Source organism: Trachypithecus francoisi, unplaced genomic scaffold (genome assembly GCF_009764315.1).
Source record: "Trachypithecus francoisi isolate TF-2019V2 unplaced genomic scaffold, Tfra_2.0 Lachesis_group3, whole genome shotgun sequence".
NCBI lineage: Eukaryota > Metazoa > Chordata > Mammalia > Primates > Cercopithecidae > Trachypithecus > Trachypithecus francoisi.
Window position 1 is genome coordinate 105,202,677 of NW_022681468.1, and position 288,358 is coordinate 105,491,034.

General features: G+C 43.5%; 6 protein-coding genes and 2 long non-coding RNA genes across 14 annotated transcripts; 5 read left to right on the plus strand and 3 right to left on the minus strand.

The window, feature by feature from the left end:
- Positions 1-4,351: 4,351 nt before the first annotated feature.
- Positions 4,352-29,609, plus strand: WHAMM (WASP homolog associated with actin, golgi membranes and microtubules). Its single transcript, XM_033189143.1, has 10 exons — positions 4,352-5,097; positions 7,996-8,169; positions 11,238-11,388; positions 12,442-12,611; positions 13,851-14,016; positions 18,190-18,377; positions 21,550-21,636; positions 21,870-21,965; positions 25,669-26,131; positions 28,277-29,609. Exons 1-10 carry the CDS (start codon positions 4,486-4,488, stop codon positions 28,582-28,584), a joined length of 2,415 nt encoding a protein of 804 aa, XP_033045034.1. The 5' UTR covers positions 4,352-4,485; the 3' UTR covers positions 28,585-29,609.
- Positions 29,610-44,615: 15,006 nt separating this feature from the next.
- HOMER2 (homer scaffold protein 2) lies at positions 44,616-146,232 on the minus strand. 3 transcript variants are annotated; one of them, XM_033189144.1, is made up of 9 exons: positions 146,009-146,232; positions 83,841-83,997; positions 70,963-71,094; positions 59,759-59,851; positions 53,851-53,957; positions 50,205-50,361; positions 47,703-47,813; positions 46,786-46,866; positions 44,616-45,536 (listed from the first exon to the last, which is right to left on the minus strand). In XM_033189144.1, the coding sequence occupies exons 1-9, from the start codon at positions 146,215-146,217 to the stop codon at positions 45,348-45,350; spliced, it is 1,236 nt and encodes a 411-aa protein (XP_033045035.1). In that variant the 5' UTR covers positions 146,218-146,232; the 3' UTR covers positions 44,616-45,347. The 3 variants fall into 3 exon arrangements, with proteins under 3 accessions (XP_033045035.1, XP_033045037.1, XP_033045036.1); XM_033189146.1 differs by lacking the exon at positions 146,009-146,232 and adding an exon at positions 145,717-145,944; XM_033189145.1 differs by lacking the exon at positions 146,009-146,232 and adding an exon at positions 145,361-145,709.
- On the plus strand, positions 146,196-157,651 carry LOC117070271. The gene is made up of 6 exons (XR_004431851.1): positions 146,196-146,283; positions 148,172-148,272; positions 148,395-148,490; positions 154,029-154,169; positions 155,429-155,510; positions 157,571-157,651. It is a non-coding gene; the product is annotated as an uncharacterized LOC117070271 (long non-coding RNA).
- Positions 157,652-183,048: 25,397 nt separating this feature from the next.
- On the plus strand, positions 183,049-188,660 carry RAMAC (RNA guanine-7 methyltransferase activating subunit). Its single transcript, XM_033189152.1, has 4 exons — positions 183,049-183,230; positions 184,197-184,241; positions 186,376-186,554; positions 187,469-188,660. The coding sequence occupies exons 3-4, from the start codon at positions 186,385-186,387 to the stop codon at positions 187,653-187,655; spliced, it is 357 nt and encodes a 118-aa protein (XP_033045043.1). The 5' UTR covers positions 183,049-183,230; positions 184,197-184,241; positions 186,376-186,384; the 3' UTR covers positions 187,656-188,660.
- A 423-nt stretch (positions 188,661-189,083) lies between these two features.
- On the minus strand, positions 189,084-207,247 carry CUNH15orf40 (chromosome unknown C15orf40 homolog). 4 transcript variants are annotated; one of them, XM_033189148.1, is made up of 4 exons: positions 207,105-207,247; positions 205,843-205,969; positions 204,158-204,285; positions 189,084-189,971 (listed from the first exon to the last, which is right to left on the minus strand). In XM_033189148.1, exons 1-4 carry the CDS (start codon positions 207,216-207,218, stop codon positions 189,882-189,884), a joined length of 459 nt encoding a protein of 152 aa, XP_033045039.1. In that variant the 5' UTR covers positions 207,219-207,247; the 3' UTR covers positions 189,084-189,881. The 4 variants fall into 4 exon arrangements, with proteins under 4 accessions (XP_033045039.1, XP_033045041.1, XP_033045040.1 ...); XM_033189150.1 differs by lacking the exon at positions 189,084-189,971 and adding an exon at positions 191,671-193,308; XM_033189149.1 differs by lacking the exon at positions 189,084-189,971 and adding an exon at positions 195,065-195,643.
- Positions 207,248-212,192: 4,945 nt separating this feature from the next.
- On the minus strand, positions 212,193-267,972 carry BTBD1 (BTB domain containing 1). 2 transcript variants are annotated; one of them, XM_033189153.1, is made up of 8 exons: positions 267,294-267,972; positions 253,782-253,938; positions 247,281-247,386; positions 238,559-238,756; positions 227,116-227,308; positions 217,920-218,007; positions 214,444-214,590; positions 212,193-213,964 (listed from the first exon to the last, which is right to left on the minus strand). In XM_033189153.1, exons 1-8 carry the CDS (start codon positions 267,692-267,694, stop codon positions 213,806-213,808), a joined length of 1,449 nt encoding a protein of 482 aa, XP_033045044.1. In that variant the 5' UTR covers positions 267,695-267,972; the 3' UTR covers positions 212,193-213,805. The 2 variants fall into 2 exon arrangements, with proteins under 2 accessions (XP_033045044.1, XP_033045045.1); XM_033189154.1 differs by lacking the exons at positions 212,193-213,964; positions 217,920-218,007 and having other exon boundaries at positions 214,488-214,590.
- LOC117070274 lies at positions 232,012-254,591 on the plus strand. Its single transcript, XR_004431852.1, has 3 exons — positions 232,012-232,023; positions 233,958-233,965; positions 254,476-254,591. It is a non-coding gene; the product is annotated as an uncharacterized LOC117070274 (long non-coding RNA).
- Positions 241,496-242,110, plus strand: LOC117070273 (fatty acid-binding protein 5-like). The gene has a single exon (XM_033189155.1). It carries the CDS (start codon positions 241,496-241,498, stop codon positions 241,901-241,903), a length of 408 nt encoding a protein of 135 aa, XP_033045046.1. The 3' UTR covers positions 241,904-242,110.
- Positions 267,973-288,358: the final 20,386 nt, after the last annotated feature.

The window sequence follows — 288,358 nt, forward strand, 5'->3', positions numbered from 1 at the left end:
TGCCCTGGAAAAGGAAGCATGGAGTTGGCCTCTCCTCCCCACATTTCTCCCAGAGATGCTGGTTTAGAAGCCAGGGCAGGAGGGCTGAAGCCATAAGATGGTTTCTATTTGAGTAGACATCAGAGTGGGTACCAGCCTCAGGCTCTCTGGGCCTGGAGTATGCTTAGCTCTGACTCTCTCATGGGGAATCTCTGGGGATTCCCACTGTGGGGCCAGGATTCCCATCACTTGATTCCCCTCCCTTGACTGAAGCTATTCCCATTATTGGAGTGCAGCAGTTTGAGACCAGCCTTGGCAACATGGGGAGACCCCCATGTCCACAAATAAAAAAATTAGCTGTAAGTGTTGGGGCATACCTGTAGTCCCAGCTGCTTGGGAGGCTGAGGAGGGAGGATTGCTTGAACCTGAGAGGTCAAGGCTACAGCAAGCCCTGATGACACCGCTGGACTTCAGTCTGGTGACAGAGAAAGACCTGTCTCAAAAATTAAAAACAATCATGTGGAGCTAGGTATGGCAGTTCATGCCTATAGTCCCAGCTACTTGAGAGGCTAAGGAAGGAGGATCTCTTGAGCCTAGTAGTTTGAGGCTGCAGTGAGCTGTGACTGCATCACTGTACTCCAGTCTGGTGACAGAGACCCTGCCTCTTAAAAAACATAATAATACTAATGATAATGTGGATGCCTGTTTTTTAAATGTAGGAAATGCCATAAGATATTTTTAAGTGGGCTGTGCCTGTAAGGCTGATTTGAACCCTTTCACATCACTGTACAGCTAACACTTTAAAGCAAGTTTTCTTTATCTATGGCTCAGGAATTGCCAGGGGCTACATAAATGAGTTTCTAAAATTATATGCAAAATTATGTTTGTGTCCTTATGGAATCACTTCTGGGAAGAGAACTCATAGGTTTCAATAGATTCTCAGAGGTGCTCATGAACCATAAAAGGTTAAAAAACATTTTGGGGGCACTTTTCTAATTAAATCACAGGACACACTTCCCATATATGCCTTAAGCAAACTTTCTTTTTTTTTTACTTGCCACGGTATGGCATAGAGATGGGACTATCCAGCCAGTACATTCATTATGGACTGTGATTGATTATTTCTCTAAGCTTTAGTTTCATAATTTATAAAATTACAATTTATTGTTAATGTTCTTTTCTTCCGAAATTCTGATTCTGTTAAGAAATTGAAAGAGTCTAGGTGTTGAGGGAAAAAGAAAGTGTTAACTGTGGGGTGTGTTGCAAAACTCCTACTTTGATGCTGAGCTCACAGACCAGTGTAACAGTATAATCTCTCTCTCTCTTCTCTTTCTCTCTCTCTCTCTCACACACACACAAACACACACACACACACAGTGTAATAGTCAGAGTTGTCCAGAGAAACAGAACCAATAGAATGTATACATATATGGAAACAGATTTATCATAAGGAATTGACTCATGTAATTATGAAGACCAAAAAGTCCCAAGATCTACAGTTAGCAAGCGGAAGATCCAGGAGAGCCAATGGTGTGGTTCTAGTCCAAAGGCCAGCAGGCTCAAGACTCTGGAGAGCCAATGTTTCCATTTGAGTTGGAAGGCGGGAAAAAAACCCATATCCCCACTTGAAGGCAGTTAAGCAGGAAGAATTCTCTCTTATTCAAGCTTTTTGTTCTATTCAGACCTTCAATTGTTTGGATGAGGCCCACTCACACGAGGGAGGGCAACCGGTTTTACTCAGCCTACTGACTCAAAGGTTAACCTCATCCAGAAACACTATCATGCACACACCCAGAATAATGTTTGACTAAACACCTGGTGGCCCAATCAAGTTGACACATTAAAATTAACCAGCCAGGTGCGGTGGCTCACGCCTGTAATCCCAGCACTTTGGGAGGCCGAGGCCAGTGGATCACTAGGTCAGGAGATCGAGACCATCCTGGCTAACACTGTGAAACCCTGTCTCTACTAAAAATACAAAAAATCAGCCGGGTGTGGTGGCAGGCGCCTGTAGTCCCAGCTACTTGGGAGGCTGAGCCAGGAGAATGACGTGAACCTGGGAGGCGGAGCTTGCAGTGAGCCGAGATCGTGCCACTATACTCCAGCCTGGGTGACACAGCGAGACTCTGTCTCAAAAAAAAAAAAAAAAAAAAATTAACCATCATACATATATATACATATGCTATAGACAGTTTATATTCCCCTAAAATTCCCATGTTGAACCTAAATCTCCAATGTGATGATATTTGGAAATGCAGCCTTTGGGAGGTGACTAGGTCATGAAGGCAAGCCCTCATGAATAAAATTAGTGCCGTTACACTGGGGGTCCCAGAGAGCTCTGCCATGTGAAGACGCAGTAAGAATACAGGTATCTATGAACCAAGAAGCAGGTCCTTCCTTACCAGACACTGTATCTGCTAGTACTTTAATCTTGGACTTTCCAGCCTCCAGAACTATGAGAAATAAATGTTTGTTGTTTATAAGCCACCCACTCAATGGTATTCTGTTATAGCAGCCTGAATGGATTAAGACATATATTAATATACATAGAGAGGATAATTTTCTTTTTTCTTTTCTTTCTTTCTTTCTTTCTTTTTTTTTTTTTTTTTTTTTTTTTTTTTTTTGAGACAGAGTCTCACTGTTTCACCCAGGCTGGAATGCTGTGGTGTAGTCTCGGCTCACTGTAACCTCTGCCTCCTGGATTCAAGCAATTCTCATGCCTCAGCCTCCTGAGTAGTTGGGATTATAGTGCATGCACCACCATGCCTGGCTAACATTTTTTTTTTTTTTTTGTATTTTAAGTAGAGACAGGGTTTGGCCATGTTGGCCAGGCTGGTCTCGAACTCCTGACTTCAAGTGATCTGCCCACCTCGGCCTCTAAATGTGCTGGGATTACAGGTGTGAGCCACTGCACCCAGCCACCCACGACACTTTATAATGAGAAAGATTGACAATTTCCTCTTGAAAAACCAAATAGATTAGAAAACTAATAGAAATGACAACACAGTATAAAACAGACAGTAAAAAGATATAATGTGAGGAATATACAAGAAAGCTATTTAAAACAGACTGTTAAAAATCATAAGTAAATCATATTAGTTAAAATAGTATATTAAAAGTAGGGGAAAATCAATCACTTCAGCTAAAAGGTTATCTCTCCAAGAAGACTGAGTGACTGAGTCCCAGGGCCCAATCCCCAACCCTCACACTTGCAGCAGGCATAAAAGGGGAGGGACCTTCAGACAAAGGCATCTTTCCACCTTCAAGTTGCATTCCACAGAGGTTCCTAGATTTCTTGAGGTCATTTTCAAGGCAGAGCGATGCCCTAACTAGAGCTTTAGCTTGGCCCTGATTTTTTTGTTTGCTTATTGTTTACCCTTGGGGATAACAGCAAGTACAAAATCTGATTCCAGTTTTTCCCAGCTCAAAACCTTCACACACGCTTTCACGTGTTCCCGAATCAACACCCCACAGGCCTTGCTTCGGCAAAGGCTTCCTGATCCCAGTTTCCTGGCATCTGCCTCCTTTCCTCCCCCCATTACCACCACCTGTCTCAGTGCACTCCCAGGATGGGAGCGGACATGGACTGTATTTCTCAGTCTACACTGCACATTTCCTAGGCAGAGAGTAGGGCCGTCTTGGTCCTTGGTGCAAGAACAGATCTAGCTCCACCCTGACATGTAAACTGGATTTCCTGATATCTCCTTAAAGAGGCCTTCAGTAGCCAAGTGGTCAGGTCGAGCCCGAGTGTCGGTGTATCTTAAGTTTGTCTGGGCCTCCATTTCCTTAATTCTAAAGTGAAGAGTTAGAACACAGATTGTATTTAAACACCCTGGTTGGGAGCTGCAGTGCCCTGAATTCCTCCTCTTACTCCACCCCCTCAATACTGACACACAGCCGACACTCAATAAAAGTTTGTTGAATTGACAAAAATAAATTTGTGGCTTCTTGCCCAGTACTTGGCACTTAGAGGCCCTCAATAAATGACTATCGAGTTTATGTTTCATCTCCCCAGCACATTTGTGACATTCTTAAGGGCGGGAACCATGTACTCAACAGGGCCCTGATGATAGAAAAGGAAATCAGCTTGGTCCTTGTTCTCAAGAAGTTCACAGTTTAGTGTAGGAGACTAAGACAACAACTCGCCGATTCAACAGATATTTTTCCAACGTCCTTATGTATTGGGTGGAAAAGGTGAGGCAAGAGCTGTATTTCCTAGACTCCTGAACGGATTGCGAGATGATTGACTCCTGAGGGAGACCTTCTCACCTTTTCATTGGTTGTCGCTGGCCCTGTCGTCTATCACCCAACCAACCCCGAACACCTCTTGTAAGCCCCACCTCCGGGTCAGCCAATTAGAAGTGCCGGGGGCCAGGGCGCTGCTGGGTCACTGACGCGGTTTCGATTCCAGTGAAAAATGCTCTGGTTCGGACTGTCCAGTGACAGGCGGTGCGAGGAGGCCAGGCCCTCGCCTGCCGAGCCCTAGGGCCGCTGCCGCCGACGGCCATGGAAGACGAGCAGCCCGACAGCTTAGAGGGCTGGGTGCCTGTCCGGGAGGGCCTCTTCGCCGAGCCCGAGAGGCACCGGCTGCGCTTCCTGGTGGCTTGGAACGGCGCGGAGGGCAAGTTCGCTGTGACTTGTCACGACCGCACCGCGCAGCAGCGACGGCGGCGCGAGGGGGCCCGGCTGGGGCCCGAGCCCGAGCCCAAGCCCGAGGCAGCCGCGTCCCCGCCCAGCTGGGCCGGCCTGCTCTCGGCCGCTGGGCTCCGCGGCGCGCACCGGCAGCTGGCGGCGCTGTGGCCGCCTCTGGAGCGCTGCTTCCCGCGGCTGCCGCCGGAGCTGGATGTGGGCGGCGGCGGCGGGGCCTGGGGTCTGGGGCTCGGGCTGTGGGCTCTGCTGTGGCCGGTGCGCGTGGACCCCGGCGAGGCGGCGCTGCAGGAGTTGTGCGGGCAGCTGGAGCGCTACCTGGGCGCGGCAGCCGACGGCTGTGGCGGCGCCACAGTGCGCGACGCGCTCTTCCCGGCTGAGGGCTGTGCGGCCGACTGCGAGAGCCCGTGCGAGTTCCGGGAGCGGGCCTTGCGGGCGCGGTGGGTCGAGGCAGACGCGCGGCTGCGCCAGGTAAGAGAGGCCGGGCCGCCGGCGTTCGTCCGCGCTTCCGTGGCCTGGGAACCTGTGGGAGGCTCCCCCGGCGCCGAGAGCCCTGGCTGACGGCTGACGGGGAGGAGCCGGCGGGCGGAAAAGGCCGCGGGCTTCCCGGTGCCCTCACCTGCGCTGGACCGCTGCGGGAAACCGGCGGTAGCTCCGGGAGGGCCTGCAGAGAGGACAAGCGAAGTTAGAGCCTAGTGTACTTGCAGCTCGGAGCTGGACTAGGCCCCCAACCTTTGCCCTGAAGATGCTGGCAGAGCAGGATGTTGCAACGGGAAATGCCAGAAATATTGCAAGCAAAACTGAAAACAACCCATCCATATAGGAAAGAATAACACGGACTAAATGTAAGCAATTCCAAGTCTGTGTATGAGGGAACGTCGCGAATGGGATAGAAGAAATGGCTTTTAGGAGATAGGGTGTTTTAAGTAATATATACTTAGTCAAATGGAAAGCCGGCAGAAAATGAACTTTATTCATCAGTTTGAAATAACCGCATTAGTGCCCTTTTAAGCTTGAAAGAGGTAGTTTGAGAGAGAGTAATTATTTGAGTGGTAAAGCTACTGAACCTAAGGGGATGGGGAAGTACAAGTTCATAGAAGGGGTTAGGAGAAAATATGCCTTCTAAATCCACACCCACAGTTTATTAAGGAGAGTCAGGCTGGAGTTTCGGCTTACTGCTGTTATTAACCTGAGTGGTTTTTTTCTGTGCATTCTTTTGAGGAAGGGGAGGTGAAGAGAAGAATTCAGCCTAAGCTAAATATAGAATAAGCTTTCTAAATTAAAATGATTTTATAAAAGGAGCTCATTAGTGGGGCCATTTTTGTGCTGTGGGTTTTATGTGTAAATATCTACACACCCACTTCTCATGTGTTGATTTCACTTTATGAGGAAGCCACAGGGGAGTTTCAGGCCAGTCAGCGTTTGATCTTCAACTTTATCATTTTCACCTTAGGATATGAGGTGAAACCCACAAGGGAGTTTCAAAAATGGTATCATTTTGAATCAGATTTGTTTTTTACACACTCGATTTCCCATAGAGATAGATGGTTTCTCCTTAAAATCAAACATTTATATGATGTATTTTACTGTAGTTACTATCAGAAAAGTTATAGTTTTCCCAAATTTAAGTTTCACTCTGGGGTACTATAGCATGAATGTAGTTCATACTGTTGAGCTAGCTGTTCACATTAGTGTAGTTCACATATTTATTTGGAACTTAAAAATGAGGGGTTGGGAGGGGAAGCTTCAATTCAAAACATGTCCAAATATATAATTTTAATATTTACTTTATATTTAGAGTAGAAAAGCAATTGATTCTAGAATTAGATCAGTTGCTAGTATTGCTAGGATATATAAAATGAAGCTGAATGTTTTAACTCTGGAATTTTTCTGAGTAGTCTAAGAAATAAGGCTGAAGTGCATCACTTGCCTTAAGTTTACTTTTGCGTGTGTGTTTTAATTTTGTGCAGCGAGGCTTTCACTTAAAAAAAAAATATTACCTGGATAAAAAACTACAGCTGAAAGTAGATCATTTTATCCTTAAGCAGAAGGATGGAAATAGAAGAATTTAAGAATGTATTAGTTGAAAAAAATCTACATTATTTGATTTTATTTCTCTTGTGGGAGTAAAATAATTTCCTACCAAGTGAGTCCACCTAGATTATACACTGTTCAGTTTCTTTTCTGCCTTGCCCCAGAAGCTGTAACCAGCAGATACTGGAACCACAGTTGAGGCTCTGTAAATGAGTTCACTGCTAAGGGCTTAATGGGACTATTAACCTGGGACATGAAGAGAAACAACATGCTGAAGTACTTGGAGACAGCTCTGTAATATTTTATGAGTTCTTTTTTTTTTTGAGACGGAGTCTTGCACTGTCACCCAGGTTGGAGTGCAGTGACGCCATCTCGGCTCACTGCAAGCTCCACCTCCTGGGTTCATGCTGTTCTCCTGCCTCAGCCTCCCGAGTAGCTGGGACTACAGGTGCCCGCCACCATGTCCGGCTAATTTTTTGTATTTTTAGTATAGACAGGGTTTCGCTGTGTTAGCCAGGATGGTCTCGACCTCCTGACCTTGTGATCTGCCCGCCTTGGCCTCCCAAAGTGCTGGTATTACAGGCGTGAGCCACCAGGCGTGGCCCTTAATGAGCTTTTAAAAAGGAATACAGCCTCACAAAACCTTTACAGTCAGAAAAATCAAATGAAAAAATATCCACAACCTCAAACCTTCTTTTGGGTCCTTTCCACTGCATACTTCGTGCGTAGTTGAGATTAAGTTTTGCACTCTGCCTCTCCATTTAATATTATAAAAGTCTCCTTTTTTTTTTGAAATGGAGTTTTGTTCTTGTTGCCCAAGCTGGAGTGTAATGGCGCTATCTCTGCTCACCTCAACCTCCGCCTCCCAGGTTCAAGCGCTTCTCCTGCCTCAGCCTCCTCAGTAGCTCGGATTACAGGCATGCGCCACCACGCCCAGCTAATTCTGTATTTTTAGTACAGACGGGGTTTCGAAACCATGTTAGTCAGTCTGGTCTTGACCTCAAGTGATCCACCCGCCTCAGCTTTCCAAAGTGCTGGGATTACAGGCGTGAGCCACTGCCTGGCCAAAAGTCTCCATATTATTAAACAGTCTTCAGAAGCACAGTGCTGAATGACTACAGTAATAATATTCTGCCATGGATATATCATACTTTACTTAACCATTCTTGTTTTATTGGGCATTTTTGATGGAGGATGATAACATTTTCCTATTTAATCAATATTTAAAAGTGATATATTAAAAGTTGAGAACATGAAGGTTTCTTTAGTTTAGTTTGTTGGGTATGTATTAAATATACTGTCCTGATTCGAGCTTTATTCACATTTGCTTTCTAGGTTATTCAAGGACATGGAAAAGCCAACACCATGGTAGCATTAATGAAACTGTACCAAGAGGAAGATGAAGCGTACCAGGAATTAGTTACTGTGGCAACCATGTTCTTCCAGTACTTATTGCAGCCATTTAGGGCTATGCGAGAAGTTGCAACTTTATGTAAGCTTGATATTTTGGTATGTTTTTTTTTAAAATTTTTATTTTATCAGATTCACATTTGTCATATATTATTTCTTTATTTATACTTAATGTTCAGTCACTTTTTGTTTGGGTTTGCCCTTATATTTATTTATTTACTTATTTATTGATAGAGATGAGGTTTTGCCATGTTTCTCAGGTTGGTTTCGAACTCCTGAGCTCAAGCAATCTGCCCACCTCGGCCTCCCAAAGCATAGCATTACAGGTGTAAGCCACTATGCCTAGTTCACCCTTATGTTTAAATATTGAATTTATATTTAACATTGATAGAAAATGAAGACATTTACGTTGGTCATCTTAATAGCTTAAGATTCCTACAGATTTGAAAGAGTTAAATGTTTTTTCTGGCAATGAATTTTTTTTTTTTTTTTGAGACAGGGTCTCCCTTTGTCAGCCAGGCTAGAGTGCAGTGGCATGATCTTGGCTCACTGCAGCCTCCTCTAGGTTCAAGCAGCTCTTCTGCCTCAGCATCCTGAGTAGTTGGGATTACAGATATGCACCACCATGCCCAGCTAATTTCTTTTGTATTTTTAGTAGAGATGGGGTTTCACCCTGTTGGCCAGGCTGGTCTTGAACTCCTGATCTCAAGCGAGCCACCCGTCTCAGCCTCCCAAAGTGCTGGGATTACAAGCATGAGGCCGGCGTGATGAATTGTTTTTGATGTGATGTTTATTTGCTTCAGCTTGTTTTCCTCTAAGGACTCATGCAGATTTCTTAAAATAGGATGAAAATTTAAATAGCAGGACCCTAGATTGTAATTCAGTAACTTAAATTTTAGTAAATGCTGTTATTGCTCTTGCTTCATTGAGCCATCAGACAACCTTGTGACACCATTCAGAAAAGGCATTCTTATTCCATTGTTACAAACGAATCTAGAGTCCAGAGGAGTTAAATAGCTTGCCTTGGGTCTCAACAATGGGAATCAGAAGACACCTAAGAGGTCTCTTGATTTCTGCCCCCTGCACTGGGCCATCTTTCCACATATACTCTCATGACCCCTGCCAGATGATTGTACTATAAAAGTAGTATCACATTTAGATGAAACTCATGCCACTCTAACCTGTGGATAAAGTTGTTCTGTTCATTATTTTGAAAGTCTATTATTTGGAGAGTCTACTTCTTGCATATATTTTTCCTTTTTTCTTTTTTGAGATAGAGTTTCGCTCTTGTTGCCCAGGCTGGAGTGCAATGGTGCCATATTGGCTTACCTCAACCTCTGCCTCCTGGATTCAAGTGATTCTCTGGCCTCAGCCTCCCGAGTAGCTGGGATTACAGGCGTGTGCCACCATGCCCAGCTAATTTTATGTTTTTTTAGTAGAGATGGGGTTTCTTCACGTTGATCAGGCTGGTTTCGAACTCCCGACCTCAGGTGATCTGCCTACCTCGGGCTCCCAAAGTGCCGGGATTACAGGCGTGAGCCACCGTACCCTGCCTATATTTTTGCTTTCTTTAAGTACAGCTGTTTTAAGATATCATTCACAGATTAAAGATGTATAATTCAGTGATTTTTAGTATATTCAAAGTTGTGCAATGATCATTACTATGTAATTTCAGGACATTTTCACCTCCAAAAGAAACCCTATACCCATTAGTCACTCCAAACCCTGGGCAACCACCAATCTACTTTCTGTCTCTGTGGATTTCCCTACTCTGGACATAGCAACAGCATTATTCAATATGTGGTCCTTTCACTCATCTCAATGTTTTCAAGACTAATCCATGTTGTAGCAAATATCAGGATTTCATTTCTTTTTATTGCTAATATTCATTGTGTGAATATATTGCATTTTATTCATCAGTTGATGGACATTTGGGTTGTTTCCACTTTTTGGCTACTATGAATAATTCTGCTGTGAATGTTTGTGTGTAAGTTTCTGTGTAGACATATGTTTTCATTGCTCTTGTGTACATTCTGAGGAGTAAGATTGCTGGGTCCTATGATTACTCAATGTTTAACCTTTTGAAAGACTGCCAGATGGTTTTCCAAAGTGGTTGCATCATTTTGTATTCCCAAAAGCAGTAAATGAGGGTTCCAATTTGTCCACATTATCACCAACACTTGTTATTGTGTGTCTCTTTGGTTACAGCCATCCTAGTGGGTATGAAGTGGTATCTGGTTATGGCTTTGATTTGTAATTCCTTGTTGGCTAACTTGTACATATTTCTTATGCTTTGTAGAAGAGAAATTGCAAGTTGGATGACATAGCAGCACATGTCTTACTTCAGGCTGTTATAACAAAGTACCATAGATTAGTGGCTTATAAACAACAAAACTTTTTTTCTCACAGTTCTGGAGGCAGGGTAGTCTAAGATCAAGATGCTGGCAGATCCAATGTCTTGTGAAGGCCAGCTTCTTAATTTGTAGAGGACTGTCTTGCTGTGTCTTCATATGGTGAAGAGCAGAGAGAGAGAGACATCCTGTGTCTCCTCTTCTTTTTATAAGGGCATGAATCCCATTCTTGAGGGCTCCACCTCATGACCTAATTACCTCCCAAAGGCCCCATCTTCAAATACCATCACACTGGAGATTTAGGCTTCAACATATGCATTTTGGGGGGACCCAAACATTCAGTCCAATACCAGTACGTTATAAGCATGAATATACAGATATTTTCTTTTAGATGATTATATTACATATCCCTAAAGAAATGATACCAACAGCTAACACTTAAGTGCTGTGTTCCAGGCCCTACGCTGTGTGCTTGACAACACAGATCACGTATTTAAACAATTGTGTATTATTATTAATAGAGAGAAGCATAATTTGACAGCATTCCTCTCTAGAAAAAGTTATTCTAGGCATGTGAAGTGAAAGTAGGTTTTTTTTTTTCCCTTTATGCCCCAGAGTGTCCTTTTGTCTTCAGGTGGTGCTCAACTTAGAACCTTATTCATACGCAGTAAGGGACTGCTGAATTGCTGAATGAATGAAAATTTAATTGACTGAGTAGTAGTATAGTTAATCCATGTGACCAATTTCCTTTCAATTTCCTAATGGCTGTACATAACTATTAGCTGTTACTAAGATAGTTTTCCCTTCTGTCTGTAGAAGTCCTTGGATGAGGATGACCTAGGTCCTAGAAGGGTAGTTGCACTGGAGAAAGAAGCTGAAGAGTGGACCAGACGGGCTGAAGAAGCTGTTGTCTCTATTCAAGATATCACAGTGAATTATTTTAAGGAGACAGTAAAAGCATTAGCAGGTGATAATTTAAAAAATGCTATACAAGGATACATGTAATTGATTGTCATTTTATTCAAATACCATTTGAGTCCCTCTTACTCACTAGGCACTATGTTTTCTCGGTGCCGAGAATTCAGTGTCAAGCATTAAGAGACATTGTACAGTCTGGTGAAGGGAGAGAAATCTTAATTATTCATTGAAGCACATGGAAAATGGTAGTGACAATAAATGGCACAAAGAAGAGAGACATGGGGCTCTGAGGGTCTGTGCGAGAGAAATTGGGCTTGATCAGGGTGGTGGTCACTGAAGGCCTCTGAGTAGTGGTGCTTGTCCCAGTATCTGAAGGGTAAATGGAAGTTGAGAGAAAAGAAAAAGTGAGGAGTGTTCCAAGCAGAAGGAATAGCACTGGCAAATGTCCCCTGGCTTGAGGGAAGTTGGCAAGTAGGAGCTTAAAGAAAACCTGCGGGGCTGGATCACAGAGAGTGTAGGACAATGTGGTATGAGGGAAAATGCTGGCAAGACAGGCAGGGGTCAGACCATGCAGGGGCTTGTGGGCTGGGTGAAGGACTTTTTTTTAAGTCTTAAATAATTGTTGATAAAAACACCAAATAGGAAACAATGTCTATCAGTTTGTTAAGTTATGGTACATTCATAAAACAGAAAATTATGTAGCTGTTAAGCATGATTCTTGATTTTTTTTTACGAGTGGCAAGAGTTTCTGATATATTGTGCAGAATCAACAAGATAATAAAGCAGAATGATGATCCTGGTTTTTTGGTCAAACTATCCATATAAGCCTGTCTGTCTAGCTAGACATAGAAACAATATGGAAGCAAGTGTGCCAAAATATAAGAAGCAGTTGCCTCAACTAGGTGAGATCATGACTTATTATTGTCTTTTTAAAAATGGAATGCCTAAAATTTTATATCAATGGCCATGTATTATTTTTATAATAATAAAATTAATAAAACAATTTCTTTTAAAAAGGAGGTTCTGCTGGTAGAATGGAGGCATGATAAATGTTTCCCTTTTTAATGAGGTGTAATTATATTTTATTTTTATAATCCAACAGTAATGCGGAAAGAAATGGAACAGGATGCGAAGAGATTTGGCCAGGCTGCCTGGGCCACAGCAATTCCGAGGTTGGAAAAACTTAAGCTAATGCTAGCTCGAGAGACTCTGCAACTCATGAGAGCAAAAGAGTTGTGTTTAAATCACAAAAGAGCTGAAATTCAGGGGAAGGTAAGACAAAGATAAATGTAACTTTGTTTTAAAAATACACTTTTATTTTTTAAAAATTTTGTATAAATAAAGGATACAAGTGCAGTTTTGTTCCATGGATATATTGTGTGTGGTGAAGTTTGGGCTTTTAGTATAATCATCACCTGTATAATGTAATTGTACCCATTAAATATTTCTCATTCCCCTCCCACCCTCTTACTGTTCTGAGTCTCCAGTGTCTATTATTCCACACTGTCTGTGTATACACATTACTTAGCTCCCACTTATAAGTGAGACCATGTAGTAAAGCACACTTTTATTTTTAGATAGCACTTTTCTTTCCAGGCATCGTTAAAGAGCTTCTTTTCTTCACTTATTCCAACACCATCTTCTACAGAAGGTTAGACATAGTTTTCCTTTGGTTAAAATGTTTCAAAATACCATATTGTAGGATTCACTTTATAGTAACACCGAGCTCAGTATTGAAGTGGGTACTGTACTTGAAAATCAGTCCAGCAATATTTTCAGTAGAATTTTAAAATAATCAAAGAGATACTTCACTGAAGGATCATAGTCACTTAAATTTTTTCCTATGATCTTATGACTTTAAAGCAGAAAACACTGTAAACACCTGTCTTAGTTGGCTCAGACTGCTATAACAAGATTAAATATCACAGATTGGGTGGCTTAAACAATGGACATGTATTTCTCACAGTTCTGGAGGCTGGGAAGTCCAAGATCAAGGTGCCTGCAGATTCACTGTCCGGTGAAGATCTTCTTCCTGTCTGGTAGACAGCTGCCTTCTTAACTGAGTGCTCATATAGCCTTTCTTCTGTGTGTATGTTTAGAGAGAAAGAAAGTGATCCCTGTCTTTCTCTTCTAATAAGGGCACTAATCCCACGACGGAGGTGCTATCCTTTTGACATAATCTGAACTTAATTACTTCCAAAGGACCCACCTCCAGATAACATCACACTGGGAGTTAGAGTGTCAACATATGAAATTTGGGGGGACACCAATATGCAATACATAATAATACCTCATTGCCATTTATGTTTCTGAAAACCTAAATGTTTTCCTCTGTTTCAAGGGTGATATAAAGTATTTGCATCACTAGATGAAATGAAAGTATTTCTTTCCTATTTGCTTTTTTATATTTAGTGCTGAACAAGGAATAGAAAATAGCTATAATGCTTCTAAAGTTTGTTTTTAATATACTAATTTATTTTAACTTATTTTTCTTTTTTCTATGAAAATAAGATGGAAGATCTTCCAGAACAAGAAAAAAATATAAATGTTGTAGATGAATTAGAAATACAGTTTTATGAAATTCAGTTAGAATTATATGAAGTTAAATTTGAGATATTAAAAAATGAAGAAATACTGCTTACTACACAGTTGGACTCCCTTAAAAGACTTATAAAAGGTAAAATTTATATTTAAGTATATAGATTACAATGTTTAAATTATACATTTAAGGAAATACCATATTATCAATTACTTTTTGTAAATTATAACATCTGAAAATTTCCTAAAGTTTTCCTTTAGTGGTTTAATTCAAATAATATATTCATTGTTAACACATAGCAAAACAAAGAAAGAAAAATGATTATTACCCTAATCCCATCATCTAGACATGCATAGTGGTTGGCTGGGCACAGTGGCTCATGCCTATAATCCCAGCACTTTTGGAGGCTGAGGTGGGTGGATCGCTTGAGGTTAGGAGTTCAGACCAGTCTGGCCAACATGGTGAAACCCCGTCTCTACTAAAAATACAAAAATACTAAACCCTGTCTCCACTAAAAATACAAAGTCTGGTGTGGTGGCACGTGCCTGTAATCCCAGCTACTTGGGAGGCTGAGGCAGGAGAATGGCTTGAACCTGGGAGGCGGAAGTTTCAGTGAGCCAAGATTGTGCCATTCCACTCCAGCCTGGACGAGACAGCAAGACTCCGTCTCAAAAAGGAAAAAAAAAAAGAGAGACACTTAGTGGTAACAATTTGCTCTCTAACTTTGTAGATTTTAAAATATGCTGATATAGAAAAATATAAATTTTTAACCAAAATTAACCAAGTGCAGTAACATCTTTTTAAAAAATTTTTAATTTTTATGGGTGCATAGTAGATATATATATTTATGGGTTACATGAGATATTTTGACACAGGCATACAATGCATAATAGTCTTTTTCATTTAATACATAATAACTGTCTTTCTATTTCAGTGAATAATAAAAATCAACATTTTAATGGCTGCATCGTATTCCATTTTATGGATATACCATGATTTCCAAATTTCAGCTGTTTTGAACAGTAGTGTAGTGAACTTTCCTTTACCCATATCTTTTGAGTATAGGACAGATTATTTCCTTGGAATAAATTTCTAAGGATGGAATTATTGAGTCAAGGGCAATGTATATTTTACATTTTGATAGATAACAATACAGTAATCATCTGAGATACATTTTTTCTCAACTTCTGTATTATTTTCTGATTTCTAAATTTTATACTACATAATGGCCCTCTAGATAAGTTGTACATTTAAAATGATGCTCCCAGGCTGGGTGCGGTGGCTCACGCCTGTAATCTCAGCACTTTGGGAGGCTGAGGGGGCAGATCACTTGAGGTCAGGAGTTCAAGACCAGCTTGGCCAACGTGGTGAAACCCTGTCTCTACTAAAAATACAAAAATTAGCTGGGCGTGATGGTGGGCGCCTTTAATCCCAGCTACCTGGGAGGCTGAGATAGGAGAATCGCTTGAACCTGGGAGATGGAGATTGCAGTGAGCCGAGATGGCACCACTGCACTCTAGTCTGGGCGACAAAGTAAGACTCTGTCCCAAAAAAAAAAAAGAGAAAAAAGATGCTCCCATCAGCAGAATATGAGTATGTATGTTTCCCAGACTCATGCCATTCTTTTGCATTTTTGTTTACTTGACAGAGGAAATGACAGTCTTCCAATTTTCATTTATTCTGAGTGAATATTGAACAAAATTTTATATGTTTATGAGCCATTTGTACCTATTTTATGAAATGCCTATTCATAGTCTTTGTCCATTTTTCTTTGGAATATTTCCTTTCCACATTAAGAATAATATCCTCTATTTTCTGTCATATGTTACAAATAATCTCTCCTTGTCATTTGCATTTTCTTGCCTTTCAGAAATATTTAATTTTTATGAAGTCACATTTATCAATTTTTTTCCCCTATGGCTTCTGCTTTTAGTATTTTGTCTGGCAATATTCTCCTATCCCAAAATTATGTCAGTATATACTTATGTCTTCTTTTCGTATGTTTATGATGTTGCTTTTTAAAACAGTTAATTCTTTAGTCCAGGTGGAATTTATTTTGATTGTGGTAGGAACTGAACCTTTCCCTCAAATTGTTAAGCAGTCCCAATCACTGATTTTAAAAACATTTTCCCTAAATGTTTAACATTTCTCAAGCTAAACATTAGATTGACTTTGGTCTGTTTCTGAGTTGTTCTCCTCCATTGGTTTGTGAGTGGCTCTGCTGCTGGCTCCATAATGTTCCCATGACTGTACCTTGGAAGCACATTTTAGGGTCTGATAAGGCAAGTTAACCCCGCATTACTTCTCCACAAGTTTTCTGACTGTTTTCACTCCTTTATTCTTCCAGATGAAATTTAGAATCAAGTTCAAAACAAAAACTCGTTGGAATTTTGATTGTGATTTTGCTTAAAATTAGAGATTACTTTGGGGAGAATAGTGGTCTTTGCAATTTTGAATCTTCCTACCCAAGAACATGGTATGTCTCTCTCCATTTATTTAAATCTTTTTTCCTAAATTTCCTCCAAGTTTAATAAAGTTCTTCACATAGATTCTGAACTTTTAGTTTAATCCTGAGTATTCACAATTTTTTGCAGTAGTTTCAGGTTATAAGCATTTTACATATTTAGGGAAAAAATTACATTAAAAAAGAAGTTAAGGCCGGGCGCGGTGGCTCAAGCCTGTAATCTCAGCACTTTGGGAGGCCGAGACGGGTGGATCACGAGGTCAGGAGATTGAGACCATCCTGGCTAACACGGTGAAACCCCGTCTCTACTAAAAAATACAAAAAAATTAGCCGGGCAAGGTGGCGGACGCCTGTAGTCCCAGCTACTCGGGAGGCTGAGGCAGGAGAATGGCGTGAACCCGGGAGGCGGAGCTTGCAGTGAGCTGAGATCTGGCCACAGCACTCCAGCCTGGGCCGCAGAGCGAGACTCCGTCTCAAAAAAAAAAAAAAAAAAAAAAAAGAAGTTAATCTGGAAGGATGCATGCCAAATTGTTCATAATGTTTTTCCTCTGAGAATGACTCAGAAGGTTTGGGGAAGGAGCAAGAAAATTTCACTATTTATTTTATGTACTTCTGGAGGGTTTGAATTTGTTACAGTAAGCGTGACTTAAAAAAAATCAATATGTAATCAAGATTAAATATGACTAAGGCATCTTAATAATATATTGCTGGTAGAATATAAGTTGCCTTTCTGGAGTGCAGTTTGGCAATGGGTATCAAGATCCTTTTATCTGCTAAGGAAGTGATAAAAAGTGTACACAAAGATTTATACAGAGATGTTCATCGCAGTGAAATGAATAATAATGGAACATTGGAACAGCCTAACAACATGGATTGCTTAGAGAATACTATGCTGCCATTAAAATTTATCTTTAAAAAATTTTTTTTAATTTTTTTTTTTTTGAGACGGAGTCTTGCTCTGTCGTCCGGTCTGGAGTGCAGTGGCCAGATCTCAGCTCACTGCAAGCTCCGCCTCCCGGGTTCACACCATTCTCCTGCCTCAGCCTCCCGAGTAGCTGGGACTACAGGTACCCACTACCTCACCCGGCTAGTTTTTTGTATTTTAGTAGAGACGGGGTTTCACCGTGTTAGCCAGGATGGTCTCAATCTCCTGACCTCGTGATCTGCCCGTCTCGGCCTCCCAAAGTGCTGGGATTACAGGCTTGAGCCACTGCGCCCGGCCTTTTTTTAATTTTTGGAGATGGAGTCTTGCTCTGTTGCCCAGGCTAGAGTGCAGTGGCACGATCTCAGCTCGCTGCAACCTCTGCCTCCCAAGTTCATGCTGTTCCCCTGCCTCAGCCTCCCAGGTAGCTAGGATTATAGGCACACACCACTGTGCCCAACTAATTTTTGTATTTTTAGTAGAGACGGGGTTTTGCCATGTGGGTCAGGCTGGTCTTGAACTCCTGACCTCAGGTGTTCCGCCTGCCTTGGCCTCCCAAAGTGCTAGGATTACAGGCGTGAGCCACCGTACCTGGCCTAAAAATTTATTTCCATCCCATGGAAAATGTTCTTTTAGAACTCCATTGATATGTGTAGCTGTGTAAGTAGTATGTGTATGTATGTGTGCATGTGTATATATGTATATCTATACGTGTATATATACATGCATACACTACTTACATGTATATACACACATGCTACTTACGTATATAGTCATGTATATATACACGTATATTTTTTATATATGTTAATAGTTCTCAGTGGTGAGATTACAAGTGATCTTTATTTTCCTTACATTTAAAAAAATGCAGTGCATTTTTAAAAATAATAAAATGTGTTTTAAACAATCATTAATACATTTTTAGAGAAACAGAATGAAGTTGTCTATTACGATCCATGTGAAAGTCCAGAGGAACTTAAAGTCATTGACTGTGTGGTGGGGCTGCAGGATGATAAGAATTTGGAAGTGAAAGAACTCAGAAGGCAGTGCCAGCAGCTGGAGTCTAAACGGGGCAGGATCTGTGCCAAAAGAGCCTCTCTCCGGAGTAGAAAGGTAGATACGCTCAGAGCGGCTTTCTTTTATTTTCTCTTCCAGAAATTTATTCTTGTATGAAGGATAAAGAGGTACTGAAATAAGGTTTTTACCAACACAGTGATTACTTTTCTGTACTTATCCATGGCTTATGTACTTATGTACTTATCCATGGCTATAGTTAAAATGCTTTTAAATGTTTTTCTTAAAAATATTTTTTTTTCTTTTAGGATTTAAGCATTTAGCAAATCTCAAGGTTTTAATTTATTCATTCAACAACTATTTGTTGAACGCCCATTGCATACACAGACACTTTATTTTTATTTTTTTGAGACAGAGTCTTGCTCTGTCACCCAGGCTGGAGTGCAGAGGCATGATGTTGGCTCATTGCAACTTCTGCCTCCTAGGTTCAAGCAATTCTCGTGCCTTAGCCTGCCAGGTAGCTGGGTTTACAGGCATGTGCCACCACGCCCAGCTAATTTTTGTATATTTTGTAGAGACGGGGTTTTGCCATGTTGGCTAGGCTGGTCTTGAACTCCTGACCTCAAGTGATCCGCCCACCTTGGCCTCCCAAAGTGCTGGGATTACAGGTGTGAGCCACCGCCCCTGGACCCACAGATACTTTAAAAACCACAATAGGTTTTTAAAACCTATTTAGAAACTCAAACCTAATAGTTTGAAACTCTATTTCTAATAACCAACTATAACAATTCTAAATATATTTTACTGTAAATTATTGAGTACACAAAACAATTACAGATAATATTCAGCTCACCTCAGACCTTATATTTGGTGATTTTTTCTTAATTTTTAAAAATCCATGAATATATAAAAAGATAACACTAAGAAATTTAATTTTTTCCGGCAGAAAAGGAAGCTTCTATATATCATTTTTATACAGACTTTTGTATGTATTTACTCATATTTACTATACTTTTCTCCTTTTTTTTTTTTTTTTTTGAGACGGACAGAGTCTCGCTCTGTCTCCCAGTCTGAAGTGCAGTGGCGTGATCTCGGCTCGCTGCAACCTCCACCTCCCGGGTTCAAGTGAGTCTCCTGCCTCAGCCTCCCACGTAGCTGGGATTACAGGCGCCTGCCACCACATCCGGCTTTTTTTTTTTTTTTTTTTTTTTGAGATGGAGTCTCGCTCTGTCACCAGGCTGGAGTGCAGTGGCGTGATCTCGGCTCACTGCAACCTCCGTCTCCAGAGTTCAAGCGATTCTCCTGCCTCAGCCCTAGAGTAGCTAGGATTACAGGCGCACGTCACCACACCTGGCTAATTTTTGTATTTTTAATAGAGATGGGGTTTCACCATGTTGGCCAGGCTGGTCTTGAACTCCTGACTTCAGGTGATCCACCCGCCTCGGCCTCCCAAAGTGCTGGGATGACAGGCGTGAGCCACAGTGCCCGGCCACATTCGGCTAATTTTTTATTTTTAGTAGAGATGGGGTTTCACCATGTTGGTCAGACTGGTCTTGAATTCCTGACCTCAAGCAATCCACCTGCCTCAGCCTCCCAAAGTTCTGGGATTACAGGCGTGAGTCACTGTGCCCGGCCCACTATTCTTATTAGAATTAAGAAAACATGTAAATAGTGACTTTTGTAGCTTACAAAAATGTTAATTACTCTTCCATCTAAATACAAACACTTAAAAAAAACTTGGCTAGGTGCCGTGGTTCATGCCTGTAATCCCAGCACTTTGGGAGGCTGAGGTGGGAGAATCACTTAAGACCAGAAGTTTGAGACCAGGGACAATACAGTGAGACCTCATCTCTATGGTGCGCACCTGTAGTCCCAGCTACTCAAGAGGCTGAAGCAGGAAGATCGCTTGAGGCCAGGAGGTCGAGGCTTCAGTGAGCTATGATTGTACCACTGCACTTCAGCCGGGGTGACAGAACAAGACCCTGTCTCTAATAAAAAATAAAAATAAAAAACTTTGTTAGAAGAGTATATGCTTTGTATGTTGGTGTTTAAGAATTGTACTTCTGGATTTAGGAACTGTTATTCAGAGGATTTGAAGATATACAGGCATTTGTCCTTTGCTCCACATTTCAGAAAACCCATGAACCCAGGAGTCTCCTTGGGCACTTCCATGGTGCTGTGGATGAAGAGATGCCTCCACCTCCTTGGCAGTGTTATATGTATATATATATAAAATACTCCTGTGCCTTCTCTTATCCAGACTTGGAGCAGTAACCTTCACTCTAAAGATATAATCACTCCCCCACCCCATTTAGAGGAGCTCTTTCCACTGATTCTGGAAATGTTGGAATTTGGAAAGCACTCAGTTAATAGAATGGTATTTGAGGTGAGCTCTCAACTTGGGTTCAGATCACAGCTTGGCCACTTAGGTAGCCACGTGACCTTAGGCAAATTATTTAAATCTCTTTTGAGCTTACAGTTTTCTCATCTTTTAAAAGAGGATGATAGGCCAGCACAGCACCCATAATACCAGCTACTTGGGAGGCTGAGGCAGGAGAATTGCTTGAACCTGAGAGGCAGAGGTTGCAGTGAGCTCAGATCACGCCATTGCACTCCAGCCTGGGCAACAAGAGCGAAACTCAGTCTCAAAAAAAAAAAAAAAGACGATAATAATACAAATTTCATGCGAGGGTAAAGTATCATAAGGCATGAAAAGTACTTGGCATTGAGGCTAAAACCTACTCAATAAGTGTTAGTATTATCTGTGAGTATTACTGTATTATTTTTTACATAGATTTAGGATCTTATGTACATATAGCCTATTATATATTGGTATAGTGAGTGGTTAAGCACAAGTGAAACACAGTTATAATTTTTCAGGTATTTGTAGGTTGCCCTGCTTTTGTAGGTATGCTTGGAAATGTAATTAGTTTTTATAATGTTATGGGGAAATGTGTTTAAAACAATCACATTAAAACATTGTTGGGACACATCCCATTTAAGAGTGGGGGCTCCCTATATGTCCTCTCACGGGTTGGTGGATTATTTTTCATCTCTTAAAGCACTCTGCTGGGAACAAATCATTTACATAAGCAGCCAGGCAACCCTCATCATAGACTATGGAGGAGACAGTACCATTGGGCCGCACCAGAACTAATATTAATGAATGCCTTACACTACAGCCCAAAGGCAGTGCTTTTTTCTTTTAACCTTTTATGCTATACCAGGGTAATATTAAAAACCATGTAGGTGATTTGTATTATTCCACCAGGATCAGTGCAAAGAAAATCATCGGCTCAGATTGCAACTGGCTGAAGAAAGCATAAGATACTCTCGTCAGCATCACAGTATTCAGATGGTGAGTCTCCTTCGAAGGAAAATGTTCTGTGTTTGTGTAGCGTGACATGTAGGCCTAGACTTGTGGAAACTGGAATTGCGCTGCCCTGGACCTGCAGCTGTCAGCCATTTGCCTCCAGGCCTGCAGCCTGGGCACAGCTTTGGGGTGGTAATGTTGGGGTACAGCCTCTTTCTTTGTTGAGACATTTTTTGTAATGTTGAGCAATTTAGAAATATACATTTGTTTAAATATAGAAAAGAGACAAGATAAAAGAAGAGGAGCAAAAGAAAAAAGAATGGATCAACCAAGAACGTCAAAAAACACTCCAACGATTGAGAGCATTTAAAGATGTAAGTTCTATAAAAAGTCACCTTATCTACACTTCTGGGGAAATAAATGAAGACCACCCTAAAAAAGAGGAAAGTATAAAGTATTAAGAACAGGTCATGCAGAACGTGAACATTTAAAAAATACCATTATTTCTGGTATATCAATAAAAAACAACAAAAATAGAATATCAGTGATTCAAAACCCATGATATAAAATAATTACTGTTTTTGACATCACAACACGCTTGGGTTCCTGCTCTGCACTCCTGACTGAGTAGTCCTAACTGGCACTGGTGGTTTAGATTGGCAGGGAAAACTGAAAACTGTTCAACTCCCTTGACTTTAGCTGGCATTTCCCCTCATTTGTAATAAACAGTTCTTTAAAATGTTATCCAGGCAGCATTGTGATTTAAGTGTAGTGAAAGTGCCCTGTTAAAAGTAAAATGGGTTGTTTTTTTTTTTTTGATATCTACAACTTTCCTTTTTCTTTCTTTTTTTTTAAAGTATATACTTATGAGGATAATGTTATTTTTTATGCCCTCTGTTACAGGCCTACATGTGTATTTCCTCCACAAAATGATCCTGAGTCTGTAATTTTTTTCCTATTTCTTGACTTTATTATTAGAGATAAATTCCTTTAATTAAAAAAAGCTGCTATAAAGATTCAAAAAATAATTTTTTGCTTTTATTATTTTTAATTGACACATAATAACTGTACATATTTATGAGGTATAGTGTGATATTTTGATACAGGTATATAATGTGTAATGATCAAATCAGGGTAATTAGCATATCCATCACCTCAAACATTTATCTAACGGTAAATAGGTTTTTTAAAACCATGTAAGTAGGGAGTCAGGCACGGTGGCTCACGCCTGTAATCCTAGCACTTTGGGAGGCTGAGGCAGGCAGATTGCTTGAGGCCATGAGTTTGAGACCAGGCTGGGCAACGTGGTGAAACCCCATCTCTACTGAAAATACAAAAATTAGCAGGGCATGGTGGCACATACCTGTAGTCCCAGCTACTTGGGAGGCTGAGGCACAAGAATCACTTGAGCCTGGGAGGCAGAGGTTACAGTGAGCTGAACTTGCACCACTGCGCTCCAGCATGAACAACAGAGTGAGATTCTTCTGTCTCAAAAAAAAAAAAAAGTAATTAGGGGCTTAAGAATATCATTGAATTTACTGACTATAAAACATAGACCTGCCTTCATTCCCCAGCCCTATCACAAAGACCCAAGTTTGTTGTAGCCCCAGAAAAGGAAATAACCCACTTTGTCCCAGAAAAGATTCTGGAATAGGTATCTGATGCTTTTCATATACCCGGCACCATGCTAGGCACTTCACATTCACTCTCACTTAGTTCTTGAAACAGCCTTGTGAGATAGCTTCATCACCACTTTACAAATGAGTAACCAAGGTTCAGAATAGTTGGTTACACAACTTAGTTCAAGGTTAAACAGCAGCAATCGAAGCCAGGTCTTACTCCAGGGCCACATAGGGTTTCTCAGCTTGGGCAACACATCCAGATCCTCTGGAGAGCTGCTTCTACGTACTAAGGCCCAGCCCCACCCACAGAAATTCTGATGTGACTGCCCTGGATTGGGGCCTGGGTGTGAACTGCAGTGGAAAGCATGAATTGAAGGAGCTGCATGAATACTAGATAAATGCAGAGCCAGTGAGGTGGAGAGGAACTGGCTGGTCGCCATCACCAAGAGAGTTTCGATGAACAGAATGGAGTCAGTGTACAGGAAGGGATCCAAGGGCAGCCAGCCCGTCTCCTCAGCCCTCACTCAGATCAAGGAATTGTTTGGCAATACAGAAGATTACTTTTTCATGTGTGGGTGATATGAAAATGGGAGGGGTAGGCAGATTTAAAATGACAGAATCAGGCCTCCTAAGCTCCCAACGAAACTGGAACAATTAGTTAAATGCTAACATGTTCACCCAAAATTGCGATACATTACTGGTTTTCTAGTCCAAAAAAGCTCATACGGAGGTATGCGCTTGCATGGGGTGACAGGAAAGTTTGTGTGGCTTAAATTTTGGGTAAAAGAATTTGAGAATTCAGTTTCCTTCAGCTTAATGAGCCACCTGTGTGACAAAAGCTTGTGGGCTTTTGGGATGTATGGACAGCGGCATCCTGTGTAGAATAAGGGAGTTCTGTGTTTACCAAGAAGTGCCACCCTTAAAGGGGACATAGCCAATTTGAGCACATTTGGAAGGGAGGAAGCAGGAGAGGGAGAAAACTAGAAATAAAATCATGTGATACATGGTATCTGTTGAGATCAAGGAAGTTTTTTGAATATCTGAAGGGCTGTGTGAGGTAAAGGATTTAATTTATCGTGGGTGGACAGACTGCCTGTGCAATATAAGGCAGAACTCGGCCAGGCGCCATGGCTCAAGCCTGTAATCCTAGCACTTTGGGAAGCTGAGGCAGGCGGATTGCTTGAACCCAGGAGTTTGAGACCAGCCTGGGCAACAAAGTGAGACCCCGTCTCTACAAAAAAATAAAGGCAGAACTTAACAGTCCAGAGTCACAGTGACGTGCTGCAGCCGGGATGCCACAGAAAGCATCCTTGGGTGCTTCAGGGAACCCCATCGGGGATGACCTGATCAGTTGGATGGAGATCAGTTGGATGACCACTGGCGTTTAGCCCTCTGGCCCAGTTTCTGGGATTCTAATTCTGCTGGCATGCTCTCTGACAGAAGGCTGCAGGACGGCAGCTGCATGGCTGTGTCTGCATCAGGGAGGTTTGAGGGCTTGTTGCCATGTTGCTATTTGTCCTGAAAGGAGTAGAATGTAAGGGAAATGGAAATACTCCTTGAGTTTATCATGGATTGCATGGTGTGTGTGTGTTTGCATTAACAGGGTCATATTGAATGCATCCTTTGCCAGTTTCTTTAACTTAGGTTTTTGAGATATATTCATGTTAATATGTATAGAGCTAGTTCATTTTAATGAGTTCACAGTATTACATTTTGTTTTATTGGCTAATCAGTGCCTTCTTTAGGGACCTCCTCTCAAGATTAGCTCTTTGTGGGGCTAGGTTTTTCTTTATCAAATGAATACCTGAAAGACCAGAACTTTTTCAATTTACATTTTCTTAATTATGAAATTAACTCTAAGCCTAAAAGTAAGAGAAAAGAAATATCCACAGGCTCTGTTATAGCTGCCACTTGGATGTCCACTGTGCTGGCATTTTTCATAGAACTTTTTTCATTTTTAATCGTAATACATATTTTATATCTGGTTTTCAGTGAACACTGTATCATCTGATTTTTTCAGATGTTTCAGGCGTTGTACTATTTCACTTTTTATGGCTTTTTTTTTTTTGAGACAGAGTCTTGCTCTTTTGCCAGCTACTTAATATTTTGAATAGATTTGTCATACTTTTTTCAACTAATATCCTATTATTTGTATTTTAGCATTTCTAATTTTCCATACTAAAAATTGATGACTATTTTCCTCTATATGTATGCTTTCGTATCTTCATTTTACTACAGAGAAGGTAATACTTGATCAAAGGATGTAAATGCTTATCTTTTAATCCATGAAAAATGGCTTCGGTAGCAAGGATGGCTGTACAAACAAGAAGGAGCCACTTTGTGAATTAGACCATCCATGCATAGAAACGCATGTGTTTATAGATTTCTAGAAAGTTTCAGCATTTTGATGGTTTGCACTTGTGGCAGATTCCTCACCCTGGTTTTTCATTTTCAGAAACGCCTAGCTCAATCTGTCCAAAACACCTCTGGCTCAGAACCCGTGGCTCCAAACCTGCCAGGCGACCTTTCCCAGCAGACATGCTTGCCAGCTTCCCAGGCGGTGTCAGTAATTCACCCGTCCTCTAGGAAAACTAGAGGCGTTCCCCTATCGGAAGCTGGTAACGTGAAAAGCCCCAAGTGTCAAGACTGTCATGGAAATATGCCTGTCCAGGTTTTTGTTCCAGTTGGTGATCAAACACATTCCAAATCCAGTGAGGAATTGTCACTGCCACCACCTCCTCCTCCTCCACCACCACCCCCACCCCCTCCTCTCCCTGCTCTGTCCTCATCCTCTCAAGCTGCAACTCATCAGAACTTAGGCTTCCGGGCTCCAGTGAAAGATGACCAGCCACTTCCTCTAGTGTGTGAATCACCTGCAGAGAGACCACGTGACTCCTTGGAAAGTTTTCCATGTCCAGGTAATCCACTGGAATTCTGTCCCTGCTTCCCCAAGAGTTGTTAAGCTGTTGAAGCATTCTAGCTTCAGAAGCCATCATCTTCAAATGGAAATCATTTTTATAATTCTCTGTAGCCTTAAAATATTCCAGTATTCGCTGCCTTGAGTATCATTATTCTTTCATTGCAGTTAGTATAGTATAGCCTAAATCTGGTTTCATAAATGTTAATTCAGTTTGAAGAAACCATCTCTATACATTTAATGGTCACATGACTTGGGATTTCTGAGGTGGTTAAAGTATCAACCTATTTGAAGTTTCTTAACACTTCAGTATGTATTTGATTTCTGCCGTTGGAATACTTTTCAATACGGTTTTAAACTATGCTTACTGTTGCATCTCTGAGTCCTTTACAGAATCCAGTTTTTGTATTTTAAGCAGAATACTGGTTGGAAATTACTGTAGAAGCGTATTAGCCAGAATGTAGAAGGCTGTTCTTGCAGACTGACTAGCACACTGGGAACCCTTACTGTTGGAAGTCTTTCTAAAGTGTAATGGGTCAGAAAGAAAAAGTGGGCCACTTGTCTTGGCAAGTGCAGTACACCGAATGCTCTTGACAATTTCTTTAATAGGGCTATAGTTCTCAGAATTCGAATTATGGCTTTAGACATTAAGTTTTGAGGAGAATGGCCTAAATCTGCCTAGACTTGGAGCCTATTGCTTTGGGGTGTGTGTGTGTGCACTTTAGAATATCCTAACAAAATTTATGTAAATTTGTTTTTAAAAGTATGCTTAAGCACCTCCACCTAAACTGTGCAAGGTTACTGTATTAGGTGTTATCAATGATATAACAGTTCCAAACTGATTCTGGTTAATTGAGCAATCTGGCTATTCTGAGTTCAGAGCTTCACTGTACCTAGAACCAGGTACAAATGAAAATGTCCAAATACTAGGTGGAGACCCAATGGCCTGTTTCCATGGGGTTTGCAACAACTGTCCTGTGAATGAAAAGTAAAGAGTTTGCATGGCTGTGTCTAGATCGGACTTTGGAAGTGGGCAGATCTTTGTGGGGTGCCACATTCCCATCCCAGATTTAATGCACATGGTTTTGGGAAGTTCTGTTCAACTCACAAACACTGCTAAATCACAGGAAAGAAAAAGAAAGTGTGAATTTGCACCAGAGAATGCCCTTGATTGTGAAACCTGTCTCATTACCCCCAGAAGGAAACTGTAATAAGGAGGTATAGGTTTAAATCCAAAGCAAAATAGCCTTTTGTTAGCCACAGCATGGCCTTTCAATCCTGAACTAGAATTGATTATTAATCTTGAAGCCTTACCTGGAAGATCTCTAAATTAGTGGCCACAGTCAGGCCTGTCTCCAGCGGGCGATAAAAGATTTTACCCTCTAGGGGTCTCCAGGTGCCAGAGTGAAAAATAGCTTCTCCTCACCAACGCCTTGAAGCTCTGATCTAATTTGTGTTTTGACAGCATTTCACATACTCAAAAATAAAGTATGTAAGCCACCTCAGGGTAATGTAGGTGGAATTAAACACATTATATATAGAAAAATGTGCCAGTGCCACCCCTCCGGTGGTGGTTCATTGAGTTGCCGGTTAAAGTTTTATTTTAAGCCTTTTCATGTGTAGAAACCTACTCACTTCATTGTCATAGAATGAGTCATCACTGACTAATAGCCAAGACTGAAGTTAAATTGAGCAGGATAAAATTTTTTTAAAAAGATTTTTAGCTGGACAGGGTAATGAAGGAGATACAGCTTCAGAGGTATCCTTCAGAGGTCATGTACAGTGGGTGAGACTGTTCCACCCCAGGCTTCCGTAACTCTCTTCAGGATGGGAGGGACAGATCACATTTGTCTTGAAAAACAGTAATTCTAACAAAAGTTGTGCATGCCTCTTCCTGTCAGTGACTATGGATTTGAAGAAGTTAGCAGAAAGAAAGTGGTTAAGCTAAAACATGAGCTATTCAGCTATCCTGGATTCAACCAGGAGGCTTATCGTTAGCAGGTAATCAAGGCATTTGCTTAACAAAGTGATTGTTTGTTTAAATCATGGTGTTAACTGATGTGAGATTTAACAATTTCATAGCAATAATGTTCTGGGAAGGGAATGTGTTTTCTTGATGGTACTAGCTCTGCTTACTCAATTTCAGGATCTATGGATGAAGTGTTGGCCTCCTTAAGGCATGGCAGAGCTCCTCTCCGGAAGGTGGAAGTGCCGGCGGTGCGCCCTCCCCACGCCTCAATCAATGAGCACATTCTGGCTGCCATAAGGCAAGGGGTCAAACTGAAGAAAGTTCACCCTGATCTTGGCCAAAACCTCAGCAGCAAACCAACTAGCAGCAGACATACTAGTGACCTTGAGAGGAGCATCAAGGCTGCACTCCAGAGAATCAAGAGGGTGTCTGCTGGCTCTGAGGAGGACAGCGACGAGCAGGACCCTGGCCAGTGGGACGGTTAGGCTCAAGTTCAACAAAGGTACCTGCCACAGTAGGCTTGAATAAAGTGGGTGAGGCTAAGACCTATTGAAAAGCACACCAACAGGGTGCTGGTAGACGGGCCACATAACAGCCCAGAAGATCAGCAGGGTCTTGTGTGGGATGCTGCAGCTTTTTTTTTTTCTTTTTGTTTTTTTGAGATAGTCTCGCTCTGTTGCCCAGGCTGGGGTGCAGTGGCGCAATCTCGGCTCACTGCCAGCTCCGCCTCCCAGGCTGGGGTGCAGTGGTGCGATTTCGGCTCACTGCAAGCTCCACCTCCCGGGTTCAAGCAGTTCTCTGCCTCAGCCTCCCAAGTAGCTGGGATTACAGGCATGTGCCACCATGCCTGGCTAATTTTTGTATATTTAGTAGAGACAGGGTTTCATCATGTTGACCAGGCTGGTCTTGAACTCCTGACATCGTGATCCACCTGCCTTGGCCACCCAAAGTGTTGGGATTACAGACATGAGCCACCGTGCCTGGCCGATGCTGCAGCTTTTGTGTGACGCAGTGACTCTTAAAACTGGGGAGGGAAGTAGAAATGAGAGTTGCACACACCAGCCCGTAGGTGAGATGTCAAGACTCAATCGGAAGTGTCGCTGGCCTAAGAGAAGAGCACTTATTTCTCACCATGGTGATCTAGAATTGTTCCCTGATTCTGAAAGAAGTTTGTATTACTCTGGTAAGCAGCACTGTTAGACTACTGACTGTGGCCTCCTGTGTATATGGAATAGTGATTTCTGAGATTTATAGGTTTGAATGTGAATGTTATTTTATCAATAATCAGAATAAATTGCTTATATTCAGGAGTTATTTTAAATATTTAAATGAAATTTATTTTAGGCACCAAGCACTACATAAACTCATAATAAAGAACTATTTACAGTGCATTAGCATCACTCATGGGGTAATGAAAACATACCTTAGCTGCTGTAAAAGCAAAGCCTTCTGTGCCTGGGTGGGCTTAAAGTTTTTAATAAGGTTTTAGCTAAACATTTGTTTAAGTGAATACTAAGGATGGAGGAATAGTGTTATTTTCCTCAGGAACTGAGGTCTCATGCTGAAATATTTTCTCCCCCTTAAATTTTTAAAATCGGTAAAGGGGAAGGGACTGATGCAAAACAGTCCATTCATTTCTCAGACTGTGCGAACATCCCCACTAACCTTGTCACCCTCACTCTGGCGATACTAATCCTGGGTTTCCACAGAACAAAAGGAATCTACCTCATTTCCAAAGTCCTGATATAGAACAGAAATCTTCCTACTTCCAGTGTCTTTTTGTTTTTAAAAAATTTTTTTTGAGACAGTCTTGCTCTGTCACCAGGCTGTAGTACGGTGGCGTGATCTCAGCTCACTGTAACCTCTGCCTGGGTTCAAGTGATTCTCCTGCCTCAGCCTCCTGAGTAGCTGGGACTACAAGTGTGCACCACCATGCCCAGCTAATTTTTGTATTTTTAGTCGAGACAGGGTTTCACTATGTTGGCAGGATGGTCTTAATCTCTTGACCTCGTGATCCGTCCACCTTAGCCTCCCAAATGCTGGGATTACAGGGGTGAGCCACTGCACCCAGCCTTCCAGTGTCTTCTTAACTAACTCTGGCACACAGCAGTGTGAGGGGCCTCAGTTGGCACAGCTGGGAGGGGCATGAGTCCCTTTCAGCAGCTGCAGCCTGGGCCTCCCTCTGTGGCATGGCCACTGCCAGGTTTCCCGGCCACTGCCAGGTTGTCCACGGGTCTGTCATGTGTGCTACCTTTTCAGAATGCAAATCCAACTCCTGTGTATGAATGAATGTGCCTCACTGTGCTGGTCTAGGCCTGATGGTCCAAGCCCCGACTCTACACTGGCCCCTGTACCCGCTGCTCCCACCTGAGTTCCCAGGGGTGTTCCAGTGGGGGACGCAACCTGCGGGCTACTCACTGGGCATCAGGTCCAGATCCCAGAGGCGGGTCCAGTGGCTGTGCCCCAGGCCTCCTTCCCCACCACAGGCCAGGCTCAGCACCAAACTTCCTAGGGAAGAATTTGGAATTGAAAAAGTAGCATGGCCGGGCGCAGTGGCTCAATCCTCTAATCCCAGCACTTTGGGAGGCCGAGACGGGTGGATCACGAGGTCAGGAGATCGAGACCATCCTGGCTAACATGGTGAAACCCCGTCTCTACTAAAAAAATACAAAAAAAACTAGCCGGGCGAGGTGGTGGGCGTCTGTAGTCCCAGCTACTCGGGAGGCTGAGGCAGGAGAATGGTGTAAACCCGGGAGGCGGAGCTTGCAGTGAGCTGAGATCCGGCCACTGCACTCCAGCCCGGGTGACAGAGCGAGACTCCGTCTCAAAAAAAAAAAAAGAAAAAGTAGCAAAATCAGAACTTCGTGGGACTTTTCTTATGCTTATTTTGCAGTTTGGTATTGTTTGTAATTACATTTTTTTATTATTGTTTGTAGTTACAATATTTCACTATTTTGAGATACAGCAAGCTTAATCAGGCTGAAATAATTCTCAGAATTCGCTAAGGGCTGCAAACACAAGAGGCCTTTGAAAAAAGGATCCTTTTCAAAAGAACGTTCTCACAATAAAAGTTCCTGGCCCAGTTTTGTCTTCTGTGTATCAGCACTTCTCTTCTTCTTCTGGAACCTTCTCTCCTTCCTTTCTCCCTTTTCCAGCCTGGCCTTGAAGTCAATCCAGACTTTGGCTTCAGGGAATTCGGAGCCAAGGAAGTGGGGACAAGTGTCTCCTGTTGCCCAGCTTCAGATCTCTGCAATCAGCCTCCAAAGCACTGCCAGTCTTCACCTCTCTCTGGCTTTCCAGCCCACACAGTAAGGGCAGCCCCTCAGCCTGGCAGACAAAACCCTCAGAGACCTGGCCGCCTCCCCTGGGCAGCCGCTGCCCCTGCCACAGGTTTTAGTCCAGCAATACCATACTGCTTTCTGCCTGCCCCCAAAGGGCCTATTCTCTTAAGCGTAAGTGGCTGGAATCCTCCCTGCACCCTCCATGTCCTGGCAAACCCATGCCCATCCTTAGGTCTCAACCCCACAGCCTTTTCCACCAGGTCTTCTCTGACCTCTCTCTCCTATACGGCCATGTACCTTGTCTTGGGAGTCTGGCCCTCTGGCCAGAGGAAGACTGGCATCTGCTCCTAGCACAGCCAATCCTATGGATTGTCCTGGAGTGAAAAGCAATGAGTGGGGCTAATCAGACCTGCGTATTCATCTGTTCATCCACTCTCTCTTCAGAATTTGAACCAGGGAATCAAGCAGGTGGTAACAGCAGCCAGAACGAGGAGGTCATTGGTTAAAGGCCACATGGCATGTGAAACCCATGTAGTTGAGTGGATTTATGGGGCAGAGGCTCTCAGACCATAAGGTGTGTAAAAGCACGAGAGTGCATTGGTTTTCTATTGCTGCCATAACATCACCACAAAAGTAGCTGCTTAAAACACAAATTTCTTATCTTACAGTTCTGTAGGTCAGAAGTCCGACATGGGTCTCACTGGGCTAAAATCAAGGTGTTGACAGGGCTGTGTTCTCTTCTAAAGGCTCCAGGGAGAAGCCATTTCCTTGCCCTTTTTGGTTTCTCGAGGTTGCCCCTGTTCCTTGGCTTGTGGCCCCTTCCTCCACCTTCAGTGCCAGCAGCATCATATCTGACCCTTCTTCCATCATCACATCTCTTTCTGACCCAAAGAAAGGTTCTCTGCTGCTGAGAACTTGTGTGATTAGACTGGGCCCACCCAGATAATCCTGGATCATCTCTCCATCTGAAAGGCCCTTTTGCCAACTACAGTAACATAGCCACAAGGTTCCAGGGATTAGGATGTGGACATCTTTGGGGACCATTATTCTGTCTAGTAAAAGGAGCTTTCTAGAATGAAGACTTCCAGGCCCAGAATGCAAGGATCCTCATCTAGGAGGTTTTCCTGGGATGGGCCAGCAATACAAATAGCTCTGAAGCAGCTGCTGTGCAGATTGTCCTTAGAAAAATGCTTACACACAAGTCAGAGGACCTGAGTGGGCTGGTGACGCAGGAACAGTGAAGCAGGCACACTTAGCCACCGTAGGCTCCTCCTGGGGTCATTGATCCTGAAGCGTGGTGTTCATGAGGTCTTCAGAATGGCCCAGGTCATCCCAGGTCTGGAGAAGCGGGGTGCACATTGGCCCCTATCCTCGGCCGCCTTTGAGAGCTCTGCCTTGCGGGGGAGCCTCAAAAATCCCCCATCAGCTGAGTTCCATGAACGCCTGCAATGGAGCAGCTCACCCATCCACTGGAACAGAGCAGATCTGGGAAAGTAATAGTCTTCTCACCGTGGTGTTCCTAGGGCCTGGACATAAGGGTACACAATAAATATTTGCTAAATGAAAACACGAATGAATGATTTAACAGCTGTAAGTATGAAAAGGGTGATGGGCTGGGAGCGGTGGCTCAAGCCTGTAATCCCAGCACTTTGGGAGGCCGAGACGGGCGGATCACGAGGTCAGGAGATCGAGACCATCCTGGCTAACACGGTGAAACCCTGTCTCTACTAAAAATACAAAAACTAGCCGGGCGAGGTGGCGGGCGCCTATAGTCCCAGCTACTCGGGAGGCTGAGGCAGGAGAATGGCGTAAAACCCGGGAGGCGGGGCTTGCAGTGAGCTGAGATCTGGCCACTGCACTCCAGTCCGGGCGACAGAGCGAGACTCCACCTCAAAAAAAAAAAAAAAAGGTGATGGAAGAGGCACAAGTCCCCCTTCCTGGTAGTGGTTCAGTTTCATCCAGAGGGCTGGGGCCTTTGGGGCCTAAAAGAGGAATGGGGTTGGAGCAGGAAAGGGATTCCAGGGAGTGGGGCAGCATAAGCAAGAAGAACACAGAGAGAGTGCACAGCAAGGCCTGGGCAGGTAGGGAAAGAGCCTGTGGTGTCCTAGGACCTGATCTGCCCCATGCTTTAGGAAGAAGCCTCTGGCAGCTCTGCATTAGAGGAACACGAAAACAGAGGAGATCCTGGAGGGTACGGGGAACAGCGTAGGCATGGGCCGGTCAGAGCAGTGGTGGAGTGAAGAGATGACATGGCAAGAGGGAGAAGCACAAGACTGTGTAACCTACTGTGCAATAAGCAAGAGAAAGGGCACAGAGATGGTAACAACTCTAGCAGGTGCAGTGGGGCCACTGTTGGGAAGTAGTGGGTAGAAGAACTGTGGCTCTTGGCAATGCAGACAGCTTTGGTGGCAGCCACAGAATTATTTCCACTCAGTGGTCTTGACTCCTGTGCAAACACATGTCTGGCTTATCTAGCAGTCCCTTCAAGTTAAATGAAGTATTTGTGGCACCAGACAGGGCGTGGCTACAGGGAGGGTCCAGGCAGTCAGGGCCAAGTACAGCTTCATGGAGATTCCTACAGCACAGAACAGCTAATTCCTATGTCCCAAGCATGGGATGGAGGCATGAGGTATCCAGTGGGGTAGGAACCGGGAATATCTGAGCAGATGTAGATCCCCTCTCTCCTTAACATGTTGGAATATATAAGCTCCCCAGAACTGTAAAGGACTCTCCTCTGGAGAAAGGGGAGTCCTGGAGCTGACTGAGTCAAAATGCATGAGCCTGGTGGAACAGGGGCTCAAAAATCAACACTCACTTGAATGAAGGAAAATAGAGAAGGTCCTGTTTCTTCTACTCTTGAGCTGAGGGCTGGGATTCGCCACTCCCTACACATTTGGAAAAAGCCGGTTCTGTGTGTGATAGACTTTGCCACCTGAATAGCCTGTTCCAACAGCTCTGGGAAAACCTCTTCTGGTGGGGGCTGTGTGTGGTGGCTTGCACCTGCGATCCCGGCACTATGGGAGGCCAAGGCAGAAGGATCATTTGAGCCCAGGAGTCAGGACCAGCCTGGGCAACATGGCGGGACTCTGACTCTACAGAAAAAAAAACAATATCTTTTCTGGTGGAATGAGTCTCTGAGATTAGCTTTTACCCCAATAGCCAGGCACACAAAGCTACACTCTGCTGCCTTCTCAGAAGGCTAGTCCCCACAGAAGAAAAGTGCCTCACAGGTTACCTTTGTGTGGGCCCTACTGAGGCAGAATATGGCCAGATGAAGGGCAGGCATCCCCTAAACATCGGGCTGCCCCAAAGCAGGAACCAGAAACATTGGTACACTCAAAAAAACCCAAAGCCTAATACGCCTCAGTCCACACTACTACTCTTGCTTGCCTCAGTCCACACTACCACTCTTGCTTTGGCTCAGGAGTAGCCTGCAAGAACATTAGCCTACTTAGGGAGATCAAGAACTTCCAAAGTATCTTGTTAAGATACAAAGGACTTCTGAAAGATTTCTGTTGACTTAAAAACAGACATAAATATTTTACTGAACTATGTATTTCTACAGAAACAACTATTACAACAAAATCAGGTAAGATTCACAAAGGTGGCCGGGCGCGGTGGCTCAAGCCTGTAATCCCAGCACTTTGGGAGGCCGAGGCGGGTGGATCACGAGGTCAGGAGATCGAGACCCTCCTGGCTAACACGGTGAAACCCCATCTCTACTAAAAATACAAAAAAAAAAAAAAAAAAACTAGCCGGGCGCAGTGGCGGGCGCCTGTAGTCCCAGCTACTCGGAGGCTGAGGCGGGAGAATGGCGGAAACCGGGAGGCGGAGCTTGCAGTGAGCCGAGATCGCGCCACTGCACTCCAGCCTGGGCGACAGAGCGAGACTCCGTCTCAAAAAAAAAAAAAAAAAAAAAGATTCAGAAAGGTATACAAGTCTTTAAAGGAAAATATTTTTTCCCTTAAATATAAAAAGATTGTTTGCCAAATAACATCAAAAAGAAAGCAAAAACTGTTAGAAACAAAATAAATAGACAGAAATACAATAATAGGAGATTAACATGTCTTTCTTAGTCTTAATGAATCAAGTAAATTAAAATTAAAGGTTCATAATGTTGTATTTTATAAGGTCTAATGAATATATCTGATTGAATTTTGTTCCCTTCAGAGAATATACTTTCTTCTTCAGTTTCCTGAGGATATGTATTAAAACTAAAAACTTATTAGGTCTCAAGAAAACATCCATGATCTCCAAAATGCACAAATTGTACAGGCCTTTGACAAGGCAATAAAACTAGAAGTTTGTAAGAAAAGCTAAAAACAACCACAAAATAAACTACCTGGAAATTTAAAAGTATAACTTCAAAAAACTCCAGTAAAAAATAAAGTCAAATCTGAAATTACAAATCATTTATAACTTAGAACACTAAATACAAATTTAAGGGATAGGGATAAAGATGTATTCAGGGGAAAAGTCATACTGTATAATGTTAGTAACTGTGTCTTTTATTAAGGAAGAAAAAGTTAAAATGGCATGCAACTTAAGAAGGTGGGAAAATAATAAAGGAAAAAGTAGTAAGAACAAAACCAAAAGAATCATGAAATAGTAAAACAGTAAATTAAGATATAAATCTCAGAGTTGGTTATTTGAAAAGATCAATGAAACAGACTAATTCTGGAAAAACTAATGAGAACAAAAAGGGAAAGCACACACAACATGGGAATGAGGAAGCGAAATACTACAACTCCAGGCCAACAAGTCTGAAAATCAGAACAGAATCACTATTTAGGAAAATGTACTTAATTTTAAAAAAATTTTTTGAGAAAGGGTCTTGCTCTGTGTCCCAGGCATGCTCACGGCTCACAACAGCTTTGGCCTCCCGGGCTCAAGTGATCCTACTGCTTCAGCCTCCTGAGTAGCTGGGACTACAGGCACACACCACCATGCCTAGCTAATTTTTAGTAGAGACAGGGTCTCACTATGTTGCCCAGGCTGATTGTGAACTCCTGGGCTCAAGCGATCCTCCTGCCTCGGCCTCCCGAAGTACTGGGATTACAGGAATGAGCCACCACGCTTAGCCAGGAAAATTTAAATTGCCAAAAACTTACAGAATAGAAATAAAGTTTGAAGAAACCAATGAGCATGAAAAAAAATTGGGAAAAAAAAACATATTTCCCAAAAAGGCACTAGATTTGGACGGTTTTATACATGTTATAAAAACTTCAATAGAGCAAAAAATTCTAAATATTTAAATGTTTCTAAGGCATAGAAAAACAGAGCTTCCCAAGTTCTTTTTAATTTTAAGAAGTTAACAAACACCAATAACTGACAAAGCAGAAAAAAAAAAAATGACACAACTGTTCATCTTATTTAGGTATGAAAAATTCCATAATAAAATGAGAAAACCAAATCCAGAAGAATTTCGCAATTTAAAGCTCTTATTTTTTATTATACAAGTAATACACGATCTTTGTAGAAAAATCAGAAAGTACAGATAAGAAACACAAAATAAAAATCTATGGACCAACTAATCATAAATAACCACTGTTAACACTGAAAGGAGATGTATATTAAAAGAATAATATACTATGACTATATCAGGTTTTTATAGAAATGCAGAGAAGTCTTAACATTAGCTAATCTATTAATGATTCATCTAAAGTCATAATAGAGAAAAGCCAGTTGATCATCTTGACAGATGTGGAAAAAAGCCATTAAATAAAACCCCAACATCCATTATTAATAATATTTTCATCAAACTAGAAATAGAGGGCATAACCTTAATGTATAATTCAAATATTAAGATTATTTTACACTAAGAGTCAAATTTATAGTTCTGGAGAAACACTCTTCTAAGTAAAAAAATATATATAAAATAATGTACAATATCAGCACAATTATGTGTTATTTAACATTGTTCTAAAAGTACCAGTCAATGTGATGAGTTGAGAAAGTGAAATAAGATTACAAACAAAGGAATAAAATTATCAACCTACCCAGAATTATTACCCAACTGAAAAAGGCAAAAGGAATTAACAACAGCAAAACCTTTAGAATAGTTCAGTAACTGGTTAGTTATAAAATAACCAATCGCCAAGTTAAACTATTATACAACCACACACTACTCTGTTATGCAGAGGTAAGAATGAGGTAGATTGATGTGTACTGACATAGGAAGATCTATTGCAAAGAGAAAAATGCTAAGAGCAGAAGGGTTGTCTCATATGGTCAAAGTGCTAAAACATACTTTAGGAAAAAAATGATGAATATGCATCAACTGTTGACTGTTTTTCTTGGGGGAAAGGGATTTTAATTATGGGGGGCTTTAATTTTCTACATTATGTTTTAAAATAATGTTTACACTTACATAAGTTTTATTTAATGTTTTAAGTCATAAAAGCGATAGATTTAATTTTCATTTTTTAACGTAGTGGGAAAAGATCTCGTTTACAATAGTAACCACACTACAAAAATCACCTATACTAGAAAAGATAGGCTGAGAGACATAAAACATTATAAATGTACTGAAATGAAAAGTTAACTATTATAAAGATGTTAGTCCTCTTGTGTAAAATATGTAAATTTTACTCGATCCAATTTCTAATTTTTCTAAACATCACAAAATTATGTCAATGTCTTTTGGAAGCTTTTTTGTTTGTTTTTGAGACAGTCTCGCTCTGTCACCCAGGCTGGAGTGTAGTGGTGCTATCTCAGCTCACTGCAACCTCCACCTCCTGGGTTCACTGCCTCAGCCTCCCAAGTAGCTGAGATTGCAGGTACCCATCACCACATCCAGCTAATTTTCTTTTGTTATTGTATTTTTAGTAGAGATGGGGTTTTGCCATGTTGTCCAGGCTGGTCTTCAACTCCTGACCTCAGATGATCCATCCACCTTGACCTCCCAAAGTGCTGGGATTACAGGTGTGAGCCACCGGGCCCGGCATGCACAATATACCAGGCAAGTTTTGAAAAAGTTTAATGGGGACGTTTAGGCCAAATCTATGGCGATCCAAACAATGTGGTACCAGTGCTAGAATGTGCAGGGAGATAACAACCCATAATAGAGTTCACAGCACACTTGAGCCCAGGGTGCTTATCCTGGCACCCAACAGAAGGGCTAGGTGTATGGTAAAAATGGGATTTCATGTAGAGTACAGAAAGGATAGACTTCCCAATAAACAGTGTTGGGGTAATTTAGAAAATACATTCCAGATAGATCAGAGGTTTTAAAAATATTTTTGAGAGACAGGGTCTTGCTCTGCTCCCCAGGCTGGAGTGCACCGGCACCATCAAAGCTCACGGTAACCTCAAAAGCCTGGACTCAAGTGATCCTCCCACTTTGGCGACCCAAAGTGTTGGGATTACAGGCATGAGCCACCATGCCCAGCCAGATCAGAGATTTAACTGTTTAGAAAGAAATAATAAAAGTACAAGAATAAGATAGTGGTGGATATTTATACAACCTTGCAATCAGAATTGGAAAGACCTCGCTGGGCTTAGTGGCTCACACCTGTAATCCCAGCACTTTGGGAAGCCAAGGCGTGTGGATTGCCTGAGCTTAGGAGTTTGAGACCAGCCTGGGCAACATGGCGAAACCCATCTCTACTAAAAATACAAAAAGTTACCCGGGCATGGTGGCATGCACTTGTAGTCCCAGCTACTCGGGAGGTTGAGACACGAGAATTGCTTGAACCCGGGAGGCGCAGTGAGCCGAGATCACGCCACTGTACTCCAGCCTGGGGGACAGGGTGGACCATCTCAAAAAAAAAAAAAAAAAGAATTGGAAAGATCTGCATAAGCATGACAGCATAGGTAGCAACCATTAAAAAAGAAAAAAGTAACAGATAAACTTGACTAAAAGGTGTTTTTTTATGTCTAAACGTTTTAAAAAAGCCATACATGCAACTTAAAATCTTGTTTTACAATGTTTATGAAATAAACCTCTTAGAAATCAATGATACTGGTGAACATCTTAAAGGGTCACATTTTAACCAAAAAAAAATTTTTTTTTAGCTCTTTGTCCCCAGGGTAACTCCGGTGTTAAAGAGGAAGCAGTACACACTCACACACTGCGGGTGGGAGTATAATTTGGGACTGTCTTTCTGGAAGCAATTTGAGGCAACACATATTAAAAGTCCTAAAAATGTGCATACTTTTAATTGTTGGGACAGGATATGTTATGCTGCAGTTAACCAATTAACCCTGAAATCCCAGTGGTTAACACCTAAGGTTTATTTTTTTAATTCATGCTACACGTCCATGCAGGGTGGCAGGTGAGGGTAACATGAAGGGAGAAGGGGGCTGCTCCATGTAGTCACTCAGGGATCCAGGCTTGACAGAGGCTATGTCCCTGGGACATCAGGGAAGGGAAGACAGACACTGAGGAACTGCCCATGGGCATTTCAGTCTCTGTCTGGAGCTTCATATCTCACCTCTGCTCACATTTCATTGGCCAGAATTAGTCATAGGACCCTGAATGAGTACAAGGGGGTTGGAGGATGAAGTCCCATATGCCTCAGAAGGAAAGGAGCCACAGATAGGGAGGTGCGTACTTTTGAGCCAGTAATAACTTCAGAAAATTATCCTAAGTAAATATTCTGAAAAGTTCACAAGGATGTTAGAAGAACTTCATTATGTCCTTGACTACAACAGTAAAAAATTGAAACAACTTAAGTATCCAAGGTACAACCTACATAGAGGTTAAAAATAATGTAATTACATATTTACTGATACAGAAATCCATTCACAATATAGCATTAAAAGGGATAAAAGTTATAAAACAGTATGTATAATATGATTATATTCATGGAAAAAGTAATAAAACACACAGATGCATAGAAAAAAGTCTGAAAAGATAAAAATGGAAATGTTAACAGTGGTTATAATCAGATGGTATAATAACAGGTGATTTTTTTTTTTTTTTTACTCATCTGGAATTTCTTTAAAAAAAGTATTATGTTATTTATGTACCACAAAAGCATTTTAAAAGGGAAACAAAAAACAGTACTCTTGGGAGAATTCACTTATCCACTCCACTCTTATCATTAAACTAAACTCTTACATTTGATATGGGGAATGTCTTCTTGCCTGTCACATCGTAAGACAACTCTCACAACTGATGTAAAGTCGAGACTTTTATTAAAAGCAGTACAAGAGGGTAAAAACAATAACACAGCCCCACAGCTGTGAATCATCAGTCCTGCCCATCACTTGCCAAAACACACACCACTTGGGACTCTGCCGTGGTTTGTCAGCTCCTGCCAGGTGCCTGGGGGGTCTCTGGGGCCTGGGAGACCACTTTGCCGCAAGACTGTGCACCGTCAAAGAGAGTAGGGCACTGCACAATTCCACTTCAAACCAAAGACCTACAAACTCTTCTTCTGGGAAATGGATTGCAGAACATAGAACATCACCACCAGAAACAGAAAATAAAGTCTCCTCTTAGACATACATATTTTTAATTGAAAACCCTTCCTTACTGTTTCTCCCACTTCCCCTTTTGCTGTTTCTTCACACACACATACGCACACGCACATGCGCACACGCACATGCACACACGCACGCTGTCCTAAGTTCACTAGAACATTTCATCCAGTTCAAAATTCTTACCAAAGCCACCTTCCTGCCTGGGTACTGTTTAAAGCCAAACTAGAAAACCCATATTCTTGAGATAGGTACGTGGAAGAGGCATGTAAGTAACACACATTTCTAGACTAGACAGGAGTCCCTCTCCATGCCAAAACTCCCATCATCTCCAGAATATATACTGTTTCTTTGGGGAAGCCATGTACTCAGAAATTAGGGTCCTTTTAAACCATGCATATCATTTAAAAATATACATGGACATTGATCTTGCAAGCTTCTAGTTTGCAAGTGCTTCAAAATCTAGTGACGTCTCAAGGCAATGAAATAATTTAACTTCTAGAAGGATGAATGGAACAAACAATCCGCTTCTGGATATTAGCAAAGACCAGTGGCTGGCTCCCTCTTTCGAGTGCCTGTGCTAAGTCACATCACATCTGCCTTCTTCCCAAAGGTGCATCTGGCCACACGTGAGGTCCCACCATAAGGTCCCTAGCATGTCCTGTGGTTGGCTCTCATCCAAAATTGTCCCTGGTTTCTATAGAGAAGGAGACTTTTCTAAAGATAAAGAGCCCTGTTAAAATGGGCAGATGATGATGTTTCTGGGAGGCATATTCACTGTATTATGCTCCACCCTTTACTTGATGTTTTGCATCAAATGTAGTCTACAGCAGGCAGGCGCCTGCCCATCACCACCATGAAGGCTGGAGAACAACTGCCCTCTGTGCACAGTCTTCCTCGGTGTTGATTAGGTCCCATTCAAGCTGCTCCCACCACTGACCAGGGTTGCTCCCTCCCCAGAAAGCCAGAAAGGTGTGCATCTCCGGGAAGGGGCGGGCAGTGGAGAGGCCACCCCCAGCCAGAACTCTGCTTCCATTCCTGTGATCTCAGGGCCTCCCACTTGTTTTGAACATACTGCTCTGCCTCCACTAAAGCCATCAATAAAGAACTCGGGGTGTGTTTGTTTTCCATAGAACTGGCCTCACAGGCAGACACATCATTTTAACCAACTTTCTTGGAAAGATTCCTACAAAACCAGAATCATTCGAAAGTTGAACTTACTGTTTCTAATGAACATTCCTAGATGTCATTCAGATTCACACCTGAATCTGAATTCAGGTAAACTGTCCTTTGCTGTGGACACATATTAAAATAATATAATTGTAATATGCTCTTATCAAGATATGAGAATTATTTTCTCTTGGCACCCACGGGTCACCAAAGGGACTAGAGTGGCATGGCTCAAAAGATACTGCATCAAGGTCCGGGAGACCTGGATGCAGAGTCCATGCTGCTGGTCACCACTGGGTGACCCTGGGCGTGTCACTTTCTCTGTCTCTACTTCCCGTCTGCAAAATGCAGGTGACAGGCTCTGCCCTGTTCTCTCATCCAATTAAAGTCTAATGTGATGGCAGGCAGGAGAGATGAAACTGAGGGGTCACACAAGTTCGATGTCTTGTGTGGATACTGGTTCTCTTTCCCTCCAAGGCCTGACCACACTGTCCCAACCTGTCGCTCTGTTGGTTTTACATTCCCCGGGCGGCACTAGGAAGGCTTCCTCGCCACTCTCAACTTTAAAATGCATCCAGCTGGGTCTTGACTGGAATGAAAGGTTATTTTTAAATGTCCTCTTGGTTGAAGGGTTCCAAGTTTTAGTTGATCTCTTTTAGACACCAGGTTTCATGGAGGCAGAAGGAAAGTGTATCAAGGTATAGCAGCCAGTCTTGGGAACACCAAAATCAGGAGACCTCATTTGCAAACTAAAAGTGCAGTCCTGGCCCTACACCTTCCAGGCAGCACAAGTGGCTGCGATGCTCATGGAGTGAATGGCTTACGTTCTGCCTGCTTCTGGTGTAAGGTTACGACAACAGTACTGAGACTGAGCTGGATGTCCGAATAAACAAGGGCACATCACACCAGCTCAAGGGAGCACCGTCCAGGTTGCTCCAGGGCCATTATTATCTTCAGAGAAAAGCAGAAGGAATGTAAAAGTTCAGTGCTTTTGTAAAAGCTGTTGTGCTTTCACGGCCAAGCCCAACTTACCTTTCCCTTTAAGGGAGTGCGTACTACTCTTAGCTCCGGGGCTGCAACAGCTGTAGAGCTGGACACACAGCAGGAGAAATCCAAGTTCCTCACCTGCTGCCCACAGGATGCTCACCACACTCTTCAGTGGTTGGTGAGCTGGGATCATGGGTCTCGACTGCACAGCAGCGCACTGTGGAAATGGCTCTTCCAACATTTTCTACACCTCCACTTCCAGAGTTTTCTAAAGTCACTGCTATCAGAATGCACAAATGGCTTTGGTAACTACTCTATGGATGTGTTACCTGAGCATTCTCTTGTCAGTCAAGAGGGCTCTTTCTAGATTCATAAGTCACCTGATAGAGGCAGAGGTCATCTGAAGACCCAAGTGGAGGGTGTTTAGAACCCAGTGTCCACCGCTTCCACACAGCCACACACCCAGCCTGCTGCTGAGCGGACCAGGCTGGCTTGAGAATCCCCTCATCCTGCTGCTGGGCCACGGGGCTGACTCACAGCCAGCTCAGCTCTCTGGTCTCCGGGTGCAGCCAGTAGGGGGGTGCTACCAACTGTCCTGAGAGCCATCTGGAGCTCTGGAGAAAGGGCAGGGCCAGCAGCAGACTACCCCAAATCACAAACAGGGCTGGCCACGCTTTCCACTTCCTGTCTGCCAAGAGCCCTGTGTACTCAACCAAAGCCCCCACTTACCCTGCGGGGGCTCCTCTAAAAGTGCCTTGGTGCTCCAGATCCCCAGCCTTCCCTTCTATCCGCATCCCAAACAAGACTCCCTGGCTCAGAGAGGCGTCTCAGTGAGGGAAAGGGAAGGAAAGCAGGAGGACTCATGTGTTCACCTTGGGGCCCGGGGTACCTGTGTGCAGACCCCATCTCCCTCCCTCTTCGGGTTGTTTGTTCATTAATCCAAATTCAGCAGGGAGAAACTCTAACTGTGTCCGTGGGAGAAGGTTTTTAGAAGGAGTAGTCCGCTTAGGTGGTTCTCAAAGGGGTAAGGGGGCACCAAAGCCTCCCCCCTGCCTAAGGCATATAGAGATGTGTGGGGCCAGAGATTCAAAACATCTTGCCATACACCGGCAATCTCCCAGGGCAGGATGCCGACAGCACCCACAGGCCCGCTGGCCCCACTGAGCAGCTCTGTGAGAGAGGAGAGGTTTATGGCTGCAGTTCCTTCCCTAGGAGAAACTGAGAAAGGCAGGAGGCAGAGCTGGGTGGAACACCTCTGTCATGAGGGCCACGGCTTGTCGGCTGAGCTGCTCTCTCCCCCCGATTGCCTGCGATTTCTTCTCAATTGTCCAGACCCTTAAAAGAATCCCACCCTAGGTCCCAAGCCCTGGGCAGCCCCTATACCTGGAATCCCTGGGTCACCATTCCTAGGGGAGAAGGTGATTCGAGGGTTGGAGAGCCCCAGGGGCAGAGCATCATGGATGGGCTCCAGGGGCCTGAGACCAGTTCCTGCAGCTTCCCCTTCTCCCTCCCTGTCCCAGGGCCACCCAAGACGCAGCTTGGGTTTGACCGGACAGTCATGTCTGATAACTACCCAGCACAGCAAAGATGGTGCATCATTCAACAGGGTCCCAGCTCTGCTGTGGGGTTTGATTAAAACACTAAATTCTGTGTACACATTTAGTAGAACAAACATTTATTAAGCACCTACTTAGTGCCAGGCATTGTGCTAGGCACCCTCACTGTGTGCTGTTCCCACAGCACAATCATCTGCTCAGAAATTAAAACCAAGAAAAGGAACACTGTCGCAACCATACAAACTGGGGGGCAGGGGCAGTATCGTGGATGCAGGCGACTCCCGGGCCAGAAAACGCACCCACCAGAAGCTTGTTTTCCATCTCTCAATAAGTTTCCACTAAACAGTTGTTTTAAATAAAGCCTCTCGATGTTGATGGAGAAGAATGTTGTTCTCTCTGTGCCCCCCGGGGCTGGTGCCTGATGGACATTCAAATACTCTGAATGCTATTTGATAAAAGGAGCCTGATGGCCTGGTGTAAAGAATATCAATATTTGGATTAGAAAATGCATTTTTTCAGTTCATATGGTTGCAACAGCCCTTATGAAAGATATAAACATCCCTGCCCTGACTGCGAAAATGTTGAAGGTAGACCTAGTTCTGGGTTCCTGAGTCAGAATCTTCCAGTTGTCCACAACCTCACAAGGCCAGAGAAGCGAGAGGAGATTTCTATTCTGGAAAGGAGTGAGTGGACGGCACAGCTGGTTTGGAAACACGACAAACTGCACCTGCATTTACAGAAGCAATGCACACAGAAGAACGTCCTAGAGCTATCTGGTCTCGCACACACGCTTGGGACTCACGGGCGGGGCCCGGGCCTTGGCCAGCCCTAGTTATCGGTGCCCAGCTTGGAGAGGCCTCGGCGGAAGTCATGCAGGTCGTCAATCTTCCCATCCAGCACCTCCAGGAAGCTCTTCAACTCCACCTTCAGGTGGCGCTGTCGGTATTTGCTCTCCTCAATGTCTGTCTTTAAGGAACGCACTTTGTCTTCCAGGTTTTGATTGTCTCTCTCTGCCGCCTGGCAAAGCAAAAGGGAGAAGGGTCCTGGAAAATTGAGTGATGAGAGTCGTCCTTCAAAACCTGCTACAGCTGAACCAACCATTCTCCATCCACCCTGAGGGCCTGGGCAAGGGCCTAAGCTCCCTGGAGACATGCTACCCCAGCACAAAAGCCTGTGACCAAGATATCAGAAGGGAAGCAGCAGGCACTTCAGTGACCTCCTCCTTTCCTGCCTGCTCTCCCACTGAGGGACCGACACCCGGCCCGAAAACCCAAGACCCAACAAAGCAGGCAGAACGCAGAGTCCTGCCTGAGGGAGACCTCACACAGGGCCCAGCAGGGAAAGTCTGAAATCCCCGTCTGAGTGGCTAGCAGAGACCACATTTCAGTTCCATCCTGAGAGACAGAAGAGATGGGAAAGTGGCTCATTCCCCTGGTCCCACAGAGAGGCGTGGCCTCCTCAGTCCCAGGCCAGCCTCTGGCCCTCGGTGAGGAAGGACTGGCCATGCCATTGACTCAGGGACAGCCAGTCTGTGCACCCTCTGATGCTGTTACCATGGAGATGTTCTGTGGCGCTGGGCCCCACAAGCCTATAGAGACACATCTAGGTAAATTACATGCAGGTTCCCAAAGATAGGACAGCTGTGAGTCCTTAAATGAGCCATAAGCCTTGCATTCTTCATATCAGAGAAGAGCTTTATGTTGAGGGCATAAACAGAGACTTTTCTGAACATGTGCACAGGAACCAGTTACCAATTCCAGGGTCGTGTAACTACATGAAGCGCTGTGTGTATATCAGAGGGCCTGCAGGGAGGAGGCCCTCCGAGGTGGAGGAGGCCCTGAAAATCCTCATTTTAGTGATCAGGAATCTGAGCCTAGGGAGGAAGGCCTGCCCAAGGTCAGTGCCCAAGGTCACTGGCAGGGGAGTGGCTGAGGTGGCCCCACACCCTGACCCTGGGCTCTCAGGCCACCCCACCCTGCTCCTCACTCCCACCAGGGTTCTGCAAGGAAACAGTCGTCTACACTGTGGTGATGCACAGGAACCTTCACAGAACTGGAAAAACCAAAAGACAAACACTGCCGAGTCTGCCCCAAGGGCAGGGGTGGATGCAGTACCATCTGGCGTGCAGTTACCGCCAGCTTTTTGTGAACAGAAACTCTCTCCTTCAGCATCTCAGTGTGAAAGTGATGGGAAGCGGGAAAATGAGTACCACGACATTTGTGCCTTCTTGTCTGAGCCAGGATGGCTGTGCCCCCCACCCACGTACCTCTAGCTTCTCAGAGACATATTCGCACTCTGACATGAGCTGAGGTATGATTTCACTTTGTTTTCGGAGATCTTTCAGCTCCTACATGAAAAAAAATTTGAGATAGAACATGAAAGCAAGTCAGATAAAATATATTCTTGAAAATCACCAATGTGTGCACACTCGTGGAAGCAGCTTTGGGAACCTGTTCTGTTTGCATAGACAGTGACAGCGACCATGCGAATACTTCATCTCAGGGAATTTCATGGGTGAAGTGTCACATGCCTTGTCATGTGAAGTCTGTACACACCACAACAAGGCAGATGTTTTTCCAATTTCTGTTTTATAGGTGGAGAAAGTGAGGTCTACAGAGTTTGGTAACGTGTGCACAGCCTCCAACATGTGCGCACTTAACTGTCTGACCCCTAGAAAATAAATGACTGTAGGCCAGGCATGGTGGCGTGAGTCTATAGTCCCAGTTACACAGGAGGCTGAGGTGGGCAGATTGCTTGAGCCCAATTCAAGACCAGCCTGGGCAACATAATCAGACTCCATCTTAAATAAAATAAATAAATTTTGAATTTTTTTAAAAAAGAAAATAAGTGATTACATCATGGTTCTCTAGCGGCATTCATTTGGCAGCAAAACTCAACTTCTGAGGACAGATGACAAGAGTGTCTGAGTGTCTTGTGAAATATTCAATTCCCTTGTGGATCTGCATGACCGGCTATAGAATAGGGAGGACGGAGAGGCAGCAGAGGTCATGGGGAGGCCTTTGCTCCAGCCTGTCCACACCCTGGTGTGGCTCCCAGCTCTCTTTCCAGGCTGCTATCCAGGCAACTGCCTGGGCCAGTCATATGCCCCAGCACACCTGCTGTGTGCCACCCCGCAAGGCCAAGAGGACACCCAGGGGCCCTGCTCGGAGCATCATTACTCACTGTCTCCTTTTCTCGGAGCTCTGCCTCCAGCTCCTCGATCCTCCTCTTCAGTTGTGTGTTCTTCTCCTTCTCTCTGTTGATCTCACTGCATTGTTCTTCCAGCTCATCAATCTTCAATACACACCATACAGGAAAGCAGGGGTGCAGCTTACGTTAGTCATTAAGCAAGAGATCACCACAGCTACACTTTTGTTTTCTTTTAAAATAAACCCTAATCTAATCCACTTATGAGTTTTTCTTTGTGGCTATGAACAAACCCCATGCAGCTCCACATGGGGCTGCGGCAGCGCCTGCGTGGGGCCCGCTCTGCACATGCCTTACAGAGGCATCTTATCAGCAGAGCCAAGTAAGTAACAAAACCCGCCTTCAAGATGCTCTGGGCTTCTGGTTTCCTCTCATGGCTGTAAGGAAGTAGATTCAGATTTGCTTTAAGGATCCATCACAAGCAAGGGCCAGGTGTCCCTGGATTGATCTGCTTTTCCCCAGAATGACTGTTACACCACTGTAACCATGTCCTGCATTATTCTGTTTCATCTCAATGGTTTAAGCCAGCAGGGTAGAAAACCAAGCAACTCACGGTACAGTGGCTGCCAAAAAGGGAAGCAATGACATTTTGAACATTATAAATCAAGGTGACCTTCCCCTGGGGATGCACATGGAAGGGGCCTGGCCTGTGGGCCTCTTCCCTGAGGCTGAACGGCAAATCCCCAGATTGCATCTTTCCGTCCTTCCCAAGGCTGACCCCTCAAAACAGTTACCTATGTGGAACAGGGGTGCAAGGGCCTGGCACTCTCACACTGCCATTGGATGCTGGGGGCCAAAATGTGTGTGCAGAGTGGATAGCAGGCGTGGACCCCCCCATGCAACACAAAAGCACTGTAGTGATGAAGTCCCCCTGAACAGGCAGCAGTAGTCCTTGATATGAAGGGCACCCAGGACACTTCCCAGAGGCAGCCTGCACCAAGCCTTGGGGTCTGAACTCCCAGCCCCTGCTGCCGCTGGACACCACACCAACTTCCGCCTCCAACCCTGGGAGGCAAGCTTGTGACATGTCCCACCCAGGGAGGTCGACACTCCTCCAAGGGAGCGAGTTGTGTGTGATGATCTTCCTCCACTCCCCGGGCACTGCTGCTGGCTATCAGACTGAGACCAAAGTGAGAAACTCAGCTTTTCTTGAAAATGCAAGAAAGGGCAATCGATCCCTCTGGCAGGCAGATCTGCCAGGCCTGGGGTGGGAACGTGCAAAGTCAGCAATTGGCCTGGTGCCCAACCATCAGCACTTTCAGCACCAAGATGAAAAAATGACACGTGACACTTTTATGTGGCATTAGCATGAACGTAAGACAGTGTGACCACGGGCTGGGATGCAGGGGCCCTCCAGGTTGGGCAGGGCAGGGCATAAAAGGGGTCAAGGGGAAGTGAACACCAATCTAAATGGGTCCTGTCCCCCTAAAACCCTGCACTGATGGAGCATACTCCAAAGCCTATGTGTTTATAGCAGAAGGATTAATCACCATCAAAACGAGGTTAGCAGAGAAACCTCAAGACCTCAATGGGGAATCTCTGGCCACCCCAAAAGCACCTTATGAACTAGAGTTTGACTAATGACAGGGAATGTTACAGGTGCATTTTCAAACAAATAAAAATGCCAGGATTGGAGAGTAGAGGGCGTATGACAGGTCAGCACCTGTCCACCCTCCTCATGCCTCAAGCACCACAATCCTTTTCCCAACTCCAAATTTACATGTTTAGAAATAATAATGTGAATGGAAGCAGGACTTCCAAGCAGGCGCAGCTCACCATCTCCCAAGTCTGTTTCTCACCTACCCTCTGGGTCCCCTTCCTCCATGGAGGGTCAGTGAACCACAGAAATGCTGAGGGAGGGAACTCTGGGAGGGACAAGGCTGACACCTCCAGTTTATCTTCTCCTCAGTAAGGGGAATTATAAAACTTGGTTCAGAAAAGGTAACGAGTCTGGCCAGGCGCAGTGGTTCACGCCTGTAATCCTGGCACTTTGAGAGGCTGAGGCGGGTGGATCACCTGAGGCCAGGAGTTTGAGACCATCCTGGTCAACATGGTGAAACCCTGCCTCTACTAAAAATACAAAAATTAGCCAGGCGTGGTGGCAGGCGCCTGTAATCCCCACCTACTTGGGAGGCTGAAGCAGAAGAATTGCTTGAACCTGGGAGATAGGAGGCTGTAGTGAGCTGAGATCACGCTACTGCACTCCAGCCTGGGCGACAGAGCGAGACTCCATCTCAAAAAAAAAAAAAAAAAGAAAATAAAAACAGAAACGGTAACGAGTCAGTTATGTATGTGATTAAATTCCTACTAAGAAAGGCAGGGAAGGGGAGGGATGTTCCCGTGGAAGAGGCAGCAAGTCTTCCTCCAGCCATGGGGATAAGGGCAAAGTTGGGGGTGGAGAAAAAGGGTTGGGGGTGCCCTCATCTCCTGCTGCCCACGCCAGCTGGCCTCGGGGCTCACTGTGCCCACCACACCCACCTTGTTGCGGAGCCGGTCGTTCTCATCACGGCAGATGGAGAACTGCCTCTTCCATTGCTCCACACTGGCTGATGACTCCTGCAGTGCTGTGGTCAGCCGGGCATTGCTCTCCCGCAGGGTCTGCAGCTCGATCTCCCATTTCTTCACGTTGGCAGCGCTGCAGGATGGGGACGGGCAGTGACGACAGGGTGGATGCTGTCCCGTCTGGCTGTGCCTCCGCCCACCTGGGGAAGGTGACTCTGCCACCCCTCAGCACACCCTTGGGGGCCCACGCCATCTCCCCACAGTGAGCTGGCAGGTGGGTGTGGCTGCCCTGATCGAGCTCCAGGAGGGACTGGCTCCTCTCTCTGGTGTAGACATGTCATCCTGCGGTCTATACACAATTCTGGGGCCAGGCACAGTGGTTCACACCTGTAATCCCAGCACTTTGGGAGGCTGAGGCGGGTGGATTATGAAGTCAAGAGATCGAGACCATCCTGGTCAACATGGTGAAAACCCACTTCTACTAAAAATACAAAAAAATTAGCTGGGCATGGTGGCAGGCACCTGTAGTCCCAGCTACTTGGGAGGCTGAGGCAGGGGGATCACTCAAGCCCAGGAGTTCAAGGCTGCAGTAAGCTATGATCACACCACTGCACTACAGCTGGGGTGACAGAGACTCTGCCTCAAAAAAATAAAAACAAATAAATAAACAAACAAACAAACAAACAAATCTAGCTCTCACAATTGCCTGATGAGTAAGAAAAGAGACCAGTTGCAGTTCTGCCCTTTGAAGTACCTGACAAAGAGCCACAGTCCAAAGGCAGGTGGTTGGATCTAAGGGTCACATGTGCTTTCTGGAATTCCTAGGTCAGATCACAGCTGGGCGAGCTGAGTGGGAGAGGTGGGTGCCAACCCTGTGGCAGCTCTAGCTGGGGAAGGGGACAGGCTGCCTCTGGGAGACTCCTGAAGAGACTGTGAGTGCGGCCTTGAGTGGAACACGGGCCCTGTGAGGTGATGGAAAGTTTACTAGCCATGTGACCTTGGGCAAGGAGTCACTTTGTCACCTGGAATTCAGTTTCCTCAACTGTAAAATGGGGGGAATTTCAAAATGACAGCTTCTCTTATGGACTGAATGCTTGAGATCTCCCTAAATTCATGTTGAAACCCCACCCCTAATGTGATGGTCTTAGGAGATGGGGGTGGGGAGGTGGGGCAGCTGGGGGGCTGGTGGGGTGAAGTTGAGAGGTAATTAGGGTTAGGTGAGGGCATAAGGATGGAGTCCTTATGAATGGGATCCAGGTCTTTACAAGAGTCCTCAGAGAGCTCACCTCCTCTCCCCACCTGTGAAGACACAGGGAGAAGACTGTGGTCTATGAACCAGGAAGCAGGCCCTCACCAGACACCAGGTCTGCCAGTGCCTTGATCTTGGACTTTCTAGCCTCTAGAACTATGAGAAATAAAGATTTGTTGTTTAAGCCACCCAGTTCATGGTATTTTGTTATAGCAACCTGAGCAAAGACCGCTTCTAAGATGATACAGCATTTTTTTTTTTTTTTTGAGACAGAGTCTTGCTCTGTCAACCAGGCTGGAGTGCAGTGGCATGATCTTGGCTCACTGCAATCTCCGCCTCCCGGGTTCAAGTAATTCTCCTGCCTCAGCCTCCTGAGTAGCTGGGATTACAGGCATGCACCACCGTGCCCAGTTAATTTTTGTATTTTTAGTAGAGATGGGGTTTCACCATGTGGCCCAGGCTGGTCTCGAACTCCTGATCTCAAGTGATCCGCCCGCCTCAGCCTCCCAAAGCACTGGGATTACAGGCATGTCCCACCACGCTGGCCAGGTGAGCAGAAAGCCCTGGGTGTGCTCATGGGACAGCCCTACACCATGAAGTCCAGCCCAGCCTGTGTGCAATGCTCCACATTCTCAAGATACAAAATCATAAGCACCACTCATACAGTAAATTAAAATCTTACTGATATCATTATGGGGATTGTGTTACATTTATAGATCCATTTAGGAGAAACTGATACTTTGAAAATATCAAGGCTTTTTGCCACTTCCCAACAGAATGTCTATTTATTAAACAATTATTTTATAAACCTTGAAATCATTTTAAAGTTTGCTTCACATAGATCTTGTATATTTAAGTTTATTTCTATAGAGTTTATGGTTCTAGTTCATATTGTAAAGGATCTCTTCCTCAAATATATATTCCACATGATTTTTTTGTATATAGGTGACTGAGTTTTGTGTGATTTCATATTTTTAATAGTTTATGTTTTCACATGCATTTCTCAGATGTTCAAAATTCTTTTTTTTTTTTTTTTTTTTTTTTTTTGAGACAAGAGTCTCACTCTGTCACCCAGGCCGGAGTGCGGTGGTGCAATCTCAGCTCACTGCAACCTCTGCCACCTCCCAGGCTCAAGCAATCCTCCCAACTGAGCCTCCAGAGTAGCTGGGTCTACAGGTAAACACCACCATAGCTGGCTAGTTTTTAAAATATTTTTTCTAGAGACAGGGTTTCATCATGTTACCCAGGCTGGTCTCGAACTCTAGGCTCAAGTGATCTGCCTGCCTTGGCCTCCCAAACTGTTGGGATTATAGGCAGGAGCCACCATGCCTGACCAAGAGTCAATCTTATAGATACGTAAATGATAAATTTGGTTCCTCAAAAACAAAACAAAGCACAAGCACAGGGGTGCATCAACACACACACACACCCTGTCTCCACACATGTACACTCACACAATCACACACACTCTAACATACATACTCTGACACTACCAGAGTCACGCACACTCGCCCTCTCTCCACACATTTACATACACACAATCTCTCTCACACACTCTTTCCCACACACACACACACCCTCTCTCCACACATTTACATACACACAATCTCTCTCTCACACACTCTTTCCCACACACACACACACCCTCTCTCCACACATTTACATACACACAATCTCTCTCTCACACACTCTCTTTCCCACACACACACACACCCTCTCTCCACACATTTACATACACACAATCTCTCTCACACACTCTTTCCCACACACACACACACCCTCTCTCCACACATTTACATACACACAATCTCTCTCACACACTCTCTTTCCCACACACACACTCGCCCTCTCTCCACACATTTACATACACACAATCTCTCTCACACACTCTCTTTCCCACACACACACACACCCTCTCTCCACACATTTACATACACACAATCTCTCTCACACACTCTCCCACACACACACACACACCCTCTCTCCACACATTTACATACACACAATCTCTCTCACACACTCTCTTTCCCACACACACACACACCCTCTCTCCACACATTTACATACACACAATCTCTCTCTCACACTCTCTTTCCCACACACACACACACCCTCTCTCCACACATTTACATACACACAATCTCTCTCTCACACTCTCTCTTTCCAACACACACACAAATGGATGCTGATGTGGTTGGCCAGAGCAGGGCCATAAAGCCAGCTGGCCTTCCTTTCACCAGGAGACAAGAGTGGATGCTCCAAGCAGGTCCCAGTTTTCTCTCTCAATTTCCTGAAACCCTGTCCAGCAAGAAAGGCTTCCAGGGAAGTGTTGAAGGTGGTGAAAATAGGATCTGGACTTTAAAACAGCCTTACCTCTGCGTCAAGGCAATCTTCAGCTTATCATTCTCAGACTTCAGGTGCGTGTTGGCTGGACCGGTGTGAGAGGCCTTTTCATCATCCGTCCCATTGACACTGGATGCCTGAGTAGAAGATGGGGTTTCACACCCTGATTCCCAGCCACAGTGAATTACCTTCACGTTACTGCTTGCCCGCGTATCGGCAGCAAGTTAGGCATAATAAGAAACTGTTTATGAGTGTGGATGAACCAACTCATCCAACCAGAATGCGGCAAAGACTAACAAGTTTAAAAACAAAAGAAAACAAACAAACAAAAAAAGAAAACAAAACCTAACAAAGACTATCAAGACCAAAGAAAAAGGCACTGAACAGACCATATGGAGTTCACAAAGTCTGTGTGCTTTACTGACAAGGGAACACCTGGGCCAGTGCTCAGAGCCTTTTTACTTAAGCCTTATGGAGAAACCTACCAAACTTGGAGACCTGGTCTCCCGAAATACCACAGGGCAGAAGCCACAAGGGAGGAGGGACTGTTAGAAACATGGAATGAAAAAGCACATATTAGAAATGGAGACAACTTAAATATCTTGGGGCTATGGAGAGTTAGATCAACACATTTATTTTTATTTTTTTATTTTTTTTGAGACGGAGTCTCGCTCTGTCGCCCAGGCTGGAGTGCAGTGGCCGGATCTCAGCTCACTGCCAAGCTCCGCCTCCCGGGTTTACGCCATTCTCTCGCCTCAGCCTCCCGAGTAGCTGGGACTACAGGCGCCCGCCATCTCGCCCGGCTAATTTTTTGTATATTTTAGTAGATACGATCAACACATTTATTAAAGAAACAAGAACCAGGTCCTGAAGTTTTCCAGCTTCCTTACTACTTAGTGTTGTTATGAATATGCTCAAGTGTTTTCCGTAAGTCATACCACATAGAGGTGAAATATCATCTGGTGCTAGATAAGACCTTAGAAAGATGTTATTTAGCCTCAAATAAGCACATGGGCAAAGGAAGAAACTAGAAGAGAATGGTGTATAAATCCAAGTTTCAATTTCTGAATTTCAAAAAAAAAAATGCCATAAACAAAATGAGTATAAAACAAAAACCTTATATATGCAGCAGCACATATGAAAAACAACATGTTGGCTGCACACTGTGGCTCATGCCTGTAATCCCAGCACTTTGGGAGGCTGAGGTAGGCAGATCACCTGAGGCCAGGAGTTTGACACCAGCCTGGCCAACATAGTGAAACCCCATCTCTACTAAAAACATAAAAATTAGCCAGGCATGGTGATGTGTGCCTATAATCACACCTACTTGGGAGGCTGAGGCAGGACTCAGGAGGCAGAGGTTGCAGTGAGCCGACCGAGATTGTGCCACTGCACTCCAGCCTGGGCAACAAGAGGGAAACTCCATCTCAAAAAGAAGAAAAAAAAAGTTAATATCTTTCCTATATTGACAAGCTCTTAGAGTCCTCATCTTTTAGAGGTACATGCTGAAATATTTATGGATGAAATTAAACATCTGGGATTTGCTTTAAAATATGGGGGGGGGAACAAGTGGGTGCATAAACAATTGGTCATAATTTCCTAATTGTTAAAGCTGAACTATGGGTACAGGAAGGTCTATTATACAATTATGCCTAGCTTTACATATGTTCAAAATTTTTTTGTGTTTAAAAAATAAAGCTCTTGAAAATCAATACCACAAAAGATGAACACCTTAAAAAAAGGGGTAGGTGGCCGGGCGCGGTGGCTCAAGCCTGTAATCCCAGCACTTTGGGAAGCCAAGACGGGCGGATCACGAGGTCAGGAGATCGAGACCATCCTGGCTAACACTGTGAAACCCCATCTCTACTAAAAAATACAAAAAACTAGCGGGGCGAGGTGGCGGGCGCCTGTAGTCCCAGCTACTCAGAGGCTGAGGCAGGAGAATGGCGTGAATCCGGGAGGCGGAGCTTGCAGTGAGCTGAGATCCGGCCACTGCACTCCAGCCTGGGCGACAGAGCGAGACTCCGTCTCAAAAAAAAAAAAAAAAGGGGGGTAGGTAATTGATATTTACAAAAGAAGAAAAGCATACAATCGATAAACATAAAAAATATTTAATCTCACTAGTAAAGAAATACAAAATGAAGGCCAGGCATGGTGGCTCACACCTGTAATCTCAGCACTTTGGGAGGCCAAGGTAGGCAGATCACTTGAGGTCAATAGTTCAAGACTAAGCCTGGCCAATATGGTGAAACCGTGTCTCTACTAAAATTACAAAAATTAGCCAGGCGTGGTGGCAGGCACCTGTAATCCCAGCTATTGGGGAAGCTGAGGCGGGAGGATCCCTTGAACCTGGGTGGCGGCGGTTGCAGTGAGCCAAGATCATACCATTGCACTCCAGCCTAGGCGACACAGCAAGACTCTGTCTCAAAAAAGAAAGAAAGATAGAAAATAGGAGAGAGAGAGAGAGAGAGAAAGGGAGAAAGAGAGAGGAAGGGAGGAAGGAAGGAAGGGAGGAAGGAAGGACTTTTCATCTGTCAAATTAACAAAGCTTTACTAATGAGGGTGTGGGAAGAAAAAGCCTTATTCACTGCAGGTGGGAGTTAGAATGGTATATTTCTGCAGGCTAAGTTTGTGGTATGCATCAAAAGCTTTAAAAACATCCATACCTTTAACCCAATATCTCCATTTCAAGAAGCTATGCAGAAACCACCAAATCCACAAAGATATGTAAGAATGTTCATCACAGTGTTATTCATATTAGTGAAAAATTAGAAATGCAGATGTCCTGAATTATAGAAGGTTAACCGAATAAGCTGTGATACAAACACTAGAATGCTGTCCAGTCATTAAAACAGTTTTGAAAAGGAATAATCATGACATAAAGTTGAAAGGTATAATATAAAATATATGCTGGAAATCTATGTTAGAAAGATACACACCAAAACAGTAACAAAATATCTTCAAGTGGTGAGAAGGTAGACGATTTTTATTTCCTTCTTTTTTTTTTTTTTTTTTTTTGAGACGGAGTCTCGCTCTGTCGCCCAGGCTAGAGTGCAGTGGCCGGATCTCAGCTCACTGCAAGCTCCACCTCCTGGGTTCACGCCATTCTCCTGCCTCAGCCTCCCGAGTAGCTGGGACTACAGGCGCCCGCCACCTCGCCCGGCTAGTTTTTTGTATTTTTTAGTAGAGACGGGGTTTCACCGTGTTAGCCAGGATGGTCTCGATCTCCTGACCTTGTGATCCACCCGTCTCGGCCTCCCAAAGTGCTGGGATTACAGGCTTGAGCCACCGCGCCCGGCCTCCTTCTTTACAGTATGGTATATTTTTCCTTTATACAATAAACATGTATTACATTTATAGTCACAAAACAGTCCCACATTAAGTGTTTTTGTAATTAGGCTGTTTAAATATCCAACTATTCAGAAAACTTAGTGTTCATACTCTAAGAGATTCAGGAAACCAAGTAATTGTGTGATTACTAATTTTAAAAAGCATACAAGGGCCGGGTGCAGTGGCTCACGCCTGTAATCCTAGCACTATGGGAGGCCAAGGCAAGCAGATCACCTGAGGTCAGGAGTTTGAGATCAGCCTGGCCAACATGGTGAAACTCCGTCTCTATTAAATACAAAAAAATTAGCCAGGCATGGTGGCGCATGCCTGTAATCCAGCTACTCGAGAGGCTGAGGCAGGAGAAACCTGGGAGGCAGAGGTTGCAGTAAGCAGAGGTTGCAGCAAGCTGAGATCGTGCCACTGCACTCCAGCCTGGGCAACAGAGTGAGTCTCTGTCTTAAAAATAAACAAAAAAACAAAAAAATAGTCTTTCCTTTTTTTTTTTTTAAATAGAGATGGGGTTTCACCATGTTGCCCAGGCTGGTCTCATGAGCTCAGGTCCACTGGTCTCAGCTTCCCAAAGCGCTGAGATTACAGGTGTGAGCTACTGTACCCAGCCTTAAAAAAATACATACAATAACCTCTATACCCGGGGAAATATCAGGAAGGGTAAATAAAGCTAAAGCTTAGAAACAAAAAGTCATTCCTAAATAATGCATATACATTAAATAACATCTTATTAGGTATACATGTATTTTTAAGATTTAAAATACTTAGCTTATGCCTGTAGTCCCAGCTACCTAGGAGGTCCAGGCAGGAGGACTACTCGAGCCCAGGGGCTCGAGGCCAGACTGGGAAGCATAGCAAGACCCCGTCTCAAATAAATAAAACAAACTTTTGAGAGGGAGCAAATATTAAAACAAAATATAGAGAAATTCAGATATTAAACTCAAAGGTATCACTGTACTATGTGGTATTCTGAAAAAGATAGTATATTAGAAACTTTCTAGATCATGGACCATTTCAGATGCTGAATTTCACAGATCTTCAGAGATTAATCAAGTAATTAGCATACAAAATTAACGATATCACTTAGATCTTAGATTATTTAGAAAGATTCAGGAAATTTCCTGTCTACCTGCAATTGAATTCACATGCATTTCCATAGGTCCATGTGGGTATATTTTGTATGATGAGGCCAGAACAAGGTATTGGAAAGATAACTCAAGGTAGACATAGGTTCTGCCTTTGTGAAACATCCTGAGTCACCAAATCTCCTGTCCCAAGGGTCAGCCACAGCGCTAACAAACCCAGGGTCCCTCTCGGCATTCTCTTCCCTCCTCTGAGCACCGATATGTTGGGCGTACTCCCTCCTGGGGTTCAGCGATGCTGGAATTTCTCCCTTCCTGTCTTCTTTGCTGGCTCCCATTTCATAACTGGGCCTATTTCCTAGGGCTCCAGCATCTGCCCTCCTCTCTCCACTGCTTCTTTGTGCACCTGAGGCTGGAGCTACTGCCCCTGTGAGGCTGATGGTCAAGTCTAGAGCATCGATCTTGACTGCTCAAGATGCCCAGGCCTCCTGGTTCTCTTCCTGCACCCTGTCCTCATTTGCGACCCCCTCCCTGGGCTTTCCTGACCCAGCCATTCTCTCCTTCACAGTCCCCTCAACAATCTTTCTGCCCTCAGTCCCTCCGTGCCTGCCTTACCATCTGCAAGCAAGCTGACCCTCTCAGGTGATATTCAAATCAACAATCACAAAACACTTCCAGTGTCCACCAACTACCCAAGAATAATTAAACAAATAGCTAATAAATAATAAATTACCCACTAATGAAGAATTCTAGGTCTTCACAGTTTCTCCAAGCACATCCCCATGCCTCCCACGGCACGCCTCAGCTGCCACCCGGCAGACTCCCGGCTACCTTGCTAGTACATCACACTTACTCCTGCCCCTAAGTCTTCTCTCCCGACGTCTCCCTTTCCCTGGCTTTCTACATATAACCCTGTCACTAGGTCAAGACTTCCCCCACCACCACATATACTAATCTAGACATCAGGAAAGCGGGTCTGGAGAACCTGGTGTGTTCATTTCAGGTTAAAATAGGTCCTTTTCAGTCAATCATCACACTTTAGACAGACTATTCAATTCTTGGTCAAGCCAGATCTCCTCTGTTAAGACAGAACTGTTGGAATACCATCTTACACCTGACCTCTGTTAAAACCGGAGATGAACACAAGGGCTATCTGACATCAAGTCTTTCTCTTGTGGGCACAAGGTACCCTACATAGAAACTCACCTCCCAGCACAGCCAGGAGACATGCTGTCTGGCCACTGGCATTGAAACACAATGACCACAGAATGTCTCTCCGGGGCCAGGATATACATTAACTCGAATCTCATCAACCATTTTCTGTCAGAAATACAGTACCACATCCTAAAATATTCAAGAGTCTCATAAAAACATGTCACTGTGATCAGGCTAATGATTGAAAAAGCCTTCAAAATGACCTACTGTCAAAATTCCCTATTTCTGGCCAGAAGTGACAAGGAACAAAGAGTCCCCATCACCAACCCCACTGAGATCTACTTCATGGACAAATGTCTTACTTGGGAATGATCACTTGAGGTCTCGATTTTCTCCTGCGTCTTGTCTTTGGCTATCTTGGCAGCTTCTTTCACCTCCTGGAATTTCTCTGCAAACTGAACATGAAGAATAGTTATTAAGGCTTTTATTAACCTCATTCATGGCTGGTATTCAGAACCCACCTTTATTTATTTTGCATCAATTTTAGGCCCATACATTCTGTATAAATCCAGAAGAATTTTATTTGCTATTCAATGAATATAAGGATGTATATTCCAGTAAACAGCCCTGGGCAAGGTCAGATCTGAACCAATATCTAAGTTACTGAACCTAGTTTGATGACGATGTATTAAAAACAAACTAATACAAAAATGGCAAATGAAATTTGGCTATACCACAAAAGAAATCCATGGAAAACTTCACAATCCATACTGAAAAGATCCAAAACCTTTTAATGTCATTTTTCTCTAGACGAATACTAAGTATTTACATATGAAATGTCTTGATGCTTACAGTTTAAAGTACTTCAACAATAAAAGAGATGAAGATATGTGATAAAATGTTAACAACTGTTAAATCTAGGTCATGTGTATATGGGTGTTCATTATACTATGCCCTCTACTTTTCATTAATATCTTAATAGTTCCATAATAAAACAATTCTTCAAGTCCTGGGACAATCATATCACTCCCTAGCTTATTGTCACTGACAAGGTGGCCAATTTTAATTAGCAAATTCATTGTTTGAACAGAGAACAGCCTGTGATAGTGCTAGTATGTATTACAAAGTAAGAGCCAAATATGGTTGCAGACAAAACAAAACTAGCAAGTCGCAAGGCTACCAACAATTCTGCAGGTTTTATTGAGAACCCATTTATTTCTGAGCGCAGGCTATCCTCTGAGTATCTTCACAATGCCGACAACAGTGGTCTGCTTTAGGAAACCTTGCTAGATAACAGATGTAGGTGAACCCACACCCTATGGTAAGCAGAAAAAGTCAGTCTTTCTGTTCTGGCCTGTGTTGCAGGCCCTGTCAATAAAGCCACAGCTGGGGAGGCTTCCTATTTAACTATTGCATCGCTGGCAGAGGAAAATCACATTACCTGTTGCTTAAAATGTGAGGTCCAGCAGGGATGAACAAAGCCTCCCTCACCTTTTCTTTTTGGGGACCTCTTAAGGAAAAACATCATTATCATGAACTCCTTTGTGGCAGGGTCTACATCTTTCCTCTTTGCACCTTCCTCCCATACCTGGTAGAAAGCAGGGATGTACAAATAAGTTTGTTCAGTGAATGAACAAGTTCTAGGCTTGCACAGCCCTGCACACTTTAGGAAAAAAAAAAAAAATCATATAAAAGACTTGGTCCTGTCTTCAAAGGAGCTCCAAGTCTATCTAACAAAAAGATTTTGTTTACATTCAAACAGGTGAGAATTAAAGAGAAAATTTCAGACAATAAGCTTAAAATACAATGAGGTAGGATAAGCCCTATGATATGGTTTGGCTGTGTCCCCAAGCTTTGGCAGGATTCCCATGCTGTGTGCAGTTTACACACTTGATGACCTGCGTCCCAGCTGCTCCAGCTGTGACTAGGAGGGGTCAACGGACAGCTTGGGCCATGGCTTCAAAGGTGCAAGCCCAAAGCCTTGACAGCTTCCACGTGGTGTTGGGCCTGTAGGTGCACGGAAGTCAAGAATTGAGGTTTGCTAACCTCTGCCTATTTCACAGGATGTAAGGAAACGTCTGGATGTCCAGGCAGAAGTTTGCTGCAGGGGCGGGACTCTCATGGAGAACCTCTGCTAGGGCAGTGCAGAAGGGAAATGTGCGGTCAAAGCCACCCCCAGAGTCCCCACTGGGGCACTGCCTAGTGGGGCTGTGATAAGAGGGCCACTGTTCTCCAGACCCCAGAATGGTAGATCAACCAACAGTTTGCACCATGCGCCTGGATAAAGCCACAAACACTCAATGCCAGCCCATGAAAGCAGCCAGGAGAGAGGCTGTACCCTGCAAAGCCACAGGGGCAGAGCTGCCCAAGACTGTGGGAGCTCACCTCTTTCATCAGCATGACCTGGATGTGAGACACGGAGTCAAAGGAGACCATTTTGGAACTTTAAGATTTGACTGCCCTGATGGATTTTGGACTTGCATGGGGCCTGTAGCCCCTTTGTTTTGGTCAATTTCTCCCATTTGGAGCAGGTGTATTTACCCAATGCCTGTACCCCCATTGTACCTAGGAAGTAACTTGTTATTTATTTTACTGGCTCATAGGCAGAAGGGACTTGCCTTGTCTCAGATGAGACTGGACTGTGGACTTCTGAGTTAATGCTGAAATGAGTTAAGACCTTGGGGGACTGTTGGGAAGGCATGACTGGTTTTGCAATGTGATGACATGAGATTTGGGGGGGAATTGAAAGATATGGTTTGGCTCTGTGTCCCCGCCCAAATCTCATCTTGAATTGTAACTCCCACAATTCCCACATGTCATGGGAAGAACCTGGTGGGAGGTAATTGAATCATCGGGGCGGGTCTCTCCTGTGCTGTTCTTATGATAGTGAATAAGTCTCAGGAGATCTGATGGTTTTAAAAATGAGTTTCCCCACATAAGCTCTCTTCTCTCAACTCCTGCCATGTGAGATGTGCCTTTCACCTTCCGCCATGATGGTGAGGCCTTCCCAGCCACGTGGAACTGTAAATCCAGTAAGTCTCTTTCTTTTGTAAATTGCCCAGTCTTGAGTATATCTTTATCAGCAGTGTGAAAATGGACTAATATATCCTATCAGATACATTTTAAATAAATAATCATTTTCAAAGGTGTGGTATTAGTAGATGCATGATGGAACAGAACAAACGGGTGAGAAATGGGCCTCACCTTTTATATAAAAAATTAGCTTATGACTAAGGGGGAATCAGAGATTAATGAGGAAGATTATTCAACATATAATTGAGATAACTTTAGTAAACTGAGAGAAATGAATTTAAATCCCACAAACCTGTAGCATGATAAATTACTGATGAGTTAAAGGGGCAAGAAAAATAAAATAAAACTTCAAAAAATCAGGATGCTCTTGAAGAAAAAAAAAAATCTAGATGCAAACAGAACTGAGCATGTATCAAGCTTCTGCTTGAGAGGTGGGTGGATAATTTTCTAAACTTGGAAGAAATTTCTTAAAAACCCACAAAAGTGAGACTTCACTACATAACAATTTAAAGCTTTTGAATATAAAAGGAAAAAAAAAAAAAAAACTGAACCAGAAGGAAAACAACAGCCTTGGGAAAATATCTATAGCTAGGTTAGTACAACAGAAAAAGGGCTATTTTCTTTAGTATGGCAAGAGTTTGTACAAACTGAAAAGTATGAAAAGCCCAATAGATAAATGACAAAATTCAGGAATAAAAAATGCAATAACTACTTATAGAAAAGACTATTCAGCCTTGTTGGAAATGCAAATCAAAATAATGAGGTACCATTGTTTGCCTGTGAAATGAGCAAACCATGAAGACAATTAGACTCCCTGTGCTGGCAAGGTATTTCTGGTAGTGTTGTGTACTGGTGCAGCCCCACTGAGAAACTATTTGGAAATATGTCTCGTTAGTGAAAAAAAAATCTGGATGCAAACAGAACTGAGCACGTATCAAGCTTCTGCTTGAGAGGTGGGTGGATAATTTTCTAAACTTGGAAGAAATTTCTTAAAAACCCACAAAAGTGACAGACTTCACTACATAACAATTTAAAGCTTTTGAATATAAAAGGAAAAAAAAAAAAAAAAAACTAAACCAGAAGGGAAACAACAGCCTACTGACCCAGTGATACCGCTTCTGGGAAATGATTCTGCAAAAATAATCGGGAATATGGGGGAAAAATAGGCCCTCAGTACCAAGATGTTAGTTCCAGCATTGTCTACAAATATGAACACTGGAAACAACCCAGTGGGTCCTAGGAGAATTACAGAGAGAAACTTCCTTTCAAAGCCTCCAACTAGCAGAAGTGCCAGTCATGAGAGCCACCTAGTAACTGTCCTTTGGTGAAAAATCGCCTCCCTCTAAGTCTTGCATTTTCTAATATTTCCCCCTTATTCTTAAAAAAAAAAAGCTTGTAAATTTGGAAAATACAACTTAGAAAAAATTTTTTTTTCATATGATTGTTGGCTGCATGTATGTCTTCTTTTGAAAAGTGTCTGTTCATGTCCTTTGCCCACTTTTTAATGTGTTTTGTTTTGTTGTTGTTGTAAATTTAAGTTCCTTATAGATGCTGGATATTAGACCTCTGCCAGATGCATAGTTTGCAAAAATGTTCTCCCATTCTGTAGGTTGTCTGTTTATTCTGTTGATAGTCTCTTCTGCTGCACAGAATCTCTTTAGGTTAATTAGATCCCATGTGTCACTTGTAAGTAGGAGCTAAACGATGAGAACACATGGACATATAGAGAGGAACAACACACACAGAGGCCTATTGGAGGGTGGAGGGTGGAAGGAGGAAGATGATCTGGAAAAATACATATTTTTTAACTTTTAAGTTACATAAGTTACATATATAACTTATTTATTTTATATATATATATTTTTTTTTTTTTTTTTTTTCCTTTTGAGACTGAATCTTGCTCTATCGCCCAGGCTGGAGTGCAGTGGCGCAATCTCGGCTAACTGCAACCTCCACTTCCCGGGCTCAGGTGATTCTCCTGCCTCAGCCTCCTACTGAGTAGCTGAGATTACAGGCATGCCCCACCACGCCCGGCTGATTTTGTATTTTTAGTAGAGACAGGGCTTCGCCATGTTGGCCAGGCTAGTCTCAACTCCTGACCTCAGGTGATTCGCCTGTCTTGGCCTCCCAAAGTGCTGGGATTACAGGCATGAGCCACTGTGCCCAGCTATATATATATATATATTTAGACCTACGGTCCCATTGAGGTAGGAGGCAGGACTTAACTCTGGACCAGACTAAAGACTAGCTAATGTGCTCACCAGAGCCATGACAGTTTACCCATTCCCCGGCAATGACCTAGAAGTTACCACCCTTTTTTTGGAAATGTTTGAATAACCTGCCCCTTAATTTGCAAGTAATTAAAAGTAGGTAAAAATGTGACCACAGAACTGCCCCATAGCTGCTAGTCTCGACACACTGCCTACAGGGTAGCCCTGCTCTGCAGGAGCAGCCACAGAGCTGTAACACTACCACCTCAATAAAACTATTTTCTTCTACCACCAACTCACCCCTCAGTTCCCTCCTGGGCAAAGCCAAGAACCTTCCCAGGTGGAGCCCCAGTTTATGAGCTCCCCTGGCCTGTAACACCATCATCCAAGATAAGAACCACATAACCTTCTGGTATATTTCTGTCTGTATTTCTTTTAAAACAGATTATATATGTCATTTTATGGCCTCTTTTGAAATAAACAATACGATAATAATACTTCCATGAAATTATATGATCTTCTACTACACCTTTTTTTTTTTTGAGACAGAGTCTCACTCTGTCGCCCAGGCTGGAGTGCAGTGGCGTGATCTTGTTCACTGCAACTTCTGCCTCCCCGGTTCAAGTGATCCTGTTGCAGCCTCCTGAGTAACTGGGATTACAGGTGCCTGCCACCCACACCTGGCTAATTTTTGTATTTTTAGTGGAGACAGGGTTTCACAATGTTGGCCAGGCTGGTCTCGAACTATTGACCTCAGGTGATCCACCTGCCTCGGTCTCCCAAAGTGCTAGGATTACAGGCGTGAGCCACCACACCCAGCCTCTACTACACATCTTGATCGCTACATATTATCCTGAAGGATACACCGCAGTTTAACTAATTTCCTACTACTGGATGTTAGGGCTTTTTTTTCTGTTATAAATGAGGTTGCAATCTTTGTAGTGAAATCTTTATACCCAGTTACAATTGTTTCCTTAGAATAAATTCTTGTCAATGAAATCCATGGATCAAAGGATACTGAAACCACAAAGGTTTCCAAAATGTATTGCCAAATTCTCACATCTTCATTAAGGTCATTTTTTGGTACTTATTAAAATTGTGGTAATAATTTTAAACAAAATCATTATCATGATAGAAAATGAGACCATTACTGTTTGATTTCATTTGTGGCTTTTTTGGCCTTAGCCATTGAAGACCTGCGGCAAACACTACTGTTTGCTTATTTAAAATCTGTTTCTTTTCCCTTAGCTTAAAAGAATCTCAAGTTTTTCTGGAGCAGGAAATTTCCTAGGTGCTAGAGAATGAAAGCTAGTTTAAGCCAATCATGGAAACCCGTTTCCCTGGTTTTTGGTGGGGTAGGGGAATGGGCCAGGGATCCAGTATTGACAACTGGGCCCAAGAAATCTGCCAGGGGGGTTGCTGTGGTACCAGCCTCTTCCTCCTCCCTCTCGCCAAGAATGCAGGTGTGACGGGTAGAGCTTGAAACGTCATCTTATCACCATAAAGGAAAGGCCAATAAAAGAAAAAAGAAACAAATGAAATCCATGCAGATCCGTCAGACCCAACATCATGGAGCCACTGTACCAGCAACCACCTGCCTCAGGACTTCTCCTTCACATGAGAAGAAATTACCCCATGTATTTAAGCACTGTGATTAGGTTACCTGTTACTTGCAGCCAAAAGCATTCTACCTAAAACATGTCAAAATAATTATTAATATCCTCCTTTTTAAAAATTAGCTGTTAAATCAGGACCCAGAAAGGAAGGAGATAAAACAATGTTCTTACAATGACACTGAGTAAATAAAGTGACTATACGGGGACAAATTTGAATTACAGATGAAATCACTGAAATGGGTCAAAAGTAAATGCCATGCATGTATCAGGGTTTGGCCAGATCAACCACAGTGCACTGGCAACACCATCCTGGGTCGCTCCCCGTTAAGGGCAGAATGTGTTTCCTTCTGTCTGTAACGAATAAGATGGAACCAAATTTAGAACAGTGACAACTCGAGGTCAAATGTCACAAAGAATCTAAACTTTAACCTCTGGCTCATTCTTATATTTGTTCCTCCTTCTGTCTCCTTTCATAAGCTCTTCCTTTTATCAGAATATGCAAGTCCCTTTTCAATTTCCTTCAGTAGGCTGGGGTTTTATGTCCTCTCCAGTGGATGGACAGACGAGTCCCAGTTTACTTCTGAGAAAACACAGCTTCTACTATTTTTGGACAGCCTATCTAAAGAGCAGAAAATTGCCCTGTAATAATACTTTTTGGACTGTGGTTGGGAAATAGTCCTTATAATGGAGCAGTTAAGACCAAGGCATCTATTTTCTTTCTGGGGGGTAGAGAGGGAACTATATATAAAGTGTTCTTAGATGAAAATGTCCACACTGGTGTTCTTTTCTCTAGCCTAGTTATAGTGCTTGATTACCATTCCCCTACAGGGCTGTGGGTGGTTGCTCTGGGAAGTCAGGAATACTCAGCCTGGCTGTCCCCTCAGCACACACCTTGGGAGCCCTCAAGGCCAAGTTCCTCTGTGCTAGCTAACTGTCACTTGTTGAGATGGCCAGACTCACTTCATGATAATTTATCAGTGTGTGGTTAATCGTTTCTTTCAGAGAGCAGGGGAAGAAGTTGATTTGAAACGTTTGGACAAAGGGGTTATCTGAAGGCTTCCTTGACAAGTGTTTGTGATGATGGAGGTTGTGGGCACAGAGCAGAACTCTAGCACTGCACCAGAGGCTGAGTGGCTTGGGAGGACAGTGCACTCCGCCTTAATGATAGGACATTTTCTTCTGTCTGGGAAAAATTAGGGGTGGCCATCCTTGGAAGCCAGCACAGCTCAAGGTCTCTTCAGTTCGCAGAGGCACAGAGCATTTAACTTGGACAATGTGTTCTGGTTTTCGTTTGGAGTTCTCTCTGCTGTCGATTCTTTTCATAGAAACCTTCCCCCTTTCTACCTAGCTGCTTGGGTTCCTTTAAAGATTGAAGAAATTGTTTCAGGCAGCTGTAAGTGATTCTCTCAAACCATCCTTGGCTTCAGGGAAGAACTCCCAGCCCTGGGAGGGATCAGGAGCATATGACCAGGACGGGCCTCCCAGGGACCACGTCTCGGACAGAAGCTCCCAAGCCTAGTTGTCTGGATATGAGGCAGGTGTGGGAAGGGGCCACTTGGCTGAGGGGGAGGGGGTTCCCAACACACCCTTCCTCACCAAGCACCACTTCAGGAGGGAAAGCACACACCCTCACTCCCCGCTCAGACAAAGGTTCCAGCTAATTATTCTTTCAACAAGTCACCATCACATTTGCTTCTGCTTTAAACAAATTCTCTCTGCTCCTCACGGCACCTGTTCCTGTTCATCTTCCCCGTTTCAGAAAACAGCCTCACTACCCACCATCCCTCATCACCCCAGAATCTCTTCTTCCTCTTCCATTCACCCAGTTTTGGCAATATTTGTGCCTCGGTCTTTTTTAAATTTCTCCAACTCTTAACCCTTCATCAGCTCTACCCTGGACTAAAACAATCTAATCTGACTTGCTGCCAGAAAAAATTCTACCTAAAATGCAAATCTGATCATTTTCCTTCTTGACTTAAAATCCTTCTCAGGCCATAGGACAAAGTCCAGAAGCTCTGGCATCACCAATAAAGCCTTCCAAGACTGGACCTTAGCAGCCTTACCCACCCTGAAAATCCTGGACACTCCATCAACAGTAAACTCTCCACAGCTTCCCTCACACACCTCAGTGCCACGACTTCCCTCCAGTTGGCGGGCAGACGATGGAAAAGGGAAATCCTCCCTGTGGACAAACCCTGGAACATCTCATGGTGCCACACGCACAGCAGAGGTGGCCTGGATGTGACAGCTCGGCGGGAATGGTTAAGGCCTAGCTGCATGAGGAGGAATCGGGAAGAAACAAGGGGACAAAGAGGTTTGAGAAACAGCAATATCAATGGGTCCAAATGGAACCAGAGCCTGAAAATACTCATACTCCACATGCATGCTCTTCAGAGGCCTTTACAGCAAAAGAGAATATTTCAAACTAGGCGGCAGGAAGGGCTGTTCTATGGATACCCAGTCATTCACTTTCTCCAGGCAGCCTGGTACTTCCTCAAAAGACTTAAGGACACACTGGCCATGGTGCCAGGGGAAAGGGCACCAAATGGCCTTGAAAACACATACTCCTGCTCTCCATGGCCACCCTGACTCCTGGGCCTGCTGAGTATCCTACTGCCAACATAGTGACCCGTGCCAAGCATCACACCTCTAGGTACCACGCAGCTCCCTGCTGAAGGCTGATTCCACTGGGCCCCTTCTTCCAGGGGAAGAGTGATTTATCACCAGAATAGACACTGTGGACTGCCATGCCTCTGCCAGCCATACCAGCCAAAGATTTACCCAATACTTTCTATCCCACATGACACTGCTTCAAACCAAGTGAGGCTGCAGAGACCTCACTTCTCTGCACATGAAGGTAAGCAAGAGTCTAGTTGCCATAGGATTCTCAGCTCCTCCCAGGTACCTTATCAGCCAGAAGTGGCAGGCCTTGCAGAACTGTGCTGCACTCGTGCCTGCTGAACATCCTGGGCTTGTGTGCTGTAATCCTGGAACTGAGGGATTGTGGACGGAGAGGACGTCTCCCATAACTATCTGCAATGACCTGCCCTTGAGATTTTTGCCTTTTGCCCATGTTTCCAGGCCCTGGTGATCTGGAAGTTTTACCACCCAGGAAAGAATGCTTCTGTGAGAGGGTGGCACAAGGGTGGATGCTCAGAGTGCCACCAGGTCATTTTGGGCTTCTCAGGCTTCTAAGGAAACAGAGTCCTCATGGAAGTACCTTGGGATGCAGAGGAGGACAGTCTGTGGGGTATCCCCACTGGGGAGCTCATTTGTGACTGGGTATCTGATGGCTGGATCTGTGCGCTAGGGACCTCCTTGGAAGTGTGTGTGTGCGCACACATATGTGAGTATACACATACATGCACACACACTGGACAAAGGAAGGGGACAAGTTAGTAGGCTCCTGCTGTGGGGGGCTTCCTGACTCACCCTAATTTCCCACTCTTTGAAAACTGTCTTCAATACACACAAGTAACCCAAGCAGCCAAATGTGTTCTAGGCAACTCTGTCAATTCCCCAAGAATCTGGAAATTTGTGAAGCCCTGGAACAAGGGCCACATCTCTGTATCCTCAGTGCCGAGCATGGTGTCAGCAGAGCAGAGGCTGGGTCAGCACTTGTCCAGTCGGTTAGATGTTCACAGCAAGGGTCTAGAGAAAAACAACTCCTAGAGCCAAGCTGCCGGAAGCAAGTCTGGCTCTGGCCCTTTCCTGGATTTGCAACTCTCCTCTGCACTCCTTGAGAGACTCCAACATTCTTCCAATAAATTTCTTTGATTTGTAAACTAGTCAGTCTTACCTTAAACCAAAATATTCTCAATACTTACAAAGGACTCTTCTACCACCCTAAAAGGAAATGTAGTCTCTAAAACAGGCTCTCAGCCCCTTTAAACTGCTGAGTGAGGCCTCTCAGAGGCGATCAGTTTATTCCCTCAGTTCTTGGGGTTCTTCAAGGCTGTGGTCAGCCATGATCTGCTCCTCAACACCTTTCTAACCATCCAAGGAGTATGTCCCAGGCCCCTTGGAGAAGTGACTTGGAGCTATGAATCCTCTCCCTAGAAAAAAAGCAACATACACACACCACTGTGTAGCATTTTAAGGGACATGGGGAGTCCAGGCTAAGAGCTTCCATTATGCATCACCTTACTCCCCAAGGGCTCCAACCACAGAGTCACTGACATTGACAGCTGTCAGAGACAAAGTGTGCCTTACTTCAAAAGGGGTAACATGCTTATTTCATCAAGATGCATTCTTGGCAGCAGGAACACAGTCTCTTCCTTGGAAGTCCTATAGTAACAACCCTCCAATAACTGTGACCTCACACAGGAAGGTCACCTAATCCTCAGAGTCCTGAAAACCTAATGGATCTGGTTTTGGCACACAAGCCAGTGCTCAGTCTGTATGCTGATACCGCTGGGCACAGGGAGCAGTGGCTGACACCTGGAGGGGAGGATGGACTGGCCACACTGCAACTTCAGGCCCCAAAGCAGCATTTGTTAGATACGAATTTCCCTTCCCCAGATGACTTCAATGAACCTGGTATTTCAAAAGGGCCCCTGTTTTGGTAGCCCCGTGATGCCAGAAGGAGTGAAACCAAAGACCAGAAAGGAATCCTGCTCACCAAGGGCACATCCCTCGGTGGGCAATCACTGAATGAGAATGGCATCTGATGCGGGACTTACTGTACTGTGGATAGGACCGTGTTACCTTTGTCAGCTGCTGCTCAGAGGAAAACCCCAAACCAAACACCGTGTTGGCTCTGCTGTCGGCCCACTGCCCAAACTTCTGTGACGTTTTGGTGAAGGTCATATTCGGTGTGATTGTGCTGTTTATGATCACCTGAAGAAAAACAGCCCAAAGGGTGAAAATTTAAATGTTGAATGAGACAAAGTCATTCCTTAGAAAGTCTTCTGTTGGCAAAGCCAGTGCTTCAAGTCTGCATCCCCTGCCCTGTTAAATATGGTCCCAAGTTCTCCTGGCACAACCTATGCTGAGTCAGATACACAACCATGAAAAGGGGCAACTTCAGAGACTTAACAGTCAGTCTAAAATAAGATCCTACATGTTATCCGTGGGAGAAAGTCTCTCCTAAGCAAATAATAGTTTCCCAAACTGCTATTTATTTACCCAAAGCTGCCATGCATCAGAGTGCCCTTAATGGCTATGTTCCACATTCTCTGAAGAACTGCACTATGTCGCTTTATGAGTCACCTGGAGCCCCAGTGTCCAACTCAAACAATTGAAAATCTCTATAAGCAATTGAGGCCTGCTGCTTCCCAACAGGCAGGAGCAGGTACAGTCCAATTAGGATAATTTGTAGAGGGTTAATTGACAAAGAAACTAATTATACAGGTGTGAGTGGGATACAGGGAAACTGTAAGGATGGTGCAGCAGCCTGGTGCTAGCTGTCACCACTCCTTGGCCTAAAAGAATAAGGGGATGGAGTGGCTATAGACCCTGGAAGGGGGAGGGGTCACGTAGAGCAAGCTACCTTGAAAAGAGAGGTTACCTTCTGTTGGGGGACACAGTCAGCACATGGTGACCTCACAGGAGTGGGAAACTGGGGGAGCAAACACTCTCGCCTCTCCCTTTGATCTCCAGTTGCCATTGGACAAACCCAGCTAGAAGCTAGAGGGCGTGGGAGCCCACTGATGTCTGCAAGTTAGCCCCTCAGGGACCAGAGCAGTGTCAAGAAGGGTAGAGGATGAATCTGAGGTGGAAGGGTAAAAAAATAATATCTAGCACATGGTACATTTATTCATTCAAACATTTATTGAACATTTACTATACACCAGACACTCTGCCAATCAAAGATATAAAGATGAATGAGTCAAGGTTCCTGGTCTTTCAATGGCAAGTAGTCAGGAAGAGGGCAGAGACATCAAACAATTGATAAGGGTTATAAAGTATCAACAATGGCTTACTTAAGTAGAAATCACTGGAAGCCCTAAGACTCTAAGAAACACTCAGGAAAAATACTCTTGGAAATAAAGGATTACTAGGTGTCTACATAAGGGCAGGGTGGCAGTAACCACTGGCTGCTTCCTCATCAGATGATCTGAGCAGAGAATAAGAGGAATATAAGTAAATACTCTAAAGAGTGAACCTACCAGCAATTTTACTTACTAAGGTTGTTTATTCTCAATGGTCAACTCAGAACACTTTCCTTGTAACTGATAAAACAGAGAAGAGAAAAAAGTTTGAATGGCATAGCCCTTGCTTTCCATGGTAGGAACCTGAGTCTACTATTTTGCTAAAGGACAGACCTTCCAGATACAAACCCTTGCCTTAACTAAAGGGATCTAGACAGTAAGTGACAGCTGTCACTAGTAGTAGAAGTATCATTGCTATTGCTATATCTACGTTTATCTATCTATTAGACTATTGAGTTTGCTGATAAGCCACTGGCTCAAGAGAAAACCTTGGCTTAGGTGGTAAAATAATTTTTAGAATACTAACAACAGCAATTATTATTTGTTGAACACTTATTGAGTGCCTGATTTACATCAGTTCACTTAAACCTTACAACAAGCCTATGCATATGACTATTCCTTCATTTCACAGAACTAACTGAGATTTGGGAAAGTTTTTTGTTTGTTTGTTTGTTTGACTTTTTTGAGACGGTTTTGCTCTGTCGCCCAGGCTGGAGTGCAATGGCATGATCAAGGATCACTGCAACCTCTGCCTCCTAAATTCAAGCGATTCTCCTGCCTCAGCCTCCTGAGTAGCTGGTATTACAGGCGCCCGCCACCACGCCCAGCTAATTTTTGTATTTTTAGTAGAGGAGGGGCTTCATCATGTTGGCCAGGCTGTTCTCAAAACTCCTGACCTCAGCTGATCCGCCCACCTCGGCCTCCCAAAGTGCTGAGATTACAGGCATGAGCCACCGCACCCAGCCGAGATTTGGGAAAGGTTAAACTAACTTGCTTAAGGTAACACATTAAAGCTGGCCAGCAGGAGACTCTAGAGATAAAAACCCAGTTGTCTGACTCCAAAACTTGTCCAATAAACTTCTATATCATGTTGCTTCTCATTTTATACACAATGAAGGTAACAAACATTACTGCCTCTCTTCTTTTCCCCATCTATGAAGTACTGGTGTCCATGTGCTATGGTCCAGGTGACTTTCTCCTTTCCTTATAATAACCCTTCCATAATGCCAGTGGCCATGTGAGTTAGGATATTTTACCAAATGTTTTCCATTTGGAAAACTGAATGCAACATGAGAAGTCAAGAAATCTGCCTGCTGTCACTGGACACTATCAAGAGATGGGGGCAGGGGAGCAGGGTGTGGAAAATGCAGATCTAAACTACTGGCAAGTGTAGGGCAAAGTTATGGGACCTTGGAGGGTGGTGGGATTCTGGCTCAGCCCCAAGCAGGGCAGATATAGTGGAACCAAGGCAGACCTAAGGAAGGTGTGTGGTTGGGAGCTGGATCAGAATGGATCACATGACCCCCGAAAGCCAACTCTGGTCATCTCTCAATTACCAGAATCCTGGGAGGACAAAGCAATGACTACATCCATTCAGAAACTGGATTCATTTTAAATCTTGCTGCTACCTCACTGCAGGCCTATGCCCCTAGGTCAGTCACCACACCCCAAGTCCCCTTGAAAAGCAGTGGGAAGAGGCGGGCCAAAGTACAGGACATGGCTCTTAAGCTCACCCAAACAGGCTGTCCCAGAGGCAGTCAAGCTGGAATAACAATGGTGATATCCCCTGCTATTTCTTTAAAACTTAGTTTCTAGGGCACTTGTTCACAGTCTTTAATCCCCATTTTTTTTAGATGGCGAAACTGAGGCTGAACAAGGTCAAGTGATTTGTTCAAGGTTATAAAACAAATAAGTGGCTAAAAAGAATATAATGTATGTCTTACTTACAAAGCAACAATGGACTGATTTCAAGAGCTAAGTCTATTTATGATGGCTGGAGGTTCATTCAGCTTCTTAAATCTGTAGACTCGTCAGTTTTTAGAAAATTCTCATTCTCTCCATGAATATTGCTTCCGCTCTATTCTCTCTCCTTGCTTCTACTTTGGGACTCCAATTACAGACCTGCTAGGCTTTTTGAGTGTGTCCAACATTTCTCTTTGAGATAGGGTCTTGCTCTGTTGCCCAGGATAGAGTGAAGTGGCACAAAAATGGCTCACTGCAGCCTCAACCTCCTGGGCTAAAGTGATCCCCCCCGTCTCAACCTTCCAAGTAGCTGGGATTACAGGTGTGCAACACCATGCCCGGCTAATTTTTGTAATTTTTGTACAGATGGAGTTTTGCCATGTTGCCCTGGCTGTTCTCAAACTCCTGGGCTCGACCAATCCATCTGCCTCAGCCTTCCGAAATGCTGGGATTATAGACAGGAGCCACCATGCTGGCCATGCCCAATATTTTTTACACTCATCAATTATTTTTTCCCTGATTCTTGGTTCTCTCTGATTCTATTTGGGTATTTTCTATTAATCTGCTTTCCAGGTCACTAATCCTGGTCACTGATGTATCCAATCTGCTGTTAAGTCTATCCATTGTTATCTTAATTTCAGATATTGTTATTTTTTAGTTCTAGAATGTCCATTTGTTTCTTTCAAAAAAAAATTCTAAGTCTCTGGGAATATTCTCCTTCCTTTCATCTATTTTGTCCACATTCCCTCTGTTTCCTTGAATATATTAATCATAGTTTGCAGGCTCATGACTGTAATCCCAGCACTTTGGGAGGCAAAGGCAGGTGGATTGCTTGAGCCCATGAGTTTGACACCAGCCTGGACAACATAGCAAAACCCCATCTCAACTAAAAATACAAAAATTAGCAGGGCATGGTGGTGTGCACCTATAGTCCCAGTTACTCAGGGGGCTGAGGCAGGAGGATCACCTGGGGCTTGGGAGGTCAAGGCTGCAGTGAGCCATGATCACGTCACTGTACTCCAGCCTGGGTGACAAAAGTGAGACGCTACCTCAAAAAAGAAAGAAAAGAAAAGAAAGAGAAAGAAAGAAAATAAAAAATCATAGTTTGCAATAGCATTATGTCTTTAAAAACAAAACCATGTGCATACCTTAATTTTAAAATATTTTGTTGCTAAAAAATGCTAAGGATCATCTGAACCTTCAGCAAGTTATAATCTTTTTGCTGATGAAGGGACTTGTGTCGATCCTGATGGTTGCTGACTTATCAGAGTGGTGGTTGCTGAAGGGTGGAGTCATTGTGTCAATTTCTTAAAATAAGACAATAATATTGGCTGCATTGGTTGATTTTTCCTTTCACAAAAGATTTCTCTGTAGCATGCAATGCTGCTTGACAGCATTTTATCTACAGTAGAACTTGCAAAAACAATATCCACTACCAACAGAATGGATAAACACACTGTAGTATTTCCATATAAAGAAATACTAATCCAGCAGGAAAATTAACCAAGGCTAACCAATTGATCAGCATGGATGAATCACAACAATTTAACAGTAAGTAAAAAAAAAAAAAAAAAAAAAAAAAAAAAAAAAAAGAAGTTACAAAAGAACACACACATTATGAGTCTCTAGTATGATTCTATTCATATAAAGGTCAAAAACAGGTAAAACTGAGTAACAGATTATTTAGGACAGGGGTCAGCAAACTATAACCCTCAGGCCAAATCTAGCCTAGGGTCTATTTTTGTAATTAAAGTTTTATTGGAAGACAGCCATGCCCATTCATTTACATATTGGTCTATGGCTGTTTTCTGGCTACAAAAGAGTCAAATATCTGCAGCAGAGACTGTACAACCTGAATACAAAACTTTTTTAAAAAATTACTCTCTGGCCCTTAAAGAAAAAGTTTGCCAACTTCTGGTTTAGCAATATATACATAAGTGGCAAAACTATACAGAAAAGCAAGGGAATGCTTAATACACTCTTAATAGAGAGTAGTGATCTCTTGAGGAGTGGATGGGAGAGCATCTAATTAGGAAAGGCCCATTGAAGGACTTCTGAAGTATTAATGAAAGATGTACTTCCACTGGGTGGTGGGTACATATGGGTTTGCTTTATTATTAGACATTGAATGGTGCCTATTAATACAAACGGTTAAAAATAAAGTCTACAAACCCATAACAAAGTTGTCAGGGAGGCTAATCTTCAGAGTGGGCAGAGGCTTATGAAAACAGCAGGGAGTACCCTTCCCGCCCATGGAGACACTTGGAAAATTGTGTTAGGGACCGAGGAGGTGGCTGGACCTGTGGGTTCTGGCATCAGAGGAGATGGGAGACTTAAGTAAACTGAGGGATGAGAAGTGAAGGGGTCATCGGGTGGAGAGTCATCTGGTGGAAGAGAAGAAGAGGCCCAGGGCAGAAGGCTGACTTAAGGAACAGCAGGTGAAGGAGTTGGCAGTACACCTGCCACAGGTGGCCGGGAACCAAGGAAGAATGAAGCCCTGGGAGCTAAGGGTGAGTGTGTGAAGGATGAGGGCACAGTTGAGTGTACAATGTGGCAGAATGACTCAGCAGAATGAGAACTGTTCCCCCCTGGAGAGAGGGGAGAATGGATCTGGGGGAAGGAACCAAAGCCCAGAAGGGAGAAGGGGCTGCGCTAGAGCACCCCAGGCAGAAGCTTCATATGGGCTCCCATCTGTGTACACCTTCCTCTTGTGTGAGTCATCTCTGAAACTTTCACAGAAAAAGAAGCCACCCTAGTAAAAGACCCAGTCCTGCAGATCAGTGGGACCAAGTTGTCACAAAATGCACAAAACACACGTAGTCAAGAGCTACTTGGAAGTAGCAAAATGCTAAGCTCCTCCTGTCTCTAGTCTCACCTGCTCTAGATTTCAGAGGAAGTTGCTCATGAAACAGGCAGGGGGAGACAGGCCCATCGGATTCCCTTCATGAAAAGTCTTTCCCAAATCCAGGGAGATGAAGTTGGATGAACCTGGGAGTTTTCCACAAGAGGCTGGGGCTGAGACATGTCATCTGCTCCAAGAGTAGTTATTAACAGGTGCTTCCCTGTCTCTACTAAAGACACAAAAAAATTAGCCGGGCGTGGTGGCGGGCGCCTGTAGTTCCAGCTACTCGGGAGGCTGAGGCAGGAGAATGGCGTGAATCCAGGAGGCGGAGCTTGCAGTGAGCTGAGATCACGCCACTGCACTCCAGCCTGGGTGACAGAGCGAGACTCCGTCTCAAAAACAAACAAACAAACAAACAAAAAAACAAATCACAGACAGCGAAGAAAAGAAAAGCTGAAAACCTACTGTGTGCTTGGAACCTTCCTAATGCTTGCTCCCTTAACAGAAGATGCTCTATATTTATTCAAAGGAGTGAATTCTAATGATGGGTGGACGAGCAGAGCCTGAATGTGCTACTGAAAGTAATTTTACATTCCTAAAAGAAAACACCAAACAAGTCAGAGTTTTAGAAGCTGATATCCTCTGAACCATCACGATCAGGCAGCACTCACAACACAGCAGGTGCAGCTAAATATTTGTAGAAGGGATGACCTCTAAGGTCTCTTCCAATACAGGTTTCTGTGATCCTATAAATAACTGAGAACCAAGGGCAGCAGAGTCATCCAGAGCTCCCAGGAGAAGCACCTGCTTCAGGCAAGTCTTGTCCATAGGCAGGCAGTTTCTCATAAGGATGGCAGTGATTAACTCAGTCTGGAAAGAGTGCCAACAACGCAGTGAAATCAAGTGCTGTGATGGCTCAATTAACCAATGCTCTGAAAATGGAGTTTCTTTATAATGGAGCTGGCCGTTCTGCCTAAAAACTCACCATAAATCACATGCCTATTGGCATGTGCCACATGGTTCATAGCAGTGCTCTGAGAAGCCAGGAGTAGGGAGATGCCCTCATGCGGCTCCCATCTGTCCAGTATCTATAAACAGGGACAACCCAAGGTTTGGAATCTTGGGTCCCCCCTTGGCAGTGACCCTGCCCCTGTCTGCTGTCCTTCTGTGGACACAGTATACCTGCCACAGGCCTGGAGAGAAGGTGGCCAGACTTGACCTCATCATCCACTCATTCCCCCACCCACTTCCATGGCGTTGCCCACCCTGGCTTGGTGCTGGGACTCCAACAATGAGCCAGGCATGGTTGCCATCCTCAAAGAGCTCACAGTCTCCTGGCAGCCCCAACACTGACGTGGATCCACATCATCCCCTAGAGCTTGGGCAATGCTGAGGCAACACACTGAAGTTTTCCCACCCACTCACGTCTTTAGACAACAGCTGGAACTGACACATGAAATATTGTCCCAGGGAAGAAGGAAATGTCTTTCTGTTTTAAGAATTAAGAACAGATCTGAGTACAGATCTTCCTATGATGAGTAGCACCAGCTGCTTCCAGAGGGAGGAGAGGCTGTCCATACATCCCTCCCCAGGTAGAGCGTGACACATGCTTGGACAGGGCAGACGAGCTGGCTATGCCTGGCATGGAATGACAGCTGCTAAAGCTGCTGGCCACAGCTTTCCTTCTCAAGGAGCCTGTGCTCTCTGGCTGCCCACAGTTTACACAGAAGCTGAATCTAATGTGGCCTTTGCTCAGAATGACCTCTGAGTCCATTCTACACCAGCCACTTCTTACAGAAACACATCTACTCCTTCACTGGGGAGGAGTGGAGGAGGCTTCCCCTTCCAGCCCACAACAGCCTCCTGCTTTGAGAGGGACAGATGGCCCAGAAGTACCACTCAGAGGCTGAAAGTAATAAACTTGATGTGGCCTAGCCAACAGAGAGAGGCAGGACTCAGGCACTAGACCTGCCCAAGGTCACAGAGGTGCAGTGTGGGGAAAAGAAAGAAAGATCAGACTGTTACTGTGTCTATATAGAAAGAAGTAGACATAAGAGACTCCATTTTGTTCTGTATTTGAGATGCTGTTAATCTGTGACCCTACCCCCAACCTTGTCCTTGCAAGAGACATGTGCTGTGGTGACTCAAGGTTTAAATGATTTTGGGCTGTGCAGGGTGTGCTTTGTTAAACAAGTGCCTGAAGGCAGTATGCTTGTGAAAAGTCATCACCATTCTCTTAATCTCAAGTACCCAGGGACACGTACACTGCCAAAGGTCCACTGCCAAAGGTCGCAGGGACCACTGCCTAGGAAAGCTAGGTATTGTCCAAGGTTTCTCCCCATGTGATAGTCTGAAATATGGCCTTGTGGGAAGGGAAAGACCTAATCGTCCCCCAGTCTGATACCCGTGAAGGGTCTGTGCTGAGGAGGACTAGTATAAGAGGAAAGAAGGCCTCTTGAGATAGAGAAAAGCATCTGTCTCCTGCCCGTCCCTGGCCAACGGAACATCTCGTGTAAAACCTGATTGTATGTTCTGTTTACTGAGAAAGGAGAAAGCCGCCTTAGGGCAAAAGGTGGGACTTGCTAGCGCAATGTTGTTCTTTATGCACTAAAAAGGTTTATGGAGATGTTTGCATATGCATATCAAGGCACAGCACTTTTCCTTAAACTTATGTCACAGAGATCTTTATTCATATGTCTTACTGCTGACCTTCTCCCTACGATGATCCTATTATCCTGCTACTTCCCTTTTTCTAAGATGGTAAAGATAATTATCAATAAATACTAAGGGAACTCAGAGATCGGAGCCGGCGTGGGTCCTCTGTATGCTGAGCACTGGTCCCCTGGGCCCACTTTCTTTCTCTATACTTTGTCTCTGTGTCTCATTTCCTCAGGTCTCTCGTTCCACCTAACGAGAAATGCCCACAGGTGTGGAGGGGCAGGCCGCCCCTTCAGTGCAGCCCACGAGCTAAGACACAGCCCCAAAAGTTAAACGCATCTGACCACCTGTCATCACGGTTCAGACCAACATTTGGGATCAAAGGCCTAAAACCAAGTGGGCTGACCCAGTGTGGTAGAACACAATGAGGAGGACACCAGGGAGTGTCCAAACTCCCCCAGCCCAGGAGCATCCATGCCTATGTGGTCTGCCTGAGGCTCCACAGCATGCATGAGGCCTGCGGGACGTGCGGCTGGACAGGGAGCAGGGCTCCAGGCTTGGGTAGCCAGTGAACATGGAACCAGAATAGATGCTCAGGAATAAGAACAGAAGGGGAACCAAGCCGAGTGAACAGAGATGGGGGTAAGGGTGGGCAAGGGCAACAGACAACAGCCCATAAGAAGACACTGGCATCAGCACAGATGCCCAGCAGTCAGCTCGACACACTGCACCTGATTCCAATCTGCAGACAGCAGGCGATCCATCTGGAGTATTCGGGCAGGATCGAGACTGGGCTCAGGGAGATGAGGACCTTAGTAATGGGTGGGGAAGGGGCAAGCCGCAGGGGACCAGACAGTAGCAACAGTTGCTACCACTCTAGGGTTCTCTCTCCACCCGACTTGTGGAGCAGCTGAAGGCACAGGGTCTGATCTAGACCTGGGATGCTGGGTTTACAGGTTGCTGCCTGCCAGGTCAAGAGAGGGCTCAGCAGGGCTGAGTTTGCATTGGGACCACTTTCCAGTGCAGTGTGGTCAGGTTCTCCAGATGCGATATGTGCTCCCACCCCCAATCCCTGAGTGCCAAAGATAGTAATTAAACAGCTGAGGTCCATCCCTACTCCCCACTTCCTGGGGCCTTCTGTTCCCTCATGGGATGCTTCCTTTTGCAGGACGAGGCTCTGTCATGGATCTCTGGTGCCACCGCACTAAGGCAGGACCACCAGGTGGCGGCAGGACATGGTGGATCACACCTGTAATCCCAGCACTTTGGGAGGCCCAGGGATGGATCACTTGAGGCCAGGAGTTTCAGACCAGCCTGGCCAACACGGCAAAACCCGTCATACTAAAAATATGTAAATTATTCAGGCATGGTGGTGGGCACCTGTAATCTCACCTACTTGGGTGGCTGAGGTGGGACAATCGCTTGATCCCAGGAGGTGGAGGCTGCAGTGAGCTGAGATCGTGCCACTGCACTCCAGCCTAGGTGACAGAGTGAGACCCTGTCTCAAAAACAAACAAACAAAAACAAACAAACAAAACACAACACAAAAAACAAACAAACAAAAAAAACAGGTGGCTGGGCACCACAGAAAGGGTAGTCCAAGATCCTCCAACTAGCTCTGAGTTCCACTGGCATCCCATGGCCTAGGTTTTGGATTCCCAGCCTGTAAGTGAGTCTATAGCTTGATGGCTCTCCCACACTGAGCCTAGACTAGCGTTGTGCTGCAGCCAGGGGCTTAGCCCACCCTCCTACACCCATCTGATTTCTCATAACTGTCATATTTGGCTCGGACCCCACCACATTGTCACAGCCTTCCTTCAGGAACTGCAGAGCCATAACGACACAGTGGCCGACACTTTGACAAATTACTAAAAGCTCAGCTAATAGGACTAAAGCACTTGTTCTAAGAAAGTTGTTTTATCGGCCAGGCGCGGTGGCTCAAGCCTGTAATCCCAGCACTTTGGGAGGCCGAGACGGGCGGATCACGAGGTCAGGAGATCGAGACCATCCTGGCTAACATGGTGAAACCCCGTCTCTACTAAAAAATACAAAAAACTAGCCGGGCGAGGTGGCGGGCGCCTGTAGTCCCAGCTACTCGGGAGGCTGAGGCAGGAGAATGGCGTGAACCCAGGAGGCGGAGCTTGCAGTGAGCTGAGATCCGGCCACTGCACTCCAGCCTGGGCGACAGAGTGAGACTCCGTCTCAAAAAAAAAAAAAAAAAGAAAGTTGTTTTATCTATATTTAAGCCCAATATATCCTTGGATAACTCAATTGACAAAGGTACAAGCCCATCGAAGGATGGCAGATGAACTGACAGAATCTGTAGATAAAAGAAAGCAGGTCAGCTTGATTCACCACCGCTGCCAGAACACCCTGGAAAGAGTCCAGGCGATTGCAGCGCAGAAGCACAGAGAAGTGGTAATTACAACTGTGGCATCACTATGTCTCTCAGAAGGAAAAAAAATAAAGGCACCTTTCAGATGTTCCCCCATTAAACACAAGGTGCCTACCTACTGTGTGCCAGGCACTAGCATACTTCCTTACTGTTCACCAGATCCTGGGATGTGCTATCATCCTACTATCATTCTGCTTGCTTAGGCAGAAAGACCAGTGCATTCATCTCTGAAGTGGAGGGAGATAACACACTACTTGCCTGATATGTGTCAGGAAACTCTCTTCTACCAACCAGGAGAGGCCTGCTCCAACCCGACAAACCAGGAACTGGTGTGCAAATAACTGGGCACAGGCCCCAGTCTACCAAGCCTCCCCAGAGGCGTGAACCTGGGCCAGGCCAGGTCATTACCTCTCCTTAGACCTCAGCTGTAAAATGAGGACTTTCGGGGTCCATTCCTGAGGAGGAGGAAGGGCTGTGGCAACTGAAAGGGAGAGCAAGAGGATCCCAGGGTCAAGCCACCTTTATCTGCAGTTGCCAAGGTGCAGAGAAAGGAAACAAAGCAGTCACTTACAGAACATGGGCTGAAGTGCCCTGATCTCCTGAAGAGATCAGGAGGCACCAGCAGGCTCTCATGTCTTCCCTGGGGGAGTTTCCCCATGCCTTCTGCTTGTGGAGTGCACAGAAGAGCCTCCACCCAGGGCCCGTTCTATTGCCCAGCCCCCAACTCCCCTGCTTCCTGTTGCATAGGAAGGCTGATCTAGAGGCAGAAGTCAGACTAGACTGCAGGTGGGAGATGAGGCAGCTACTGCAAGGGTCCAGTTGAGACTGTGATAGGACAAGAGTTACGGTCTCTAAAACAGCAGGCACGAGTGGGTGACACTTCAAAGGCAGATTCACTTGACAAAGAGGAAGGACTCTGTGTTTCGCTTTATTAGCCCGAATGATTGGGGAATAAAAATGGAGAGGTGGTTTAGAGGACAAATAGGGGAATTCAGCTTTAGATACACTGAATTCCAGGTGGCAGCAGATAATCCATGTAAAAAATGTACAGCAGGATGAAGACAGAAAGACCATAAACCAGCAGGTCTATATTTTTTTAAAAAAGACTTGGTGATACTTCTGCTGGTATCCCTTCTTAATTCTGTTCCTATGATAACGTGGCAAAAATATCACAGGAGAGAGAATAACAAAAATATATATGTATTTCAAGAAATACTCCAAAACCACTTAATAAAGTTCGACTCCTATGCCTAATAACACCAAAACCTGACTAGATAGAATACCCAATGCTCGCAAGGGTGCAATAACAGACTCTCATACAGGCTGGAAGAACAAACCCTTATGGAAAACAACTTGACAATATGCATCAAGAGCCATAAAGTGTTAATATCTTGCCCTATAATATTACTTCTAGGAATCTATCCTAAGGACTATTCAAAAGAAAGCAATAGTATGTGATGAACAATTGAGGCTATCTGGTACATGAAGATGCTCATTATCCGTAATAGCAAAACATTGGAAGCCACTTAAATATCCAACCACAGGGGGAAAATTAAGAGCATTATAGGCCGCCGGTGGAATTATTATACAGGCATTAAAATGTTAGTTATGAAGACAGTGGTAACAGAAAAATCTTTTTCTTTCCCATTTACCGTAAGTTTAAATGAAAAAAGAACAGAGTGTGTTATACAGACATTATAACAATAACTTCTGTGTTAAGATGGCAGGATTTTGGGTGAATCTTGGATGAAAAATAAGGCACTGAGAGTGTTAAAATCAGTTGAGGGGGTGGTACCTTGGCTCCGTCCACACTGATGATCCGATAGCTGTTCCTTGTGACATCATAGAAGTAGGAAACGGTGACCGCCTGCTTGCTCGCCGGCATCCAGTTCTTCTTGGTGTTGGGGTCAATCTGGAAGACATGCGCTCGGGTGGTGAAGATGGGCTGTTCTCTGCAATAGGAGAGTGGGCGTGTGAGTTGAGAGAACATGACTTAATGTATAATTTATGATTTCTAGGCCACCTACTGCCCCAAAAGATTTTAAATAGCTTATAGGGAAACATACATATGCATGAAGACAATTAAAATAAAAGCAAAGAGAGAGGAAAAAGACACCAGTGAGTAGTTTTTGCAAACCACATTCCACTTAGCTGTTATCCCCTGAGACTGCAGGGCAACTGGTGTAATGAACAATTTGCTTAAAAGGCAACTCCTTGTTCAGTGTTTTTGAGTCCCTGTCAAGTGTCCTATACTTTTTCTGACATCCTGTTGTCATTTTTAGGATTTTGGAACCAATTCATTTTTTAGAATTTTGCAACAAATTTTAGGGGATTCTGCAACAACTTTAGGATTTTCCAATCCATTTGCAGCTTAATGTTATATTTCTATTAAGTACTTCTCAAATTTGCAGTAACTTATGAATAATTTTATCTTTTTTTTTTTTTTTGATATGGAGTCTCACTCTGTTGCCCAGGTTGGAGTGCAGTGGTGTGATCTCGACTCACTGCAATCTCTGCCTCCTGCGTTCAAGCAATTCTCCTGCTTCAGCCTCCTGAGCAGCTGGAATTACAGGCGTGCACCACTGTGCTCAGCTAATTTTTGTGTTTATAGTAGAGACAGGGTTTCACTATGTTGGCTGGGCTGGTCTTGAACTCCTGACCTCATGATCTGCCTGCCTCTGCCTCCCAAAGTACTGGGATTATAGGTGTGAGCCACTGTGCCTGGCTCTCTTTTTTTTTTTTTTTTTTTAAGTAGACAGTGTCTCACTGCTGCCCAGGCTGGAGCGTAGTGATGCAATCATAGCTCACTGCAGCCTGGATCTCCAAGGCTCAAGTGATTCTCCTGTCTCAGTCTCCCAAGTAGCTAGGACTACAGGCACGTGACACCACACTTGGCTAATTTTGCGGGGAGGTGGTGGGTAGAGACAGGGTCTCTCTGAGTTGCCCAGACTAGTCTTAAACTCCTGATCTCAAGTAATCCTCCCACCTTGGCCTCTCAAAGTGCTGCAGTTATAGGGCATGAGCTACTGCACCTGGTAATATGATAGAATTATTTTGTGTCTTTGTATCTGTTCAGTCTAATTCTGGAACCATTCACCAGCCTGACCAAACCTTCGAATTTTATGTTTCCAACTCATAAACCTTTTGAGTTTTGTGTAGAATTCATCAAATCCATCCCTTCTGCTATTCTTGCCTCTATATTGTTGCTTTTTCACTCCACATGCCTAAAGCACTTTATGTGATTCACCAAATTTGCATATTACCTATGTTTCTTTCTGTTGAGTGGGGAATTAGATTTTGACAATAAGTATTTAGAAATAAGGCAGATGAATAAAAATTGTAATGGATTTTACTGCATTTCGTATTTTAAGCTATCTACTTCACAAAGTAAGGCAAAATGACACAGACTTATCACAAAATATATTTAATTCTGAAGAAAGTACCTTTACACAAACTCTCAAAAATCCTTTAAGTGTTCAAAATAAGATATGAATAGAAAAAAAGCTATCAACATGTAAAAATAGTCCCATTGTTGCGGATCATGAGGTCAGGAAATCGAGACCATCCTGGCTAACACGGTGAAACCCCATCTCTACTAAAAATACAAAAAATTAGCCGTGCGTCGTGGTGGGCGCCTGTAGTCCCAGCTACTTGGGAGGCTGAGGCAGAAGAATGGCGTGAACCTGGGAGGCAGAGTTTGCAGTGAGCCGAGATTGCGCTACTGCACTCCAGCCTGGGCAACAGAGCGAGACTCTGTCTCAAAAAAAAAAAAAAAAAAACCCATTGTTTATAAAATGCTACAGATTTAATAAGTGCCGATTTAATAAGTACTTATTACAGACACAAAATTAAATCAAAAGGTAACATACAATTTTTTAAATCTTTACAATGTCAAAAGAGATAACATAAAAGAGACATAGACAAGAAGATAAAACAAAAAATAAAACAAAGGGAAAAGAGAATTTTAAGTGTTCTGGTCTCTAGATGGAATAATTTTAGGCGAAGCAGTCTTTGAATCCATTCTGACTGTAGAATACTCATTATTAAAATTTTAAGAATGCTCTTGAGAAACTTTTCCTAGAAAACCAATTTGCCACTTGAGCCTCATATAAGGGCTACTGAGTAACACCAGCAGCCTCAACCATCAACTGTGGTTTTGAAGAAAAGCAGCCATCTTCTTTACACCTGTTTCTCCACGGGCATGCTATTAATGCTGCTTCAGTGCAGCTGTTCACAGAGGCCAGCATTCCAGAACACAGGCTAGCAGCATTCCTTGCTTCCCAAAACTTCCCTTCTAGGTCCCCTGGAGCAGGACAAGTGCCTCTGGGGCTGTGGATTACTAGGGCATTTTTATTCCCTCAACAGAGACAAAGTTCACCCACACACTTAATGCTAAACCAACACCCTTCCAGCAGCTGGGTGACAGCTGTTAGAAACAAAAGGAAGATTCTCACTGTAATTTCCTGCATCTGCTGTCAAGAGAGGCCAGCCGATGGGGAGTGTGTGCATATCAATGCAAGCCCTCATATTCCGTCCACGTGATATGATCCAGTCTGCCATCTGGATCACCCAGCTGTGCCACTCTCAGCCCAGCACCATATTTTCCTAGTCATCTAAGTACAACACCATAAAGGAAAACACTTCCTCACACAGTATTCTCTTGCATATGTGAAAGGAAGGAGCGATTTAAAGGGCAGTAACTACAGAACATTTTTTGAAGAATCAAATTATGCTACAATATCTGCCTCATTGTCAGAGCACTAAATGGGCAGGGCTGGGGGCCCACGGGTTAGAGAAGAGCATTCCTGGGAAGGGACCCAGATTTTCAGATCTTCCCTCCTATTCCCTACACCAGAAAAGAGGGATTGGGTCTGGGTTTTGGCATGCTTAGACACGTGTTTCCTAAATCTCCACGACAGGAATTAGCTGGTACACTTACTGAAAATACTTGTTCCCAGGCCCCATCCTAGGCCCCTTGAACCTGGATCTCCAAGGAAGGGCCCAGGGGGCTCCATTTTTAAGAACTCCAGGTGATTTTTATTTTCAAGGAAGTTAGGGAGACATTCACATTAGATATATACAATCAGATGATCTAAAAAAGAAAAAATAAAGAAGTGGCCCCTAGAGCCAGCATCTCTACTCCAGAATGACACTGGTGACTGAATGACAGAGAAAGACTCCAGAAAGTTCTCCCACAGCTGTGGAGGGGGCTGGAGGTGGGGCAACAGGTGGACCAAGAACAGGGTCTCTGGATGCAAAGGATGGGGGCAAGGGAACAGGCAGAGCTGTTCTGGTCAGGAAGGAGGGTGGAGATGAGTGTGGCCTGTGGTGGCCCAGCAGTGGCCTTCCACAAGCACTCTGTGTCCCTGAGGCCTACACGAGGGAGGAAGTGAGGAAAGCAAAGTGGAAAGATGGAGGAGAAGGCACAGGGAGCCGAGAAGATGGCAGAGCTTCCTGACCAGGCACAGGCAAACCAGCCGGCTGTCTGCTAGGCATGATCCGGGTCAAAGTGAGCAGACAAGAGGGGCTCCATCTCCAAATCTGCCTGCTCAGCTCTGTGGATGGACTGAAGTCATGGTGGGCTGCCATCAGGACGCCCAAGTAGAAATGCAAGGATGCTGGCAGAACACAATGGATCACCTGGCTATACTCTTGGTCACCATGGTCAGGCCCTCTGCAGGGCAAGTGGCTGCTCCAGAGTGGGGGGAGGCACAGAGACCTGGGAGGGGTACTGCAGGGCATCCTGGCAGCTCCATTCTGAGGCAGTCACCATGGCAGGAAGCTATGGTCCTCCTGATGCCAAAGACCTGCATTCCTCATCCTTGAGCCCCTGGGCAAATAGGGGAGGATTGCACAGCCAGTCTGGCAGGAAACTACCTGCGGCTCTGGGATTTCACATGAATAACCAAGTCTTGGGGCACTGAGGAGTTCTATGCTATTCTTCTACAATCCAAAATGCCTGACGATATTTTAAGAAAAGGCAAAAAAGGAAGGCAAGGAGAAGAAAAGCTCGTAACTGACTTTACCAATGACTGCTTACTATTCTGCTAGGCTTGCTCTCCACTTTGAAACTGCAACAATCCTACAGGGAAGGGGCTGAACAGGTGGGGAAACAGGAACTCAGAGAGGCCAAGTAACCTGACTTGGGTAACGCAGTACATGACAGGTCTGAGATTTGATGGTTTTTTGTTGTTGTTGTTGTTGTTCGTTTTGGTTTTTTGTGTGTTTTTTTGTTGTTTTGTTTTTTTCAGATGGAGTCTTGCTCTGTCGCCCAGGCTGGAGTGCAGTGGCATGACCTTGGTTCACTGCAACCTCTACCTCCTGGGTTCAAGCAATTCTCTGCCTCAGCCTCCCGAGTAGCTGGGATTACAGGCACCCGCCACCACGCCCGGCTAATTTTTGTATTTTTAGTAGAGACGGGGTTTCACCATCTTGGCCCGGCTGGTCTTGAACTCCTGACTTCGTGATCCACCTGCCTCGGCCTCCCAAAGTGTTGGGATTACAGGCATGAGCCACTGCACCTGGCGATTTGATGTCATTTCTAAGTGACATGGAAACCCTCCCTCTTAACCATTATGTTACTCTTTCTTCCTACAATAATAGCTGTCTGTAGTAGGCAGCTTCGGATGTGGCTCCCGGTGACCTCCACTCCTAGTGTTCACGCCCTTATGGAATCCCTTCCTCTTGAGTGTGGGCGAGGCCTGCAACTTGCAAAGGTGATGGGACGTCATTTGTGTAATTAAGTCACATAGGATTATGACATCTGTCTCCTACCAGGCTTTCTCAATAAATTACCTTGTTGGTTTTGATGAAGCAAGCTGCCATATTAGGGAGATCCACCTTACAAGGAATTGAGGAAAGACACCAGCCAACTCCCAGACACGAACTGAGGCCCTTAGTCCAACTCCCTTGGAGGAATGGAAATTCAGCCAACAACTACATGAGCTTGGAAGCAGATCTTTCCACAAGTGAGCCTTCAGATGAGACTCTAGCCCTGGTCAACACCTTGACTACAGCCTTGCAAGAGCCCCTGAAGCAAAGGGCCCAACTAAGCTATACTGGACTCCAGACACACAGAAATGTGTTTTGTTTTAAGATGCTAAGTATGTGACAGTTTATTACGTAGCAATATAAGAGACATTGTCCTTCACAGAAAGTTTACTATACACCAAGCAAATCGTACATATTCTCATTTAATCCTCCCAACAAGGCAGTGAGCGGGCAATGCTATCCACAAGAAAATCAAGGGTCACAGGATCACTTCAGGCAAACTGAACAAATCTTAACACCTTTATGGGCAAAATCCAAATACAAACCTCACCACAAAATTCAGAAAAGCAGACCCTGACTTTGAAAGAGTATTCTGCTTCACCTGAGAAAGCAAAAGAGCTAGAAGTAGGACATAGAAGTCATTTCCTCCTGTGTGCAAATCAATATAAATAGAAAGATTTAAGAGAATCAGAACTTTCCAACCCACATTTCCTTCCCAGCAGGGAAAAGCTGAAGAGAATGTATCAGAGGACAGAAATTACCTTCATATCCAAATTTATTCTCCTTCCTTTGATGTTCAATGTTCAGAGAGTAAATTTCAAATATACTCCCATTCCTTCTTCAGTGCTTTAAATAGAAAGCAGATGTTTCCGGATGGCAAAACACTTTAGACATACAATATAACCTACCGTTCCTTGCATAGTTTCTTTAGAGCTGGATGAACACCAATTGCTGTTCATTGAACACATTCTGGAACCTGACAGTAATTGTTCCCAAGAATAATTAGACACTCTGTGCAACATATGTTTGGAATATGAAACCACTCGGCAAAGAGACCACTCCTGCTTTGAACAATTTCTGGCTCCGGGTGAAATAATTCTGCAAAGAATTGGCATAACTACTTTTTGCAAAGAAAAAGAGGGAGAGAGAAATGATGTTTTAACTTATCATAATTCTTCACTTGCAATGTTTAGCTCCACACTTTTTCTGACATAAATCTACAAAATCCAAAAATTCTTATTTTTCCTACTTCTATTTGATTTTAATTAAAACCAACCCTTAAGACATTTTTTTATATTATTACAAAGTCTCATAAGCTGCCCTAATTAGTTTATCTGTCTTGAGTCTTAAACCCCTTCAAACACCATCTACTACACCAACCGACAGGTTTTCCTCTAGTCCAGATGGGTCATGCTCTGCCTGCCCAGATGCAAAGGCTTCCCTGGCTCTGTTTCCAACAGGACCAGCTCCCAGTGCTTTGCACGAATTATAGGCTGGCCCCTGACAAACCTCGCCCTGCCCTCTCACCAGAAGGGCTTCTGCTGCTTTCCTTCTAGAACTTCTGACTCATCTGTACTTTCACACATCCCAGCCAATGCATATGCCCATCACTGGACCCAACACATCCTCCCTTGACTGTCCCTTCATGTATTGTCATAGTATCTTGTGAAGTCTGATTTGTGCTCTGAAGACACAGGCCATTGACTGCTCACCCATCACAAGGGATTGGAAGCATGGGCTCATCTGACCACTGACCCACATTCTACGTGGTCAACAGGCTACAACAGCCAGCAGGGCCAAATCCTCAGAACCCAGGACACAGAACTGAAGGAAAAAGGAGATGTGGACAGAAATTTTTTTCTTGCACATCTTCCCATGCAAAGAATCTAACTTATAAGCATATTGGAGTTCTACTTTTACATAAAATCTTACATAGCAACGTTATTGTTATTTGCAGATAATAGAATTGCACATAGAGAACACCCAAGAAAATCAACTGAAAGAGTATAGTAATTGAAATTCAGTAAAGTGGCTAGGTATAAAATTACTAATAAATAAAATCAGTAGCCTTCCTAAATACACAAACAACCAGATAAAAAATATAATAGATTGTCTGGCTGGGCAAGGTGTTTCATGCCTGTAATCCCAGCACTTTGAGAGGCCAAGGTGGGCGGATTACTTGGGGTCAGGAGTTCGAGACCAGCCTGGCCAACATGGCAAAACACGTCTCTACTAAAAATATAAAAATTAGCTCGGTGTGGTGGTGGGCACCTGTAATCCCAGCTACTTGGGAGGCTGAGGCAGAAGAATCGCTTGAACCAGGGAGGCGGCGGTTGCAGGGAGCCGAGATTATGCAACTGCACTTCAAGCCTGGATAACACAATAGGTGAGACTCTGTCACAAAATAAAAAATACATAATAATAGATTTCCTAAAATCCCATTTATAGTAGCAACCAAAAGGATACAACTTCTTGGAATCTATTTAGGAAGCATGCAAGATCTATGTTTAGAAAATAAAAGTAAGCCAGGTACAATGGTGTGCCCCTATAGTCCCAGCCACACAGGAGGCTGAGGCAGCAGTATGGCTTGAGACCAGGCTCTAGTACGCACTATGATTGGGCCTGTGAATTTCCAATGCATTCCAGCCTGGGCAACATAGCAAGACCAATATTTTTAAGAAGTCAAATAAATAAATACGATACGAACAAAAACTTCTGAGACACACAGAAGAAAACTTTAATAAGACATATTCTTAAATGGGAAAGCCAAAACAAAGCTGTCAATTATCCCTAAATATATAAATCTAACATAATAAAAACAGTAGTATTATTTTTAGAACTAGACAGGGTTATTCATATGGAAAACTATGTGAGGACAGTCAAAATATTCTGAAAATGAAAAGCAATGAAAGTTTTAGCCATCTCAGATACTGAAATATATTATTATAAAGTTATAGCAAACAAGGCAGAAGGTCTTAGTAAACAGATAAATAATGGAAGAGCATAGAGTCCAGAAATAGAAGACCAAAGAATTCAGTGCATGACACAGGCAGTATTGATTAGTGGAGACACAGAATCCTGTTACAACAATGCACAGCTACCTAGGAAGAGTCTGCATCTGCCGGACCTTAGCCAGATGTCTGTCTCCTTGCCTGGTCTGAGCCCCTTCAAGGAGGTCACAGCTGCCCCATTCTGTTAAAGTTATGTTCTTCCTGCCCCCAAACTGACCAATTAACAAACCTTACAAATTAGTGATCTGATAGAAGAAGTACTTGTCACAAATCCTCCTAGTCCTCTGACTAGGGATTCCCTTTTTGGGTCACATTTACACCAGGGAATGGATGAGGCAAGTGCCCCTGATGAATACCGACAGGCTTTATTAATGACACTACCTTATTTCCTAGAGTGTCTGACAGTTTTTAAGGAGTTTGAACACACATTCTCCTATTGGCCCTCCTGAGATATAGGTTTGACTAAGTTCTGGGGCTGGTTCACAGCTAAGGGCTGCCCCAGAGGAGCCATCAGATCCATTCCCATGTGCTTTGGAAAAGGGTCCCAATTCTCCAAAAGGGCTGGATGGGCCCAGGACAGTGGGTGAGGACCTGGACAGCCAGGAGGGAGACAGGCAGAGTTGTGGAGAAGCAAAGCTGAGATGGAAAGCAAATATGGGCATGGGGGTGCAGAGGGGGAGGTAAAGCTTCTCTGAGGATGCAGGATAGGTAAACATTATGGCGGTGGGGATGAATGAAGTGAAGGGGAAGTCTAGGACAGGGACAGAAGAGAAAATAAAACAAAACTCACTAGCAACATAGCAATGCCATCCTATATTCAAACAGCACCCCTGCACAGAAACCCCTCTCCCACCTCCATACATATACATCTCCCTCCACCTCAGTCCAGAGCCCAGCAAATCTGCTAGGTTTAGCAGATGAGGGAGGAAACAGCTATTCAGGCACCAGAAGTGCACTCAGAGATCAGCAAGGGCCACTGTGTGGCACAGGAAGCAGGTGGCAGGAGATGAGGTCTCAGGGAGGGCCAAAGCCAGATAACCATGGAGCCTGAGCCTCAGGCTAAGGAAGTAAGTTTTTATCTTGGGACCAGCATCTCCCTAATGTGCTCTGTGGAGCTATTTTCTCTTCCAAATACATTCCAAAAAACATATATGTAGGAAAAACATTAAAAGCATTTGGATAGTCATTCTCATAATTATGTGCTATCACCTTCAAGAAGTGTTCTCAAGCCAAGACTGCCAGGAAATAGCTTGGGGGCTGCACAATACACAGGTATCTTCCTGTGAGCCATAACACAGGTGTATTCTTGCACTGACAAACCGGTCACTGCATGGATGGTTACTTTCTATCCACAGTATGTTGTCTACAGAAGGAATCATCTCAGGATTTCAACATATATTTGTTTCTGTAGATGGTATGGTTAACATTTATACTATAAAAATTCATCCCACTTTAATCTATCATGAACAAAGGAAGTTTTAAACAAAAAGCAGAGTTTATGATTCACGTATGAACCCCACAAGCCAAGAACTGGAAAACTTCCAAGTGATTCCTTTTTTGTTTGTTTTTTTGAGACCGAGTCTCTCTCTGCCACCTAGGCTGGAGTGCAGTGGTGCAATCTCAGCTCACCGCAACCTCTGCCTCCCGGGTTCAAGGGATTCTCCTGCCTCAGCTTCCTGAATAGCTGTGACTACAGGCACCTGCCACTACACCTGGCTAATTTTTGTATTTTTAGTAGAGACACGGTTTCACCATATTGGCCAGGCTGATTTCGAACTCCTGACCTTGTGATCCGCCCGCCTTGGCCTCCCAAAGTGCTGGATTACAGACATGAGCCACTGTGCCCAGCCAATATCCTAGTGATTTCTAAAAAACCAGGTGGTGTGCTGCCCAAGTCACAAGGATTAATGATTTCTGAGACAGTTTTTAATTCAAGAGAGCACAAAATCTTGCCGAAGGAACAGTTTGTGTTCTTCCTTTTGCTATAACACATCTGTGTGCAAAGATTTTCATATTACACTGTAATGAAACAAATTATGGAAGCTGTCATGCCATACCTGATATGAGGGTATGACTTGGAAACATTATTCTTAATATTGATTAGTTTTTTTTAAAGGACTGGAAAAATAATGTTTTCAATTTTAAATACTGAGGCTTTTATATTCATCTACAATAAAAATGAAATTAGATGTCTACTTACATACTTTGTTCTTAAGCTGAAAATAATTTTGTTTTATTCTGTTACAAAGCAATCACCTACAAATGTGAATAATCTCACAGCAATTAATTCATCTGTGAGACCATATCTTGCTGTCTACTTCACCTAAGAGTCTGTTGTATTTTATGATCGGTTTATCTTCCACTAGTGTTTCAAAATGGGTACATTATTCCATAGTAAAATAAATTTAGAAAATGCTGAGCAAAGGAGTGGCACAATCAGCACTACAATTTAGAGGGATCACTGTGGCACTTCTATTGAAGACGGGCTGAAGGGGGAAGAGACCGGAAGCTATTCCTGAGGCACTTCGCAATCACCCCAGGCACCTGGAGATGGAGGCCTGGCCTAGAGTGGTAGGGACGAAAGGAAGGGAGTGGGTTCCTGAGATTTCAAAATGGCGTCGGGACAATTTCCAGTTTCCAGTCCCGCACGTGAAGAGCTTGGAAGTCGCCACTTCATTTTAACAAGTAAAAGGCCGGGCACCGTGGCTCACGCCTGTAATCCCAACACTTTGGGAGGCCAAGGCAGGCGGATCACCTGAGGTCGGAAGTTTGAGACCAGTCTGACAAACATGGAGAAACCCCATCTCTACTAAAAATACAAAAAAATTAGCCGGGCCTGGTGGTGCATACTTGTAATCCCAGCTACTCAGGAGGCTGAGGCAGGAGAATCGCTTGAACTTGGGAGGTAGAGAGGTTGCACTGAGCTGAGATTGTGCCCCGAGATTGCACCATTGCACTCCAGCCTGGGCAACAAGAGCAAAACTCCGTCTAAACACACACACACACACACCCCACCAGGTAAAAAGCTGAACAAGGCTGGGCGCAGTGGCTCACGCCTTGTAATCCCAGCACTTTGGGAGGCCAAGGCAGGCAGATGGCTTGAGGCCAGGAGTTTGAGACCAGCCTGCACAACATGGTGAAACCCTGTCTCTACTAGAAATAGAAAAATTAGCTGGGGGGCTGGGAATGGTGGCTCACACCTGTAATCCCAACACTTTGGGAGGCCAAGGCGGGCAGATCACTTGAGACCAGGAGTTCGAGATCAGGCTGACCAACACAGTGAAACCCCTTTTCTACTAAAAATACAAAAAGTAGCCAGGCGTGGTGGCCCGCACCTGTAATCTCAGCTACTTGGGAGGCTGAGGTGGGAGGATTGCTTGGGCCTGGGAGGTGGAGGCTGCAGTGAGCCGAGATCACACCACTGCACTCCAGCCTGGACAATAGAGTGAGACTGGCTCAAAACAAAAAACACACAGAAAAATCAACACCTCTTCTCCGCTCTGTCACAGAAGTGGGGTCACAGGGCAAACCACTGCCCCCAAAATTGGAGAGACAAGCAGGTACAGAGAATCACAACTTATCAGAGCAGAAAGCCATTAGCAGAGACCTCTGTGGAAACAAGTGCCAGGGCAGGAAAACCTGAACTATAATTGGGGAATTGCTGAAGGCTCCGTGTGGGTAGGTCTCAAGAGTTAAAAACTCCAGAGGGACCCAATCATAGGGGTGGGGGGAGGGGCCTGCCCACTGTCTTGAGTTTTACTTCCATGAGTTTTACCAGGTTTTCACACTGAGCATCAGAGAAAAATCCCCTCATGCTTCAGGCAGGGGGAGGGGAATGCAACCATTTTAAAATAGACCAGAGCACCTGTTCTTCCTAACAAGCCCTGCCCTCAGGAGAAACTAATTTACCAGGGCCCAATCAGCTGGGGTACTACCAGTGCCCAACTAGGCTGGAGGAAGGGAAATATCCAACTCCAGCCCGCTTCAACCATCCTGTCCTACCTAAGCAGAGAGAAAAAAATTGAGAGCATTGGTGAAGTTCACAGTCCGGGGGCACAGGCTCACTTAAAGACTCAGAATGCTTCCCCTCCCCCGGATCCTACCACCACATTACTAAAGGCCTATTTATGCAGTTCACTTCACCCAGGACAGCATGTCTACCTTTCACCAAAAAATTACAAAGCACACCAAAAGTTAAAAATAAATAGTTTGAAGAGACTGAACAAGTATGAGAACTGGAGTCGTAATATGGCAGGCATGTTGGAATTATTGGCCCAGGAATTTTTTAAATGATGATTCATATGCTAAGGGCTTTGATGGAAAAAGTAGACTGCATGCCAGAACAGATGAATAATGTAAGGAGATGGAAATTCTAAGAAAGAATCAAACAGAAATACTACAGATTAAAAACACTGTAACAGAATAAAGAGTGCCTTTGATGCATTCATTAGTAGACAGGACAGGGCTGAGGAAAGAATCTCAGTCTTCAAGGCAGCCCTTATTAAACTGCTTCTGGAGGGCTCAGGGATTAGAAGTTCTGAAACTTTCAAAACTGAAAAGCAAAGAGAAAAGACTGAAAACAAAACAAAACAAAAAACACCAAAAAACAGAATAGCCAAGAAATGTGGGAAAACTGGAAAAGGTATAACATAGGCATAATAAAAATACTAGAAGGAGAAGAGGGAAAGAAAAATCAGAAGCAACATTTGAAGCAGTAATGACTAAGAATTTCCCCCAAATTAATGTCAGACACCAAACCACAGACCCAGGAAACTCAGAGAACACCACGCAGGATAAATGCCAAAAACTATACCCTAGGTATATCACATTCAAACTTCAGGAAAATAAAAAATAAATTTAAAATCTTGAAAAAAGCCAGAGGAAAGAAACACCTTACCTAACAAAGGAACAAAGATAAGAATGATATCTAACTTCATAGAAACCATGCAAGTGAGAAGAATGGAGTAAAATACATAGTGTTAAGAGAAAAAAGCCTTCACCAACCTAGAATTTTGTACTCTGAGAAATTATTGTTTAAAAATGAAGGAGAAATAAGTACCCTCAGACATACAAAAATGGATGGAGTTTGTTGCCAATAGACCTACTTTACAAGAAATGTTAAGTGTTTCAGAAAGAAGGAAAATGAGATAGGACAGAAACTTCAATCTACATAAAGAAAGAACATCAGAGAATGAATAAGTGAAGGTAGCATAAAAACTTTTTTGTTATTCTTAATTGATCTAACAGATAACAGTATGATCAAAATAATAATATATGCTTATATGTAAATGAAGTGAATGACAGGATGACATAAGTGATGGGATGGAGGAGTTAGGATTATTTTGTTATTATAAATTACTTGTACTACCCATGAAGCAGTATAGTGTCATCTGAAAGTGAGCTTGGATTCATTGTAAATGTATATTGCAAACTCTATGGCAGACAGTAAAAAAGTGAAAAAAAAGAAGTATAATTGATATGCTAAGAAAGGAGAAAAAAACAGAATCATATGAAATGCTCAAAAAAAAGTGTAGAAGAAAAAAAGTGTAGAAGAAAAAATTGGAACAAAGAACATGGGCAACAAACAGAAAACTGTAACAAATAAGACATATTAATCCAATGATATCAAATCACCTTAAATGTCAATATACTAAACACACACAAGATAGAGATTGTTAGAGTGGGTTAAAAAATAAGGCCTGACTACAAGAAACTCACTTTTTGTTTTTCTTTTTGAGACGGGGTCTTGCTCTGTTGCCCAGGCTGGAGTGCAATGGTGCAATCTCGGCTCACCGCAACCTCCACCTCCGGGGTTCAAGTGATTCTCCTGCCTCGGCCTCCCGAGTAGCTGGGATTACAGGCGCAGGCCACCATGCCCAGCTAATTTTTGTATTTTTAGTAGAGATGGGGTTTCTCCATGTTGGTCAGGTTGGTCTCAAACTCCTGACCTCAAATGATCTGCCCACCTTGGCCTCCCAAAGTGCTGGGATTACAGGTGTGAGCCACTGTGCCCGGCCACAAGAAACCCACTTTAAATATAAAGACACATATAGATTAAAAGTAAAGGATAGAAAAACATACACCATATAACACTAGTCAAAAGACAGCAGGAGTAGCTCTATCGCTTTCAGACAGAGCAGACTTAAGAGCAAGGAAAGTTATAAGAGATAAAGAGAGTCATTACCTAATAATAAAGGGGCCAATACTAAAAGAAGACATAACCTTAATGTGTATGTGCCTAACAGCAAAGTGTCAAAATACATGCCAAAACTAACAGAACTACAAGAAAAAAAATTAGTGAATCCACTATTATAGTTGGAAATATCAACAGCCTTCAGTTAGAAATGGACAGATCCGAGGATGGGTGCGGTGGCTCATGCCTGTAATCCAGCACTTTGGGAGGCCAAGGTGGGTGTATAACTGAAGAGTCGGGCGTTTGAGACCAGGCTGGCCAACATGGTGAAACTCTGTCTCTACTAAAAATACAAAAAACTAGCTGGACATGGTGGCAGGTGCCTGCAGTCCCAACTACTCAGGAGGCTGAGGCATGAGAATCGCTTGAACCCAGGAGGCAGAGGTTGCAGTGAGCCAAGACTGCGCCACAGCACTCCAGCCTGGGTGACAGAGCAAGACCCTATCTCAAAAAGAAGGAAGGAAGGAAGGAAGGAAGGAAGGGAGGGAGGAGGGAGGGAGGGATTCCAAGGGGCAGAAAATCCTTCAGTACAGAGTTGAACTCAACATCACAACATCAACTAATGGGGTATAACTGGCACCTACAGACTATTCATCCAACAAGAGTAGACTGCATGTTCTTTTTCAAAGTGACATGAGGCCGGGCACGGTGGCTCACACCTGTAATCCCAGCACTTTGGGAGGCTGAGACGGGCGGATCATGAGGTCAGGAGATCGAGACCATCCTGGCTAACACAGTGAAACCCCATCTCTACTAAAAGTACAAAAAAAAATTAGCCAGGCATGATGGCAGGCTCCTGTAGTCCCAGCTACTCAGGAGGCTGAGGCAGAAGGACGGCGTGAACCCAGGAGGCGGAGCTTGCAGTGAGCTGAGATCGCACCACTGCACTCCAGCCTGGGCGACAGAGTGAGACTCTGTCTCAAAAACAAAACAAAACAAAAACAAAAAAAAACAAAGTGACATGAAACATTCAAGATAGACCATATTCTGGGCCATAAAACACACCTCAACAAATTTAGAAGAATAGAAATTATATAATGTCTGTTTTCATACCACAATGGAATTAAACTAGAATTCAATAATAGGAGTGGCCAAAAAGTAGAAACAACTCAAATGTTCAACAGATGAATGAATAACAAAATGTGGTATATTCATATAATAGAGTATTATTTGGCAATAAAAAAGAAATAAAGTAGCGATACAGGATATAGATATTATCTGATAATAAAAAAGAAATAAAGTACTGATACAGGCTATAACAGCGACGAAACTTGAAAACATTGTGCTCAGTGAAAGAAGGCAGTCACAAAAGGCCAGACTTTCTATGATTCTATTTATAGGAAATGTCTAGAATAGGCAAAAAACCTATGGAGAGAAAGTAGATGAGTGGCTGTCCAAGGATAGGAAGCCAAGGTAGAGGAAATTAGGAGTGACTGCTAATGGATTCTGACTTTCAGGGGGAATAAAAATGTTCTATAAAATTAGATTGTGGTGATGGTTCCAAAGTCTCTGATTATAGTAGAAAAATAAATCAATGAATGTATACTTACGTGAATTGTATATTATGTGAATTATATCACAATAAAGCTGTACTAAACTTCTAGGAGTCCACTGATTCAGACTGAGCTTCTGTACTCAGTCCCAACAGACCAAACCAAAATGGAGTCACTTATGCTAAAGTTCCAGGTGACCATGCCAAAACTAAGTGGTTTATCTGATCTTTCAAGAAATCAGGACAGAGAATAGCCAAATCCCCACACAGGCCAGTTTTATCAGACATGATAAGGAAGCTCCCTCCACTTTAACCTTAACAGGGACAGTAACTTTGAAACAACCATCTGCTTTTTGTTCTTTCTTGTTTCTGCTTTCTTCAGCTCTTTTCTGTCCATACATACTCAGTGTCCACATTGCAGGGTGGAATTCTCTGAATCTCTTCTGATTCTGAGGGCTGCCCAATTCAGTAATTGTTTTGTTAAATGTATTTTGTCTTAAGTTTTTCTTTTATCAGCTGTTTTGCTTTAAAAAAAAAATCAAACGTGGAGGATGAAGGAGAAAAAAGACTCAATGACTCTAAATTGCCTCGCTTGGGCAACTGAGAGGAGATTTTAGTGATGCTGGGTGTGCCTTGCCTGTGAACCAACTGGAAGAGATGTTGGAAAGTGAGTGGAATTTCTTTTTGGGGTGACTGCAGGGTTAGATGACAACACTGGGGAGCCCACAGCAGCAACCAAGAAGAAATCACAGTGGATGAAACCACTCAGGGAGGGTCTGCATAGAGAAAAGAGTAGAGGAACAACCAAACTAGGGAGGCGCCCAGGTCAGGGGCAAGAAAAGGAACCATCCTTGGATGAACACAGGGCCAAGAACACAGTAGGAAAGCCAGGAAAGAGTACTGGAACTCAAAGTTAAGTTCAGGATCATTCAGGTTGACTGATCATTCCAAAAAACCATTTGGCTATGTTGGAAGTAAATGCTCGGTGCTGCGAAGTGCAAACAGCACTCAGGCAAAAGTTTTCTCAGCAAGGCAATTTACTTCTATAGAAGGGTGCATCTCATAGATGGAACAGTGGTGAGAGCACACTGGACAAGGGAGGGGAAAGGGGTCTTCTTCCTAACACAGTTAGTTCCTACTGCTATGTATTTCCCCTATTGGCTAGGGTTGGACCGCACAGTCTAAGCTAATTCCTATTGGCTGTTTTAAAGAGGACAGGGGTATGAGTTGGAGTGGCGGAGTGAGTAGTTTTGGTGGGAGGGACGGTTACAGAACAGGTGACTAAGGATGACTAAGGACAGAGCAGGTGACCAAGGATGACTAAAGTCAGAGCAGGTGATAGAGGCTAGGAGGGGGTTGTTTACTGAAACTAAGGGCAAGGAGGCATAAAGAACAAGGAAGTTAAACTTTAAAATGGAGAACAAAGAACTGGGGAGCTGCACATACTGACATATTGGTTCTTTGAAGAGGAACTCAGAACTCATTGTACTTAATAACTTTTCCACTCTTGGATTTTAAAGGAAGTTAACAGGCTAAAACCTTTGAAGAGGAATTTTACTGTATCCTACAGTTACATATCATATTAAAAGCTAACTTGTTTCAGCTGAGCATGGTGGCTCATGCCTGTAATCCCAACACTCTGGGAGTTCGGGACGACAGATCACCCGAGGTCAGGAGTTTGAGACCAGTCTGGCCAACATGGTGAAACCCCATCTCTACTAAAAATACAAATTAGTTAGGTGTGGTGCGTGTGACTGTAATCCCAGTGACTCAGGAAGCTGAGGCAGGAGAATCGCTTGAACCCAGGAGGTAGAGGTTGCAGTGAGCTGAGATCATGCTACTGCACTCTAGCCTGGGCAACAGAGTAAGACTCTGCCTAAAAAAAAAAAAAGAAAAAAAAAAAACTAACTTGTTTCCCTACCTTTACTGAGAAAGGTAAAGAAAGTGACATATCTCAAATACACGTTAAAAAGATGATACTGCCAGGTGAGGTGTCAGAGCCCCCACATTGTAAAGTTGTGAAGTGGTTGACTTGTGGGTTGGTAAGAATTTACTGACAACCATATAGGCTTGAAGAAGTTTTATTAGAAGAAGGAACGCTGCAGAGGAGTCCAGTGGGGTGCCTCTGTGAGAGGACTGAGCGCCACACGGTGGATTTTTCCTTAGGAGTATTTATGGACCTTAAGGCGGGAGCTTGAGGGTAATTTGGACCATACTAGCCACATAGGTCATGATAAATGATTACGTCTGTAGTAATTCTGGTGCCTTCATGTCAGCAAGGGTTGCACAGTATGTTTTGATATGGCATTCTGGAGATGTATAGAAATCCTAGTGACTTATAAATTTGGGAGGAAAGAAATCTGGAACCAGATGCCTCATTTAGATAATAAGGGAAATACAATTACTTCTAATTTCCCAGATAAGGAGTTTGCCTCAGAAGGCCTGTTTGATGGTCTTTGCTCCCTTCTAAATTTCTCACATAGGAGTTTTTGTCTCTGGGGCCTGTTCAATGGTCACCAGGTGATTTTCGCTCTCCTCAGAAACATTCTTCTTTTTGTCTCAGCAACATAACAGCGCCTAGTTTCAAGTCTGGTTTCTGTCAGGACTCTTTCTGTCAGGGTCAAGGTTAAATAAGAGGAAGGCTGCTCCACAAAACTTTTCTGTTTCTCTTCTGAAGGAGTAAGGGAGGAAGTGGTTCAGGGTTAGGTCTCTTCACTCTGTGTGAGGTAGGGACATTAATATAACCTCACCTCAAGGTGAGGTTAAGATTAAATGTGATAATGTGTGCAAAGTGCCTTTTTGCTATTAATAGCAGCCTGTTAAAGGAATGTTATGTTGATTATAGGTGTAAGGTGGCCCCTGCGGGGAAGAGAATCCCTTTGGCACTTCAGACAGCTCAACCCGCCGAAAGAGAATCTAGTTCTCCCTATTACCATCAGCAAATTAAACAAAGAAATCTTCAAAAAGAATAACTGTGCTTTTATAACTTAAGAAAATTGTTCAAAGTTTAAAAACTTAGAAGTCTAGGGTTTGTTTTTTTCCTTTACTTGCAAATTAGTTCTAGTTTTGGCAAACTGGTTTTATGGTTCCCGGGTACCTACCCTTTCAGGGTTTCCAGGGAGCAGCAAGAAGTACCCTAGTACCACTTCTAGAAGCCAGTCGTTGTAAATGTATGGCTACCACTCTGAATTTAGGTTTAGGGGAAAAAAAAGCTGTTTTTATTTTCCTAGGAATCACTTTAGTTTAAAATTAGAATTGCATGGTGTAAAGAGCTGGTAACTTGCCAAGTCAATTACAAAAAGTGTAAAACATAAAACCAAAGGTGCAGACATACCTCAAAAGAGTGTTTATGTTTTCATTTACACTATCAGTTGGTCTCTCAGGCTAATGGCTATGTGTGTGTGTTCCAATAAAACTTTATTTACAAAAACAGGTGGCAAGTATAGAGTTGCCAGATTTGGCAGATAAAAAGACAGGACTTTCAGCTAAATTTAAATTTCACGGCCGGGTGCGGTGGTTCATGCCTGTAATCCCAGCACTTTGGGAGGCTGAGACAGGACCTCACCTGAGGTCAAGAGTTCAAGACCAGCCTGGCCAACATGGTAAAACCCCATCTCTAAAAAGTACCAAAATTAGCCAGGTATGGTGGTGAGTGTCTGTAATCCCAGCCACTTAGGAGGCTGAGGCAGGAGAATTGCTTGAACCCAGGAGGCAGAGGTTGCAGTGAGCCAAGATCACACCACTGCACTCCAGCCTGAGTGACAGAGTGCAACCCTATCCCAAAAAATAAATAAATTTAAATTTCACATAAACGGTGAATAATTTTTAAAGTTATTTTTGAGATAAAATTTAGACATCATGGCCGGGCGCAGTGGCTCAAGCCTGTAATCCCAGCACTTTGGGAGGCCGAGATGGGTGGATCACAAGGTCAGGAGATCGAGACCATCCTGGCCTACACGGTGAAACCCCGTCTCTACTAAAAAAATACAAAAAACTAGCAGGACGAGATGGCGGGCGCCTGTAGTCCCAGCTACTCGGGAGGCTGAGGCAGGAGAATGGCGTAAACCCGGGAGGCAGAGCTTGCAGTGAGCCGAGATCGCGCCACTGCACTCCAGCCTGGGCGACAAAGTGAGACTCCATCTCAAAAAAAAAAAAAAAATTTAGACATCATAAAATCTACCTTTTTAAAGTCCCCAATTCAGTGGCTTTTTATTCACAGAATTGTGTAACCATCACCACTACTTAATTTCAGAGCATTTTCAGAGCACTCCTCAAACCCCATACTCATTAGCAATCATTCTCCTCTTCCCCCAGCCCCCAGCAACCACTAATTTACTTTGACTCTATGAATTTGCCTGTTTCAGGCATTTCATATAAATTGAATCATACAATATGTGGCTTTTTATGTCTAGCTTTTCTTTTTAGTGAGCATAATATTTCTGAGGTTGATCCATGTCAACATATATCAGTATTCTGTTTATGGCTGTATTATAGCCCATTGTATGGATATGTCACTTTTTTAAAATAAATTCTTCAGTTGATGGACATTAGGGTTGTTTCCATCTTTTGGCTATTACAAATAATGCTGCTATGAATATCCATATACTATAATTATGTGGACATATGTTTTCTTGGTTCTTGGAGTGGCATTGTTAGATCATAGGGTAACTCTATGTTTAGCTTTTGAGGAACTGTCAGGCTGGCTTCCAAAGCAGCTGCTCCATTTATGTTCCCACCAGCAATGTATAAGGGTTCCAATATGTGCACATTCTCACCAACACTTGTTTTTTTTTTTTTTTGAGACTGAGTCTTGCTCGGCTCACTGCAAACTCTGCCTCCCGGGTTCACGCCATTCTCCTGCCTTAGCCTCCCAAGTAGCTGGGACTAATTTTTTTGTATTTTTAGTAGAGACAGGGTTTCACCATGGTAGCCAGGATGGTCTTGATCTCCTGACCTCGTGATCCACTCGCCTCGGCCTCCCAAAGCGCTGGGATTACAGGCATGAGCCACCGTGCCCGGCCAACACTTGTTACTGTCTGTCTTTTTGATATAGCCATCCTAGTGAGTGTGAAGTGAAGAATGACGGACACTGGGCAAATCTCTAAAGAAACAACCGTGTACCTATCTGAAGGCAGCCTATACCCTAAGTAGGCAGACTGAGTGTGTGACTGTTCTGGGCCCCCAGTGACTTTCTTGGGCTGCAGCTGCCCAAGGAGGGAACCTCACACACTAGGTTACCTATTTCAGGGTCTCTTATTAACAGGAAAATTTTAAATAATGCTCTTAGAAATACTGAAAACACAGAAAACTGGGGTGTGGAGAGACAAGACGGAGTCAGGTAACAGTGAAGCAAATGGTTTTTATGTGATGCAACCTTGGAAGTTACAAGCAAACCTGCAGATAGTGGGCAGGTCATATTTCAAAGCCAACGAAGATGTCATACTGGACTCTGCCATTCTCTTCTTGTATGAAGTGGCCACGATGGAGTTAAAGCTCAGCATCCCTGTGCCCTGGAGAGGGTGGTTATAGAAGCCATCAGTGCCCAAGGAGAACATCCACTTTTCTTACTTTGCCTCCAAGTTAGTCTGATTTTTCTTGTTTCTTTAATAGCAAACATTGCCTGATATAGTCTAGTCATCTTGAAGAAGCCTGAGTTACATGAAGAGGGGAGCTCCAGATCCTTCTAGAACTTCTCTTCTGCATCTGGAAACCCCGTGCAGTTCCTAACCAATGGTGCCTGCCAGCTGGACCTGAGAGTCTGACCTACTGCCTAAGCCCAGAGTACACAGTCTGCCTCCCATTTCTGCCATTGTTCTTGCTTCTGTAATTTCATCCCAACAGCAGCACTCTATCAGGCCATCTTCCTGAAAGCAACACAAACCCCTGCTTAGAAGAGTAAACTACTGATGGTAGACAGCAGATCACACAGTCAAGCTTTACATGCCTTAGGACATGTCCTTGCTGCAGTCTATCCATCCTGGACCCTTCCTCCAGACTCCCCACTGCCAGTCCATCATCCTGGCTCCCTGGGAATTCTCAGGTGCCATCTCTTTTCTGGTCATTTGTTCAAAACTTGTACAGGGCTCTGGAAAACTGGTGCTTCCTCAAAAAGTTAAACAGCATTTCCATGTGGCCCTGCAATTCTCCTAGGTATATACCCAAAAGCATTGAAAGCACAGACCCAAACAGCTACTTGTATGCCCAGGTTCAAAGCAGCATTATTCACAACAGCCACAAAGTAGAAACAACCCACAGTCTATCAGCAGATAAATGGATAAACAAAATGTGGCATACACATAGAATTGAAGAGCCTTAGAAAGGATAAAAGTCTGCCAGGCGCAGTGGCTCACGCCTGTAATCCCAGCACTTTGGGAGGCTGAGGCGGGCAGATCACAAGGTCAGAAGATTGAGACCATCCTGGTTAACATGGTGAACCCCTGTCTCCACTAAAAATACAAAAAAACAAAATTAGCCAGGCATGGTGGTGGTCACCTATAGTCCCAGCTACTTGGGAGGCTGAGGCAGGAGAATGGTGTGAACCCGGGAAGTGGAGCTCCATCGAAAAAAAAAAAAAAAAGAAATGAAAGTCTGCTACAACACAGATGAACTTTGGAAATACGCTAAGTGGAATAAACCAGTCACAAAATAAATATTCTATGAGTCCACTTATATGAATCAAAGTGTAAAATTCATAGAGACAGAAAGTAGAACAGTGATTACCAGTGGCTGGGGGAGGAGGGAATGGGGAGTTATTGCTCAATGGGTTCAGAGTTTCTGTTAGGGATGATGAAAAGTTCTGGAAATGGAGAGTGGTGATGGCTACATGACATTGTGAATACACTTAATGCCACTGAATTGTACGCTTGCAAATGATTTAAGTGGTACATTTTATGTGTGTTTTACAACAACAACAAAGTGTGCTGGGAGCAACTCCTGGTGAGGTCAGGGATGGTTTCACAGAGATAATGACAGGGCTGAGTCCTTAGGAGGACAAGGGGAGGAAGAGCAACTGTGAAGAATAGCTCGATGGCACCAAAGAGAAAGCTGCAAAGGGTGTGCATTTAAAGGACAGATGGAGGTGGGCACAGTGGCTCACACCTGTAATCTCAGCACCTTGGGAAGCCGAAGTGGGAGGAATGCTTGAGGCCAAGAGTTTGAGATCAGCCTGGGCAACATAATGTGACAAAAAATACAAAAACTAGCTGGGTGTGATGGAGTATGCCTATAGTCTCAGCCACTGGGGAGACTAAGACAGGAGGATCGCTTGAGCCCAGGAACTCGAGGCTCAACTGAAAATTTTTTCAATATTTTTTTAATTAGAAAAAAAAATCAACTGCTGAAAGAATTCTGGAGATAGTGATGATGGTTGTAGAACAATGTGAATGCACTTAATGCCCTGAACTCTATACATGTAACATGGCTAAAATAATGTTTATGTTATCATAATGTTATGTTACATAAATTTTACCATGATTTTTTTTAAAAGACTGGAAAAAAAACCCCACTGTCTGTCTCTTCTATACCACTGTTGGAGTACTATACCTTGATAGAATTATCTGGGAGGCAATTTATCATCATCACACATCAAAAGCCTCAGAACTGCCGGGTGCAATGGCTCATGCCTGTAATCCTGGCACTTTGGGAGGCTGAAACGAGTGGATCACTTGAGCCTAGGAGTTGAAGACCAGCCTGGGCATCATAGAGAGACCCCTTTGCTACGAAAAACAAACAAACAAAAACAACAACAAAATTTGCCAGCTGCTGGGAGGCTAACGTGGGAGGATTGCCTGGGCCTGGGAGTTCAAGACTGCAGTGAGCTGCCCTGTCTCAAATAAATAGACAGATAGATAGATAGATAGACAGAGCCTTAGAACTGCATACTCCTTAACCCAACAACTCCACTTTGGAATCTATTCAAAAGTGATAAATAAGGATATACAAAGATACTTATGCCAAAGGATAGTCACTGAAGAGCTGCTTATTAAAAAATAAATAAATAAACAAACAAAAATTAACCTGTAAATAAACTAAATGCCCCAAAGTTGAGGATTGGTTAAATTAAGTATGATACAACTGTGCAAGAAGTACCACTTGGCCTTTCCAAATTATAAGTAAATATTTGCTCACATGGAAAGATGGTCTTCTTTTCTTTACATATTCTGATTTATTCTATACTTCACTGTTACAAAATAAAGAGATCACCCAGTGTTGCTGAGTCCCAACCTAACTACAACTTTCTGTCCCTTTCCCTACCAAATAGAACTAGCCAGACCTTGAAGGACTTGAGTGTCACTTGAAACTTCTTGCCTCAGAGGAAACAAAATAATGGGGGGAAACAAAGAATTCATAGGTCCCAGAATTCCAACAATATTTAGCCAACACTAGGAGTGTGGAGTGAAAAGAGCGAGTTGCAAAATAGCATCTGCCTCTGCTCCCATTCTTGTAAATATGTGTACAAATATATATTAACTTAACAAATATTTAATCCACAACTATAAAGGAGAGCTGTGCTGGGTGACAAGAATTTCCCAGGAAACAAGCCAGCCACGGCCTCAGAATCCAGGGAGGTTGGTACCTGTCTGTCTGAACACCTGTGTGTGCATGGGATGGGGTATGAAATGGTGACCCTAAAACGAGGGTCTTCCGGTAGGATTGAGAATAGGTCTATTGCATGCATGCAACGTGCAGACAGCCTTGCTGCAATGAGAAGTCATGTCCAGGCAAGAGAGAGACCAGTGTCTCTTGCTTCCCAATCTAGAGGTCAAGTGCAGAACCAGCTGGACCAAAAGAACAGGTGTGAGGGAGCTCCAAACACCAGGGTCGGCAGAGCGGGAGAGGTTAAGTACTCTCAAGAGCTTTCGATCACAAATGGACAAAGATGACACAAGCTAGATGGGGACTTGGCACCAAGAGAGATGAGCCCTGAGTTGCCAGCTGCTTGGCCCAAAGTATGGGCTACTCTGAAAAGAGCCAGAGCCCGCATTTTTTTTTTTTTTTTTTTTGAGACGGAGTCTTACTCTGTTGCCAGACTGGAGTGCAATGGCGTGATCTCAGCTCACTGCAACCTCTGCCTCCTGGGTTCAAGCGATTCTCCTGCCTCAGCCTCCAGAGTAGCTGGGACTATAGGCGCCTGCCACCACGCCTGGCTAATTTTTGTATTTTTAGTAGAGACAGGGTTTCACCATGTTGGCCAGGATGGCCTCGATCTCTTGACCTCGTGATTTGCCTACCTCGGCCTCCCAAAGTGCTGGGATTACAGGAGTGAGCCACCACGCCCAGCCCAGAGCCCTCATTTTAAAATTTTTGTTTGTTTTTTTCTAACCCACAGTTAACCCAGTGAACAAGAAGTACTCATTTCTGTTTCGTATTTTCCCTATAAATCCCATTATTGAAAGAGTTTGCCCTTCTAGACAGAATTTATGAAAGAGTAATTTATTTCCTCATTTCTTCACTGGTCTAAGTCACATATAACCACCAAACAGCTTTGTAATCTGCAGGATTTCACCAAGGTGGCCTCAAGAATTGATAGGATTCCAGCCACAAATGAAGGTATGTTACCAGCTTGAGCAGGCTGAGAGCAGAACAGCTGCCCTTTATCTTGGAGAAATAGCAGGGGCACCTGTCCCTCCTCTCCCAGGGCCCCATGGGGAATTGTTGGAACAGCCATTTCCTTTGCACTCAAGGACATGGCATATGATATCAAAGACACACGCAGGAAGGTGCAAGCGGGGAAGATCTGCCCCCGTGGGGACAGCACCAAGCCCCAGTGTATGTGATAGGGAGAAGTTATGTGTTTAGAATATTATGAGATTGAAGCATTCAAGGTAAGTCTTCAAGGAAGGAAAACTAGTTAAGAAGAATAAACCCATTGTTCTAGAGCCATAGTGAGCTTGCTGTAAACACTTGGAAACAGTGTGCCTCCAGCCCTTCATATGCTGCAGTCCTATGCACATAGTAGGCCCAAAATACTTGCTAAATAGATTATTTGGCTTTGAAATTGTATCACATGTGCCCAGCAAAGCAAAACTCATCTCTATTATTTCCCACAATGTCAAGGGTAAAAGTGTAATCAACCTCATCTGGTCCAAGAAGACAGGTGTGGGGGCCCCAAATCCTTACAGTTTCTAGGGGCGAGACTGCTGCTGAGACCACAGCCCTGCAGGACTGGGCCAGACTCCTCCCAGCTGGACCATCTACTCTGAGGAGCAGCTCGGAGCAGGATCATGGGGAACACCTGGGCAGCAAATGGCCCAGCGCTAACTAGGGACTAAAAGCAGGCAGCGTTGCCCAAGCCACGTTATACACTCATCAAAGTGCCGGTGTCTACTCTCATAAGAACCCTTCAAAAATCTAACACTTGACCCTAGGGACACAAAGATACATACACGCCATCCCTCCCCGACAGCACTCACTGGCAGTGACTCAGGATGAGAAATGGGTGCAGAAACTCCAGCACCTGAGGGTGCAGATACTCAGGCCACGGCGCTCTGGGGTTCAGGTGTCACAGCCAGAGGTCTTTGCCAGGGATCCTCTAGAGCAGGCAGACGCTATTCTCAGGACAGCGTGATCGTGTTGGGACAGTGTCCATGGGACAGGATACCACGGTGCTCAGATTTCTGTCCTATTAGGGCCTAATTTCCGTGTCCTACTTGAGCATCAGACCCCGCCTTAGCAGGTGAGGCTGGGTGGTGTGGTGGGGGCTCATTCCCTTAGTTCTTCTCCATGGGGTTTTCCCTCCACACTCACCTCCACAGCTTCGAGGACATGTCTATGTGATGACACCTGAATGTGTACCTCCAGCCCAGGTGTCTCTCCTGAACCCCATGCTTGCACCTTACCTCCCTGCTGCTGTTCTCCCTGCACTCCTATTTCAGTGACTCACACCACTGGATCTGTCACTATGGCAGAAACCTGGGAATCTCCCAACCAGACACAGCGGGAACATCTCCCTCGCTGTCCTCTCAAGAGCAGCCCAGGCTGTCAGCCTCCTTCCTAGCAGTGTCCTCCAATGGGCCACAGGTGTGTTGAGCTCGGCCCTGCAAATGGCTGTGCAGTGCACAACTCTGAGTGTCAATCACGAAAGATGTGCAGACTCATTATGTCAATTGCTTGGCAGATCACAGACATCCAGAAGGTGTCTTAAAGAAGTGTTTTTTCTAATTTGTACAAAGATGTCACTTGGGCTGGGAAGAAGTAGCCTGCTGAGAAGGGGATCTCAACCCTCAAGATGCAGAGCAGGGCCTGGGCCACAGGAGTCCCAGGGCTGGGCACTGTCTTGTCCATTTGCCTACGTGCTGTAAACATATTTTCCATGTGTCCATGACACTAAAAAGATTGGGAAACACTGACCTAGATTACACCAATAGCCTCTCTGTGCTTCTGGATCTCTTCTGTTGGCATATAAACAAGCTCAGATCTCTCCCATTTATACCAGACATAAATTAGCATGCCTGCTTCACCCAACACCCCTCTCTGCCTTCAGGCCTTACTCAGGGAAGTCACAACGGGTTGCTCGTCCACACAGGATCAAGGACAGGTTAGCCTGTTGGCCAGATGCCCAGCACAAACAGCTCAGCCCAGTGAGGGAGAGTCATTAGGTAAGACAATCAACCACCTCCCTGCAGAATTCAGTCATCAATCTTGCACATGGAGCTCCTTCTCCTCATACATAATCATACATTACTAGTATAATAATTCAATTATCCAACTCTCCCAACAAAGAGGCTTCACGGATCAAACTGACCTCAGGTTCGAGCATTATTTACAAAAAGGTCAACCGGAAATTAATTGGAACGTCCAGTACCAGGAAGAATCAAGTCAATATCAATAAATTAACACAATAGAGCACTATGTAACCCTTTTAAAAAAGAACATTCTTATAACTATATAAATATTGTTCCCTGCAGAGGCAAAAAATGTGCCAGGATTATAGTTCTTTCTGTACAGTTCCAATGTCAACAGCAGAGTGCTACTCACAGGAAAACATTCCTAGTATCAAGGTCAGAGAGAAGCTTCTCCTTTCTAGCACTCTCCTAGTTGTTCAAAAGCAGGCGGTATCTTTCGTGTGCTTCATATTTGAAACATGACATGCTTGTGATAATTTTTAATTTTTGTGATGTTTTCCTATTGCCTTCTCTGTCGAGGAAAGAAACACAGCCCATCTTCCCATGACCCTAGTATCTTCCAGCTTGTTCACTCTGTCCATTGTCTGGAATCTGCTCCAGTCTCTGTCCTAAAGATACTATTCTTGGAGCCAGTAACTTCCAGGTATAATTTGGAGTGAATGCTTCTGAGGCCCATTCATAGCCATCTGTCCAGACGTTCTTTTCACTGGACTCCCAGAAGTCATCAATTCTTTTTGCTCACTTCCTACCCCCCATGACCTCCTTCATAGTCTTCACCACTGTTTTGCTATTGTAGATCCTCAAGATGAGTGGGAGGTCAACTTTAAGTCCTTGCACATCAGGAATCACCTTTACTTTCCCCCTTATACTTGATTGGTTTTGGCTGGATGTATCCTAGGCTGCTGTACCAAATTCCCACAAACTTGGGGGCTTAAATGACAGGAATTTATTCTCTCACAGCTCTGGAGGCCAGAAATCCGCAGTCAGTTGACTGGGCTGAAACCAAGCTGCCGCCAGGGCCATGCTCCCTCCAGAGGCTCCAGGGTTGGAAGCTCTTAAGAAGCATCCATTGCCCCGTCTTTCCCAGCTTCTAGAGCTGCGTTCCTTGGCTCATGGCCTCCTCCTCCATCTTCAAAGCCTGCAGCAAAGCATCTTCAAAGCTCTCTGCAGAGATCCTCACATCCTCTTCTCTCTTCTGTCTGTGTGTAGTAAAATCTCCCTCTGCTACTCTCTTCAGAACACTTGTGATTACACTGGGCCCGGGATAATGCAGGATAACTTCCCCATCTCAAAGTCCTTAACTTAATCATATCTGCAAAGACCCTTTAACATATACAATAACATAGGTTCAGAAATTAGCATCTGATATATCTATGGGAGACATTTTTTAGCCTACCACACTGGGCGTAAAACAATATATTTTTTTTAAGACACAAAATCTTACTATGTTGCCCAGGCTAGATTCAAACTCTTGGGCTCAAGCAATCCTCTTACTTCAGCCTCCCTAGGAGCTATGACTACTACAACACTCAGCTTAAAATAATTGTTTTAAATGGCAAAAAAAAAAAAAAATTTCAGACGGGCATGGTGGCTCACACCTGTAATCCCAGCACTTTGGGAGGCCGAGGTGGGCAGATCACCTGAGGTCAGGAGTTCGAGACCAGGCTGGCCAACATGGGGAAACCCCATCTCTACAAAAAATACGAAAATTACCCGGGTGTGCTGGCGCACACCTGTAATCCCAGCTAGCTGAGGCACGAAAGCTGAGGCAAGAAAATCACTTGAACCCAGGAGGCGGAGGTCACAGTGAGCCAAGATCGCACCACTGCACTCCAGCATGGAGGACAGAGTGAGACTCCATCTCAAAAAAAAAGGTTTTCCCTCATGTGCCACCGTTCAGGCCTTGCTCCAGTCTTCTCCTGTCATTTTATCTGATGAGAAGCTGCTTCTGTGGGTTCCTCCTCTTCTTCTGGACTCCTTGGTGCTGGAGCATGCCACACTTTCCCCCTTTCCCCAAGATGATCTGAGCTGATACCATGCTTCCAAATACCATCCACCTACCTGGATGCACACCAGACCAAGGAAGACTTTATTATGAATGCCAACATCCACACTCCCAGTCTTAGCTCTGCCAGTGGAGTCTGCTCATCCCCCATCCTGCTGATATGCAGTGTCCCTGTGGCAGGAGTATCACCTGAGACCTCCAATTAAAGCCCCAGCTTCAGCACCACATCTCATTCCTGCCCTTGCTGGACCTGCAGGCTCGGTTCAGAGGCTCTCTGGGGTTGTGCAGGGCAGACTGGTCAGCTACCCCTACTCCCTGTGGCCCCTCCACTCAGACTCTGGGCTCTGGTCTCCTCTGTGCTATATTTCTGACATTGCCTTTCCTCCACTAGCTTTCTATGGTCCAGAAATCTATTGTAATCTCTCAACTACTGATAATTCCCTCCCATTCATTTTGCTGTCCTGGGATTACACTTTTCATAATCTCCTTATTATCATTTTAATGAGTTCTGGGAAGAGAAGGTATAAATAAGCACAAGTGCTGAATCCTCCGTCTTGAACATTAAGTTAATCTCATTTATTTTTCAGTTATAACTTGCATATGCTTAAAAGATAACAGATATTCTATTCTAAGCTCCTTGTCCAAGGGCTCCTATTGGTGGGAGGTTGGAGGTGGGCTTGACACATTCAGACTTACATCCCAGCTTGTCACACCCGCCCCACCTCCAACACTGAAAGACCTTTCTTGTATGAACACCACTGCCTCTGACACAGATCTGCCAGGACACGTTAAGGAACTGGCAAACGTATGTGGGGTTTCCTCTTTCCAGGATTTGTTTTAAAGCAAATTAGTTCCATGGCGTTCCCCATAATGCCAGACTACAGGCATTGAGGCATTAACAGAATGCACAACTCTAAATCAAGAACACTTTTTGCAGGTTCTATCAGCCCAAGAGAAGCTTTTTACTCAAAAGCAAAGCCTGTATGATACCTCCCTGCTTTACAAAGGCTCAAGTTTAAAAATAAACATGGGCATTTGAAGGAGCACAAAAATAGTTTGTGTCCGCAGCTTTACAGAGCCCCGTGGCACTAGGTATATGCTGGCTTGGAAGAAGCCAAGAGAGGCCGCATTCAATAGAAAGTTAGCCCTTGCGGACCTCAAACGAGTGAGACACCAGTGAAGGGAGCCTTTTTTTATGCTTGATTCCCTTGTACTACACAAGGCCAACTGCACTCCATTCAAACCAACCACAGGTGTTCACCTGTCCAGCTATTCATAAACAGGTTGTGAAGGCAGCCTTCTGAGCCAAAATCCAAGTCCTCACTCAGCCTTTGTCTCCACCTAACTTTGTCATCTCCTCCCTATCAATCCCTGCACCCAACCTACAGGCTTAACAGACGTCCCTGCTCACCCCATACCTGTGCTTTCCAAGCAGCCATGCCTTCCTCCAGAATGTCCCCCACTCATGTCACGCTCCCCACCCCACTGAGCCCACCATTCCCAGATCAGAATCCTACCACTTTTCAAGGCAAAGTGCACATTGGTCACCTCTTCCATCAGAGGCACCTGGCTCCAACACCAGATTCTCTTCCTGGATACCAGCTCTCTCTATAACTCACTCGTGGCCCTTATATGTTATTCAGCCTCATCTCTGGGTAGCTAGAGATGTGTTCCCCCCAAATTGGGCTGCAAATCCCCTTGGGTAGGGACCAGGTTTTCATTTCTGGGGCCCCTGTAGTGCCTTGATAAAAGAGGTGCTTGGGCCAGGTGTGGTGGCTCACGCCTGTAATCCCAACACTTTGGGAGGCTGAAGTAGGGGCATCACCTGAGGTCAGGAGTTCGAGACCAGCCTGGCTAACATGAGGAAACCCCATCTCTACTAAAAATACAAAAAATTAGCAGGGCCTGGTGGCATGTGCCTGCAGTCCCAGCTACTCAGGAGGCTGACGCATGAGAATTGCTTGAACCTGGGAGGTGGAGGTTACAGTGAGCGGAGATCGTGCCATTGCACTCCAGTTTGAGTGACAGAGAGAGTCCATCTCAAAAAAAAAAAAAAAAAAAAAAAAAAGAGGTGCTTGATGTTGTGGCCAGAGACTTTGAGTGAACCCCAGTCTCAGAAGGCTCAGAGTGACCAGCTCCTGCCCACTGGCACCCTGTGTAATTCCAAAAAGCAAACAAGCAGATCTTTGTTGGACAGTACTGGGAGCTGAGAACACGCTCTACAGCAGAACCGCTAGATAATGTTTTCCTCCCATGCACACATGCAAGTGTGCACATACCCACCCACACCCATGCAGGGGTATGCTGAGGTACACTGACCCTCTCAGCTCCTGGCAGGGCCTGACAGCTGGAGCCCTGGCTTATGGTTGATCCTACCATCAACCTCCTTCATTTTCCCCAGTGGGCTGTACAAGTGACCCTTCCCAATGCACCCTGCCTGGTCTGAAAGAGGCTGTAAATCACAGCTCTACCAGGGTAAATTTAGGGGTCATGACTACATCTCATGTGCCATGTCTCAGCCAGAATTGAGACAGAGGTCGCACCCAGGAATGTGTCAACAAAGAGGTGAGAGAGAGGGGTGCAGACATAGAGAGACAGAGATAGAGACAGAGAGAAAGAGAGAACAAGAGGTGATGGGAACAAACACCCAGTAAAGTTCCTCGTATACTTCTTTGGGTTTGGAAAGAAAAGGTACAGAGTATTGGCAGGTCTTCAGCACACAGAAGTAAGCAACTAACAGAAGACCGGCACATTCTCTCGTTATTCTGTGGAGTGCTCTGGCTGCTGTGTGGGTAACGGGTTCAGATCAATCAGATGTGGGGCTATGGTACTGGATCTTCTAGAGTTTTTTCTCTCTTTTGGAAAAGGTTCAATGCTTGACTTTTAGTAGAATGAAGCTGCCAGCAGGTGTCTAGACAGCTGGGGCCCATGTGTGCCGGCCCTTTCTTTTTTTTTTTTTTTGGAGTCTGGCCCCAGAACAGCCTCTGCTTGTTCCCATGCAGCAGGGACATGTCACTTGTCTTCTCCAAAGGGCCAGATGGTTTGTGTGTGTAGACTTCTCCCCACTTCACTTTTATCTTCTCCAAGCTCTCTTCCTCAAGCTTCCATCCTCAGATGGACATGTTTCCATGTACATTTACATCTTAGGGCTTCAGGGCAATTCACATTCTGCTCCTAAGAGTTCTGTTTTCTGAATAGAAAATGCCTTTCCATGGTCATACAGCAATGCTTGCTAAAATCCACTCCTCTCAATCTCAGCAGAACCTTAGAAAAGGTACTTCCTGGAGGTTCTAGTGCTTATTGATCACCTGTTGTGTGCTGGGCATCATGCTGGGCACTGACATACATCTCACCCAATTTTCCCAACAACCTTGAGAAATCAGCATATATACTTCATTTCACAGAGGAAAACAGAAAGGAGAAAAAGATTAAGTAACTTGCCCAAAACCACACATAGCTACTCAGTGACAGTCCCCTAAGCCCAACGTGATGCTCCAGGGTCCCTTTACTTTGTTCCATTGTGCATATCATCAGTTATTTCCCACACCTTTGTTCTATCCACTCTTCTCCCAGACCACCTCAGCCCTTTTCCTCTCCCCCTACCACTATGTTTAGGCTGAAACCCTTGAGCTGCTCAGCTGGTCTTCGGGTAAACAGGTTCATCCTTATCCATCCCTTACCAAAGCTGTCATCTCAGGCCTTAAAGAATGATTCAGAAATCCCAATCCTCTCATCAACAGGATCTCCACAACCTTCCCCAAAGTCCCATTCAGCAGAAAGCCCAAAAATACTCCCTAAGTTCCCAAAACCTCCAGGTACCAGCCCAAGGTTTCATAGCCCCTGAAGGTGCCTCTCAAGCCTCTTTAGACCATGTTCATCAACCAGCCATGGGGTCAGTAAGATGGGGCAGTAGGCAGTACCTGGTGCCTCAACAGCCAGCCCCCTGGGTAGCCACACAGAACCTCCATGTGGTCCCCCAGGTCTCTCTGTAGCCACCAGCTACCACAACAGGTCTCTTCCTCCCATGATAGCAGCCTGAACTGCCTAGGACCATGTGTGTCAGTTTTGGAGGGTGGTATGCATGAAATGAAGATCACAGATGGGCTGGAGTTACTTTGCACTACCTTGGGAAATCCTCTTTCTCTCAAGCTCCTTGTCCACATTCAGCCCCCAGAACTGTTCAGACAAACTTCCTTTTGGCTGTGTAACCCTTAAAAGTTCCTTCTTCCCTTTGACCTCCTCTAGCCCAACCCACCACCCTCTCAAATGTCACTTCCTCAGGGAAGCCTTTCCAGCCCCTCCATACCAGGTTAGATACCTATTATTTGCTTTCATGCCACCCCATAATTCTCCTTCAGAACATTTTCACAGCTGGACCACTAGGCTCCTCATTGCCCCTACCAGATAATTCTCTTCCCCCTCCCTAAAATTCCCCAGCTCTGAATCTCCTGTCATCAGACTCTGTCAACCACCAACCCCCATGACACTCCCCCTCATTGCTCAATGATTTTAGCTCCAGATCACAGTCCCTCTCTCCTACATTAGTCTTGTCTTGATTCTTTGTGATTTCGATACACATATAGATGGTTCTTCCACCTGGGCTCAGTTCTTGACCTTCTCTTCTCTCACCTCTCCAACTCCCTGTCATAACCTTTCATTACCAGTAAGTCCAACCCATCTATAATCTTCATGTCATATATGCCACTCCCTGACACTGACACACACTGTCCTTGCCCACGTGGGCTGCTATCACAAAATACGAGAGGCCAGGTATAGCTTATACAGAAATTTATTTCTCACAGTTCTGATGGCTGGGAGGTCCAAGGTCAAGGTGCCTGTAGATTTGGTGTCTGGTGAAGGCATACTTTCTGACTCACAGATGGCACACTCTCACATAACCTCATGTGAGGAAGCAGCAAGGCAGCTCTGTCAGGCCTATTTTATAAGGACCCTGCTATAATTTGTCTGTCCCCTCCAAAATTCATGTTGAAATTTAATTTCAGACCAGGTTGGGTGGCTTACACTTGTAATCCCAGCACTTTTGGAGACCAAGGCAGGCAGATCACCTGAGCTTAGGAGTTTGAGACCAGCCTGGCCAACATGGTGAAACCTCGTCTCTACTAAAACACAAAAATTAGCTGGGCGTATTGGCACACGCCTATGATCCCAGCCACTCAGGAAGCTGAGACAGGAGAATCACTTGAGCCTACAAGGTGAAGGTTGCAGTGAGCTGAGATTGTGCCACTGCACTCCAGCCTGGGCAACAGAGCAAGACTCTGTCTTCAAAAAAAAAAAGAGAAGGAAATGTAATTGCCATTGTAACAGTATTAAGAGGTGGGGCCTTGAAGAGGTGATCAGACCATGAGGGCTCTATCCTCATGGGAAGGATTGATGCCATTATACAAGGGTGAGATCCACCCCTTTTTCTCTCTCTTTGCCCTTTCGTTATGTGATGACAAGCAAGACCCGCCCCCTCAAATGCCTGCACCTTGATACTAAACTACCCAGCCTCCAGAATGGTAATCCAGTAAATTTCTGTTCATTACAAATTACCCAAACTGTAGTATTCTGTTACAGCAGCACAAAATGGACTAAGACAGGAACTAATCCTGTTAATGAGGGCTCTACTCCTATGACCTAATCATCCCAACAAAGATCCTGCCTCCTAATATCATCACATTTATGATTTGATTTCAAGATATGAATCTGTGGGGGACACAAACATTCAGGCTGTACCACACCCAGCCCAGCCCATACTCCGAGTCACCTACACCTGCCTCTGTTGTTTCCCACAACACTTACCACCTTCTAACATCCCATGAAATCTACTTATTTGTTGTTTTCATTTATTGTATGTCTCATTAAAATGTAAGCTTCAAAAGGCAAGAATTCTTGTCTGTCTGGCTCATGGATATCATCATTTCCATGAACAGTACCTAGCCTACACTAGATACTTAACAAATACTTGCTGAATGAGTGAATTATAATTGAGGAATTACTTTTGTAATAATTACTCACCTCTTACCTAGGATGGAGGAGCTTGAAACTCCCAACTTCTATAGAGATAAAGTGTTGCTTGATTGAGAAACCAGTCCTGGAAACCACACTGCAATTTATATATTTTATATTCAATAATTCAGTAATTATTTTTATAATATTCAATTCTCATGTTCCTTGCTATACTGTAAGCTCTACAAGGACAGGGGCAAGTACTCAGTAAATATTAGTTAACTGCATGAATGGAAGAGCAAAGTTAGGATGTACGAAGTGCACTGCTGGCCAGGCACAGTGGCTCACGCCTGTAATCCCAGCACTTTGGGAGGCCGAGGCGGGTGGATCACGTGAAGTCAGGAGTTCGAGATCAGCCTAACCAACATGGTGAAACCCTCTCTACTAAATACAAAAAATTAGCTGGGCGTGCTAGTGCATGCCTGTAATTCCAGCTACTTCGGAGGCTGAGGAAGGAGAATCGATTGAACCCAGGAGGTGGAGGTTACAGTGAGCTGAGACTGTGCCATTGTGTATTCCAGCCTGGACAAGGGTGAAAACCTCGTCTCAAAAAAAAAAAAAAAAAAAAAAGTGCACCGCTGGGCTACTTCTGCCACTCCACGGCAACATGACTGCCGGTGTGGGACGACTGCGGGCCCAGCCCAACTCTGTATCCTCCCAACCACTACAGTATTGGCAGTGATTTTTTTGCTAGAAATGCACTGCCAGCCTAAAGACCAGCCAGAAGTGCACTACTGGGCTAAATCTATTGTGTGCAAGGGTAACCTCCACCTGGACTGGTTGGATGCAGCTCTCTTCCCACTGGTGGCCACTGCAACACAGGTAACCTAAATAAAGCTGTTGATTCTGATAACCCCAAGCACAAAACATTGGAAGCCCTTAGAACATGAGAGGTCTGAGCACATAGACTGGTTTCTGTTTCCGCCATGCAAATATTTAATCGCATGGATGTAGAGGGAAATGGATTTTACCTGTTACCAAGAACAGTTCCAAAGACTTCATAAAATTTTTCATTCTAAAAACAGATTACCTACTCCAGCTCTCTTTTGGTTAGAAAACAAAAGCAAATAAAAAATAAAAACAGATTACCTAAAAGACCATGACCATGAATAACCAGCAATAAACACTTAACAAGAGCCTATCTAGGTTCAGATCATAATTTTAGTCTGTAACTTCCTCATCAAGCTGCATTTGTTATTTACTAGATTAGTTTAGCCTTTAATGGGTAGACTTGCTCCAAGAAAAAGGGCATATAAATAAATCAAACAACTGATTTTTGTAAGATGCATAAAGAACCAAATTTCACTTCTCAAAGTCAGTCTCACGTCTCACCTAGGATAGAGGAGCTTGAGACTCCCAACTTCCATGGAGATAAAGTGCTGTTTGATTTGAGAAACCAGTCCTGAAAACCATATCACAAAAGCACCTTTCCTCTCACATTCCCAACAGATGAATCCTATTACAGCCAGAAGAGCCCCAGCTACAACAAAACAGCTGCAACAACTGGCAAAAAAATAAAAACTAAAAAAAAAAAAAAAAGCTGTCATACATCTTGGAGACAATCAACAATGCAGACGACCATCTAAAGTGTGAACCATTGCTGGGTATGGAAAAGATTCCGATTCAAGGCCAAAAAGAGGGTGAGCAGCAATGTGGGCTTTGGGGAGCTTACAACCCTGCTGTGTGTCAAGATTAGTATCAATACAACCGATCATAAACCCAGCCTAACAGGCTTAACTTATTTGAGATTTAGATTCCTACCATGTAATCTGCCTTCATAGAAGTGATCGTAACATACAATCCAACAGGATCAAAGAACTAAGTCATTCTGAGAACCTTTACTGAAACCTGAGAAAAAGGACCAGGGAGAAGCTGGGAGATAGATGGATGGATGAGAAAGGGAAGACAATGAATTAATGGCTTAGCACGTTCTGGGCAAAAGAAATCTGTAGGAGGCCGGGCACAATGGCTCATGCCTGTAATCCCAGCACTTTGGGAGGTCAAGGCCTGTGGATCACCTGAGGTCAGGAGTTCAAGACCAGCCTGGCCAATATGGAGAAACCCCGTCTCTACTAAAACTACAAAAATTAGTCAGGTGTAGTGGTACACACCTGTAATCCCAGCTACTTGGGAGAATGAGGCAAGAGAATCACTTGAACCCAGGAGGTGGAGATTGCAGTGAGCCGAGATCGCGTCACTGCACACTCAGCCTGGGTGACAGAGTGAAACTCTATAAAAAAAAAAAAGACATCAAAGGAAGCCTCCACTACTAGCCTCCACCCTGTTACAGGTATGTTAACACAGTTTTTTGTTTTTTGGTTTTTTTTCTTGAGACGGAGTTTCATTCTTCTTGCCCAGGCTGAAGTGCAGTAGCAGGATATTGGCTCACTGCAACCTCCGCCTGCCGGGTTCAAGCGATTCTCCTACCTCAGCCTCCTGAGTAGCTGGGATTAAAGGCATGTGCCACCACACCCGGCTAATTTTGTATTTTTAGTAGAGATGGGGTTTCTCCATGTTGGTCAGGCTGGTCTTGAACTCCGGACCTCAGTGATCTGCCTGCCTCAGCCTCCCAAAGTGCTGGGATTACAGGCGTAAGCCACCACACCCAGCCTAACACAGCTTTTCTGAGGCACATCTCTGCTTTTGGTTTTAGACTTCAAGTTGTACTTTTGAAATTAAAGGCTGTTTTTCTCATGGAACTATAAAAGTCTCACAAAATGTGACCCTCTGGGTGACATGTCTCAGAGTCGGACCACACATGTAACTACCAGCTCCACTCTGTGTGCTAGCTGTGTAACCTTAACCAAGTCACTCCACCTCTCTAACCTCTAGTTTATCCACAAAATGTGAAGCTTAAATGAAATACCTTATAAAGACAGTCAATAAGTATTAGTTACCCCGGCAGAACTCACTTGTCCACAGAAACCATGGAAGGTACCACAAGGACCGCCTGGCATGACCTGATGTCTGTACAGCATGCCATCCTGCAGCCTCAGCGGTAAGAGTCCTCTGCAATCACAGAGTGCACAGACAGCCAGGAAGCACCTCTAAGACGCCATCATTGCCCCTGAAGGGAGGGTCTTCTGCCTGAAGATCAAGTAGCCTTTTCCCTGCACAGATTCTCCAGAAGTTTCCACCAAGTGTACAGAGAAACCACTGCCAATACTACAGTTGTTGGGAGGATACAGACTTGGGCCTGGCCCACAGTCATCCCACATGGACAGTCATGTGTCAGTAGAGGGGCAAATTAAGGCCAGCTAAGAATTCACAGGTCTGATACAAACAGCTGACAGATGCAGCCTCTCAGCAGAAAACTTGCATTCTGGCTGGGTGTGGTGGCTCATGCCTGTAATCCAAGAATTTTGGGAGGCTGAGGCGGGTAGATCACTTGAGGTCTGGAGTTTGAGACCAGCCTGGCCAACACAGTGAAACCCTGTCTCTACTAAAACTACTAAAGTTAGCTGGCTGTGGTGGTGGGCGCCTGTAATCCCAGCTACTTGGGAGGCTAAGGCAGGACGATCGCTTGAACCCAGGAGGCGGAGGTTGCAGTATGCCTTGTGTAACTTCTGCCCTGTGCACACCCCGCCTGTGAGAGGTGCTCTTGGGCTTCCTCAGATGCCCACACAGAGCCGGGATCTAGCCACTGCACTCTAGCCTGGACGACAGAAGAAGACTGTGAATCAAAAAAAAAAAAAAAAAAAAAAAAAAAAAAAAAAAAAAGCTTGCATTCTACCACATGCCACCTTCATCCTCTTTTATGACAATTCCAGGGTTATGCCAATTTCACCAAATGCCTAAAAGGCAGTATTTGAAACTGCACCAATTTTTGCTATGAGGACAACCTCGGTGAGCACCCACAGAGCTCTGCCCTTGAGAGAGAGGCCCCCTGGGGCCACAGTGTGACCAGCCTGGGCTGACACTGCCATTCTTAGTGTACACCACTCAATTATTTAAGGCATGAGGCATTGTTTCCTTCTCAAGGCAAAGCTTTCAGAACATTTAAAATTCATGGGAGAAGCCAAGGAGTGGCTTTTTTTAGCTCCCTCCCTTGAAGCCAGTGATATGGCTTTCAATCAGGCTGTGGGATTCCAATTCCAGTTTTTCAGAATACTTCATCCTTGGTGAAGCAAGCCTGCTTTAAAAAAAAAAAAAAAAAAAAAGGCCAGGCACAGTGGCTCATGCCTATAATCCCAACACTGTGGGAGGCCAGGGCAGGCAGATCAAGAGGTCAGGAGGTCGAGACCATCCTGGCTAACACGGTGAAACCCTGTCTCTACTAAAAATACAAAAAATTAGTTGGGTGCGGTGGCATACGCCTGTAGTCCCAGCTACTCAGAAGGCTGACGCAGCAGAATCACTTGAACCCGGAAGGCAGAGGTTGCTGTGAGCCGAGGTTGAGCCACTGCACTCCAGCCTGGTCGACAGAGCAAGACTCCGTCTCAAAAAAAAAAAAAAAACCCTGACAGAAGAAAAGAAAAAGAGAGGACACTCTCACAAAGTCAAACTCAATTAACCAGCAGTTCTGTCTCACGGGAGTCACTTTAAATGTACTGAATCTGATCCTGTTGGTGCCAAAGAAAGATAGGAGCCCTAACCATCACTAGGAACACACTAGGTGAGGGGATCCATCCATATTATGGAAGACAGCCCAGTGTCAGAGACCATCTAGGTGGGCAAGTGAGGGAGCTCACCCACCCGCACCCCGAGTAAGATGTGGGGAAGAGGGCCGGGCGTAGTGGCTCACGTCTGTAATCCCAGCACTTGGGGAGGCCGAGGAGGGTGGATCACTTGAGGTCAGGAGTTTGAGACCAGCCTGGCCAACATGGCAAAACCTTGTCTGTACTAAAAATACAAAAATCAGCCAGGCATGGTGGTGCGCACCTGTAGTCCCAGCTACTTGGAAGGCTCAGGCAGGAGAATCGCTTGAACCTGGGAGCTGGAGGTTGCAGTGAGCCAAGATCACACCACTGCACTCCAGCCTGGGCCTGAGCAACAAAGCAAGACTCTGTCTCAAAAAAAAAGAAAAGAAAAAAAAAGATGTGGGGAAGAGCTACCCACCACACCCCAAGGCAATGTCATACGGAACAGTATTCTCACACCACAGAAGAGTAATTGAGGTCCCAAGACAAGCTGGTGCACTCCCTAAGATGAAAATTAATGAATGCGCTGTCTCCTGAGCCATACCCCTGAGCCTCCACAGGGGCTTCATCACTCCCACAAAGCTCGGCCCTCAAGATATTCTCCCTGAGGATGAGGAAAACCCAGCAATGCTCAAAGCTGTTCACTTGTCAGAACAAGATTTGGACAAACCTTTTGGCGGCATCACAGGCCCTCTCCTCCCGCCTCCTGCCCTGTGCACACCCCAACTGTGAGAAGTGCTCTTAGGCTCCCTCAGATGCCCACACAGAGCCAAAGCTGGGCTCCCTCCCACTGATCTGAGCCCTGCCAGGTGGGTCCGCACAGAGCAAGCTCCCCACCACAAACGGCAGCTGGTAATCTACAGCGGGGCGGCTCTCTCCTCCCCACACCCTCACTGTCAGCACAAGTTGTCCCTTCTCTAGGTTAAGTATGCCCAAGTCCTTACCCCTTATACGAAAATTAATTCAAGATGGATTAGAGACTTAAATGTTAGACCTAATACCATAAAAACCCTAGAAGAAAATCTAGGTAGTACCATTCAGGACATAGGCATGGGCAAGGACTTCATGTCTAAAACACCAAAAGCAACGGCAGCAAAAGCAAAAATTGACAAATGGGATCTCATTAAACTAAAGAGCTTTTGCACAGCAAAAGAAACTACCATCAGAGTGAACAGGCAACCTACAGAATGGGAGAAAATTTTTGCAACCTACTCATCTGACAAAGGGCTAATATCCAGAATCTACAAAGAACTCAAACAAATATACAAGAAAAAAACAAACAACCCCATCAAAAAGTGGGCAAAGGATATGAACAGACATTTCTCAAAAGAAGACATCCATACAGCCAACAGACACATGAAAAAATGCTCATCATCACTCGCCATCAGAGAAATGCAAATCAAAACCACAATGAGATACCATCTCACACCAGTTAGAATGGCAATCATTAAGAAGTCAGGAAACAATAGATGTTGGAGAGGATGTGGAGAAATAGGAACACTTTTACACTGTTGGTGGGATTGTAAACTAGTTCAACCATTATGGAAAACAGTATGGCGATTCCTCAAGGATCTAGAACTAGATGTACCATATGACCCAGCCATCCCACTACTGGGTATATACCCAAAGGATTATAAATTACTCTACTACAAAGACACATGCACACGTATGTTTATTGTGGCACTATTCACAATAGCAAAGACTTGGAATCAACCCAAATGTCCATCTGTGACAGACTGGATTAAGAAAATGTGGCACATATACACCATGGAATACTATGCAGCCATCAAAAAGGATGAGTTTGCGTCCTTTGTAGGGACATGGATGCAGCTGGAAACCATCATTCTTAGCAAACTATCACAAGAAGAGAAAACCAAACACCGCATGTTCTCACTCATAGGTGGGAACTGAACAATGAGATCACTTGGACTCGGGAAGGGGAACATCACACACTGGGGCCTATCATGGGGAGGGGGGAGGAGGGAGGGATTGCATTGGGGAGTTATACATGATATAAACGTTATGCACATGTACCCTAGAACTTAAAGTATAATAAAAAATAAAAAAAGAAAAAAAAAAAAATAAAGACGAGTACAAAATAAAATAATTCTGCAAAACTCAAAAAAAAAAAAAAAAGTATGCCCAAGTCCTTTAAACAGGTGGTGCTAATCTCTTTTAGATCAAGGATCCCTTTGAAAATCTGACTTAAAAAAACTATGGACATCGTCCCCAGAAAAGCACACACTTATCTACCAATCTCCACAGGACAGGCAGGAGAGTTCAGAGACCCCACATCCCACATTAAGAACCCTTCCTTGAGATAGGATCTTGCTCTGTTGTCCACGATGGAGTGCAGTGGTGCAATCATGGCTCACTGCAGCTTTGACCCTCCTGGGCTCAAGTAGTCCTCCTGCCTCAGCCTCCTGAGTAGCTGGGACTACACGTGCACGCCACCACGCCCAGCTGATTAAAAAAAGCAAGCAAGCAAACAAACAAACAAAAACGACTGGTAGGGAAGAGGTCTCACTATGTCACCCCAGGCTGATCTCGAACTTGTGGCTTCAAGCAATCCTCCCACCTCAGCCTCCCAAAGTGCTAGGTGTACAGGTGTGAGCCACTGCACCCAGCCAAGAATCCCACCTTCTCATCATTCTCACAGAAACATGCCCAGATCCCTCCTGCTCTGCGTTCTCTCCTCCAAATGTCCTTCCACACACCTATACTCAGGGGACCTCTGGTGCCCAAAACCAAACGCAGGGTTCTAGATGGGAGCGGGGCAGGCCCACTGCCTCCTTTCTTACAGTGCTTTCACACTTCACTAAGGTCTTCAGAGTTTTAGGCAGCATCCCGGCAATCACATTACCAGGGCTGACTCACAGGGAGCTCACCTTCCACTCGAAATCCCCAAGTCTCTCTTACACTCACAAAAGACCCGCCCCACTCCCCATGCTCAAGACATGAATAGGTGCCATCACTCTACCTTGGGAAGAGGCAGACACCACACCTTCCCTGCCACGCAGCATCACACAGGGTCCTCCCTGCTCTGGATATTCCCAAATCTGAGCTGGTCCTTCCTGCTCCCTATCCTCCCACACTCACGGGAAATCCTTCTGGAAATGAGCAGGCCTCAGTATCCCTGGCCAGAACACTCCCTTCACTTTCATGGCTTACTGGAAACCAGTGAGTCCCTGAGGGCAACACACCCCACCGCCCCCCACATATGCAGAACAGAAAGGGAGGGGGAAGGGTATCCTGGTGGCCCCCATCATGCGGTCCCTGTGTGTCCTGGAGGCGAGGTCATTCAGCCACCTGCTCCCACCCACCTTTGCCTGCCTCTACGTTACTTTCTGCCATCCACCAAGTGCTTCAGCTCCTGGCCCAGCCTCCTCTTCCACCCACCACCTGTCACCATCCACAGGGATAACCCTCAACACCCTGGACTCAGTTCCTCAGCCTCTTTCACTCCAGTGCCTCCTTCCCCATGCTCCTTTAGTGACCCTCACCCACAGCCATACCCTGGAATCCTCCATCACCCTAAAACATGAGCTGCAAATCCCTTGCTTCCCACCCACACTGCCCATCCTCCCAGCCCCCCGCACACGCATTTCCCACCTTGCAGAGACCTCCAGGCCACTGATTTACTTCCCCTCTCCACTGGCCACCTCCTGGCCTCCCTTTCTTCCTGGAAGGGCTCATGTCCGTCCCATGGTCTCTCATGGTTACCAATCCCCAGTGGATCCTGCCCCCGCCAAGCCTGGCCGAATCCAGTCTGATGCCTTCTGCCATCTGCTTCCTTTACGCCCACACCCAAGCCACTGGGCAAGGTCAAAACAGGGTGGACAAGTTTCACTTTAAATTCATGTTCTCTGACCTCAAACTGTCACTCTGCAGTGGCCAGCAGGCCTGTGTTTCTCTGGTAGGCTTGCCGCTCATTCCCAGACAACAATTTCACATCACCTTCTCCTCCAGCTTCCCACGCCCTGTCCCCCATTCCCACTCTCTGCTGATGACCCTGCTTCATACTTCAGATGGAAAAGAGGAGCCACAGATGGGAACTCTGTCTTCTCACCACACCAGTCCCGCCTGCATCTCCGTCACGGTGGCCTCCTTCCCTGGTGCTCTGAACCACAGCCTCTCATCTTCTTAAGGCCTGGGCTCCTCGGCCCCCTGCCTTCAACCGGGTAGCGCTCCCCTCACACCTTGTCTGCTGCATCTCCTGCCTTCAATGCTTCTTTCCGCACCTGCAGCCTCTCATGCTATGGTTCTATTTCTCTGCTCCCTTAACAGTCAACTTCTTCAAAACGTGGTCTACACAACGCTGCTCCCCAGCCCTCACACTCACCTTCCAACCCACCTGGCTCCCGGACCCATCTCAACATGGATGGGGGTCAGCCAGCGCTCAAACCAATGCCCAAACTCTCCTGCTTGGGACACTTCTCCACTGGCTACCCTGGGGCCACCACACCTCACTGGCCACTCCTCCTCTATCTTCTCTGCCGGCTCCTCCTCCTCTATGGCCACCTAAAGGATGGGTGTTGCATGCTCAGTCCTGAGCCCTCTCCTCTGCCTACCCTCCCTCCCTGGGTGACCTCACTAGAGTTTTCCCAGCTGACCTCTCAGCTGAGCCCCAGATTCATATAATTACCTGCCTCCTCCTCAGCTCCACCTCTACTCACCCCTTCAACCTGAACCTGCTGATACTGAATTTGACTCCCATACCCCGATCCTAACTTGCTCCTCCTCCAGGCTTCCCCACATCTCCTAGTGGCATAACCCAAAAACCAAAGGGGTCTTCTTTATTCCCTCCCTCTCCCTCACCCCTTATGCCATATCTCATCCATCTGAAAGTTCTCACAAATCCATCTGCAAGCCTTCTGTAGAACACACCCACTTCTGTCTCCTCTGCGACCTTCTCAGCCTCAGCCAGGAACTGCTTTGACCTGGAGACCTTCGATGGGTCTCTTTGCTTCCTTCAACTCTTGTCCCCTTCCACTGCATCCCCCACAAAGCAGCAGTGTGCTCTTCTTAAATCTGAAGAAGGATCATGCTGCAGCCGTACTAAAACCTTTCACTCTTATTCAATCATACTGCCCATCAAATAAAACTGCCAGTCCATGCCTCAGTTCGATTTCATCCTCGTGTACGTCTTTCTTCAATCTGAGACAGGGTGCCCTCCCTTCACTCGCTGCAATCCCGCCCTGCTGGTCTGACTTCAGTCTCTCAAACATCCCAGACATCTCCTTCCTACTTGCAGTCTTTGCACCTGTTCATCCCACCACCTACAACGCTCTGCTCCCTTTCTGCACATGTGGTTGCAGCTTAAATGTCACCACCTCTTCAGAGGGGCATCTCACAACCACACTTTCTAAAGTCGGTCTCAGCCCTTGCTTCTTTCCTCTGGCACTGAGCACAACCTGCAGTTATTTTATTTGTGGATCCATTTACAGGTTGTGTTTTCAGGGGAGGGGCCAGGGACAGGTGGAATTGTCTTCCTCACTAGGATGTAAATTCCACACAGAGAGGGATGGTGTCTGTTTTGCTCACCATTGATTACATGTTGAAATACTATTTTTGGTATATTGGATTAAAATGTTAATTTCACTTGTTTCTTGTCACTCTTTTAATGTGGATACTAGAAAACTTAAAATTACATACAGGGTTCTCCTATTTTTTTTTTTTTTTGGAGACAGAGTCTCGCTCTGTCACCCAGACTGGACTGCAGTGGTGCAATCTCAGCTCACTGCAACCTCTGTCTCCCAGATACAAGCGATCCTCCCACCTCAACCTCCCAAGGAGCTGGGACAGAAGGTGCATGCCACCATGCCTAGCTAGTTTTTGTTTTTGTAGAGATGGGGTTTCTACATGAACTCCTAAGCTCAAGTGATCCACCTGCCTCGGCCTCCCAAAGTGCTGGGATTACAGGCATCAACCATCATTCCCGGCCAGCTTTCCTATTTCTATTAGACAGAGCTGGTCTGGAAGGCCAAGGGTGGGGAAATCACAGATTATAACAGATTATAACTTCATATGATAATTAAATGTTTTATGTGCTAAACAACATAGAGGGGCCTGGACCAAAAATATTCAGGGTACACACAAGACTGTTGGGTTGGGTTAGGTTATAGCAGGCTTGAAATATCAACTAATGAGGATGAAGCCATGAATCATCACTACTTAGCTTATGTCAAATATCCATGACATGTGCACATTTGAAGGCCAACATTCAGATGACAGAGGATGTGTTTCAACACAGTCATACAGCAAATATCCTGCTGCCCCTCCCAACTCCAATGGGTTCCCAAACCACTGTGAATGACATACAGTCTAGACATTCTTCTCTGCATAAGACTTCATGCTCTCACCTTCAGCTTTCCCCTTCTCAAACTTAGTGAATGAGACTCGGTGACAGAAACTTGGATTTTGTTATGGTTTGATTTCTCTAACTTTGGGCTGCTGCTGGATTGAGTGGGCTGAGGGATAGTGATGTGCAGAAGCAATCAGCCCACATTCCCTGAGTTCCATGAGACACACATTAAGTCAGAGAGTGGGGAGGGACACAGATAAGCCACCCCCACACTGCCTCTGCCCTCCAGGTCAGCACATTAATGTTCGTTCCCTCCAAGAGATTATCCGCTCCCATGGAGCAAGAAAATCCACTTCTCACAGAGGTTAATAAACTTACAGATCTCATTACTCAAAGTGGTCATGCTGGTGAGAATTGTAATGCATTTTTCAGAAAGGGTCTGGGTCTGGAAGAATTATTAACAACAGAACAGTGACTGGCAACTTAGAGAAGTGAGGGTAAAGAGGTAACCGATGGAGACAGAGCAGGCTCCCCCTCCTCCCACACGGTGTGCCCAGGGCTGTGGATGGCAAAGCACTTCGAGTCTGATCAGGGTGGCTGTCCCTGTGCTCCCACCTTCTGGGTCTGGGACTGCTTGCATCTGTTCTCATTCCCTGGTTGCTTGGCATGTTGGCACATCATCTACCAGTGGCCACTGGCACTTTTACAAAGTCACAGTCTTCAATCTTCAACTGGTCCCTGAAGGCTATTCCCTAGTATTTGTCTCAGCTCATTCCCCGCCCCAACCCTACAACCAGCTTTACCAACCCATTTTCCTTCTTGATCTACCCTCCAGTTCTCAATCAACCCCTTATTTCACACAGAGAAGAAAATGCCAGCTCAGCTGGGCGTGGTGGCTCATGCTTGTAATCCCAGCACTTTGGGAGGCCGAGGCAGGTGGGTCACCTGAGGTCAGGAGTTTGAGACCAGCCTGGCCAACATGGCGAAACCCCGTCTCTACTAAAAAAATACAAAAATTAACCGGGCATGGTGGTACACACCTATAATCCCAGCTACTTGGGAGGCTGAGCAGGAGAACTGCTTGAACCCAGGAGATAGAGGTTGTAGTGAGTTTAGATCACGCCACTCCACTCCAGCCTGGGTGACAGAGCAAGACACCATCCCCCAACAAAAAAAGAAAATGCCAGCTGATCAAGCTCCCACACCCTTCTTCTGGCCACAGTCTCAAAATGCCTCTACACCTGCACCTTGCCTGGTGTCTGAGGATGTTGCACCCCTCTTCATGTCTTCCTCTAGTTGCCTCCTCCCTCCAACCTCACTGCCTCTCATCCTTCTCTAAGATGTTCAATCTCCCCTTTTCTTTACCCTTAGACTCCCAACATCCTCAGCTTATGAAACAAACATCAATGGTCCTTTTACCCTGACTCACTTTCAAGCTGCCTTCATCATCAGCTAGACTTCTCCACCTGCTCCTCACATACTCACTTCTTAAATGCATTTTGCCTGCAAATGGATTTGTGTTTGTTTTCACATTTGGCTGAGGCTGCTCTCAAACTCCCTAAGTGCCCTAACGCTCCTGCTCCCATAGGGGTACTTAACAGTCTCAGTCCCCCTGCCTCCACTAAGCTCTCTGAGCCCTCTGACCCTGTTGAGAATGCTCCCCTTTCAGCCTTCTCTCTCCTGGCTTCTGCAATCCCTCTCTCCTCCAGCCTTCCTCTGAGTCTCATCACCTCTCGGTCTCATTCACCGGCTTCTTTTCCTTCCCTCCAATTGCAGGCCTTGGCCAGAGTTCCATCTTTATCCTTCTTGACTTTCTTTCTCCTTAGGAAGTCAAATCCATCTTAGAGGTGATGGCTCCCAAATCTGTATCTCTGACTCTATCTGAACTGTTGAGTGTTAGAACTGAATTTACACTTGCTATGGATAGCCTGGACAAGTGGAATGTCACCGTATCCACCCAAAACTAAACTCTCATTTTCCCCAAAAGAACTGCATCTCCTCTTACATTCCCAATCTGTCAACATCACCACTATCAGCCGCACAGCCTAGAAACATACACGTCAATGGTAACTCAGCCTCTCCCATTCTCTCATCCTGACAACCAAGAGTGGAGTCCATCCACCACAGGACTCTAATGGGAGCTTTGGCCTCCAGAAAGTGCATCTTAAGAACAGGAATTCTGGGGCCGGGTACAGGGGCTCATGCCTGTAATCCCAGCACTTTGGGAGGCTGAGGCGGGCGGATCACAGGGTCAGAAGATCGAGACCATCCTGGCTAACATGGTGAAACCCTGTCTCTACTAAAAATACAAAAAATTAGCTGGGCTTGGTGGCAGGCACCTGTAGTCCCAGCTACTCGGGAGGCTAAGGCAGGAGAATGGCGTGAACCCAGGAGGCAGAGCTTGCAGTTAGCCGAGACTGCGCGCCACTGCACTCCAGCCTGGGCTACAGAGCGAGACTCCGTCTCAAAATAATAATAATTAAAAAAAAGAACAGGAATTTTGGTCAGGCACTGTGGCTCATGCCTGTAATCCCAACACTTTGGGAGGGCAAGGTGGGCAGATCACTTGAGGCTAGAAGTTCAAGACCAGCCTGGCCAACATGGCAAAACCCTGTCTCTACTAAAAATACAAAAAATTAGCTGGGCTTGGTGGCAGGCACCTGTAGTCCCAGCTACTCGGGAGGCTAAGGCAGGAGAATGGCGTGAACCCAGGAGGCAGAGCTTGCAGTTAGCCGAGACTGCGCGCCACTGCACTCCAGCCTGGGCTACAGAGCGAGACTCCGTCTCAAAATAATAATAATTTAAAAAAAAGAACAGGAATTTTGGTCAGGCACTGTGGCTCATGCCTGTAATCCCAACACTTTGGGAGGGCAAGGTGGGCAGATCACTTGAGGCTAGAAGTTCAAGACCAGCCTGGCCAACATGGCAAAACCCTGTCTCTACTAAAAATACAAAAAAAAAAAAAAAAAATAGCCAGGTGTGGTGGTGCATTCCTGTAGTCCCAGCTACTCGGGGGGCTGAGGTAGCAGGATCGCTTGAACCTGGGAGGTGGAGGTTGCATTGAGCCGAGATTGCGCCACTGCACTGCAGCCTGGGTGACAGAGCAAGACTCTGTCTCAACAACAACAAAAAAGAATGTGAATTTTGCTCTCAGATATGCTCAAGCTTGGTTTCCAACTCTGCCATGTCCTGACCGACAGCTTTGGTAGGCTACTGAATCTCTTAAATCCAGTTTCTTCAACTACGAAAATTTGGACACTTGTCTAAATGTCCATCAATGATAGACTAGATTAAGAAAATGTGGCACATATATACCATGGAATACTATGCAGTCATAAAAAAGGATGAGTTCATGTCCTTTGTAGGGACATGGATGAAGCTGGAAACCATCATTCTCAGCAACTATGGCAAGGACAGAAAACCAAACACCGCATGTTCTCACTCATAGGTGGGAAGTGAACAATGAGAACACTTGGACACAGGAAGGGGAACATCACACACCAGGGCCTGTCGTGGGGTGGAGGTAGCGGGGAGGGATAGCATTAGGAGATATACCTAATGTAAATGACGAGTTAATGGGTGCAGCACACCAACATGGCACATGTATACATATGTAACAAAGCTGCAAGTTGTGCACATGTACCCTAGAACTTAAAAGTATAGTAAAAAAAAAACAAGAAAGAAAATGTGGAGGTTGTTGTAAGAGTTAAATAGGATATTGCATAGACAGCACTCTCCATAGTGACTCCAACCTACCATTAAATGACAGCTTAATTGTGCCCTTATTTAGCAACTATATGTGAAAGAACTGCGAGGCGGGAGGATTGCTCAGGAGATCAAGACCAGCCTGGGCAACACAGTGCAACCCTATCTCTACAAAACATAAAAAATTAGCTGTGCATGGGCCGGGTGTGGTGGCTCATGCCTGTAATGCCAGCACTCTGGGAGGCTGAGGCAGGCGGATCACGAGGTCAGGAGATCGAGACCCTCCTGGCTAACACGGTGAAACCCCGTCTCTACTAAAAATACAAAAAAAAAAAACTAGCCGGGCGCGGTGGCGGGCGCCTGTAGTCCCAGCTACTTGGGAGGCTGAGGCAGGAGAATGGCGTGAACCCGAGAGGCAGAGCTTGCAGTGAGCAGAGATCGCGCCACTGCACTCCAGCCTGGGCGACAGAGTGAGAGTCTGTCTCAAAAAAAAAAAAAAAAAAAAAAAAAATTCCTAAAGCAAGCATTATTCTTCCTTCAAAACTGAAAATATTCCCTTACTGCCTACAGATTGAACTCCATACATTATAGTGCGTTCCTGTCTCCCACCCCAAGTCACCTCTTCCTCTCCAAGCCCACTGCTTGATGCCCAGGTCAGGCCTCATTCTTCGACACTAGGACAAGCTGCTCCCCTGACCTCCCGCCTCACCTATAGCTGGCTCCCTGCCACTCACAGGATTAAGTCCCAACACCTTAACCCAGAGGTCTCTTCTTCATGCCTATACCTTCCCAAGCCCTTCTCCACATTCACCTTCTACTCCACATTCTTTTGCGTCTCCATGCCTATTATTAATAGCTAATGTGAATCAACATGGGTGTTTAATCCTTACAACAACCCTACAACATTGGTATAATACTATTATTATTCTTATTTCACAGATGAAGAAATGGAATCTCAAAGAAGATCAGTACATTGCTCCAGTCACACAGGCAGTGAATGGCCAGACAAAGACTGGGTCCAGGGTCCCTGTTCTTGAGCCCCATACTTCACTACTTTCCTTGGGCAACACTCTGCCTAAATGCCCTGTTCCTCATTTTGTCTGCCTGAGAAACTCCTCTTTATCCTTCAAGACTTAGCTTGGATGTCACCCCCTTCAGGAAGTCTTCTCTAACTTCTTACAGACTTAAGCATGTATCCATGTTCATATTTCAATAACAGACTTATCTCATTGCCCTAATTACCTGCTCACCAGCCATCTCCCTCAGGAAGGCAGGGACTCTGTCTTATGACCTGTCTTCCTTGTGTCTAGCCCAGAGAAGGTGCTCAACATTCAGGTGACGGTCATTGGCCAAAGGAGCAAGAAAGGTAAGAGCTGATGAACCAACGAAGGGTGATCAAAAAGGAATTCAGATCCATGTAAGGATGGGAGTCCAGAGACGTATAGGGACCCTGAAACTACTGACTAGTCCACACGGCCCCTGGTACAACATCCCCCAATGCCCATCCATTGGGCAGTGTTTACTTCATGTCCAACTTCTCCACTAGCCTGTAAGCATCCTAGAGCCACTGATGTCCATCATTGTGTTCCGAGCACCCACGACAATGCCTGACACAGGTAGGTCACTGTTGAATGAATGAGTGAATGCATATACAAATAACCAATGAAGGGCTCCCTGACCAGCAACACAAATCCCTAGTCTAATGCCACAATGGGGAGAAACCCCTAAACTTTGTCCACACTTGCACCTCCCTGTAAAAGCAACTGGTTGGCAGACTGGCTTTCTTGTTGATATACATGGGTCAGCTCACTCTCCTGGCCTTCCCGATCCTCTGGCTGTGACATTCCTCCACCCACACCACCTGAGAGGCTTAGCAACATGAGGCAATATTTCACAGGGCAAGCCTCAGATTGCCTGAGTCACCTGATGACTGGAAGCCAACTCTGGCACTGCTCCGGACTGGGAGCAGAGTGACTGGGTAGTCTCGAAGGCAGCTGCACAGAGTGGCTGAAGACTCAGACAGTGCCCAAGGGGATTAAGGATGAGGGAATGGAGGCACATGTCATCCCCAACCACCTAATTCCAGTGGGTGCCCAAAGGGCTAACTTCTCACCCAAAGAAGAAATGACGGCAATGGTAATGATAATGATGATAAACTTGACCACCATTTATTATTTATGTGTCCAGCACTGTACTAAATGCTTTATACACATTTTCTTTTTTTTTTTTTTTTTTTTTTTTTTTTTTTTTAGACGGAGTCTCGCTCTGTCACCCAGGCTGGAGTGCAGTGGCCGGATCTCAGCTCACTGCAAGCTCCGCCTCCTGGGTTTATGCCATTCTCCTGCCTCAGCCTCCCGAGTAGCTGGGACTACAGGCGCCCGCCACCTCGCCCGGCTAGTTTTTTTTGTATTTTTTAGTAGAGACGGGGTTTCACTGTGTTAGCCAGGATGGTCTCGATCTCCTGACCTCGTGATCCGCCCGTCTCGGCCTCCCAAAGTGCTGGGATTACAGGCTTGAGCCACCGCACCCAGACTACACATTTTCTATTTAATCACCTCAATCATTTACTAGATGAGGACAGTGAAGCTTAGAGAGAGAAAATATCTCATCTAAGCTCACACAGCCAGCGAGGGTGAGGAGGGCTGGGGCTTGAGCTGCATGCGTTTAACCATCCTTCCCAGCCCCCACAACCAACGGTACTCCATGACAATGCACTCTCCACTGAGACAGCTGGGTCTACGCTCAGTCCACATGGAGTTAGAGAGCTCTTCCTCATACCAAGTGAGCTGAAATGTGCCTTGATGTCACCTCCACTGGGAGCTACTTTTCCTTGTCTGGAGCATCCTGGAAGAGGCTCCATTCCTCTTCCCCATGAGGACCCTCTCCATCACCAGCTCCCGCAGGACACAAGCCAAAACAACTCTCCTTTTTTCCATTTATCTAAAAACTCCAATTAAAAGCTTTCCCAATTAGAGACCCCAAAAGGGATCCATTGCCCAGGCAGTGGGGTCTGCAATATTCCTCACTCATCAGGTCCCTGTGGACACCGCCCACCCCATAACCCATAAACAAGATTACCCCCAGAGCAAAAGGAGGACTAAAGGCAGACTGGACTGTCCCTCACTGGTGATCTAGACAGAGATTTCCCCAGGCAAGGCAAAGAAAGGGGCCACCTAGAGCCCCTGCATAGCTGGGACCCGCCTTCACTTCGGCCCTCCTTTGACTGGGAGCTACTTGTATACTCAGGGCTTCTTTTTAATACATGGCTCTTACCCTGACTCCTGTGGCTGGTGGTAAAGCCTTATCCTAAGCTTGTCTGCACAGGGGTGGGGACTCTACCATCTCCAATTCCTCAGAGGAATAATAATAAGACTATCAACCAGGCTTATGAATAAAATTTTTTAAAAAAAATCTCTCTAGCCTTTGATAAATGTCTAAATGTGTTCCCCACAAGCGTATTTTTATTCTAACAAGCTAATTTGAAATATAATTTAAATAAATTCTACCAGAATGATACCATATGACTAACAGCACTCTGGTGGCAGAACTACTGGAGTCTTCATCATGCATTCAGAGGCTCCCATCCTGCCACTCTTCCCACACAAAACGCACCCCGCTAGGAAACTGGATCATGATGCCAGCTCTCACCTCCAAACCTATAAATACGACTTGGGGGCAGCCTGTGTGCGCAATACCTAGAAAATGCAGACACATAACAAGCAGTGCTTAAAAGACCAGTGGATGAAAACCAATGCAAATTAGAAGCTTTTTGCCCCAATTCCTCACAATGCTTCTTTTTGCTCAATTTATTTTCACCCTGGGGAAAAAAACAAAGTCTAACTCTCAAGATCTATAAAGTCAGGACTTCATACACCACAGATTTCTAACATTCAGAAAAATGTCTTTTCTCTATTGTAAATATGCTATTTGACTGCTGCTCACATTTCACAAAGGTGAAAAAAGTTTTTCTTGTCAAATGGAAAAGGGGTCCATGCCCTCAGCCCCACCCTGTGCACCAAAGGGAAGTTCTTTTTCCAAAGATTTTAGATGTTTGTGCAGGCTGTGGTGACATTTCAGTGGATTTGCCCAGGGTTTATTATTTTTAAAACATTTTAAATTTCCCTTCATACTAAAGCAGGAAATACAATGTCCTTCCTTTGGTACACATCCCTGCCAACCAGCTCACTGGGGGAATTCTCTTTGAAGGAGGGGGTGTGATATACACCAAAGAGCCATCGAAGCAAAAGGGGGCCTTCGAGGTATGGTTATGGGTGCTTTCTGCTTGCAAAGAACCTTCTCATCCAAGTCTTAAAGCAGAATTACTCTGACCTGATATTTCCAAACAAGGAGAAACAATCTGAGCAGCTGGGTCTCGGTCCACCAACCACCCTTAGCAACAATGATGAATCCTTGATGTTCTTACCAAGATTCACTAAGTAGCCATGACTCACCCAAATTACACAGGCACCGCAAATTACCCCATGTTAATTGTGATCTTGGTCTCCTCTACCATTTCTTTCCTTTAGTAATTCATTTAAAGCAAACAACTGCTTTAAGAAATTGTTAAAATGTCTTTAAAAAAAAAAGAAAGAAAGAAAGAAAAAGAGCCTGTCTTGTTCCAGAAAGGATTTAAATAGGTTTACAAAGATGTATAAGATTTAGCAAAATGACAAATTAGAAGTAGGTATGGATTTAAATGATGAGGTATTTTTATAGTTATTGGCATATAAAGATGTCCACTCAAGATATTTTAAGTTGGAAAAATTATGTTACAAAACAGATGTATAAAATGATTGCATTTTGTTAAAAATAGACTTGCTCTATGTAGACATACATCTAGACACACACAGACATATATACGTGGAAAAAAGTATAAAGGCAGACATTGAAATGCTGATGGAGGTTATCCCTAAGACGTGGGATGACAAGTAATTTTCACTTCCTTCTTTATGCTGTTATTTTTCAGTATAAACATGTAGTTTTTTTATAATTAGAAAAAAGCAAAGCTATTTTCCTTTGGTTTAAAAAAAAAAAAGTGGTAGATGGCCAGGCGCAGTGGCTCATGCCTGTAATCCCAGCACTTTGGGAGGCTGAGGTGGGCAGATCATGAGGTCAGGAGATCGAGACCATCCTGGCTAACAGGGTGAAATCCCATCTCTACTAAAAATACAAAAAATTAGCCGGGCATTGTGGCAGGTGCCTGCAGTCCCAGCTACTCGGGAGGCTGAGGCAGGAGAATCACTTGAACCCAAGAGGCGGAGGTTGCAGTGAGCCAAAATCACACCATTGCACTCCAGCCTGGGCAACAGAGTGAGACTCTGTCTCAAAAAAAATTAAAAAAAAAAAAAAGTGGTAGATGATAAAGGGAAAAGACAAAACAAAGGTAGGGCCATCACAGTGAGCTAGAAATAAAGGTAATGGATGAGGTCTGATAAATCTGCTAAGGGTCATCACACATTTAACTCTTAAGTTCCTCAGGAGCCATTCCAGAAAAGAAACCTAATAATTTACACAAATCACTGAGTCTATTAGACAAAAATAAACCATGTGCTCTGCTCAGCGTCCTCCTTCAGGGAACTGCGCGAGCAGCAAACATGCCTCTATTCTTTCCTAACAACCCTCAGACCAGAAACTTCAGGGCAGTTTCCAACAAGAATGATGGCATTTTCCCAAAGTAAAAGTCAACCCAAAGACTGGTCTGGCCATTGCTACCTCCCTGACCTCTTCACCTTCATGCTCTCTCTGGCTCACTCTGCTCCAGCCATACTAGCTTCCTTATTATTTCTTGAAAAAGCCAGGCATGCCCCTGCCTCAGGGCCTTTACACCTGCTGTTCACACTATTCACACTGAATAGAATATTCACACTATTCACACTGCCAGGAACACTTCCCTCAGACACCTCCACGGCTCACTCTCCTCCTTCTTTCAGCTCTTTAATGCCTCCTTTTCAGTGAAGTCTTCTAACTGGATGGCCATCTAAAATCTCTATCCCACTGCAACATCCTCTAGTCCCCTTCCTTATCCTATTGCTATCTAATAAACTGTGTATTTTACTAAAAAAAAACAACAAAGCAAGTCAACCAAAAGAGAATATTCATTCACACCTATTTACACACTCATTCAATATCTACTTATTTAGTGCCTACTCCATTCCAAATTCTGTGTATTCTTCCAATTCGGACAGTAAGGGGGATGGTTGTGTAACCATCAGTGTGCCACAGCATCTGTCCTCCCCACAATGTACCATGGCATCTTTCCTCAATTCCCCAAATAGATGGGCACCCCTCCACCACCACCTGTGACACCCAATGGACTATAACATTGTGTTTACTCTCACAGCATTTCACATATAAAGCTGGTCCTTGTGTATGTAGTTTATCTCCCTTTCTAAAATATAAACTCCCCAAGGGCAGGAACTAACTAGTGGGTCTACTCATCTCTGGATCCCCACAGCACTTGCCAACTGCCTTACCAGTGTACGGACAGAAGGAACATTAGAAAGTGAAGTTTAACAAACCCACAGGACCAAGAGAAGACAAATTCACCTCAACATATCTGAGAGACTATATCTACTGTAGTCAACTCAAACCCCAAAGAACAGCCCTATAATTTGTTGGGACTACAGAATCTGGTGTGATTCAGGAGGAATGGAAAATTAAAGAAGAAGGAATGAATGAACATCAAAAGAAAGTTAATCGGTATAGACTACCAAAAGGCAGACCGAGGTGTTAGATAACCAAGATTGTGGCACCCATACATGGCAAGGTAATCTTGGCTGAACAAAATAAATGAACGTAAAATGAAGCCAAACAGCAATACAGTAGATCTTATTTGTAAACACTGACAAAATCAGCTAAAAGTCACAACAGTAGACAAGCTGGCTTTTCTGTTAGTCTTTTGCAGGACAGTAAAAAGGTAATTTACAACCCCAGTACTCAAATGACAGCAGACAGCCCAAAAATTAACCTATGTCACAATAAAAGTTAAATGGTTTGCTTTAGTGTTAAAAGAAAACTGCATCCAAACATGATCTCTTTCTCTCTTGGCCCTTGCAACCCCCAATCAAGCAAGCTATACAAAAGTTAACCCCCAAATTATCACAACTTCCAGGCCAGCATCCAAGCAAGGCTGCCGACAACATTCAAGCATTAACTCAATCAAAAATTATTTACTGGAGGCCTATTTGGTGCCAGGCACTGTGCTAGGTGTTGGAATACACAGGTGAAAAAGATAAGGCCCTATCCTTTTGGGATGCTACTGGGGGAAGACAGATTATAAATAAGTAAATAACACCTGCATGCTTACTGGCATGCTGTGGTGAGCAATTATAGGAAACAAAGGTAGGGCTGGGGCCAAGCACTTTGGGAGGCTGAGGTGAGCAGATCACTTGAGGCCAAGAGTTCAAGACCAACCAGGCCAACATGGCAAAACCCCTTCTCTACTAAAAATACAAAAGAATTAGCTGGGTGTGGCCAGGCACGGTGGCTCACGCCTGTAATCCCAGCACTTTGGGAGGCTGAGGCGGGCAGATCACGAGGTCAGGAGATGGAGACCATCCTGGATAACACGGTGAAACCCTGTCTCTACTAAAAATACAAAAAATTAGCCGGTGTGGTGGCAGGCGCCTGTAGTCTGAGGCAGGACAATGGCGTGAACCCAGGAGGTGGAGCTTGCAATGAGTTGAGATCGTGCCACTGCACTCCAGCCTGGACGACAGAGTGAGATTCCGTCTCAAAAAAAAACAACAACAACAAAAGAATTAGCTGGTTGTGATGGCACACACCTATAATCCCAGCTACTCAGGAAGCTGAGGCATGAGAATCGCTTGAACCCAGGAGGCAGAGGTTGCAGTGAGCAGAGATCACACCACTGCACTCCATCCTGGGTGACACAGGGAGACGCTGTCTCAAAAAAAAAAAAAAAAGAAAAAGAAAAAGAAAAAAAATTGGGGCTGGGTTAAAGAGTTCTGGAGGTGAGTGCTCTAGACAGGATGGCAGGAAAGACCCTGAACGGGTGACCCTGAGGCCAAAGTCTGAAAGGAAAGAGGAAGATAAGAGAATTCCAGGCAGAGGAAACAGCAAGTACAAGGATCTCAGGTAGGGCAAGAAAAGGGAAGGAGATCTATGTTAGCAGAACACAGTGAGGGACATAGTAGCATGGCAGGGGGAGCTGGGCCAGCGCCTGGTCAGCGGGAGGTATTTAAAAAGAGGAATTACATGAGCTGATTTATGATTTTAAAAGCTGGTCACTTAGGCTCCTGTGTGAAAAATGGACTGCAGACAACCCAAAGTGGATACTGGGGGGCCTGTTAGGAAGGAGGTGATGGTGGCTAGAGTGGGAACTATGGCTATGGGGCGAGGTGAATGCACTCCAGATATATCCTGGAAGTAGAACACATAAGACAAACTGAGAGCCTGCATGTGAGAGGTGGGGAAGAGGACTCAAGGATGACTCTTGGCAAATGAGTGCGTGGTAGGGCCACTGACTGGGATGGGGAAGATGGAAGGAAGGTGAGAACTGGAAGGCATATCAAGAGCTCCATGTATGGACGAGAGTCAGAAGCTCCAAGAAAGATCTGAGCTACAAATTAAAGCATGGGTATCATGGGCATATAGATGGCATTTGAAGCCATGGGAGGGTGGGGAGGAGTTGGGGGTGGGACAGTATTACCTAGGAAGACAGTGTGGACAGAGAAAAGGAATCAGGACCAGTCCCTGGGCAACCCAATGATTAGGAGTAAGAAGAAAAGCAGGAAACAGTGGGGCCAGAGGAGCTGAGAGGGGTGTTGTTTTGAGGAGAGGGAGTGGTCATTTGTGAGGAATGCTGCTGAGAGAGACGTGAAGTGAGGTGAGGCAGATATCTGGCAGCCTCCTGGCCACCCAAGACTCTGTTCTGGTACAGAGGTGAGGCAGAAGCCAGACTGTAGAGTGTGGAGAGTGAACAAATGGCAGGAGAAAGTGAATGGAGCCAGTGGGTTTGGACGTATCTTTTGAGGTGTTTTCAGGTGAAGAAGAGCAAAGAAGTGAAACAGGAGAGGGACGTAGGAGGGAGGGAGAGCTCCTTTTTAAGATGAGAGAAACTAAAGCCATCCAATATGGTGCTGGCTACATGTGGCTATTTAAATTTAGATTAAGTTAAAAATTCAGGTCCTCAGTCTCAACAACCACATTTCAAGTGTCCAATAACCACATGTGCTGGTGGCTGCCATGCAGATACAGAACATTTCCAGCAGTGCAGAAAGTTCTGTTGGACAGATGTATGCTCCTATACTGATGGAAAAGACCCCAGAGAGAAAGCTGGTTAGGAAGGAGAGAAAGGCGGTTACAAAGGAGAGAAAAGATGGGAAGAGGAAGGGATGGAATGGACGCTACTCCAGAAGATGGGGCCTCTAGTAGGAAGAGATGAGGTACTGGCCATCCAGCACAGCAGGCAGGTAGAAGGTAGCAGCAGCTGCATACTAGACTAGGTGGTGGCAAAATGAAGACATTCCCTTGGTCAAAAGTGCCTATCTTGTCAATCGAAAGGGAAGCCAGGGGTGAGCAGAGGAAGGGGAGAGGTCTGGAAAGGGGAACAGGTATGAAATAGTTGCCTTAGGGAGTAGGAAAACAAACTCACTGGAGACCACACTTAACACAGAACACGTCACAGAAGAGAAGTGGGAAATGGTAGTGAACATTTGAAGGAGGAGAAGCATCTCAATTGGCGGGGGGGAGGTAAACTCAGATAGTTTGTTTTTTTCCCCCTTAAATTCTAGTCCTGTCTACACAGCAGAGCCATGATAAAGCTGTAGGATTCCAGCAAGGTTTCCTACTAGCTGCCCTTTCAAAAAGTTCTTCCCCCTCCATCCTACACAACTCTCAGAAAGGATGACATTGGTTCTATTTTCAGTTAAAACGGCTCCCTCCACTCTCCTGTCTGAACTGCTTCCCCAGCCCTTAGCTGCATCTCAATTTACGACCATGGTTTGTATCTTCACATAAATAATAGAAGACATGGATCTATTAAAAATGGCAGAGGTAGGTAGGAGTTACAAACCAGCCTTTACCTACAAGAAGTGAGTAATATATACATTTATTGGATGATGTTAAAATTACATGAAAGACATATTCTGTGTTTAAACAAAATCCCCAAGCATCTCCTCCCTGCTTCTCCACAAACAAAAATTATTTTTTCACATTTTAAGGTTTTATGAGTAAACATTTTCATTTCCACAGAACTATTTGATCTCAACCACAGAGTTTCAGTATTTGTTTTTGATCACACAAGTATGATGGATTGGTTTTGTGTTGGTCAGGCGGAGGGAGGGCCAGAGAGCGAGTTAAAATTACCGGATCCCTTTTATCTTCCATCCTGAGACCTTACACTTGCCAACTCCTTTTTCCCTGTACATTTTTTTAAAGTATGAAATCTGAGAACCTCAAAGGCTCCCACTGCTCAAAGATCAGCCTTTTCACAGTTCACTGAAGACTCACTGGAAATGTTACAGAAATATGGCCTGCCAGCTTGGGTGCCTCTGGGTAAAATCACCTACAGTTGCTGTTCATGTGAAATCTCCTCAATGTAAGCAAACTTCTTCAGCTCTCACTGCCCATCTCGCTTCCTCCTCTCTGTCACCCACCTCTGTCATGTCCAGTTCATGTTGGCCCACAGCCCTCAAACTTCCATTCCTCAAAATTCCTCTTGGCCTGCCTCTGATCCCCTCACACACTCTGCAGCTCCCATGGCTAAGGTTTACCGGGCAAAATGACTCCAGAAACTTACCTGGAGTATGGTGCAAGAAAGCCACAGACCCAGGGGGGCTAAGCCAGGGCAGCAGGATAATCTTGCTCCTTACACTTCACTCTTGCCTTCCAGGCCCCACCCATCCCAAACAGGAAAGCAAGATCTCTAGACCCTCGGAGCAGAAGCATTTGAGTCCTGCGAAGGGCTGCTGGAAGAATGCTGGGCTCAGCAGCAGGGAACAGAGAGATTTAGGAACTCTGGTTCACTTCCCCACCTCCATGCCCACATGTCAGGCAGTGGCCTTGCCACTGCCGACTAAGTGTCCCCCTGCTACACAAATGCTCATCAGCTACACAGCCTAGGGGAAGTCACTGAACTACTTTGGGCCTCAGTTTCCTCATCTGTAAAGTGGGCATAAGTGTCCCCTGAATACGTATGGCAAACCATCAAATAGGGTGAGCAGATGTGCCCAAATAGGGTGAGCAGATGTAAGGAGTTATTGTGCTATTAGCACAGTGGCTCCCAGACTCACAGAGCCCACTGCTTGGAGAGACGCCGAGGGGAAAGCTTAAATTACTTTATATACTCAGAAGCATTAGTCACTTCGACAGAGTATTTCAACTTCCCTCCTGAGCATCTACTCAGTTGTTTCAAAGACTGAAGCCTCACCTAGGTTCCTTATAGACTTGCATCATCTTCAGCATCTCAAAGCAGATCCAAAGTCCACTATTCCTACGCTGAAGGTTTATTATTATTTGATTATTTCTAGGAAAACTTCGATTTCGATTTTGCTTGTAATAAATCCAAACGTGGAGAACGACAAACTGCTTAGACTTACACAGGCCCTGGAGTTGATCGCTCCCAGGGGCGAAGAGACCGCGGAATGGCCGCGGCAGGAGGCCGGCCAGGGCACCGGTCCCCGTCAGGTGCCCCCGCGCCCGGGCTGTATGGAAGGGGAAGGGCCATGGGCTCCGCGCCCAGGCCAGGGTGCCCCTGCCGCGCGCGTGTCCGAGCGCCCCGGCGGAAGGCGCGGGTCAGGTGGCCCCAGGCTCCCGAGCGCCAAGTGTGCTCTCGCTCCGGCTTGGGGAGGCGGGGGCCGGCCCGCCCGGAGGCTCCGAGCCCGGGGACGCGAGCCGCGGCCCCGCAGTCCCTCCGGAGGGGCGCGCGGAGAGCGCGCGGCGCGGGCTCACTCACCCCATCTCCGGCGCTGCTTCGGCGGCCGCTCCGACGGGGCCTTTCGCGCTCCCTCTCCGCCCGCTAGAGAGCCGCTCCCCGCGCGGCACATGCGGCGGCCCGTGCGCGCCCGGCTCAGCCTAGGCGCCGCTTCATTCCGCGGGGCTGCGCGGCTGCCACTGCTGCCGCTGCCGCCGCCGCAGCCACCGCCACCGCCGTCAGGCGCGGGCGGGCGGGGGCTGGGCCGCCGCGGGCTGGGCGGCCGCGCTGGGGCGGTGCCCGCCCCGCCCTCCCGCCCGGCTCCTTACGTAACCTCGTGGCCCCCGGGCCGCGGCAGCGAGCCAAGAGGTGGGGGGCACAGCAGTGTGTGCGCCGTCCCCCGCGCCGCCGCGCAGTCGCCGCTTTTCTCCCTGGCCACCCAGTCCTCGGTGACGGCCCCGCGTTGGCGCGCCCCCGCGCCACGCCGACCCGGAGGCCTGGCGTAGTGCCACTAACATCCTGCCTGATGGACGAAAGTCTCATTCGCACCTGGTGGGGACTTTGGGGCTACCTTTACTTTGCAGATAAGGGAACCGAGGCCTGGGGAGGGTAAGTGATTTGCCCAAGGTCACACATTCAGATTAGAGTTCGTTCGGGTCTCCAGAGTCTGAGATGGGCATAGCTGTGCCCCTCCTTAAAGCCCACCTTCATCTTCCTGCCAGTTGCCCTGCCGAGTGGCCTTAAGGTAACCGCCACCGTGAAATTCCAGAAGCCAGTGTGGCAGAGAAGAGCCTACAGCCCGCGGCAGGTGCTCTGGGCTCTTTCCTGGATAAAAATGAGATGAGGGCTCCCACCTGAAGGGCCAGTTTTAAGGAGGCTTCCTCAAGCTTGGTTTTATCCTTAGAGCAAGGGGAATTAGGATGGCAAAAGTAGAACTTGAAGAAGAGCAGGCTCTCTTTGTCCCCTTTCTACCTATCAGGTCCTGAGTTTCTACCAAAGGCTGGCACTGGGACTAACCTAATCTTCATCCCCCCGGGCCTTCCACGGGATCATCATCTGCTGAGAACACACTGCCCACATAAGCCTGGCATCTCAGGACAGTAAAAAAGAGACAGGCCGGCCGGGCACGGTGGCTCAAGCCTGTAATCCCAGCACTTTGGGAGGCCGAGGCGGGCGGATCACGAGGTCAGGAGATCGAGACCATCCTGGCTAACACGGTGAAACCCCCGTCTCTACTAAAAATACAAAAAACTAGCCGGGCGAGGTAGCGGGCGCCTGTAGTCCCAGCTACTCGGGAGGCTGAGGCAGGAGAATGGCGTGAACCCGGGAGGCGGAGCTTGCAGTGAGCTGAGATCTGGCCACTGCACTCCAGCCAGGGCGACAGAGCAAGACTCCGTCTCAAAAAAAAAAAAAAATTAAAAAATTTAAAAAAAAAGAGACAGGCCGGGGGCGATGGCGCACGCCTGTAACCCCATCACTTTGGAAGACCTACGTGGGTGGATCATTTGCAGTCAGGAGTTCGCGACCAGCCTGGCCAACATGGTGAAACCCCCGCCTCTATTAAAAATACAAAAATTGGCCGGGCGCGGTGGCTCACGCCTGTAATCCCAGCACTTTGGGAGGCCAAGGCGGGCAAATCACGAGATCAGGAGATCGAGCCCATCCTGGCTAACACGGTGAAACCCCGTCTCTACTAAAAATACAAAAAAAAAAAAAAAATTAGCCAGGCGTGGTGACGGGTGCCTGTAGTCCCAGCTACTCGGGAGGCTGAGGCACAAGAATCGCGTGAACCCAGGAGGCAGAGGTTGCAGGGAGCCGAGATTATGCCACTGCACTCCAGCCTGGGTGACAGAGTGATATTTCATCTCAAAAAAAAAAGGAAAAAACAAGTCAAGGGACAAGCGGATGGAGCACAGGCACACTCTGCCTTCACCTCTCTTGGGACCACAGCTGTCACCTAACCTCCAACTCTCCTTACAGGGGCACCAGCCCCCTTCTCATCTGTGCTTCACACTGTGGTCAGTAATTTCTCAAGTACAAATCTGATCATGTTGCTCTGTAATATCCTTAAGTGGCTTTCTTCCCACCATTCTTGGGATGAAAACCCAGATAATGAACATGGTCCTACAAGGCCCTGCCCCTCCAGCCTCCACTGTCCTTTCTAGCCTTTCCTCCTCCCACTCTCTGCCTTGCTTCCTACACTCCAGCTAGCAGGCCATCCTTCCTGCTCTAGGGCCTTTGCACATGCTATTCTGTTTGGGAAGATTTTTCTCCTCTCCTGTCTCAGTAACCCCAACTGTCTTGCCTTGTTAATTCCTACTCATTCTTCAGACCTCAGTTAAAACTGTCACTTTCTTTGGAAGCTTTACCTAATACCCTGGGTGGGACATACTTTTTCTTCATTGCACTTGTTTGTATTATACAATTGGGAAATCACTCAGCTGCATCTGCAAACTCTTATGAAGCCGTATCTTTTTGCTCATCATTGTATCCCCAGTGCCTACAAGTGTGCCTGAAGATCCTCCACAAGTATGTGCTGAATGAATGAATAAGCATCAGACCATAGACCACAAAACTGGCCAGGGTCTATGAGCACAGGTGCATCTGTGTACAGCTTAGGCTGATGAACTCTTGATCCTAGAGGAAATTTATCTACCACAAGCTAAATTCCAAAGACCAGGGCTGAGCCAGGGTACTTGAAGGGAAGGTGTTTCTTGCAGGGTCAAGTCAGCAGGAGAATGAATAGCAGGCGCCACCCAGCTGGAGTAGGGGTACCAGAAGATAGAGCCCCAATGTGGAGGGGCCAAACGCTGAACGTGAGTTTCCTTTTGCTCCACTGATGGAAAGGGCACACCCCCATTACCTTGGCAAGATGCAACGAGGCAAACCCAGTGGGTGGTGAATCACTCTGTCCACTTCGTGTAGTCAGTGGCAATGCTGGAGGTGTGAGCCTACATGAGGTTAAATACTCCTGATTAAAGTGACTGTCACTGTGGGATAAAGGCTGTCACCCTGAGATGAGAGAAAAGAGTGGATCAGAAAAGATTTGGAAATGGATACCCCTCCTTTCTCCAACTTATGGCTGCCATCCATGTGGGGAGTAGCCTCCACTCCTCTCCTTCAACCCCACCAACTCCAGGCACAGGTCGGGTCCTGCTTCTTGGGAGCTTTTTCAGATCGTTCCAGTTCTCAGTCTAATTTTCTGGGGCAGTCCTTTCTGGCAGTATTTCATCATCAAGGAATCCTTCCTCGAGAGGGGCCACTTGATTTCCCTATCAGCGTCCCTCCATTGAAGCCAATATAGTCACCCTTTTTCTGTGGAAACTCCTATCTCCGTGGTCTCCATGGCTCAGTAGTGAAGGGAGATGATCGGTGAGGTCTGTCCTTTCAAGAAGCCCAAAGTGAAGGGGAGAGAGATTCTGTGCTGGCTGGAGGTTGAGGCAAGACTGAGGAGGGTCTTTGTAGGCCAAGGGACTTAAATATCCTTTTAGGCTGAGCAAGAGGAGCCAGTGAAGGGGGCTGGGGGTGTCAGTGGGGGGCAAGGTCAAAGATATGAGCAAGAGGGATGGTCCTGGAGAAAGCGGGAGAGGATGGATCCAGGCTCAGCGGGAGGAGTTAACCTTGGGGAAGGTAGAAGCTGTTGTCCCAGGGAAGGCGAGAGAGGTTGCAGGAACTCTTGCCTGGTGCACTGCTTTTTCCTAAAGGAAGCAAGGACACCTACTGAGCATGCATGAGAGGGAGGAGATGGGACAGAAGCCAAATTTGAAACAACACTGTTAGGAAAATACAAACTGGTATTTGGATAGATCTTTGGTTGGGAATGAGCAGGGCAGCAATGCCCGCAGAAGTCCAGCCCAGGAGGGCAGACCTTGACCAGCATAAGCTCAGGGACTCAGAATGTTTGCTATTCTGTGCAGACAGCAGAGGCTTCCAAAATCTGATTGCCAGGCAAGGGCAGTTGGTCTGAGGAACATTCTACAGTCTAACCCAGGCAGATCAGATAACTGTGGGTAGCTCATCAGAGAGTAGAGTATATCCACGCCTGGGGAGCTAAGGAAACAGGCAGCAGCTCCATGCGTACCCTTCCTCTTCTTTATTGCTCACAAATTCTCCTGAGCATCCTGAGCAGGGAAGCACTGTGTCTAATACGGTAACATTCCACAGCTCTGGGCTCTTGAGTCTCAAAAGCTAGCTCCCAGGCTCCCGGAGAAATGGCTGCTTCTAGGTCTGGGACGGGGAAAATACAAGATGAGCATCTTGTGGTACTGGAAAGTAAGGAAGTACTCAAAAAAACAAAAGGATGGGGCATGTGGAAGGGACACAGGAGCCAACTGGAAGAGCTCCCAATGGGCAAAACTGGAACAATTTGAGCAACAAAGTGAATCATGTTGTGTAAGATTATAGCCCAAAATATAAAATAAGTATACATGAATTCATACTGATATAAATTATTGAATAAGTAAATAAGTGGAGAAGAGACAATCTTTCTTATGGTAGATGCTCCCCCCTCCAGGAGGTAGAGTTTAATGCCACCACCACCATCACCCTGTCCCCACTTCCACTTGAGGGTGGGCTGGTCTTAGTGTCTTAGTGATTTGCTTTCAAAGAATATCATATGGAGGCCCAGTGCGGTGGGTCACGCCTGTAATCCCAGCACTTTGGGAGGCTGAGGCGAGTGGATCACCTGAGGTCAGGAGTTCGAGATCAGCCTGGCCAACATGGCGAAACCCTGTCTCTACTAAAAATACAAAAATTAGCTGGGCATGATGGCAGGTGCCTGTAGTTACTCAGGAGGCTGAGGTAGAAGAATTGTTTGAACCTGGGAGATGGAGGTTGCAGTGAGCCAAGATTGCACCACTGCACTCCAGCCTAGGGGATAGAGTGAGACTCTGTCTCCAAAAAAAGAATATAGTATGGAAGGGAAAAATAGGAACTTTACAGTGGAAAAACCTGGCAGATACTACCTTACAAGTAATGAAAATTAGCATCACCAGTGATGTCCCGTTGATATCATGTATCCCCCTACTAGGGTGTGATGAGAAGGGCACTTCACCTATGTGATATTTTTTCCCAAAACCCATAACTCCAGTTTAATCATGAGAAACACATCAGGCAAACCCAAATTGGAGATGTTCTGCAAAAGACCTGACCAATACTCCTCAAAACTGTTCAAGGTCATCAAAGCCAAGAAAAGACTAAGAAACCACTACAGACCAGAGGAGACTAAGGAGACATAACAACTAAATGTAGTGCAGGATCCTGGATCAGATCCCGGAACATAAAGAAGAAAAACGGGTGAAATCCAAATAATCTGGAGTTTAGTTAATAGTTACGTGCCAGCATTGGTTCCTTACTTATGACAAATGTGCCACGGAAATGTACGATGTTCATAGGGGAAGCTGGGTAGGGATATATGAGAACTCTCTGTATTACCTTGGCAACTTTTCTCTAAATCTAAAATTATTCCAAGATTAAGTTTGTAAAAAATAGGGCTGGGTGCGGTGGCTCACGCCTGTAATCCCAGCACTTTGGGAGGCCGAGGTGGGCGGATCAGGAGGTCAGGAGATCGAGACAATTCTGGCCAACATGGTGAAACCCTGTCTTGACTAAAAATACAAAAATTAGCCAGGTGTAGTGGTGCACACCTGTAGTCCCAGCTACTCAGGAGGCTGAGGCACAAGAATCACTTGAACCCAGGAGGTGGAGGTTGCAGTGAGCCAAGATCGTGACACTGCACTCCAGCCTGGTGAAAGAGCAAGGCTCTATCTCACAAAAAAAAAAAAAAAAAAAAAAAAGTTGTAAAAAATAAAATAATCAGCAATATCAGAAAAGTGAGCTTGTAGACCACTGAACAAGTCATTTATCAGGTAATACCTGAGGATTCTGAAGTGTTCGAATAACTTCAAAGGCAAGCCACTGAAATCAAAGTTTTTCATTTATTTTATTTTATTTTTGATCATTATTATTTTTTTGAGACAGAGTCTCACTCTGCTCATCCAGGCTAGAGTGCAGTGGCAGTGGCGTGATCTTGGCTTACTGCAACTCCCACTTCCCAGATTCAAGTGATTCTCTTGCCTCAGCCTCCCCAGTAGCTGCAGGTGCATGCCACCACACCCGGCTTTTTTTTTTTTTTTTTTTTTTGTATTTTTGGTAGAGACAGGGTTTCACCATGTTTTGATCTCCCGAACTCATGATCCACCCGCCTCGGCCTCCCAAAGTGCTGGGATTACAGGCATGAGCCACCACGCCCGGCCTGTATTTTTACTTTCAACAGCAAAATTAGGCTCACCATGTACACGCATAATGTTATTATTAGTGTGCTCAGATTTCTGGTATGGCTGGTCCAGGGACTTCAAACATTTCTTTTTTCTTCTAACAATAAAAGGTCAGTTCTTTCAACTGCATATGAAACAAATGTCTGATTAAAGCCATTAATTAAAGGGATAACTGTCGGGTATTATGCAGCTATTAGATTATATTTGTGAAGCTTGTAGAGTAATATAGAAACATATTTATTCTTTCAATAAATGTTGATTACCTGCTATGTATCTGGCACTGTGTTGGGCATTAGGGATAAAGTGCTCAGCAAAACAGACAAGTCCTTCTGTCATAGGACTGTAAGATTGTGTTAATGGTATTAATCAAATAAACACACAAATATATAAACTACTATCTGTGTGAATAGGAGACCTAATTTAGGTTGCGGAGGGTGGTCAGGAATGGCCTGAAGAGACATTTAAAAAGACGCTTGATGGCTGGGTGTGGTGGCTTATGCCTGTAGTCCCAGCACTTTGGGAGGCCAAGGCAGGCAGATCACTCGACGCCAGTTCAAGACCAGCCTGGCCAACATGGCAAAACCCCATCTCTACTAAAAATACAAAATCTAGTCAGGCATGGTGGTACACGCCTGTAATCCCAGCTACTTAGGAGGCTGAGGCAGGAGAATCACTTGAACCCAGGAGGCAGAGGTTGCAGTGAGCTGAGATCGCACCACTGCACTCCAGCCTGGGCGACAGAGCGAGACTCCATCTAAAAAAAAAAAAGAAAAGGCTTGAAGACAAAGAGGCATCAGTCAAGGGGAGCATGAGGGGAGGGTCCCAAGCAGAGGAAACTGAAAAGGCCCTGAGGTGGTAGAGAATCAGGCTGTTTTGAAGAGCTGGGAGAAGGCCAGTGTGGTTAGAGTACAGTGAGCTTAGCAAAGCATGGGTGAAGTATGCAGGGCCTTTTGGCTGGATTAAGGATTTGCAATTTATTCAAATGCAGTGAGAACCCACTGATGGGTTGGGGAATGCCATGATCTGGTTTATATTGTTAAAAGATCATTCACTCCTGGGAGAAGAGGGGATAAGAAGAGGACAAGAGTAAAACATGGAGACTGATTAAGAAGCTCTAGACAAAAGATAAGGGTGGAGATGAAGGGAAGTGGATTACAGATTATAGATGTTTTAGAGGTAGACTCAACAGGACTTGGTGGATGAGATGTGTATTAGGATATAAAGTTAAGTTTGTAAAATAATCCGAATTACAGCTGTGCTTATAATTATGTAAAATTAGAATATATGGACAAGGCCTGGAGTATAGAAAATGAAAAATTGTATTAGGATGGCAGAAGGAATATAGGGTAAAGGCATCAGTATTGGACTCAGACCTGCATTAAGTCCTGGCTGTACCACTGACTATCTGTGACCATGGGCAAGTTTTTAACTTCTCTGAGCCTCAGTGTTCTCAACTACAAAGTGGGGATATCTCTTTGGACTGTTAAGAAGAGTGAATGAGGCCAGGTGTGGTGGCACACACCTGTAATCCCAGCACTTTGGGAGGATAAGCTGGGTGGATCACCTGAGGTCAGGAGTTCAGGACCAGCCTGACCAACATGGAGAAACCCTGTCTCTACTGAAAATATAAAAATTAGCTGAGCATGAGGCACATGCCTATAATCTCAGCTACTCAGGAGGCTGAGGCAGGAGAATCACTTAAACCCAGGAGGCAGAGGTTGCAGTGAGCCAAGATATAGCATTACTGCACTCTAGCATGGGTAACAGAAGTAAGACTCCGTCTCAAAAAAAAAAAAAAGAAGAGTGAATGAGATCATATCTGTAAAGTGCTTAGCTCAGTCCCTAGTATAGTACATCTTAAATACATTACAGGTATTATTATTATTATTACTGGCTATAATGGTGGAACTAAGGTGACATTTTCATTTATTGTGTCTGAATTAATATGATAAAAATGGTTCTTATATAATCAACATTTTAAATTTTAGTAGAGTCATTTTCAGGATTCTGAAACTGCACCCACCATGGAAACAGCTTGTGTACTTCCTGCCAGGTAACACTTTGCCAATCTATATCCAGAGCCCTCCATAGATTCAGGACCCCTCTACCGGGCACTTAAGGATCAGAGAAGACTATTATAAGATGACACCAGATCAGTGTGGGACCACCAGCCCTAGCTCCTGCTGTTTCCAATCAGGCCAAGGGCCTGCCCTTAGGAAGGTGAGCTATAAACGATTTCCAACAGTCCCATCTGTCCTCTGCCTCTCCCATCCAGGGCTCTCCTAAGTCTATGTGTCCTGGATGCCTCCAGAGATTTTGATAGCATCTACCCATTTATTTATTTATTGAGACAGAGTCTCACACTGTTGCCCAGGCTGGAGTACAGTGGTACGAGCTCCACTCACTGCAACCTCTGCCTCCTGGGTTCAAGTGATTCTCCTGCCTCAACCTCCCAAGTAGCTGGGATTAGAGGCATGCGCCACCATGCCCAGCTAATTTTTTGTATTTTTAGTAGAGACAGGGTTTCACCATGTTGGTCAGGCTAGTCTTGAACTACTGACCTCGTGATCCATCTGCCTTGGCCGCCCAAAGTGCTGGGATTATAGGTGTGAGCCACCGTGCCCAGCCTACCCATTTATTTAATCTTAACTGAGCACCTATTTTGAGCCAGTCTGTGTCCTTAAACAGTAAGCTAAATATAATGTAACTGAGGTATGAATAAAGTACTTCCTGCAGAAGGCTTCAAAAAGGGGATGTGTGAGTTGGGTCCTCAAGGATGTACAGGAGGGAAGATCATTTCTATGTCCCGCAACGAGACCAGCACATGCTGAGGCACAGGGGCATTAAAGGCCATGACTTATACAGGAAATGACAAGAATGTCCATGTGGTTGGCTCAACAGTGTTATGGGAAGTGGCCAGGAACGAGAGGTAAGTTGGGACCACTCTGTGAAAGACCTCTAGGTCATGTTAGGAGTTTGGACTTGATTCTGAGGCCACAGGGATTTAGTGGAGGTTTTGAAGTAGGAGGGTGGCATGATCAGACTTGTGTCTTAGCTTCCCTGGCAGCAGATGGGAGAAGGTTGTGGAAAGGCAGGCTGGAAGCAGGAGAAGCTTGTCAGGAGGATCTTAGCAAGACTCCAAGATTGGGGAAGGACAGGAAGTGTCTTAATCAGCCCCCAGTGAGGTTGGGAGCCTGACTAGAGAGAAGAGCCAGGGACTCTGGCAATGCAAGGGCCTGGGAAGCTGTAGCTGCTGGGAACAGGGGTGGGGGGTCAGTCAACAAACAATCCAACAACCTTTTTGAGAGGACTTCGGACCTCACTGGCTGCCTCCCAGCAGAATTCAATTCCAAGAGGCAAAAATAGAAATGACCACATGAATAGCCCAGCCAGCTGCAAGTGCCCCCAGGGGCATTCTGATTATGCTGCCCCATGCTCTGAGCTGTCACACTCACTGTCACCTTTACCCCTATCAACAGGTGTCTCCTCCACTAGACTATGATCTTCAAGGACAGGGTCCCTCCCTGGGGTTTTCTTGTTCTGTTTGGGCTCCATCCTCAGGTAAGCTCTCTTCTGGACTCCCATCTCACATTCAAGTCTAGCAAATTCCCAAACAGGTCAAGCCAAAGTCTCCAAACTAAGCCTCACCGTGTCTGACTGCCCTGCCTTGGGGCACAGGCCGATTCCTGAGCCCATCACTGTGGCCAGAGAAATGGAATGTCCTGATTGGCTCATTCTGGGTCACATGTGGCCCTGGGCTGAGGTGTGGAGGCAGCTTCTGACAGAAGACATGAAGTGGGTGTAGGACTGGGGCAGACACCCAGAGGAAAATCAAGGTAAATAGATTCAGGGTGGTGGCCAAAACATAACACTGCCCACTGTTGGCATATAGTTATATTTGTTTACCATTGGCATGCACAGAGTTGCTGTTGGATAACAGGTAGTTGAAGGCAGAGCACAGTCATTGCAGGTTAAGCAATTCCTGGAGAAGAACTTGAAAGGGCTGGTCTGGAGAGTGGGCACAGTTCTGAGGATCCAAGGCATGGACAGTAGAAATATATGCATTAAACCAGTCATTCTCAACCTTGGCTGAACATTAAAATCACCTCTGGAGACTTGACAAAATACCAGTGCCAGGGCTCCACCTCCAGAAAGAATGATTTAATTGGTCTGGGTGGTCCCAGGCATCGGTAATCCTTTAAACTGATTATGATTCCAATGTGCAGCCAGGGTTGAGAACCACTGCCCAAGTCTTGGTGTTCGAAGAGAAGTAGGTATGATACCCAGAGCCCCAAGAGTTTAGGAACTGGTGGGAACAAAAAGGAGGACACCCAGCTCACTGGCTGGGCTCACATGAGATTTAGGATTCCGGTGAAGAACTAAGAAATCCAAAGAATTTGTAAGGCCAGGGAGGTGCAGTACCTCCTGTGAACACATAGCAGAAGGAATTAATTCTGAAGTTGGCTAACTTTCTCTGAGAGAGCCTGGAGTTCTAAGAACTATTTGCCTCCAATTGGCAGTGGTAGAACGAGAAGGTGCCTGTGTGTATATCTGGAAAGCTGGCATGGTTCAGGTTCAGACGGGTGAGGCTGGAATTGAGAGCCATGCCTCAGGTAGACTCAGCAACACTAGGGATGAGTTAAGAAAATGGTGGAGTCATACATAGCTGAGGCTTCTAACTGGAGACATTGGGTAGAGGGTGATACCTCTCAAGAGGGGGAGAAGTAGCAGCAGCAAGTCAGAGAAGTGAGATAATTGTGCAATTTTGGACATGCTGAGATGCAGGAATCTGAGGAACAAATAAGAGGAGATGTCCAGTGGGCAGTTAGATATTACAGGTACACAGCTTGGAAGGGAGACTTGGGAGCCGTCAGCAAGTCAGTATCTGAACCTGGGAAGTGTGTGTTGAACAGAGGTGGGGCTGAGGGAGACATTGAGGGAATCACCAGGGAGGAAAGTGAGGCTGTGAGGATGAAAGAGTGGCCGTTAGTATCCAAGGGGCCATTCTGTTCTAATATGGATCAATCCCCCGCATGATTTCGCTGAATCAAATATCAACTTTTTAAAAAACGAGATAACTCCTTGCCAGTATACTAAGAGCAAATAAAAACAAACAAACAAAAAGCAATTAATACGAAATAGAAACAAGTGAGTTTTCAATTCAAATGTAGCAAATATTTACTGAACGCCTACTATGCGCCAGCCTAGCCGCAGATGGTGTGGCTGGCATGGTTAGCTTATCAGGCACCTGGCCCCACTCCTATTCTCTTCTTCAGCCCCATCTGGGAGGCCTTGGTAGTTCTGGTTCCTAGAATATTTGCTTCAGCTGATCCACCAGTTGTTCTATGTGAGGTCTCCTACAAATCTGGGGTCCTCATAGTAAGGAACACCTTTGCGGGAAGCTGCACCTCAGCTGCCCAGCAGGCTTTAGGCTTTGTCTGTTCCACAAAGCCCTGGCCTGTGCTGGGCTCCACGTAAGACCTGGCTTCTGCTCCAAGGTCCACCTCCAGCTCTTTCCCAGCTCCTGTGTAGGGCAGAGATGCCTTATCTGGCTGTTGGCTCCAAATGAGCAGACCAGTGAGATGGCATTTCCAACATCTCTCCAACTGTTCACCCCGCAGGGTCTTCAGGAATTTCCTTTCTGTCACTTCCGAGTTACACTACCACAATAGTTTCCAGGAAGTCACTTGGAATCAAGACAATACTCTTCTACTCACACAAAGCAAGGGGCTGGTTAATCTCTCACAGTCCCCACTTACTAATATAGATTTCCTCTTTCACTATTTTCTTCGGGTTCCTCATCCCCTCATCTATCCAGCAAATGTTTCTCGTGCCCAGTTTGGGGGGTACTATGAGGGTTGCCTCTGTAACAGACCCCTCCTTTTAGAAATTTGCTTTCAACTATATATGACTTATTGTTCTCTTGGCACATGCCATCTCTCCATTTGCCTAATTTTCCAGTCTACTGATTCTTTACCTCCTTCAAAACCATCATGAAAGTTGAGTGTTCAATCTACTTTACTCAAGCATCCCTTTAAATTCCTGTGCTTCACTGGTTTATCACTTTGTAAAATGTCTTCCTCAGTTGGTTATTGGATATACTGTCTCCTAAAGAAGTTTTTTTTTTTTTTAATTGTGGTAAAATATACATAACAATAAAACTTACCATTTTAATCCTTTTTAAGTGTAGATTTAAGTGGCATTAAGTATATTCACATTATTGTGCAATCCTCACCACTATCCATCTCCCAAACTTTTCCATTATCCCAAACCCACACGTTTTTGTTTTTGTTTTTTGTTTTTTTTTGAGATGGAGTCAGCTAGCCTGGAGTGCAGTGGCGCAGTCTTGGCTCACTGCAACCTCTGCCTCCCTGGCTCAAGCAATTCTCCTGCCTCAGCCTCCCAAGTAGCTGGGACTACAGGTGCCTGCCACCAAGCCTGGCTAATTTTTGTGTTTTTAGTAGATATGGGGTTTTATTATGTTGGCCAGGCTGGTCTCAAACCCCTGACCTCAGGTGATCCACCCACCTCGGCCTCCCAAAGTGCTAGGATTACAGGTGTGAGCCACTGCACCCAGCCCACACAAACTTTTAAAAAATGTCCAGAGGCTGGGCGCTATGGCTCACGCCTGTAATTGCAACACCGTGGGAGGCTGAGACGGGCAGATCACCTGAAGTCAGGAGTTTGAGACCAGCCTAACCAACATGGCGAAATGCTGTCTTTACTAAAAATATGAAAATTAGCCAGGTTTGGTGGTGTGCGCCTACAATCCCAGCTACTCGGGAGGCTGAGGTAGGAGAATTGCTTGAACCCACGAGGTGGAGGTTCAAGCTGGATGTAATGGCGAGACTGCACCATTACACTCCAGCCTGGGCAAAGAGCGAGACTCTGTCTCAAAAAAAAAAAAAAAGTCCAGAAAGTGGGGACATGCTTAGTTCACTTTTTGTTCCTAATTCTGAACATAGTATATGCCTCATACTCTTGGCTAATTAAAGCAGATAAGAGGTTTAATATAAAAGGTAACACAGTGACACCAATATCAGTCCATCAAACTACTTCTAAACTACTTCTTATTAAAACAAGAGGGGTAAAGCTAACCAAGAGAAAAGGGAGAAAACATAAACTTATTCCAGCTGGGACCCAACATCAGGCTAGACTTGACCTTGGCCATAGGGGATAAGAGCCCAAAGCCCCTGAAGAAAATAAGAATGAGGCCTTGCCAGCTGGGCACGGTAGCTCACACCTATAATCCCAGCACTTTGGGAGGCTGAGGCAGGCAGATCACAACGTCAAGAGATTGAGACCATCCTGGCCAACATGGTGAAACCTTGTCTTCTTGTTGTTGTTGCCCAGGCTGGCATGTAGTGGTGCAATCAGAGCTCACTGCAGCCTTGAACTCCTGGGTTCAGGCAATCCTCCTGCCTCAGTCTCCCGAATAGCTGGGATTACAGGTGCATGCCACCAAACCTAGCTAATTTTTTTGTTTAAGTTTTTGTAGATATGGGATCTCCCTATGTTGCCCACAATGGTCTCAAACTCCTAGGCTCAAGTGATCCTCCTGCCTCAGCCCCTCAAAGTGCTGGGATTACAGGCATGAGCCACCACACTGGGCCTGCCATCTCTTCTGAAATGACATGGACCCCTGTGGAGTCCCCAGTCAGGCTAAAACATTAGCTGATAGGAAACAAAAGCACTAGGAGGAACAGACTGAGCCCATTACTACTGAGTAACAGCCCTGGAGCGACTAGAAAGAACAGTGTTTCCCCAAACTTGCCTCATCATATGAATCACACAGGCATCCATTAAACATTCCAATTCAGTACTTCTGGGATGGGGTATGGGAACATCCATGTTTAATAAGCACCTGGAGTGATTCTTATGAAAGGCAAATTTGGGAAAGAATGAACTGGAGTATTCCATTAGCAAAGAGGGGCTGACCTAGCTGCCTGGAGCTGTGAAGGTAAAGGCTTCCAGCCAGTCTTACCATGGGATCCTGGGAGCTCCTCAGACCACTGGCTGCTTTTACCAACTCTCAAAAATCCTATGGGCCTGCTGCTTCTGCACATTTGGCCTTTCCTCCTCCAACATCCTCCATGCAGGGCCTCTTACTTCCACTTCTGCTGCCAAAAGCCTTGGATGATCCCAAGTTCTGGCAGCTCCATCCCCTGGCTGCTTCCCTACAACTGAGCATTGACAAAGAGATGTAGTCCTAATTTAGAACTAAAGAACCAGGTATTCTTTGGCCAGTTATTACTTAGGAAATCACTACCGATAGCTGGTGACATTATAGTCTACCTTTAGATCCAGCTGGGTCACTTTATGGAAATAACTTGGGCAGTTTATATCTACTAAATCTGAGGTCAGTGTTTACAGAGGAAGACACTGGACACCAACTATAATTGTCAGAGCTGAAATTTCAGCTCGGGGCTCTCCTGATACAAGCTTGCCGAATGCAGCCTGGGAGGTTCATTCACATTCAGGCTGCTCCAGCGGGTCTCCCTGCTTACATATGGCACAATTGTACCATCACCATTCCCTTCCTAAAACTCCTCCAGGTCAGAAAGGGTTACGATAAAACAGGCTGATGAATGCCATTTGGCTAGAGATTCAGATGTTTTAATTAAGCAACTGCTTATTTCTTACAGGTCAAGCTGGACCTGTAATTAATTTAGCCAGTTAGGCTTTGTTTTAATTAAAACACAATTTCTGCCGGGCATGGTGGCTCACGCCTGTAATCCCAGCACTTTGGGAGTCCGAGGTGGGTGGATCACCTGAGGTCAGGAGTTCGAGACCAGCCTGGCCAACATGGTAAAACCCCGTGTCTACTAAAAATATAAACATTAACCGGGCGCAGTGGTTTGCATCTGTAATCCCAGCCACTCTGGAGGCTGAGGCAGGAGAATTGCTTGAACCTGGGAGGCAGAGGTTGCAGTGGGCCGAGACCACATCACTGCACTCCAGCCTGGGTGACAAAGTGAGACTCCATCTCAAACAAAACAAAACAAAACAAAACACAATTTCTGAAACAATCCCTGTTTATCTTCACTTCAGAAAGTTTACAGAAAGCAGTGTTTCCTTGGGAAGTCAAGAAGTGTTATGCAGCAGGAAAAGGTTCCGTCCTCCATAGGTCTGGGAAATACTATGCTAAGCAAAGTGAAATAAGTTTCTTTATTCTTTGTTTTTAGGACCTTTAATATGTCAATGTAGACTTAAAAAATTCCAATAAATGAATACAATGTACTATATTTTCTTTCTTTCTTTCTTCCTTTTTTTTTGAGACAGGATCTCACTGCGTTGTCCAGGCTGGAGTGCAGTGGTACCATCCTAGCTCACTGCAGTCTCGAACTCCTGGGCTCAAGGGATCCTCCTGCCTCAGCTTCTCTATTAATTGGGACTACAAGCACACACCACTATACCCACTAACCTTTGTATTTTTTGTAGAGACGAGGTCCCACTATGTTGCCCAGGCTCGTCTCTAACTCCTGGCCTCAACTGATCCCCCCGTCTCAGCCTCCCAAAGTGCTGATATTACAGGCATGAGCCACTGTGCCCAGCCTATATTTTCTAAATTAGATGAATTTATTCACAATTAATCCTTAGGTAGTTTTCCAGAGAACATTTTAGGAAATGCTGAAATAAAAGATACTGTTACCCAGAGCCAATTTGACCTAATAGAAATAAGCAGTTGCTACTTTGTCTGATCTCAGGTGAATATCTCCTACCTCTGAGGTATTATTCTCTATAACCATAAAAATCACTTCTTGGGGTTAAGGGGTAGAGCATAGTGGTTAAGTAAGAAGGTTGTCTGGATTTGTATTTGGCCTTCCATACTTATTAATCTCAGATGTGTTACCTAACTTCTCTGTACCTCAAGTTCCCTAGCTGTAAAATGGGCAATATTGGTACCTCCTCTCAAAGGCTGTGGTGAGAATTAAAGGCACACATTGGGCTATTATCAAGCAGCAGAGTGCATTGGCTCCTGAAGAGAAGTGGGTCCTCAAAGCCCATTTTTTTTTATTTTCCAGCAGATAAAAGAGGGGTCATGGGGCCAGGCGTGGTGGCATAGGCCTGTAATCCCAGCACTTTGGGAGGCCGAGATGGGAGGATCACTTGAGCCCTGGAGTTCAAGGCCAACCTGGGCAATATGGCAAAACCCATCATTACAAAAAATACAAAAATTAGCCAGGCATGGTGGTGTGCACCTGTAGTCCCTGCTACTGTGGGTGAGGAGGTTAAGGCAGGAGTATGGCTTGAGCCCAGGAGGTCGAGGCTGTGGTGAGCCAAGATTGCACCACGGCACTCCAGCCTGGGTGACAGAGTGAGACCCTGTACCCCAAAAAAGAGGGGTCACTTTAGAGGATATAACAAAGTTGGCATTGGGAGTATGGTAGAATTGAGGAGTGAATGGAAGGAGTAAGCATAAGCTGAAGGGGGCCATTATGCTGGAGCTCCAAGTACCTGGGAGGAAAAGTGGAGGTACAGGTGAGAGTAACAGGCCCAGGGTGAAGGGGAAAGTTCACTAAAACATGGAGAAAGAGGAAAATAAAAGAATCCAGTCAACCTTGTAACAGATTATATAAAAATACATGCCTATGTGGGTCAGTAAGTATATTATAAAAACAGAATAAAAGGAGGGGGAAAAGAAAACAGCCAAACTTCACAATTTCTTTAAGACAGCCTTAGCTGTAGCCTATGACTCCAGTGCACACCCTGTTGCTCCCTGACTCTTAAGGAGGTTGACAACGTAGGATACTAGTTTGGACAGTGTGCAAAAGTGAATTTTACTAGGAGTCTCCAGCAGAGAAAGGAGCCACCCAGAATTGCATAAAACAAAAGCGGGGAAATGTTAAGATACTAATAGCCAAGAGGTAGAATAGAGAGGTTCCTCCTGGTGACTTGCAGGGCTAACCTGGGACCTCTTGGATTAGGATTTCAGTGGTCTTACTGGCATTTCATGACTGACATCTACTGCCACACAGCAGTGTGGGTTACAGTGGGCAAAGATGTTTCTCAGAAACTCTTCAGAAAACGTGTGAGTGTGAATGAAACTAATAGCATCTTGTCCACCTTCAGTCATCTTCAGATAAGAAACTTTAACTTCCTCAAGATTTCATGATGGCTGAGAATGAACTTACTAGGTCAGTTCTGAGAAAAGTAGTTTGGTCTCTTTAAAACCACAATGCAACAAGTCAACTCTAAAAAGGATGTTTGTGGCTGGATATGGTGGCTCACACCTGTAATCCCAAGTACTTTAGGAAGCCAAGCCGGGAGGATTGCTTGAGTTCAACAACAGCCTGAAGAACATAGTGAGACCCTGTCTCTATAAAAAGAAAAATTAGCTGGGTATGGTGGCACACATCTGTGGTCCCAGCTACTTGGGAGGGAGGCGGGAGGATCAATTGAGCCCAGGAGTTAGTTCAAGGCTGCAGTGAGCTACGACTGCCCCACTGCACTCCAGCCTGGGTGACAGAGGAAGACCTGTCTCAATATATAACTAAATAATAAAAATAAAAAGGATATTTGTGAGATGTTCAAATATGTGAAAATTGAACACGATTCTTTGATTATATTAAGGAATAATTTTGTAGGTATGATAATGTAAGTTTTAAAAAAAGAGCTCTTAGCTTTGAGAGATACATGCTGAAATACCTACAGTTTGCTACAAAACAATCCAGTGGGTGTGGAGAAGTGGGTCAGGGTATAAATGGAGTTAGTTTGGCCACGAGTTGCTAATTGTTGAAGGTAGGTGGTAGGTATGTGATGGTTTATTATGCTGTTCTACTTTTGCATATGTTTGGAATTTTCCACTAAAAACTCCACAAAGCAGGCCAGGCACAGTGGCTCACGCCTGTAATCCCAGCACTTTGGGAGGCTGAGGTGGGTGGATCATGAGGTCAGGAGTTCGAGACCAGCCTGGCCAACATGGTGAAACCCCCACCCCTACTACTAAAAATACAAAAATTAGCTGGGCGTTGTGGTGGGCATCTGTAGTCTGTTACTTGGGAGGCTGAGGCAGGAGAATCACTTGCACCTGGAAAGTGGGGGTTGCAGTGAGCTGAGATCGCACCACTGCACTCCAGCCTGGGTGACAGAGCAAGACTCTGTCTCAAAAAAAAAAAAAGTCCACAAAGCAGAGATATATCTATGCCTGTGCAGTGGCATAGGCAGGCCATCTCATATATATGTGTAAATATAATAGGTATTTTATTCATGTATTCACTCATTCAAAAATATGTAACACATTGTGACAAAATTCACATAACATAAAATTCACCATTTTAATCATTTTTTAATTTTTTATTCCTTTTTTGTAGAGGTAGAGTCTCACTATGTTGCCCAGTCTGGTCTCAAACTCCTGGGCTCAAGTGATCCTCCCATCTCAGCTTTCCAAAGTGCTGGGATTACAGGCATGAGCCACCATGGCCAGCCATTTTTAACCAAAGTGGAATTTAGTACTTTCACAATGTTATGCAACTATCACCACGACTATACAGTTCCAAAATATTTTATCACCCCACAAGGAAACCTCAAACCCAGTTAGTCAGTCAGTCCTCATTCGTCCCCTAGCCCTTGGCTACCACTAATTTGCTTTCTGTCTCTATGGATTTGCCTATTCTGGATATTTCAAATAAATTAACACATTTCTTTAAATTTAAATTTTATTTTTATAACTAAAACATTCACAGGTTTAAAGTTCAAAAGGGTCTGCAGTGAAAAGTCTCCCTCTCACCCCTCTTCCCCAGCAACACGGTTCCCTATCCAGAGGCATCTTTCCAGAAATTAAAAATTCCTCTTTCTTTACCCAGATGGTAGTATTCTATACACACTGTTCTGCAGTTGGCCTTACTTCACTTATCTCAGGGATCACCTTGTAACAGAACAAAAAGAGCTTTCCTTTTACAGATGCATAGTATTCCACCATTTCAGACTGTGTTTCACACAGTTAAGTGCTTTGGGGCTACAGAAATTAACAAAATATGGTCCTTTTCCTAGGCAGCTTAAAGTCTAAAAAGTACTTTGAGAGGGAGTGTGGAGACAAACTATAGGTTTCAGCTTCAAGGCTGATCATAATCTCAGCTCACTTCACAGCCAGACTATCTGGAAGGAAAAAAAGAGATCTAAAGTAAAGTGGTCTGAGAAATATTGGGGGATTGGCTAGCAGATGTTGGCAAAGGTGACAGCAAACTGCTGCCTCTCTTCCACCTTATTCTCTAAGACAGTTGATCACATCATTTATGTCCTCTAATGTTTTTTCTGATTAGAAAAGAAAGGGATTCTCATTGAGGAAATTTAGAAAGTGGAGGGACAAGCAGAAGAATTATCCATAGTTGTTTGTAAGCATGTTCAATAGCTGCTTAAAACTGCACTACACTGACACACCATAACTTAATAGCTCACTGTAGGAAAACAGCATACTGCAGGGCAAGAGTCACACCATCTTGAGGAGAAACTGCCATGATGTTTGATCTCCACACACAAAGGTATTCTGCCGTAAGGTCTTGAAACAATGCTGTACATAGATAAACCCTCATAAAGATGCTTACCTAACCTCCCCAGTGGTCATGAATCTTGGAAGAAAGTCTGAAGACATGACCAGCTGCACGTCTTTACCCTAAAAGCTTGCTATTTACAAAGGATACTTTCTGGAGGGCGGATGCGGGGATCCACCATTCTCATGGCTGCCTAGACATCACTTCTGTTCATAAGTCCCTATTAAATGTTTCCTTCTGAGAAGCTGGGTTTGTCAGCCTCTTTCTTCGGCCTCTAAGCTCCCTTAGCCTTTGTGGGTAGGTTCGCATACACCTACTGACCGAGGAACACTCCTCATTCACTTCCACATTTTAGAGATCCAGGAACTAAAGCTACAATAAATGTTTATTTAAGGAGATGAAGAGACATCTAAGTGCATACAGTAAATGAGACAGGTAGGACATGGAGCCAGACATTTTATTTGAAAATTATCTTTATGAAATTGAAACCATAGTAATAAATAAACTTAGGGAAGATGCAGGGACAGAAAGAGAACAGTAACTGAAAGTTAACACTTCAGAGATTCCAACAATTATTGGATAGTAAAAATAAAAATAAAAAACTCTATGAATGAAATAGAGGAAGAGTCACTTAAATAGAACCTTTGTATTCTCAGCAACTACAGAAGATGCCTGCCAAACACATGCAATAAATGTTTGTTTAACTGAAATGAACACAACAGCTGGATGAAGAGAGACCTAGAATATCTAATGGGGTGAGAGAAGATTATCATGTGAAAAATAACTCATGCCTAAACACTGTGAGGATTGTACATGGTAAGTCAGGGGCAAAGGCTCCATCCAGCTTATAGGTGGTAGCTGAAGTCATAGGAATAGATACACATAGGAATAGATGCACACGCAGAGTATGCAGAATGAGAAGAGGTCAAGGGGAGGGTCCTGGGCACACTGACCTCAGAGAGAACAGGGTCACGACTGCTAAGAATTTTGAGCAAGACCTCCTCAACCTGACCAGAAACTCTTCTTGACTGAGGCAGGGGGAGGACAGAGCTGTCAGCAGGGCTTGGGGACTATTAGGAGTTATCTAGATCAGCAGATGATTTGAGAGGGCCCAAGAGAAGAGGAGGTCTATGTTTTGGGGCCTGAGAGAGGTCTCTTATCACCAGTGATTTTGTCACCAGGGCTCTGACAAATGGACAGGACACTTCCTTCCAAACAATGTAATTTTCCCTGAAAATGGACCTAATAACGTGCCTCACATTACCATCAAAGCTAAATTAGACTCCACTGACTCATAATTGTATTTTTATCTTTGGTTTTGATCCTTTCTTCCCATACAACTCAGTAAATGACAGCACTGCTCTTCTTCTACTGAATAATCTATTTCAAGGATTGGCAGTGGAGACTCTGTAGTTGTGTGTGCTATTACTACCTGTGCCATAGTAGAATCCTGTATAGTATTCATGTCAAATGTAAAGGAAAAGAGAACATACAAAATAAAGTAGATTGATATCTTGCTAGGTAAATCCTCTGAGATAAAATTTCTTTATAATGGAGTCAGCTGTGTAAGACAAAACATGGCCTCTTCTTGCCATGCTGTGTTTTGCATGGATCTTGTGGCTAAGAAAGAGCCTTTGACTACAATAATATGTGGGTAAAAATATCTCAGCTCCTGTTTGACTAAAAATGGCTCAAGATAAATAAGCCTTATCGCTGGCAGAATTCAATTCCCTTTGACAGATATTTGCTAATCACCAGCTGTGTTCCAGAGCCTGTGCTGAGGACACAGAGGTGAAAAGCCATAGTCCATGGCCCCTGGTAACAGCTGGATACCCAGACATGAGGAAGGGACTCCCTGAATTATTGATGGGAAGAAAATAGTCCATTCAAAGGGAAGATGTATTCCTCATTGTAAATTAATACAAGGGCACCTGTTTACTGAGACCATCATGAGCTTGGTTAACATAAGCCAATTCTTTTTTTTTTTTTTTTTTTTTTTTTGAGGTGGAGTCTCGCTCTGTCGCCCGGGCTGGAGTGCAGTGGCCGGATCTCAGCTCACTGCAAGCTCCGCCTCCCGGATTTACGCCATTCTCCTGTCTCAGCCTCCCGAGTAGCTGGGACTACAGGAGCCCGCCACCTCGCCCGGCTAGTTTTTGTATTTTTTTAGTAGAGACGAGGTTTCACCGTGTCAGCCAGGATGGTCTCGATCTCCTGACCTCGTGATCCGCCCGTCTCGGCCTCCCAAAGTGCTGGGATTACAGGCTTGAGCCACCGCGCCCGGCCACATAAGCCAATTCTTGATAATGAGCAGCTCTGGATTTCTGGATGTCTTCAGCTAAAGATTGGGTTCTGGATTGTGCCATAGGTGCAGGTAAGTAAAATTATGGGGGGTAGGGAAGAGGAAGCTCATGTGCTCCTTCCTGCAGTCCTAACTTTCACGGGGCACTGGGGCATGGCTCTTGTTTCTAACATTGGTGATTCCTATCCTTTCTCAAGAATTTTGAATCAGATGAGAGAGATAGAGAGAGAGCAAGAGAGACAGACAGACAGACACACACACACAAAGATAAACAGAAGCTGTTGAGGAGGCAGAGCTGCTAAGGGTATCTTTTTTTTTTTCTACTTTGACACCATTTTCAAATAAATTTTAGTAATTGTGTCACTATCCAGCCTGGATGGATAGCCAACTTCACTTTGACATTTCTCTTTAGATGCAACAACCTTATAGTGGATAATTTATTTAAAATTTTAAATAGATTTTAGAGGATTCTTGGAAGCAAGAAACTATGGCTCTTGCCATTAATCTCTGACTGTGCTAAAATCAGTCCAGTTCTGGGCCAGTGCTTCAAAACCCTTCCTCTACTGTGGAAGGACAGAACAGAACTGATATGGGGATGAGGGAGGGAACTAACTATTTCTGCCACAGCCAACAGTAATACTATGACTGTCATCTTTCCAAGAGGTACATCAGGACACAGACTACTCAAAGGTAGATGTCTGGACACTAAGACTTTAATCATTAACTCCTGCCCTTAAGGTTTTCCAGGCCCAAATCTCCTCTTCTGTTCTCTGTGCCATATTATCCTGGGGTTTCAACCAAGTGCTTCAAGGTTGTATATTCAAGCTAGGTTGCTAGCTTCCTTCCTTCTTTCTTTTGCTCTTAGGTATAATTTACCTACCATAAAATTCACCCATTGTAAGTGTACAATTCATGATTTGTAGCACATTTATGGAGTGTGCAGCCATCACCCCTATGTAGTTTCAGAACATTTCCATCAGCCCAAAAAGATCCTTAATGCTCATTTGTAGTCAATCCCTATCCTATCCTAACCCAGACAATCACAAATCTGCTTTATGTTTCTATCAGAGCTTCTTTTTTGAAGAAAATTTTTGCCTTAACCATCCAAGAACTCCTGCATCTCTACCTGAAGGTGGGGTGCCCTTCTGGCTAAGAATACAAATTATATTCTTAAAGTTTTACAATAGAATGCAACTTTATGCCAGTGTGTCTGTAGAAGGCCATGGCCAGGTCAGCCATGGAAAGCACCCAAGTGGAAATAAATAGAAAATTCTCCTGCCTCCAGCCTCCCAAGTAGCTGGGATTACAGGCATGTGCCACCATGCCCAGCTAATATTTTGTATTTTTAGTAGAGATGCGGTTTCTCCATGTTGTCAGGCTGATCTCGAACTCCTGACCTCAGGTGATCGGCCCACCTCGGCCTCCCAGGCGGAGGTTGCTGTGTGCTGAGATGGCACCACTGCACTCCAGCCTAGGCAATGAGAGCAAAACGGGAAAGGAAGGGAAGGGGAAGGGGAGGGAAGGTGGGAGGGGGAGGGGAGAGGGAGGGAGGGGGGAGGGGAGGGGAGGGGAGGGGAAGGGAGAGGGAAGGGGAGTTCTTAAGTGCTGCAGTAGAGGTACAAGAAAATGGAGATTGCCTCAAGTGCTGGCACAGCAGGAATTTCAAAGCCTCAGACATGGATAATAACCCCAAGTGACGTGGCCCTCTGAGTAACAAAATGCTTTATATGGAGGTAAAAGTTGTATCTGGGCGCTAAGCAGTGAGCCTGTAGTTCTACATGTTTGGACCTGTTGGACATCTTACTCTGTGTGAGTTCTCAAGAATCATTAAATTTGGGGTATACCTCCGTGAGGTACACATGCCTGGCATGTAGTAAATGCTCAATATTTACTACATAATGGTAGTCCTAGTAGTCTTCACATTTTAACATGGTTGTTTTCATAGGACAATGACAAAATGCTTGTATTAGAATCCCTTGTCAAGCCAAGTTAGAGTGTTTTATTTTGGTTTGGGAAACAGTGAGGAACTGTTTGTTAATGCTTATCTAAGCTACAGAAAACACATCATAGTTCATAAAATCATTATAATCTCATTTTGGTAGCAGGAAACTGAGCCTCAGAGAAGTATCTCGGCAAAGTCACTCAGGTCATCCGCATCCATCTAAGGCCAATGTCTGGCCAGGCACGGTGGCTCACGCCTGTAATTCCAGCACTTTGGGAGGCCGAGGTCGGCAGATTACATGAGGCCAGAAGTTCGAGACCAGTGTGGCCAACATGGTGACACACTGTCTCTACTAAAAATACAAAAATTAGCCAGCCATGGTGGTGCACACCTGTAATCCCAGCTACTCAGGAGGCTGAGGCAGGAGAATCACTTGAACCCAGGAGTCTGAGGCACGAGAATCACTTGAACCCAGGATGCAGAGGTGGCAATGAGCACAGATCGCACCACTGCACTCCAGCCTGGGTGAAAAAATTAAGCCAATGTCCTTCCCACTTAAAAATACTAAAGATCGGCCAGGCACGGTGGCTCACACCTGTAATCCCAGCACTTTGGGAGGTAGAGGCAGGTGGATCACCTGAGGTCAGGAGTTTGAGACTAGCATGATCAACATGGAGAAACCCCATCTCTATTAAAAATACAAAATTAGCTGGGCGTGATGGCGTGTGTCTGCAGTCCCAGCTACGTGGGAGGCTGAGGCAGGAGAATTGCTTGAATCCAGGAGGCGGAGGTTACAGTGAGCCGAGATCGCACCACTGCACTCCCAACTGGGCAACAAGAATGAAACTCCATCTCAAAAAAACAAACAAAAAAAATAATAAAGATCTCCATCGAGCAAAGGTTCACCACTCACCTATGGGAGGGGCAGACTTCTACGTACCACGGCAACAACAGAGTCAACACATGACAATGTCTAATTAGAATGAATATGCTCTGAGGAGAGAGACATATTTCCCCAGGTGAGTGAGGGTCACGGCTCATATTCCAAATATGATTGGGATGATATTACACAGGGGCTCCCGGGGGGCACTTGGGAGAGGAGACTAGTAAAGAGCTCTGTGAGTCAGCCCACCGGGAAATGCAGCAGTCTTGGAGTCTGTCTCTGAAGAGTATTCTACAAAATAATTAGGACCCACAGAATGGGGGAAGATATTTACAAACTACCCATCCGACAAGGGATTAACAACAAGAATACATAAGGAGGCCAAATAACTCAATAAGAAAAAATCTAATAAAAAAAAAAAAAAAGCAAAAGATGTGTTTTTGTTTGAGACTAAGTCTTGCTCTGTCACCCAGTCTGGAATGCCATGGTGTGATCTCAGCTCACTGCAACCTCCACCTCCCGGTTCAAGCAATTATCATGTCTCAGCCTCCCAAGTGGCTAGGATTACAGGTGCATGCCACCACCCTGGGTAATTTTTGTATTTTTTGTAGAGATGGAGTTTCACCATGTTGGGCAAGCTGGTCTGCAACTCCTGACCTCAAATGATCCGCCTGCCTTGGCCTCCCAAAGTGCTGGGATTACAGACATAAGCGTCTGGCCAGGCAAATGATTTGAATAGTGTTTTTTGTTTTGTTTTTGTTTTGTTTGAGACAGAGTTTCGCTCTTGTTGCCCAGACTGGAGTGCAATGGTGCGATCTCGGCTCACAACAACCTCCTCCTCGCAGGTTCAAGCGATTCTCCTGTCTCAGCCTCCCAAGTAGCTGGGATTACAGGCGCCACCACCACACCCAGCTAATTTTTTGTATTTTTAGTAGAGGTGGGGTTTCACTATGTTGGCCAGGCTGGTCTCAAACTCCTGACCTCAAGCAATCTACCCACCTCGGCCTCCCAAAGTGCTGGGATTACAGGTGTGAGCCACCGTGCCCAGCGACATTTCTTAAAATAAGATATACAGGCCAGGTGCGGTGGCTCATGCCTGTAAATCCCAACACTTTGGAAGGCCGAGGCGGGTGGATTGCCTGAGGTCAGGAGTTCAAGACCAGCCTGGCCAATTTGGTGAAACCCCCGTCTCTACTAAACATACAAAAATTAGCTGGGTGTGGTGGCGGGTGCCTGTAATCCCAGCTACTCTGGAGGCTGAGGCAGGAGAATCACTTGAACCAAGGAGGTGGAGGTTGCAGTGAGCTAAGATCGCACCACTGCACTCCAGCCTGGGCAAAAGACAGACTCCGTCTCAAAAAGAAAAAAAAGACATACAAATGGCAAACAGGCATATGAAAAGGTGCTCAGTGTCACTGATCACCAGAGAAATGCAGATCAAAACTACAATGAGGTATCATCTCACCACAGTTAAAATGGCTTATATGCAAAAGACAGGCAATAAATGCTGGTGAGGATGTTGAGAAAAGGGAAGCCTCATACATTGTTGGTGGGAAGGTAAATTAGTACAACCACTATGGAGAAATTTTGGAGGTTCCTCAAAAAACTAACAACAGAGCTACCATTTGATCCAATAATCCCACTGCTGGGTATATACCCAAAAGAAAGGAAATCAGCATATCAGAAATATCTGCACTCTCATGTTTGCTGCAGCATGGTTCACAATAGCTAAAATCTGGAAGCAATCTAAGTGTCTATCAACAGATAATTGGATAAAGAAAGTGTGGTACATATACACAATGGAGTACTATTCAGCCATAAAAAAGAATGAGGTCCTGTCATTTGCAACACCATAGATGGAACAGGAGGTCATTATATTAAGTGAAATAAGCCTGGCACAGAAAGACAAACATTGCATGTTCTCACTTACTGGTGGAATCTAAAAATCACAACAATTGAACTCATGGAGATAAAGAGTAGGATGGTTATCAGAGGCTAAGAAGGGTAGTGGCATGATGGGGGGTGGTGGTGGGGATAGTTAAATAGTACAACAAAAATAGAGTAAGACCTACTATTTGATAGCACAACAGAGTGACTATAGTAAATAATAATAGTACATTTTAAAATAACTAAAAGAGTGTAATTGGATTGTTTGTAACACAAAGGATAAATGCTTGAGGGGATGGATATGCCATTCTCCATGATGTTCTTCTTATTTCACATTGTGTGCCAGTATCAAAGCATCTCCTGTGTCCCATAAATATATACACCTACTATGTACCCACATAAATTAAAAAATTTTTTTTAATTTTAAATAAAATAAATTTTAAAAGAATGGTCAGTTTGCATCCTCTGCACCCAAGAATTCATATTCCTCACAGCTCACTTCTGGCAATCCATATAGTGTGTGTGTGCACGCACTCTGCGTATATGCTTGTTGCAGAATCACCTTCTTCAGTAAATTTCTCAAGGTTAATTTCACTTTCCTCTTATTCTTCCTTTACCCTGAAGTACCTCTATACTTATACACCTAGTTGCAATTATCTCTCCCTGCATCCCATTAGATTATTATGCACTTTTTTTTTTTTATTTATTTATGTATTTATTTATTTATTTATTTTTGAGACGGAGTCTGCTCTGTCGCCCAGGCTGGAGTGCAGTGTTGCGACCTCAGCTCACTGCAACTTCTGCCCCCCAAGTTCAAGCGATTCTCCTGCCTCAGCCTCCCAAGTATCTGGGATTACAGTTGCCCGCCACCACACCCAGCTAATTTTTGTATTTTTAGTAGAGATGGGGTTTTGCCATGTTGGCCAGGCTGCTCTCGAACTCCTGACCTCAGGTGATGCACCCGCTTTGGCTTCCCAAAGTGCTAGGATTACAGGCGTGAGGCCACACTATTTTATATACTGCATATATTACCATCATAACTATCTTTTGGTTGACTCTACAATTAGATCTTAAGATTTGTGTGGGGTTTTTTTTTTTTTTTTGAGACAGAGTTTTGCTCTTTTTGCCCAGGCTGGAGTACAATGGCATGATCTTGGCTCACCACAACCTCCAGCGTTCAAGCAATTCTCCTGCCTCAGCCTCCCAAGTAGCTGGGATTACAGGAATGCGCCACCACGCCCAGCTAATTTTGTACTTTTAGTAGAGACGGGGTTTCACCATGTTGCCCAGGCTGGTCTCAAGCACCTGACCTCAGGTGATCTGCCCCCCTCGGCCTCCCAAAGTGCTGGATTACAGGTGTGAGCCACTGCACCCAGCTGTGTTCCACACGTTTTTAACTCTCCTCACTCCCCCAACACTAAGCCCAGAAATAAATTGTATAGCAATGTTTGTGGGGTGAAAAAAAATCCTAAGAATCTTTAGATTAGGATTATACCTGAACACAAAATGTTAAATGATCTTACTTTGTGTTAACAAAAATCAAGCAAATTATAGCAAAATGCTGGGAAAAAAAGTAATTTTTGCAGCAGAGAAATAAGTGTTTGCAGCTCATTTCTAGCCAGTAGTGGTTTAGTCATAGGGAGGTTGTTAAACACTTTTCTGAGAAGCTCCCGAGGCACATGTGTTACCGGAGGGAACATATGGAACCCACCATGGGTGCAAATGGGGTGCCTGGGATTATGTGGATCCATAGTTTTGTTAATTTTCCAATCTTGTTAAAGGATTCACCTTCATTCTGATTAACTTTCTTAAATGTTTACCTCATATTTGCCAACTGTTTAAATTGGTGCTTCAACTGTTGTGACCATCTGCTCAGAGAAAACTTTTAGATTATGTCACAATTTTCAGAGCCTCAAATCAAGTTTTAGAGCTGGAGGAGACCTTATACATTGGAAAGTCTAAGTCCTTCACTCTTATGTTAATAAATATCTCTTCACTGCCTGATGTGTCAGCCTCAGTGCTAGGGCTGGAGATGAAGAGACATCACACATGGTCCCTGTACTCTTAGCACTTACACTCTAGCAGGAAAGAGGGACATCAAAACAGATTCAATAAGGTAATGTGAATGCTTATCTGATAAAAGGGAGTCCAGGGAACAAACGTGTTATGTACAAGAGGTGGGCTGAGTCTTTATATATGGTTGAATGTTGACTCAGGGGAGAGGAAGTGGGAAAAAATTAGTCAAAAAAAAAACTGGAAGCCTGGGCCCGGTGGATCATGCCTATAATCCCAGCACTTTGGGAGGCTGAAGCAGGTGGATCACTTGAGGTCAGCATTTCAAGACCAGCCTGGCAAACATGGTGAAACCATGTCTCTACCAAAAATACAAAAATTAGCTGAGTGTGGCAGCAGGCACCTGTAATCTCAGCTACTCCAGAGGCTAAGGCAGGAGAATCACTTGAACCTGAGAGGCAGAGGTTGCAGCAAGTCGAGATCGTGCCTCTGCACTCCAGCCTGGGCAACAGAGGGAGACCCCATCTCAAAATAAACAAACAAACAAACCTGGAGAGGAAGGGAGGGGCGAGATCAATAAATATTAACTGAGCACCAACTATGTATCAGATTGTCAGACTCTATGCTCATTGCTAAAGATGTGAAAGACACGGCCTTACCCTCCAGGAGTTTATGATTTAGGTGGATGTAAACAAATTACAATTACTCACAGGAATTCACTTCCTGTGATAAACGTGTGACTAGGTATATGAAAGATATAAAGGAAAGAATAATCTGTTCTCTTTGGAGGTGGGGACAATACTGGGATGTATTATGGAAGATCACCTGAAGAGGCTGTTTACCAGGTAGAGTAGAGTGGGGAGGGCACTGCAAACAGAAGCGACAGCATGTGTTCAACACAGAACAAAGTCTTCCAATAACTTTAAACAGTTTGATATGGGTATACATTTAGTTCATTTAGGCAGTGATATGGTTTGGCTGTGTCCCCACCCAAATCTCATTTTGTACTTTCAACAATCCCCATGTGTTGTGGGAGGGAGGTAATTGAATCATGGGGGTAGTTTCCCCCATGCTATTCTTGTGATAGTGGGTAAGTTCTCACGAGATGACAGTTTTTCATTTTTTTGAGACGGAGTCTCACTCTATTGCCAGGCTGGAGTTCAGTGGCGCAATCTCAGCTCACTGCAACCTCTGCCTCCCGGGTTCAAGCAATTCTCCTGCCTCAGCCTCCTGAGTAGCTGGGACTACAGGTGTGTGCTACCACACCCAGCTAACTTTTGAATTTTAGTAGAGACGGGGTTTCACCATGTTGGCCAGGATGGTCTCGATCTCTTGACCTCGAGATCCACCCACCTCGGCCTCCCAAAGTGCTGGGATTACAGGCGTGAGCCACTGCACCCGGCCCCAATCTGACAGTTTTATAAAGGGCTTCCCCTTTCACTTGGTTCTCACTTTTCTCTCTCCTGCCACCATGTAAAGAAGGACATGTTTGTTTCCCTTTCTGCCATAATTGTAAGTTTCCTAAGGCCTCCCCAGCCATGCTGCACTGTGAGTCAATTAAACCTCTTACCTTTATAAATTACCTAGTCTTGGGTATATCTTTATTAATAAAGCAGCATAAGAACAGACTAATACAGGGAGAGTGGCAGGAGATGATACTGGACCAATAAGACAGAGTTGAATCTTGATCAGCTGCATATTCCAAACTAAGGAGCTTGGACTGTATCCTAGAAGAAATTAGGAAAGGTTGATGGATCCAGGGCTAGATATAATCAAGCTACTCTGAGCTAGCTGATAGATATATAATTAATTATATTATCATCAATTATTTTCTGTATGTTTCACAATGATAAAGGATGCTCTACTAGCAGAGTAGAGAAGGGTCTGGAGGGGAGCAAGGCCAGATACAGGGACTGACCAGTTAAGAGACTGTCATCTTGGTTTGTGTGAAAAATGATGAATGCTATAACCAAGAGGGTGACATGAAGGAAAGAAGAGGAGTGGACAAACAGAAGAGAAAGTTCAGTCAGAAGCTAAAGTTCACAGGACTTAGGGAGACACTGAGTATCTGGAGTAAGAGAGATGGAAGAGTCCAGGATGGCTGCTAGGTTTCTGGCAAGGGAAACTGGGAGGAAGCATTCTCTGAAAATGGAAAGAGAGGAGATAAACAGGTTCAGGAAGAAAGATGAACTCCCATTTAGACACATGCTGCAAATGCCTGTTGGACATCCAGATGGAAATTTCTAGCAAGCAGGAGTATTTACGAGTCTAGAGCTCATATGTGATGGATGGCTGGAGATATCCATTGGTGAGTCATCGGAACAGAAATGGAAGCTGAAGCCACAAAAGTGATAGTCTGCATAGGCAACACAAGGAGAGTACAGGCAAGGTTATAGGGATACCAACATTTAAGCAGCAGGCAGAGGAAGAGGGAATCAGCCAAAGAGACAGAGATAGAAAAGTGTATCAAATATATGTATGTATGTTTATATATATATACACATATAGATACATATATTTAAATTTCTGTAAATAATTTTTATTTTTTGTTATACACCACTAAGAGGTATATATTATGTTTTGATGTCTTAAAAAAGGGCCCAGCCAGGAGCATGCCTGAAATACACAAACCAACCAATCAAGAGCCATACCCCCTCTATACGGCCCATCCACCCCACAAGACAATATTCCTGTCTCAGTCACCCCAGGGCCAGGTACCAGGCAACTAGGGACCATCCCTATAGTTTAAAGCCCTCTGAAATTATTCAAACTAGTCAATCCTAAAATGTTTGCCCTGACCTGCCTTTCCTTTCCTAATGAAACTCCAGTAAAGGCTGCAGCCTAATGCTTTCCCCTTGCTTCTGTCTTCCGCCTCTGACCACCCTGGTGTCTTTCACATGTGGCCGTGCGTGGCGTGTTGTGCTTCCTATCTCCAGGGCTTGTGAGTATAATGAACTTTGTTTTTCAGAGCCTCTCCTGTATCTCCTTTTGTGGCCACACCTGACTGACCATCACATAAAATAATACAGAACAATAAGAAAACAGTAACCCAGGGAAGAGGAGAATCATGAGAAACTTGGAAAAAAAGTGAAAAGGTTTAAAGGAGGAAGGAGATAAAGGTGACAAATACTGTACAGATACGAAATATGCCGACGATTTTAGAAAGAGTCTTGAATTTGGCCCTGGGAAAACTTTTCCCTAGTGAACTTTGCCAGGGTGGTTTTAGTAGAGTGGTTTCAGCGGAGTACTCAAGGGCAGAAACTTGACTGAATTGTATGGAAAAGGTAGAGAATTATAAACTGCAGGTGTGGAGTATTCTTTGTAAAATACCCATGGGGGTGGGGCGGTGGGAGGGGGCGCGGGAAGGAGATCCGAGATAGTCTGAGGAGGATACAGGATTGAGGGCAGGGTATCTGTCCTGTCTTGAGACTGAAGAAATTTGAGCAAGTGTGGGGGTGGGAGCAGCCAGTAAAGAGGGAGAGTTGAAAACAGAGAAGAGAGAAGGAATAATTGCAAGCACAACTTGCAAGAGCAGAGGATGCACTGGCCAAAGACACAGGCAACTGCAAGCTGCCCAATATCTCCCTCTTCCTATCCCATTTGACAGGCCCATTTAAAAGCTGTGCCCCTGGATAAATTGCATAACCTCTTGACCGCTTTACTGTCTTTAAAGTGGTTGTTGTCCAAGATCACAAATGGCCTCTGAAAGTAGAGTTCTTTTGATGCTAGGATTCCCCAGGACTTTCTGCTGGTGTGTTCTGCCTGTAGATCACTGGGTCAAACTAAGGTTTAAAGTTATGAGTAATTGCGCACTGCTACTGGGAATGTAAAATGGCACAGCCATTATGGAAAACACTATGGCGGTTCCTCAGAAAATTAATAATAAAGTTATCATATGATCCAGCAATTCCACTTCTGGGTATATACCCAAAAGAATAGAAAGCAGGGACTTGAATAGATATTTGTATATCTATATTCACAGACACATTATTCATAATAGCTGAAAAGGGGAAGCAACTCAAGTGTCCATTAATATATGAATGGATAACAAAATACGGTGTAAACATACAATGCAGTATTATTCAATAAAAGGGAAGGAAATTCTGACATGTGCTACAATGTGGATGAACCTTGAGGATCTTATGCTGTTAAATAAGCCAGTCACAAAATGGCATATAATGTATTTCATTTGCATGAGATACCTAGAGTAGTCATATTCATAAAGACAAAGTAGAATGGTGGTTGCTAGGGGCACAGAGGAGAGGAAAATGCAGTTATGGCTTCATGGGCACAGAATTTCAGTGTGAGAAGACGAAAAAATTTCTGGAGATGGATGGTGGTGATGGTTGCACAACAATGTGAATGTACTTACTGTCAATGACCTCTGCACTTAAAAGTGGTTAAAATGATAAATTTTATGTTACATATATTTTACCACAATTTAAAAAATACATCTGCTTAGGTAAAACAAAATGTCTACAATTAGTAGAAAAAGACACTATAAATATCATGATGTAACCTTTCTCATACATATCAACAGGCCCAAGGATATCCAGAAGAATATAACTGATGCTTGAACAGTGACTTTTAGTTGCCAAGCAAAGATTAAATTATGGCCCACATACTATGGTTATACCAGATAGGTAAGAGGCACATTTTGCAAACATTTCCATCAAAAGTGGTTTCAATGAAAAATTTCTGATGCTTAAAGTCTGAGTGTCAGTTATCTAGAAAATTATCCTTCATGAAACAGATTTCCTGTTGTCAGAAAATTAGACATAATAATCAATAAGATATCAGAGTATGAAAAGACATTGGTAGGCAGAAAATAATTTCATTTGAAAATTTGAAAATCTGCTGGAATACCTAGAGTTCTTCATGGAAACTCTCAGAGGCCTAGAGGCCCCTAAGTGTCACACACAAATTTACAGGAAAGAAATACCAGTTGAGCATCCCTGCTATGAAAATCTGAAATCCAAAATGCTCCAATGAGCATTTCCTTTGAGTGTCATGTTGGCACTCAAAAAGTTTTGGATTTGGGGACATTTTGGATTTTGGATTTGGGGATTAGGGATGTCCAACCTATATATTCTTTTCTGGGTAAGTCCTCACTACTTACAAATAACGTCAGTAATAGTCACAAGGAAACAAGCAAACTAGCCTACAAGAAGCCCGTTTCCAAATATCCTCCTTGATTCCTGATATTAGGTGGGGAAGCATTTTTCTCAGTTTCTCAATTGTTACACTGCTCCTCTTCAAGTTTTCTATTTCCTATTCTTGTCTCCTAAATATGGGTATTTCCTGAGGGATAGGCCTTAGTAGCTTTCTCTTCTCTATGAATACTTTCCCTGTTGAAAAGATCATATACAGCTGCTCCTTGACTTTTGACAGGGTTATGTCCAGATAAACCCATCATAAGTAGAAATATCATTAAGTCAAAAATGCAGTTAGTACACCTAATCTACCAAACATCATAGTTTGGCTTAGCCTACCTTAAACATGCTCAGGACACTTACATTAGCCTATAGTTGGGCAGGCTCATTTAACACAAAGCTTATTTTATAATAAAGTGTTGAATATCTCATATAATTTATTGACTACTGTACTGAAAGTGAAAAATAGAATGTATAGGTACTCAAAGTACACTGCTACTGAAAGCACAAGGTACCATTGTAAAGTATAACAATCGTTAAGTCAAACTGTCCTGTCGGGGAGCATCTGTACACAAGTTATCTCAACTATTATTTCTTCATGAATTACTGACACATTTACACATCTTGGCAGAGACTCTCTTTCCTGAGCTTTAGTCTTGAATTTCTAACAACACCCCCGGAAATTTTCTCTTGAATATTTCACTAGTGTTTCAAATTTTACAAATGTATTTGGGCTCTGAGTTCATTTTTGCCTTAAAGCCAATTTACCTTACAGATATTCCTTTTCAGCCCCAATTTCCCAGGCTTAAATAATTGGAGCCTTTCCTGATTTCTCTCTCTCTTTTTTTTTTTTTTTTTTTAAGATGGAGTCTCACTCTGTTGCCCAGGCTGGAGTGCAGTGGTGGAATCTCAGCTCACTGTAACCTCTGCCTCCCAGGTTCAAGCAATTCTCCCTGCCTCAGCTTCCCGAGTAGCTGGGATTACAGGTGCCCGCGACCACACCCGGCTAATTTTTTTGAATTTTTAGTAAAGACAGGATTTCACCATGTTGGTCAGGCTGGTCTTGAACTCCTGACCTCAGGTGATCCACCTGCCTTGGTCTCTCAAAGTGCTGGGATTATAGGAGTGAGCCACCGCACCCAGCTTCTTCCCTGATTTCTTTTTTTTTGGTTCTTTTTTTTTTGAGATGGAGTCTCGCTCTGTCGCCCAGGCTGGAATGCAGTGGCCAGATCTCGGCTCACTGCAAGCTCCACCTCCCGGGTTCACGCCATTCTCCTGCCTCCGCCTCCCGAGTAGCTGGGACTACAGGTGCCTGCCACCACGCCCGGCTAATTTTTTGTATTTTTAATAGAGACGGGGTTTCACCGTGTTTGCCAAGATCGTCTCGATCTCCTGACCTCGTGATCCACCCGCCTCAGCCTCCCAAAGTGGTGGGATTACAGGCATGAGCCACCGCGCCCGGCCTCCTTCCCTGATTTCTGCCAATCTTTTTCTCCCATCATCCACTCAGTAACTAAGGATAGTACTATTCATATTAAGTACTGTACACTAAGCAATTGCACTACAGGAGCTCCAGGATAGTACTATTAAATTATTGTAACCTTGGTTGTTACACCTCTTACCTTTACTACCCAACACCAAGACTATCCTATTCCCTCATTCCATACTATCCTATACACTTTTGCTAGGTTAATGTTTCTAAAACATTACTTGGAATATTCATAGTTCTATCATTCATTCCACAAACATTTACTTAGTGCTAACTTCATGTAAAAAGCACAATGTGGGGCTGGGCTTGGCGGCTCAGGCCTGTAATCCCAGCCCTTTGGGAGGCTGAGGTGGGTGGACTGCTTGAGCCCAGAGCTCAAGACCAGACTGGGCAATACTGCGAAATTTCATCTCTACAAAAATACAAAAAATTAGCAGGGCAGTGGTGTGCACCTGTAGTCCCAGCTCTCGGGAGGCTGAGCCAAGAGGATCACCTGAGCCCAGGAAGTTGAGGCTGCAGTATGCTATGCTCACGTCACTGCACTCCAGCCTGGGCAACAGAATGAGACCCTGTGTCAAAGAAACAAACAAACAAACAAAAAAAGCACAATGTTAATACACTCCAGAATGTAGAAATGCATTAGATAAAGGCCTGTTTACAGTTTAATAGGGGGAAAAACTTGCAAGTAAATAATTGTAGATCGAAGTTAGAAAGTGGTAATAACTAAATACATGAAGTTCCAGAAATATGATGGATTCTCAATAGAAAGAAAAATTATTTCTAGGTGGAGATGTCACTTTCTAAAGCTTTAAATAATGGAAAGAATTTCAATATTTGGAGATGAGGGGGAGGGACAGGTATTTCATGCAAGGGACAAAAGCAATCTATAAAAATGTAATAATTTATGCATGAAGTACTTCACAGGGTCTGGTTTACCACTGACTGAGGGAGAATGGAAGGGGAACAGCAGAAAACAAAAAAACTTTTGAATCCAAGTTAATAAACTTGACCTTTAATCTACAGGCAACAGAGAGTCATTGGATCAGCTATTTTGGATCACGGTGGTGCCTGAAGATGACTACGCCTATAGCAGGTATATGTAAGATAGACTAGTAGCAGAGTGATGCTAGAGGCAGGACATCAATGAGAAAGGTACTGCACTGACACCGTGCAAGGGATGGTAATGAGAACTTTGATTAGGTGGGGGCAGTGGTTAAGAGGATGCCAGAATTACCGTAGGGGTACAATCGACAGGACTTGGCAAGTGATTGGAGCTTGGAAAGGAAAGAAAGGGCATCAGATCTGACATCAAAGTTTCCAAGTTGATTGTATTAACAAAAACGGGTGCATAGCCTGGGAAGTAATTTGGGAGGGAAGAGGCCAAGCTTTGTCGGGATATTAAGTGTTTACACATTTGCAGAACATCCCAGAAGACATGGGCAAGGCTCTTGGAAGTAGCTGGATACTGACGACTGAAGCTGGAGCAGAGAGGGGTATGTTTCTGCAAAACCACATACAAAACAGACTACGGAAATCTTACTACTGAGGCTTGCCCTGGCAGGAGAGAAAGGTGTAGCATCCCTGAAGTCATCAGTCGTGTCTACTCTTCACGGCCTGCTCTCACCTCAGTTCCCCACGAAGACGCCGGGAGCAGGCGGCCGGAAGGAGCCTTTCCCTCCCTTCTCCGGTGATTCCCAGAATTTCCGTCTCTACCCGTCAACGGCTCCCAGTCAAAGGAGCTTAATAGACGGCGACGTTTTCGACTGGCCACCCACCAGGCAGGCTGAAAGCGCATGGAGGGCATCATCCACCTTCAGACAGCTACTTGCCCACACCTCATCGAGCTCTGGGCGTTGCGCCAGCATTTGAAGAAGCGATCTGTTGCCAAGCGATCCACACGACGAGCCTTAGTTATCGCGAGACTTGACAGGCACCCGCAACATTAGCCCGCCGGAAGCGGAAGTCAGGTGATTGTCGGATTCTAGAGGAAGGGGTCCGTTACATTGGAGAGCTGGAGTGGTCTGGAGTTTCACGGTGTGGTGAGCCAGAGGTCACATCTCCTGCGGCTTCTCACTGTCTCGCCGGCTAGGTTCGGCCCGAGTTGGATAGACATAGCCCTTGGCGGGTGAGTCGCCCGGGAGGAGGGAGCGGGGCGGCCGAGCTGGGTGGCCGGCGAGGTGTCCTCCCCCCGTGCGGTGATGTGTACTCTTTGCTAGACCGAAACCTATTTACTTCTCACGGCCCATAATTTCCCTCACTTCTGGAGGTATAGGTGCTTCGGAAGGGAGCAAAATGCCAGAACCTTGGTAAGCAAGCTGTGATGTGCCTTGAGGACGGACTGGAAAACGCAGTTGTTTTCCGTCTGCATCTTCGTCTGTTCCCCGGGCTCACCTCCTAGGGCAGCGAAACCCCATTCTGGTTGGTTATTTCCAGGGTTAGTCGCCCACAGCCAAAGTTCTTTGTGGTTTTATTTGTGGTGAATAAATTAGTAGTGCTCAAGTACAAATCTGAAAGGCTTATCCTAAAAGAACATATATACTTTATGAAGTTCTTATGCATCCTTGAACTATTTTGCTTTTGAAGACCCAGAGGACAAATCTTGTAGCTTCTTGCTCTTCACTGTGAGAACCAGTTCCCTCTTTGGAATGTTAGTTTTGGAAGTCTTTAGAGCGTTTTTTTTTTTTTTTTTTTGAGACGGAGTCTCACTCTGTCGCCCAGGCTGGAGTGCAGTGGCGCGATCTCGGCTCACTGCAACCTCTGCCTCCCAGGTTCAAGCGATTCTCCTGCCTCAGCCTCCCGAGTAGCTGGGACTACAGGCACTTGCCACCACGCCCGGCTAATTTTTTCTATTTTTAGGAGAGACGGGGTTTCACCATGTTAGCCAGGCTGGTCTCGATCTCCTGACCTCGTGATCCGCCCGCCTCGGCCTCCCAAAGTGTTGGGATTACAGGCGTGAGCCACCGCGCCTGGCCTTAGAGCACTTTTACTCCAATTCTGTCCTTGAGTAAGACTCTTATGCGCCACCCTCCCCGCCAAACACCTTTTGATTGTTTCCTTAAATAAATTCAAGTTTGTTTTTTTCCTCCCACAGATTTAAACAACCTAATAAGCAATACAGCTGCCTCAAATCTTTGGGGTAAGTAAAGCTTGGGTTAATTAACATTCTATTTAAATTCCATTCTCAGTAATAATACAGTTGATATTTGTTTACATGAGTGTGGGTAGGGAGTCGTGGGAGAACATATGAGAACATAAAAATGGAGTAGCACCTTTTCCTTGCTTACGATTTTTACTGCCCATCTGGATTAGGTATGGGTCATCTTTTTAGTGATTTCTGTGATCCCAGTAGAATTCTTCTAGGCATAATTTTAATTAGCTGAATTTATTTAAAACTCATTCCTTGGATTTGAGAATTTGACATATAGTTTGCCAATCCCAGACACATTGAAAGTCTTTTATATTTGGCATTTGATAAAGCATACTAAGAGCAATAGCGTGAAAGATAAGAGTGTCAGGCTGGGCGTGGTGGCTTACGCCTGTTATCCCAACACTTTGGAAGGCTGAGGCAGGTGGATCACCTGAGGTCAGGAGTTCAAGATCAGCCTGGCCAACATGATGAAACCCCATCTCTACTAAAAATACAAAAATTAGCGGGCGGGCGTGCACCTGTAATCCCAGTTACTCAGGAGGCTGAGACAGGAGAATCACTTGAATTCAGGAGGCGGAGACTGCAGTGAGCTGAGATCGTGCCACTGCACTCCAGCCTGGGCAACAAGAGTGAAACTCCGTCTCAAAAAAAAAAAAAAAAACCTGGGCGCAGTGGCTCACACCTGTAATCCCAGCACTTTGGGAGGCCAAGGCGGGCGGATCATGAGGTCAGGAGTTCAAGACCAGCCTGGTCAACAAAACCCCATCTCTACTAAAAATATCAAAATTAGCTGGGTGTGGTGGCACATGCCTGTAATCCCAGCTACTTGGGAGGCTGAGGCAGGAGAATTGCTTGAACCTGGGAGGCAGAGGTTGCATTGTGCTGAGATTGCGCTATTGCACTCTAGCTCTGGGTGACAGAGCAAGACTCTGTCTTGGGGAAAAAAAAAAAAAAAGAAAATCTACATATTGTTTCTTGCACTCCAAACAATAATTTCGGTTTAATTTTGTTGGAGTGAAAGTAGGTAGTATAAATGTTACAAATATTTGCATATGTTTGGAGGAAAGGCAGGCTAATGAAGAAGTTGTCACAGTAGCTTCCATTGTCACATCTCTTTGTCCAAAACCTTTTATTGGAAGTTAATAACGTAAGAAAAATAATTGGGGCCAGGCACAGTGGCTCAAGCCTGTAATCCCAGCACTTTGGGAGGCCAAGGCGGGCGGATCATGAGGTCAGGAGTTCAAGACCAGCCTGGTCAACAAAACCCCATCTCTACTAAAAATATCAAAATTAGCTGGGTGTGGTGGCACATGCCTGTAATCCCAGCTACTTGGGAGGCTGAGGCAGGAGAATTGCTTGAACCTGGGAGGCAGAGGTTGCATTGTGCTGAGATTGCGCTATTGCACTCTAGCTCTGGGTGACAGAGCAAGACTCTGTCTTGGGGAAAAAAAAAAAAAAAAGAAAATCTACATATTGTTTCTTGCACTCCAAACAATAATTTCGGTTTAATTTTGTTGGAGTGAAAGTAGGTAGTATAAATGTTACAAATATTTGCATATGTTTGGAGGAAAGGCAGGCTAATGAAGAAGTTGTCACAGTAGCTTCCATTGTCACATCTCTTTGTCCAAAACCTTTTATTGGAAGTTAATAACGTAAGAAAAATAATTGGGGCCAGGCACAGTGGCTCAAGCCTGTAATCCCAGCACTTTGGGAGGCCAAGGTGGGAGGATCACTGAAGCCCAAGACTTCCAGCCTAGGCAACATGGCGAGACCCCATCTCTTCAAAAAATACGAAAATTAGCTGGGTATGGGTGGCATGCACCTGTAGTCCCAGCAACTTGGGAGGCTGAGGTGGGAGGATTGTTTGAGCCAGGGAAGTCAAGGCTGCAGTGACCCGAGGTTGTGCCACTGTGCTCCAGCCTGGGTGACAGAGTGAGAGACCCTGTCTCAAAAAAAAAAAAAAGAAATGTTGAATTCAATATCTAAAATATGACAAGTCTAAAAGCACACAAAGGCTTCCACGAATACCCTGCCTAAAAATTGCTTACTTCTTGGTTTTTCATTATCTGGAGAGTGTTAATTTTTAAATTTTTTTAATGGAAATGTCTTTAAAATTGTACAGAATTTCAGAATGACTGACACTGCCGAAGCTGTTCCAAATTTTGAAGAGATGTTTGCTAGTAGATTCACAGAAAATGACAAGGAGTATCAGGAATACCTGAAACGCCCTCCTGAGTCTCCTCCAATTGTTGAGGAATGGAATAGCAGAGCTGGTGGGAACCAAAGAAACAGAGGCAATCGGTGTGTATTCAAAAGAATAAATGCAGATGGTTGATGTGGCAGAGGATCGCTTTAATCTGCTAGACTGGAAGACCAGTGAGGGCAGGGACCACTGTTTTTAGTATGGCATGCCTAGTACCTAATAACAGTACCTGGTACATCGTTTCTGATAGATATTTGCTTTAATATTTTTTCAGCACCATATATTTTTTTCTTGCTGTTCAAGTGTGTGTGTTTTCTTGTTTTTAGATGTTCTTTCTGTAGACTAATATTTTCAGTGCAAATCTACTTTAAAAACCTAGAGTTGGCCGGGCGCGGTGGCTCAAGCCTGTAATCCCAGCACTTTGGGAGGCCGAGGCGGGTGGATCACGAGGTCAGGAGATTGAGACCATCCTGGCGAACACGGTGAAACCCCGTCTCTACTAAAAAATACAAAAAACTAGCCGGGCGAGATGGCGGGTGCCTGTAGTCCCAGCTACTCGGGAGGCTGAGGCAGGAGAATGGCGTAAACCCGGGAGCCGGAGCTTGCAGTGAGCTGAGATCTGGCCACTGCACTCCAGCCTGGGCGACAGAGTGAGACTCCGTCTCAAAAAAAGAAATAAATAAATAAATAAATAATTCAAAATAGTCAAAGGAATAAATTACTATATCGTTTTTGTACAACTGAATAGATTTCACTTTAATTTAGAACTATTCTATTGGTTATATAGTCTGCCTATGTCTCTGTAAAGTGTACCTAGTATAACAGTGGAAGAGTGATTTCAATCTTAGGAAAGTTTTGAATAACTGGTGCTATAACGTTCTATTGTGAAAAATGTTTTATAGTCTTATTTATTGTGTATTAGAATGAGAAACCAGAAGCACTGCTATGGGTTTGTCATAATGTTTTTTTAACAAGGGAAGTTTAAAGACCTTTTTTGTTTTTATTGTTGTAGGTTGCAAGACAACAGACAGTTCAGAGGCAGGGACAACAGATGGGGGTGGTCAAGTGACAATCGATCCAATCAGTGGCATGGACGATCCTGGGGTAACAATTACCCGCAACACAGACAAGAACCTTACTATCCCCAGCAATATGGACATTATGGTTACAACCAGCGGCCTCCTTACGGTTACTACTGATAGAAATGTTGGCAGCTTTTAGTTAAAGCATTTACTCTGTTACCATGAAAAAGTTTGGGTGTCTTCTGTTGGTCATAGTTTTATATCTGATTTTAGAGAATGGATTATTGATTTTGTGGAAGTTGAGACTTTTAAAAAAAAATAGATCTTACTTGCGAGATGCAATGGTTGCTGGGAATACCTGAAATTGTGGGTTATATTGCTTGACTTCTACCTCAGAATCTTCTTTGTTTCATGACTTAATAGTGCTATGAGTTTGGTATATTATTTGACCTCTAGGAGTTCTTTGTTTTACACAGAAATAAAAATTTTTAAATAGAAAATGCTTACTTTTACTTTGTAAGGTAAGAGAGGATCCATATGCTTAGATGTGCTCATTTCTAAAATTCTAGAGGTTGATATTATCAGCTCATGAATGCACAGCTATGCTGCTTGTGATAGATTGTACATAACATCAGCAGTTGAAAGGTAAAACAATCACTTTTTTTTTTGCTTTTGCTCTTGTAAAGTACTATGGTACTTTGTGATTCCTTACTCTATAGATGAGTCAGCGTCCCATTTATTTGGGTTTCTTTTTAGAGGGAAATTAGTAATAAAGCTGTAAAATAAAGAAGGAATCGTCAGTTTGTGTCTTGATCTCATGGTGGTTGGGATCAGGGTACATACACATCATTTTGTGCAAACACTAAGGCTTTTCGCTAACAACATAGCAGGTCAAAATTCACACATAGAAAAGTTTAACTCTGTACTGTTCACACTTTTCTTTTTAATCCTGTAAGTAATGCTGCATTTTGATTGTTCTTACTTTTTTGGTATTTAATGTGGGCTGATTTTACAATGTTATATTCACTTCCGGATACATACCTCTGCTGCTTTCTCTTCTATAAATAGTGATGCTATAAACTTCCTTTCACAGAGATCATTCTATTTCAAATCATTTGAATGATTATTACAATGATTTCATTCAAATAAAAATTTTAAAAATTTAAGCATCTTCACTCCCAAGTTCTGGCAGTTAATCCATTTATTAATATGTTGCAATGAGATTTTTGGTTTTTTTATGCTGTCCTTCATATCTGTTGAAAAGGGCTTATTTCGTTTGAGAGTAATATCCCAGCACTTTGGGAGGCCGAGACGGGCGGATCACGAGGTCAGGAGATCGAGACCATCCTGGCTAACACGGTGAAACCCCGTCTCGACTAAAAAATACAAAAAAATTAGCCGGGCGAGGTGGCGGGCGCCTGTAGTCCCAGTTACTCGGGAGGCTGAGGCAGGAGAATGGCGTGAACCTGGGAGGCGGAGCTTGCAGTGAGCTGAGATCCGGCCACTGCACTCCAGCCTGGGCGGCAGAGCCAGACTCTGTCTCAAAAAAAAAAAAAAAAAAAAAAAAAAAAAGAGAGTAACATTAGGAGTGCAAATTTCAACATAGGTCAGAGGAATTAACAGGCACCTTCCTGACTTTATTAGAGTGACCAAAAAAAAAAAAAAAACTAAACAATATTTTAAAAGGCACCTTCCAGCCAGGTGTGGTGGCTCACACCTGTAATCCCAGCATTTTGGGAAGCTGAGGCGGGCGGATCACTTGGGGTCAGGAGTTTGAGACCAGCCTGACCAACATGATGAGACCTCCGTCTCTGCTAAAAATACAAAAATTAGCCAGGTGTTGTGGCACGCCTGTAATCCCAGCTACTCAGGAGGCCAAGGCAGGAGAATCGCTTGAAGCCCAGAGGCAGAAGTTGAAGTGAGCCAAGATCATGCCACTGCACTCCAGCCTGGGCAACAGAGCGAGACTTCATCTCAAAAAAAAAAGGGTATCTTCGTAAGCCTGTTTTTTACTGCCTTCTCTCTTAGCACCCCAGTCTAGGCCCTCAAGGTTGACTTCCCCAGGTACTTCATGCTCTGTATCTACCTCTCCCTTTTATTCTCCCTTCCTGAAGAGCCACCCTCTCAGGTAACTATTTTATTGGAAAGGACCTAATAAGTCATGCATTCACATTAAGATGCAAATACAATTTTAACAGTAAGGGTTTTCCCTGTACCCCCCTAATTACATCAGTAGGCAAGAAGCCAGTGCTGTTATATAAAGATAGGATTTGAGATAGGATTTGATACTACAGATATTTAGCCTACATAGTAATGTCCTGACTATACCCCAGGATCCTCTCTGAAAGCAGAAATGTTATTAAAAATATGTATCACCTGGTTGAATATGGTGGCTCACACCTGTTATCCCAGCACTCTGGGAGGCCGAGGTGGGAAGATCACTTGAAGCCAGGAGTTCGAGGCCAGCCTGGGCAATGTAGCAAGAGCCTGTCTCTACAGAAAATGTTAAAATTAGCTGGTTGTGGTGGTGCATGCCTGTAGTCCTAGCTACTCAGGAGGCTGAGGCAGGAGGATCCCTTGAGTCTAGGAGGAGTTCAAGACTACAGCAAGCTAGGATCATGCCACTGTACTCCAGTTTGGGCTAGATAGACCCTGTCTCTAAAAGTAACGATTTATAGGCTGGGCGCGGTGGCTCACGCTTGTAATCCCAGCACTTTGGGAGGCCGAGATGGGCAGATCACCTTAGGTCAGGAGTTCGAGACCAGCCTGGCCAATAATGGTAAACTCTTGTGTCTACTAAAAATACAAAAATTAGCCAGGCATGGTGGCAGATGCCTGTAATCCCAGTTACTTGGGAGGCTGAGGTAAGAGAATTGCTTGAACCTGGCAGGTGGAGGTTGTAGTGACCTGAGACTATGCCATTGCACTCCAGCCTGGGCAACAAGAGCAAAACTGCGTCTCAAAAAAAGAAAAAAAAAAAGATTTATAAAATGATCACCTGAGAAAGCACAGGCAGTTGGGACAGTAGCTGACTATAGCTTTAGGGCAGGATTCTGTGCTGTGCCAGCTGTTGACACAAAGGGAGACGTATGGGTCCAAGGCCAGCGCTGGAGGAGTGCTTCTCAGGAAGCTCAGAAGAGATGTGGTTTTCCAACAGTATTTAAATGTTTTAACACCCAACACAGCTAGGTTGCATGTGTCCTGAGTATCAGTCCTGCTTGAAAATATGGGAAGAAACCTCCTTTCAACATGAGTTAATTCTGCATGCTGCATGAATAATCTATGCTGTTACGGTTTTTGTTTTCTAACAGCAGTTACTATCAGACTGTACCCCTGCCTCCCATCTGCTTAAAACCAGGAAGAAATAAAATGCACAGTTTCTGCTTCATAGGACAGAAAATGACATGAAAAAAAGCTTAAAGATAATTTAAGAGTGAGAACAAAGAATTAAAATAGTGTCAAACAGAATTAATTTCAAGTAGACAGTCTGTTATAATAACATATGACATTAGGCATAAGGAGTCCTAGCTTCCAGTTCTGTGCTTAAAACCTATGTGACCTTGAGAAAATCATGTAAACGCTGAGCTTATTGGCTCAGCTGTAAAAATGGTGACAATACCCACCCTGCCACCCTCAGAGAATTATAAAAATAAATAACCAAAGGAAGAGCTTGAGAATATAGAGTTGTGACCATTAAACCCCTAGTGGGACATAATAGGTGCTGCATAAACATTTGTTGAATCAACGGGAGGGAAGTATTTGGTAAATTGTAAAGCGTAGTGTTGACATAAAGGATGTAGAGTAATGGGCAGAAGATGAGGTAGGGCAGGAGACGTTGAGAATTAAGAATCTGTGATTGTTTCTTTATGTTAATTCATATGTGAATTAGCAAAGGAAAGCTAATGATCTCATTCAGAAAATAAACACTTCAAATGTGGAAGATGGTTTGCATAAAAGTTGAGCTAAAATTAGTAGCAGTTGGCCAGCCTCAGTGGCTCACGCCAGTAATCCCAGAACTTTGGGAGGCCGAGGTGGTGGACCGTCTGAGGTCAGGAGTTCGAGACCAGCCTAGCCAACAAGGCAAAACCCTGTCTCTATGAAAAATACAAAAATTAGCCAGGCATGGTGGTGCACACCTGTAGTCCCAGCTACTAGGGAGGCTGAGGCTAGAGAATCGCTTGAACCTGGGAGGTGGAGGTTACAGTGAGCCAAGATTGCGCCACTGCACTCCAGCCTCAGTGACAGGGCAAGACTCCATCTCAAACATAAATAAATACATAAATTAAAATAAAATTATAGCATTTGACATTTGAAAATTGGTAGTGAATTTAGAATGTCAAATATTAATTATTGAACACATCAGATTAATGTCCTTTTGAGAACAGGATGCTGGGGACTTTTAGAGTTTTTTGTTTGTGTTTTGTTTTTGAGTGCTAGGTGGACTTGGGGTTACACAGAATGTAATAAACTTGAGTCACTGCTCTGAGAATAGTTTTGGGGTTCCCGAAACCACATAGGAAAAAGACATCTGGGGAGATTTCTAGCATGGTTTTTGTTCCCAAAGCCACTTTCCTTATAATGCTCAACAGACAAATATGTAATTACCCCTTGTATTTTATTCACCTAAAGAAAAATACAGGACTTTATGATAGAATTAAGAGTAATGAAATATCAGTTTTAAGTTTAGAATGTTAAAATTGAAGGAAATGATCATTTGCCCTGAAGGTTATTGACAGCACTAATTTTGAACTCTCATAAAAGAACTACACTTGTTTCCTAAATGTAATTTTTTAAAAAAGCATTATTTTTAAACAAGTTCAAGCCAAACCGAAATACAATTTTTTATACCTTAAAAATTTCCTAGACTTCCTATTTCATTTGATTCATTCTATCCAAACACAGATCTGGCTATGTATGGAAATGTATGCCATAGACTGTTGACTTCTTTTAATTAGCACAATTATCTACAGTGAAAAGGATTTTTTTTTTAATTAGGCAATATAGGAAACAAATACTCCCAGCTTAAGGTGGCCTTTATTATTATTGGACTTCAGTTAGCTGGAAACGTTACTTGTGAAAATACTTACTTTGTAATGTCAGACAAATGAGATATTATATGTAAACTATTTACTGAAATGCCTATTTGAATTTTTCTTTCAGTATCTTGCATTTTAACCAAAGACACATATTTAATATGTATAAATGAGGATTTTGAAATATTAAATAAGGCTTTGGTTAATTCTGTGTGAAAATTATATAAGGTACTCAAAGAATTTTTATTCTGTTTATTTATGAACACAGAAAGATATGCTTTTAAAACTCTCAAATTTTAAAACTGATTTAAGCCCCACAGCAGAAAATACTCTTGACACTGGCAGAAGTGAATATTGTTAATATTGAGATTAATCCTTTAGGATTCAGATATATCCAGAGATGACATAATATCGAAACAAAGATTTTTCCTGACATCTGCTATATTAAATTATTATAGAATGAAATAAACAACTAGATTCAAGTAGTAGATTACAACACTGGAGCCCACAGCAGCCTGGAGAGCAGATATCTCCTCTTTTCTAGAAGTCTGGTCGATTACTGCTGGGACCAGCTTTTGAGGAAAATAAGGATGGAAGTAGAGATCCCTTGACCTGTGGACATTCTGGGAGAGAGCGGCCCTGGGCCAGGCTGGCTGCATGGGTCCCAATCAGTGGGGCTGCACTACATCACGGTGTGCCCAGGATGAGGAAGAAGTGACACTTCAGCTGTTGTGACACTGTTGAGGCCTCCGGGTGCCAGAGAAACATCTTGCTTCTGAGGAATTCAACTATCAGTGCTGTCAGATTAGAAAAGTGGAGATGAGCTGTGGATAATACCCCTCAGATTTAAAGATTTACAGGATGAAATAGGAGGAGTAGGTTAATGAAGAAGACAAGTCTTCGGTCAGAACAGCTGGCCGGGTACAGTGGCTCATGCCTGTAATCCCAGCACTTTGGGAGGCCGAAGTGGAAGGATCACCTGAGGTCAGGAGTTCCAGACCAGCCTGGCCAACAAGGCAAAACCCCATCTCTACTAAAAATAAAAAAAAATAACTGGGCGTGGTGGTACATGACTGTAATCCCAGCTACTCGGGAGGCTGAGGCAGGAAAATCACTTGAACCCAGGAGACGGAGGTTGCAGTGAGCCAAGATTGCACCACTGCACTCCAGCCTGGGTGACAGAGCGAGACTCCGTCTCAAAAACAAACAAACAAACAACAACAACAAAAACAGCTAATATGTGATTCAACTGCCCCACTGCAGGATTAAGAGAGAGCATGAAGTATGCAGCACGGATCTAGGCATATAATGGGTACCCAGTCAGTCAGGTTCATACATAAGAATGAGTTATCTGTGGGCTGCTGAGGTGCAAGAAGGACAACTCGCATATCTTTCACCATGTCTTCATGGGCTGATGGGCTGATTTCAGCTGTTTTCATTCCTCTCCCTAAAGGGCACAGACAGCCCCATGTATGGGCTAATTGAGCTGGTGTTTTCATTCCTTTCCCTCAGGGACACGAGAGCCCTATGTATTAATTACCAGTTAGATTTTCTCTGGGTTTCAGTGACTCCTCCTGAGACAGCTTCAGGGGATGATGTGATGATGATCTCATGGTTTTTTTCCACTGCTAGTGCCTTTAACTCCCTAAAGGATCTCCAGCTTCTTTGTCTGAATTAGATAAATAAAGCTGCTCTAATTGTTAATGGCCAGAGCTTTGTTGTTTGTATGTGTATTTTTCGCATTTCCTCAACTTGTGTGTTTACAAAATAATATAAAAAGTGAAACAATACAAAAATGAATAATTTTGACCGGACATGGTGGCTCACGCCTGTAATCCCAGCAGTTTGGGAGGCCGAGGCAGATGGATCACCTGAGATCAAGAGTTTGAGACCAGTCTGGCCAACATGGCGAAACCCCGTCTTTACTAAAAATACAAAACAAAACAAAAAAAAGATTAGCCAGGCGTGGTGGCTCAGGACTGTAATCCCAGCTACTCAGGCTCAGGCTGAGGCAGGAGAATTGCTTGAACCTGGGAGGCGAAGGTTGTAGTGAGCGGAGATTGCACCACCGCACTCCAGCCTGGGCAACAAGAGTGAAACTTCGTCTCAAATAACAATAAATAAATAATAATAATAGTAATTTTTTAACTGACTTCTATAGCTGTTATTTTCCTTTCTTTATTCACTCTTCTCTATCTTGCCTTCTAAATTCCATACTGTTTTCAGCCTCTTCTCTGTTGCACTGCTTCCAACATGGCCTTTATTTCTATTATGCTTTTGTTTTTCTTTTTTTTTTTTAATTTGAGACAGGGTCTTGCCCTGTCACCCAAGCTGGAATGCAGTGGCACAATCATGGCTCATTACAGCGTAAAACTCCTGAGCTCAAGTGATCCTCCTGCCTCAGCCTCGCAAGTAGCTGAGACTACAGGCACATGCCACCATGCCTGGCTAATTCTAAAAAAAATTTTTTGTAGAAATGGGGTCTTACTATGTCACCCAGGCTGGTCTCAAACTCCTGGCCGCAAACTATCCTTCTGCCTCAGCTTCCCAAAGTGCTGGGATTACATGTGTGAGTCAACATGGCCAGCCTTATCTTTTACTTTTAAATTCTGTTAGTCACATTTCAAGTGTTCAATAGCCACATGTGGTATGAGCAGCTATCACGTGTACATGCTGCCCAGTATGACTGTAGAAAAGAACTAAAGGCTAGCATTTCTGTTGACTTGACTCACTCTCTTACTGTCCACAGTGCCCCAATCCCCCTAGGCATCTCTGGGGAAACCTAAGGCTTTGAAACAGTTTGAACATCACTGTGATAGTAAAAACACATCACAGATTAGTTTCCTGTAGAAATGACCAGGGAGTATGTAACTTGTGGCTGCAAAGTTTGGGGATTCTTCCCTCCCCAAACTCTATCTTGGGAACCGATGGACACTGAGGCAGACAGGATCATAAAATGCAAAAACCCTTAATAACTGACTTATAAGGATTATCTGAGGAATGCCTATGTGGGTAGAAATAGGTGGTCTTCCTGCAACCCAGAAAAAGGGAGTTCCTGTACTATGAAGGATCATTATCTCCAGTGTTGTCCCAAAAGATCATCTGTGGCTGGTTGATACCATAGGTCCATCCCTGCAGCAGAAATGGGAGTTACAGATGGTCATAGCTCCCTCACCTTGGCCCCTAATTTCCCTAGCTCTGATTCCAAGCTCTCCAAGCAGCCTTCAAATGATGATTCTCTTAAAGAGATTTCCCAAAGGGACAGAATGTTCTCACTAGCAGATCCCACTATAGTCTATTTGGCAGGCCTGTTCTTCACTCAAGTTAATAAGTTGGCATCCTGATTAGAAATTAGCTCCTTGCCAATTGCCCAGCCCAGATCCATTTTCAGAAACACTGGCTACATGGACTTCTGAAACCTGCAGAGTTAAGGAAGGAACTCAAGACTATGCTGATTCCACTGTGGCAATGGGCTGAGACTCTTATGTACCCAGCTGGCCCCAAGTTAACACCACTCTGGCCTGAGCTAAATTTAAGATACAAGGGGACTAAGCTTAAGGAATGGCTCTGAGAAGATGAGAAGGATCACAGCATGTGAGCATGGTAGTCAGGCACTGCAGAACAAATTTCCTAATAGTGCTATTGACTACAAAAGGAGCCGAGTTTCAAAGTTTGTGTGGCTTTCTGCTGTTGTGTTATGGTGCCACCTCTTGGATGTGTATTGAAATTCTAAGTTTTTAGTCACTAGTTACATGCATTAAAACAATTTGAATTTGGTGCCACATGGGTTCTAAAATGTATCTTCTGCATTATAGCTAAGGAACTATATAACCAAATGCCTGGAATCCAGGATGCTGACAGCCCACAGCCTAGAGAGCTGCCTCCTAAAGTTTGAGCATTTATGTGTTTGGAACTTTATTTTTCAAAACAGAATCTCTGTCACTTAGGCTGGAGTGCAGTGGCACGATCTTGGCTCACTGCAACCTCTACCTCCTGGGTTCAAGTGATTCTCAGACCTCAGCCTCCCGAGTAGCTGGGACTACAGGCATGCACTACCATGCCCTGCTAGTATTTTATTTTTAGTTTAGAAACGGGGTTTCGCCATATTGGTCAGGCTGGTCTCAAACTCCTGACTTCAAGTGATCCACCCGCCTCAGCCTCCCAAAGTGCTGGGATTACAGGCGTAAGCCACCACACCTAGCCTAGGCGTTTGGAACTGTAAACACTGCAGAGATGCCACCTCCATCCTCTGGTCCATCAGAAGGAATGCTGTCCATCCCCTAACCGAGAGGAAAGTGTGGAATGGCTCACAGAAATCCAGTCTGAAATCTCTGCTCCTGCCTCCAGGGCATAATGAGCCAGGCTCTTCTTTCCCAGGTTCTGTCAAAGTACAGCATAGGCAAAGCACCTAGCAGTGTCTGTCAAGTAAGCACCCAAGATAATAAATGATTAATACATCATGTTTGCACAAGTAATTATCATTTATTAAGGTGGGGATGATAGATGACAGATGCAGTGCTAGAACATCATATGTCAGCACAGTTGGATAAATATTTTTCAAACCTTATTCATGGGCTGCTTCAAATCCGGGATTCTCAGGACAACACAGGACAAGAAAGGCAGTGTAATCAAGTCAATGTAGACTGCCTAGCCAGTATTCACTTGAAATTAATGGGAGTGGGCAAAGCTAGAATCATGTCATTAAACGAATGTTATGGAGGCTGAATATTTTGTGTCTTGAGCACTAGGTCACTGGGTCTACTTCAGTATTCATAGGGGAAGACCACAGCCCAGATGATGAAAAGTACATTAACTGAGCTTCTACAGCAGGTCAAGGTGCCCAAGCCTTAGCTGTGATCTCTTACCAGTAGGAATAATCCTATGTGAGACAATTTGTTAGACTGCTAAAGACTACCTCGTTTGCAGGGGGAAAAGGGAATCATGTTCTGGAAATACAGCCCCTGGGCCAGTTCCTATCTCCAACAGTTTTGTTTTGTTTTGTTTCTGTTTTTTTGTTGTTGTTGTTGAGACGGAGTCTCGCTCTATCGCCCAGGCTGGAGTGCAGTGGCACGATTCCGGCTCCCTGCAGCTTCTGCGTCCCGGGTTCAAGCGATTCTCCTGCCTCAGCCTCCCAAGTAGCTGGGATTATAGTCATGTACCACCACGCCCAGCTATTTTTTGTAGTTTTAGTAGAGGCAGGGTTTCACCATGTTGGCCAGGCTGGTCTTGAACTCCTGACCTCAGGTGATCCACCCGCCTTGGCCTTCCAAAGTGCTGGGATTACAGGCGTGAGCCACCATGCCCAGCCCCAAAGTAGTTTTTGATGACAAAGTGTCACCATATCTTCTTTGTTACAAGATACTGCTATGTTTCTCACAGAAAAAAAACTTACTAGGCAAAACGTCCCCACATTTAAAATATCACCACTTAAAATGAAGTAAACAGGTTATCGTAGTAGAAACTGGTGGTTCCTATCCAGCACCCATTCCTCTCTTCGTACTTTTCCCAATTTTATTCAGGTATCCAACTCTCTCTACTTCTTTGCTTCTGAGTTTGCTGACCTCTAGGATGGGCCTTAATTGGCCTGAAATAATTAGGGTAACTCTTTCCTCTAGTTACTGCTTTAGGGAACTTGTGTTATAGAATGGCATTCCTTGACCATAGGGGCTAGCTTAGAAACTTCATGTGCCTTGATTTTGGCTGATATAAGGGAAGGTTGACTGAAAGCTTTTGGAAAATACCAGAGCTCCTTGGAGTGGCCTTTTCTCCTACTGGAGGGGTTGATACATGAATATGAAACCTGGTTGGCCTTTTGTCTATATGAGGTAAGTGGGCCTAAGGATGAAACTGGCACTGCTGAAAAGTGAGGGGAAGGAAAGAAAGCTTTTTTTTTTTTTTGAGATGGAGTCTCCCTCTGTAGCCCACGCTGGAGCACAGTTGTACGATCTCAGCTCACTGCAACTTCTACCTCCCGGGTCCCTGTTCACATGCAATTCTCCTGCTCAGCCTACCGAGTAGCTGGGATTATAAACATGTGCCACCATGCCCAGCTAATTTTTGTATTTGCAGTAGAGACGGGATTTCACCATGTTGTTCAGGCTGGTCTTGATCTTCTGACCCTGTGATCCACCCGCCCTAGCCTCCCAAAGTGCTGGAATTACAGGCATGAGCCCATGAGCCACCACGCCCTACGGAAAGTTGATCTTTTTTTTTTTTTTTGAGATGGAGTTTCGCTCTTGTTGCCCAGGCTGGAGTGTAATGGCACGATCCCAGCTCACCACAACCTTGACTCCTGGTTTCAAGTGATTCTCCTACCTCAGCCTCCTGAGTTGCTGCGATTACAGGCACGCACCACCACGCCTGGCTAATTTTTTGTATTTTTAGTAGACACGGGGTTTCTCCATGTTGGTCAGGCTGGTCTCAATTCCCGACCTCACGTGATCCACCCTCCTTGGCCTCCCAAAGTGCTGGGATTACAGACGTGAGCCACTGTCTGGCCAGGAAAGTTGATTTTTTATAGTATCATTGTATGACATTCTAACAGTGATCCATGTAAAATCCACAAGTAAAATGGCTTTATGGCACACACTGAAATGCTGTTGAAAAAGAGTGGGAAAAGCTCTTAAGACCATGTAAAACAGAAGCACATTTGCAGGCAGTGTATGGCATAGTTTAGAAGACAAAGCAGCTGGGCTTAAACCAAGCTCTGCCACTAATGTGCACTGTGATCTCACATAAGCCACCTTTTTCTTGTCCTTGATACCTATTTGGTACAAGTTAAGAGTTGTTCTAGATGAGTGGCTTCTCTTTCACTGTCTGGGATTTTTTCTTTTTTTTTTTTTGAGATGGAGTCTCACTCTGTTGCCGAGGCTGGAGTGCAGTGGCACTGTGTCAGCTCACTGCAACTTCCATCTCCTGGGTTCAAGCAATTCTCCTGCCTCAGCCTCCCGAGTAGCTGGGATTACAGGCACCCACCACCACGCCTGGCTAGTTTTTATATTTTTAGTAGAGACGAGATTTTACCATGTTGGCCGGGCTGGTCTCAAACTCCTGACCTCAGGTGATCCACCTGCCTTGGCCTCCCAAAGTGCTGCGATTACAGGAGTGAGCCACCACACCCGGCCTGGACTTCTTACATATGAGGTCTTACATATAATCTCATATATAAATATATGTATGTATATATATATACATATTTATAAAATTTCTATCTGTCTGTCTATCGAGAGACACAGAGACAGATACAGTGTCTCACTTTGTTGCCCAGGCTGGTCTCCAACTCCTGGGCTCAAGTGTTCCTCCTGCCTCAACCTCCCAAAGTGCTGGGATTACAGGTGTGAGCCACCATGCCCAGCTACCATCAGGAATTTTTATTATTGGTCTTCCTTGTGGATTTTGTTTTTAATGATTTGGTCCATCAATACATCTTTCTCATGTACTTGCTGGACAAAGCGCACAACTGCAAATCCGCTCTTCTGATCAGCAAAGGAAATTAAGTTACTTACCTTAATAAATTACTATAACTTGACCTGAATATGTAAAAATATATTATTAGCTTTTGAAACTTTAATATAGAAGTAATTTCTGATAGGCTTTTACAAATACCAAAAATAGCTTCCAAATCCTCTTTCTTAAGGATCTTTGGAGAGTCATAAAAACTACTGAACTTGCTAATTATAAGTTATTACTGAGGAAGAAGAAAATTCAGTGACTTCTCAAAAATTATAATTCACATTTAATTACAAGTCGATTTTTCTTTACTTTTTCCACAAAATGGTCAATAGTCTTTAAAAGATGTAAAAAAACCCCATTTTTACATTTAAATAAGCATTTTAAAATCTAAGGTAAGACTACAAAGCAGCATAACAAGTTTTCTGTCACTTGTAAACTGGATTAGAAGGCAATCCCCCGAATTCCAGAACCGTTGTAAAGATATGATTTTTAATTTACAATCTAGAAAAACTGCATTCAACAAGCAGTCAAAGGATTTGGGTTCTAGTTGCCAGCTTGCATGGTACAATCTTGAGTAAGTCTCTCAATTTCTGGATATAGGATATCAAAAGCAACAGAATGAAAGGTGTTAAATCAGGTCATCTTGAATATCCTTTCCAACTCTGTTATTTTACAACGCCATGAAATCAGAGTAACATGTTCCAGGCTGTTTGGGGTTAGGGATTTTAGAACCTGATTCAATGTATAGCACTTTCTAAATTTCTACTTTTTGGAGTCTTATTCGAATATATACCTATATATGTCCCCCATGTTCTTCTATGCATGTAGTATATTTTTCTATTTAACAGTCTCTTTATCATTAGCAATAAAAAAGTTTCTCAAGGATGCATTTTTCATTTCTTTTTTTTGGAGGGGAGGGAGTTTCACTCTTGTTGCCCAAGCTGGAGTGCAAAGGCGTGATCTCGGCTTACTGCAACCTCTGCCCCCCGGGTTCAAGTAATTCTCCTGCCTCACCCTCCTGAGTAACCGGGATTACAGGCATGCACCATCACATCCAGCTAATTTTGTATTTTTCCTAGAGATGGGGTTTCACCATGTTGGTCAGGCTGGTCTCGAACTCCTGACCTCAGGTGATACACCCACCTCGGCCTCCCAAAGTGCTGGGATTACAGGCATGAGCCACTGAGCCCAGCCTCATTTCTTGCTTTTATGTTTTTTTGGCTTCCTTTTTTAATTTCTCCAAGATCTCTTCTGGAGTTGTAGAAGCCAAGAGCTTCACCACCTTTTCACGAGATTTACCACCCTGGACCAAAAGAGAAAAAACATACTTTACTGTTTAGCACATTCTAATGCTATTAGAGATAGCAGACCTTAGTTGTATAATGGGCTCTCCTGATGGCTTAGGTACCACTTTCTCTTGGTTACTTAGGGTCTAATCAAAGACTGTCTCTTAGATTCTTCCTAACATTTGTTACTAAACTTTTGTTAGTACTAACAACTCTCCAGGGTTTTTACTTTCATACATCAATTTCTATAATAAAAGCTGGACATTAAAAACTCAAAAATGGGTTGGGCATAGTGGCTCACGCCTGTAATCCCAGCACTTTGGGAGGCTGGGGCGGGCAGTGGATCACAAGGTCAGGAGTTCGAGACCAGCCTGACCAACATGAGGAAACCCTGTCTCTACTAAAAATATAAAAATTAGCTGGGGGTGGTGGCGTGTGCCTGTAATCCCAGCTACTCAGGAGACTGAGGCAGGAGAATCGCTGGAACCCAGGAGGCAGAGGTTGCAGTGAGCTGAGATCGTGCCACTGCACTCCAGCCTGGGCAACAGAGCGAGACTCCATCTGAAAAAAAAAAAAAAAACAAAACTAAAAAATGAATATAGAATCTTTATAATATTCTAGTCTCAAGCAATTCTTTAAGTTAAAAATGAAAATAATCTTTAAAATAAATAAATATTGCAATTTTACATAAACTTTGTAGTAAAATAATTATAAATATAAACAAATTGCTATTCTCTATGTTGCTAACATTTCTGAAAATTCCAAACAAAAAGTAGCCAGATATTCAAGTGCCACGATTTCACAACCACTTAAAACAACTTTAAAAAGGATTTGTTGGCCGGGTGTGGTGGCTCATGCCTGTAATGCTAGCACTTTGGGAAGCCGAGGCGAGTGGATCACTTAAGGTCAGGAGTTCGAGACCAGCCTGGCCAACACGGCGAAACCCTGTCTCTACTAAAAATACAAAAATTAGCCGACGTGTTGGCGCACACCTCCAATCCCAGCTACTCGGGAGGCTGAAGCAGGAGAATCACTTGAACCCAGGGGACAGAGGTTGCAGTAAGCCGAGATTGTGCCATTGCACTCCAGCCTGGGCAACAAGAGTGAAACTCCGTCTCAAAAAAAAAAAAGGATTTGTTTTCAAACACAGCCTTTAAAGAAGATAAAATTTGAGAAGGGGTTTATTTAGATCGATGGAATTTGAACAGGCAGAAGAGTGGGGAATACCTTTCAGGCAAACGTCAGAGCATGAGCACTAAACAAAAATCAGAAATGACCTGCCACAGGTTTGGATTTTTAGGTGCAGTTTGTTAATCATGACTGTGAATGCCAGCTGGAATCTGAATAGGAGCTATATAGTATAGCACTGGAAAACAAGTAGAGCTTTAAGAAATATAAACATGGCTGGGCCCCCCTCCTGCAGATTCTATTTCAAGAAGTCTAGAGTGATACCCATGGATCTGTATTTAGAAATCATTTCCAGGTGATTCTGATATCCACCCCTAGTACAAAACCATATTAATGACATCATATGAACCTTCTATCTTCCCAGTGAGCTACTCCTAGCGAGCAAGGACAAAGTGGGGGTTTAGCAATACTTGACGGAATCATTCATGGAGATGACTAACAATAGGAATTGCTTTAGGTTGTTTAGTGTGGCAATGGTTTAAAGGATGAGAGAGGTAAGCAAGATTAATCTGACAGCAGGTTCAGGAATGATTTCAGAAAGGAGAAAATGTTGGCAACAGTGGCAGTGAAGAAGCATAAGCACACAGCGCGGACAGTCTCAGTAAGGATTAAGGCAGCAGGCATGAAGGAGACTATTGGAAGAATTCACAGATTTCTGCGATTAAGTAAATATAAAAGTTATAAACAACTAGTTTCTCAATTATTTGAAAAAGACAGAAAAATCAGTATTTTACGAATCATTATTAATGTGTAATAATCAAAGATGGCTGGGCGTGGTGGTTCACACTTGTAATTCCAGCACTTTGGGAGGCTGAGGTGGGCAGATCAGTTGAGGTCAGGAGTTCCAGACCAGCCTGGCCAACATGGTGAAACCCCCGTCTCTACTAAAAATACAAAAATTAGCTGGGTGTGGTGGTGGGCACCTGTAATCCCAGCTACCTGGGAGGCCTGAGGCTGAAGAATCGCGTGAACCTGGGAGGTGGAGGTTGCAGTGAGTCAAGATCACGCATTCCAGCTTGGGCAACAGAGTGAGACTCCATCTCAAAAAAGAAATAAAATAAGGCCAGGTGCAGTGGCTCACACCTGTAATCCCAGCACTTTGGGAGACCGGGGTGGGTCAATCACCTCAGGTCAGGCGTTTGAGATCAGCCTGTCCAACATGGTGAAACCCTGTCTCTACTACAAATACAAAAATTAGCTGGGCCTGGTGGTGGGTGCCTGTAATCCCAACTACTCGGGAGGCTGAGGCAGGAGAATCGCTCGAATCTTGGAGTGAGAGGTAGCAGTGCACCAAGATTGTACCACTGCACTCCATCCTGGAAAACAGAGCAAGACACTGTCTCAAAAACAAAAACAAAAATAAAACAAAGAAATAAAATAATCAAAGATGTTTAAAAAGAGAGAGACTGCCGGGCATGGTGGCTCATACCTCTAATCCCAGCACTTCGGGAAGAGGAGGCAGGTGGATCACTTGAGGTCAGGAGTTCAAGACCAGCCTGACCAACATGGTGAAACTCTGTCTCTACTAAAAATACAAAAATTAGCCAGGCGTGGTGGCATGCGCCTATAATCCCAGTTACTCAGGAAGCTGAGGCAGGAGAATAGCTTGAACCCAGGAGGTGGAGGTTGCAGTGAGCCAAGATTGTGCCACTGCACTCCAGCCTGGGCGACAGAGCAAGATTTTGTCTCAAAATAAATAAATAAATAAAGAGAGACCTACCTTATCCAAAACCACATCACTCTTCCTGAGTTCTAGGACCTTGGAAAGATACCGACAGAGCTCAGCATTAGCCTCTCCCTCTGATGGAGGTGCTGCGATAGCTACATTTACAGCCTCTGCTGTCAAATCTGGAATGAAAACAGTATGGACTTTATCCTTAAGGAGTTCTTTTTCTTCACGAAGCAAGGACATTTTGTAAAAGAGTTTTTGCATTTGCCTGGCACATAGATTTTCAATTAAAAACTGTTGAATGAAGAAATGAATTATTAATCACATTTAAGGGAACATGAACATGATAAAAATGGCCCTACCATTACAGGAAATAAATCCAGAGAAGAAAACAGTTATTAACTCAATCTTGCTGACCAAGATGGGCTTACAGAGCCCTGGGGAGTATCCTGGATTTAGGCAACTGGAAATAGACCTTGGTATGTGAAAAGCCCCAGGCAGGGAGTCATAGATGGCCTTCAGCCTCATCCATGTCACTGAGGAAGTGCATGGACAGGGCAGCTTACTAGATTGTACAGGGTTGTGCAGGGTTTCCTCATCAGGAAAATGAGAGCCCTGGACTAGGTTCACCTCTTATGTGACATATATCCTGAGTGTTTTTAAAATTTAATAATGTTTACTTAACAAATATTTACACAGCACTTACTATACACTAATTTTAAGCACACGCAAATGTGTTAAAGGCTTTACAAATACTAACTTCTTTAATCCTTATAATGACTTTATGAAGATATTAATACCATTATTATCTCCATTTTACAAATGAGCCATGGCACCCAGCCTCCCATTTTAGATCGAATGAAACATAATATTCCAACAGTAGATAATGTCTACACCCACTACTTAGAAAATGCTGGCCAACGAGGGTATGGCTAAGTTAACTTGGTCATCAGCATAAACCAGGTCTAGCACACCAATTTTGTGGTCTTCCTTTCAAAATCTAAAAATGGTTTGAAATACAGAGCTTTAGAGGTGCAAAAGACCTTCAAAATAATTTAGAGCAATGGTTTTCCAACCTTTTTCTCCTTTAGAAACCCTTTCCCCCAATTTTCTCTAGAATCCCAATATTTAAAACAAATGTAAATACAGCTAGTCAGCAGCCCTGTCTGCCTGGCCTCCCCCTTGCCCAAAGCTGATTCCTGAGGCACCTCCAGCACTCCAGAGAATAGCCTGAAAGCCTCTTAGTCTAATGATCTCATCTGACAGATGAAAAAACTGGGTTCACGAATGTTTTATACTGTTTTGATTTAAAACAAGTTCGCACAGGAACTGATCACGGGTCTCAGATCTCAAGTTTTCTCCCTCTCCGTAGGCCAGTGATAGTTAAACTACACTAAAATGTCTCTTCTTTCTCTGGCCAATGTCTCCAGTTTTGGAACAGGACAAACTAAGAATAATCTAGACTACGCACAAGTTTCCATACCTGTCCTTTCTAAAATACCGTATTTTTAAAAAGGAAAATATACAATGGTTTTCGTGTAACTTGGCATGATTTAAAGATATATTCACTTTCAGACACCTTTACATTAGAATCTAGAATTTTAAAATGGAGAAGCCTCTAACTGCAGATGTGAAAAATGAACTGTCACAGAATAAGCTTTCAGCTAACCAAAGCAAAGGGAGGCTGTAGGAGACACCTGATTCACACCTGATCCCACCCCAGTGTCCAGGTATACCTGTTACAGCATTTTGTTTGGAGCCAGGTTTTGCATGGATGGTTATGGTGACACAACCTTTAGGATCAACTGCCACAGGACCTAAGGGAGGAAGTGGTCTCTCTGGTTCCTTGCTCTGGCTTTTCCCCTAAAATGACAACCACGCAACTTTACAGGTTACAAAATACTTCCCCACACATTTAATTTGATTCTTCCACTACCCCCTTTCACCCTTAACAGGCAAATTAGGTTAATCAGTGATGTCCAGGGACTTCCGGCCACCTAGAACGCTTTTCCCACAACGTTCAAGGCTCTACTCAATTTTCCCACGAAGCGTTCCCATCAACCCAACAGTGTTTTTTCCTCCCTTGCAAGAAAACCTAACTCTGGCTTCTAAACTTTAATGCTTGTTCTTCCCTCTGCTTTGTATTTCCAGTTCCTTGGGGGCATGGTCCATTTATTATTCATCATTGTATCTCATGCAGTCGGAGCTAATAAATGTTGGGGAAAATGTGTATGTGTGCGTGTTGGGGGGAAGGGAGAAAAAACAACAGTGCTTGATATTTAAAGGCCTGTTATGCGATAGGGGCTGTGCTAGGAACTTTCCTTCAACAAATATGTAGGCAATGGATATGTAAAGATGAAAAGGTACATGGTCCTTGCTCTCAAGGAGCTCGGACTACTGCGAGAGAGAAAGAACACACAAAATAATAATACACTGTGCTAAGGGCACCGATGAGATAGGCACAGAACATTACCCCACAGGCAGCTCAGCATTGGGGCACTGGTAGATGCTGCCAGCAGGAGGCAGTGCTTGAGCTGAGTCTGAGAAACGGACTGGGTTGGCCATACAAAGATGGTGGAAATGGGAGTGATGTATTCTTGACAGAAGGGGTGCGATCAGCTAAGGTAAGGGAGGAGAAAGCAGAATACAGCCTCCCGGGGAAGCGCAGGCGTCATGCCGCTGCTGGAACATGAATTGCTAGACTGGGAGTGCGGGGAGGAGGCCAAAGGTCAGCACACGCAGCCCAAGGAGAGCTCGGCTGCCGCCGGGCCCAGCGTTCAGAAGTCACCGGGTGGACGGCGGCGCCGCCTACAGAGGCGGGGCGCCAGCAGCAGGAGCCGCAGCTCTGGGGATGGCAGCGGCTGTCTTGAGCCCCGGAACTGAAAGACAGCAAGCCGCTGGGAGTGCCTCCACTCACCCTCGGGCCCCGCTTCTCCCGCGCTCCTCAAAGAGTAGCCCTAAGGCCCACCCCTCTGCTGCCACGGGACCTACTACTGGCCTTGGTCGTCGCACCAGCCTTCTTAGGCATCTCAGCGCGAAGAGGAAGCCGAGCTGAGCCCCCAGTACTGGGTGTTGCCCGGAGCTGCCTCAGCACGCTGCCGAGCCGCAGCATCCCCTCCTGGGTAGGCGCCGGAAGAGCCCTCTGCGCTTGCGCAGGTAGCGGGCAGGAGCGGCCCCAGCGCCCAGCGCATCAGCTCTGGCCCGACGGCGACACCTTGAGGCCGGTAGAAGCGAGTCTCGTGCCCCCAGAACATGCGCGAGCCTCTTTTGTTCTGGAACTGGCCTCAGGAAGTGGAACTGCGGAGCTGGGGCCTCACCGTGTCATGGCCCACCCCCTCAGCTGATGGGAAGGTGTGTCACCTCTGGTGTTCTTTCCTAATCAGAGAAAGAAAAGTATTGTCCCTTCTCAGAATTGGAGAGCGCGGCAAGGAGTGCACAGGGCCAGGTGTCTTCTCGCTCCCGTAGCCAAGCCACAGGCAGCAGAGTCCCACGCTGCTGCCTGTGGCCATCAAGTCAATATAGAGCCTCGTGCCAGCTTGGCCCTTGTGGATCTTCCACGTATCGATGGCGCACCTACCTTGTGCCAGGCGCAGCGGATCCCACAATGTAAAAGAAAAGGAAATACACTGCAACATGTGATATGGCGAGACATGAAACCAATCAGCAGAGGCAAGATCATGGAGTCACTGAAGGCTTTCAAGCAAGGAATTAGCAGTCCAATTTGTTGTTTTAGAAAGACACCAGCTGCACTGTGGCCGACAGAGGAAAAGCCAGAAATAGGGAGATCCGCCCCCTAAATGGGAGAGGGTGGCCTGAACTAGAGTAACCGCAGGGAGGGTGGAGCGCTGATCATTTCAAGGATCTTCAGGAACTGGAATCATCAGAACTTGGGCATTACTGCATGTGCGAATAAGGGGGAAGAGTCAAGGAAATGCCCACGTTTGAGGCCCAAGGAACAGGTTTGGGAGTCCGAGATGAGGAGTTCAACTTTGTACATAATGAGTTTGAGATGCCCACGGGACATCCAAGTACAAGTATTAAAGGGGTAACTGAATATATGTAACTGAAAGTTTGCAAAATCAAGGCTGGCGATAGAGATTCTGGAATCTTCTGAAAGCAGATGGCAATTGAAGCTATGGAAATGGATGAGAGAGTGTGTAAAGAGCACGAGGGCTCAGGATAGAACAGCAAGGGCAGGTAGAGAAGTCATTGACCAGGTAAGAGTACAGTGCAACGGCAACTAAGGAAATGCGCTTCAAGAGGGAATATCAACAGTGATGAATGCTCCAGAGAGAACATGTCACATGTAACGACTGAGAAGTGGCCACAAGATTTAGAAATCAGGTCAGTGTTGGTGACCTGGGCTAGAGCAGTTTCAGTGGAGAGAAGGAAATGGAGATAATTGTAGAGAATAATCCAGTGACTTCACTGTGAAGGAGCAATTGGTATCTGGAGGGGCACATGACATTCAGATACTTATTTTTACCATATTTGAAGATTGGTAGGAAAGAGCCAGGAGAGGAGAGGTTACAACAGAGGGCGGTTCCTGAAGAGGTAGGATCTGAGCTCAAGTAGAGACTGACTTCACTACAGGAGGCCTTAGACACTCCCTCCTTCCTAAGGGAAAGTTTAGATGGACATGTAGCTGCGTTTATAGGTTTGGTGATGGGAAGTGGAATTTCTTTCATTAACTAAGGACAGGGGAGGTGTTGAAGGTGTGAGCAAAGTGGAACAGCTTTACATTGGGACTCTGGAGACTGGCAAAGGGCTGACTATTGCACCTCACTCAGCAGTAGACAGTTAAGGGAGACCATGAAATCCTCATGATCCCAATTTATAGTTACATTATTTTATTTTATTTTATTTTGAGAAAGAGTCAGGGGGATGGGAAGAGCCTGTCGCCCAGGCTGGAGTGCAGTGGCGGGATCTCCGCTCACTGTAACCTCCGCCTCCTGAGTTCAAGCAATTCTCCCTGCCTCAGCCTCCAGAGTAGTTGGGACTATAGGAGCACGCCACCACGCCCATTTTTTGTATTTTTAGTAGAGATGGGCGTTTCGCCATTTTGTCCAGGCTGGTCTCAAACTCCTGAGCTCAAGCAATCCACCTGCTTTGGCCTCCCAAAGTGCTAGGATTACAGGTGTGAGCTAGCGCCTGGCCTATAGTTACATTACTTTAAATGCCTGGGTTAACCAGCTAAGAAGTTTTGTTTTTGTTTTTTTTTTAATTAAAATTTCTTTTTTTTGGCCCCAGTGCTACTACCAAAGCAGTCAGGAAGTTGAAGGTAAGGCAAACAACTGGATTGATTTAGGTATATATGTGTGTTGAAGGTTATTGATGAAATGGTTAAAGTGATTAAAGACCAAAGGTTAAAGTCACGTCAGCCTCAATTAGAGGTTTGGCAGTTGTCATGGAAATAAAGGGGACATCTGTGAAGGTGAGTTATGATGGCATCTGGCTAGATGGGTGAAGAGAGCGAAGAGGTGCCTTGCAGCGAACCATTCAGTCTTTCCCACACATGAGTCAGGAGTAGGCGGTATGAGGACTTCATCGCACCAGCAGGGAGGAGAAAAGCCATCCACCCCATGTCCACCTGATTTGTTGCTCCTGCCCACATCCCTGCCCCTTGAAGGGAGAGAGAGGCAGAGTGGGAAGACATACTCCCTAACGGTGAGGGAAAACACAGAGACTGATTCAAATAGCAGGAAACCCCTTGTAAATGTTTGTGGTGGTTCACATTTTATTGAGGCAGGATCTTGCCATGTTGCTCAGGCTGATCTCAGGCTCTTGGATTCAAGCAACGCTCCTGTCTCAGCTTCCTCAGTAGCTGCATAACTACAGGACTCATTTTATCTTGTTTTAAATAGAGTTCCACTTAAAAACTCGCAATGGAGAAACAGGAAAAGGGATTTTTAAAAGCATATAAACTAGGTTATGTGAATAAATATACCGTGCAGCTCTGGGGCTGGTTGTTGGGGCTGGGACTGCAAAGGTACCATCCTTCTTGTGAAGGATGTGTTTTGTTCTAATTGGGGGACAATTCCAGGTCTTGAATCTGGATGACTAGAACAGGAAGTAGAAAGTGGTTTGAAGCAGCACTAAAAAGTGGGACGTTTTAAACACATTGCATGTAACATATCCCATTGAAGACTTTGCTCTCTTTAATGTCTTACAAGTTTATTCCCATGTTAAAAATAATTTTAAAAGGCCGGGCGCGGTGACTCACGCCTGTAATCCCAGCACTTTGGGAGGCCGAGGCGGGCGGATCACGAGGTCAGGAAATCCAGACCATCCTGGCTAACACGGTGAAACCCCGTCTCTACTAAAAATACAAAACATGGCCGGGCGCCGTGGCTCAAGCCTGTAATCCCAGCACTTTGGGAGGCCGAGACGGACGGATCACGAGGTCAGGAGATCGAGACCATCCTGGCTAACACGGTGAAACCTCGTCTCTACTAAAAATACAAAAAACTAGCCGGGCGAGGTGGCGGGCTCCTGTAGTCCCAGCTACTCGGGAGGCTGAGGCACGAGAATGGCGTGAACCCGGGAGGCGGAGCTTGCAGTGAGCTGAGATCCGGCCACTGCACTCCAGTCCGGGCCACAGAGCGAGACTCCATCTCAAAAAAAAAAAGAAAAAAAAAAAAAATACAAAACATTAGCCGGGCGTGGTGGCGGGCGCCTGTAGTCCCAGCTACTCGGGAGGCTGAGGCAGGAGAATGGCGTGAACCTCGGAGGCGGAGCTTGCAGTGAGCCGAGATCACGCCACTGCACTCCAGCCTGGGCAACAGAGCGAGACTGTCTCAAAAAAAAAAAAAAATTAATTAAAAAAAAAAACTATAGATACTACTGTCAACACTCTGATAATGCAAGGAATCTCAATTTGTTGGGTAGATACTGGAATATCACACTTTCTTAAGTATATTTTATAGTAGTCAAGTATCTTTTTGGGTCTCACTGCAAAGTTTGAGAATGGTGACATGTTATTTTTGAACCCTGCAAAATATTTTCTCAACTCTGTAAATGGGTTTAAATTCCACCTCCCACCACTTGATAAACTTCTTTTTTCCTGCCCCAACAGGGTCTTGCTTTATCACCCAGGCTGGAGTGCAGTGGTGCTATCATAATTCACTGTAATCTTGACCCCTGGGCTCAACCAATCCTCCCATCAACCTCCCAAGCAGCTACAGCTATAGGCACATGCCACCACAACGCAGCTAATTTTCTTATTTTTCAGAGACAGGGTCTATGTTGCCCAGGCTGGTCTTGAACTCGTGGCCTCAAGTGATCCTTCTGTCTCAGCCTCTCAAAGTGCTGGGATTACAGGTGTGAGCCACCATGCCCAGCCTAGCTGACCTTTTAATTTGCCTGTGAAATGAGTACTTACCTCATACTGATGCTGTGAGAAACAAGAATGTAGTAAAGTACTTATTGCAGAGCCTAGTACGTAGTAGTCACTTGGGTAGTTATTATTAATAAACAGCTGTAAGATGAGTCACACTCTAACAGTAAATAAGATTATTTACTGGATTCTCCCACATTCTTCATCCTCCACCTCCTGAGATTAGAACAGGGGAGAAAAACCTGAGACCACAAGAAGTGATCAAGAAACAAAAGACAGTGGCAGTTATCGCTGTAGTTCCTATGACCTGCTTTAAGTCAGCAGTGAGGTATTTGCATTTTGTATTGCATTACTCCCATAAAGTTAAACCTCAATTAACTAGAACCTCTGTTCCAAAATGGTGTTTACAGCCAGGCGTGGTGGCTCATGCCTGTAATCCCAGCACTCTGAGAGGCCAAGGAGGCTGAGGTCAGTTCGAGACCACCCTGGCCAACATAGTGAAGCCCCATCCCTACTAAAAATACAAAAGTTAGCTGGGCATGGTGGTGGGCGCCTGTAATCCCGGCTACTCTGGAGGCTGAGGCTGCAGAATTGCTTGAATCCAGGAGGTGGAGGATGCAGTGAGCTGAGATCACACCACTGCCCTCCAGCACGGCAACAGAGTGAGACTCCATCTCAAAAAACAAACAAAAAATCAAAATGCTGTTTATATTCACTTTTAGAAGAAAAATGCAAATGACAAAAAAGGGTTACATATATATATTTATTTTTAAAAATTCCAGGGGATGTCCCAAAGTTAGTAAACAGTTCTGTTTCTTGTCCTTTCTATGGCTGATGCAGTTTCAATTGTTCAGTTCAACAGAAAGGTCATTTGAAAGGTCTCCACCATCAAGAAACACTAACTCATCTCTGGCATATCATATTTTTTAAGGCAGAAGTATTTTGTATAATGGTTACTACAGAGTGTTTACTGGTTAATTTTTAGTTAACCAGAACCACACATCCCATAGATATTCCATTTAACTGAGGTTTATATCCATAAGAGCATTACCACAGAAAAATTTCCCTTTAGCAATTTCAAGAGACCTCAGCCACCAATATACCTACCTTCTTGACAATATAAAGTGAAATATTGCTTTAGATGAAAAATTTTTATATATTATTTAGAAAAAATTAAATTGATACTTAAAAGAATTTTGATTTTTAATCAGCTTCCACAACGATTTGATATACCTTAAACTCCACTTACATTTTTTATAAGAGAATCACTTTCAAGGGAAAAAATGAATCTTATTGTATTTTTAAAATCTGCTTTATAAAAAAGCATATAAATGTCAATCTGCCAGATATACTTCCTATCCCCAACACAGCTGTAACAGTGACTGATAGGGTCATGACCATGAAGCAAATTTTACTTCCTAGATAGAAATGTGTAGGTGGCAGAAAGTGTATTTTTCAGCAGGAGTGATTCTGTTGGATCTCTTTACAATATCAGAGCAGTTGTTAGAAATGTTAGTATTTTATTTGGTTTCTTGCTGTGCAGGATTTTCACAATGTTGAAGTGATGATGTCTGTTCACCCAGCTGTCATCACCGTCATCGTCTCAGTCTTGGGAACCATCAGCAGTGTCCCCCACACAGAGAGACAGGTATAGTGGTGCAGTTTAGTGACAGAGAATCCAGTCTTAGATCCTGTTTATATCACATTTTTGTGAATTTACACAAAATTCCATTTATAGCTTTAAAACTGTACTACATAACACATTACTACTACAAAATATCCTTCTCTGTAAATGCACTGAAAATTTTATTGGGCATTTTATTAGGCCTTTTTTTTAGCATTATTACAAATGCTAACAACTAGATATTTCAAACCCCCAAATATAAAGTCAGCTTCTTAATTTTCTGAAATTTAGTTAATATGAATTCTGTAGGAATACTGACCCATCTCTTTTCATCCAACCTTCAAAATAGTTAATTAAGCCTATTTGCCCATCTCAACCTTCAAAATAGTTAAAAACAAACCCAAACTAGCTATATATAACAAGAATCTTTCAATTTCCAAACTACTGAAAGACCCTGTCAGCCAATCTATGAAATTATACAAGATGAAACTGAAAAGGCTGTGCTTTTTTTTAAACTACTAAACCCAGTTATTTTCTCCTAAAGTTGTAAGAAAATGGAAAATCTGTTTTTAAATCATGCAAAGATTTAAATAAACATTTTTCTATCTCCTCGAAGAAACTGTTTCTTATCTTACGATTATAAATATTCATAACACTCAAACTACTTTTTTGTGGCCATTTATGTTTTTGACACTAGATTGTATGGTACTATTTTGCCAAGATGTAGTATAATGCTAAATTATGTATAAAATATGATTTCTGGAATTTGTCCATCTTCTATTGAAGTGCCATTATTATTGCCTGGGGAACTAAAAAAGAAAAAAACAGTCTTGCTTGCAGCAGGTGTCTCATGCACTACTTTCTTCAATCCTTTCGTGCCATAGTGGGAATCTGGACCCTAAATGAGAACAAAAGGTTCCTTAGTAATTTTCATTTAATAAGAACTCAGTTTAATGTGGTGTTTTAATTAGATTAATGTTCTATTACATTACACTATCACTCCTATATAGAATTTTATGTCATTTAGAGAAAAATTAAGTTTTTACCAAAAAAACTAATTAATGAATAAAAATACTGAATGTAGAGCCCAGCTATTACAGAATAGTGAAAAGATTTTTTAAAAATTACTTTTATTTTCTGCCAAACATTCAACTGCTTACTGAAATAAAGGGCTACTTCTTAGGAAGACCTATTTCCTTCAGAACAGAGCTGTGGGGAGAAGCACTTCTTTTCGGAAGACAGTGGAATATTTTAGGTACCAGCTTCTTTTCCCCGCTCTTTATAAATGGCTCAGCTGTCAGTGACTCCCAGCTTCTAAAACACACTTTCTGCAACATTCACGAGAAAACCATCTGGAACATCATGCATGATTCTTACTTTGAGTGTTGCACATGCTGTGTAGCACACATTGGGCAGGATCTCTATGGGTTCCTTGAACATGACCCTGAACGTGTTAGCCGTCCCATCACAACTAAAGCCGGTATCATTCTGTCCCAGAGTTTGTTTTTTCTCATATTCAATGATCTGTAATTTTTAAGAGACAAGTTACATTTAAGTTAAACCAAATGAAGCAAACTACAGAAAATAGTATGAAGCCCTTAGGCATCTGTGTGTGTGTGTGTGTGTGTGTGTTAAACAAACTCTCACTCTGTTGCCCGGTCTGGAGTGCAGTTGTGGGATCTTGGCTCACTGAAACCTCCACTTCCCAGGTTGAAGCAATTTTCGTGCCTCAGCCTCCTGAGTAGCTGGGATTACAGGTGTGCACCACCACACCTGGCTAATTTTTTTGTATTTTTAGTAGAGACAGGGTTTCACCATGTTGGCCAGTCTGGTCTCCAACTCCTGGTCTCAAGTGATCTGCCCACCCCAGCCTCCCAAAGTGCTGGAATTACAGTCTTGAGCCACTGCACCCAGCCCTAATTTTTCATTTTTTGTGTGTGGCGATGGGATCATGTTCTGTTGCCCAAACGGTTTCTATTATTTTACTCATAGTATTTATACTTCATCTTTTTTTTTAAATTATATGCTCTAGGGTGCATATGCACAATGTGCAGGTTTGTTACATATGAATACACGTGCCATGTTGGTGTGCTGCACCCATTAACTCATCATTTACATTAGGTATATCTCCTAATGCTATCCCTCCCCCCTCCCCCACCCCACAACAGGCCCTGGGGTGTGATGTTCCCCTTCCTGTGTCCAAGTGTTCTCGCTGTTCAATTCCCACCTATGAGTGAGAACATGCGGTGTTTGGTTTTCTGTTCTTGCCATAGTTTGCTGAGAATGATGGTTTCCAGCTGCATGCATGTCCCTACAAAGGACATGAACTCATCATTTTTTATGGCTGCATAGTATTCCATGTGTATATGTGCCTCTTAATCCAGTCTGTCATTGATGGACATCTGGGTTGGTTCCAAGTCTTTGCTATTGTGAATAGTGCCGCAATAAACATATGTGTGCATGTGTCTTTATAGCAACACGTTTTATAATGCTTTGGGTATATACCCAGTAATGGGATGGCTGGTACACTTCATCATTTTAATGTACCTATAATCCTGATGCCCTCCCTCAGTTTGTACACAAGGAGTCTGGTCTGGTGTCTTCTTTTCTTTTTTTTTTTGAGATGGAGTCTCACTCTGTAGCCCAGGCTGGAAGGCAGTGGCGTGATCTTGGCTCACTGCAATGTCTGCCTCCCAGGTCCCGGTTCAAGCAATTCTCCTGTCTGAGCCTCCCAAGTAGCTGGGATTACAGGCATGCACCACCATGCCCAGCTAATTTTTTTGTATTTTTAGGAGAGACGGGGTTTCACCATGTTGGCCAGGCTGGTCTCAAACTCCTGACCTCGTGAACCACTATCCTTGGCCTCCCAAAGTGCTGGGATTACAGGTGTGAGCCACTGCACCTGGCCGAGTCTGGTGACTTCTGTAATACATAATGTAAGAGTGAGGTTCCACAATCAGCGGCTGACAGTGGGGAACTTGCGCCTTCCTGGACCTGCCGATTATCCAGCTTGCTTAAGTGAGTTCATGGGGTCTACTGAATAGGATCTTAACAATACGTTAAAAAGGTATATAAAGTACAATGGGGAGTGATTGTGAAAATCTTTTATATCCTTCAGAGGTTTGCTAACGTCTTTCTGTACTTAAAAAACATGGAAACAAAATTTTCTAACCTATTAAAAAATCTTTCAAATAATTTCAGTGAGTTTAAAATTTATTTATTAAAATATTAATATAACTTTCTGGCTGGGCACAGTGGCTCACACCTGTAATCCCAGCACTTTGGGAAGCCTAGGTGGGCAGACACCTGAGGTCAGGGCTTCGAGACCAGCCTTGCCAACATGGTGAAAACCCGTCTGTACTAAAACTACAAAAATCAGCTGGGTATGGTGGCGTGTGACTGTAATTCCAGCTACTTGGGAGGCTGAGGCACAGTAATCGCTTGAACTTGGGAGACAGGTTGCAGTGTGCAGAGATCGTGCCACTGCATTCCAGCCTGGGTGATAGAGAGACTCTGTTTAAAAAAAAAAAAATAGCCTTCTAATTGGTTTATAAGCACAACAAACTGACATGAATGATGTAAATTTAGCAGCTGAATTTCACAATAAACCTTAGTGTACAGCATTAGAAAATAAGTAGAATGATTCTGTTGGCACAGCCAATAACGCAATTCTTCCTTTTGGAGGATGGTATCTTCTTTCTGAGGTAGTATGGTATCTTTTTTGACTGTCATCAAGCCAGATGTTTGAACTGTTGTATCACAAAATATAAAACCAGTATTTTGAAAACTAACAATGCACTTTGATCACAAAGTTAACCAAAGTTTTTATTATTAAAGATAATATATTAATAACATTTTAGAGATGGTGGGTTCTTGTTGATAAACAAAAATGTGAAACATTTGTCTACTTTCTCATATTTTTCATGTTTCAATTTATACATAAAATATACATACAGTATTGCATATATATAAGTTGGTAAGTAAAAATACAATATGGATGTGTTTTCAAAAATAATTTTACTAATCGGGGTATGCAGTCAAAAGTGTAAAGAACACTGGTTTATTAATAAGGAAAGGAAGGAGACAGGTATTTTAACTTTCCTCCAGATCAGGAAGTAGCGCCCTATCTGAAAGAACTGAGGTGGAGAAAGCCTAAAGAATGAAGCAGGGGCCTAATGCCTGTAATCCCAATGCTTTGGGAGGCCAAGGCAGGAAGATCACTTGGGCCCTGGAGTTCAAGACCACCCTGGGCAATATGGCGAGACAAACAAACAAACAAAAAAACAAAGAAAAATTAGTTGGGCGAGGTGGCACATGCCTGTGGTCCTAGCTACTTGGGAGGCTGAGGTGGGAGGATTTCTTGAGCCTGGGTGATTGAGGCTACAGTGAGCTATGATCGCACCACTGCTCTTCAGCCTGGGCGACAAAGTGAGACCCTGTCTCAAAAAAAAGTAACCAAGAATAAAGTAGGGTCTGCTCAGCCCCTCAGAAAGTCACAGGATGCTCATACCAGTTACAAGAAATTTAGTTTCAGTCCTAGAGTTGAAAGAGCCATGAAAAAGGCAGGAGGGTGTTTTAAGACTGCAGAGCAGGAAGTACTAATGGAAGGGATTCCTGGACAAAGAAGACCTTCTTATATGCTAATGCTTTTGTGAAGGACCCCAATTTTCTGCAACCAGACTTTTTAGATCAATTCTAAAACAGAACTCTCTATGCTTACAATGCTACTGAGAGGCCTTCCGATTCCTTTGACAATTATATTGAAATTTGGATTCTGTCAAAACAATATCTTATTGTAAAGTTACCTATTTGTTTTATTTTAAGATGATATATGGTGGGGGAGGAAACTGTACCTGTATATTCACTTGATAATCTGTAGGGCCATGAATAGATCCATATAAGCCAAATCCAACTATAGAGATCCTTCTATTAACTGTGAACCTGAGAGAAAGAAGCCAAAAATAAAATAACATAATTAATCCCATGTGTTCATATTCTGAAGGGTTATAAATTTTTTTAAGTGTAACCTGGAGGAAAACAAATTAGATATCCTTGGAAATGTCATGTTTGCTTACCAAAAGCTTTCTAGAGTAGATTTGAACTTAACAGGGACCTAAAAATTGGTTTTGTAAAAGAATTTAACCTAAATATCCACTTTTGTTGTAATGACAATTTTAGTGCTATAGAGTCCAAATATTTGTACATCTTTTTCATGAACGCAGACATATCAGCCATTAGGACTGAAGCCCAGCATCTCAAACTATAACAATTATCAGTTCAATAAATACTTACTAAGGGCCTATCATATTTAGGTACTAGGCCTGGCACTGCAGAAGTAATGGTCAACAAGACAGTTTCTACCTGCAATGTGCTTACAGTCTAATGGAGGACACTGATAATACAAGAAACGAATAAATAAATAATTACAAATTGTAACAAGAGCTGTGAAGGGAGCAGGCTACTCTAATAGAATACTGGTGGCAAAAGGCTGGGACAGGACTCGAATGCAGTTTACTAACTAGAATAATTAGCAAGTCCAGTTTGGTCATAATAGTTAAGAAATACTGACCCATCTTACTCCATTTTGTGAATGTATAAAAACTGATATTAAATACATATGGAACTGAGGCCCGGTGTGGTGGCTCACACTGCAATCCTGGCACTTTGGGAGACTGAGGCAGGTGGATTACCTGAGGTCAGCAGTTTGAGACCAGCCTGGCCAACATGGCAAAACCCCATCTCCACTAAAAATATAACAATTAGCCGGGCGTGGTAGCAGGCACCTGTAATCCCAGCTACTTGAGAGGCTGAGGCAGGAGAATCATTTGGACGTGGGAGATGGAAGTTGCAGGCGACCCTGCAGTCCATCCTGGGTGACACAGCGAGACTCCTTCTCAAATAATAATAATAATAATAATAAGGAACTAAAAGCCTGTAAAATCTGACATAATTATAATGTCTTACATTACAAAATAACATTGAGTAATTCTCAACATCTTCAGCAACAACCTCAATTATTAGTAATACTACTAGCACATCAATACCACTTCATGAGTACTTCCTAGTGTGCCAGGCACTGAACTTCAGTTCTTTACAGAATTATTTCCTTCAGTCATCATAACAGCCCTATAAGCTAGATAACAGTACTATTTTAAACATCTGGTACAGTAAGATCACCTTAAACATTTACAAACATGTAATTTTTTTTAAAGAGATGGAGTCTTGCTCTATTGCTGAGGCTGGAGTACAGTGGTACAATCATGGCTCACCACAGGCTTGAACTCCTGGGCTCAAGTGATCCCTCCACCTCAGCCTCCCAAGTAGCTGGGCTGCAGACACACACCACCATTCCTGGCTAGTTAAATTTTTATTTTTATTTTTATTTTTTTTAACAGATGGAGTCTCATTAAGTTGCCCAGGCTGGTCTAGAACTGGTCTCAGATGATCTTCCCAACTCATTGTCCTGAGTTGCTGGGATTATATGCATGAGCTACCCACTCCTGGCTCTAATATATGTTATTTATAATTTTTATTATAAAAAAGCAGACCAGGCACAGTGCCTCATGCCTGTAATCCCAGCACTTTGGGAGGTCGAGGCAGGTGGGTCACCTGAGATCAGGAGTTCAAGACCAGCCCAGCCAACATGGTGCAGCCTCATCTCTACTAAAAATACAAAATTAGCCAGGCGTGGTGGCACACGCCTGTAATCCCAGCTACTCGGGAGGCTGAAGCAGGAGAATTGCTTAGAACCCAGGAGGCGGAGGTTGCAGTGAGCCGAGATGGTGCCAGCCTGGGCGACGAAGCAAGACTCCGTCTCAAAAAAAAAAAAAAAAAAATAGGCCAGGCACAGTGGCTCATGCCTGTAATCCCAGCACTTTGGGAGGCTAATGGGGATGGATCATGAGGTCAGGGACTCAAGACCATTCTGGCCAACATGGTGAAACCCTGTCTCTACTAAAAATAGAAAAATTAACTGAGTGTGGTGGTGTGTGCCGTAGTCCCAGCTACTCAAGAGGCTGAAGCAGGAGAATCGCTTGAACCTGGAGGCAGGGGCTGCAGTGAGCCAAGATCGCGCCACTGCACTCCAGCCTGGGCAACTCAGTCTCCCTGTCGTGGGGTGGGGGGAAGGGGGAGGGATAGCATTAGGATGCCTAATGTAAATGACGAGTTAATGGGTGCAGCACACCAACATGGCACATGTATACATATGTAACAAACCTGCACATTGTGCACATGTACCCTAGAACTTAAAGTATTAAAAATAAATAATAAACAAATAATAATATATCCTGCTTAAAAAAACAGAAAATGCAGCTAAATAAGAGGAAAATTTAAAAGTATCCATAAATCCAGAGATAGCCCTTGCAAACCCTTTACATTTTTTAATCCTTTATATTTTTCAGTTATTCTGTGAACATATATGTAATTTTAAAAATCGTATCAGAATATATATATTTGTAACCTCTTTTTCATGTAAAATGATAAAAAAAATACTACCAATTCACTGTATTTAACTAATGCCTTGTTGGATAATCTAGGTTACTTGCAGTTTTTATTATATAATAATGGCATGATGAACAATCTTACAGCTAAATCATTTTATGAAGCCTTAATTATTTTCCTTGGAATAAGTTCTTAGAAGTAGAATTGCTGATGAAAATAAAAGGCACATTCTTTAAAAAAATTTATTTTTATTTCTTTCTTTACACAGGGTCTTGCTCTGCCACTCAAACAGGAGAGCAGTGGTGCAATCACGGCTCACTGCAGCTTCAACCTCTTGGGCTCAGGCGACCCTCCTGCCTCAGCCTCCTGAATATCTGGGACCACAGGTGCATGCCACTACCTGCAGCTAACTTTTAAAAAATTATTATTTGTAGAGGCAGGATCTCACTATGTTGCCAAGGCTGATCTTGAACTCCTGGGCTCAAGCGATCCTCCTGCCTTGGCCTCCCAAAGTGTTTTGATTACAGGTGTGAGCCGCCACACCCAGTCAAAAGACAGAGTCTTAAGGCTAAATTAGGTAAACACTGTCAAGTTGCTTTCTGGAAAGATAACATTTTATACCCCATAAGGTATAAGGATCATTTTACTCTCAGTCTTATCAACCAGGAGTATTTTTCATTTCCTTTTGCCTTTGAGAAAATGATAGTGACAAATTCCATTTATATTTTGATTATTATTGTTACTATTTGACACAGGATCTCACTTTGTCACCCAGTCTGGAGTGCGATGGCACGATCTCCGCTCATTGCAGCCTCAACCTCCCAGGTTCAAGCAATCATCCCACCTCAGCCCCCTAAGTAGCTGGGACTACAGGTACACGCTACCATGCTCAGCTAATTTTTATATTTTTTTGTAGAGATGGGGTTTCGCCATGTTGCCCAGGCTGGTCTGGAACTCCTGAGGTCAACAGATCCACCCGCCTCAGCCTCCCAAGGTGCGTCGATTAGAGGTGTGAGTCACCACGCCCAGACTATTTATTTGATTATTAATGAGATAAAACATTTGCTCATATGCTTACTGCCCACTGGATTTTCTGTCTAATGAAATACTGAACTCATGTTCTTTTCTCATTTTTCTCTACAGATGAGTTTGTCTTTTTAATGTAGATTCAAAAGATCATGTTATATATAGATGATATTTATGCTTTGTTGGTAATATCCACTATAAGTTTCCCATTTGTCACATATCTTTTAACTTCATGGTGATTTTGTACTTAAAATTTTTGGATTATCTGTTTTCAAAATTATGATATATGCCAAGCTTAGAGAGGTCTACCTCATCCTCATAGTACATAAACATTTACCTGTTTCAGCACTTTCATGGTTTCAGTTTTAATGTTAAAATTTTAATTTACATGAATACGGGTATACGGGATCAGTAAGGATCTAACTTAATTTTCCCAGTGATTAATCTTTCTCTCACCTTTATCATATTCTTTTTTGTTTTTGAGACAGGGTCTTGCTCTGTTGCCCGGGCTGGAGTGCAGTGGTGAGATCACAGCTCAGTGCAGCCTCAACCTCCCAGGCTTAAGCGATCCTCCTTCCTCAGCCTCTTAAGTAGCTGCAATTACAGGTGCATGCACCATGCCTAATTTTTAAATTTTTTTGTAGAGATGGAGTTTCACCATGTTGCGCAGGCTGTTCTCAAACTCCTGGGCTCAAAAGTGAGTTCAGCCTTCCAAAGTGCTGGGATTACAGGCGTGAGCCAGTACACCTGGCCATATCATTTTCTAAATGTTCGTTTATGTTAGGTTAGTTTCTGACATCTATAGTCTGCTCCATACAACACTAATTTCCTATAACTTTACAATACTTTGTCTTGTCATCTGTATTACTCTTATTAAAAGAGAAACATGTACTCTTCCAAATTAACTGCTAAGAATTTTGCCAGCCGGGTGCGGTTGCTCACACCTGTAATCCCAGTACTTGGAGAGGCTGAGGCAGCCAGATCACCTGATATCAGGAGTTCATGACCAGCCTGACCAACATGGTGAAACCTTGTCTCTATTAAAAATACAAAAATTAGACAGGCATGGTGGCAGGCGCCTATAATCCCAGCTACTCAGGAGGCTGAGGCAGGGAGAATCACTTGAACTCGGGAGGCGGAGGTTGCAGTGAGCCCAGATCTCACCATTGCACTCCAGCCTGGGCAACAAAACAAGACTCTGTCACAGAAAAAAAAAAGAATTTTGCCAAGCCACTCTCCACTACCTAAAATAGTATGTAACTTCTGAAAGAAATTCTCTAACATACATAGGTTAACTTGGAAGACACTGTCCTTATTAAAGTCTGATTCTATTCAAACTTTTCCAGTTCTTCATAAAGCTAATGTACTTTATATTTCTTACTGGGTTTAATCCTACTATTTAATATTATGTTACTGTTATGAATGGGATTATTCACAATACTATAGTAACATTCTATATATATAGTGATATATAAAATCACTGTAATACAGTAACATACTGTAATAGTAACATACTCAAAATATTATTTACTGATATTTACTCAATTGTAACTAAATTCTTTTATATAATAATTTTTTGTGGTAAAATATGTACCATTTTAACCATTTTTAAGTGTACAGCTCAATGACACTAAATACATTCATATCATTGTACAACTGTCCCCATTATTCATCTCTGTAACTGAATTTTGATGACATACAGGAACACCAATGGTTTTTAAATATGCTTTGTATAAGTGACCACTATTCTCTTTTGTTGGTTCTAGTAGTTTTTTGGCTTGACACTAAGGTTATCTAGGTGGACCAGTTGTTCTCAAGAGCAGTTCCACCCTCAAGGAGGCATACTCGATTTCATAAAGGTTTAGGGGCACTACTGGCAAGGAGCCAGGGAAACTAGATTTCCTGAAATGCATAGAACAGTCTCCCATAACTCAATCAACTTTTAGGTGTCTTGCCAGAATTCATGTAGGTAAAAAATCTGTTTATAACTACAAGCCTTGAACCTCATTCCATTTTGTTTATAAACCAGATTTTTTAGTGCATTTTTTTGTTTTTGAGACGGAGTTTCACTCTTGTTGCCCAGGCTGGAGTGCAATGGCGCAATCTTAGCTAACCGCAACCTCCACCACCCAGGTTCAAGCGATTCTCCTGCCTCAGCCTCCCGAGTAGCTGGGATTACAGGCATGCGCCACCACGCCTGTCTAATTTTGTATTTTTAGTAGAGACAGGGTTTCTCCATGTTGGTCAGGCTGGTCTCGAACTCCCGACCTCAGGTGATCTACCTGCCTTGGCCTCCCAAAGTGCTGGGATTACAGGCGTGAGCCACCGTGCCCAGTCTTCTAGTGCAATTTTAATATTCAGACTTTTACAAGAGGCGACTACCACATAAACAGAAGCAATATACAGTAAATTCTCATTATCTGCATAAGTTATATTTCTTAATATACAGAATTAGCAAATACTAAACCACTGCTCCCAGGGGAAATATGCACGTGTGTGTGTGTGTGTGTATCTATACAGATACATACATATACACACCTCACATAGATTATAATCTTAAATCCTAAAAACAACTCATCCAGGCAGGCGTGGTGGCTCATACCTGTAACCCCAGCACTTTGGGAGGCTGATGCTGGTGGATCACCTAAGGTCAGGAGTTCGAGACAAGCCTGGCCAACATGGTGAAACCCTGTCTCTACTAAAAATACAAAAGTAGCCATGTGTGGTGGCACATGCCTGTAATCCCAGCTACTTGGGAGCCTGAGGCAGGAGAATCACTTGAACCTGGAGGTGCAGTGAGCTGAGATCGCTCCAGCCTGGACAACAAGAGTGAAACTCCATCTCAAAACAAACCAGTAAACACCTCGTCCTAGTATATTCTATTTTCTTTATTCCATAAAAGAGAAAACAGAATTTGGAAGTGTTAAGTGACTTGTCTGAGGCTGCCCCACTAAGAGGTGCCAGAGCTGGGATTCAAGCCCCATTCAACCTGCCCAAGAACCAGAGTTTCCTGCACTCCACTGCACTGTCCCTCCCAGTCTCCACCTCTGTAGGAGAGCTGAAACAGGAAACTAGAGCCTTGCCTTGTTCAGCCGCAGCTGGAAACATGCTGGTCTGGCAACTAAAGCCTTTGCTGAAAATGACTAAGAAAGTGCCCAGAGTATTGACTTTACAGGTTACAGATAAATTTCAGCCAGTAGGCAGGTTCAGAAATAGACACCATGAGTAGGATCAACTATATATATATACTGTTTTACTTGGAACCTTTAAAGAAAACGTAAGTGGCAGCAATGCTGCTCTTGGTATTTAAGACATAACACACGGGTACTGTGCAGCTGAAACTGTCTCATCATGGTGATACATACATGTACAGCAACTGACTACTTCAGTTTGCCTTCTAGTGTTGTCCTGCCCAAAGTCTATGTATTGAACTACATATTTTACTATGTTACATTTATTTCCCCTTTATATTATAACTAGATCACTCATCAGTTATAAAATGTATAAAGCATATTATCTATGAATTTTATTTCAGGTTAGTAAAGTGGGAATTACAAAATATTTATTAAAAAAAGAGAGAACTGGGTTTGATAGAGTTGTGAACTACTAATGTACATAATGCCATCAGCAAATAATCAATCAGAATTATAATAACACTGCTGAAAACAGCAAGGACAGTAGGCATCTCTGTCTTGAGGTTTCAATAGTTTATCATGGCAAACAAGTATTCTTCTAGGCCTAATCTAGTAAGAATTATATCTAGAATGAAGGTGAAATTTTATCAAAAACCTTTCTGACATCGACTGAAATCAAATTGTTTTTCTTCTTTGATCTGTTGTGAGAATTATACTATACATTTCCTAACACTGAGCCATTCTTTCAATCTCCAAATAAACTCTGTTTGGGTCATACAGTGTTATTCTCCTAAGGTACAGATTCATTATCCTAATGTTTTACACAAACTTTCTTCTTTATATTGAGATTGATCTAGATTTTTTTTTGTCTTGTCTGATTCCTATATAAGGGTTATGCTTCCTTCAATAATTAACCAAGTAGTATTTTATTCTTTTAATGCTCAAGGAAACTAACTGCTCCTTGAGGATTTGACAAAACTCACCTGTAAAAATCACCTTGTGAAGGGACAGTTCTTTGATAACTTTTAATTCCTTCCATGGTAATTGGTCTATTCAGGCTTTCTTCTTCAGTCAATTTTGATAATTTATATTTGCCTATAAAATGATCCATTCCATCAACATGTTCAATTTATTAGCACAGAATAAACCCAGAATTAAAATAAAAATGTCAGCATATAATTATATTCCCGTTTTTACTTCTAAATGTGAATGTTTATTACCTTTGCCAGAGGTTTATTTATTTTATTGGTCTTTTAAAGGAACCAGCTTATGGATTTATCAATTCTACTATTTCTAATTCATTAATTTTTGCATTTATCTATTTACTTTCTCTTTTCTTATAGTTCTTTTGCTATTTGTTTTCTAGCTACTTGGCCTGAATGATTAAATCATTTATTTCTACTCTATTTACTATAAGTAGTTAATTATTATTTTTTATTTGTGTGCAGCTTTGGCCTCATCCCATAAGTTTTTACATATAGTTATTGTGAATTATTATTCAATAGCCTACAAGTACATTTTTAATTTCCATGTTAACTCAAGATTTACAATAGTCCCCCATCCAACCAGATCTCTTTTTTAACCAACTTGTTAATTGTGAAAACCGGCACTGATTCTATTTTGACACTTGACCTAAAGAAACACAATACAGCAAAGACAATTTCTTCAACAGGATTATATGCATGCATTTTTCAAAATTCTTGATTTTTTTCTCAAAGCTTTTATAAATGTATACTGAGATATTTTCCCTGCAACATCCATGCAAAGAAAAAACTCACACTAAACATAGTAAGGTTGCATTTATTAATTGTAGCCCTAAGTCTGTAAAAATAATGTTTGATCAATTAAGGTCTAGAGCTCAGCTCACTGGGCAGTGGTGATCCAAACAAAAATCACGTAACAGCCAGATGTGGTGGCTCACCCCTGTAATCCCAGCACTTTGGAAGGCTGAGGCAGGTGAATCACTTGAGGTCAGTAGGTCAAGGCCAGCCTGGACAACATGGTGAAACCCTGTCTCTACTAAAAATACAAAAATATTAGCTGGGCATGGTGGTGCATGCCTTACAGGTTACTTGGGAGACTGAGGTGGGAGGATCGCTTGAACCCAGGAGGCAAAGGTTACAGTGAGAGAGATCGCGCCACTGCACTCCAGCCTGAATGACAGAGCGACTCCATTTCGGGGGGGAAAAAAAAATCACGTAACAGAAGGTCCAACCCAATCCTTTCTTACTCTATTTTTTTCTTAAGAAGTCACCCTCACTCATAAATCAGTGAGGAGGGCAGGATGCCTCAGTGACTTCTTGACTCCTGTATTACCTTAACTTAAAAGTGTATTTAAAAAAGTATAAAATGAAATGTTGGTTAATTATCTCCCATAATACATAAAAAAGGCCAAATGGTAACTGCTACCTCCACTCTACCCCCGTATCCCCAATATAACAGATACCTGATTCGATCACTCGTCCCACTGTAACCCCAGCGGCTTTCTACTTGCTGGAATCTATTGATGCAGCATTCCTTTCCTCTGAGGCAGCACCTTGGTCGGTCAATGTATTCAACTCGGGGTTTAGGGTTGACAGTAAAATGAAGAAAGAGGTTTACCACTTCACGATCTGACAAAATTCCAGATTGAGCAGGACCTGTGGAAATAAAAACATAAACCTAAAAAAAGCAATTTGATTTCAATTCTTAACTTTGGAATACTCCACTTAAAGTAAATTCCAATCTAGAGAATGTAACATAAAAATAGGGAAAAAAAACCTTAGCATATATAATCTTTGCATATATTTTAAAGTTTTGATAAATCCATTTGAGGTTAAACACATTAATTAAAATGTTAAAAGCATTAATTAGTCAAAACTTAGATCCAGGAATAAATGTTGTTCCTTATGGATGCCAGGAATCCTCCTTTCTCACCTTATATAAAAATCAACTCGAGATGAATCAAAGACTTAAATCTAAGAAACCATAAAAATTCTAGAAGACAGCATCTAGAAAACTCTTCAAGACATTGGCTTAGGTAAATAATTCATGACTAAGAACCCAAAAGCAAATGCAACAAAAACAAAAATAAATGAATGGAACCTAATTAAACTAAAAAGCTTTTGCACAGCAGAAGAAACAATCAGCAGAGCAAACACACAACCCACGGAGTGGGAGAAAATATTTGCAAACTATGCATCCAACAAGGGACTAATACCCAGAATCTACAACTCAAAACAAATCAGCAAGCAAAAAAAAACAAATAATCCCAGGACAAAGTGTGCAAAGGACAGGAAGAGACAATTCTCAAAAGAACATATACAAGTGGCCAACAAACATATGAAAAAATGCTCACACGCATCACTAATTATCATGGAAAGGCAAATTAAAACCGCAATAAGGTATCACCTTACTCCTGCAAGAATGGCCATAATTAGAAGAAGAAAAAAAAAGATGCTGGCGTGGATGTGGTGAAAAGGGAACTCTTTTACACTGCTGGTGGTAATGTAAACTAGTACAATCACTAAGGAAAACAGTATGGAGATTCCTTAAAGAACTAAAAAGGGCCAGGCATGGTGGCTCATGCCTGTAATCCCAGCACTTTGGGAGGCTGAGGTGGGCAGATCACGAGGTCAGGAGTTTGAAACCAGCCTGACCAACATGGTGAAACCCCATCTGTAAAAAAAATACAAAAATTAGCTGGGTGCAGTGATGTGCACCTGTAGTCCCAGCTACTCGGGAGGCTGAGGCAGGAGAATCGCTTGAACCTGGAGGCGGAAGTTGCAGTGAGCCACGATCGCACCACTGCACTCCAGCCTGGGCAACAGAGGAGACTCTGTCTCAAAAAAAAAAAAAGAACTAAAATTAGAACTACCATTTGATCCAGCAATTCCACTACTGGATATCTACCCAAAGGAAAGTAAGTCATTACATGAAAAAGATACTTGCACATACATGTTTATAGCAGCACTACTGGCAACTGCAAAAATATGGAGCCAAGCTAAATGCCCATCAACCAATGACTGGATGAAGAAAATGTGGTATGTATACATCACAGAATACTACTCAGCCATAAAACAGAACGAAACAAAGGCCTTTGCAGCAACTTGGATGCACTTGGAGGCCATTATTCTAAGTGAAGTAACTCAGGAATGGAAAACCAAATATCATATGGTCTTACTTATAAGTGGGAGCTAAGAAGCTATGAGGAGGCAAAGGCGTAAGAATGATACAATGAACTTTGGGGACTTGGGGGAAATGGTGGAAGGCAGGTGAGTGATAAAAGCCTACATGTTGGGTACCATTCCTAATCATGGTGAAACCCCGTCTCTACTAACAATACAAAACTTAGCCGAGCATGGTGGTGGGTGCCTGTAATCCTAGCTACTCGGGAGGCTGAGGCAGGAGAATCACTTGAACTGGCAGGTGGAGGTTGCACTGAGATAAAATTGTGCCACTGCACTCTAGGATGGGTGGTGACAGAGTCTTACTCTGTCTCCAAAAAAAAAAAGAAAAAAAAAAAAAAAACAATAGAATAGCATTCAAATGAAAGATGGAGCTTTCTACCCAGAAAAATATCCTTCAAAAATGAAGGCAAGCTGGGCTCAGCGGTGTACCCCTCTAGTCTCAGCTACTCAGGAGGCTGGGGTGGGAGGATTGTTTGAGGCCAGAATTTTGAGGCTGTGAATAGCCACTGAACTCCAGTGAGGGCAACATAGCAGGGCCTCATCTCTTTAAAAAAAAAAAGGTAAGATAAAGCTGTTTTTAGACAAAAGACAAAAAAGAGTTGAGAGAATCTGGTTAGTATCCTGCCTGTTCTAAAAGAAATACTGAAGGGAATTTTTCAAGCTAACAGAAATGTTTCCAGATAGAAGCACACATCTGGTCATACAGAAAAAAATGAAGATAACTGGCAGGCAAATATACAGGCAAATCAAAATGATTATTGACTTTAATGTTTTGTGGGCTTTATAACATACGAAAAATTAAAATACATGAAATAGTAGCACCAAAGGCTAGAGAAGGTTAAATATAGCAAAAGTATCAATAATGCCTTTATTATAGTGTAGACAATTTTAATTAAAATTTTTTAATTTAATTTATTTATTTAGAGACAGGGTCTCACTGTCACCCAGGTATGGAGAGCAGTGGTGTGATCATGGCTAACTGCAGCCTTGAACTCCTGGGCTCAAGTGATCCCCAGCTCAGTCCCCCAGGTAGCTGCGACTACAGGTGTGTGCCACCACTCCAGGCAAATTTTTAAATTTTTTTTTGTAAAGACAGGGTTTCCCCATTTTGCCAAGGCTGGCCTTGAACTCGACTCAAACAATCCACCCGCCTCAGCCTCCCAAAGTGCTGGGACTAAAGGCATGAGCCACTGTGCCCCACCTAAACATTTTAATTTTTAGATTTAATTTAAAAATCAGTAAGAATATATCCTTGTAATAACAAGGGCAACCCACTAAAATAATAATAAAAGACTCTTTAATAAGGGAGGCTGAGGTGGGAGGATCACCTGAGCCCAGGAGGTTGACGCTGGAGTGAGCTGAAATCATGCCACTGCATTCCAGCCTGGGTAACAGAGGAGACACTGTCTACAAACAAAAAAAAAAAAGAAAGTTTAAAGTTTAATAGACTATTAATCATATTAAGTATAAAGTGAATCAAATATTCCAAATAAAAGGCAAAGTCTTTCAGACTGAATTTTTAAAAAATGAAGCTTACAAGAGACATGGTCAAAATAACGTAAGGCTAAAAGTAAAAGGATGAGAAAGACATAGAATTTTAAAAACCTTGAGAAACTATACCAATATCAGACAAAGACTTTAAAACAAGAAGTTTAGGCCGGGCGTGGTGGCTCATGTCAGAACTTTGGGAGGCTGAGGCGAGCTGATCACCTGATGCCAGGAGTTCGAGACTAGCCTGGCCAACATGGCAAAACCCCATCTCTACTAAAAATACAAAATTTAGCAGGGCATGGTAGTGCACGCCTGTAGTCCCAGCTATGAGAACTGCTTAAGCCCAGGAGGTGGAGGTTGCAGTGAGCGAAGACTGTGCCACTGCACTCCGGCCTGGGTGACAGAGGGAGACTCTGTCTCAAAAAAAAAAAAAAAAAAAACCCCACAAGAAATTTAATTAGATTTAAAGTGAGACAGATTGTAAAGATAAAGAAGCAAATTCAATAAAAAAAAAAATCCTGGCCGGGCGCGGTGGCTCAAGCCTGTAATCTCAGCACTTTGGGAGGCCGAGATGGGCAGATCACAAGGTCAGGAGATCGAGACCATCCTGGCTAACACGGTGAAACCCAGTCTCTACTAAAAAATACAAAAAACTAGCCGGGCGAGGTGGCAGGCGCCTGTAGTCCCAGCTACTCAGGAGGCTGAGGCAGGAGAATGGCGTAAACCCGGGAGGCGGAGCTTGCAGTGAGCTGAGATCCGGCCACTGCAGTACAGCCTGGGCGACAGAGCGAGACTCCATCTCAAAAAAAAAAAAAAAAAAAAAAAATCCTAAATTTGAATGTACCTAATGATACAGTCCCAAAATAAAGAAGAAAACTGACGGAATCAAAGGAAACACATTCTCAAGCATACCCTGAGATTTAAATCTACTTCTTTTAGTAACTGATAGGACAAACAAAAAGCAAATCAATAGACAGATATATAGAAAATTTGAAGATTATTACTATATATTCCTTTCATAAATACAGTATTCAATTTGTTGCACAGATACAGGACTATTCAGGTTTTTCTGCATATAACAAATAAGAATACACTTTTCTCAAGTATACATGAATACTTATTAAAACTACCGTATGGGCCAGGTGAGGTGGCTCATGCCTGTAATCCTAGCATTTTGGGAGGCTGTGGTGGGTGGATCACCTGAGGTCACGAGTTCGAGACCAGCCTGGCCAAACACGGTGAAACCCCCGTTGCTACTAAAAATATAAAAATTAGCAGGGCATGGCAGCACGTGCCTGTCATCCCAGCTACCCGGGAGGCTGAGGCAGGAGAATCGCTGGACCCCAGGAGGCGGAGGTTACAGTGAGCCGAGATCGTGCCACTATACTTCAGCCCAGGTGACAGAGCGAGACACTGTCTCAAAAATAAATAAAATAAAATAATAAAAATAAATAAAACTACCATATGCTGGGCCAAAGCAGATATCAACAAATTTCAAAGGGCTGAAATGATACAGAATATATTTTCTGACTACACTGGAATTAAGCCAGAAATCATCAAGAGCAAGATAAGAAGAAATCCCAAATATTTGGAAATTATCTACAATCTATGAGTCAAAAAAAAAAAAGCAAAAATTAAAAATTTTTAATCAAATGATAATGAAAATACACATATCAAAAACTGGAGGGGGAAGGGTGCTGGGAGGAAAAATACAGACTTAAATATATGCATTCAAAAAGAATATAGGTTGACCTTCTAAAAGTATGTCAAAAAGTCACAAAGACTAATAAAATAACTCCAGCAAATTAAAAGCAAAGAAAGGAAAGGAAGAAAGTAATAAAGAAAAAGGCAGAAAGTAATGAAATGGAAAACATACTATAATACAGAAAATTAATAAAGCCAGAAGTTGGTTCCCGGAGAAAATTAATAATATAAACTCTTAAACACTGGGGGGAAAAAAAGGAAGTATTTCTAACTTTTGTATGAAGATAATTTTGACAATTTCATTGCAAGAAACAATATATAGAGAGACTAATTTCTCTCATTCAGTAGTCATAAAAATACTTTAAAAATTCAGCAAATTAAATCCAGTAATATATAAAAAGGATAATGCATAACAACCAAGTCTGATTTACGTAAGGAATCCAAAATAGGTTTAAATTGGAAACTCAATTAATGTAGTTCACTATATTCACAGAATAAGGGGGGAAACTGTTATCATTACCTAAAGAAAATAAAAAATAAAAAAATAAAATAATAAAAAAAATAACTTGGTTCCTCTAAAAGAAAGCAAGAAAGGAAAAAAAAGAAACAAAAAACAGATGTGACAATTTGTGAAAACAAATTGCAAGATGGTAAACATAAACCCAAATATATCCATTGCACAAATTTACATTAAATGCAAGTGAACCAAACAGTTCAGATAAAAGACAAAGTCTGTCAGACTGGATTAAAAAACTATTGGTGGCTGGGTGCGGTGGCTCAAGCCTGTAATCCCAGCACTTTGGGAGGCCGAGACGGGTGGATCACGAGGTCAGGAGATCGAGACCATCCTGGCTAATACGGTGAAACCCCATCTCTACTAAAAATACAAAAAACTAGCTGGGCGAGGTGGCGGGCGCCTGTAGTCCCAGCTATTCGGGAGGCTGAGGCAGGAGAATGGTGTAAACCCAGGAGGCGGAGCTTGCAGTGAGCCGAGATCACGCCACTGCACTCCAGCCTGGGTGACGGAGCAAGACTCCGTCTCAAAAAAAAAAAAAAAAAAAACTATTGGCATATTCAACATCATTAATCATCTGTGACATGAAACTTAAAACCACAATGAAATACGTCCTCACACCCACACAAATGGCTAAAACTACAAAAATTGACAATACCAAGTACTGGAGAGGATATGGGCAACCAGAACGAACTCTTATGTCTCTTCACTTTGTTGATGAGTGTAAAGTGTTACAACCACTTTAAGGGACTGTTTGGCAGGATGGCAGGATCTACTAATGCTGACCATATGCACACTCCATGACTTAGCAATTCCACTCATCTATATCCAACAGAAACGTTTACATATGCATACCAAATCACATGTACAAGAATGGCCTCAATGGCCCCCAAACAGAAACAATCCATATATCCAACAACAGTAAAATGGATAAATAAATCATGGCACAGTCATATAACAGAATATTACAAAGCAATGAAAAAGAATGAGCTACTGCCACACTCAACCACATGGAGGAATCTAACAGGCATGTTAAGAGAAAGAAGCCACACATAAAAGAATATACACCGTATATATAATTTCCTTTATATAAAGTTTAAGTATGGACACAACTAATTTATAGAAGACAGAAAGTAGTCACCTTTCAGAGGGAAATTAGTGACTTAAAGGGTCATGACAAAGGCTTCTGGGGTACTAGTACAGTAGGATAAATTAGTTAAATGAGTATGTTCACTTTATTTGTTCATTTTACTATATGGATGTTAAACTTTAATTTCAAAAGTTTGTTTAAAAAAAAACCCAAACACTGATTCTTATCAGCAAAAACAAAAACAATCTTGGAGAAAATTGGAACAAGTATAAGTCAGAAAGAAAAACTGGAATATATAATATACAAAGAATCAATGTAAGATAAACCGGTAAAAAAAAATTTGAACACACCAACAGAACAACAAAAGACATGAATAATGTAAAGGAAAATAAAAAGGCCAATAAGCGTAATGAAATATAATTCAGCCAGGCACACTGGCTAAGAGGCTAAGGTGGAAGAAGCACTTAAGCCCAGAAGCTCATGGCCAGCCTGAGCAACATAGCAAGACTTCACTGTAAAACTAAAATAAAATCGAAAAATAAAAAGTAATACAATTCACAACAATCATGAAATAGTGTTAAAAATAAAAACCATATGATTGTCTCAATAGACATGGAAAAAGCTTTCTATAAAATCCAGCATCTCTTCATGATAAAAGCCCTCAACAAACTAGGCATCAAATGAATATCCCCAAAATAACAAGAACCATCTATGACAAATCCACAACCAACATCATGCTGAATGGGCAAAAGCTAGAGGCATTCCCCTTGAGAATTAGAAAAAGACAAGGATGCTCACTCTCACCACTCCTATTCAACATAGTACTGGTAGTCCCAACTAGAGCAATCAGGAAAGAAAAAGAAATAAAATGCACCCAAATAAGAAAAGAAGTCAAAACTATCTCTCTTCACAGATAATATGCTTCTATACCTAGAAAACTCTTAAAGATTTCATCAGGCTGGGTGTGGTGGTTCATGCCTGTAATCCCAGTGCTTTGGGAGACTGAGGCAGAGTGGATCACCTGAGGTCAGGAGTTTTGAGACCAGCCTGGCCAACATGGTGAAAACCCGTCTCTACTAAAAATACAAAAAGTAGCTGGGGGTGGTGGCAAGCACCTGTAACCCCAGCTGGAGGCTGAGGTAGAAGAATCTCTTGAACTTGGAAGGCAGAGGTTGCAGTGAGCTGAGATCACGCCACTGCACTCCAGCCTAGGCAACAAACAGCAAAACTCCATCTCAACAACAAAAAAAAAAAAAAAAAAAAAAAAAAGTTCCACCAAAGGCTCCTGGAACTGATAAAGAACTTCAGTAAAGCCTCAGAATATAAAATTAATGTACAAAAGTCAGCATCATTTCTATACACCAATAACGTTCAAACTGAGAGCCAAATTATGAATACAATTCCATTTACCATGTCCACACAAATAATAAAATACCTAGAAATACATCTAACTAAGATGTATTTCTAAGATGTATTTCTATCAGGTATTTTTACATCCATACATCCTGGTTAGATGTATTTTTACTAAGTAAAAGATCTCTACAAGGAGAACTATAAAACACTGCTGGAGGAAATCACAGACGACACAAACAAATGGAAAAATGTTCTATGCTCATGGATTGGAAGACTCAATATCATTCAAATGACTGTATTGCCCAAAGCAATCTACAGATTTAATGCTATTTCTATCAAACTACCAACATCATTTTTCACAGAACTAGAAAAATATTCTAAAATTCACATGGAACAACAACAACAAAAAAGCCTGAATAGCCAAAGCAATCCTAAGCAGAAAGAACAAAACCGGAGGCATCACATTACCATTGGGTTTCAAACTATACTATAAGGCTACAGTAACCAAAACAGCATGGTATTGGTACAAAAACAGACACATACACCAAAGGAACAGAAAAGAGAACCCAGAAATAAAGCTGCAGACCTACAGCCACCTGATCTTTGACAAAGCTGACAAAAATAAGCAATGGGGGAAGATCCCTCTATTCAATAAATGGTACTGGGATAGTTGGCTAGCCATATGCTGAAGAATGAAACTGGACCCCCACCTTTCACCATACACAAAAATTAACTCAAGATGGATTAAAGATTTAAAGTAAGATTTCAAACTGTAAGAATCCTAGAAGAAAACCTAGGAAACACCACTCTGGACACTGACCTTGGGAGATAATTTATGACAAAGTCCTCAAAAGCAATTGCAACAAAAACAAAAACTGACGAGTAAGACATAATTAAACTTCCTAATTAAAGCTTCTGCACAGTTAAAGAAACTATCAACCCAACAAATGGACAACCTATAGAATGGGAGAAAATATTCACAAACTATGTGTTTGACAAAGGTCAGATATCCAGGAGCTATAGGGAATTTTAACAATTCAATAAGAAAAAAAAACCTCTTAAAGTGGGCCAAAAAATATGAAGACATTTCTCAAAAGAAGACATACAAGCAGCCAACAAACATGAAAAAAATGCTCAACATCACTAATCATCAGAGAAATGCAAATCAAAACCACAACGAGATACCATCTCACACTCCTCACTCCTCAGAATGCCTATTAAAATAAATAAATTTAAAAAACCAGTTGCTGGCGAGGCTACAGAGAAAAGGTAATTCTTAGTCACTGATGGTGGGAATATAGACAAGTTTAGCCATTGTGGGAAGCAGTCTGGAGATTTCTCAAAGAACTCAGAACTACCAAGGTCGGGCACAGTGGGTCATGTCTGTAATCCCAGCACTTTGGGAGGCTAAGGCAGGTGGATCACTTCAGGTCAAGAGTTCAAGACCAGCTTGCCCAACATGGCGAAACCCTGTCTCTACCAAAAAATACAAAAAGTAGCTGAGTGTAGCGGTGGGCGTCTGCAGTCCCAGTTACCTGGGAGGTTGAGGTGGGAGAACTGCTTGAACCTAGGAGGTGGAAGTTGCAGTGAACTGACATTGTACCACTGCACTCCAGCCTGGAGTGAGGCTCTGTCTCAAAAAAAAAAAGAAAAAAGAAAAAAAGAAAAACGCACAGAACTACCAGTCAACACAGCAATCCCATTACTGGTTATATATCCAAAAGAAAATAAATTGTTCCACCAAAAGACACATGCACTCATATGTTCATCACAGCACTACTCATAATAGCAAAGACATTGACTCAACCTAGGTGTCCATCAATGGTAGACTGGGTAAAGAGAATGTGATACATACATACACACCCATGGACACACACACACCACAGAATACTACACAGCCATAAAAAAGAACAAAATCATGCCTTTTGCAGCAACATGGATGCAGCTAGAGGCCATTACTCTAAGTGAGTTAATGCAGAAACAGAAAACCAAATACCATATGTTCTCACTTGTGGAAGCTAAACATTGGATACAAATGGACATAAAGATGGAAACAATGCCACTGAGCACTGTTAAAAAGGGGGAAAGAGGAAGGGACAGAAGTGGGAAAAGAGTTGAAAAACTAACTACTGGATACTATGCTCACTGCCTAAGTGATGCTATCAATTGTACCTCAAACTTCATCATCACATAATATACCCATGAAACAAATCTGTACGTTACCCCCGAATCTAAAATAAAAGCTGAAATTATTTTTTAAAAAATTAAGGGTTAGGCGCAGTGGCTCATGCCTATAATTCCAGCACTTTGGGAGCCCGAGGTGGGCAGATCACCTGAGGTCAGGAGTTCGAGACCAGCCTGACAAATATGATGAAACCCTGTCTCTACTAAAAATACAAAAATTAGCCAGCTTGTGGTGGTGCACACCTGTAATCCCAGTTACTCAGGAGGCTGAGGTGGGACAATCGTTTGAACCCGGGAAGTGGACACTGCAGTGAGCTGAAATCGCACCACTGAACTCCAGCCTGAGCAACAGAGGGAGACTCTGTCTCAAAAAAAATAAAAAATAAAAAATAAATCACGAGACTTTTCTTTCTTTTGAATCAACCTGGCCATGATTTAAAGGCAGATAATAGTCAATTATGATATGGGTAATGAAAACAGGTCATAAGTGGTCATGGAGACTCAAAACAGATCTGATTTTAACCAGAAGCATCAACCTTAAGAGTCAAACAGGGGCTGGGTGTGGTGGCTCACACCTGTAATCCCAGCACTTTGGAAGGCTTGAGCCCAGGAGTTCAAGACCAGCCCAGACAGGATGGTGAGATCCTGTCTCTACAAAAAAAATTTAAAAATTAACTGAGCATGGTAGTGTACACCTATAGTCCCTACTATTTGGGAGGCTGAGGTGGTAGGACTGATTGAGCCTGGGAGGTGGAGGCTTTAGTGAAATGTGTTTGTGCCATGGTACTCTAGCCTGGGCAACAGAAGGAGACTGTCTCCAAAAAAAAAAAAAAAAGTCATAAAGATCTGTCATAATTTGGGGCAAGGCACTCAACCTCTCCCAACTTCACTTCTCTAACCTACACAATATGGATAATATAATTTTGAAAGGCTTAAATGAAATCATACATTTGCATATATGTTTGTCATGTGATTAGTACTGAATAAATAACAGCTTCTTTTCCTCTCTGGCACAGGGAGACTGATAAACTTTTTTTTTTTTTTTTTTTTGAGATGGAGTCTCATTCTGTCGCCCAGGCTGAAATGCAATGGCATGATCTCGGCTCACTGCAACCTCCGTCTCCTGGGTTCAAGCGATTCTCCTGCCTCAGCCTCCCGAGTAGCTGGGATTACAGGCGCCCGCCACCATGCCTAATTTTTTTGTATTTTTAGTAGAGACGGGGTTTTACCATGTTGGCCAGGCTGGTGTCGAATGCCTGACCTCAAGTGATCCACCTGCCTCGGCCTCCCAAAGTGCTGGGATTACAGGCGTGAGCCACCATGCCCAGTCCTGACAGACTATTAAAACAGTTTCAAATAGATTTTGGTGAATTTATACCCTTACCTGCTGCAAATTCCTCAATTGTCATCAGTGGGAACCGGATTAAGGAAAGTGCTTTTCCTAGAACTTTTTGTTTATTCCCAAAAGTCACAGGTAATTGTTGTCTCTGACATTCTGCTTCTGCCCAGCGTACAACAGCTCCAAAAAGTCGACTTTCTCGAATACTGAGTGTGTCTCTCTCTAGAACTGCACAGAGTGTATCTACAGGCAAAATACAAAATAAACCCAATTAGAAATACTTTAGCTCTCTAACCAAGCAATACCAACAGACATAGTTATATTAAGTTTTCAGATCTCAACAAAAAATAGGTTAGACACTTAAAACTACAGACTTTAAACTTTACAATACAAATAATTAATGGACTTAAACTCAAAAGTGTTCCACAAAAATTAGTTTAACAATCAATTGGCTGGGCGCGGTGGCTCAAGCCTGTAATCCCAGCACTTTGGGAGGCCGAGACGGGCGGATCACGAGGTCAGGAGATCGAGACCATCCTGGCTAACACGGTGAAACCCCGTCTCTACTAAAAAATACAAAAAACTAGCCGGGCGAGGTGGCGGGCACCTGTAGTCCCAGCTACTCGGGAGGCTGAGGCAGGAGAATGGCGGGAACCCGGGAGGCGGAGCTTGCAGTGAGCTGAGATCCAGCCACTGCACTCCAGCCTGGGCGACAGAGCGAGACTCCGTCTCAAAAAAAACAAACAAACAAACAAACAAAAAAATCAATTTATTACTTACCATACATGCAATATTAGATATAGTACTCTCCTTATATATTTATGCCATTTATCAAGTAAACTCAACTATCCAGAATAAGATTAACAAGCCACAGAAAAAGGTTCCAAGTTAATTACATAAATTCTTAAAGTCTACAGATTATAATTCATTCATTCATTCAGTAAATACTTATTATTAAGCACTCACTATGTGCCAGGTACTATTTGGCACTGATATATCTTTTTTTTTTTTGCGGGGGGAGGGATAGACAGTCTCATTCTGTTGCTCAGGCTGGAGTGCAGAGGCACAGTGTCGGCTCAATGCAACCTCTGCCTCTTAGGTTCAAGCAATTCTCCTGCCTCAGCCTCCTGAATAGCTTGGATTACTGGCATGGGCCACCATAGCTGGCTAATTTTTGTATTTTTAGTAGAGACAGGGTTTCACTATGTTGGCCAGCCTGGTCTCGAACTTCCGACCTGAAGCGATCTGCCTGCCTCAGCCTTCCAAAGTGCTGGGATTACAGGCGTGAGCCACTGCGCCCAGCTGGCACTGATATGTCACTGAACAAAAAGTTAAAAATTCCTGCCCTCATGGAGCTTACCTTCTAATGAGAAGAAACACATTAAATAAACACAAGTAAATTAGAGTATCTTAGATAATATACGTGGATAAATATATCAGGTTAAGGAGAATCAGAAATGCAGTTTAAAATAGGAAGGGACCAGGCATGGTGACTCATGCCTGCCGTCCCAGCACTTTGGGAGGCTGAGACAGGAGCATGGCTTGAGTCCAGGAGTTTCAGGCCAGCCTGAGTAATATAGTGAGACCTCATCTCTACAAAAAAGTTTTTAAAAATTAGCCAGGCATGGTGGCATGCAACTGTAGTGTCAGCTACTCAGGAAGCTGAGGAAGCAGGGTCACTTGAGCCCGGGAGGTTGAGGCTGTAGTGAGCCATGATCATGCCACTGTACTTCAGCCCAAGCAACAGAGAGAGACTGTGCCAAAAAATAATAAAATAAAATAAGGTGGTTTAAGCAGTCTTCATTTATGCCAAGACTTGAAGGAAGTGGGGGAGTAAGCCAAATAGATCCCTAGAGGAAGAGTATTCCAGGACTAAAAGTACAGAGGCTCTCATATGAAAGTGTGCCTGGCATATCTGAGGAATGGTAAGGAGGCCAACGTAGTGGAGTGGAGTGAGCAGGATGGAAGAGTAGCAGGCAAGGAGGCCAGAGGCTGTGGGGAGCAGGGGCAATCATGCAGCACCCTGTAGATCATTTGGCTTTTACTCTGAGTGACATGGAGAATGCCTGGAGGGTTCTGAGTTGTCACATTTTATGTTCTGAAAGGATCGCCCTGGCTTCTGTGTTGAGAAGAGGCCATAGTGGAGACAATTTATCAGTTGGAGGCTCTTGCATCGATCCAGGTCAGGGACGGTGACCTGGACAAGGGGGGGTAGGAGTAGAAGTGATGAAACTGATCATATTTGGAATATATTCTGAAGGAAGACTCAATTAGATTTCCTAACAGATTGGATGTGAGGTGTGACTTAAAGAGAGGAGTCAAGAGTAGTTATATATAGCTTATGCACTGGAGGGATGAGGGTAGCATCAACCAAGATGGGAAAGACCACAGAAGGTGCAGGTTTGGGGTGGAGAAAGAGCTGAAGTTTCATTTTAGACATACTAAGTTTGAAATTCCTATTTGACATCCAAGTATAAACGTCATGTCTGTACCTCAGGTCCTCACTCAGAACGCTTTTCCTCTTATGATAGGCAAAATTAAAATAAGCTCAGTTACTTTTAAGTTCTAGCAGCCCAGAAGCAATAAGTTCAGAAGAGAAAGGGGCTTTAGAGGCTAATATGCTAGAATGAAATGATAAACTGCAATCTAACAGGGATAGAGAAAAGAGGAAATTTGTGAAAAGAAGACGTTAAGCACTCGAAAAGAATAGCAATCAAGGGTCTTATAGAGTTTTTTTTTTAAAAAAACACTTCACAGACCTGAGGGTTTTACTGTACAATACTAATGTAACTGATACTTAGTATGAATAATCGCGAGAATCCTAAATTATATTCGGTATATATTGTTTAACAGGTAGGTAAAATAAAATGTCTTAGATTTCTCAAAGGGTCAAAATAAATACCCCAGTTCGACAGCACGCTATCCACGTCGACTTCAACCCCACTCTGCACGCCCGCCTGCCTGTGCCCACCCACACCCACCATGGCCACAGTTCAGCAGCTGGAAGGAAGATGGCGCCTGGTGGACAGCAAAGGTTTTGATGTATACATGAAGGAGCTAGGAGTGGGAATTGCTTTGCGAAAAATGGGCGCGATGGCCAAGCCAGATTGTATCATCACTTGTTATGGCAAAAACCTCACCATAAAAACTGATAGCACTTTGAAAACAGCACAGTTTTCTTGTACCCTGGGAAGGAAGTTTGAAGAAACCACAGCTGATGGCAGAAAAACTCAGACTGTCTGTAACTTTACAGATGGTGCATTGATTCCGCATCAGGAGTGTGATGGGAAGGAAAACACAATAACAGGAAAATTGAAAGATAGGAAATTAGTGGTGGACTATGTCATGAACAATGTCACCTGTACTAGGATCTATGAAAAAGTAGAATAAAAATTCCATCATCACTTTGGACAGGAATTAACTAAGAGAATGACCAAGCTCAGTTCAATGAGCAAATCTCCATACTGTTTTTTTTTCATTACTGTGTCCAATTATCTTTATCACAAACATTTTACATGCAGCTATTTCAAAGTGTGTTGGATTAATTAGGATCATCTCTTTGGTTAATAAATAAATGTGTTTGTGCTAATAAAAAAATAGTAATAAATACTCCAGTTCCTAAAAAAGGACAGTTCTAGATGGATAGGAAAATCTCTAAAGAACCTAGATAACATAGGCACTTCTATGAAATATCTAATAGTTATACTTTATATTAAATTTAAATAAAAATAAGTATGCTATACTTACACACAACAGAAATCAATTAAAGCATTAAATATGATTACATTATCCAGAAATACATAACAGATAAACATTTCTTTAAATACTTTTCTACAATAGGGGCAGGCACAGTGGCTCACTCCTATAATCCCAGAACTTTGGGAGGCCGAGGCGAGTGATCACCTGAGGTCAGGAGTTTGAGACCACCCTGGTTGGTCAACAGGATGAAACCCTATCTCCACAAAAAATACAAAAATTAGCTGGGCGTGGTTTACAGGCAGGCGCCTGTGTAATCCCAGCTACTCGGGATGCTGGGGCAGGAGAATTGCTTGAACTCAGGAGGCAGAGGCTGCAGTGAGTTGAGATCACACCATTGCACTCCAGCCTGGGTGATAAGAGCAAAACTCTGTCTCAAAAACAAAACAAACAAACAAACAAAAAAAACTTTTCTGCAATGGTCTACACATGCTAAGAGCCAAATGTGTGCTTAATATCAAACATAAGTAATATCCTAGCAAAGGTATCAAAGTCCCAGACTTTAATAACATGTTAAAAATAAACTAGTTACACATAATTTTTTTTAAAAAAATCAAACTTTAGTATCTCTTATGGTAGCTAAACGGATGAGTATAAACTATGGCACCAGCAAGCCCTTTCACAAGTAAATTAAATGCAATCAATATGCCACAATACTTGTCGGATTAAGAATATACAGTGATGACAATATTTAACCATTTGATGGAAAACCAGAAGACTTTGAACCTACATGTCTCCACTTGGTATGCTAATAACTTCTGCAGAGATAAATACATAAACTTTATTACTAAAAAAAAGTACATCATACTACCCTTGGTGTAAATTCATTTTGTTCTATCAACATGATAAATTATCTTCTTCCTTTAGCAAAAGGCTGTAAGAAACAGTATCTCTTCCTCCAGAACACATATTCAAATCCCAGAGAAGAAAAAACATCCTGAGAATATAAGACAGCTATAAAAAGCTCCTGAAGCCAGCCCTTTCTTTCAGTTCCCAGTCTTCTCTTGAATTACCAATTTCTGGGGCTGGACATAATAGTTCACACCTGTAATCCCAGCACTTTGGGGGGCTAAGGCGGGCAGATGGCTTGAGCCCAGGAGTTCGAGACCTACCTGGGCGACATGGTGAAACCCCCTCTCTACCAAAATAATAATAATAATAATAACATTAATAAAAAATGTTTTTTAATTAATTACCAATTTTTAACAAGCACATTTGAAACAAACTAGTCTATGGGGTAGAAAGACAAACACGTAAGTCTTCTACTGGCAGATGTGTTAAAGAAAGAGGTTAAAGCTGAGAACCAAATAAAGATCAGAAAAAAACAGCAGATTGTTTCATAAATGTAACACAATACTGAATTTTCATATAAACAACTGTGAGTCAAATCAAATGACCAAATATTTATTGGGCTTCTACCCTGTACAAGGCACATACTTCAAGATTAGCAGGCTCCAACAGCATGCATAATTTAAGAGCTATTTATAAGGTGTACATTACCCAGATGCAAGCAGTAAAACTTCAATGACAACAGACTGAAGAACAAATTAAGCATTTGACAGCCCCTAACAGGAAGGAAATTAGGATTACGTAATGTTTCATTAACAACTTGGGCAGTGTTTAGGGCTCTCAAATATCCAGTAACTCAACAGACACCACATGCAGGTGCTGGGGAGAATCTGATTTAGTCCCTGTCCTTCAGTATATTATAAGCAGTGTATTATCTGTTCCCAAGGTACTGTGCAATATACAAACGAACAACAGGATGTTAGAACAGAGGAATATACCAAGCATCACGGAGGAGGGTGGGGTATCAGCTCTCAAAAAATAAGTCATGTGGAAGTGTTATTTTAGCCAAGATCTTAAGACTGCGTGAAAGCCAGCCAAGATGGGAAGAAAAGGCATTATTCTAGACACAACCAGTCAGTCCAGCTGATCAACAAATATCAGCTGAACATGTACTAATATTCTTCTGTCTTTGGTGCTAGTGATACACTTGTACACAAGACAAAGTCCCTGCCTTCAAGGAGTTTACAATCTAGGAGAGAAAAGCAGACAATCAACATATATATATACACACACAGAGACAAATACCTAGATAAGACTTTCAGAGAGCAATGTGTATTACAAGGAAATTAAATCAGAGTAAGAGTAATGGAACAGAGATTGCTTAGGGGAACACAGTATCTAATTAAGTAGGTCTGAAGTCTCAGGTCTCCTTTAATCTGAGATGCAAAGATTCAGGGGGAGAAGGATTCTAATCAGAAGGAATAGCAAATACAAAAGAATGGAATATAAATAATCCTGGCCAGCATATATGGGACTTGAATTAGGGGGAGAATGGTAGGAGACAAAGTCAGATGTAGGTAGTGACTTCTAGCTATTTACCAAAGATGTTTTCTCTTCTTCATGAGGTGTGACTAGTCTGCATCTCCTGGCTTCCCTAAAAGTTAGGTGAGATCTTGCAACTGAATGAGACCAATAAAATAACAGTGAAAATGTAGGTGCTATATCAGGGTCAAGGCTTTTAATACGTGGGTATTTTCCCTATCCACACTTTCTCCCATCTGCCAGCAAAACACAGATAATAGCTAGGCTCCAGCGAATGACAGAACAACAAGACAGAATTACCTATTGACTATAATACTCCCTTGGTCTGTTATATGAGTGTGAAATCAACTTCTTTTGTGTTTGAGGCAGTCTGCACTTTTGGGTCTATTTCTTACCACAGCCTAGACTAACATACCCTGACAAATACAAGGCCTGATTTCACAGGGCCCTGTGAGCTTTGATAAGGAATTTAAATTTTATGCAAATGGAAATGGGAAGACACTGGAAGCAAGGAAGTTATATGGCCTGATTTTTTACTTATAAAGATCATTTTAGCTGCCATGTAGAGAATGGAGTGTATGGGAGCAAGCCTGAATGAAAGGACAGATGACAAGAGACCACTGCAATTATCCAGGTAAAAGAGAATGGTGGCTTAGACTACATGGTAGCCATGGATATGGTAAGAAGTGGTCAGACTCAGGATACATATTCAAACTAGAGCCATGAGCATCTGCTGATAAGACCACATGTGGGGTATGAGAAAGAATAATCAAGAATAACTGGAGCGTTTAGCCCAAGCAATCAGGTTCATGGTGGTGTTGCTAAGGAAGACTGAAAACAGTTTGAAAGGAACAGAAGAGACCTAACAGACAGTGAGGGGAATCAATGGTTCTCCTTTAGCTGTTCTGTTTCAAATGCCTATAAAATCTCCAAATGAGGATGTCAAGTAGACAGTTGGGTATATGAGTTTGTAGCCAAGAAGAAGACAGGGATTGAAGATACCTATTTTGGGTTATCATCATAAAGATAGTATTTAAAGCCATTGGCCTGGATTAGATCTCTCTACTCTCCTACAAGACAAAATGTACGTCGTTAGCCTATCATTAGATGGTCCTCTATCACCTGGGTTTAACCTGCCTTGCACCTCCTTCCTCTTACACATTTATACCTGAGGTTCTACTTGCCCCTAATGCCCTCCCCTCTCCATTATCCAAATACAGTAAGTCCTCAATGTATGGGTTCTTGGAAACTGTGACTTCAAATGAAACAATGTCTAACGAAAGCAATTTTGCCGTTGCTTTCTGATGAGCTGATACAAACAAGAGTTAAGTTTTTACGGCTTATTTCTGGTCACAAAAATACCACCAAGCTTCTAAATACTCAAAGCACTTCTAAATTAAACAGTGAAATAAATGTGAGCTATACATACATTTAAGAAAGATTAATAAAGACAAGAAAGATAATCATTTACCCAATTTTTGGTGAATCAGTGAGTGACAGTGGTCATAGCGGCGGTGGGTTAAATCCAGAAGTAAACGTTTACAAAGTGAAAATTTTGAGGAGCACCTCCCACACAACGCAGTTCAAAATCAAGTAACATAGTGGGCTTCCCGAGCGCTTTCATACTATGTCATTTATCATCAAACGTTTGTATGATTATCATATACTTTACAAATTTTGACTTGATAAATCATTTTCCAATCCACTTATTCCAGGTCGACTGTAGCTTTAACTTCTTACTTTAACACATCTGCCAGTGGCTTGGTACAGGCAGGAACCAATCCCACACAGTACGTTATTTCATCACAGGGCACACTCACATACACTCTCGTCCAGACTGAGGCCATTTAGACATACCAAAGAACCTAACATGCACATCTTTGGGATGTGAGAGGAAACTAGAGTGCCTGGAGAAAACCACGAAGATATAGGAGAAGATGTAAACTCTATAGATAGTGGCCTTCCGCCAGGAGTCCACGTTTTTCTTATCAACATTATAATGAAACGACATTATTCAAGGACCTACTGTACTATCCATTCCTTAAGGCTCATATCAGAACCTCCTCTGTCAAAATTTTCCAAACACTACTGTGATCTGAAGTAATCACTCTATTTTCTGAATTTGCATAGTAATTATTTTCTACATATCTAATTTAGAAAAGACAGAAATCACGTTTTACCATATGCCCTCTCTTGTTTTTTTTTTTTTTTTAATTTTTATTTTAAGTTCAGGGGTACATGTGCAGGTTTGTCACACAGGTAAACTTGTGTCATGGGCATTTGCTGTACAGACCATTTCATCACCCATGTATTAATGCCCTCTCTTCTAAAAGCGTTTTAAATCTTAATTTTCAAATATTTGTTCCTTGATTCTCCAATTAAACGTTTCCTTAACAAGACAACTCGCCTCTTACTCTTTTTTATATTTCCTGTGGACTCTAGAATAATGCCATGCATATGGTGAGCATTCAATGAATATTTGATTTGAAATCTTTTAACAGGCAATGAGGTAGATAAGACTTTTAGAAATATTTTCCCTAAAACAAAAGAAAGCAACACTCTTAGAGAGACTTCAATCATTTGGGAAAGCCACTAATTTAAAAACAGCTCCTTCTCCAACAAGGCTGACAAGGCATTAACTGTACTTAAAATGTAACAATTTACTTCATAGTGAACTTACCTATATCAATATCAGTAAACCCTTCTGCACTTATTGCATCCATTGTGCTTTTGTCTATTGTATCTAGACAAAGACTAGCAAGCTGAGGTTCATCAAATAATCGAGCCTAAACATACAAAGAGATAGTTATTTAACTTTCACAGTTATTTTACCTTCAGGCTGTACATATTTGAAGTTAACATTGTCAACAGTTATAACTGCTAATTATGTAAAAATATTTACTTGAAATACAGTGATAATGTTTACATATTCTTAAAACTTTTCATTCTACAATCAGAAATGAAAAGCTAAAAACACAAATGCCCTGCTGAGATAAGAACAAATTCACATTACCAATACCAACCCTGTTATTTTTATTTCTGTGTGCTTATATGTGTGTGTTTGTGTATACAGCCTATTTTCTTATACATTACTTATTCTGATCCTTAATGAACCCTTTATGTTAGATAAGGCTTACATTATTATCCCATTTTCAGAGGTTTGGAGACGTACAGTGACTTGCCTAAGATCATCTAGTTAAATACGTTGCAAAGCTAGGACTTGAATCTTATAGTCTTTTCACTAAACTATAATATCAATTGTCAAGCACAACAGTACAAATATCAGATTTTCTCTTCCATTGCCTGTTTTGATTTTGAGGAGAGAATAGGATACAAGAATTTTAGAGCATGAGAGCTCTGGGAACCTAAGCAAAATTAGGTCTAATAACACAAGAACAAATACATAAATTCACATGATGGAATATTATACAACAATGAGAATGAACAATCTACAACTACACAAACCAATATAAACAAACCACACAAACCTAATGATGAGCAAAAAAGCCAGAATATATAATGAGCAAGAATATGTACTGTATAATTTCAGAAGAACTAATTTTGGCTTTAAGATGTTAGAAGTCAAGCTTACAATATGTGCTTTATCAATACGTATGTTATAATTTAAAAAAAAAAAAGTCTATACGCAGGGGGAGTCCAAGTCAAATTCAAGCAAGGTTTTTAAAAAGCCGAAACACTGAAAAAGGAGGTATGATGATAAGCATGCCAATGACCAGCCTTTCATGACTCTTCATTTAATTTTAAAGTAAAATTCATTTTAAAGTATCCAATAATTCAGATACTACTGAACAACTGATAAATATCTAAACAGTTACGTGTTTCATGGGGGAGAGAAGAAAACATTAAACACATTGGCTTTAGATTTTTTTAATTTAAATATATTTTTAAAATTTTATATATATATTTTGAATTTAAAACATTTACACATAATATAAAATATGTATAGAATACTCGAATATATTTGAAAATGCACTTCCCTAGATTATACACTGAGCCTGTTTACAATAATTTGCTTTGTCAAATTTTAAATACATTTTAGCACTAAAGAAAAAAATTGTATTAATAAATATTAAATCTATCTCATGCAATTTTCCCTCAAAGTAATTTTCATTCGGAATTTCCTTTTTTTTTTTAACTGTACCTTTTTTGTTTAGACACACAAACACTTTGGAATTTCAAATTTACAGAAAAGTTGTAAAGATAGTGCAAAGAAAACCCATATACCCTTTATCCAGATTTATCTATTTAAATATTATTTAACATTTTGCCTCATTTATTACTTTTTTTTTCCATATATATGTATATACATCTATCTGGGAGGAGAGACTAAACTATTTGAGAGTAAGTTGCATAAGTCATGGCCTTTACTCTCTTTTTTGGCAACAAGGTCTCACCGTCACCCAGGCCAGAGTGCCGTGGCACAAGCTTGGCTTACTGCAACCTCCACCTCCCAGGTTTAAGGGATTCGCCTGCCTCAGCCTCCTGAGTAGCTGGGACCACAGGCGCATGCCACCACACCCACCTAATCTTTGAAATTTTAGTAGAGATGGGGTTTCATCATGTTGGCCAGGCTGGTGTCCAACTCCTGACCTCAAGCGATCTACCTGCCCAAAGTGCTGGGATTAAAGGCATGGGCCGCTGTGCTTGGCTTTTGTATTTTTTAATAGAGACAAGGTTTCACCATGTTGCGCAGGCTGGTCTCCAACTTCTGGGCTCAAGCAATCCGCCCATCTCGGCCTCCCAAAGTGCTGGATTTTTGGCGTGAGCCACCAGGCTTGGAGGGCTTTTACTCTTAAATTTCCTAAGATTAAGGATATTCTCTCACATAATCACAGTAATTAACTTTGATAAATTTAACATCAATACAGTATCTTTATCTAATCCACTGGCTGTATTTCAGTTTTGTCACTTGCCCCAACAACGTTTCTTTTTTGTTGTTTTCGTTTTTTGTTGTTTTTTTTTTTAAAGACAGAGTCTTGCTCTTGTTGCCCAGGCTGGAGTGCAATGGCACGATCTCGGCTCACCGCAACCTCTGCCTCCCAGGTTCAAGCAATTCTCCTGCCTCAGCCTCTCAAGTAGCTGGGATTACAGGCACGCACCACCACACCCAGCTAATTTTTTTGTATTTTTAGTAGAGACAGGGTTTCTCCATGTTGGTCAGGCTGGTCTTGAACTCCCGACCTCAGGTGATCCGCCCACCTGGGCCTCCCAAAGTGCTGGGATTACAGGCGTGAGCCACCACGCCCAGCCCAACAATGTTTTTTAATAACATTTTTCCTTTTATTACACAATCTAGTCTAGGATCATACTTACACATTTTCAAAGTATGAAGCAATACATTTTTATAAAGTGAAATTCTAATATCAACAGATTTTTTTTTTTTTTTTTTTGAGACAGAGTCTTGCTCTGTCGCCCAGGTTGGAGTACAGTGGCACGAATTTGGCTCACTGCAAGCTCTGCCTCCCGGGTTCATGCCACTCTACTGCCTCACCTCCCGAGTAGCTGGGACTACAGGCACCCGCCACCTGGCCCGGCTAATTTTTTTTGTATTTTTAATAGAGACGGGGTTTCACCGTGTTAGCCAGGATAGTCTCGATCTCCTGACCTCGTGATCCGCCTGGCTTGGCCTCCCAAAGTGTTGGGATTGCAGCATGAGCCACTGCACCCAGCCTCAACAGATACTTTAATTGGCCAACTCAAATATATTTTTAGTTGGTGTTTATATAAAAATTTATCTTTCACTCTAGGAAAAACAATTTTTTATAAAAGCTTTCTTATTCAGGTTAACAAATGTCTATCACTCCTTACACAGGCAGTATCAAATTTCCGATGGAATCTATAGCTGCTATTTAGGGTAAAATAAATTTTCTTAAAACTGACTTTGATTTTGGCACTATCTCTGATAACACTTCATAAAAAGTGTTTTTCCCTCTATAAATCATGCTGGTACAGTATACTGGCACTTTGTTTTAGAGAGAAGCTTGCAAAGGCCCTCTTAAGTAAATGAACACGCTCAGTTCAAATGACTCACTTGGCAGGAACAAGAAGTTTCACATGACAATTCATGGGCTAATTTGCATGACCCCACCAGTGAAAAATGTAATGTAATATTGGAATCTCAGACCAACAAGATACTGAAAAGTTCTTTTTTTCTCATAGTGACACCTGTTAACCCTTGCTACTCAAAATGTGCTCCAGAAACACTGGTGTCATCTGAATGCCTGTTAGAAATGTACTCTGGGGCCCTATTCTGGTCCTACTGAACCAGAATCTGCATTTTAACTGCCAAAGTTTAGTTTATTGGTTTCTGAATTTATATCTCACCTTTAAAATAAAAGTAGTTAAGTGATTGTCTCTACATACATTAAAACTGCTTGGACAATAAAGAATCTCATGAGTATCAACTTATTTACTAGATTTTCATCACAGATTCAAAAGAGGAAAAAATAGAGATATCACTTATCAGTTACATGACTTTGGTCAAGTTACTTCACCTCTCTGTGCCTCAATTTCCTTACTTAAAAATGGTGGTAATAAGAAAATCTTTACTTTGAAAACCTACACCTCATGAAGTTATCGTGAGGATTAAATGAATTAATGTACACAAAGTCCTGAGAAAGGTGCCCGGCATACAATTATCTCCCAGTACATTCTGCTATTATCAGTATCACTAAACCTGAACAACTGTTGATTTTACGTGAGACCTTAGTTTTACCACGGCTGTCTAGTAATAAGATGTTAACTTCTGTAAGCTTCCATTTTTCATCTTTAAAAAGGGGATAAGGCGAGGCATGATGGCTCATGCCTGTAATCCCACCACTTTGGGAGGCCAACGTGCGTGGATGACTTGAGGTCAGGAGTTCAAGACCAGCTTGGCCAACATGGTGAAACCCTGTCTCTACTAAAAATAAAAAATTAGCCAGGCATGGTGGTGTGCCCCTGTAATCCCAGCTACTCGGGTGACCAAGGCAGGAGAATTGCTTGAACCCGGGAGATGAAGGCTGCAGTGAGCCAAACTGCACCACTGCACTGTAGGCTGGGCAACAGAGTGAGACTCTGCCTCAAAAATGAAAGAAAAAAGAAAAAAAAAAGGGATAATAATATTAAACTACATCATCACAGCATCATAGTGAGGAGTAAGTGCTAAAAGACAGGTAAAGGGGATAATTTGGTGTCTGGCATACGTGGAGTTCTATAATTACGTCCAAGAAGATATGACATCAGAATGTTCTTTCTTCTGTAACTACAAATACTTAATGACAGAAGATGTTTTTAAAAGGTACCAAACATTTTCTTTTTTTTTTTTTTTGAGACGGAGTTTCACTCTGTCGCCAGGCTGGAGTGCAGTGGTGTGATCTCAGGTCACTGCAAACTCTGCCTCCCAGGTTCAAGCAATTCTCCTGCCTCAGCCTCCCGAGTAGCTGGGACTACCGGCACATGCCATCACGCCCAGCTAATTTTTATATTTTTAGTAGACATGGGGTTTCACTCTGTTGGCCAGGATGGTCTTGATCTCGACCTCGTGATCTGCCCACCTCGGCCTCCCAAAGTGCTGGGATTACAGGCATGAGCCACTGTGCCCGGCTGGTACCAAACATCTTCTAAATGATAGAATGAACACTGAACTGGGAAACAAGAGCTCTGGGCATGGCCCTACCTGGCCTATGAGGGTTTGGAAAGGCAGTTAATTACCCCAGGTTTTAATTTTCCCAATTGTAAAATGAGAGGGTTGAGCTAGGGGCCATCAGTGATTATTTCCAGTACTAATATCAAATGGGGTATTTTATCACCTTAGAATTTTAAAAACAATTTTTACATAGGATTACAACATTGTCTAAAAAGAAAATAACTGTTTATATACAAAGTATAAAGCTCAGATTACACATATATAACAAATGCTAAATACTATATGTTAAGGACTGGTTAAAGGTTCCACAGTTGTGTTCAGTTTGTAAAAATTCATTAGACTACACACTCAGAATACGTGTAATTTTCTTTTTTCAAGACAGGGTTTCCCTCTGTCACCCAAGCTGGACTGCAATGGCGCAGTCTCGGCTCACTGCAACCTCCACCTCCCAAGCTCAAATGATTCTCCTAACTCAGCCTCCCAAGTAGCTGGGGTTACAGGCATGCGCCACCATGCTCGGCTAATTTTTGTGTTTTCAGTAGAGACTGGGTTTTGCCTTGTTGGCCAGGGTGGTCTCGAACTATTGGCCTCAAGTGATCCGCCCACCTTGGCCTCCCAAAGTGCTGGGATTAAAGGCTTGAGTCACCATACCCAGCCACAATCTATGTACTTTTCTATATGGATCCCATGCTTAGTGAAAACTTAAAAATGTCAGAAAAAGAATATTTCATATAAATCTAAAACTTTAACTTCTCCAGGAGTGGATCAGCAAGTTTCCAGATTACAGGTCCAAAGATCATTAATCTTAGAACTTTTCAGGACTTGAAATATTCCATCTTTATTCTAGATCCAGCAAAATTTGAGAACGAACACATTCATAAAATTTCATGCTATCATACTCTCAATCATAAGCAGAAACAATACTGGATATCAATCTCAACTCCAATCCTAAATAGCTATCTAACCTTGAATCACGACACCCCACTTATATATATATATATATATATGTGTGTGTGTGTATATATATATATATATGGCTTCAGCTTCTTCACTTATACGATCCAGCACCGTATTAACTCTAAAACGCTTTTTTTGGAGATGGAGGCTCGCTCTGTCTCCCAGGATGTCCACCCCGCCACCCTGATTCAAGTGATTCTTCTGCCTCAGCCTCTTGAATAGCTAGCTGGGATTACAAGCCCATGTCACCATGCTGGGATAATTTTTGTATTTTTAGTAGAGATGGGGTCATGCTGGCCAGGCTGGTCTTCAACTCCTGACCTCAAGTGATCTACCTGCTTCAGCCTCCCAAAGTCTTGGAATTACAGGCGTGAACCACCGTGCATGGCCTCTAATACACTTTTCAATTCTAAAATCTTATGGAGCCGATATATTTCCCCAATTTGTATTACAAAAATAATAATATATACTTTAAAATTATAATCTAGAATTCTCCAGGAAATATTAAACACCCATATATAGTTTACTCAAAATTTTAAAACTACAATGATACATACCTCAGCTACATTTACTTACCTGAGTAAGTAACATAAAGGCATTATCTGCCCTAAGATGTTTGGTGAGAAATTCCACACAGTGTGCTTCCAAAGCTGGGACTGCATATTTCTTGGCAGTATAAAGAGTGGTCATAACTGTTTCTGGACCAATTTGAACTTCATCTGAATATAGAAATCTGGAAAGCAATTGGCACATTTGTAGAGATGATCGGTAATGTTTTAGATAAGCTATCCATCAAAGTTAAATTTCTGAGGAATATTTATTTATATTTTTACTATTTTATATTTTCATCGATCCATCCATCCATCCATCCATCCATCCATCGACAGGGTCTTGATCGATGCCCGGCTGCAGTGCATGGCTCACTACAGCTTCAACCTCTCTGGCTCAAGCCATCCTCCCACCTCAGCTCCCCAAACAGCCGGGACTACAAGTTTGCACCACCACACCTGGCTAATTTTTTATTTTTTTGTAGAGACAGGTTTCACCATATTGCCCAGACTGGTCTTAAACTCCTGGGCTCAAGCCATCCTCCCACCTCAGCCTCCCAAAGTGCTGGGAGAATATTTTAAAACATAATGAGCAAACTGAAAAATAATCTGAAATCAGTATTACAACAGAGAGGCATAAGAATGATATAATGGACTTTGGGGACTCATGGGGGGAAGGGTGGGAGGGGAGTGAGGGATAAAAGACTACATACTGGGTACAGTGTATACTGCTCAGGTGACAAGTGCACCAAAATTTCAGAAATCACCACTAAAGAGCTTATCCATGTAATCAAAAACCACTTGTTCCTAAAAAACTATTGAAATAAAAATAAAAATAAATCTGCATCAGTCTTTGCAATCTACAGGGCATTTGCACATACATCTCATTTTATTCTTACTTAATCCTGAGGATTATTAATATTATTACTTAATCATGAGACAAATCTATGTCTCCAAGCCATCCTCAGAGTTCTTTCTAGCACCCCACTGCTCCTTAGGACAACAGTGGTTCACTTACCTTTCCCTCATCAAAAGATGTTCACTTAAGTAAATCTGCAGGTGGCTAAAATTGCATCTCTAAGTGTTAAAATATTCATTGATTTCTGATAATAGTGCCTTCTTATTCTGGGCATCTTTTAACCTTCCATCGTTATCCCAGAATTAGCATAATGACCACAGATTAGAGTACTGGGGCTTGGGAGGAATAAAGCAACTTAATATATTAAATGACTCCATCTTGCTATGTACTTTGTAGTATTTAGGTCCAATTTTTCTCTAAAAATATTATCTAGCAGCCCAATGTTGCCTTCCTCCTAGTTCACTGCTTCTAACTGGTAGGTCGAGAGATAAATCAGTTTTATAGAACTGAGAAAAATGGGGGAGGGTGAGCATCAGGATAAATAGCTAATGCATACTGGGCTTAATGCCCAGGTGACAGGTTGATAGGTTGATAGGTGCAGCAAACCACATTGCCACATGTTTACCTATGTAACAAACCTGCACGTGTACCCTGGAACTTAAAATAAAATTAAAAACAAAACAAAACAAAACAGACCGAGCACGGTGGCTCACGTCTGTAATCCCAACACTTTGGGAGGCTGAGGCAGGTGGATCACCTGAGGTCAGGAGTTCGAGATCAGCCTGGTTAACAAGGTGAAACCCAGTCTCTACTAAAAATACAAAAATTAGCTAGGCCTGTAATCCCAGCTACTCAGGAGGCTGAGGCAGGAGAATCGCTTGAACCTGGGAGGCACAGGTTGCTGTGAGTCGAGATCATGCCACTGCATGCTGGCATGGGCAACAGAGCTAGACTCCATCTCAAAAATAAATGAATAAATAATAAAAAAAAAAAAGAAATGAGAAAAAGCTAAGATTCTCAGTGAAGACCTGGGTGGTTCTTGTTAAACTATACTTGAACTTGTGCATATCATCTTTAGGTCTCTTTCTGTGGCTCCTCAGAAACCCTTGTGCTTACTGCCCAGTTCTCAGCTACACTTAAGATAGCTGAGGCTACCAGAGAAGTACGGCATTAAGAACCATTATTTCGGCCAGGTACAGTGGCTCACGCCTGTAATCCCAGCACTTTAGGAGGCCAAGGTGGGCGGATCACGAGGTCAGGAGATCGAGATCATCCTGGCCAACATGTGAAACGCCATCTCTACTAAAAATACAAAAATTAGCCGTATGTGGTGGCGCGCACCTGTAATCCCAGCTGCTCAGAAGACTGAGGCAGGAGAATCACTTGAACCTGGGAGAAAGAGATTGTAGGGAGCCGAGATTGCACCACTGCACTCCAGCCTGGCAACAGAGCAAGACTCCTTCTCAAAAAAACAAATAAAAAATAAAAAATAAAAAAAAAGAACCATTATTTCTTTTTCTTTTTTTTTTTTTGAGATGGAGTTTTGTTCTTGTTGCCCAGGCTGGAGTACAATGGCATGCTCTCAGCTCACTGCAACTTCCGTCTCCCAGGTTCAAGTGATTCTCCTACCACAGCCTCCCGAATAGCTGGAATTATAGGCGCCCGCCAACACACCTGGCTAATTTTTTGTATTTTTAGTAGAGATGAGGTTTCACTATGTTGGACAGGCTGGTCTCGAACTCCTGACCTCAGGTGATCCACTTGCCTTGGCCTCCTAAAGTGGCAGGATTATAGGTGTGAGCCACCGTGCCTGGCTTTTTTTTTTTTTTTTTTTTTTTGAGAGAGTCTTGTTCTGTCGCCCAGGTTAGAGTACACTGGTGCAATCTCTGCTCACTGCAACCTCCACCTCCCGGGTACAAGAGATTCTCCTGCCTCAGTCTCCCGAGTATCTGGGATTACAGGAGTGCTCACCATGCCTGGCTAAATTTTGTATTTTTAGTAGAGACAGGCTTTCACCATGTTGGCTAGGCTGGTCTCGAACTCCTGACCTCAGGACCACCGTGGCCTCCCAAAGTGCTGGGATGATAGGCGTGAGCCATCGCGCCCGGCAAGAACCATTATTTCATTTCGGTGATAAAGACATAAGAACACTTCAGAAAAAAAATTTTTTTTTAAGATTATTTACCCAGAAGATTCAGACCCAAGTAGCCTTAGATATGAGCTCCCAGAACACTTACTATACTTGTATTTCCAGGACCCAAGTTGTAAAATATGGGTTTAAGAAAACCCATTATCGGCTCGGCGGGGTGGCTCACGCCTGTACTCCTCACTTTGGGAGGCGGATCACTAGGTCAGGAGATTGAGGCCATCCTGGCTAACAGGGTAAAACCCTGTCTCTACTAAAAATGAAAAAAAAAAAAAATTAGCCGGGCATGGTGGCGGGCGCCTGTAGTCCCAGCTACTCAGGAGGCTGAGGCAGGAGAATGGTGAGAACCTGGGAGGTGGAGCTTTCAGTGAGCTGAGATCGAGCTACTGCACTCCAGCCTGGGTGACAGAGAGAGACTCCATCTCAAAAAAAAAAAAACCCAGAAAACCCATTATCTTCTTTCAGAATACTCTTATTACACTGAGGTGAGTGAGGAAAGTTAAGTTCTATTTCATGTCCCTACCCTCTACCTTTCAACTTCCTCATTTTATTCCTATGGCCATAATCACCATACACAATAAAATGCTAGCCTGTTACACCCCCCTCACTCCCTACCTTAACCAAATCCTGGCACTTCTCTGATAAGTTACCTTTACAACTATCTCAGGTGGAGGTATACTCCCCTGTATCTCAGGTTCAAAGGCAAGGGTGCTGTTTTTCAGAATCACATTGTTCTTACATACTTTTTTCCCCTGAACACTCCTTTTAGAGACTCCTTAGTCAACTGTATCACCCTCATAACATTCACTTGCCATTATGTAGCATACTCTGTGATGAATACAGAGAATTAAAAACTAAGTAAGGCACAGTCCCTCCTGGCCAAAGGGAGGGGAATGAATAAATCAGAGAGAAAGCTACCATTAGTTGAGTGTCTGCCATATGACAAATGCCAATTCATTTAATCCTCTCACATAGAAGGAAGGTGCTATTCCCTAAATTTCAATAAGAAAACCAAGGCTGAGAAAACAGAAGAGCTGTTTACTATCACGCACCATTTCTGGGCTTCTGTTTTCAGTGCCATACAATAAGGCCAAGAGGAAACAGACTGCTTGGGTTTGAGCTTGTTTTGTCACTTGCTAGCCATGTGACTTAAGTTATTATCAACGCCTGCCTCTCTAAAAAGAGGAGAATAACAGCACCTACTTCATAATGTTGTGAAGATTAACATAAATTAAAACACAAAGCATTTTGAATAATGCCTGACAAATTGCCTCAGTGAATATTAGCTATTTATCTGCATGTTGTCTCATATTTTTTATCATTATTTCCCTCTGCATTTTGGAAGATTTCCTGGCCATTATTTTCTGGTGCCTTCCTCTTTTTCTCCCCAGCAATCATGTTTAAATTTCTAAGAATCCTTGCTTCTTTCTTGATCATTCCTTTTTTCTCCACAGCACCACGTCCTGGTTTTATCAATACAAAGCTTTCTGAAGTCTCCAAGATGACATTAACCAAAGTTTTAAAAGTTCTCCTCTATTTCCTTGAGGATCTGCTGCTGTGTTTCTCTTGGTCTTTGTCATTCACATTCTGCTTTTCCTTATATGTCAAACGATTAAACACTGTCTCCAACTTCAGTATTCTAAGCAGCAGGTCTGTTTTCAAGATAAAACAATCTCCAAAACAGAAAGGTTGGCTGGGAGCTCTGTGTATATGGGAGGCTTGCTGACTGGCACTGGCACCTGGCATTAGAGTGGGAAGCCAGCCCTAGCACAGGGACCCCTCAAAGCCATTGGAAGAGAGCTTAACCCTGGGGTCCCAAAGCCATACCCAGCAGTCCCAGTTCTTCTCAGGCAGTCTGTTCAATTTATCTCAAAAAACCTGTCCATTGTCATAGGGAGTAAGTCTGCAACAGCTGGTTAAGAGGATGGTTTACACATAGGCTTTAAATTAATTTTCATGTTTTAGCACTACCTTCTCATTTCCACCCTCCTTACTTCCAACTCCTAGCCAATAACTTTGTTGCGGTTCTGCCAGGAAAGGCGCTCCCAGCTCCACTGAGGCTTTGAAAGCTCTGGATTCTGGGCTCCAGATTCATCCACTCTAGTTCATCCATCAACCAGCTTCCAACTTCTTTATTCATTTCTACTCTGTTGGCCCTTCCAACTTCTCTTTGTCTCTTCATTGTAATGGACTTACCATTTTTAAAAAATTTCTTAATAGTCATTTTAATTGAGAGAGAGAAAATGCTAACAGCATGCTCAATTCCCTTCTTAAACTAGAAACCGAAGAAATTTTTGTTTTAGGCCAGGCACAGTGGCTCATGCCTGTAATCCCAGCTATCTGGGAGGTTGAGGTGGGAGACTCACTTGAATCTGGGAGGCAGAAGTTGCAGTGAGCCGAAATCGCACAACTGCACTCTAGCCTGGCCAACAAAGTGAGACTCAAAAAAAATTTTTTTTTAATTTTTTTTTTGTTTTGTTTTAAGGACAAAGTAGAAGTCTAGAAGTCCTTACATGCCTGCCTTTATTTATTTTTGTCAGGTAAAAATTACTAGAGTTGTAAAACAGAGCAGGAATGTGAGGCCTTTATCACCATTTGCCCTTGAGTAGATTCACACTTAAAAGCACAAGTGCCACAAACCTAAACATGGTTCTATGAGAATCTATAAATGCAGGCTTTGACTAAGGAAGATGTGGAAAAGGTTTGTAGAGGAATTTCTGCTTGAGATTAGATCTAAAAGATTAAAAGGACAGGGGAAAGTACACTCCAGGAACAAGAGAGAATCATGTTTGTAGATTACTTTGTGTGAGATCTCCCATTCAAATTGCTTTTATCAAATTATACTTCGGTAATATACTTTTGGCTTCTATCAAGGAACATTTTTTAAAAACAAGTATGCATCTGAAGACACAGATTGTAGACACTTCATTACAGCAATGCCTTCTGTATGAAGGGATCTCATCAGGATTTTTTTTTTTAAACTCATCTAATTATCAGATTTATGCATCTTCTAAGCAGTTGCCTTGTTTTTAATCTATAAATAATTATGTCCACCCACGTTTCTCTTTTTGCATTAGCTGCTAAGATAATTAAAACAAAGTTGGCCAGGCCTGGTGGCTCACGCCTGTAATCCCAGCACTCTGGGAGGCCAAGGCAGGTGGATCACCTGAGGTCAGGAGTTCGAGATCAGCCTGCCCAACCTGGTGAAACCCCACCTCTACTAAAAATATAAAAATTAGCCAGCGTGGTGGCAGGTGCCTGTAATCCCAGCTACTCCGCAGGCTGAGGCAGGAGAATCACTTGAACCCAGGGTGACAGAGGTTGCAGTGAGCTGAGATCGAGCCATTGTACTCCAGCCTGGGTGACAGAGCAAGACTCTGTCTCAAAAGCAACAACAACAGCAAAAAATAATAATAATAATAAAAGTTTATAGCTTACTTATAACATACATTTTGTTTGTTTCTGAGACAGGGTCTCATTGTCACTCCAGGTGGAGAGTGGTAGCATGATCATAGCTCACTGTATCCTCAAATTCTTGGGCTCAAGTGATTCTCCTGCTTCAGCCTCCGGAATAGTTAATACTACAGGCACATGCCACTATGCTCAGCTAATTTTTTTTTATGTTTTTGTAGAGACGGGTCTTGCTATATTTCCCAGGCTAGTTTCAAACTCCTGGACTCAAGCAATCCTTCCGCCTCGGCCTCCCCAAGTGCTGGGATTACAGGCCTGAGCCACTGTACCCAGCTTGACAGCATACATTTTTCTATTAGCTTCACTCTTGACTCTAGTTTATTTCTTACCCTGTGTTTCTTATAAGACATTTTAAGTTCTTTTGGGTGCACTGCATATTAAAAATAAATACAGGACAATAAACAATAAAAAAAGGATCTCTGTGTATCTTATATTTTTAATTTCTTATACACCACTAGGCACATTGTGGGCATGTGTTTAAGTCTCAATAAATACATGTTAATTGACTAGACAATTCAGTATAGGTTTCTATATAATGTCAAAAGGGAAAATATTTTCATTTGTAATTTTAAAAAGTTACTTAAAAATCCAGGAATCCTCTTGGTTCATATGTATACATTTCTTCTACATTCTATTTAATTATTAGAGTTTCTATAATATTTTTAAAAAACTAACCCAAGGTTTTTAAAATATAAAGATTAAACATGACATTACCACAATTCTTTGTATTTTAAAGTGACCATTTAAGCTCTCATATACAACCTCTAAGGACAAGAGCACAGAAAAATTATTACATATCCTCAAATTAGTCCTATTTTCCCCCAAAATTAATAGTTTTCCAAAAAAAAAAAAACCAAAAATAAACAAAAATAAAAACACTTAGGTTACATTTAATCTAATTAAAAATGTAAAGCTGGGCACGGTAGCTCACACCTGTAATCCCAGCACTTTGGGAGGCCCGGGCAGGCAGATCACCTGGGGTCAGGAGTTTGAGACCAGCCTGGCCAATATGGTAAAACCTCATCTCTACTAAAAATACAAAAATTAGCCATTGTGGTGGCACACACCTGTAATCCCAGCTATTCGGGAGGCTGAGCCAGGAGAATCACTTGAACCCAGCAGGGGGAGGTTGGGTAAGCCAAGATCATACCACTGTACTCCAGCCTGGGCAACAGAGACTGTCTCAAAAAATAAAATAAAACAAATTGTAAAAGCCTAAGGTGAAAACTTGATTTTATATAAGAATGATCAAAAGATCATGTATAAGAAACTTTGTATCACTACTTATCTGTTCATTTTACTCAAAAACATTTATTGAGGAATTATATAGCAGGCACTGTAAAAGTGCTAGAGATAAAAATATGGGTAAGATAGCTTTGCCCATAAAAAGCTTACCCAGTCAGTCATGCATTACTTAATGATGGGGATACATTCTAAGAAAGGCATTGTTCGACAATGTCATCATCATGCAAACATCATAGAGTGTACTCACATAAACCTCAATGGTATAGCCTACTACGCACCTAAGCTATGTTGTATAGCCTATTGCTTCTGGGCCACAAAGCAGTACAGCATGTTACTTTTTACTGTACTGAATACTGTAGGCAACTTTAAAACAATGGTGAGTACTGTGTATCTAAACACAGAAAATGCACAGTAAAAATACCGTATTATAATCTTATGGATCCACCATCTTATTTGCAGTCCATTGTTGACCAAAATGCCGTTATGTGGCACACGACTACAGTCTGCTACTGAAATGATTAAAAAGTAATGTCCTAATAACAGAAGTATATACTAGGCATTCATATCTAATAACTAATCTCTAATGATGGCCCTAAGAAATCATGCTTTCTCGTGTTCATGCCCTTACATAGATTTGTCCCATGATGAATCTGGGTTGGCCCTGTGTGAGCCCCTTGAACCAACAGATTGTGGCAGAGTGACACTGCACCAGAGACCTACACCTCAAGGATGCCTGGCAGCTCCTGCTTTTGTGTTCTTGGGAGTCATGAGCCATGACATCAAGCTACCCTGCTGGAGAGATCAGCTGAAGAAGCCTCTTGAAGAGGACCTGAGACTTAAGGCTCAGCCATCCCAGGCTCTGAGTCAAACCTCCAGATGAGTCCAACCCCACCTGCTATCTGACTACAGCTACATAAATGACAAACCACCTAGGTGATTCCAGTCAAACCACACAACTGTAAAAGATAATAAAACAGTTGTTTAAGTCACTAGGTATTCCAGTGATTTGTTCTAGAGCAACTGATAACCAAAACATGCTGTGAGAGATTAGATGAGCTAGTGTGCAATTTTGCCTATGGGTGGAATTTTTATAGAGGAGGTAAAGCCTGAAGATTATCTGAAAAGTAGTAAATAAGTGTGGAGCCCTGGCAGAAAGACTGAGAAGTACAAAGGTAAGAAGGCCTTAGAAGGCAGGCACTAAAACAAGAAAAAGGCCATCAGGAATTAGGGTTGAAACACTGAGTGGATGGAGAGGAAGAAAGAGATCAAATCACAAAGGTTTCATGTACTGCTAAAGTGTTTAAACTTCATCCTGTAGGTAAAAAGAAGTCATTAAAAGATTCAGGGGAATCATATGACGATATATCAATATTGGAGAGATCACTGTTAACACGGTGAAAGGAGAGAGTTAAGTCTAAAGGCAGCAGTTTGGTTGAAGCAATGCAGAAAAAAATGGAGAGGCAGGTAGAATTTTCAGGAATGGTCTAAAATGAACAAAAAATGTGTAGAATGGAGTGAAATGAAACTACAATTTGGAAGTAAGCCCATTAAGTCACTTCCTAGCTGACCCACAGAATCATAAGCAAGAATAAATTATTGCTTTTTGGGGGTTGCTTTATTTATAGCATTAATATGGCAAAAGCTATTGCAGGGGGATAAGAAGTATGCCTGTCTCAAAGGATTTTTCTGAAATTTAAGTGAGATCACAAAGGGGCTTAGGAACAATCTATGGCACACAGTAAGTACTCATTAAATGTCAGATATTCTTATTAATAACATGTCCATTTGCATGGGTATACAACATTACTTGGCGATGGTCCACTTGGAAATGATGGTCTGAAGCTAAGCAGAGCTTTGGAGACACAGGTTGGGGAGTCAGTGCGTAGAGCTCTCACTTTGGTTGATGGGAGAAATGATGAGAGCTGAGGACAGAATACTGAAGAACACTTACTCCGTGCCCCTTCCATCACGTTATTCTCTGTTGCCCTTTGCAACAAAACTCCTAATTGTTTATACTACCTGTCTCCAGTTCCTCACTTCCCATTTTCTCCCTAACCTACTCTAATCAGCTGAAATCACTCTTGGCAGGGTTATCAATTCCATCTTGCCAAGACTAAAAATCAACTCAAAGTCTTCATTCTACTTGACTCTCAACAGCATTTAGCATAACTGACCGCTTTCCACTTTCCGTAGTTAACATTTCCCACTTCTTTCTTGAAATGTTTTCTTTGACTTGACTTTCAGAATACCATGCTCCTTGCTTTCTCTTCTAATTCCAATGACAGCTGCCTCTCAGTTTCATTTTATGCTTTTTCTCTGCTACATCTCTACATATTCAAAGATTCCAGAGCTCATCCTTGTACCTTTCTTGTGATCTCACTTGATCTCCCGATTTAAATACCATTCACTCTTAACTTTCAAATTTATGTTCAGCAAGCTCTTCCCTAACCTCCAAATTCATATTTCTATCTACTCTATGACCCTACTTGGATGTCATAGAAGTCATCTTGGTTGTACCTTCAAAAGTATATCCAGAATTTGACCATGTCTCATCATGTCCTTTGCTATCTCTCTAGTACAAGGTACAACTCACCATCGCCTCTTGCCTAGACTACTGCAAAAGCCTCTTCATTTATCACCTTGCTGCCTATTTTACTCCAATCACTGCCAGAAAGAGTTTGTTTTTTTAAAATGTAAATCAGATCACAGCCTCCTGCCACCACCTCTACCTTCCCAACCCCATTCAAAACTCTCCAAAGGCTTTCCAAGAAATGGCAGCTGAAAAAGTCTTCGCTCAGTCTCTAAAGCCCTGCATCATCCTGTCTGGCCTATCTTTTTGATCTCATTTTCTACCACTTCCGTCTACTGTGCTCAAGGTATATTGGTTCACTCTTGTGTTCCTCCAATAGGAGATCCTTGTGCCTAAAACAAGCAATGCTTTTCCTTGCTGAGAATGTTCCTTCTCTCATAACTTGATTATTTTTCTTCAAAACATTCATCAGTACTTAACATTGTATCTTTAGTTTCCCCTTACTAGATTATGTGCTTCATGAGGGCAAGGACTTTTTCTTGTTTACTGCTGTATCCCAAACACCTACAACAGCCACTCCCTGTTTCATAAGCACCCCAAAAGGGAGGCATATAGTATTTGTCAAATAAACAACTGAAGAACATCATTTAAAGGTCAGGCAGTTCAACGTGCACAGTTTCTGTAAGGCTTCAAACTTAAGTTCATAAGCCTGTAAGTAATGTTAAATAATTCAAGTATGCTCAAACTAACCTACTCTTCCAACTTAGCAAGTACTATCAGGCATCTTTTTGTCACGTATTAGCTAACTACAACATCTATGTTACACAGCCAGCCAACACCAAATTTAGAAATCAGTCCAGATATCAATTTCAAAAAGAAAAATGACCAGAACCTGAAGGATAAATACAATGCCATGAAAATAAAACACACTGAAAATGTAAAAATGAAAAAAAAGTTTAAAAATGTAAAAAAGTTTTAAAACGTAAAAAAACCAAAAAACAAATTGCACTGTCCCACATTTCAAACACTCTAAAATTAACTTATTTTCTATTGATGGGAAAGGACTAATTAGCAGCTTCAGTGAAAATATAAAAATATGCATTTTTTCCTCTACATTCTTATACCAGTAATGTCAATATTTTTTCAAAATAAAAAATTGCCCCAAAATAGCTTTAGATTTGTGGTTCTCAAATTTAGTTTGTGTAAGTATCACTTAGGGAGAGTGTCAGAAACGCTACCAAGGTCTCACCTCCAAATATTAAGGTATATAATGAGGACGAGATCTACACATTTCATAAGGACCCCAGAAGATTATAATACAGATGGCCCAAAGATCATTTTGAAAACTACTTCTAGTCTAGAAAATCCAAATGAACTATACCCAATCCTCCTGGTGAACTTTAAACTAAAATGACCTGGATTTTAGCTTTTGAGGTTCCCTCCCCCCGCCCCCCGCTTTATAAATGTAATTGAACTAAATTACAGAAAATATCAGCAACAAAGAGAAAAGAAGAAAAAAAGGTACTTTCATCTTACTACTCCAGGTGCCTTTGCTTAGCATTTTGGTATGTTTCCTTTTATCCTTGTCTCTAGGTATATGTTTGTCCACTTCTTTTCACGTTGTAATCATGGTGCAGTTTCAAGTGCTATCCATCATATTTAGTGACCGCATTATATTTCATCAAGTGAACCTATCACTGTTTAACCATTCCCTACAGCTGACTACTTTCTCACTACTATAAATAAAGTTGTAAATATTTTTGTACACAACTTTTTTTCAGTACTTGAATGCTTCTTACATGTGGAAAGAAAATCTATAGCACCAAACTGTTTTCCAAAAGGGTTTTTACCACTATCTTTGTCAGATAACGCTGTTCAGATGTTACCTTTAAACTTTTTGGTGGGATTAATGGAAGGAAAAAATACCACTGTCTTTTAATTTGCACTTCCTAATTACCAACCAGGTAAAACATTCGTTAATTAGTTGTATTTTTTCTTTCTCTAAGTTATCTATCCTGTTCTTTATCCATTTGTTAATGGAATCTTAGTATTTGTTTCTAGTTGTGTGAACTTTACATTCATTTCCTTGTTTGATTCTGATTCAGTGTGAACCTTTGTATCTAATTCTGTCCCACCGACCTGCCTGTTTTTGCTTCAGTACTACCCAAGACTCTGCCACTTTAATAACAACACGTTCTACTCAGTCAGCTATTTAAAACCATCTTGGTATAATGAAACAGACATGGTCTTCAGTGCGAGTTAAATGTTGGTTACCTTGGGCAAGATACTTGACTCTTCTGGGCCTCAATCCCATTTGTAAAACTGGGGTAAACAATTCTTATGCCTCCTTAACAGGATGGCTGTGATTAAAAGCTAATAATGCCAAACAATCACATCTTTCCATTAGATGTCAATCTACTATCCTCAAATAACCAACAAGCAAATTCTAACATCAAAGGAGGGATGCATTTATAAGCAAATGTGACCTTGTGTGTAGAAATATGAAACAGGTAAAGCCTCACTTATCTGTTTTGGTATTTACTTTCCTGGGTCTTGACAACTAATACGTTAATGAAAAACAAAAACAGTGGCCAGGCCCAGTGGTTTCACGCTTGTAATTCCAGCACTTTGGGACGCCAAGTGGGTGTGGATCGCTTGACCCCAGGAGAGCAGCCTGGGCAACATAGTGAAACCCTCTCTCTACCAAAAATTAAAAAAAAAAAAAAATTAGCCGGGCGTGGTGGCGCGTGCCTGTAGTCCCAACTACTAGGGAGGCTGAGGTCGGAGTATCACAGCCCGGAGAGGTCGAGGCTGCAGTGAGCCATGATCGCGTTACAGCACTCCAGCCTGGCCCGCTTTCAAAAAACGCGGAGGGAAGGGGGTGACAATAACCCCAAAACATCAGTCCTGCAAGATTTTTCAACTACTCTCTTCCCCCAAACAAAAACATAAAACATCGCAAATGAGCAATCGGGACAACCTGATCTGTCCCTCTATCCTTGCCACCTGTCTAATTCTGAAGCCTGAGCGACAATCCACAATTGGAATGCGAAGCGCCTTTCAACGATAAAACGTACGCTTGCTGGATGAAGACATGAACGTTTAGTTAGCGACTGAGCCGTCGCGGCTCACAGATTTCGATTTCGACCCTCCGGAGCATCAACGGCTCCGGAGGAAACTGAGGCCCTGGGCGGGTCAGAGGAGCCCAGCCCAAGGTCATCCGCGAGTCGGGGCGGGCCGGGCCCAGGGGGACCCTCAGCCCGGCCCGCCGCGCCGCGCCGCCGCTCACCTCAGCAGTGCCAGGAAGGCGGCGGGCTCCACGTCCGGCAGCTCGATCTCGGCCGACGTGGTGGCCATGCCGCCGTTGAACATGGCGTCGAAGACAGCGCTGCCGGCCGCCAGCACGAAGCGGTGGGCGGGGATGCGCTGCGGGCCCCCGGCGGCGGCGGTACCGCGGCCCTTGCCCAGTACGAAGCGCACATCGCTTAGCAGCTCCGAGTTGAAGAGGAAAGCAAACCGCTCCTTCAGCGACGCCTTGGTCGCCTGCCAGTTGTAAAGAGGTTCCCGCTGCAGAGGGAGCAGGGGCCCCAGAGAGGACGGTGAAGGCGGCGGCGGCGACCCCGCGGGGCCCGGCTCCGCCTCAGCCCCCGACGCCTGCTCCCCAGCTGCTGCAGGCCCGAGCGAGGCCATCCTCCAGCTGCGCGGTTGCCCAGGCTAGGAACAGTACTCCACCGCCATCGCCGAGGCCGCCTCCGCCTCCGCCAGCACCGCCTCCCTGCCTTCCGGGAAAGGCGCTTCCGGGGGCCTAGCGCCTCCGCAGGCCCCTCCCTGACCGCGCGCGCCCCCGCACGCCGGGGTTGCCGCTGTGCGCGGCCGCGGGAGGTGTGACAGGACGGACTTGAGGAGGCCCAAGAGCAGGGGTGTGGGGAGCTCGTCCTAGTCTAGCGCTCCCGGAGGTGGAGCTTCTGCAGGCTGGGTGCTGCCAGGCCTGTGGGCACCCACCCCCTGGCTCAATCCTCTGGGTATCTGACTCAGTAGGTCTGGGGTAGGGCCTGAGAATTTGTAATTTTAAGATGCATAGCGGATCTGCAGGCGGCTCGCACTCCTGCCTGGGGATGAGGGGCCGCGAAACCCGTGGAAATTCCGGGAGCAGAGGTGGAAGGCTTAGAACCCCAGTGACCTCTCTCCCCAGGTCCGCAGGTCCCTTTCCCTTCTAATTCCCCCTTTGGTTCGGTGCTCCAGGCTTAAGAGACATTTCCTTTTACTGTTTCCATCCCTGTATTGAAACCCCTAGTGCTTACCCACCTTCCCTTCTAGCGCTTGTTTTCAGTCCTTGCACTGAACAAACCACTGCTTAAGCTTGAAATTTAAAAAATTAAAAATTAAAACACACACACACAATGGAAAAGTCCCTATTATCCCTTCCCAGGCAGTATTTACAATGCGGATCATCATGATCGGGGGACAGAGGCCTTCCTTCTCCCCGCTTCAGTGAGGCAGGCCCTGAGTTAAGTCAGCTATTAAAGGCAGAACATAGAAAACTCAAGAAATAGTTATTGACCAGGCACGTATAGTTGGAAACACCTATTCTTTGCAGGAAGAGCCTTGCAGATTACAAATGCCTCAACTAAATAGTATACTCCAAACCTGGGTTTCTCCTGTAAAATCACTCCACTTGTGAAACCACCAGAAGGGACTTCCAGCTGTTAGGCATTTAGAATGGTAACTTCTTTGGGAGAGGAACGTGCTCGGGAAGAGACTTAAAGCAGTACGGACTGAAATAATGGATGCAACAACCCCTTACCCAAAGCCAGCAGGCAATTCCTCAAGACAAGGGGACATCATACTACTAATGATACCATTATCACTTAAAACATCGTGATAACAAAATTAACCATATCATCAAATCATCTATACATAATTTTTTTTGAGACAGAGGCTCGCTCTGTTGCTAAGGCTGGAGTGCAGTGGCACGAAGTCCGCCTCCGGGGCTCAAGCGATTCTCCGCCTCAACCTCCAGGGTAGCTGGGATTACAGGTGCCCGCTACCACATCCAACTAATTATTTGTATTTTTAGTAGAGATAGGGTTTCACCATGTTGGCCAAGCTGCTCCCGAACCTCGTGATCTGCCCGCCTCGGCCTCCCAAAGTGTTGGGATTACAGGCGTGAGCCACCACGTCCAGTCCTATATATAATATTTAATGTATGGTTAATATTTAAGTTTCCCCACTTGTCTTTTTTTTTTGGAGGCAGAGTCTCGCTCTGTCACCCACGCTGTAGTGCAGTGGCATTATCACCGCTCACTGCAAGCTCTGCCTCCTGGGTTCATGCCATTCTCCTGCCTCAGCTTCCCAAGTAGCTGGGACTACAGGCGCCCACCACCAAGCCCTGCTAATTTTTTTTTTTTCTATTTTTAGTGTGTCCAGAGTTGATTCATTCCGGTGGGTTTGTGGTCTCGCTGACTTCAAGAATGGAGCCGAGGACCTTCACGGTGTTACAGCTCTTAAAGATGGCATGGACCCAAAGATTTATTGTGAAGAGCAAAAAAACAAAGCTTCCACAACACTGAAGTGAACCACAGCTCCTCACAGCTGCTGCCCGGGGGAGGGGTGGAGGGAGAACGGGAGTGTGAAGCAAAGCGGGTTCGGTGGCTAGCTTTTATTTCCTTATTTGTCCCCACCCATGTCCTGCTGATTGGTCCATTTTACAGAGTGCCGATTGGTCTATTTTACAGAGTGCTGATTGGTCCATTTTACAGAATGCTGACTGGTCCATTTTACAGAGTGCTGATTGGTCCATTTTACAGAATGCTGATTGGTCCATTTTACAGAGGCTGATTGGTCCATTTTACAAACTTCTAGCTACCCACAGAATGCTGATTGGTGTGTTTTTACAGAGCACTGATTGGCAGGCACATTTTACAAACCTCTTGTAAGAAAAGTTCTTCAAGTCCTCACCCAACCCTGAAGTCCAGTTGGCCTCACCTGTCATTAGTAGAGAGGGGGTTTCACCATGTTAGCCAGGATGGTCTCCATCTCCTGACCTTATGATCTGCCCACCTCAGCCTCCCCAAAGTGCTGGGATTACAGGCATGAGCCACCACGCCCCACCAAAAGTATCTTTCATAAGTGACTTTTTTTCCAATCCAGGATCAAATCAATGTTCATATATTATTGACTGTGTTGGCTTTTTTGAAAGTCCGGGGAATTGTGGAATATAATGCTCCACAATCTGGATTTGCCTGGTGGATTCTATATGATTCATGGTTAGATTCCAGGTTAAACATTTTAGGCAAGAATATGCTGGTGATGTTAAATACTTCATTGCCTCACTTCAGAAAACGTATGCTATCCCACTGTGGGTGATGCTAAGCTTGATGACCTGGTGAGGCTGTGACTGTCAGATCTCTCCAATGTGAGGGTGCATGATTCTTATGTAATAAGTAATCCATGAGGGTGAAACTCTGAGACTGTTTGACCTGTTTCCCCAAAAAGCTTTCACCTACTGATTTCAGCATCCACTGATGATTCAGAAAATTAATTCACTTACTACTTTTAATCCCAGGTATTCTAATGCAGGCCTTCCAGAGATCACACTCTACAGTATACTATAGTAGCTAGTTTAAAAGGAAACCAGATTTAAAAACATAGAATTGGACATAAGAAAGGATATATAAACACAATTATGGAGTTAAAAAATATGAGTAATTCCATTAGTGGCTTTGAAAATATCAAAGAAATGTATTCGTCTAGAAAACCTGGACAATTCAAAACCTGGACACAGGGCAGGCATTAAAACTTTCAAAATAGGCCGGGCGCGGTGGCTCAAGCCTGTAATCCCAGCACTTTGGGAGGCCGAGACGGGCGGATCACGAGGTCAGGAGATCGAGACCATCCTGGCTAACACGGTGAAACCCCGTCTCTACTAAAAAATACAAGAAAACTAGCCGGGCGAGGTGGCGAGTGCCTGTAGTACAAGCTACTCCGGAGGCTGAGGCAGGAGAATGGCGTGAACCCGGGGGGCGGAGCTTGCAGTGAGCTGAGATCAGGCCACTGCACTCCAGCCTGGGCGACAGAGCAAGACTCCGTCTCAAAAAAAAAAAAAAAAAAAAAACTTTCAAAATAATAACCTTCAGGGAAAGTCTTCCCTGAGGTTCCAGATGAGCTAGTTAAACATGTTATTATTGTTTTAAAAGAAATGTTTAAAATAATACATGTTTGTTGTAGAAGTAAGTAGACTTCCAGTTTCAGCCATAATGTACCAACTTGTCTAACCTACCCACCAAAAACAACTATACAAGCTGGAATGTGTGTGTGTGTGTGTGTGTGTGTTTGTGTGTATAAACAACTGTTTGAAGGCATTGTTAAAGAAAAAAGTTATTCTGGGCTGTCGCGGTGGCTCATGCCTGTAATCCCAGCACTTTGGAAGGACAAGGCAGGCAGATCACCTGAGGTCAGGGTTTGAGACCAGCCTGGCTGACATGGTAAAACCCCATCTCTACTAAAAATCCAAAATTAACCGAGTGTGGTGACATATGCCTGTAATCCCAGCTACTCAGGAGGCTGAGGCAGGAGAATCGTTTGAACCTGGGAGGCAGAGGTTGCAGGGAGGCAGAGGTTGCAGGGAGCCAAGATCGCGCCACTGCACTCCAGCCTGAGCAACAGAGCAAGACTCCATCTCAAAAAAGAAAGAAAAGAAAAGGAAGGAAGGAAGGAAGGAAGGAAAAGAAAGAAAGAGATAGAAAGAAAGAAAGAAAGAGAAAAAAGTTATTCTGACACTAGTTAAAATGGTAAGAAAGATTTTATTCAAGATGATTGCAGTGGGAGCATTCCAACAGGAGACAGAGATCAGGCACAGTTCTGAAAACAACATCAATAGGTGGGCATTTATAGCCAATGCACAAAGTGAAGGGGGGGTCAATGGGTGGAAAATTACTAAGATGATGCATTAAGGGTGGGGAGATTCTTGCTAAGACTGGGTTGAGCAGGCCAAAGACAGGATATGGGCCAAGGTAGAGGCCTAGTTGAGAAAAAAGTCCTAAGGAGCCTGACTAAAAAGTTTGGTCAAGGGAGAGTTTTTGTCAATATTAAAGAATAACAGATGCTGGCTGGGCCTAGTGGCTCACACCTGTAGTTGTAGCACTTTGGGAGACCGAGGCGGGCAGATCACCTGAGGTTAGGAGTTTGAGACAAGCCTAACCAACATGGTGAAACCCCATCTCTACTAAAAATACAAAAAAATTAGCCGGACATGATGGCGGGCACCTAAAATCTCAGCAACTTGGGAGGCTGAGGCAGGAGAATTGCATGATCCTAGGAGGCAGAGGTTGCAATGAACTGAGACTGCGCCATTACACTCCAGCCTGGGCAACAAAAATGAAGCTCCATCTCAAAAAATATATAAATAAGTGAATTTTTAAAAAAAAGAATAAAAGATGGCTGGGCACAATGGCTCATGCCTGTAATCCCAGCACTTTGGGAGGCTGATGCAGGTGGATCATGAGGTCAGCCATTTAAGACTAGACTGGCCAAGATGGTGAAACCCCGTCTCTACTGAAAATACAAAAATTAGGTGGGTGCGGTGGCAGGCTACTTGGGAAGCTCCAAGCTACTTGGGAGGCTGAGGCAGGAGAATTGCTTGAACTGGGGTGGCGGAGGTTGCAGTAAGCTGAGATCGCACCACTGCTCTCCAGCCTAGGCAACAGAGTGAGACTCTGTCTCAAAAAAAAAAAAAGAAAGAAAGAAAGAAAGAATAAAAGATACAGATAAGACTTGAGGGATCAGGATCTTTAAAAGAAGTGTGTGAGATTCACTCCAACTTTTCTTCTGAAGGCATTTTCTAATTTGTTGCTTGTTTCCCAAGCAGAAAGAAATAAGGAGACAGTATGAGGCTGCCAAAGTAATTGGGGGAAAGTCCTGGAAATGAGGAAACTGCAGAGACATAAACTAAAAAATCTGCTACAAATTCACTTCATGCTATTGGATAACTTCTAAGCTGCCCTGTGCAGGGAGAAACAATGGCAGCTGAGAGACTAAGAGTTAAGTAGAGACTTCTATGTGCTGCACAGTGCTGGAGAGATGGAGGCTATAGTTCCAGCTCCACCAGGATGGGAGAGCCTTGGCAAACATGAACCTTTTGGCTGAAATCCCATAGGGACATGCCCTAGGCATAAGAATTATACTTTACTAAGGGCCGGGCGCAGTGGCTCAAGCCTGTAATCCCAGCACTTTGGGAGGCCGAGACGGGCGGATCACGAGGTCAGGAGATCGAGACCATCCTGGCGAACACGGTGAAACCTCGTCTCTACTAAAAAATACAAAAAACTAGCCGGGCGAGGTGGCGGGCGCCTGTAGTCCCAGCTATTCGGGAGGCTGAGGCAGGAGAATGGCGTAAACCCGGGAGGCGGAGCTTGCAGTGAGCTGAGATCCGGCCACTGCACTCCAGCCTGGGTGACAGAGCGAGACCCCATCTAAAAAAAAAAAAAAAAGAATTATATTTTACTAGTAAGAACAAAATTCAGTAGCTTAAAACTATTCCTTGACAGGTTCAAGGTGATCTGTTTGAAGACATATGTGTTGTCCTACACTTCTTTATCTACAATGTTGTCAAGAAAATTAAAAATTATGAGGCATATTGAAAAGATGAGAGAGGGAGAGAGAAGATAATAGAATCAGTTCTATAGGATTCAGGTACTGAATTTATCAGACAAGGACTTTAAAATAACTATGATTGTACTTTGGGAGTCCAAGGCAGGTAGATCACCTGAGGTCAGGAGTTTGAGACCAGCCTGGCCAATATGGTGAAACCTCATCTCTACTAAAAATACAAAAAATTAGCTGGATGTGGTGGTGGGCACCTATAATCCCAGCTACTTGGGAGACTGAGGTGGGAAAATCGCTTGAACCCGGGAGGCGGAGGTTGCAGTGAACCATGATCATACCACTGCACTCCAGCCTGGGCCTGACAGAGCAAGATCCCATCTCAAATAAAATAACTATGATTACTGTAATGAAGAATATTAAAAAAGATGAAGAATTTTACCAGAGAATGGAATCTGTGCAAAAGGGTCAAATGGAGATCCTTGACTTGAAAAAGTACTATAACAAATTAACAACTAATTTGTGTTTAATAGCAAATTAGATATAGCAGAACAGAGGATTAATGTAACCAGAAGACAAGCCTGTATAAAGTGTTTAAATTGAAACACAGAGAGAAAAAAGCATAGAAAATATAGAAAACAGACCAGGTGCAGTAGCTCATACCTGTAATCCCAGCACTTTAGGAGCTGAAGACAAGCAGATTACTTGAGCCCAGGAGTTTGAGACCAGCATGGGCAACATGGCAAAGCTCCATCTTTATAAAAAATACAAAAATTGGCTGGGCATGGTGGCATCCAACTGTAATCCCAGCTACTCAGGTGGCTGATGCAGGAGAATCACTTGAACCCAGGAGGCAGAGGCTTCAGTGAGTCATGATCATGCCACTACACTCCAGCCTGGGTAACAGAATGAGACCCTGTCTCAATAAAATAAATAAATAAGAAACAACATATGTCTGTTAATTCTGTTAATCATGAGACAAAGTGAAAAGGACTAATATATGTATAATGGAGTCATAGAAGGATGATAGAGAATGAGGCAGAAGAGAATTTGAAAAAATACTGGCTAGAAAATTTCCATACTGATGAAATATATCAAACTACAAGGAAATGTAAGCCTTCGCTACTCTTGCATTCTGCATATCTGCAGACTTAACACCACATGGATGCCACCAAGTCTTATGGCTTGCATCCTCTGGATAGGCAGCCTGAGCAGCACCCGGGGCTGGGATGTAGGAAGCAGAGTTCAAAGGTGGTTGCAGGGCAGCAGCACCCCAGGCCTGGCCTCCAAAACATTCTGTCCTCCTAGGCCTCTGGGCCTGTGATGGGAGAGACAGCCTCGAAGATTTCTGAAATGCCTTCAGGGACTTTTTCCATTGTCTTGACTATTAGCACCTGCCTCCCTTTTATCTGTGATAATCTCTCTAACAAGTGCTTGCTCAGCTGTGCTCTTGGATTCCTCACTTGAAAAAGCTCTTTTCTTCTGTACCACATGGCCAGGCTGAGAATTTTCCAAATTTTTACTCTCTGCTTCCTTTTTAACTTCCAACTTTAGATCATGCCCTTACTCCTATATCCACTCATAATCTGTTAAAAGCAGCCACACCATGTCTTGGATGCTTTGCTGCTTAGAAATTTCTTCTACCAGATACCCTAGGTCATCACTCTGAAGTTCAGCCTTCCACAAAGTCCTAGTGCATGGACACAATGCTGCCACATTATTTGCTATAGTTTAACAAGGGTGACCTTTTCTCCAGTTCCCAATAAGTGCCTCATTTCCATCTGAGACCTCATCAGCCTGACCTTCATTGTTCACATTTCTTTTTTTTTTTTTTTTTTTGAGGCGGAGTCTCGCTCTGTTGCCCAGGCTGGAGTGCAGTGGTGCGATCTCTGCTCACTGCAAGCTCCGCCTCCTGGGTTCACGCCATTCTCTTGCCTCAACCTTCCAAGTAACTGGGACTACAGGCACCTGCCACCACGCCCGGCTAATTTTTTTGTATTTTTAGTAGAGATGGGGTTTCACTGTGTTAGCCAGGATGGTCTCGATCTCCTGCCTTGTGATCCACCCACCTCGGCCTCCCAAAGTGCTGGGATTACAAGCATGAGTCACCGCGCCCGGCCCATTGTTCATATTTCTATCAGCATTTTGGCCACAACCACTTAACCAGTCTCAAGTTTCAAACTTTCCCTTGTCTTCCTGTCTTCTTCTGAGCCCTCTAAACTCTTCCAACTCTGCGGGTTACTCAGTTACAAAACCACTTCCACGTTTTCAGGTATCTTCCTAGCAACCCCTGACCCTTGGTACAAATTTTCTGTCTTAATCCATTTGTGATGCTATAAAGGAGTACCTGATGCTATGTAATTTATAAATAAAAGAGGTTTATTTGGCTCACAGTTCTGCAGGCTGCTTCTACTCATGGTGGAAGGTAAAGGGGAAATCTGGCACATACAGATCACATAGTGAGAGAAGAAGCAAGAGAGAGGGGAGGAGGTGCCAGGCTCTTTCAATAACCAGTTCTAATGAGAACTAAGAGTGAGAATTCACTTACCCCCATGAGAATAGCACCAAGACATTTATGTGGGACCTGCCCTGTGATCCAAACACTTCCCATCAGGCCTCACCTCCAACACCGGGGATGAAATTTCAACATGAGATTTGGTGGGGCCAAACAAACCATATCCAAACCACAGCAGATATCAGTGCAGGATTATTTGTGATAATAAAACATTGGAATAGGCTGAGTGCAGTGGCTCACACTTGTAATTCCAGCACTTTGGAAGGTCAAGGTGGGCAGATTGCCTGAGGTAAGGAGTTCAAGACCAGCCTGGCCAACATGGTGAAACCCCATCTCTACTAAAAATACAAAACTTAGCCAGGTATTGTGGCTCGTGCCTGTAATCCCAGCTAATTGGGAGGCTAAGGCAGGAGAATTGCTTGAATCCAGGAGGCAGAGGTTGCGGTGAGCCAACATCGCACCACTGCACTCCAGTCTGGGTGACAGAGTGAGACTCTGTCTCAAAAAAATTTAAAAAAAGGAATATTCATGTTTTCCTATTCTCTCTCTAGAAAATGATATCCCAACAGAATGTATGTTTTTCTTAAACATTTATCATTGGTTGTTTTCAAGAAGTTTCTTCAGTCTTGTTACTGTTAATATGCTTGTTACTGGTAACCAGAGCTTGTTACTGGTAATATGCACATTTTTAGGATTGCTCTGAAATCTAGGAAACCCTCTTAGTGTTTCTTTTCTTTCTGAGCTATATCAGACATTCAGAGAACTGCTACAGATTTGTGCCCTGCAAACAAGGAATCTGATAAATTCTATTTTGTGTGATTCCTGTCACACAAGGGTATGGTTATAATCAATAAATTATCAAGAATGTTCCTGAAAGGAGAAGACTTCTTTTTTGACCAAGTGTTAATGAGAATCAAATCCTTTGTTTACAACTTTATACTTTGATGTGTTTTCCATAGACTGGCTTCTGGTGCTACGTATTTTTATTTTTATTTTATATATTTTTGGAGAAAGAGTCTCAATCTGTCACCCAGGCTGGAGTGCAGTGGTAAAATCTCAGCTCACTGCAACCTCTGTGTCCCGGGTTCAAGCAATTCTTGTGCCTCAGCCTCCAGAATAACTGGGACTACAGGCATGTGCCACTGCACTTAGTTAATTTTTTGTATTTTTGTAGAGATGAGTTTCACCATGTTGCCCAGGCTGGTTTCAAACTCCTAAGCTCAGGCAATCTGCCCTCCTTAGCCTCCCAAAGTGCTGGGATTAGAAAAACATAAAATAAAGTAAAAATAAAAATAAAGCAAAATAAAATTAAAAAGAAACACAAACTGAGAAGAATGTTGGCATGGTTTATGACAAAGGCATGGTATCCTTAATATATAAAGAGCCTTTACAAATCAATAGGACAAATACTCTTTCTTTTTTAATGGACAAAAGACACAAACAGGGAACTCATGGAAGTATAACCTTTCTGAAGAGCAATTCAGAAATGTGCCCACAGTTTAAAACCTACATATCTTTTGTTTCAGTAATTCTAACTATGGTATCCTGAAGAAATAAGAGCTGGGTGTAGAGTTAAAAACAACAATAACAAAGATATCAAAGCATTATAATATTTTTAAAAATAGAAGCAACTTAGATCATCAGTTAACTAAAGTATGGTACAATCAATCATACGATGGAATGATAAATATCTGTTGAAAAAATTCTACTGATGTGAAACAATATTCTCAACCCCTAATGCTAAGTAAAAAGAACAGGCTACAGAACAAGATGTGTAGCATACCATTTTGTCTTTTGGGCTCAGAGTATACCATTTTGTTTTAAATGTCTGATATATGTATATGTGTCTATATATATACTGACACATATATGTGTATAAAGAGACAAAATAGGACCACTGTTATCAATTTGATATATTGCAGGATAATGGGAACGTGGGTGATTTCCCCTATTTTCTATTACTTTTCTTTTTCTTTTCTTGAGACAGAGTCTCACACTGTTGCCCGGGCTGGAGTGCAATGGTGCAATCTCAGCTCACTGCAACTTCCACCTCCCACCTTCAAGCCCTCTGCCTTCCTGCCTTCAAACCTCCACCTTCAAGCAATTTTCCTGCCTCAGCCTCCCAAGTAGCTGGGATTACAGGTGCTGCCACATGCCCGTCTAATTTTTTGTCTTTTTAGTAGACACGGGGTTTCACTATGTTGGCCAGACTGGTCTCGAACTCCTGACTTTGTGATCTGCCTATCTCAGCCTCTCAATCTATTACTTTTCTTATTTGAGAGAGTTTTTTTTTTTTAATAAAAATATTGTGAGATTTGACTATACGCAAGTTTTGAATTAGCCACCTGGTCAACTATAGCAGGGACACTAGGCATGTCTACGCCATAGAATGCAGTTTGTTTCCTTGGCTTCCTCTGAAATGCTGTTAGGTTTCACCTTTCATTTGACTAAATGCAACTTAATTCAGTTCGATGCTCATTGCAAGGCACTTAAAGGTGAGATTCCAAAGATGACTAGAACATGTTACTCACCCTGAAGAAGCTTATAATTTAGTAGAAAAGGGGGAAGCCCACTGGAGCCTGCTCAGCTAGAAATAAAACTTCTTTTGATGTCTGGTGGATTTGAAAAAATAAAAATGCAGCAGCAAAGGCAATTTGTCATACCCTAGACTAAATTCAGCTTACTTAGGAGCTCTTCTTTCTTTGCTTGTCATTGCTTTCTGGAATCCAGCCTAGGAAAGTAATATATGTCACCATGTGTGCTAGTTTATAATTAGAACAAATGTGAGGACTTATAAGAAAAAGATCTATTGGCAAAAAACATTGAGTAAAATTCTAGAAAAGGCAGTCAGGAGAAAGAAGGAAGAAATCTATTTTGGAAAATAATTTAATGCCAAAGAAAGATAAGACATTTAAAAAGCATAAAAGGCAATTATTATGCCCTTAGGATTTTTATATTTCAGCGAGTGCATGAAAATATAGCTGCTATTGAATTACCCTCTATTTGAAAGGATGAGTATTGTAGGTATAAATAGAAGCTAAGGTCAAGAATCCAAAGGCAGAAAAAGACTCTCACATCCAGCAGAGACCGATGAGCATGTAAAATAACATCCTCTACTCATAAGGCTGCAATTATGCCCATGACCCAAGCTTGAGCTCCAGGAAAGAAGTGAGGGATAAAAGCCAGGGGCCCCAACATGCTCTTCCTACAAATCTTTTTTTGTTTTGTTTTGTTTTGTTTTGTTTTTAGATGGAGTCTCACTTTGTTGCCCTGGCTGGAGTACAGTGGCACAACCTCGGCTCACTGCAACCACCATGTCCCAGGTTCAAGCGATTCTCCTGCCTCAGCCTCCCAAGTAGCTAGGACCACCGGTGCACGTCACCAAGCCTGGCTAATCTTTGAATTTTTAGTAGAGATGGGGTTTCACCATGTTGGCCAGGCTGGTCTTGAACTCCTGACCTGAGGTGATCTGCCCACCTCAGCCTCCCAAAGTGCTGGGATTATGGACGTGAGCTACCGCTCCCGGCCCCTTCCTATAAATCTAAAACCCGCCCCAGCCTTCGACACACTTTACTATAACACTAATGCACAGTAGAGGCTGATTTCTAAGATCTCTGAGCCCATAGGGTTAACTTCTCCCCATACTTCACCTTTTTTTTGACTGAGAATTAACACTTTTTGGAAAGATATGATTGACCTAAGCCCCAAAACCCAACATTCCCTCCTTCTCTGAGATCTCGAGTTTCTGAGAAGGCTTTCCCAGAGGCATGGCCCTAGGAATTAAACAAATGAACAAACAAACAGGAAAAGGGTCACCCCTAGTGTGAAGCAGCTTGATCCCCCCATCTTTCCACCCCGTCTCCCCACTATGCAGACCCCCTCCATCTCAGATTTCCCACCATCTGCCTGCCACGTTCAGCACAGAGCTGCTCAACCTTCCTTCTCTGCTGTCCTGTCCTCAACCGTCCGCTTGACCGTCCCCTCTGTCTCAGGCTCCTATCCCAGCTGTCTCTGCCCAGCCACATTCCCTGATGGCTCCCCTCTTGTGCCCCACTCCATTGAGTGGCAGTGCTAAGTGAGTTTGCTGCCTCTTATTCATCCTTCTCTGAGAGGTTCTCTTCTCTACACGTCACTCCCATGACTCAATGGTCAGACTTTTTATTCAAGAAGAGGACAAAGAAGGGACCAGGTGTGGTGCCTCACACATGTAATCCCAGCAGTTTGGGAGGCCGAGGCGAGTGGATCACTGGAGTCAGGAGTTCCAGATCAGCCTGGCCAACATGGCGAAACCCCGTCTCTACTAAAAATACAAAAATTAGCTGGACATGATGGTGCATGCCTGTACTCCCAGCTACTCGGGAGGCTGAGGGAGAATTGCTTTAACCCGGGGGCGGAGGTTGCAGTGAGCCAAAATTGTGCCACTACACTCCAGCCTGGGCAACAGAAGAGAGACTCCATCTCAAAAAAAAAGATGAGTGGAAAGATGGACCTGTTAGTTCCCCAGGTCCACTCAGGTTCTCTCAGTTCACTAGCTCTTTTTCAGACATGTCTCATCTCCATGTTACAGTAAATATCTCTGTTCTGCCTCACCTGGGAGCCACTCTTCTGGACTTGAGTAAGAATTTATTTAATAGCTGATACACAATTTTAGTCTGTGACCCATCTGAGGGATGGGGGACACGTCTACCCATCCCAAACAGATTCTTGGCACCTTTTCCCTGATGAATTCGACATGTGGGTGGGAACAGGAGATGCTGTCTATCTGTACCCTTTATCTTTTTGGATTGAAGAGGCAGAAAATTCCTGTTCCTAGGTTCCTTGAGGCAATAACATTCCTTCAGATCCAGTTTTCTTCGGATGACTGGAGGAAGCTGAGGTTTGTAGCTTCCAAAGAGCCTTGGTTTCTTAACCCAAGCATTTGTTGCACTGGCTGGCACCAGGGTTCTAGGCATGATTTATATTTACTTCCATCCCACCATTTTTCTTACAAACTCCAGATCCCATAATGCTCTCATGGACTCCCTGAATCTGTCATCTTTATCAAAATTTCTCCTCCTTTCTTCTGGCCCTGTGAGAGTATGCCTCCGCCTGGACCAGTAGAACTGAACTAAATGTTAGTTCATATTTAAGTAAATAATGTCCAGGGGCTTGTTACATAAAAAGGAGTGTGCAGGGGAGATTGATTTGTTAATGAAATGGAAATAGAAGGCAGGATACTCTGAGGACAGCTTATTTAGAAGCGACAGTAATGCCAATAAGCGTATTTACTTAACGTATTGAGGTCATTATTTTTGGTCATCCCTTCTCCTCCTCCTCCTCTTCCTCCTCCTCTTCTTCTTCCTCCTCCTTTTGACATTACCCTTATTATTTTACACCTTTCTCTTTCAAAAATTCCTTTTTTTTTTTTTTTTTTGAGACAGTCTTGCTCTGTCACCTAGGCTGGAGTGCAGCTATGTGATCTTGGCTCACTGCAACCTCCACCTCCCAGGTTCAAGCAATTCTTCTGCCTCAGCCTCCGGAGTAGCTGGGATTACAGGTGCACTCCACCACACCAGCTCATTTATTTCGTATTTTTAGTAGAGATGGGATTTCACCATGTTGGTCAGGCTGGTCTTGAATGCTTGGCCTCAAGTGATTCACCCACCCCGGCCTCCCAAGCACTGGGATTCCAGGCATGAGCCACTGCGCCCAGCCCAGGAAGCTGAGGTGAAAAGATTGCTTGAGCCTGGGAGGTGGCGGTTGTAATAAGCTGAGATCATGCCACTGCACTCCAGTCTGAGAGACAGAGGAAAATCCTGTCTCAAAAAAAAAAAAAAAAAAAAAAAGATTCATTTAAATTTCAGAGATGTTAAAATGTAAAGAAATATACATTCATAATTGACAAAATATACTATACATAAGCTATTCTGCACACAATAGTTTAGTTTTTTTTATTTTTCTTGTTTTACTGTATGTTTTTCTTTGTAGATTTCTTTCATGTTCTGAATGTTACTCAAATTAGACTTGTTTTGCTGACTGATTTTGTACCACATCAATTTTGATTTCCACTTCTAATGACGACTTTAAATAGTCTATCATAGATTTTTGTATAATAAACTTTTTAAAACCTTGGCCTTACTGCTCTTGGGTGTATGCTCCCTTTGTCTCTTTTATAAATGATGAACCTCACAGAAGAAATCCAAATGTGAAAGACATAAAAAAACTTATAGATGAAATTATAGGACACATTGGAGTATGCAAAATTTTCTTAAAAAGGAAATAAAAAGCTTTAACAGTAAAAGAAAAAAATTATAAATTAGGCTATATTAAAAAGAAGAACCTCTGTTTATCAAAGGATGCCAATTAAGAAAAGGAAAAGGCACACTATAGTCTTGGAAAAGATCTTTATTGATAATGGTCTGGCAACCAAAATGTGTAAATTGTTAAAAGAAAGGAAGCCAATCAAACAGAAAATGGGCAAAAGACAAGTATTTCTTTAAAGAGGTATTCAAATAGCCAATAAGTACACAAAAAGATCTTCAACATAATGAGTCATCAAGGAAATGCAAATTAAAGCCACAATGAGATACCATTACACCAGAACCACAATAGCTAAAAATTAAATGGCTGACAATAACAAGTGTTGTCAAAGACATAGAACAATCAGAACACTCATATTATTCTCTCCTGGTGGGAGTATAAATTTGTGCAACCATTTTGGAAAATTGTTTGGCATTATCACCTATAGATGAACATAAATATAATCTGTAATCTAGGGATATTCCCAACAGAAATATGCACCTGTGTTCACCAAAAGACATGTCCAAATATGTTCACAAGAGTATCATTTGTAATAAAAACTAGAAACTATCAAAGTGTTCGTCTTCAGTAGAAAACAGAAATTGTGGTATATTCACACAGAGGAATACTAAACAGCCATGAAATGCAACATCATAGATTAATCTCACAAACATAATATTGGATAACAGAAGCCAGATCCCGAAGAGTGTGTACTATATACGTAAAGTGCGAAAACAAGAACCTAATCTATGGTGTCAGAAGGCAAGATAAGGAAATGGCAAGAGGTGGGCTTCTGGGTGCTGTTTCTGTTCTGTTTTGGAGTCTGACTGAGGCAGCTCATTATGTCCAACATTTCTTTGTGTGCTTTCAAGAGCTATCCATTTTTGCAAATTCACTGAGCTATATACACTTCAGGATTCACGCACCTTTCTGGGTATATATTAGTCTTTATTGAAGTTTCAAAAAAAGAGCTAGAGATTTGTTCTCTAAATTCTTGAATTTCTTCTGGAAGATTTAGTTAAGAGATATTCCTTAGGCTCTTATTGCTTTTTACCATCAATGTCCTTAAATTACTTTTTGCTTGCTTGAGTAACGATGACAATATTTGTGCACACAATAAAGTGATGTATTTGATTTCCCTCTTTTTTTTCTTTTGAGACGGAGTTTCACTCTTGTTGCCCAGGCTGGAGTGCAATGGTGTGCGTGATCTCAGCTCACCACAACCTCCGCCCCCTGGGTTCGAGTGATTCTCCTGCCTCAGCCTCCTGAGTAGCGGGAATTACAGGCATGTGCCACCACGCCCGGCTAATTTTGTATTTTTAGTAGAGAGAGGGTTACTCCATGTTGGTCAGGCTGGTCTAAACTCCTGACCTCAGGTGATCTGCCTGCCTCAGCCTCCCAAAGTGCTGGGATTACAGGCGTGACCCACTGCACCCAGCCTTGATTTCCCTCTTAATGTTCCTGTGCAGTTTTCCTCCTGTAAGAAAGAAGGCTTATCTTCCCAGAGCAGGAAAGAGTGAATATTTGGCTTCCTTATCAAGGTGATTGGTTTAACATTAGGGTGACCAGGGAGAAGGGCTGGTGTTTGCTCCCAAGCCTCTTTTAGCTCCCAGGAATGCAGAATGAAGAGCTATGGGCCTGCTGGGGGAGGGTGATGTGACCCTATTGCTCGACCTCCTGGTCAGGGGCCAGATGGACAATGTGGCAGTGATTCAGTGGAGCTCATGGGGTCAGTGAAAGCCAAGGTGAGCTGAGCCAGCTGGATAGTGGCCCTCCGGCTCTCACCAAGAGGAACAAAGCTGGTTAGACCAACTGCAGAGATTAGCTGTGGACCCCAGAACACCAGGGCCAGGCCCAGCTGCCCCTCAGTGATCACTGGTCTGCACATACCAAAGGGCCAACATGAGGCCAAGGGAGGCTTCTAAACCCACAATATCTCAAAGGCACATCGGCCCCTTCTCTGTAGACCCAGATTCTACCTTAGAGATAAGCTGGAAGAGGAGAGAGGAATCTGAGGCTGAGACATTTTGCCTATGGGGTAGCCTTACTTAAATTGATTGGTTACATTCTTGTCTTGGACTGATAGAGTGGGATAGACTGAATACATTTTTTCCCTGTTACCTAGTGGGTGGGACCTGGTAAGATCAGATCACTCAGCCGGGCTCAGTGGCTCACATCTGTGATCCCAGCACTTTGGGAGGCTGAGGCGAGCGGATCCTGAGGTCAGGAGATTGAGACCATCCTCGTTAACACAGTGAAACCCCGTCTCTACTAATACAAAAAATTAGCTGGGCATGGTGGCAGGTGCCTGTAGTCCCAGCTACTCAGGGGGCTGAGGCAGGAGAATGGCGTGAACCTGGGAGACAGAGCTTGCAGTAAGACAAGATTGCACCACTGCACTCCAGCCTGGGTGACAGAGCAAGACTTCGTCTCAAAAAAAAAAAAAAAGATCAGATCACTTACAGAGAAATAAAACATTTCTTCAATTTCTTCAGTACTTCTGAGTATGGCGTGAATAAATTTGCAGCCTTCTTTCTTTCTCTTGTTTATTTTTCCTTGATTTTCCCACCTGGCAGACTTTTGTTATGTTGAAAGTAGTTTGTGATAGAAAGTTTTGTATATATTTTAATAGAATAACTTGAGAAGAAAGCTCCTGGCATTGCAACTCTCCACAATATTTTATTTAGTAGTTAAACAATTTTTATAATTTCTCTTACTTTTTCACTCTATTCATCATCTAATCATCTATCCACCCACCAAGCAATAGCCATTTTGTTGGAGCTATGCGTTGAGTATTCAGCTAGAAGATGAGTAAGACTATCCTTGCCATAAGGTTTTGAATACAGAGAATGAGCAGGTAGCAAACACTGTTCCCTATTCCCTCCTGCACACATCCACATGGGCTTGTTTTCAATTGCAGTGTCGAGGCATTTTAATTACCAGGCATTGTTCTAGGCCCTGGGTTCCTGAGTCTTTTGACATAACAGCAATGGTCTTTGAGCGCTTCCTTGATTTGTAGTATGCCAAGAGGCATCTCCTCTCCCAGACCTGGAATCAGCCCTTTCTCACAGGCGCATTTGTTCCCTTTAGTGGGAAATGTATTTAGAAACCAGAATGTGGCCCCACAGGAGCTCATTTCTTCTGTGCTCATGATTTTTTTCTAGGACTTCTCAATGGATAAGAGCTGAAATGGTGAATATTAGGGGAAGAGATATAGTAGGAGAGGAAGAAAAAACTACCTTTTCTAGGTCATTTTTCTATTTTCAATATAAAAATTTTTCTATTATCAATCATTTAGTATATATACACATATGTGTGTGTGTGTGTATATATATATTTATATATATATTTTTGAGACAGAGTCTCTCTATGTTGCCCAGGCTAGAGTGCAGTGGTGTGATCTCGGCTCACTGCAACCTCCACCTCCCAGGTTCAAGAGATTCTCCTGCCTCAGCCTCCTGAGTAGCTGGGTCTACAGGCATGTGCCACCATGCCCAGCTAATTTTTGTATTTTTAGTAGAGACGAGGTTTTATCATGTTGGCCAGGATGGTCTCGATCTCTTGACTTTGTGATCCGCCTGCCTTGGCCTCCCAAAGTTCTGGGATTACAAGTGTGAGCCGCCGTGCCCAGCCTAGTTTATATTTTTGATTTTAACAATTAATACATCTGTTAAAATACATTTATAGTTGCTATAGATGTATAATACATCTGTTAAAATACCTTAAGAGTTGCTACTGAATGCGTCATGGCATTGCCAGTTTGGGTGAGATAGGTTGCTGCCATGTCTTCCCCTGAGTTACAACCTGGGTGCATGTGCCCAACTCTGACCTTCTGGTGCCTATGCCAAGGTTTCTATCAGAGATGGAGGGTGACAGTGGTTGCTGTGCAGGAGTGGGGGAGACAGGCCAAGTGAGGCCCAAGGCACCGGGGGTAGGAAGCAAGTGGCTTGGGTTGGCCCTAGGAACTGGGGAGGCAGCTCCTGGGAGGTGGGACCTTCCATGAGCCAGGATGCAAGCTCCAGTGCATACCCTGTTGTTTCATCAGACTTCACTTACAACGCACAGATTCAAAGATCAAATTACTAAGGGTCAGGCACAGTGGCCCACACCTGTAATCCCACACTTTGGGAGGCTGAGGTGGGCAGATCATTTGACATCAGAAGTTCGAGACCAGCTTGGCCAATGTGGGGAAACCCCATTTCTACTAAAACTGCAAAAATTAGCCAGGTGTGGCGCACACCTGTAGCCCCAGCTACTTGGGAGGCTGAGGCAGGAGAATCGCTTGAACCTGGGAGGCAGAGATTGCAGTGAGCCAAGATCACACCATTGCACTCCAGCCTGGTGACAGAGCAAGACTGCATCTCAAAAAAAAAGAAGATAAAATAACTAAGAATTTTTCAAGATGGCAACTTCAAAGCATTAAACCTCAAATGTGGGGCTCTTCAGAGAACAGGGCCCTGTGAGACCACACCTGTCCTATGTCCATGAAGCAGTCTGTCTATATAGTATGCAGTAGAAGTTTTTAGAATATGGCCTGGGGTCTTGAGGATCATGGAGACCCTTCAAGTGATTTGTGAGGTCAAAAACATTTTCATAAAAATACTAAGATATTTTTGCCTTTTTCACTCTCATTGTCTCAGGAGTGTGCAGTGGGGTTTTCCAAAGGCTACTTGCGATATTGAAACAGATGGAATGCAGAAGCAGAGAATCCTGCTGTCTCCCATTAAGCCAGACATTAAAGAGTTTGTTTTTCTGTGTGTTTTTTGTTTTCGTTTGTTTGTTTGTTTGTTTTTTGAGACAGAGTCTTGCTCTGTTGCCCAGGCTGGAGTACAGTGGTGCAATCTCAGCTCACTGTAACCTCTGCCTCCCAGGTTCAAGCAATTCTCCTGCTTCAGCCTCCCAAGTAGCTGGGATTATAGGCGCATGCCACCACACCCAGCTAATTTTTGTAGTTGTGGTAGAGACGGGGTTTCACCATGTTGGCCAGACTGGTCTCGAACTCCTGACCTTAGTTGATCTCCTCGCCTTGGCCTCCCAAAGTGTTGGGATTACAGGTGTGAGCCACCGCACCCAGCCTTTTTGTAGGTTTGTGTGTGTGTGTGTGTGTGTGTGTGTGTGTATTCTTTGTGGTTTTCTATATATAGGATCATGTCATCTGTTAATAAAGATAATTTTACCTCCTCCCTTCCAATTTGGATTTTTTTTTTCTTTTTCTTGGCTAATTGCTCCATCTAGGAGTTCTAGTACAGTGTTGAAGAGCAGTGGTGAAAATAGGCATCCTTGTCTTATTCCTGATCTTAAGAGAAAAGTTGACCGAGCGTGGTGACTCATGCCTGTAATCCCAGCACTTCGGGAGGCCGAGATAGGCGGATCACCTGAGATCTGGAGTTCGAGATTAGCTTGACCAGCATGTAGAAACCCCATCTCTACTAAAACTACAAAATTAGCCGGGCGTGGTGGCACATGCCTGTAATATCAGCTACTCGGGAGGCTGAGGCAGGAGAATCACTCGAACCCAGCAGTCGGAGGTTGTGGTGAGCCGAGATCACGCCATTGCACTCCATCCTGGGCAATAAGAATGAGACTCCGTCTCAAAAACAAACAAACAAAAAAACCAGAAAAGTTTTTGCTTTTTACCATTGACTGTGATGTTAGCTGTGTTTTTCATCATGTTGAGGATAGCCTCCTTCTATTCCTAGTTTGCTGAATGTTTTGTCATGAAAGCCTCAATAATTTTTAAGAACGTGGAGTGTCCGTGAGACCCATTTGAGAACTGCAGATCTAGAGTATTAGTTAAGAGCAAGGGCTGTAAAGTCAGTCTACCTGGTTTTGAATTGCAGCTGGGCCACTTATTTGCTATAAGACCTTGACCAATTTACTTAACCTTTCTGTGTCCTAGTTTCCTTATTTGGAAAATAGGGATGACGATAATAGTAACATGATCTACCTCAGTGGGTTAA

Excerpts from the sequence above, each read along its gene's own strand:
- BTBD1 (XM_033189153.1), bottom strand. The coding sequence starts at position 267,694 with ATGGCCTCGCTCGGGCCTGCAGCAGCTGGGGAGCAGGCGTCGGGGGCT. Across the intron at positions 238,757-247,280 it reads GTTTACTGATATTGATATAG|ATACACTCTGTGCAGTTCTA; the intron begins GTAAGTTCACTA and ends TTTTGCCTGTAG. Across the intron at positions 218,008-227,115 it reads GGGACGAGTGATCGAATCAG|GTTCACAGTTAATAGAAGGA; the intron begins GTATCTGTTATA and ends TCTTTCTCTCAG.
- LOC117070273 (XM_033189155.1), top strand. The coding sequence starts at position 241,496 with ATGGCCACAGTTCAGCAGCTGGAAGGAAGATGGCGCCTGGTGGACAGC.
- RAMAC (XM_033189152.1), top strand. The coding sequence starts at position 186,385 with ATGACTGACACTGCCGAAGCTGTTCCAAATTTTGAAGAGATGTTTGCT. Across the intron at positions 186,555-187,468 it reads CAAAGAAACAGAGGCAATCG|GTTGCAAGACAACAGACAGT; the intron begins GTGTGTATTCAA and ends TTATTGTTGTAG.
- CUNH15orf40 (XM_033189147.1), bottom strand. The coding sequence starts at position 207,218 with ATGCTGCGGCTCGGCAGCGTGCTGAGGCAGCTCCGGGCAACACCCAGT. Across the intron at positions 205,970-207,104 it reads AGGCTGGTGCGACGACCAAG|GGGAAAAGCCAGAGCAAGGA; the intron begins GCCAGTAGTAGG and ends TTGTCATTTTAG. Across the intron at positions 204,286-205,842 it reads CAAACAAAATGCTGTAACAG|ATTTGACAGCAGAGGCTGTA; the intron begins GTATACCTGGAC and ends TTTTCATTCCAG.
- WHAMM (XM_033189143.1), top strand. The coding sequence starts at position 4,486 with ATGGAAGACGAGCAGCCCGACAGCTTAGAGGGCTGGGTGCCTGTCCGG. Across the intron at positions 8,170-11,237 it reads TATGTAAGCTTGATATTTTG|AAGTCCTTGGATGAGGATGA; the intron begins GTATGTTTTTTT and ends TTCTGTCTGTAG. Across the intron at positions 11,389-12,441 it reads GACAGTAAAAGCATTAGCAG|TAATGCGGAAAGAAATGGAA; the intron begins GTGATAATTTAA and ends ATAATCCAACAG.
- HOMER2 (XM_033189144.1), bottom strand. The coding sequence starts at position 146,217 with ATGAGACTTTCGTCCATCAGGCAGGATGTTAGTGGCACTACGCCAGGC. Across the intron at positions 71,095-83,840 it reads TCAGTGTGGACGGAGCCAAG|GTGATCATAAACAGCACAAT; the intron begins GTACCACCCCCT and ends GTTTTTCTTCAG. Across the intron at positions 47,814-50,204 it reads ACGACCGGCTCCGCAACAAG|ATTGATGAGCTGGAAGAACA; the intron begins GTGGGTGTGGTG and ends TGTGTATTGAAG.